The 288,358-nt window shown below is 38.5% G+C and overlaps 6 protein-coding genes and 1 pseudogene across 8 annotated transcripts; 3 read left to right on the forward strand and 4 right to left on the reverse strand.

Moving 5' to 3' along the window:
- Nucleotides 1-1,394: 1,394 nt before the first annotated feature.
- On the reverse strand, nt 1,395-212,389 carry LOC129772862 (protein limb expression 1 homolog). Of its 3 annotated transcripts, none has more exons than XM_055776377.1 (5): nt 211,277-212,389; nt 139,923-140,630; nt 3,401-3,564; nt 3,150-3,340; nt 1,395-3,085 (listed from the first exon to the last, which is right to left on the reverse strand). In XM_055776377.1, exons 2-5 carry the CDS (start codon nt 140,329-140,331, stop codon nt 2,719-2,721), a joined length of 1,131 nt encoding a protein of 376 aa, XP_055632352.1. In that variant the 5' UTR covers nt 140,332-140,630; nt 211,277-212,389; the 3' UTR covers nt 1,395-2,718. The 3 variants fall into 3 exon arrangements, with proteins under 3 accessions (XP_055632352.1, XP_055632355.1, XP_055632354.1); XM_055776380.1 differs by lacking the exons at nt 139,923-140,630; nt 211,277-212,389 and adding exons at nt 17,874-18,852; nt 49,719-49,788; XM_055776379.1 differs by lacking the exons at nt 139,923-140,630; nt 211,277-212,389 and adding exons at nt 17,874-18,852; nt 49,587-49,734.
- Nucleotides 9,295-9,501, reverse strand: LOC129780702 (U4 spliceosomal RNA; annotated as a pseudogene).
- On the forward strand, nt 21,838-24,313 carry LOC129772863 (uncharacterized). Its single transcript, XM_055776381.1, has 2 exons — nt 21,838-23,649; nt 23,705-24,313. The coding sequence occupies exons 1-2, from the start codon at nt 23,323-23,325 to the stop codon at nt 23,795-23,797; spliced, it is 420 nt and encodes a 139-aa protein (XP_055632356.1). The 5' UTR covers nt 21,838-23,322; the 3' UTR covers nt 23,798-24,313.
- LOC129772861 (uncharacterized) lies at nt 56,144-63,143 on the reverse strand. The gene is made up of 2 exons (XM_055776376.1): nt 62,507-63,143; nt 56,144-59,022 (listed from the first exon to the last, which is right to left on the reverse strand). The coding sequence occupies exon 2, from the start codon at nt 57,910-57,912 to the stop codon at nt 56,401-56,403; it is 1,512 nt and encodes a 503-aa protein (XP_055632351.1). The 5' UTR covers nt 57,913-59,022; nt 62,507-63,143; the 3' UTR covers nt 56,144-56,400.
- Nucleotides 212,390-246,952: 34,563 nt separating the features above from the next.
- LOC129773173 (ionotropic receptor 75a) lies at nt 246,953-249,563 on the reverse strand. The gene is made up of 11 exons (XM_055776747.1): nt 249,428-249,563; nt 249,194-249,363; nt 248,817-249,140; nt 248,621-248,754; nt 248,386-248,556; nt 247,880-248,324; nt 247,777-247,818; nt 247,477-247,644; nt 247,332-247,414; nt 247,130-247,269; nt 246,953-247,069 (listed from the first exon to the last, which is right to left on the reverse strand). Exons 1-11 carry the CDS (start codon nt 249,561-249,563, stop codon nt 246,978-246,980), a joined length of 1,905 nt encoding a protein of 634 aa, XP_055632722.1. The 3' UTR covers nt 246,953-246,977.
- Nucleotides 249,564-249,703: 140 nt separating this feature from the next.
- Nucleotides 249,704-265,768, forward strand: LOC129773174 (uncharacterized). The gene is made up of 3 exons (XM_055776748.1): nt 249,704-249,785; nt 263,200-263,283; nt 263,511-265,768. Exons 1-3 carry the CDS (start codon nt 249,704-249,706, stop codon nt 265,766-265,768), a joined length of 2,424 nt encoding a protein of 807 aa, XP_055632723.1.
- Nucleotides 265,769-277,959: 12,191 nt separating this feature from the next.
- LOC129777927 (methionine aminopeptidase 1D, mitochondrial) lies at nt 277,960-279,269 on the forward strand. Its single transcript, XM_055784519.1, has 4 exons — nt 277,960-278,160; nt 278,217-278,436; nt 278,492-278,945; nt 279,003-279,269. The coding sequence occupies exons 1-4, from the start codon at nt 278,078-278,080 to the stop codon at nt 279,200-279,202; spliced, it is 957 nt and encodes a 318-aa protein (XP_055640494.1). The 5' UTR covers nt 277,960-278,077; the 3' UTR covers nt 279,203-279,269.
- The last annotated feature ends 9,089 nt before the right edge of the window (nt 279,270-288,358 follow it).

Consider the following 288,358-nt stretch of genomic DNA (forward strand, 5'->3'; position numbering starts at 1 on the left):
TCACGTATATACTCTGGTTGCTTTTCAAATTAAGCTGCATTGGCATTGGATATTGTTACTACCTCAGATTCTTCGTAAACGTTAGTGATAATCGTTATGTAAAGTTTGCAGATAGAGGGAGCTGAACAATAATAGAAGCGTTAATCAGCGGTTGTACCACAAATCTGTTTAATCTGTTAACATCGAGCTTCAATGATAAGTTTTATTCATTCATGTCGAGGAGTACTCTAGTGGTTTCAAATAATAGTACTAAGCAAAAAATAATGTTATTCTTGTTGTACTGTTGTACTAATCTGTATTACATGTAGGGTAGGGCGGGGCTAGTTGGTCATAGGGGTGAGTTGGTCAGTGACGATATCTTGGAATCAGAGCTTGGAAAAATTAGCGATCTATGGAAGGAAAATAACAATAAAATAAGCAAATTGGAAAACAAATTTATTAAGTAGGTCAAAAAATACGAACATGATGCCGATTTTCTTTAAAAATCATTCACTGTTTGCGCATTTTAAAATTATCGGTTGCACCGACCTTCCGGCCAAGCGCACGCAGCGATGTAGCTACTTTTCCCTCGATCTTCCTCTTCAGCATCCTTTGGAGCTTCTTGTCGCTCAGGTTCGTCGGCCGTCCGGAACCGGACTATCTTTCGATGCTCGGATTGTTGTCCAATAGTGCCAAGATGTTGTAGATGCCGGAGCGAGCGTATCCGGTGTCCACAAAGTGCCGCACGATGTCCGAGGTACCGTTCTTTGAACGCGCACACTTCTGAGCGGAGCAGCTTCACTGTTTTCGCCATTACGGTTAAAGTTCGACTGATAGAGCTGTCAAATTTTTTCTGCTGATTCTTTACCATATGGTTGCTTTCCAAAGTCATGAAAAAATTATAAAAGATGCTGTTCGATTTTTTGAACGCTTGGCATAATATGGTTAATATTCATCAGCCCGATGTTTCTTGTTGCAAGCAGAGCTTGTATGGGATAGAGAGAGAGACCAGGACTCCTCTGATAGTTTTTGCGTCGACGTAGTTATTCTACAACAACACAAAATGATCAATTGTGGGCCCTGAGTTTTGAACTCACGATCGATCGCTTAGTAAGCAAACGCGTAACCAATGTGGCTGCGAAGACCCCCTGAAAAGCTATTTAAGTAGCAACGAAGTTTGTTGATTTTTTAAAGGAAGTTCAGACAATTTCCAAATGTAGTAAAATTATTCATGACTGAATGGTAAACCTGACTGAATACATACTTCTTTAAAGGTCACATTCGCAGAATGCGAGATGGTCGCTATTAGCTCTCAAGTGTCATATGATCCCTAGTTACCAGCATAAAAGTTGGGAAGCATAAAGATAAAGTTGGGAACGTCTTCACCTCGGTCACTATTAAACCCAAACTCGCTGTTTTATTTAAAACGAAACTATTTATTCACGCCTTTTCGCTAAAACTGTATTTTTACATGTTCGTTGGCAGATTCAGGTTATAACACGGGGAATGATGGCGTTGGAAAAAGGGGGGGGGTACAGTTCTGGAAGTTCGTAGACGTAGCTTTCCCTGCTCTGCCAACCAATTTCCATCACGGTAAGGTTGATTTTATTCGCCAATACTTTGCATATAACGGTTAAACACATCGACAGTAGCTTATCCTTATTACAATATTTAAAAATTCGAATAAATCACAATTTCCGTCTAAATTTTTAAAATTAAATTTGGCCGAAATAAGTATTGTTTAGTTGAGTAATTACAATTAAAACATTCTCTAAAATAATATTTTTAGGTGTAAATAAACTGCCTTAAGTTTTCTTCATAAATATAAATTAAAATTTTTGAGTCGACAAAATATTAAATTTTTTCTAGCTAAAATTCATTTCCACTCATATAAATCACATTTTTTGTTTGAATAAATAGACTTTTCGCTAATCAAATATCGTTTTGCTTCCAGTTCGTACGTTTGCTTTTGCTTTGCTCTGTCAGCGCTCAGCTGTGGGATTTGCATCTCACCGCGTTTAGGAGATGTGAATTTGTGGGAGGAGAGTGATAGCTGGATCGATCAATTACGATCAACAACAAAATAGGCAGACGCTTTCATCGCTCGGTGTATGTACATTTGTGTGGGTTGGTTGTATTGCTTTTATCGTGTCTGTATGTGTGTTTTGTGTGCATTACTTTCTATTACTAATCTATTGTTTGCGTTGTCATATAGAATGGGAATATTTAGTAGATTGTGTTTTCTATCATAAATTGTAGTGAAACTATGAGTAATAGTGAAAGCTTTTAGTATTAGAACATAAAAAAGTAGTCAACTTGTAAACGAATAAAAACCACCACCATTTAAAAATGCTGTTCACTGATAACGGCTATGGAATGCTACCTTTAAAATCGTATGATAAGTATGAAATTATAAAAAATCACATTTACTTGAGCTTATGTTCTGGTTGTTCGTTACTGTTTATATGTTACTTGCGAATGCAATCTTGCCGCTTGATTTGTTTGTTTTCTACCAAAGAACTATAAAACAAAAATATCGTAATCACTAATGCATATAAAACAAATCCACTCGATCAATTCAGGAAATGTTATACGTTTGATTCCGAAAGCAAGCACGAGACCAGTGTCAATGTTATGCAAAGAGCACTCACAACAGGAGATGCAATTTCTTTGCATACGAATTTGTCATTATTATCGATTCTACAAAACTAAAATTATCGCAAACGTTCAAATCGATGTTCAACTGTTGATATTGCTGCCACCGTTGAGTTGATTGTGAGCCATCTGTAGGATGTCCTTCTTCTCCTTGGGGAACCGTAGCTCTCGTCCAGCCAGTCGAGCAGTCTCAAGTTCTCTCTCGGCTATAGCCAGCTCTCTACTCAGCAAACCCGGATTCTCGTGCTCCCGTTCGATCCAATCCAGGGCCATCTGCTGGCGCATTTCATCATCCAGAGATCGGTTGGAATAGTGGGCGACCACTTCCTGCCGGGAGCATTGCCGCTCGCGCATCGCCTTGAGCGAACCATTCCAATGGAGCAGCTGGAACACGGTCATCAGCTCCTGGAACTCGAGCATCGTTCGACCTTTGTTGGTTTCCAGCATAAACCTGTGAATGGGGGAAACACAAGCGTTAGTTTGAAATCGATACTATCGACTCATGGGGAATCTACCTGAATGCCCCGATCCCCGTATCTGGCCCGTCATCCTCCGGGTTTTCTCCCTTGAAGGACGCCCGTGCTTCCTGCACTGCCTTCTCGATGAAGTCGTCGCTGATCCGACGGGAGGGATGCTCGTTGAAAACCGAATTCATTAAAGCTATCTTGGCCGAACTCCGGCGGGCTTCCGCCTTGGTTGGACAATTCTAAAAAGACGAAGGAAATAGTTTGTAATTTTCAAGTTCATAGAGGGTATTGTGTTGTACCTGGAAACTTCCGAAGCAGCTTCCGCCGGGCAAGGTTACATAACAGACGTACGGTTGACTCGTAGACGGGATGGATTCGTATATCACCAGTGCGCCATTTTTCAGGTCTGCTCCCCGTGCGGCCTTCATCTGCCAGAACTCCTGCAATGCCTCGACGACGTTTACTGTAAGAGAGGAATAATTAAGAGTATGGTTGTCAGTGATACAAATTTATATTTGAGTGCAATATTTGTTTGACCCATGAATATCAATGAGACAAAATAAATTCAGATATTCATATAAACAGAATCATGATTCAGGTGTTCCGTGTCGAGAATCTTTGATACTTCAGTGATACGAAAAGTATAAAAAATAGTTTTATGATGCGATTATGGAATAATTAATGATACTTCTGATGAAAATCTTCATCTATCATACAAACCATAAATTTTTCATGCAAGCGAGTTCCCTTATATTCGTTAGAGCTCATAATAACAATTATTGTATTATTTTCTTAAGTTTTAATATAGTTCCTCCTTATTCTCTTAAGCGGCCCATACACACCCAATATTATTGCACGTTCGTGCAATAAAATTGATCGTGTATTCCTGATATCGAAAGGTTGTGTGAAAATTTAGATATTCATTGTACAATATCGAGAAATACTCCATTATCTATGGATAATTTGCACAATTATCAATATCATCTTTATACATTCAATTACATTACACAAATGATATGACTGTGGCGCAATAACACTGTACTTGTGTGTTCAGCCTTTAATAATATTGTAACGCTTACATTCAAAAAAGGACAATTTTCGGATGGCGATAAAAAAAACCTATAAAAATAATTTAATGTGTTAAGTTCCCATAAAACATAATTTTATTGACCATGTTACAAAAAATCGACGCTCTATCGGGATTGGACGGAACTTTCACCATTGCTGTCGAAAACATACTTGTTGGCATATTTTTCAGTTCTTTCTCAGCTTTATTTATTAGTTCCTCCTCCGTTTCTGTCACGAAATTGTTAGAGTAGACCCTCTGCTTCAGGTTTCCTCAAAAATTCTCAATAGGAAGCAGGTTCGGAGAGTTGGTGAACTTCAGCCACTTCAGTAAGGATATTATAGATACCGAAACGGGCGTATCCGGCGCATTCAAAGTATTTGACGATGTCGACTTTCTTCGTAACGGGATAGAGCTCCCAGTACGCACAAACCATGGAGCGCAATTGTTCTACTGTTTTCGCCATAATTTATGCAGTTTAAAACTCATGGGTTACTCTGATTTTGCGATGCACAAGTGGTCTCATCACCTGGTGTGAGGGTGAACGCTAAGAAAAATTGGGCAAATTTGTCCATTTTTAGATGCAAGTGTTACATACATTTACACAGTAATATTGAGCGTGTATTTGCCACTTTACTGTGGTTTGAACTGGACGAATTATCTCGTGGTTAATGAACGAAGGAATTCATTTTATGTAAATAAATAAAAATAGTAATCAAGTTGAAACCAAAAAACGAACTAGTTGTATCATTGATATAAACTTCGCATTAAAAGAGCAAGTTATTATCTGGACGTTAAATATTCCATGGTATGTCGAGCGAATTTCCAACCTGGATCTGACCTATTGGAAATTTAACCCAATTCCTAAACTAGCATTAGACATGGACTAAGAAGGATACTCAAAAACGGTCTGCTAGTGCGATTGTTTTCGAACTCAGACAGCTGCAGTAAAATCTCCAATCAGTAAAACTGTGAGTAAAACTGACTCCCTGTGACTTTTCCAGTTAGTTTTTTTTGCATATTCTCCGATGCCCTTTGTACACACCTTTTTTGTGTTTTTACCTTTCGAGTCACCATATAGCTGCTGAAGTCACGTTTCTGTCAAAACAAACAACAAAATCAAACCGAATCAAACTTAAAAAAATTTGCTAGTGAAATTTCAGTGCTTTAGTCGGAAAATTTTGTTAAATTCCATACTTTTTGCGAGCCTAATTCATTTTAGATCATTGATCAGTGTAATCTGTGAGACAGCGGGCGGTTTAAAATTTTCAGTTCACTCGGGGTAAAACCGAAACCCGGGTTGTGTCATACTGATATGAAAAAAAACGCGTCATTTTTTTTGTAAATGCTGGGATCATAATTATTTACTCCGGATCAGGAGCAGAAGCTTGTACGTCACCGAAACGATCTTGTGAACTATGAGATCCTTATTACCGATATCCGTCGTGTGCCCTTGTTGGCTGAGATTTTTTGACCGGAATCCGGGCCATTCGTTTCGCAAACTACATCAGAGGCAAGAGTTATGGGGTTCAATAAGCCAACAGTAAACAACTTTTGTTTGCAAACGGAATACATTAAATTGTTTTTTATTATTATTAAAATTTTTACCAATCCATTTAGGAATCATTTTGGAACTATTCCCCTTCGCCCTTTTAAAGTGTCCATATAGTATATGAATAGACTTTCGGTACAGAATTTGTTGTAAAAAGTTTCTCTCTTGTCGGTTTTACCCCGATAGGGTGATGATCTTTCCCGCACTCCCATTTATTATCACCTAAAAACATCAATTTTTTTTATCGCATTTATTTATTTTAGGCTCATTAGCAGTTTAGCTGTAACAGAGCCGAATTTTAATAGTGTACATGTCACATGGTTATCATATCTATAATTAGCACATTACACAGTTGCCATTTGCCAGTATTCCTTCTATACCATTGCTTATGGTACATTTACACAGTAGCCATTTAGGCGTAAGAGTATTCCTTCTGTTCTTCCATTATCCAGTTAGACCACCGGACAGCGGAGACAGTTGATACGACCATTGTTGAGTTATTAATAGAACAGCAGCCCGATGTGTCTTGGCATAGCAGAGCAGTTGTATGGATGAATCGATCTTATTTCGACCTTGGATCGATCTCCATCGCTGATGATTGTTGCGTGGACGTAGTTATTCTGTAACAACCAGTGTTTGGATTTCGATCAAAATCGAATGATACACAATGTGTCATGCAAGGAATCTCGAATCGAACATATAACCAAATATGAGAGGATCATTCAGATACTTGTATGAATGACAGTAATCACTTGTGTAACATTACATGATTAAACCAAGAGAGGAACGAAGACTGTTGTTTGCATATTCGAGCTGTATCATGCCAATATCATCGCAAACCATTTTCGAAATCTGCATACAAGTTTGAACCGCATATATCGTCCCGCTCTACTATAGCGAAGCCCACTGCACAGACAAGTGCAAAGCAATAAATGATACAAGAAAAACTACGTCATCATTCGGTCACCATTTGCGGAGAGCAACGAATGGGAAAAGAGAGCGGTGTTGCCAGTAAAACTATGCGGTCTATATGAATATACATATTTCAAGGGAAAACGGCGTTAAAAATGGAAAAAATTATCTGTCTACCCTTCCCTTAGCCTCTATCGAGCTAAATAATCATATAGTTTGCACTCTCTGAGACTTAAAAATCAGCATCTGCTACATTAGCTGAATATGAATCATTCGCTTTGCGTAGTCCGTACGATCCTGCTGTTTCATGATGCATGGAGAGGTCGATATACATATGTTGCAAAGAAGAAAATAAACTTTCTGCACCGAAAGCGTGTATGATGGTTCTGCTTGCGTGTCGGTGTATCATGAAGTGCGAACCGATGCAATGTTGTCTCGTTCTCTTTTGTGTCGTGATTTGCAGCACGTAACAACAAGAGGATGCCGCTGAGGGAAATGATTTGTGTATGATCATATTTGAACGAACGAAAGCGATTTTTTCAGTGTATGGATCATTTGGCAAACACTGGTAACAACACCAAGATGGTCATTGAGGGCCCTGAGTTTTGAACTCACGATCGATCGCTTACTAAGCGAACGCGCAACCAATGTGGCTACGGAGACCGCCTAATTAGTGAATTTGTCACCGATCATATAAAATAAAGTTAACGATAATAACTATTTTCACTGTGAACGAATTCCCAGGGTGGGCCATTTAAAGCGGAAGCATCTGGCAACCCCATAACTTTTGACAGAGATGTCAGATTAACAAATGTCATACCGCGTTGGAAGCGTCATTTCAGTACAATTTTAACCATGGAACAATACACACCTAAACAACGCGCTGAAATTGTTCAGCTTTACATTCAAAATAACTTCTCAATTGTGTTAACTAAACGTGCGTGGAAAAATAAAAATAAAGTTAAAACATCGCCTGGAGACAACACTATACGTCGATTATATGCCAAATTTATATCGTCTGGTAGTGTTGGCAATGCCAGTCATCTGTCCAGACAACGACCAAGACGTTTCGACGAGAATATTGATGCCGTTCGAGCCAGTGTTGCAGAGACTCCATCGACATCAGGTCGCCATCGTTCGCAAGAGTTAGGCATCGCTCGAACCACTCTCCGACGCATAATTCGTGTTGATTTGAAAATGTTTCCGTATAAAATTCAAATGGCTCAACAACTTAACCCATCTGACTTACCACGTCGACTTGATTTTGCGAAATGGACCATCGAAATGGCCAAAAATGAACGTGGCAAAAAATCATAATGTCTGATGAGGCGCATTTCAACTTGAATGGAGGAGTGAATAAACAAAATTGTCGGTTTTATGCTACTGAAAACCCTCAATTCATCGAAACGCAACCTCTTTACGACCAAAAAGTTACTGTGTGGTGTGGCATTTATGCCGATAAAGTCATCTGCCCGTACTTCTTTGAAAACGATAATGGAGCAACGGTAACCGTGAATGGGGAGCTTTATCGGACAATGATAACCGATTTTTTATTGCCATTTGTTCGTGAAAATGAATTGGACAATTACTGGTTCCAACAGGACGGCGCTACATGCCATACAGCGGCTGCCACGACCAAATTATTGCGCGAAATGTTCCCCGGAAGATTAATATCGAAAAACGGCGATTATGACTGGCCACCGAGATCACCTGATTTGACGCCTCCTGACTTTTTTTATGGGGATATTTAAAATCCAAGGTATACACTGGTAAACCAAGGACCCTGGCTGCGCTGAAAGACAATATCCGACAATATGCCGAAAAAAGGGCACATTTTGCGGTCAAGGCCGGAGGCGGTCATTTACGACATATCATAATCAAAAAGTAGTTAGAACAAATCTCCTTGGACCAAAATAAATGAATTTCAAAAAAAATAATTTAAAATTCCACTTCTTTACTTTGCTATTGCAAAAACAAATCCTTCCACTTTAAATGGCCCACCCTGTACTTGTTCTGTCGATTTGTGAATCCTTATAACTCGAACATGTCTTAACAGATCGGAAAGAAGTTTGCATCAATTGACAAGGAATATTTCTCCGTGTCTATCATAGTTAATAAAATGCTATTTTGCATGCGATGAACAATTGAATAACTGTAAAATGCCAAGCGTTATCTAAACGCCCTAACTGCCAAGTTTTCATTGGCCCGATTTACGGTTTTCCCAACACAGACTTCAAAATCGATGAGGAATCTGCTTTGTTGAAACATGCAAGTCGGGGGTATTTTTTTCCCACTGAGCTGTGTTTCCCTAACACGGACCTCAAAATGAATGCGTCTGGGGAAATCCGCTTTGCAAATACATGCAAGTGGGGGGTATTTTTTGGTGTTGAGTACTTTTGTACTCGCTTGTCGTTGTGCAGACCGGGATATGTTTCCCTAAAACGTACTTTTAAACTGAGAAGCCTGGGAAAATCGTCATTTCAGATACTAGAGGTGAATGAACTTTGGCAGTTCAAGAACTACGTAAACATGAGATATGCAATAATTTCAGATGAAAATGTAAAATACAATGATCGTTTGACAATTCTTGCGTTCACATATTTTGGTAGTCCTAGGCATCATAGCAAACGTAAAAGGACGTTCATCGAAATAACTTGTAACGAAGAACATAATCTATTACAACAATTTCGATGCATTCTAAAATAGTCTTCGAAGTGGTAAACAAGTAGATTGCATAATACAATTGCGTAGTTCTACGTCGAAAATATGCGGTCGTGTCCTAGATACATGCCTTTACAATTTTTTTCAATTAGCAATAATCGCACCTCGGTATAACCTCATTGGTTACGATATCGCCTATGCGCAAAACTAATTTTGATAATGATTCTAAACGAAAAAATTAATACGGAAATTACGTAAAAATATTTTAGAGAAAAATGTTAATTTTTAATATTCGCGTTGTTGCATACCATGCACATTAGAGTGTCAATGAATGTGTGGGAAAAATGTGACTTTCTAATTTTCGAAAGGGACTATCTATAAAATGTTGAATCCCGCGAAAAAATACTTTATGTAGAATTTCAGCTCAATTGGACTTTATTTACTAGTGTCGCCCAGCCGTCAAAGTTTTAGTTTTTTGAAAACCGTAAAACCACCCAAGGGATATTATCAAAAATGGAATTTCGGGATTTAGATGACAAAAAACATCGAGATGACGGGAGATCTCGACGTTTCATGCAATTTGAAGACATTTGGCATCAACTTTTTTTTTTCAAAGCTCCGAATTCATGCACTTTCCTCTTGGGTGATTTTACGGTTTGAGAATCCAATAAATCAAAGGACTATCCAAGCGGATTCAAAGGTTTACCACTTATTTTGCATTCTTTGCAACAATCTCAACCTCCTACCTAGAGGCGTGCAATCCAGCTCATCATGATGAACAGCTCAGATCAGTTCAGCTCATCTAAAAGAGATGTTCAGCTCAGTTGTCAGTGTCGATGTCTGGTGGCGACTATCAATTTGGGTCCCAAACTCGATAGTGTAATTTTTATCAGATTAGAAGACACGAAGCCAGTTTTAAAATGTTAAAATTTAAATGAATTTTTTCACACCATGTTAATAAATTATCGAAACACATATTCCTGATTCTTATTTAACTATTTATCTATACATTTCCGATATTTTTTTTTTTTTTTTATATCTGTATTATAGTGATTTTCAACTCATTTGGCTGGTTCGTCACTTTTACTTCCATTTTTGGAAGAATGTCGGGAGTGAGAATTGAACTCGTGACCTTCAGCGTGAGAGGCATGGATGTTACCACTACGCCAGATCGCCTCCTCCATTTCCGATATTGTTACTGAGACTTTTCATTATAATAAGTCTTAATTATAAATAAAAGATGTCTTCAAAAACAATTTTCTTATGAGATTTTTTCACTATCTGCAAACAAAGTGTTTTTCATTGAAATAGAATACTAATTTGATACACAGAAATTAATTTTCATTCATAATTTTAATTTCAAAAACGTGTTCATTCTGCCTTCTTTTTATTTTTGGCTCCTCCTAAACTGGTAAACAAAGCCCAATGCCGTTAACGGGAATATAACAGTCGAAAAGACAAGGTACAAATGAAACTGAACAGATGTCATAACACGAAGAGCGAGAGGCGGTCAGTTCGTTTGAATCTTACAGCTCTCACACTCTCTGCAAATCTTCAGCACTTTTCCCTTCTGCATCATTATCAAAGTGAGCTGAAGAGCTGTTTTTTTTGCGAGCTGTTCCGTGTCAACTCACTTCAAAGAGCCGATTCTTAGGAACAGCTCATGAGCGGATGGCACATCTCTACTCCTACCCCAACTTTTCCTTTTCCTTACTACATCCATGATTATTCGAATGATCATAATATATTAGGCTGTCAAAAAAGTCCTGCGGTATTTTTTTTTGAATTTTCATTTGTTCATAAAATTAGTTACAATCATCTGTTTTAAGTCAAATATGCACCGTTTTGTTCGATGACTTGTTCCCAACGAGATGCCAACTTCATAATACCCCTGTTATAGAAGCTCGCTTCCTTATTGGCAAAAAACTCGGATAGCCAATTTTCACAGGCCTCTTTTGTGGCTAACTTCTGACTACCTAGCTCGTTCGCCATGGACAAAAACAGGTGGTAGTCACTTGGTGCAAGGTCCGGACTATACGGCGGATGCAAAAGAACCTCCCATCCGAGCTCCCGGAGCTTCTGGCGCGTCACCAAAGAAGTGTGTGGCCTGGCGTTGTCCTGACAATGCGGCCTCTGTTTATCAAAGATGTCCTCTTCTTCATGAGTGCTACCTTCAAGCGGTCCAGTTGTTGGCATTACAGGTCCGAATTGAGCGTTTGGCCATAGGGAAGCAGCTCATAATAGATTATTCCTTGACAATCCCACCAAACACACAGCAGAACCTTCCTGGCCGTTAATGAGGGCTTGGCCACCGTCTGAGCCGCTTCAGCGGGCTTCGACCACGACCGTTTGCGCTTCACGTTGTCGTAAGTGAGCCACTTTTCATCGCCAGTCACCATCCGCTTAAGAAACGGGTCGATTTTGTTGCGATTCAGCAGCGATTCACATGCGTCGATACGGTCAAAGATGTTTTTTGCGTCAACGTGTGTGGCACCCATACATCGAGCTTCTTTGTGAATCCAAGCTTCTTCAAATGGTTAATAACGGTTTGATGACTTATCCCCAGCTCTTGGCCGATGCTACGGCTGCTACTATGCCGGTCTTTCTAGGCTAATTCAGCGATTTTGTCGCAATTTTCGACGACAGGCCTTCCGGAGCATCTTCGACGACCTCTACACCAGAACGAAAACGTTGAAACCATCGTTGTGCGGTGGAAATGGGAACTGTATCGGGTCCATAAACTGCACAAATTTTATTGGCAGCTTGAGATGCATTTTTGCCTTTGTCATAGTAGTACTGAAAAATATGTCGGATTTTATCTTTATTTTGCTCCACATTTGATACACTATAACTCACGAACGACTTAACCAAACAAAACACTGTCAAGGACTATATTATAGCGTAAAAATACCTTTCCAACAAGCTATAGTATGACTCGATACAATGAATACAACTAGAACTACGCGCTTACAACGACACCTCGCGGAAATACCGCAGGACTTTTTTGACAGCCTAATACATGATACTCTGTGGATAACCGAATTTAAGCATATTAAATGGACTCTGCTCATCTAAGCTACATCCATGTTCCATTAAATTATGATATTAGGTATGTTTAAATATTAAATCAATGTATTCATTTAAATTTGGAATTTTCAACATAAATCCACTGCGGATAATCGAATCTAGTTGTATGGAACAAACCATAGTCCAGCTCGCTCCTCTAAATAGCTACGTTTAATGTTGTTCAAATAAACATATTTATAAAGTATGTTAACAAAATTTCTGTATGTTAAAAAATCAAATCTAAAATACTCCGTATAATCGAGTCTAAAATTCCGGATTCTCGAGTCCGACCTGTATTTTAGAAATACATTTTGTATTATAAGGCTATATTTGCGACAATATTAACCCGTTTCCGTTTTGATTTGAAGAATAGTTGAAAATCCGTTCTCGCTGAGGAAGCAAAAAGAATAAGGACCTTTAGTTTCTGCAACAAGGCTTTAGGGTATGACTTTTACATGACACAACAAAAGTGATGCAAAATCCTCTCCATCGAATAAATCATGAACCGATGCAACATCTTCTTGCTTCATTCTAGGAATATACCACTAAAGTTGATCATCCAGGGAAGCAATAAGAATTTAATTTTAGCTCGTTCCTTGCTTCGTCAATCATATTGCAGAGCTTCTCGAACATTGCAATATTTTTTAAATTGACCCTCCGGTTCCAGTATCTAATATTTGCCACAAAAGACAGTCTTGGAACTACATCACATTTGTTTGCAGGACCTAAAGCTCCAAGTTTAGTGGATTTAGTTGCTCAAAATGATCTGCAAAGCTAAAGAGAGGCACATTCAGCACTAAAATTTGCAAGGAGGTCGCTTAACATTTTCGTCGCCCAAAGCGAATCGGTCGAGTTTCTTGTGGGGCCCAAATTCAACTGTCGGTGCGCTAGAGAAATAAGCGGGCAACGTTTATAATGAATTCGGGTTCGATTTGGGACTACTTTTCTGTTGAATCCGAATGAAATCAACCGACTGCTGATTATAAAAGATATAAAAATAATTCTTCAGCCAATTATACAGTGTTGTCAATGATAGTAAAAAATGAAATTCGACCGAGTACGTTGCTTGCTATTCGATGACGATGAATAACTACTATGCTAGAGGCGAATGAACTGAAAAGTTTAAACCCTATTAAAGCCAAAAAGAAGAAGAAGAAGATGAATAACTACCATTTTATTGAAGAATCTGTTCAATCGATCGAGAATATTCTGTGAATATATCATACCAAAAACATATGTCACTTTTGTGTGAAAATAATCGTCATAAACTATATCACATTTGGCAACTCTTTTCATGTGAATCTTTGGTAGATAAAAGCTAAAAGAAGGGACAAGTTGCATGTTTTTTTTTTCTGAGAATGAGAATAATAATTGCGCAACTCGGATAGTCTTCTGTTTATTCCAATTTTTTTTTTCCGACGCGTGTTTTTTTCTTCCTCAAAATGTTCACCGCGTTATAGTAAATCTGAAAACGAGGGAAGTAGTGACGACGAAATATTGCGAAGCGCTAGTAGAAAAGTTTCGAGTATTATCCCACCGAGTTCCGATTCGGATATTGAGGAACTATACGCAAGTGAAGACCTGGACGATATGAAGATATAAAAGATTTTCATATTAACTTTAATTTTTGAGAAAGATTTTTCAACAGTAAAATTCAAAATGTGGTTTATTGATTTTACAATCATTTTTTTTGTCCCATTTATTTATTTCAGGCTCATTGGCATTTTAACTGTAACAGAGCCGAATTTTAATCGTGTACATGTCACATATTTATCATATCTAGAATTAGCACATTACACAGTTGCCATTTTTCGGCGTTATGGCGGGTTTACATTAGGGAGATCTATAGCTATAGATGGATTTATTCACGTGAAAATAAGTGTATACGGGTGAGAATAAATATGATACACTTATTCGAGGTATATATAACTTGAAAAAATTCAGCATATGTAAACGCTTGTGAATTTCTCACTGGTGAGAAATCATTAAAGTTGGATGCAGTTCTACTTCAGGTGAATAAATTCACCGAAGATATGAATATATTCATTACAGAAGTTCACGCTAGTGTAAACGGTTGATGCGATTTCTATAAATCTCATCATATTTCTTCACATGAATATATCCCTAGTCTAAACCCACCCTTAGAGTATTCCCTTCTATACCATTCCATATGGTACACACATTTACACAGTAGCAGCCATTTAGGAGACAGTTGATTGATCATTGTTGAGTTATTTATAGAACTGCAGCCCGATGTGTCTTGCAGAGCAGAGCAGTTGTATGGATGAATCGATCATATTTCGACCGTGGATCGATCTCCATCGCTGATGATTGTTGCGTGGGCGTAGTTATTCTGTAACAACACAAAGATGGTCAATGAGGGCCCTGAGTTTCGAACTTACGATCGATTGCTTACTAAGCGAACGCGCAACCAATGTGGCTACGGAGGCCCCCTAGACTACAATCATTTTGTCAAACATCATATTTTAATCAGACATCTGGTTTTTGAGTTAAATTTTTTTGAAAGAAAGATCAATCATTTTAATTACGCCCTTTTTTAAAATCAGTCGTAATTTTATTTGGTCATATAATAATGAAAATTATAGTTTTAGGTAGTTTCCATCATTTGTACCAATTTTCGAAAAATTCCGTAGAGGGTCGGTTCGACAGCCGGCTGATTTGGGGTGGAATCGCTCCATACGGGAGTTGTATAAATAAAAGTAATTGGCCATTTTGAACTTGGATTTTTCATGATATAATGTGTGCTACTAGTCAGGCCTTTTCATTTGATATCATTTGATACCCATATTGATGGGGTTTTGAAAAAAAAAACATATCGCCATTTTGGATTTGCATCTTTACAAATAAGTATGTTTTACTAGTCAACCCCTTTTGTTCGATACCCATATTGATGAATTGAAAAAAATGTCGCGATTTTGTGATGGTGGCCATTTTGAACTTGCATTTTCATAAATAACTGTGTTCTACCAGTCAAGTCCTTTCATTAGATACCCATATTGATGGGGTTTTGATAAAATTTGTAGTCCGCCATTTTGTAGCGGCCGTCATCTTGGATTTTCAAGATCATGGAATACGCAGTTTTATAACGACAGCAGAGATAAAGACGTGTTCCAAATTTCAGATCAATCGGTCAACAGGAAGAGGGTTAAATTTCTGTTGATGTGGGACAATTCTACAGATAAACAAACAAACATACGGGACGATCGAAGTGTTAATCTATGAGCTTTCATAGAGCTTTTATAATGGTTGTAGCAAAATTAGGTTGTAGAGAAAGAAGAACCTCGTAGTCTGGATTCATTTCTTTGTGCAGATCTTGCTATAAAAGAGCTCCAAATTTGATGTAGTCTTTGTATCATTGAGTATATTCTTGCACGGTTTAGTTTGACAACGAATTTCACATCCTAATCGCACTCGATGGCCCATGAACTACACTCACCGCTTCAGCATTTAACCCTTTGAATAAGGAGGAGCGCGATAACGCTCCTTTTGTTATATGCCAAAAGTGCGGGAAACGCGATAGCGCTCATCTTGTTTGATGTTAATATTTTTGACTTGGCACCTCTTAACGTAGAATTTTGTCTTTCGGAGACGTTTATTAAAGAGGACTTCACGCGCTTTGTGCAGCAAACGATAATTGCGAATAAAATTGTGTAAATATAATATTCTCATTATTTACAAAATATAATATATATACAAATAAGGAAGTTAACGTTAATAAATTTAATAAAGCCCACTTTTTGTGTGTGTGTTTTTTTCCATTAATACAACTTTTGTGACATAATCAGTTATCTGCGTTCTTTAGTATTTTTTCAAATACAGCGCGGACTCGATTATATACAGTTTTTGATTTCTTTTCACTGTATATAATCGAGTCAATTTTTTTTCTTTATTTGTTTTTTTGCATGTATTTTTAGTTTTTTTGAAAATAAAAGAGGCAGTTCATAGAACTGTACAACGCGCTCGAGAAATACTTCTTGTTTCGACGGCATTTTGAGCAAAACAGAACAAGTATAAACAAAACAATAAATACTAGCAGAGAGAGGATAGAGAGAGAAAGGAGAGAGAGAGAGAGAGAGAGAGAGAGAGAGAGAGAGCGAGAGAGAGAGAGCTAACCCATACACACTCTCTTTTCTCTCTAAGATCTAAGATCGAATTTGATTTTTGATTCATCTCCTTAAAGTCAGAAAACACCTTTCTTACATATAAAAAATAAATTTATCCAGATTCTCTCAGGAGGTGATAAAGGATCATATTTGATGAAAAAAAAATCCTCCTACGCATATGTTCGAATTTCAACAATGACAGAGTTATAGAACTTTTATTTTGTTTCGGACTCTTTTGTCGCAAACTGGCTTTACAATAAAAAGTACTCTACGGAAGACGATTCTGATGCTTTCATTTGAAAGATGAGAAAATTTAGTACAGGATATAGTAGTGGAACAATTAAATTAGTGGATTTCAATAACATTTTGAAAGTGAAACACTTAAAAGTTAATAATTTTTAATGTGTTATTATTAATTCTATCATAAAAATTTGTATTAAACTAGATTGTTTTTATCAAATAAATTGAAATTCTTTAACCGCTCTACAATTTGTTCTTTGACGCACAACTTCTATCTTTCTTAATTTGCTTTCTTGACGCACAACTTCTATTTTAAATTAATTTGCAATATCGATAAAAACAATTCCTGGTGAAAATTCAAGCAAAATCTTCAAAAATCACGATTTTTACCCCACTGTAAATGTAATAGCCACTTAAAAAGTTGAAAGGTTACATTTCTTCATGAAATAAGCCATATTTGAAATTAAAGAAAAATTATTTTTTCCAAACTGTATATAATCGAGTCCAAAATTGTATATAATCGAATCACATATAATCGAGTCCGACTTGTATACCCAAACTCATCCGCATTTTTGGCATATGCTCACAAAATTTGCTCCGCACTCAAATGGTTAAAACTTGATGAGAGGTTTTTTGTTTAGTTATTGTGATGTCTAGCGTTACTTCATATGAGACATGCACTCTTGCGGTATTCTGTTGTGGGACGCTGCCTTTACACTATTATGTGAATATTCCAAAATTTGTCTGTGATATTTGTGATCAATTTCAATTCAGGTTGAGTGGTTAACGAATATTTCAACTGTATCAGAGAATTTGAGCAAATCATCAGAAAGCAGAACAAAATATCTGAAGTCGCTTTACAGGCTCAGCGAGATTTTTATAATGGGAAATGGATTCTAGCACAATACTTCAGTATATTTGAGCATTTAGCAAAGAAATAAAAGCACGATGTTTCGAATTTAGATTCTAAATTTCGACTCATCTTTCGTTCCACATAATTATTAATTGACTTGATTTAATGTGGAATTGAACAAATTCAGATATTATGTTGGACAAACGAAAACTACTAATCTTGTAATCTTGTTCAATGGTTTCACTAGTACAACAGAGCACTGATTATCACTATGAATTAAAAATTTCGAAATTCTTACCACCATAATCTCCGTCGTCGTAAAGTGCTGGGATGTGGGGAATGGTCCAGATGGGTTCCTCAGAGTAGACCATCATTTTGGCACTCGTTGATGGCACTATATCGGGCTTTACGTCAAAAAGGGGAACACTGCTTCTTGTGCACTTATAGAGTTCGTTTCAACCCTAGAAAGCACTACTTTCTGCTTCGCATCGAAAAGTTCGCTCGCGCACGCATACAATCTATGTCGTTCTATGCTTTATGCGCCAAGGTCCGTAGCTAGTTTCTTTGTTTCTCTTCCAATTGCTTGTCGTATTTTTTTTCTTCTTCCTCTACTACTCCAGTTCTCTTTAATTTTTTGTTTTGATTACGCTACCGCTCAGCAGAGGAGCCACAGATGACCGCTGAGATCTCGTTTAAAAACGAGAGCTTGACCCCGACAAAGAGATCACGGAGAGGGTGCCGATGGACGTTCGTTTTTCTCAAAGTTTACCAAAAGTTCGTTCGTTCGTATCTTTGCCGTCACGTTTTTCGTCAATAGCAACGGTAGTGGTTGTAGTGCTGCCGATTGTGGTGTTGGTGTACCCTTTTCCGTCTTCTTCTCTTCTTCTGCGCTTCATTCAATGGTTCATTCAGAAGATTAACGCTTCCCGGATAAATCATCACACGAGATGCGAAACAGCTTCCTCACCTTCCGCTCATCCACCAACTGCGTTTGATACTACGCTCTCTCTCACACACATACACAACACAATTCCCGCTTGTCGCCAGCTGCGATTTGAAGAGGTTCGCCTCTTGGGTCTCAAGTCACAAACAAGTCTCTCTCACTGGCACTACCAATCAATGGTCCCTAACCTAACCCCGCACCGAACACTACTGGAAGCTGATTTCTCCCGGGCTTCCTTTATGGTAATTTTTGTTATCTCCCTTTCTTAGGTTTTTATGTGTGCTTTTGCCTTCCCACATTCGCACGGAGTTACCACGAGAACACAAACGAGAAACTAAATTGAAAAATAAAATAATTGGTTGCATGAGAAGTGTAGTTCTGGTTCTCCTCTCGCGCCGTTTGTGCTGGCGAGAATGGAGAAAAAAGACACCGATTTAGTCTGACTTATATGTATTCTGGCGTTTTTACGGTTTAATTAATCTCCCTCTACCGGTCGTGTCCCATCTCCCCGCGCTGGACGAGCCTCGAGCGGATCGAAGAAGACGAACGATGTGTGTCTGTACGGGCTTTATTTTTCCATAAGGTCTAGCTGGTCTCGAAGGAAGAAGGGATTAAGCCAGTCGCCTAGGGAATGTGTGGTCAACGCTGGTTTGCAGTGGCTCACGACGAGTTCCGTATTGGACTGGAACGCGTCGTCCTACCCTCTCGGTGGGCTACGACCGTGTGTGTATAGTGTTGTAGCACTCTTAGCGCCTTTCGTACTGCCGGAGATCGATAATGGGAGATGGGGCTTTAAAAAGTGATGATTTTATTGCCATGTCCCTTTGGGGCAACACCGCGCGCGGATGGTGCTGCTTAGTTTGCGGAGGAGATTATTTTCTTGGAGCGGAAGTGTGTGATTTAGAATAATATGCATAGAGACTTCTGGTTTTATGTTGTAGAATGTGCAATTCACAGTGGTTCACTTGGCATATTTTCAACTTTAAACGACCAATTGATTCTGAAATCATGACAGAATTACATATTTTCAGCAAAGATACAGAATTTACAGATTTTTTAAAAATTCAATTTTAAATATTAAATTTATTTCAATCAGAAAGTTCTTAGTTTTGCGAATCTTATAATGAGACAAGAATGTGTTGATCATGTTAGGTAACTGGTAATTTTTGGAGAGCAACGATTCGCTAATGCTGTCCTTGATGTGAAAGATTTTGAAGACATTGTGAAGAAGCCTGAGGACGTTGCAGAAAAGGCTGAAAAGGATTGGATGCAGCTAGGAAATTGACCTTCAAATCGATTTGTCGCGACTTCTATATTGATCTCTTGAAACATAACAGCCGCTTTGATCAACCCTCAAAATTTCGTCAAGCCACCAAGCCTTAATGATTTGATGCGCCAATTTTTTCAATTCTTTGAAGCAGTTAATGGACAAGGCCTTGATAACGAATTCAGATTATTCAAGTCGAATCTCATGGGTCAAACATTGAGTGATTCAGATATAACATGGTCCCAGCTGTTGGATGTCAAAAGGCGTGATGGGAAATTTTTGTATCCATTGCTAAGGTCATTTGTAAGACACTATTGATGCCATTCATCAGCGGAGAAGAACTTTTCTATGATTTATTTTGTTGTATCGACACGACTTTAACAACCCATTAATAAGAAAAATAAGTTCAAAGTGAAAATAAACCTCCATTTAATTTTTTTCTCTTAACTTTTCGATACAGATTTTTTTCAGAAAATTTCACAAAATTAAATTTGGCATCCCTGGCTACGATTAAACGAAAGTAAGGAAAAGTTGTTGGCGAGATTCCATTGAAACGATCCAACGAACGATCGAAGCTACACTGAACCAACCTGTTTGTAAGGAAACTGTTCGAAAGATTTTGCAAACCAGCCCCAATATTGTTCGAAATAAAATGCATAAAAAAACTTCAAAACTAACTTTGGAATTTGCCAAGCTTAACATGATACGTCAGTGGAACACGATAAAATCTTTGTCCCTTTTTTTTTTACAAATTATCGCAATTACACTTGATTTGCTTTTGAACATTTTTATGTTTATTTTTCAACAGTACATCATCTTTTGTAAAGAAAAAAGGTTGATTTTGATGGTCCCAATGGATTTACGAAAGAGCCAAATCGCAATTTCCGGGGAGGTTCTTCAATAGTTTGATTTGGGTTTTATGCGATTGTAAAGCTTCTGGGGGACCATTGTGCGAAGGCTTATGTCATCAAGAAGCTATATAACATCATTGATGAGTTGAAGGTGAGAATTTCGGAAGTATGGGGAGGTTTCGACGTGGAAACTCTAAAGAACTATGCCCAAAAGGATTTTCCGATTCATCCCACGTGCTGATCATTGACTGGTTATTAAAATGCCTAAAATATTCAGAAATAACAAAAATAAAAAATAACAAATATGAATTCAAAGCTTCAGATTGCAATAGAAAATAGTCACTGAATTTCATGAAAAGTGCAAATAAATGTTTTATTCAAAATTATGTCATGCATTTCATTGTAAAATACATCTGAAATGTATTGTGCTGCAACAATTTTTATAAGCTTATACCTGCTTACGACTTGAGAAAATAGTAAAAGTGTATAGGGTAACACGGAGTGATTTGGTCATATGGGGTGATTTGGACCACCCCTTTATCTCGAAAATTACGGCTCAACTTGGATTTTCTATAATGTCATTTCCTTCTATTGTTGAACCGTATGTACCTAAAGTAAAAATAAACATTGGTAAAACTTCACAAGTAGAGGGAAACGGTAGCGTAAATACATCAAGTACTTTGATCGTAAAAAAATGTTAGTTTTCCGATCCTGGTTTTAAGGTTTTTCCCGCTGATTAAACAAACTTTCCGTGTATTGTGCAGTAAAATTCCGTTCGCCTACAGAAGAGGAACAATTTGATGAAGCGAAACTGTAAGTTTGATAACAATAAATGAAATTAATTGCTTTTTAATTTTTGCGTGTTGTGTGGGGTGACATGGACACGTTTTTGTGGGGTGAATTGGTCCTACAGGTTTGAGACTTTTCTTTGGTCTGATTGATTCCAGATGCCGCTGAATTACAAGAAGAGGATGGACAGACAACGTTGGAAGAAGGAGGAGCTTGAAAGAGCAGCGCAGGCCATCGAGAACGGATTTTCTTTGACCAAGCATCAAAAGTGTTTGAAGTGTTTCGGCCAACAGTGAAAAGAACCATGCAGAATTCGAGATGGTGTTAATCCAACTTTTCTGGTCTGGAATCTGGCCAAGACACCTGGTATTGATCCCAAAACATTCTTACTGATTGTAACATTATCCCAAAATTTTATTATATCATCATCGTCGTTGATCAGTTCACTATTGTTTCCGCCGAAATTTCGTTCACCAATTACAACTGCTTTTCGGTGTTGTTTATTACCCGACTTGCTCGGACGCTTTAAACTAAGTTAATATTATCACATTTCTGTGCTTTATTATCGTGTCGTTGTATCGTGTATGAGTGTTTTTTATGCTTTGTGTTGTGAATTTTCTAACGTATTGACACCGCCATCGTCTATTTCATACTCGTTTCGGAACCTTTCATTGATTCGAAGTGCCACCAAGTAGCAAATCTTGGAAGCATTGGAAACTCGTCCTTCCATCAGTGGCTGCATACTTGTAGGCGTTTCTGCCAACTGTTGTCACCGTCATATAGCGAGACATTATATCGTGATCTCGTTATCTTCAAACGTGTTCTGCAATATGGATACAGGTCAAGCTTGTTCACGATCCTTGAATTCCGGGAATGTAATCGCGTGCAGTGGTTCGTGCGGTCTTATTTTCCACCACACTTGTGTGGGATTAACCAAGCTTCACTACTCAACATGGTCAGCCAGAGTAGGACTACTCTGGTTTTGTGAGTCATGTCGGTTGAATTTCAACCCTGCTATGTACAACCGCGAGAAAACTATTATAAAAGCACTACGCGAACTGCTGATACGGACGGACTCCATGGATACACGGTTAGGGAACTATGGTGATAATCTTCGCACTATATACAAAACACTCTTTGGATCACAACAGCAACTCAGGTAAACCAGTCAATCGCAAGATAAGTCAATATTTCTTCACAACATCGACCAACTCAATCTAGATGACACAATTGATCCTATTAATCGCTCGAGATCATGTGACGAATCATCTTTCTTTGAAGTCCTGGATGAAGTCAATAGCTCAGTTGCACAGCAACCAGACAAACTAGTAGTGGGAAATCGACGCGTAAAAATCCTATCGAACCAGCAGTCGAGATCCACTACTCAGGCAATTGCATCCACACCCGCAGCATCAATTGGAAAACCGAATGAATTATCCACAAACGAGTCTCTATCCCATGCTCCGAACGAAGGGTCGAACTCAGTTATTTCCGGACATCGAAACTTGCCCAACACCAGTGCCAGTGCCAATGTTGTTCGGCATAGTACTGGAACTTTGAATGTTGCTAAAATTAGACAGCCTCGTGATAATATGGTAGATTTCTACGTGACTCCATTCACCCCAGACCAGAAAGAAGGTGACATAAAACAACATGTTCACGACATCGCGAATGTAGACCCATCGTTGGTCAACGTGGTCAAACTGGTTCCTCGTGGGAAACGTTTCGAGGATCTATCATTTGTCTCTTTTAAAGTGACTGTCCACGTTTTCAACCACGACCAAACAAACGGCCCTATGTCATCTCGTCAGATCTCGTTATAGAATTAGCTAAATCCGATCAATCACCGTCAACATCAATCATCGAGGTCAACCTGGGACGCACACAAATAGGCTCTATGGACAGCCCTTATCCTTTCGGCTCAGTCGAGCCATATCTCATCGGTTCCTGCCACAGTCGTTCCGGCCCTGTGTTCGATAATGGAGATAAGGCTGTCCAGCCTGTTCCGTCAGGCAAGTATCAAAATTTTCCGAACAGATCAACCCCTGATTCGTTGCTCGATTTCAGCAATACACTGCTCAATCGTCAGGCCTCAAGAATTTCTGCGCAATACGCTTCAACTCCGGGACGCAACGAAACTGGCCACATGGAAACCCCTAATTCAGCAGTCGTCCTGGCCCTGTGTGTGAGATCGGAGAAGGGGTCTTCCACCCTGCTATCATTGGTAAGTACGACCATGCATCTAGTAGCTCAGATTCTGACTCATCCACCGGTTCTAGCGTCTCAATCAACTGTCACGACAGAGGGTCCGATTGTCCACGCACCACGCCATCAATCAGCGTCAGAAACGGTGTGGCTCAACCTGTTCATGAAAATTTATCTGTCTACTACCAGAACGTCAGAGGTCTAAGCACTAAAACGACACAACTGAAACTGAAACTGTCGTGCTGTGACTACAATATAATCGTCTTTATCGAAACGTGGCTCAGGTCCGATATCAGCAACACAGAGCTCACATCGGATTACACAGTATTCCGGTGTGATCGCAACGAGTCTACTAGTGACCTTTCGAGGGGTGGTGGCGTCCTTGTCGCTATGAAAAGTAAATTGCACTGCACGACGGTTTCCCTAGTTGAATGCATTCAGTTGAAACAGGTTGTTGTAAAAATAACACTTCCTCATCGTTTGCTGTTCATCTCTGCTATTTACCTTCCTCCGGGCTCCGATGTTGGGCTATATTCGACCCACGCTGTGGCTGCTCAAAACATATCGGATCTGTCATCCCTCAACGACGTTATTCTGCTCATTGGGGATTATAATCTTCCTTCATTTACCCTCTAATGCATCCAATGAGCAAGAGACAAATCTAGTCGATTACATCTCGGCGTGTGGCGTGGTTCAGGTGAATTCACATGTCAACTCTAATAATAGACTTTTGGATTTAGCCTTCACGAGTTCTCTTGCCCGTCGATTCACATCACCCTCCGTTCATTCTGTTGGTGGACATACATAATTTGGTCACTTATCACCAAAATTACACTGTTTCGGATGAATCCGACATAGACTTCCGTCGATGCAATTTCGACTTGCTGAATGCCGCATTTTCGTCCATGGACTGGCAATAATTTCTGAGCAGACAGTCTGTTGATGCAAATGTTCTCCTATTCTACGACAAATTGACCGAAATTATTCGCTCAAATGTTCCGCGCCGTCGTCGTAACTTAGGCAACGTTAGTGAAAAACCTTGGTGGACAGCTGAGCTGCGAAACTTGTGAAATCGACTGAGGAGAGCACGTAAGCGATTCTTTGCTCTTAGATCAGATGTGAATAGAGAGCGGTTGCGTGGCATCGAGACATCGTACAATGAATTACATTCCTCCACCTCTCAACAATACATATCCAGAGTGGAATCAAACTTAAAGCAAAACCCATCGATGTTCTGGAGGTACGTTCAAGGACAAAAAGCTGGCAACCGCGTACCAATTAATGTTACCTATAACGACCATACAGCCAGTACAGCCGACGAAGCTGCCAATTTGTTTTCCAACTTTTTCCAACAACCTGCCATCTCATAATATCCACCTTCCGATCTTCGACTTTTCCAACGATGAAGTACTTGGTGCATTGATCAAATTGGATGTTTCAAAAGGAGCTGGAGTGGATGCTTTGCCGCCTTTATTAGTGAAAAACAGCGCTGCATCTTTGGTGGTTCCCTTGACGATGATATTTAATAGTTCAATAGAACAGAGATGTTTTCCAAGTTTATGGAAAACCGCTTCTATGATTCCTGTCCACAAATCCGGCAGTTTATACAATGTGGTCAACTATAGAGGAATTTCGATTCTCAGTTGTTCGGGAAAGGTTTTGGAATCTCTAACGCACAACGTCATGCTTAATGCTGTAAAGCCTATTATCTCTGACTATCAACACGGATTCTTACCGCATCGCTTTACGGTGACCAACCTAATGTGCTACTCCAGCGTACTGTTCCGTGAGATCGAACGGCGTAATCAAGTAGATTCTGTGTATATCGACTTTTCGAAAGCCTTCGACACTGTACCGCACGCCTTTGCAATTGAAAAAATGAAGCACATAGGCTTCCCGACCTGGATCGCGGAATGGTTAATGTCATACTTAATAGATCGAAAAGCATTCGTACAACTGAATTCGTCGCGATCCAGCACGTTCAACATACCATCTGGTGTACCGCAGGGTAGCGTGCTGGGTCCATTGATTTTTATCCTGTTCATCAACGATTTATGCCTTCGTATATCCTCCGAGAAGCTGCTTTTTGCTGACGACCTTAAAATCTTTCGAGTCATCGCATCTCAAATAGACTGCTTTTTATTGCAAACCGACATCGACGTTGTTCTGAGCTGGTGTAAAGAGAATGGTATGAGTGTGAACATAATCAAGAGCAAAATGATCACCTTTAGCCGCAGTCGATCTTCAGTCTCACACCAATATCTGATCGACAATATTCCATTGGAACGCATACAGTCTATTCGCGACTTGGGAGTTATGATGGATTCTAAACTTCGTTCTCATGAGCACGTTTCCATTAGTATTGCCAAAGCGTATTCCGTACTTGGATTTATTCGTCGCAACGCTGCTCAGCTAATCGACGTGTATGCGTTGAAATCGCTTTTTTGTGCATTAGTTCGTAGCATAATAGAATATGCTGTTCCGGTCTGGGCATCTTACCACACGTACCAGATAATCCGCATCGAACGCATTCAGAAAATGTTTATACGTTTCGCACGTCGTAACCTACCTTGGAACGATCCCCTAAACCTTCCCGACTACCAAGATCGTTGCCGCCTGATTAGTCTTGAACTCCTGTCTGTACGACGACAAAGGCTGCAACAGCTGTTCATATTCGACGTCCTGACGAACAACATTGACTGTCCTGATCTTCTACAAGAAATGTCATTTGCCGTAGCCCCGCGACAGCTGCGACACTCCGCTCTAATCGCCATTCCTAGACACAGGACTGATTATGGATACAACAGTTCCCTATGCTCCTGTCTTAGAGCTTTCAATGTAATTTGTGAAAAATTCGATTTTAATATTACCAGACATTGTTTCATATGTAGAATTAGGAATTTAGTATAGGTTAGGATTAGTCTGTACGGTACCACCGAAGACTGAATACAAAAAAAAACTTTACATAAACATAAGTATGGTTTTTTCGATGAAACACACACTGGACCAAATAACCCCACAGACGGTCCAAATCACCCCGCATCAAATTTTAATATCCAAAAATCATCTCTTCCATTTTATGATATATTTGGTAGATTGAAGCTTTATATAATGATTAAACATTATTTATTGAGAGAAAACAAGTGTAGCTCAGTATACAATGTGACATTTTTTATTTAGACCGTATTGGTTTGGAAATATTAGGCGATTTGCTTAGGTGGTCCAAATTCCCTTTTCCCCTACACACTAGGGCCGACCCTAAAATTTAAAAAAGTTACACGATGCCAAATGCCTTAAAATTGCATGAAACGTCGAGATCTAGTGTCATCTCGAAAAACATTTTTTTGTCTGTTTGTCTCGTCTGACACTCTGGGTTTTTTTTTGCGAGCTACGAGACGAAACATATGGTTTTGGGTACCAATAAAAAAAGTTATCTCAATTTTTTCATTTTAACGTTTGCGACACTAATAAATGAAGTTCGAGTGAGCAATTTTAAGACATTTGGTATCAAACATTTTTTTTTCGAAACCCCCGATTTCCCTTACTCCCCCTTGAGTGATTGTTCGATTTTCAAAAAACTCAAACTTTGACCGCTTTGCGCCACTCTCCCTTAAGTCCGATTGAGCTGACATTTTGCATAAGGTATTTTTCCAAGGCGGTAAACATTTTTTATGGCACCCTACTGTATATCTTTGTAACCAAAAATCGTATCTAGCTTTGGAGTGTTTTATGATTTACAAAGCATTTTGTATAAGTTCATTGAAAAATCCTTGTATATTGTAAATAGTGTTTTTGGTTAAGCAATGTTTCAAGATTTTGTGTAGCCCAACAATCTTAAATCCAAATCAATTAAATTTCCATTTTCTGTTGGGAACTGCTCAGTGTAACATCAAATAGATTTGGCCATATGTTTCAAAATAAAAACAACATTAAAACAATCAGTCACGTCAAAATCGACTGGATTCTCACCACTATGCTAGGCTATCTGAAAATTTCTAATTAACAAACTCAACCAGAAGCACGGTTAGTCTTTACAAAGATGCAATTACACTGGAGGGGCTGCAAACGGGCTGCTTTTTCACATAAAATCTGAGATGAGACCTTTTACGCTAGTTAGCAGTTGAACTCTGTCCTTGACATCAAAAGCTGGCAAACCGTGATGGAAGCGATAAAACCAAAAAACTCGTAAAGAGAAACCAAATACATCGGAACACAGCCTCCCGAATCGATTGGAACGAGTTGAATGTTAATTTGCAATTCCTCCCCTGTGCCTTAAAAAAACCAGCGTAGCAAAATTTGACAAAATCGAGCAGCATCCAGTCGAACAGTAACACAGCAACAACAACCAACACATAGCGTTAGGGATATAAAATGAAAACATTAAACGTAATTATTATTATTTAATCAAAATCAGTTTTAGGACCAGGTACAAGTGTGCTGTTTGCTCTGGGCAGCGGTGCGGTTGTGTGGTTGTGATGCAGCTCGTTGGGAAACGCTATAATTTTTTTTCTCCGGCCCGGTGACGCTCGCTGTTTTTTTTTTTCGGTGGGATACATCAAGGCACCACATCAAAACGGCCAACATTAGGCAAAACATAACATGACATACCACTCCGGGCCGAGGTAAAAACATTAAAATTCAAAAGTGCAGAGAGTGCCCGGGTGTTGGGTGTCCTGTGGAAACGACGATCTTTGCTCGCGCAAAGATCGCAACGATTGATCGGAACAGGTTGCCTGTCGTGCGGTTGTGCGACCAGAAATGTGCGACATCGACCGCGATCAAACTGCTGAAAATTTGGTCAATATAATGAAAGGCTGAATTTATTATCATGCGCTTCGCTTCTTCACATCTCCTGCTTTATGTGCTCTCTTTTTTTTCGCCCGAATATAATTTTCGAAGTCGAAAATGTGATTCTTGCAGTGCAGATGTGGCTTGGAATGCTAATGATGATGATGATGATGGTGATGGTGATGATGGTTCCACCCCATACCCCTACGAAGGTTTGAGCTGGCCGATTTATCTTATAGATAATAATTAATTTCTATACATAAAACCAGCATGCAAAACTAAACTGACAAGTTTTGCTGCAGCCATAAATTGTCTATTAAATGAGTATCAATTGGCGAAAACTGGAAAAAATAACACAAAATTTGTCAAAAGATCTTCAACCCAGAGAATTGTATTGAGAGAAACGTATTGGAATCAGGAATTAAGAATATTAATGAATAATTGAGGAAACCCTCATTCTAGCAGAAACATTACCAACGCGGAAAGATCCCTAAAAACTAATAGTGTTTTGAAAGTTTTGAAGGTGTAGCTTAAATAAATGTAAAAGCTTTTTCATATAACACGTTCAATAATCACCTGAAGGTTCTTTTCGTCAGTGGTTCTCATCGAATCGCTAATTAAATTGCAAAAAAATCCCATCAAGCGACATATCGAACATTCATGGTTTGTCAATACTAGCTCATTGGTGATCATTTCAAGGGTTTTCGACTACATAACCCGGACGGTCTCCGAATGACCTGCAGCTCAAACTAATTGGGTATAATTTAAGCAAACCATTTTTATGAAAATCGCGATCAATTTGCCTCCGGTTTATGCTACTTGTGAATATTTCAACTAAGCTAACGAACACGGGCCAAGTTTTGGAATATTTTTTTTATATTTCTTTGACAGTGTTTCGTTCGACTGGACTGCCACCATTACGGATAGTAGTTCCAAAACTATAATACACTCTGAGTATTACTTTTTCGATACCAAGAACCTCGCAATAACCAAATTGAACCTTGTAATCAAACTATTCCCTTAAAATAAGACAATATTTGAGTTACAAGAATTCTTCAGTACCATTTCGATAAAGCACATTCAATAGTAAAGGGTCGTCATTTATCTAAGGTTCTCTAAATCAGAATCATGCATTTGATGAACTCAATCAGACGTACACCCACCCAAACTAGCGTTGCCAGAAAGCATTTCATTTTCGGCAGAAACCATGCCTTATCGTGTCTTGAAGAGTCAAGTGAGCAAATAAAATCATCTATCCCCCAACGCTTTAAAATGTTGCACGAAAAAAAGTCCAAACGACGTCAACGGGGATCGAACCACGGTCGGTTGGAATGCAAGGCTGTTTTACACGACCACGCTTCCATATAGCCAATAATGCTGTTGCGTAAATGCGTGATAACGTTACACTTCATTACAAAATGAAGTTGGAAAGTGTTTCGTAACAGTAAAAAGGAGATCTATATCCATCGCGGTCTGGGCCGTGTACATATGTGACGAAGTAATGCAAGCGATAAATTGTTTCGCTCGCTCGTATTAATCTTATATTGCTGTACTATATATATTGTACAAATGTTCACCAGTATTTGAGAGTTATGACGTTTTCTGTTATTTTTGACTACCAATTGACAACAATAATAAAAATTACGTTCACATTCATTAGCATTAAAATAAACCTCGTTCCGAACTGATTGCTTTGAAATCCCTAACTCAGAAAGTATCGTTCGAAACACTTTGGAAGGCGTACATGCCGATAGCCAGTTGAATATTTTGCTAGAATGCTTAAATGATTTGTCAAATTCGATAACTGCTTAACATCCTTAGGATTCCTGATGTTTTCTTCGCATGATCATGATCAAGTATTGCGAATTAATTTATTCGCATGATCATGATCAATTTTCGGGTTTTCTGTTATTTGGTCATGGAACCAGGGATGTCGATTTTTTTATGTTTCATTTTCATAAATTTGACTTTGACCTCGTTTCATCTAATTTTAATTTCATTGACGATCGAAAACTTTATTATCATCGCCGAGTGTCTCATGCCGTACGCAAAAAGACGCTCGCAGCTATTCAAATAGAAGATTCACAGAACAAGTACACAGCAAGTTCTGATGCAAAATTCCCTAAAATGCAATAAAAAATATCGTTAACGAACCTACCAGCAAACTATCAGAGGATAGTCGTACCCCCAAAAGTAGGGCAAAGAGTTTGGGAAAGAGACCAGGTATTGGCCTCTTTTAAGCGCTCGTAAGACATCACCTTCCAAGTGATGCATCACCTTTATTATGAGATGGGCAGATGGGTATAGCTTTCCCAAGCATGGAATCCGCCGCAAAGGTAGGGGATCCAAGTGCTGCCTCAAGGTTTGGGCCTAGCTCTATCGTTAGCACAGCTAAGCCCAAGCCCAGCACCGCATATTCGATATTCACGGCTCTGGTTCTGGGGCCTAGTTGATACTTTGGTACTACATCCGATATAGAGATAACCATGCTACATCAATAACCCTTCAGCCCCGATGGATTATCTCCGCTACCTAAAAAACTTAATATACGGAATCTACTCTACGATTACGAACACGTCGATGACCTAAATACCATCGACAAAAATTGCAAAATGTGGGCAATTTACAATTCCTTGTTCGGAGCAGTCTTCCGAAAAACTCTTACACATCTCTATTGTATATTGAGTTCCAATTTAGATTAGTTGAATTTTAGAGTGTATTCGAACACCTATCAAATGAGTATATTGGATAAACAGGATAAACAAGAAACGATCAGCAACCGTTTGGAAGAAGCAGCGGCAGTTTGGTGACCAGTTCTATCCGGGAAAATAAACACGGTAAAAGTTTACAAAGAATAGTGAGCCAAATAAATTTTTGGTAAGGTATTGTGCGACCATGGTGACGAACGCTTTAGTAAACCAATGCGCCATTTGCTTTTAGCGGACGTATTTCTAACAAAGGAATACAATTAACACAACTAAACCTTTTGTTCTTTTAGAAAGTGCTTTTAAAGAAAAAGTTTTTCTTCTGAGTTTGGAAGTGCTCGTGAACCATCGGGAAATTACCCGGCGACAATCATTTTCATCGACTAGAAGTTTGCCATAGAGGAAATTTTGCTGAAAATCGGTTGATGCTCGCTTTTGGCATCGGTTGAGTGTGGCAGTTGGTTTGGTGTGTTATACCGTTTGATTTCTAGACAACCAAGAGAAGTTCAAAACAGACATTCGAGCGTTTTCGAGCAAGCAGCTTATTTTGACTGACTTTTATATTTTGACTTGGAGTGCATGAATTTTTCCTCTACAAATAAGATTAATGTTCCCTGCTTGTTAAATGTATCTATTGAAAATGATCCTGTAAAGATGAAGATTGATAGTGGATCTTTTGTATCATTGGTGAGCAATTAGTTGTATTTACCGGTTCCAGGTGAAATGTTTTTGGGGAAGTTGAAGTTATTGTTGAATGCAAGGTGAAGAAAGTAAAATTGAATCTTTTAGTTCTTGACTGTGATTACCAGTTTATTCCTTTGCTGGGTAGACCATGGTTGGATGATTTTTTTCCCAACTGGAGACATTATTTTGGTCATTTAATACCAATCAATTATATTACAGAAAAACAAAATAGCGCACTTATTGCTGGAATAAAATTAAAGTTTTCTGACGTTTTTGTCAAGGATTTTTCTACTCAAATAAATAATTTTGAAGCCGATTAGGTTATGAAAAGGGACATTATAATTTTTAAGAAGCCAAATGACGTTCCCTATCTTTCAGGCGAGAAGGTTTTAAATTGTTTAGATAAATTAGGGAAAGATAACGTTATAATTCCTATTCTAACTAGTGAGCGGACATACCCTGTGGTTGAAGTTGTCAAGAAAAACAATTCTCAAAAATTAGTAATTGACTACAAAGTTTATATTAACAAGGTAATTATACCGAATGCCTATCCATTGCAATTTGCTCAGGACCTCTTTGCTAGATTAGCTGGAAGTAACGTGTTTTGTGCGTTGGATTTAGAGGGGGGTACCCACACCTACCAATGTCTGAACACTCACGAAAATGTATGGTGTTTAACACAATTAAAGAATATTTTACATATAATAGACTGCTGCAGGGTGCTTCCTCTAGTGTTATCTTCCAGCAAGAAATGGATCAGGTTTTGTATGACATTGAAAATCTTGTTGCTGCTTGTGATGTTTGTGCAAGCATGGTAATTGTTCCAATACGCAAAAAGTTTTTGCTAGGGCCGGGTATGCTGATTTTTAGCTTAGAGGATCAGAGTAATCCTTTTTTAATAATTATAGAAATAATGACATGGTATTAGAGGGTAGTTTCTCTCCTGAAATAATATTTAGATATACACCAAAGATGTTGATCGATTTGAACAACCCAATTTGTTGTAAGGGGGAAGAGCTATGGTATATTGAGTTACAATTTAGATTAGTTGAACTTTAGAGTGTATTCGAACACCTATCAAATGAGTATATTGTTTAGACACTTTAATTTCATCTCTCTCTCTCTCTCTCTCTCTATATATATATATATATATATATATATATATATATGTATATATATATATATATATATATATATATATATATATATATATATATATATATATATATATATATATATATATATATATATATATATATATATATATATATATATGTCGAGACAGACAACGTCGTTCGCTGTTCGATACATTATGAATGCACTTGACAAATTGTACACCTGAGCAGGGTTGCCAACTATAATTTTCAAAAATCAGTAATAATCAAAATAAAAATCGGGAGAAATCAGGATAGTTCAAGTTGTGTTGTCCGGAAAGTTTTGCCGATTTTTGGGAAAACAAAAACGAAAACTGTCCAAGGTATTTTTATGGTGCCCATAGGGTTCGGGATTTCTCTCTTCGAAGAATTTTACAGGGACCTGAACCTGTGATAATCCGAGGGTTCAATATCCGACTAGTTTAGCTGGTGAGATAGACATTCGAGTCACACTCTAAAATAATATGTTGTGTTGTCGAATATATGCTTGGGCAATGCTCTGATGGAACACATATTACATATGCTCATATGGTTTTTGATATTATATACAGCCATTCCATGCCGAACCGATATAGTGGTTCTCTGATTTACGTGAAATTAGTAGATTTGTAGTTTGTAGATTGGCATGGCAGATTATCGCAAACAACTAGATCCGTATTTTTTTATTTTTTTCATTAGGGTGACCATTTCAGTTTTAGGGTGATCCGAAAAATAACTTTTTTTCACTTTTTTCCTTTTTTTGACTTTTTAAAAAAATTCATAACTTTTGAACCACTGAACCGATTTAGATGATCGATATACCAAATTGAAGCCAATAATGATGACTCAAAACCGAAAAAATAGCATCTTTGATATCAAGCTATGTTATTTCAAAAATCTTCAGCTTTTCATGAAAAACATAAAAAAATATCCAAATTGTCCAAAGCCATGAAAAAAATAAAAAAAAACCACTACAATCAATAATTACGGAAATAAAATCAATTTTTGGTGCAAGTTCAATATTTGTTTAATGAAAGACTAGCACATTGACTTCAATTTGATATGTCGATCATCTAAATCGATTCAGTGGTTCAAAAGGTATGAATTTTCGAAAAAAAAATTTTTTAGGAAAAAGTGAAAAAAAAGATTTTTCGGACCATCCTACAATGAAAATGGACACCCCAATGAAAAAATAAAAAATACGGGTCTAATGTTTTGCGATAAAGAACAAAACTACCACTTTTCATGGAAATCTGAGAACCACTCTATCGGTTTGGCGTGGCTGTATTATATATTATATATATAATATATCTTTCTTTCACTCCACTCCTCCTTTCTTTCACATCATACTTTAATACAGGTCGGACTCGATTACATACAGACTCGATTATGTACAATTTTTGACTCGATTATATACAGTTTGTAATTTATATTTTTTTAAAGAAAGAAAAGAAAGAAAAAATATAACATTTCAACGTTTAGGTAAAATTTAAGTGGTAATTACATGTATAGTGGGGTAAAAATAGTTATTTTTGAAGATTTTGCTTGAATTTTCACCAGGAATTGTTTATATCGATATTGCAGCCAAATTAAGATATATAGAAGTTGGGTGTCAGAGAACAAATTGTAGAGTGGTTAGAGAGCTTCAATTTAATTGATAGAAACAATCTAGTTTAATGTACATTTTTTGTGCGGTGTATGAAAAGAAGCATATTTGACGAAGTTATCGTTCATTTAGTTTTTTTCGATGGTTTATATGCATTTCAGTGCGAAAAAGCATATTTGCGTCTGGATTATCCACTTCTGAAATCATTCCCCTCCTCTTATCAAATGCTCTAAGTTTTTCTGAGTTTTTGCATGACATGATTTCTAACAGCAACACGTTTCGACATGTAACTGAAAGCACAAAACAGTCACGCGCAACCGAAAAGGCAAAGTGTTCCATCGCAAAGCAGGGAAAAAAAGGAAATTGAACGGTCAATGGCGTGGATTTGAGTTATTTTCTTGGGGACAACTTTTTTTATGCGGTCCCTATCTATCGCACAAAAAATGTTTTTTTCAAAATGTGTATCGAACACGATTTTTTAAAACTACTGGTGAAGTTTTGCACAAAAAAAGGTTTGCCTGTACTAAATTTTTTCATCTTTCAAATGAAAGCAACAGAATCGTCTTCCGTAGCGTACTTTTTTAATGTAGAGCTAGTTTGAGGCAACAGAGTCCGAAACAAACAAAAAGTTCTATAATTCCGTCATTGTTGAAATTCGAACATATGCGTAGAAAGATTTTTTTCGTCAAATATGATCGTCTATCACCTCCTGAGGGAATCTGGATAAATTTATTTTTTTCATGTGAGAAAGGTGTTTTATAACTTTAAGGGGATGAATCAAAAATCAAATTCTTCTTTTATATTTGTTGAGAATCGAGGAAGTAATCGTGAGCAGGACACTGATTTCTGACAGCTTTATTTTTGATGAGCTTCAAAACTATAATTTAACATTGTATGATACTAATGTTGTTCAAAGTTAAGTACTGCTAATAACTTACAATTCAGTGGATATAGTAGATATGCTCCGAATTACTCCTCTCTTATTAGCATCTATCGAATGCCGGTTATGGTTCTAACAATTAACAAAAGTATTTCGCAAGTCTTTTCTCAGCATACCGTTTGAAAAATTGCTCTCGGAGTTGACGTGCTTTTGCGAAATTTGTGTCGGCCTCCTCTGTTCGAAAAGGATCTTTCGTCAAGGTTTTTTTTTCTCGGCTGCTGTGGCAACAATATTAAAAGAAAAAAAGAAAAAAATACATGCAAAAAAAACGAAAAAAAAAAATTATTACTCGATTATATACAGTGAAAAGAAATCAGAAACTGTAAATAATCGAGTCCGCCCTGTATATGTAGACAATGTTGGGACATCGTGACAAAGTGAATCGCTTCGAAATTCATGGATATAAAACAAAATAAAGTAAAGAGTAAGCATTATATAAGTGCGAATCGGAGAGCATTTTTATGTCGGCAGTTATGACAGTTCTAATTTTCGAAAAACAATGGCAGTATATTTATGACGGACAGTTTTCATTCCGATGAAGTAAAAAGTACAAAATTTGCAAAAATCAGGATAAATCAGGATCACTTCAGTTAAATCAGGAAAAAATTAATGCTTGTCAGGATGTCAGGGAACTTGATGAAAAGTCTGGGAAATATTGAAAAATTAGGAAGGTTGGCATCTCTGCACCTGAGTGTATGCAAGCTGTCAGTTGAATTCAAAGGGGTTGATCACATGTCGCATATTTGAACGGGTCAAAACAGTCATAAATTAAAAATTAATTATATTTTATAAACCATTAATTACAACAAATCGGGAAACTACCCAAAAAATTATACGATGAACTATTTTTGTACAATTAGTACTTCTAATAAAAGTATACGTTGATGGGTTTAAAAAAATATATTTCGTAGGTAGGCATCTGAAAACAATTTTTTTTCCTAGGATACCTGAATCGTCTGCTATATTCTTGGTTACTGATATCGAGAAACAATCTTACTGAACGCCATTGTTTGCAGGTATTTCAAAACCAAAAAATGCAAACGGTCAAAAGACTGGACCAGACGACGAACTCTGCGCTCGAGCACTAGCTGCATGAGGAACAGTAGTGGCGAGCGAGCGGACGTTGTTCCTTGGATTTCTTCTCACTAATTTCCTTTGATTTGATTATGATTCGTTCCACTTGAGCGTTGGTGGTTTTTGTGTCATCTCTGCGAGATGAAGCAATCTACGGCTGCTGCAGCAGCAGCTCTGCGCTAAATATTTTGCATCCACATGATGCAACGCTCGGCACTGAAAGGGACGATGATTAAGACCCGTGATCCCTAACACAATCAAAAATCTACCATCAACATCCATTGTAAGACTTTGTAGAGGTTTCGACAGCAAGTACCTAGCTGTGCAGAGTGCAGTTGGGCTTCCCCAACACTCACATACTGAATTCGCCAGAGCGCTCGTCACCGATGAAAGTCATCCGGATTGAGATTAGATTTCAAGGGAAAAAAGGGCCACAGGTTTCCGAATCGAATCGCGCCGATAGGACAACTGTCTGTCTGTCGTCGAACCGCAGCGCAACCGCACCGCCGCCGCCGCCTCCCCGCCGAAGAGCCGTGAGTGTACCCCACAAGACAAGGGTGGCTGCTGAGTGAGTAGATGAGCGATCGTGTGCGCTGCTCCTCGTATATAATCTCGGTATTTATAGGCAGCATATGTAAGGCTATAAATCTTAAATTTACTGCAGGAAAAGAAACTTTTTTTTCCTTCTGATTGGTTCGAAAATAGACTAGGCTAGATGAGAAATGAGCGATTGTGTGGCGCGTAGGATTTTCATTTCGGGCGGAATGGGTTAAAAGGCGGCATAGCACTTTCTTCCGGGGACCGTTGGCGTGGAGGCACCTTCTTCGGCGCAAAGCGGACTGCTCTCACAGAGCTAATTGAATCATATATATCAGCAGGGTATTTGCATAAATTAAAGAAAGAAGGGAAAAAATGAGAGAAACTGCCCCAACATTGTCGACGAACCGCGGGCGTGTATGTGTCCAAGCGGGTGTTTTTTTCGATACGGACAGACACAGGTTTCGTTTCGGGCTGTTGTTTTATTTTCTGTTTGTTGCTGGGAACAAATTTTCTTCCTCCGCGTAGTGCGTTATGAGCCTTTCGGGAGTATGCTCGAGACATTCTTGACTAATATGTTTGCCTGTAGATATTCAAATGATTTTGAACTCGAAAAATATCACGTTGCTGTCAGGCATTGTGTTAGAAGCCAGCATATTATTAATTCAATGAGCATACGTGTAACATGAATGTTAACCCATTGTCTCTACGACATGTGTTCAGGTAGTCGCCCGAGAACCTAACTCATAAGTCTGTTCTACGGGGAAGAAAACACACTGACAAATTGTCCCCGAAAACGAAAAAGCTTCATTTTTCAAGACCAATATCGCGGACGGCCTCGAATACGCTGAATGTGAGTTGCGCGGACGCGAACAAAAAACAACATTCGCACAGACCAGGCGATATTCTTCTCTCGTCATCATTACCGTCTTGTTTTACTTTTGAAGTAGGATTACGTCTTTCGGGAACATATTGAGGGGGGTAAAAATTGAAAAAAACCATAATCGATTGCATCGTGAAAAATTGAAAAATGTCCAATTTCAAACGCTCATAGCTCAGTCATTCTATGATGGGTTGATGAGATTTTTTGCGTCAATCGATTTCGGCACTTCACAACAATTTATATCCTTGATGAAAACAATATATATCATGTAACTAACTATCGTATAGACAGATTTCATACGATGAATTTTTCCAATTACTGCGTCAGAGTTCCCTCTTCAGTTCGCAAACCGATTGGGACACTGGAAGTCTTGGACGGTGGTTATATTCAATTATTCCGAATGTTTCTTCGAGAGCGTGGTTCAAAGGTTTGGACGTAAGTCGTGACTTCATTTGTGTAATTAGTAGATTTATGTCCAACCACTACTCGCTAGATGTGCATCTCCACAGAATAAATATTGTTCAAAGCAATGTCTGTCGGTGTGGAAACGGTTACGATGACATCGATCACCAGAGAGTACCTTTTGAATGCCCTTGAGGCCCAAGGAAGACAACCCTATGTTCCTGTTAGAGACGTGTTGGGAACTCGCGACATCTGCTATATGCAGTTGATCTATATGTTTGTGAAACTGTCTAGTATGAGACTTCAATGCTTTTGTATTTATTGACGTAGGACTACGTCTTACATTAGGGGTGCCAAATCAGAAAACAGGTCACGTTTTTATGAAATAAAGCTAACGTTAATAACTATTTTTGCTGCGAACGGATTTTAACGATTTGCATACCAATCGAATCGGAAATTTTCTAAGATTTGTTTGATATGCTATATATTACAATCCCATAGTCTGTCTATGGTTCAAATTAATGAAAATTGGATCCATTCCCATTTTCCCATACATTTGTTCTGTCCATTTGTGTGCTTTCCCGAACAGAGCTGTTAATAACGGGCAACTTATGCAGCCGCTAGAATAGAAACAACGAAGGGGGATAGCGAAAAGAGAATATTTGCGAAGTAAACTCCACCCTTGCATAGTAAGTAAACTGTCGTTATGCGCTAGCTATTGCATCTCCTAATCTCATCATATCTCATCTTCGGGAAAATTCTCAGAATCTTTCTGTGCCCGAAACAACAAAGATCGCTCATTCTGCTCGTTTTGTGTTTTATGTTTCCTCTCGAGCTGTGAACGCTAGCGAATATTTCACGTGAAGTCGAGTCGAGAAACGGTTTTTCAAAAACGGTAATTCTCGCTATGTTTCATTTTTATACCTGCAACTGTGTGTTAGACGCGTGTTTGATGCTTGTTGAATGGCAATGCACGGAAGATGTCTCTTGTTAAATACTCAGTGCAATGCGTGCATTGATATAACGAAACAAATTGCGACATATGACCAATTAAGTGTATTGTTCCGCAAGAATCGTTGCTTCTCGAAATGATTCTACAAAGCCCCGCAAGCCATTAAACCATTTCAGGGTCCCGGAACTTTTTACCAAAGTGTTATTTACGAATTTCGACGCATTCACAAATAATATCCGAACTGATAAACCAATAAATTTAAAAAAAAATGCGTAGTCCTATGTCCTAGGCGGTCGTGTCTCGGATACAAACCCTTGTTATTTTTCTTTTTCGTTATTAGTTTGTTTGTCTTGCTATCTTGCTATGAAACTAATTATCAAACAATCGAAAAACCTTCAAACGGAAATTCCGTGTTCTGATTAGTTCATTCGCAAAAGCAATCTATTCTCTCACATCCAGTGCATCTGTACTCTGTAGGAATTAGAATACGGGACTGTATAAAGAAATAAGTTCGATGTTTGTTTTTTTGCTGATGTGTGTCGCATATGTCACATGTTTTTGAAAACTGAGAATTCAGATTCAGTTGTTGTGTTGAATTATAGATTTTAAAACCAGCATAATTTAATGCACCGTCTTTTCTGACAATCCAATCTAGCTGCGGTGACTATTTTGCTCACAATATCACGTCGCATACAGAGGTATAGCTCGGTAGGTATTCACGAAAACAGACCACACAATCGGGCACCGTGACGATACGTTTTAGAAATTGTAGTGGAGAATCGTCGAATTTGAAGTCCTCGTTTATAACCCTTGGTACAGCCAGCCCTCATCATGGCTTCCAGCAACTCAGGTCTGACTGGAAAGCTTCAAGTAGTTATTGTTAGCAAGGCGATTCATTGTTGGTGAACTCGATAATGCAAGAATTAACCGCGATGACAAGAATCGCATACAATATATTCGCTCTATCAGAAGTACAGAACACATTAATCTACTTCTGAATACCAAAACTTTATTAGATAAGACACCCATTGAAATAATCAGTCATCCCATAATGAACGCAAATGTATTTTGTCGAGTAGAGAAGTTTAATTTATGTCAGAAGATGAATAACTTGAAGAATTAGGAGACCAAAAAGTGATTGGCGTGAATTGCATCACTAGGCGAAATTTTCCAAGTCAATTCCCACACCCAAACTAGCGTTGGCAGAAAACATGTCATCTTTGGCAGAAATGATGCCATTTAGTGTGCTGGAGAGTCAACTGCGCAAATAATGAGCTGTTTAAAAAACTTAAAAATGGTTTGTATGTATGCGTGCAGACATCTCTTTCTGTTTTCTTGTCTCATTTCATTTGGGATTGTGCCAAAAAAAATCCATACGACGTCAATGAGGATCGAACCATGGCCGGCTGGAATGCAAAGCTATTTTACACGACCGCGTTATCCACATGGCTAATGAGGCTTCAGCAGTTGTTTAGCAAATACGTGATAATATTACACCTGATTATAAAATGAAGTTGGGAAGTGTTTTCTAAGAAAAAAAATAAAGAAAACATGAAGGAGAACAATATCTATCTAGGTCTGGGCCATGTATGTGGCGAAGTATGCGGAAAGCGTTTTTGTAGTTTGTTTCGCTCGCTCGTACTAATCTTATATTGCTTTACCATGTATATTATACAAATGCTTACCAGTATTTGTGAGTCTTGACATTTTCTATTATGTTAAGTCTCATTTAATGTCATAAATCGGGATGACAAAACATGAGCTAAAAATCAATTTTGGGTGCAGCAACCATAGAATCAACTATAACGGACTCATCGGATACAACTGATTCGAAAAAAGGAGAATCCGATGAATTGATGGATACTTCCGAACAAACAAAGCAGGAAAAGCGGAAAATCGCTAATAACAGTTCCGCCTCGGAAGAACAAAAATCTTCTGAGGACGAAGAACGTCAAACCAAGCAACAGATTGCAAGGAAAAAAACCAAGGAATGACAAACCGACGCCAAACCACAACAAAAGAGGCAGAATAGTCCTACAACCACATCACAGCAACAAGAAACATTACCTTCGATCATTTCGAAACAACCAGGTACATCATCTTCGATCACTTCACCGCAACCTGGAACATCAAAACAAGTCTCCAACAACAAAAAAGAAACGTTTTCAAAAAGGAAATAAATGAAGTTATTCATTTATTCCTAATAATTACAATACTTTAAATCTTCTCAAGATTCATGCTCACTAGGAGCCTAAGCAACAAGCATTTAATACAATAATTCTAGAATATAATTCAACAATTAAAAAAAAAATTCTTCACAAAATTAATCTCTAAATCAAATTCTTGCATTACAATGGAACATTAGAGGTCTCAGACCCAATGTTTCAGAATTAAAACTTTAACTAATAAAAATTAATCCTACAGTTATAGCTTTTCAAGAGACTATGACTCGTAGTAAGTTTCACCAAAATTTTGTTAAAAATTACGTCACGTACTATAAAGAAGGGCCTAACCCCTCGTATAACGGAGTTAAAATCTCGATTAAACTGGGTACCCCCAATAAACTTCTTCCGATTGCCACTACATTATAGGCAATCGCAGTATCAATTCGGTTTCTTATTCCAATTACAGTTGCTAGCATTTATATGTCACCCACTTCCGATCTGGCTCCACTGCTTGGTCAGCTGGATTATCTGTTAAACCAATTTCGTTCCCCAGTTCTTCTCATGGGTGACTTCAATGCCCACTCTCAGACCTGGGGCTGTTCTACCATTAACCAAAGAGCAGTTATAATAGAAGACTTCGTTCTTGATAACTCACTCAACTTTCTAAATAATGGTAAACATACCAGAATCAATCCTGTTTCCGGTAAAAATTCAGCAATTGATCTCACAATTTTATCCAACCAACTTTGTCCAAAATTTTCCTGGAATATCCATGATAATTGCCTCAATAGCGATCATTTCCCAATTTTAATTTCTTTTGGACAAGTTTCAGCTAGACCAAGATGGAAATTTGAATACGCTAACTGGCCCGGCTATCAATTTTATATTGAGAACCGCCTTTCAGCAAAAAAAAAAAAAACAAATTTGGAAGGCCGAGGAACTTTTCAAGCTATCTTTGACGTCGCCTTGTTGTACATTTCTAGAACCAGTGGTAAACATGATAGGAATTGTGTCCCATGGTGGATATCAGAGGTCGAAGCAACCATCAAAGGCCGAAGAAGGTCTTACGGCTTAGAAATAAATGCCGTTAGAAATGCCGAATAAACAGTTCGTTGCCGAAATTCACCCGAATTCGTCGTCAAAGGAATTGTGGAACAAAATTGGTAGTGGCAAAAAACTTAGTAACGAGTTCAATCTCCTTATTAAAGGTCAATATACAAATGACCGCAAAATCATAGCTGTCATAGGCTTTTAGAGAGTTTTTTTGCCTCTGCCTCATCCAATCAAAACTATAATAATAATTTCCAAATCCACAAAGCCGAATGCGAGAGAATCCCCATCAACTTCAGGTCTGATGCGGAATTTGATTTCAATAAAGACATTTCACCTAATAATTACAATACTTTAAATCTTCTCAAGATTCATGCTCACTAGGAGCCTAAGCAACAAGCATTTAATACAATAATTCTAGAATATAATTCAACAATTAAAAAAAAAAATTCTTCACAAAATTAATCTCATGGGTGACTTCACATTTTGAAAGACAAATTGCTTATAATGAATTTTTCCACATTCCTCGTCAGTATATGCTCGTAAGTTGGCAGCGCATGTGGAGTGGAGATGAGTTCGGTCGTTGTTTACACACGATTATCCCTAAGGTCTCGACGAGGGCATGGTTCAAGGGATTGAATATAGGTCGTGATTTCATTCGCGTGATATCTCGGCTTATGTCCAATCACTACAACCTAAACGCGCATCTCTATCGCATTGGGCTCGCAGCAAACAATCTTGTGATTGTGGCGATGGCTACCACGACATCGAGCATGTTGTCTGGTCGTGTATCCGGTTCCATGCTGCTCGCTCTCAGCTCTCTAGAGCACTAACAGCACAAGGCAGACAATCGGATATCCCCGTCCGGGATATGTTAGGTAGCCGTGATCCTGATCTTCTGCTTCATCTATACCTGTTCCTCAGAAACGCCGATGTCAACGTTTAATGATGTTTCCTTCGTTGTGTCCCCGTTTCATATCCCTCCTATCCGATCGATAAACTTTTACTTAGTCGCGGCAATACATACACACACTCACAGACACACGGGCCAAAGGTTGTGCAGTCTACTGATCATTCAACAAGAGCCAAAGGTTGTACCGATCATGACAACTCTACACGAACTGATGATTGCGCCGGCTAGTGACCATCCTATCCTGGATTCCTCGAGTCGAGAAAGACGCACCACGCTAGATATGAGGTACAGACTAGGGGGGCGTTGCTGATTAATGGTCAGCTGCATCCCAATAGGAAGTATCCCGTGTCGGGCACACGTACAGAGCATTGGAGACAGCAACATCCCAATTACGAAAACACTTGTAATACTAACCTCGAGCCAACCGCGAGTAATCGGTTACATATTACTAACATAGATAATAAGAAAAATTGTATTGAATTCCCGGCCCCGTGAGGCTAACTTCATATGAGCCTTTATAAAAATATATATTTTGGAAAAAAAAAGACATTTCACTTAACGAACTCAACTGGGCACTCGATAGAGTAAAACGAGGTTCTAAAGGGCCGGATTATATCAGCTATCCTATGCTGAAAAATCTTCCTCATCTCAAAATAGCCCTACTGAAGTTGTATAACATAGTCTGGACCAGCGGAACTATACACAACTACTGGAAGGAAGGCCTAATTGTATAACTTCCAAAATCCTAACAAAGACAATCACCTCCTTCATTATTTCCGTCCCATCACTCTTCTAAGCTGTGTTGGGAAAATATTGAAAAAAAATTGTAAATCGGTGCCTAATGGCCTTCTTAGAGTCGAACAAGCTGCTTGATCCCAGACAATTTGCTTTTCGCGCAGGTAAATCTACTGAAGATCACCTGGAAGAACTTGAGACGACCCTTGCCGACGCTGTTGAGAAAAATCTTCACGCAGAGATTGTATCGCTAGATCTGAGTAAGGCTTTTGATCGAGCATGAAGGTACCCTGTTTTAAAGTGTCTTTTTGACTGGGGAAACCGTGGTCGCTTAGGGCTTTTCGTTAAAAGTTTTCTCGAAAATAGGACAATCAAGGCAATAATAAACAATCAGAAACCTTCGCTAAAAACCCTAGAAAATGGCATTCTCTAAGGTTCAGTTTTTTGCCTACACCCTTCATTATAATTACGCAATAAATTTTTTACAATAATTCCCGACAGCAACAAAATTCTAGTTTATGCAGATGATATCACTTTTGGATTACAACCGCCAACCTCCTCAACACCAAATGGCTCTTTTCAGGGCTAGAGGCGAATGAACTGCAAACACGGGCGAGTAGCATCATATTAGCAAATCAAAAGTCGCAGTTCGTGGTATGGGTGCGTTCGTTGTTCTTCGATTCGGCATCAGAAACTACGCTTGACTACAGTGTCGACATCTGGTAGCAATGTTCATATAGGCAGAATAATCTCTAACGGCAGGCCCGAAGGCAGTTTTGAATTGTGAAAAGGTGAATTAAAATTTTCACTTTATATTATTTGATTATTTAAAACATCAAGTACTGAAAATAGGGGGTCTCCGTAGCCACATTGGTTGCGCGTTCGCTTAGCAAGCGATCGATCGTGAGTTCAAAACTCAGGGCCCTCATTGACCATCTTTGTGTTGTTACAGAATAACTACGTCCACGCAACAATCATCAGCGATGGAGATCGATCTACGGTCGAAATAAGATCGATTCATCCATACAACTGCTCTGCTCTGCAAGACACATCGGGCTGTGCTGTTCTATAAATAACTCAAAAATGATCAATCAACTGTCTCCGCAGTCCGGTCTAACTAGATAATGGAAGAACAGATAGAAAACTGTTACGCCCCTAAATGGCTATTGTGTAAATGTGTACCATATGCAATGTTATAGAAGGGAATACTCTATCGCCGAAAAATGGCAACTGTGTAATGTGCTAATTATAGATATGATAAACATGTGACATGTACACGATTAAAATTCGGCTCTATTACAGCTAAAATGCTAGTGAGCCTAAAATAAAACAAAAGGGATAAAAAAAAGCACTGAAATTCACTCGACTAATATTGGTCGATCTTGAATCGATATTTAGAAGATCGATCTTTTTTACTCCGATGCCCGATTTTTTGGATCGATTCTTTGTACTCCAAAAAATCGCGAAAATCGAGCGTTCCGATCTTTTTGACCGTAGAAATTTTTTTGTAAATTCATTTTTCAGTGATGATTTTTCAGGCATCATTCTAGTCTATCTGAAAAAAATCAAAAAAATTTTCCTTCATATTTCTGTACTTTAGGCATTCAAGAATATATCCTAGAAAGGACCTATCGAAAATCCCATTGTTTACCGAGTTAGAGGCATTTTAGTGATGCGGTATCTAACCTGATACGGCCATTACATTGGACTTCGAACGCGTTTTTTTCGAAACTAGTTTCTTCAAACTGGCGTACACGATATCTCAAGTTCTACTGAACCGACTCATGTCGAATTTATATAAATACAATCTGTATGCATCTCTCTTTCGCATGAATTTCGAAAAAAATAATATTTTTTAAATTTTACTATTTTAAAAAAATTGAGAAACGAAAAAATAAACGTTTTATACTGCATTTTGTTTATCAAACGGCCGCCATTTTGTCAAAAAAGATGTTTTTGACTTGTCCGAGGTTCATGCGATAGCGGCATCTTTACTGATTTAGAAAATGTTCAATTTTTATGTTTCAGATAACCAGAAGGGCTGGAATCGTGTACGCCATGGTACAACTTTTTTTTTTGAATCCCCCCGCTTTAACAGCCAGTAACTATTCTAGTTATGAATATGTTTTCTCCGTTCAATTTTTGTTTTATTGGTAAAAGATCAATGAACAAATAATGATATAATGGATTGTAAAAATGTTCTTTGTTTTATTTTTACGGAGCTCGATAAAACGTCCAAAATTTGTGTCTCTACACTAGAATACTTCCTTAATCTTAGGTAATATTGGGTTCTTTTCGAGATTGTCAAATTAGTGGACGTGGATTTAGGAGAAGCAGTTTTGGGTATTTTCGTATTAGCGTCACCGGAGCCGAAATACAATAGATAGCAATTTTACTGTACACACTGGCACTCAGATACCGTTCTGAATCATATTTCGGACAACATCATATTTCGGACACTTTGTTCTAATATCTTGAAATGCTTCATGCACTGATGATATAACAATAAATTTAATATCACAATTGCTTCTTTAGAGTGATCCCTTGGTTTCACTATCACTTCATTTGAGAATAACATTTGAATTATCACATAGTAGGAAAAAATTCAACAGCACTCCTCATAATCGTTTGTGTTTGACGTTTGTTTTGCGGGAGCACGTAGAATTTACCCGTTCGTAAATATTTAAATTTCTCCCGTGTTTCATCAGTTCTCATCATCGTTAACAGTTTACTATGATTGCTTGGTAAGTGTTTCGCAGTCAATTATGAAATATAATCAAGTGTAATGTAATTTTCGTCCATAAAATTGCAAAATTAAGTGTCCGAAATTTGAATTTAATCTGTCCGAAATTTGATTTAGTGTCCGAAGTTTGATTTTTATTCGCTTCATTTGAAAAGAAATTTATTCGATGATTTTTTTTATGTTTTCAATCAAATAGGTACCAAAGTAGAAAGCCTAAATGCATATCAAACAATCAACCGCTAATTTGGACTACCACCTGTGCATAAAGTTTAGATCTGTTTTCTGCATCATATGCCTTAAGCGTCCGAAATATGATTCAGAACGGTATATTTACACCATCAACTAGACTGAGAGTGAAAATTGTGACGAAATTGAATGGTGACATCAGATTCAGCTGAAGCTTTCTTTTCCAAGACTGGAACTACTTTCGAGATTTCGACTAAATGTCAGACGTATGGCACGGTTGGATTTTATGGGAGTGGATACAGTGAAGTTCTGGATGAATATTAGTTGTTAAATTTCTAATACAGCGGAATCCATTTGTAATTACATCGAAGGGAATTGACAAACGCGTCATAATAAGTGGATGTCATACGAAGCGTTTTCTGAAAAAAATATCGGTTATAACCGATATTTTTATAACCGACCGGACATAATTTATTGAAAATTGCTCATAATAAGCGACATGCCACTGTAAAGGAAGTCATTATATCCGACTTTTTTTTACAAATAATTTCAAATGAAACCAAACTTCGCTGTGTAATTACGTCATAATGAGCGGTTGGCCAATATCAGCGCAGTCATAATAAACGGATTTTACTGTAATAATTTTCAATTAATTTATTTAATTGAATAATTCCATGACAGTACAAAATGAAAGCCCTGCAAAAAATACAATGCTGAAAATCAAAATAGATTGTTTTTGACGTTCGAATAAAAATGTGAAATGTTTACTTCGTCTTTAAAGAAAAGACAACACTTATATAGAACAAGTGAAAGTAAATATAGAATAATATAGAACAAGAACGATTCTTTGGTACGGATTCGATCGATCTCTTTCTAAAGATGGCCCAATCCTACACTCGACCATTTTTTTATAGAAATTGCCTGATGTTTCCACCAAAACATTTTTCCTTACTTGCGAATATAGCTCTGTAGATATTTTTAAATATATCCAAATAGTGTTTATTTTCAAAGGAAATCACAAATCACCCTTAGTGCTGTGCTGTAGATTTAGGTCTTATGGGGGTACAAATTGATAAACGAAAATCGATCGCATTGTAAAAATTATCTTTTTTAAATGCTCTTTACTCAGATATTTCATGATTGATTTGAGATATTTTCAAACATCCAAAATCAGCATGGAACAGATAACCTCACGTAATCCTACGTCAACTATGCCGTCACGTCTCGGACACAACCCTCCTGTGACTTTTTTTTCTCATTTTTGTTGTGTTGTTACCGATGATGGCGAACGTGTGTGAGTATAATTTTATTTCTCTCCTGCAGATGGTCACTTCATTTTTATTGAGATTTTCCTACTTGCTTTGTTGTGGCTGTGCTTCTCCTCTGTGCTCGCAATGCTGCTGCTGTTTTCATTTTATATTTATTTGCAAGTATCAACTTTTTTGCATAAGTGTGTACATCAAGAAAGTTTTCACTGTATCTCTCTCTTCTCCACCGCTCGCTGTTTCCAGGCGTTTGAAGGTACCTCAAATAGACTTAACAGCAGTCTCAACACGGTACCACCAACAGCAACAGCAACAACAACAACAGCAGCAGACCGAGCGAGATTTACAGCATCCACGGCATAAGTTATGTGCTTTTCACTCTGCATCACACCGTTTGGTGGCTGGTGGCTTTCGATCGGTCGGCGGCTATGGGTATGTCGCTTTTTTATTGTAAGAGTATGGTGGCGAAATTGGTGTGCCTTCTCGTTTTCGCACATTCGTACGACACACAGAGAGAGGACCCACAAAAGACCTGCCGGACTGACGACGAGGAGGGCAGTGGAGCCTTTTTGTGGCGCGCGGTTGTCAACCAGGAAAAACAATACTCCACTGTGGGGCTCTGGTTTTGGTGGGTTCAGTAGGTCCCAAACGAATAGTCAAGCATCGTGTGAGTGAGTATGGGTGCATCATAATTACGGGTCTTTTTTTCTCGCAGCTAGGGAAAGGGTTCCGGTATCCCGTACTCAAATGGAATCTGCCACCCGTTTATCTCGTAGCCATAAATAAAAGAAAGATAAACCAAATCGATTATATGTGTTCCCTGCCACTCGTCAGTAATCAATATCGTTGTTGTTTTTTTACTGTTATTATTTCTATCTTTGTTCCCCGTATGCTGTCCGTCACGTTGGACTACTTTCGATTCTACGAAACTATCGCCTTTGCGAAACCGAAATCGAAAACGATGCAACCAATTATTTTACTTTCTAAGTTTGCGGGTAGCAGCACAAATACAGCAGACAGGAGAACCAGAAATAAGAGATGCAAAAAGAACTTGTTCTCGCCAAGGTAGGAAAGAAAAAAAAGAAAGTCTATCTCGCATTTCTTGCCTTTTTCCGCACTAAAAACTTTCTGTACACCACTCGGGAAACGGTATCAGTTCATACGGAGTATTACAAATAAATCAAACGCCACTAACTCCGGTCACCGAGAATTGCCATTAACAAAAAAAAACACTTTTTCTTATTGTTGAATTACTAATTTCTAGAGCCACACAGAAAAAAAGACACCACAAAAAAGGCGACGCAGAAAAAACACGAAATGGCCTTACACGTCAATACCCCAGCGATACATTTAAAAGACTAAAGAACCCAGGACAGGAGAGACTAAAACAACATGTTCCCTAGGCGCACACACAGAAGAGCCCTGGCAGAGAGTGTGGATGGCTGGACGATGTGGACCATTGGGTTCTGCTGCTGCTGCTGCTGCTGCTTGCGTCCACCAATCCAGCACCGCGGTGCTGTTGTTTTAGGGGGATCGCTTAGAGCTCTCGCTCTCTTTGGCTGGCTGGCCGAAAAACGGGGCACTCACCACCTTCACACAGGTAACATTGACGACAAAGATCGCGCACACCGGATTATGGTATTTGTGCTCTTGCCGGAGCTTCCACACTCGAAAGGGTTCACTGCGGATCCCGGAGGATAGTATCGTAATCGGTGGGTTGCAGATGATTAATCTAATGTGTACAGAGTTTGTTTCGCAGAGGCATCAATATTTTTTGTTAATGAAACTCAGATAAATGTTGAATGCCACGAATTTGAATCCATTTCGAGGATAATTCCTTGCCATTTTTATTTGAAGTTGATTACCGGGATATGTTTTCCTCTGCTGCCTTGGGAGGAGTTAAATTTTCGATCTTTTTTTTTGGAACAATAGTATATTAGTAGTAATGAAGGTTTGAGCTTCAGATGGGTCGATTATCTAATTGATAATTTATTAACACTTTCGTCGCCCAGAGCGAGTTGGTCGAGTTTCTTGTGGGGCCCAAATTCAACTGTCGGTGCGCTAGATAAATAAGAGAGCAACGATAACTTTTCGACAACGAACTACTTTTCTGTTGAATCCGAACGAAATCAACCGACTGCTGATTAGAAAACTAATAAAAATAAATTTTCAGTCAACTATACAGTGTTGCCAATGATAATTAAAAATGAAATTCAACCTCTATATACTATATTCGATGACGATGAATAACTATTTACAATTTTATTGGAGAATATGGAATATTCTGTTCAATCGATTGCGAAGATTCCGTGAATATATCGTACCAAGAACATATGTCACTTTTGTGGGAAATTATCGTCATAAACTATATCACATTTGCCAACTTCGACTTTCCATGTGATTCGATTTCATTGTTCTTTGCGCTTGGTAGATAAAAAGTTAAAAGAAGAGGCAAGTTGCAAGTTTTTTTTTCTGAGAATGAGAATAATAATTGCGCAACTCGGATAGGTCCGGATTTATTCCAATTTTTTTTTTCTTCGACGCCATGTGTTTTTTTTGTCATCCTCAAAATGTTCACCGGACAGCGTAATGGTAAATCTGAAAGCGAGGGAAGTACAGGTAAACTTCGATATAACGTACATTTCACTTTCAAAATTGTACGTTGTATCGATTTGTACGTTATATTGAAGCATAATAAAGTACTCACAAACGTAATCTATATATTTTGTTGTTTTAGTAAAGTTAATGAATAACTTCAATCAGAAGACGAAGCCAGCCTTTCTCATGATGTTTTCTTTCGTACTGTTGATTAAAGCTTGATTTATTTAGAATCCGGAATTACAAAACCAGCTGTATTTCGGGATTGATTGAAGGCACAAAACTTGTTTTAACATCACAATACAGATAATTCATTGTTCTATCAGGAAAAAAATATTGGAATTTTTTTTCCTTTACACTTTGGAAATGTGTACGATATATCGAGGTAAAATGTACGTTATATCGAGTGACGTTATATCGAGGGCACGTTATAACGAGGGTACGTTATATCGAAGTTTCCCTGTAGTGACGACGAAATAGTGAGAAGCGTTAAAATAAATGTTTCGAGTGTTATCTCAACGAGCTCCGATTCGCATTTTGAGGAACTATACGCAAGTGAAGACCTGGACGATATGTTAGAAGAACTTACTATAGACGACATAAAAATATAAAAGTATTTAATATTAAATTAAATTTTTGAGAATGATTTTTAACGGTACATTCAAAATGTGATTTTTCTCAAACCTTTCAAAAAATCAGTCGCAATTTAAATTGTTAATATAATGATGCAAATTGTAATTTTTGGTAGTTTCCATCATTTGAACCAAGTTTCAAAAAAATCGTAGCGGATCGGATTAGCAGCCGACCTATTTGGTGTGGAATCGCTCTATACGGGAGTTGTATAAATGAATGTAATTGGCCATTTTGCGCCAATTACATGATCTAATGACACTAGTCAGGTCTTTTCATTTGATATCCATATTGATGGGGTTTTGAAATAAAAACATATATCGCCATTCTGGGTTTGCATTTTCACAAATAAGTATGTTCTACTAGTCAGACCCTTTTCGTTCGATACCCATATAAATGAATTGAAAAAATTGCGCCATTTTGAACTTGCATTTTCATAAATAACTGTGTTCTACTAGTCAAACCCTTTCACCCATATCAATGGGGTTTTGATAAAACGTGTAGTCCGCCATTTTGTAGCAGTAGCCATCTTGGATTTTCAAGATCATGGAATACACAGTTTTATAACGACAGCAGAGATAAAGAGGTGTTCCAAATTTCAGATCAATCGGTCAACAGGAAGGGGATTAAATTTCTATTGCTGTGAGACAACCCTACAGATAAACATACAAACATAGTTACAACAGGTCATGCTAAATAAAACCGTTTAAAAGTATTGTATGAACATTACACTTTTATGTTTTTGATTTTTTGATTATTATACATATCCCATATTTACATTTAAGTTCCTATTCTATCAAATTCCGTTTGAAAATCCTATTCAAATTCATCGAGGAAAGTGTCACCCAGATTTGGGTGACGGGGCGATCAAGATGTTAATACATAATCAGTTTCACAAAAAAACAACTGATTTAATCTACAGATATGGAATCACCTTTTTGTGATACTGGTGTTTCACTAAGCATCATTAATTAAAACGTTTAATTGGATATGCTTGGAAGAAGTAAACAGTACATCTTCCAATTCAGTCAAATTATAAGAAGAAACACTTGCTGCCTCGTCAAGCGATCCCATGGTATCTTATGAGTTGACTGCCAAATTTGTCAGAAAACCTGTTCTAATCAGCAGATTGATCAAACATTTGAACCGTTGGATGAATTTCAGGTTGTAGCCTATCCGTTCATTCCGATGGTTGTCCGCTTGATCCTTCAGTAAAAATTCGAGGACCTTCTTCACTCGACAACATTCGCTCTCTCGATCTTCAACCAAACCTCAATCATAGCTGTGCTCCTTTTTATCTAGACTTACATACTCAATTTTACAATAAGAACAAACTCTGATATGTTCCAACCGCTAGCACAATTCAGATTTCTCATGGCTGCTTTAACGCGCGTGTGCTCAAACTTATGTAGAATACTTTCTATTTTCTTTTTTGACGTAGGACTACGTCTTTGAGGGATTTCAAATGAATATTACGCAAAATCGTTATTGTTATTTATGTTATACTATATACCATTAGATAGGAAATTTATTCAGCCCATTTTTTGAAAATAACAAATACAGTAAAGATATTAAAATAAGTAAACAATTTAGCGAATAAATTAGGTATGTTTTTTTTTCAAATTTCGCTCGCTGCTTACGCTGGGGGGGAGAGCAACAAACAACATATTTTTATACAATTCGGGCTTAAGCCTCCATGGTAGAGATGGACAAACCGTTTACTAACGGTACGAAAGAATTAGTTCACCAAAAAGATTGAACGAATGGACGTTCTTTTTTAAAAACGGTAATTCGCCATACAAAATGATTCCAAACGAACTGATTGCGAGCTAATTGTTTGAGAACGAATGAAGTGCAGCTGAACTAAATACATGTGGAAAGCAGATTGCGCTGGACAGAACGGAATATAACGAGAACGCTTGGAGAATTTTTAGTTTTGCCCAACGATATTATTATTCACAAGCAAAATGCTTATTTTGCAATTGAATCAGATTTTCGGCAAAGCTGTAAATGTTCAATTCAATGTTTTTTTTCAATTCATTTGTAATACTTCTATCTTTTCTGTTTATCAGAAAGAAACCGGAAGAAGCTGAAACGATTCACTAATTGGGTAAACAAAAAAAACCTAGTGGAGAAGTGAATTGAAAAAATGTTTTCAATTCATTGTTTGGCCCATTGCTTGTATACGTTATTGTGATAACTATTACCGGAATGTTTGAGAAAACTGAAAAATGTCGTCACGGGACAAGCTATTATTAAACATGTTCTTTGAAGGAACCTGGGTTGAGTCCCAACAGAAAATATGGAAAATTTCTCGAATCAAATTATTACATATAGTATTGTCGGGCGAGAAGCATATTTTGACAAACGATTTGCGACTTCAAAAGAAGCACCTATCTTTTTCCAGCCAACATTCATTGTTGTTCTTGATACATGTATTGATATTTTATTTATTTATTTACCATCTTTGATCACAGACCACACAGACTATTTAGACATTCTTAATTCTATCTTTAAAAACTAGTCTACTTATTTTAAAATAAAAAATATCGTGCACATCGTTAAAAAGCCTACAGCATCTATCTAGCGGATTGTTATATCCGTATGTAGTACGGTGTCCTTGAACTCTGAGAAAGGAAGTGCTTCGGAGTTGGCGGTTCGGAACGTGAATATTTATATTTTGCAGTATGCTGCCGCAGTCAATGTTGTTGCTTAGTACGTCGTAGATGAACACTCTTTGCAGAAAGCTACGCCGGCTCGACAGAGTTTGAAGTCCGATGAGCGCGCATCGATGTTCGTAAGGTGGTAGATTGTCGGGATTTGTCCATGGGAGACGCCGTAACGCATTTCTTATGAAACGTTTCTGGATTTTTTCGATACGTGTTACGTGCACACTATGATACGGGGCCCAGATTTGCACTCCATACTCTAGCACGCGAACCAGAGAACAGTGCAGTGACTTCATGGCATGTACGTCGTCAAATTGCACTGTATTACTTCTCAGGAAGCCAAGCATGGAGTTTGCTTTAGTGACTGTCATCGATATGTGCTCGTTGAATCTCAATTTCATGTCTAAAAGTAGCCCAAGATCCTTGATAGAGCCTACTCTCACAAGCGGTGATTCATTCATCGAATATTCAAACGTGACCAGTGTTCGACTTCGGCTGAAGGTGATGATTTTGCATTTGGATGGGTTTGCCAACATTCCGTTCATCTTACACCACGATGACAGGCGTTCAATATCAGCTTGCAGAGCCAGGCAATCAACCGTCGTCTCGATAATGCGGTAGAGTTTTAGGTCATCTGCATACAAGAGCTTACAGCAGCTTAGGTGGTCGCATACATCGTTTTAAAAAGAGTTTAAAGATGAGAGGACCAAGGTGGCTACCCTGAGGAACCCCGGACGGTAGGTGAAACGCATTCGATGTGGCATCGCGAATCTTCACGAAAGCTTTCCTGGACGAAAGGTACGATTCTATCCAGCGAACAATCCACGAAGGAAGACCGAGGCGGCTCAGTTTTATGATAGCTAGACCATGTGGAACTTTGTCGAACGCCTTGGAGAAGTCGATATACACGGCATCAACTTGTCGACGCTCCTCGATGGCATCAACCAGAGTGTTAGTGAAGGTCATCAGATTGGTAATGGTGGAGCGTTTCTTCATAAACCCGTGCTGAAATTCCGAGATTAACGACGGTACTGCTGAACGAAAGATCAGTCCAAAAGAACTGGTTCACATAGGTGACCGGATAGCGACTGAGCCGTTCGTCAAAGTGAAGTCCATTATCCATCTCAACTCCATGGTCTGGTTTGCTTATTCGTTCATACATGTTTTATCGTGACGGACTAGGTGAGTCGATTGTTACGGTTTGAATGAATAAATAAACCGCAAAACCTATTCTCATATCTATTATGTATTTACATTTCACCTTATTCTATTGTTAGTAAGAAGGGATCCGATTTCTCGCGAAGAAAAAGGAAAAGGAGAATATAACGATATAAAGACACACGAAGATCGATAGCTTTAAGGAAAACATATATTAGGGACATGTAATCAAGGTCTAGCCGAGTCAATACATCTCTCACATTGGGATGCCTTTCTCTGGCCCGAAGAGAGTTTTCTAAATCCGATCTGGCAACAACATACCCCTCGCACGACCAAACAACGTGTTCGATGTAGTGGTAACCTTGGCAACAAACACAGATATTGCTGTCTGCAAGATTAATACAAAAGAGTAGCGCATCTAACGAACAGAATCACGGTTATATAGTAAGGAAAACCAGAGAAATACCGAGTTTTTCGTGTTAATGTTGGAATATCTTTTTAAGTTTTCTTCAACAATTTACGATTAAAAATAGAAAGTATTAATAATTAATGGTTCAGGATCCTTTCTATCGCTACAACTCATATAACCCGATTAAAGTTCAGTTCAGTTAAAATGACATACGGCTTTTCTAGGTCCAGAACCCTGTTCGCGAGTTAAGATTTCACGGACGTGATAATCTTTTTAAAAAACGCGACCACACTTGTCGATAGCCTAGCACTAACTAACTTTTATTTGATTATTTAAATTTTTCTACAGTTCATAATGCAAAGTTGCAGTTTCGTGCCTCTGCTTATCCACGCCGAAAACTGCCAAAGTTTATTGATCCAAAGTTGTCGTCAGCATACTTCGATGACCCCGTTCTGCTGGCTCGATTGCCAACGACCGCCAATGTTGTTGTCAGCAAATTGTTGCTGTCGCCGCCCGGGTACCTCCGTTGCTAACTCGTCCCTCCTTTAGAGATGAGGTTCCGTCCGAATCACATCTCTAATCGTCATGGGTCTGAGATTTGGTTGAATGTCCTTCAATGGTTCCTGTGTTGGTGTAGTACTGGGTATTTGTTTTATTTTGACTGTAGCTGATCTGTGGGAAAAGATTTTCAAAAGAATCACGATACCTATTATCATGCAGGGGAATGAAATGATTCCACCCATAATGGACCAAGCTGGCCATTCTATACTTGTGTTGTTCAATCGAATATATTCCATCTCCTTTCTCATCTCCAGGTGTAGGTGGTGTAAATGTTCCAAGCTTAGGTTTGCTATTGTAAGTTGCTTTTGTATTGTAATTCCATCCAATGGTAGTTGGATTGGGCTTCCAACCATGTTCTGTATTTCGTTAGAATAGGATATGTTGTTGATGTTGATTTCGCAATCGTGGAACGTAATTAAAAATGTTCCGGTAAATGTACGATTTTTGAGTCCGCAGGTTGAAGTGAAGGAAATGTTTTTATCCGAGTTTAAGATGATATTTTCGTCATTGATTATGGTGATTTGATCCTCTGGCGGATTCATGGTGTAGTTACAGGTTGCTTGGTTCCCAAAAAGTAGATTTGGTATGCATCTTGAGTTGTCGAATACTACTTCGTAGGTTTTGTATATTGTTGGTTGTAGTGTATTGACCATATAGTTGCCGGTTTCGTGAGTTAAATAATTTCTGTTTGTCAGATGAATTTGCTTGTGATTGTTAGTAACAGGGAAAACATGAATCTTATTGAATATCCTTTTATCTAAGATGGGGGTTTTTATCAGGAGAGTCAATTCCTTGCCGTTCGTTGCGATCGTTGTGTCTGCAAAGTTGAGGGCTTCCACTGCATTATGAACCGTAATATTTTGTTTGAATACATCGTGATATAAAATTTCAATTTCATCTTGACTAAGTATTTTCTCATTAAGGATTCCTGCTTTTGCTAACGATATGCTATCAACTATCTGTTCTAGTTTTTCTGCTAAATATTTCAAATTGAGTAAAATGTTCATTGAATATATTTCTAATGATTTTGAATTCGACAGTTCTATTGCGTCTTTAGTTTTGAATACCAGTTCTTTCAATTGTAAATTAAGTGCTCTATTTATTCTAACTTGTTGATTATTATTGGAGATAAGATCATTAATTGAGGAGTTTAAAATTTTCAAGTCGTTTGCGTCCGGACTTCCGGCTATAAATTTCCAGGCTGTTCCTAGACTATTCCAACGTTTTTGCCGCCGAGAAGGGGCTAGATTTTCTAGAGTTTGATGAATCTGTTCGAATGTTTGTTTTGTAAGGCTTGTAAACTGATTGGGTTTCAATTGCTCGAATTGTATCTTAAGAATTTCTACATGTGTTTTCAGAGAGGTGACATTGAAATGGTGCATATAATAGTGAGATGTTTGTTGAATTCTAGCGGTACCTAAATTGAAAGCAATAATGGGAAGATGGTCTATCCTCTTAACGTCTATCTTTTCAGTTATTACTATTTTTAAGAACATTAGAATTCTGTAACGAGAAAAAATAATAAAACAAGATTATATTTTCCTAATCTTAACATCATCTTTATGTATCCTTCTTCCATCGTCCATAGTTACGGTGCTTTTGTTAACTTGTTTAACTTTATTTTTCTTGTAACGTTTTTTATGTTTCATTCTCTGTCTGGCATTTTCATAGATCTCTTGATTAGGTTCTATCACCACGGCTTTCTTGAACTTATTATGGTATTTTAAATCTTTCTTTTGTTTTTCTGAAATGTTCTTGTAAACTTTTTCTATAATTTCTGGAGTTCTTGAGGAAGGAAGTATAACTTCGTAGGGGGTATGTTCAGTGGAACTATGGATGGTGGAATTGTATTTATTCAGTGATAGGAAAAGTAGGTCAGTAACGGATTTTTCTGGATTCTCGTGCTTGGTTATTCTGTAAATTTCTAAAAGAGTGGAGTGGAAACGTTCGACAATTCCGTTCATTTCGCTCCGTCCTGTAGCTGTGACATACGGTTCGATATGATGGGTATTATAGAAGTTTACCAGATCTCCAGTCATGAAGGATTTTTCACCGTCCATGACTAATATTTCCGGAGGATTGTATTTTAAAAGGATTTCTTTAACTGCAGGAACTATGTCAACTGCGGCTCTTGAATCTATGGGTTTGATTTGGGCGAATTTAGAGAATTTGTCGACATAGGTTAGGAAGTGGCCGTTTTCAAGGAATAGGATATCTATGTGGGCGATTTTAAAAGGAGCATTTGGAATTGGGGTTTCTTGAAGTGGATATTTGATTGGTTTTCGGTCATATTTGTTTTCGTTACAAATCTGACAATTGGTAACAAAATCTTTTAACTTTTGAAAAATTTTTGGAAAATAAAACTTCCTCAAAAGTTGTAACTTATTTTCTTCAGCACCACGATGTGCACGATAATGCTCGCTTCGGATAACGTCCCATTGGTCGTCTTCTTGTTGAACATCTTGAAGTATTTTTTGACAAAAACGAATTTTTAACGATCTCTTATTACCAAAGTGTTTTTTGTAAACTTCCTGTATTTGTCCCATAAAGGGTTCATCGGCTGACAATCCGTTTACTTTGGAGATATTAAAGTGATTTTTGAGTACCTGTAAAATAGAAGCTTCATTAATATTGGATAATGATATATCTACCCTAGTATAGTTTGGAAATGGATGCGTGACAGTTGTTTTATCTGGACCTTTCTTCAGTATTACTTGATGCTTGAAGGAGTTGAGCGGAGCTTCAGTCGAAATAATGTAAAAATCATCGCTATTCTCGGCAGAGTGCTGAGTTCCTGTCATAGAACATACCATTCTGCTTAGAGCATCAGCGACTACGTTTGTTTTTCCCGGTTTATAAATGATTTCGAAGTCGTGCTCTTCTAAATAAGCCTTCCATCTCTTAAGCTTTGCGTTTGTATTTTTAGGCGATAAAGCAAAAGTGAGAGGCTGATGGTCCGTTAGAATCTTGAATTTTGCACCGTAAAGATAGTTTCTAAAAGTTTGAAGTGCCCAGAAAATCGCTAACATTTCTTTTTCTGGAACTGAGCAATTCTCTTCTGTTTTAGATAAGGTCCTGGAAGCAAAATGTATGGGTTTATCCTTTCCCATCTCTCCTTGAGACAAGACTGCGCCGATTGCAAAATCAGAAGCGTCAGTCGTGAGAATGAATGGTTTATTGAAATCCGGGTAAATGAGAATATCAGAAGAGGAAAGTAAGCTTTTCATTTTGTGAAAGCATTGCTTTTCCTTGTCATTCAATGAAATTTTCTTGTTAGATGAGGGTACACTCTCCCCCCTTAGAAGGTTTGTCAAGGGTTTTGCAATTTTTGCAAAATCTTTGACAAATCTACGGTAATAACCCATCATTCCTAAAAATCCACGAAGTTCTTTTAGGTTTTTGGGTTCTGGATAAAGATTGATAGTTTCAATTTTTTTCTGATTCGGCTTAATTCCTTCAGAACTTATTATGTAGCCAAGAAATTCAACCTCTTGATGGAGGAATTCAGATTTATCTAATTGGATTTTAAATCCTGCTTCATTCAGAGTTTTGCAAACAATATCAAGATTTTTAAGATGATCTTCTAAGTCTCTACCGAAAACTATTACATCATCGATGTAGACGTAACATATCTTTCCTATATGTTCTCTTAAAACATCATCGATTGCCCTTTGAAAGGTTGCGGGCGCATTCTTTAAACCAAATGGCATTCTAGTAAATTCATACTTGCCATTATTGATTGAAAATGCCGTTTTTTCAATGTCGGATTCTTTCATTCTTATTTGATGAAAACCCGATGCCAAGTCTAATGTTGAGAAATATTTATGTCCTTTCAATTGGTCAATCACATAACCAATTTCAGGCATTGGATAACGATCGGAAACGGTTTTTTCATTAAGTTTCCGATAGTCAATCACCATTCTAAATTTTTTTTCACCGGAAGCATCTGCCTTTTTCGGCACGATCCATACTGGAGATGTCCAGGCTGACCGGGAGGGTCTAATTATACCGTCAGCTAATAATTTATCCACTTGTTTTTTAACCTCTTCTGCATAGGCTGCAGGATAAGGGTATACCTTCTGATGAACAGGTATGTTATCAGTGGTATTGATCAAACATTCAACGGTTGTTCCACATGTAAGTTTGGAATTTGGTTGATGAAAAACTTCGTTATGTGCATCAAGTACTTTCAGAAGTCTACTGCTTTCATTTGCTGACAAGTGGTCAGTTCTGAATAAATGATTTGATGTTGAATTTATTGAGCTGTACTGCAAAAGTGGGGCTTCCAATGTCTCGTTACCTTTTTTCAAATGTATGACACTATTTCCAAGATCAATTTTTGCATTCAAAGATTTCAAAATACCTGTTCCAATAATACCTTTAAAAAATGGGTGAAATTTATGAAGTAAAAATTGAGCGGAATGGTTTATTTTCGGGTAAAAGAATATTATATCAATTGCGGATGTTGCTCTGAACGTACCATTTGCACTGGAAATGTTATCTGCTTCAAAATTGTATGGCTTAGAAATTTTATACGAATAGGCTAATTTTGGTTCAATTATATTAATGTTCGCTCCAGTATCTATCAAGAATGGGAATTCTCCAATGTTAGTTTTCAAATTAATATACGGAAGAGTTGGCTTTACCAACTCGGCTTCCATTCTAAAAAATTAGTCTGTGATGAAGAGGGTTGAGGTTCACTTTCCTGCTCAGCTGCGGTTTCCTCTGAACTTGGCTCACCAGAACAATGAGCATCAGTTAGAATTTGTTCCTCTTCCATTTTATAATGATTGTAATAATGGTCATATTCAGGTTCATAATCATAATAGTGTTGATCGTCCGTGTATTCAAGCGGATGTGCAACACGCTTGAAATTGTGTATCTGATTTGAATGTGGGTGCGGTCTTTTGTTGTCTATAGGAGGTCTGTTACCGTAGTTTATGTTGCGAGATCGGATGCTGTGATCAACCTCCATTGGTTCGGGTCTAGGTAGTGGTTTTGGAAACCAGGGCCTAGGAGGTGGTTGAAAATTTTGAGGAGAAGTTGGGAATTGAGGTCTAAATCCTTGGAAATTTTGCCTGTCAAATGGGAAGTGTTGGAACGGTTGAAAATTTCTGGGAGTCGGAATTGGAGCAAACTTCCTGAGAGGTGGTCTAGGAGGGATTTTTGAAACATCAAAGTCTCTCGGCTTGGGGATATGTATGGGATGTTCATTGCGAAATGGAGCTGATCGGGAATCCATATTATAATAATCCAAGCAGAATTGATATGCTTGGTTCATGGTTTGTGGATTAAATGTTTTGAGGAGTTGGCACAATGGTTTCTCCAACCCTCTAATAAATGCATCTACAGATTTTTCTCTGAAAAAATCTATATGCGAATCAATGTGTAGAAAATATTTCTCTTCTGTTTGAATTTGAGCTATAATCGAAGATAAGAGTTCATTAACTCTTGAATAATAACTTCCCAAACTTTCATTGCCTGACTTCTTAATGGAGGTCAGTTCGTAATCTAACGTTTTGAGATCACGTTTATCTCTATAATATAGCAGAAGGGTCTTTTTAGTGTCAGCCCAATCGTGTTTAATATTATTTGCGTTTAAAATATCGGCGGCTTCGCCTCTTATTTTTCTACGCACGGAACGTTCAATTAAATTTATTTGGCCTGCGGTTGCCCCGGCGTCTCGGTACATACCAAAAACGCCTTCGACATCCATCAACCAAGCTAAAAGCTCGGTTGCCTTTCCGTCGAATGGTTGCAGATCACGGATAAAATCTGGCAACCTACCTAAATCTATAAACTGTTGCATCGTTAAAGGTGCAGCAGCTGGTGCAGGGATTGGTACACCTCCTGGATTTGACATTATTCTGTCGAAATAAAAATTGAATCTACTCTTTTTTCGACTAATTTTTACAAAACGATTTAATAACTATTTTTTGGAAACGCAATTAGCTTTTTTGTTTTCACTCTTGAAGAACTAAATCACTCTGTTCACTATTTTTGGTTGAGAAATGAATTACAAATTTCACTTTTTCTTGAAAAATCACTACACTTAGGTTTCTAAAAATAGAAAATAGAAGAATAACTTACATAAAGGACCTAGTCCTGGATATGGCCAACATCACACGTTGGACTTTTCGGTGGCTGTCCTCTGTAAACGGGGGATCTACAAGCAGGCACGTTTGGGTATCCGTTTTACTTCCGCTACTCCGGGCCAGCGGTGCCGATCGGGATCAGGTCCTCGGTGTCTTGTAGTTCGCTTTTGCGATGTGTAGTACCTGGCTCTTTGAACCAGTAATATTCGAACACAACCTGGCTCTTTGAACCAATAAAAACACTTTAATCAAGATTTTGGTTGCACTAATTTTTTCTTAAGAGTTTTGCACTACACTAAACACTTTATACAATTCCCGCTTTAGAGGATCTCGCCGGAGCCTCCAGTTAAGATTTCACGGACGTGATAATCTTTTTAAAAAACGCGACCACACTTGTCGATAGCCTAGCACTAACTAACTTTTATTTGATTATTTAAATTTTTCTACAGTTCATAATGCAAAGTTGCAGTTTCGTGCCTCTGCTTATCCACGCCGAAAACTGCCAAAGTTTATTGATCCAAAGTTGTCGTCAGCATACTTCGATGACCCCGTTCTGCTGGCTCGATTGCCAACGACCGCCAATGTTGTTGTCAGCAAATTGTTGCTGTCGCCGCCCGGGTACCTCCGTTGCTAACTCGCGTAAATGTACAGAGTCTTTCAGATTGAATGCTAACGAAAAAAATCGTATAGCTCCTTATAAAAAAATTGTTCGCTCCGTCGATGGTTTTTGGTATCAAGATGTACAATTTACAAAAACGTGTATTTTGAGTGAAATCGTATTACTCGAGCAACCGAAGCCTTAATGAAACTTTGTCCTCTTATGGTAAGAATTTCAACATTTGTCGTCGTCGATTACTTCCTCTGGGGGTACGTGAAGGACCGTTGCTATGTTAATAAGCCACAAAATTTGGAGGAACTTAAATGTTAATAAGCCACAAAATTTGGAGGAACTTAAAGAAGAAAAATGTTAGAGTTGTGCATGAAGAATTTTGTTCACCGTTTGAAACGCGTTATGGAAAAAGGGGGGTCACATCGGAAATGTCCTAAATTAAGCTTTTTCTTCGTTTTCAAAAGTAAAAATCGGTTCACTTTTGAAGAAGTTGTTAAAATTTGTTGCGCGAGCGTTTAATCTGAAAGACCCTGTAGAATGCTGTAATTATAATATTCACTCAGTTAATCTAATTTGTAACACAATTTTTACCAGTAAATTTTATATATTAATGATCAAATAGTAATTCCACGAGATCCAATAAAGCACGCTCTTGAATCCTACGAACCTTCTGAATGCCTTCTGTTGTTCATATGCTTTGACGTTGTCTGTCAAGAAATGTCATTGGATCTCCATAGTCGGATTAGATGATTAGCCTTTAGTTGCAGATAGGGTGGCCAGCGATTGTGCCACGGCAACAACAACCCTTTCTGTTTAGAGTATTGAATAAATTGAATATACGGATTTCTGAATGGCTACAAAACCTCAATTCAAAAACAATTGACCTCAAAGCCCTACGACAACATTCAGTCTGTGTCTCGAGGCGCAGACCCTTCCATTTGCTTTGATATTCTGCTTCGTTGTACATTCTGTCAAATATATACCGGGGATTTGTAGTTTTAAATCTTCCCATTGAAAATTTTTCTTTTGTTATATTAGTTGACAACAGTTGTCAGTGCCCCTTGCTATAAATATTAGAATAAGTTGAAATGTAAATACACTATAGATATACGAATAGATTTAAGAAATGAGTGTTCATCAACATTGTTACAATTTCCTTATATCTCATCCTTCTCCTAAAAATATGTCACCCTCCTAAACTCGAGTACACCGCGAGTAATCGGTTTTCCACCTTACTAACCATAGATGTAAGAAAAATTGTTTATATATATATATAGTTTTAAATTATATTTAAGAATTCGGCTCCTTTAAACATAAGTAACTGAGCCTGTAAAAATAAACGAATTAATAAAAAAAAAAACAGTTGTCAGTGAACTTAGTGTCAATTTTGAGCTCAATCTGTGATTTAGTTTTTTTTACAGTGTCATTAAGAACAAGTTACCTTTTTTTTGCTCGATTATTTTTGATATGGATAATTTTATTGGTCTAAGATATTGTGTAAAATTTAGTGTTTCAAACAACATTTCTTATTCCGAAGCGTTTAAAATGATGCAGAGTTCATTTGATGACCCAGTTGTGTCGAAAGCACGCATTCAAAGAGGATAGAGAAAAGATGATTTTCCACGTCAAGGACGTCCATCTACCTCATCAGTAACATGAACTACAATAAGTTGAGCTACAATATTCTTCGAAGAATGGGAATTTCAGTGGTATGTGGACACTGGAAATGGGCATGTTCCTTAGGGTGACCACATTACCCCCAGTTCCTCTATATTACCTCTACAACGGCAGTCGAACACCTGAACCGCTTAGGAACCAATACGCTCGATAGTTGCAGCGCGATCGTTTTTTTTCCTTCAAAGAGCGTTGCGTGACTTATGCGCCACGCTGTATATTTTGAACAAAATATTCCATCATGAATTTCCAAATATTTCTTGGACGATGTGTGAAATTTTATACGATTATCCTAGAAATAGTGAACATCCTGAGCTAAATAAGCGAATAATGAGGAAGTCACACGCCAGCTAACTGATCCGCTCCTTTTATTAGTTTTTTTTTCATTCAATATTATCGTACACTCATTCAAAAGATCGAGATGGTAGCAACACCGAACAACATCCGCAGCATCTCTCTCCTCTGTCGCTGTGTAAGTTTAGGCTCTTCTCGACGTATGCCACTCGAGTGGTGTGACGAAGAAGAACTCACTCTGGGTGGAACATAGGTAGGTACCATCGTAGCGCTGGTTGATGACTGAAGGTACGATCCCATCTCTCTTTCTCTCGTCGCGATTCTTTTTTTTTTCATTTGTTAGGTTACCCGGTGGTGGCTTTTGCCAGGTTTGTGCACCTCCCGGGACCATAAGATTACAAAATTTGCTCCATGTTCGTAGCCTTTGGCCTACATGGACGGTATTCAAATTATTGGATCATTGCAATATTTAATCGCCGCTGATAAAATCAATTGCCCAGGGAGTGTCATTTTCGGGTCCTTGTACAGGCCCTGGACTGTGGATGTTGTTCAGCTGTGGGGGAAATGTGTGTTCAAGGGGTACTGACACCGATGGGCGCCTATCGCTACCAGTATGGAAATTCGGTTTGCCCGCTTGCCTGCCCAGCCGGGTATGTTCACAATTTTCACGCAGGTCAATGGTCTCCTTTGGCGGTGTCGATATGATGCCCTCCACTCTCTGCCTAAAACAACCGTGTGTGTGGAACAATTAGCTACAACGAGGCAACTGATCGGTCATATCGCGAGCCCGGGTCCGTTCAGTGCATGGGCTACCACCGGTCAACGTATCCAACACTAGTAGTACCGGTTATATTTTTCCACCTGATAATGCTCCGGCGATGTATGCATAAATTGCAGCTGCGAACGGCGACGGTGTGCGGTTTAGAAGATTGTTTGAAAAAAAAAATGATAGAAGGTTGTGTCCAAGACACGACCGCATTGTTGACGTAGAACTACGCTGTAGTTAATTTCAAGTCGCTTGTTTATAACTGCGAATATTATTTTATAATGCTACGAAATTTCAGAAGTAACCATTCTAACAGTTTGGTCGCCCTGTAATATTTTTTCTTGTAGAATCATTTGACGATTATTGTTTGATGATTCTTTTTTTTTTTATCTGTATTATAGTGATTTTCAACTCATTTGGCTGGTTCGTCACTTTTTACTTCCATTTTTGGAAGAATGTCGGGAGTGAGAATTGAACTCGTGACCTTTAGCGTGAGAGGCATGGATGTTACCACTACGCCAGATCGCCTCCCGATGTTTGATGATTCATTCTTGTCCTCGCAGAACAATACATGCTCGAGATAAGCGCAGTTATCATCCTTAGTGGAGAAAGTTTTGCTATTGGCAAGCGAAACCAAATCACATACAAAATTCCAGAACCACATTTACTTTCTTGGTGATTAAATAAACGAAATAATTTTTTTCTGTTAATCTCAACAACCTCGAAAAGAGTAACACTGTTTCATTTTAATCAAGATTAGCGCAAATGCAATCCTAGTTGAAGGGAGTTTTGCAACTGGCACGATAACCCTTATTATAACTTATTATAACTTATTGAATAACTTGGTATTCCCAAATAATGTTTTTGTGCACAACCTTAACACCTGCTTCACCATAGCGTCAGTTCAATGCATTGATGCAATGTCAGAGGCATCAACGAAGCCATTATGATGACGGAAAACACACAATGTAAACTGCTTGGAGAAAGGCTGAATATTTGCCTCAGCAGAGATTCATTACTATTATCCTAGTACAAATATTTCCTCTCGCTATCTCCCCTCCTTGTCACCACGTTCGGATCAACATGTTCACCCGCAGCAGCGCAATACGTACACACACAAATATCTAACATCGATGGCTTGAAGCAATTAAATATGCACACACTTATCGCTCTTCTCAACAGAAGCCCTTTTTGTTAATATTGCCGGTCTAGATCAGCTTAGCTGTCATCCTTTGTGGAGAGAGTTTTGCTACCGTCATGCGAAACCAAATCACAGACAAAATTCCAGAACATTTATTTTCTTGGTGAGCTGACGATAGCCTAGCTTGATGATTCCCAACACAGTTGTGTAGCTCAGAACCTTAATGCAATGGCGTCAGTTTGATGCAATTATTGAAATGCTAGAGACATCAGCGAGTCAGTAATTTGGTCGCGTCCACAGCTCAATCCGGAACTGCGACATGTGAGACTTAAAACTTCTTTAGTTCATTCGTCTCTAACCTTCAAAAAGGCCCTTGGAAAAGTTTACTTTTTCCTCGTATTACTCCTCCACTCCTCACCGTCTAGCTCACCCAGCAATGATGTTGTTCAGTCGGTGTCCTCACGAAGAATGAAAGTTTGCCTCAGCGAGATCCACTGTTTATACTCTGGGCAAATATTCTCCTTCGTTCTTCTTCTTTTCCTTTGTTCACGGAGACTTTAAGTCTTACGATTTCCCCATCGTTGCTCGTCCATAAGATGCTCGTTATTGACAGCTCTGTCCGGGAAATCACACAAATGGACAGAACAAATGTATGGGAAAATGAAAACACTTATAGTTTTCATGAATTTTAACCATTTACGCACCATGGGATTGTAATGTATAGCATATCAAACAAATCTTAGGGAATTTCCGATTCGTTTGGTATGTTTCGCGGCAAAAAATTGTTATTAACGTTAGCTTTATTTCATAAAAACGTGACCTGTTTTCTGATTTGACACCCTTAATTAAAGACGTAGTTCTACGTCAAAAATGTATTAAATTGAAAATTCACGGCTTGGCCCAAAAACTAATTTGGTTCCAATGGTGGAACTAATCCTAAGTTTAAATTCAAAATTGTGCATTCATTTACACGTTGAACTCCGAATTGTTCTATATCATATATCATATATAGTCATATATCGTAAAACATCCGAAAACAAACCATTTTTTTATGTTCGCTTATTTTGTAACCCGTGATAAACGTTTTTCTAGAGAAAAGCTCAACGTCAATCCCGACACGGGGCACAGTATGTCAACAAATCTCAACTAAGTACTATTAAAAATGACGCAAGTAATGCTACGTTGAGACGGCGAAGTTCCTCTATTAAGTTCCTCATTTAAGAAGAAGAAGAAGAATATTTTGAACATAATTATCTCTTTGCCGGTTGAGGGAAGTGGTATGACAAACATGTCATTCGAAAGATGAAAGTTCTACACAAAAAAATCCCTATTTGAAATCAAAGTGTTCCAATATGAAAGGTTTTTTTAAAGATTTCTCGACATTCCAGTCAATGCTACCTAAAAGTAGGTACTTAGTAGACCAAAAAGACCAAAAAAAATTGCTCTTAAATGATTATTTTTAGGGTATGACATAAAAAAACAATCTACTTGCGTAAATTTGTTTACCTTGTTTTATTCATCGGTGCACCCCTCGGTTTTGACGGCTGGTTTTTTATATCTGACACAAGCGTAATTTTCATGCGTAGTGACCGTGACCGATTGCACGGGAAGAGAATCGAAACGTAATAAGACTGATGCAAGAACGGACACGCTAATCATCCGGGAAGTAAAGAAAAACCCACGAACGACTATTCGGGCGATTAAAGAAAGATTGAATCTGGATCATTCCAATTGCACCATTCGACGATGCTGAATGAAACGGAATCTGAAGAGCTACTTCACCAAAAAGCGACCAACCATCAGCAACATCAACAAACAAAAACCACTTCAGTTTGCGGTCAAAAACCCGCTAGAGTTCAGAAAGCGCGTTATTTGGTCAGACGAGTCCAAGTTCGAGCTATTTAACAAGAAAAGACGACTCCGAGTGTGGCGGAAGAACGACGAGAATCTCCAGGAGTTCCAATGGACTATGAAGCACGGTGATGGAAACATCATGGTGTGGGGTTGTTTTCATGGGCTGGGGTGGGAAACTTAGCGCAGGTCAACGGTATTATGGCTGCCGATGGTTACATCGACATTTTATGCGAGATCCTTGATGAATCCCAACAGAAAATGGTGCTACAGCAAGATAAGAACCTGAAGCATACCGCGAAGAAAACAGTAACATTCCTCCGATCGATATTGTTATGTTGTGATGTATGTTGTTATTGTGTTGTGTACTATGTACAAGTTCCATGGACTGAAGTTCCCGCAATTCAAAGAGAAGTAAGATACAGTGAGTGTCATTTCGAAACAGATCAAGAGTTGGGTACAAACTTGGTAACCTATAAATTATTTTGAGACACTTGTTCTGTAATATCTGTATTATTTTAAGTCTGGTATTTCATGACCAATCTTTGTGTGGCAGGAAAGGTGATACTCTTTTCAAGATACCACAAAGGGATGTGAGCTTTTTCTCAACGAAATTGAAATGAAAGCTCTGGGACAGGAGTGACAGTAGATTGGCCTGAAAGCAATTCCCAAGAAGAGCCAAATCATACTCAATATGTGACACTACAATTCCCGAATCTGGGCTCGGGTAAAATAGTGCTGTATCGTCAGAAAACAGTTTTGCAGTCCCTCTTCAAGGTGGATTACCAATATCGTTTACATACAACAATAATAATAGAGATACAATATTGCTGCCTTGAGGTACCTCAATATATATGGAACACAATGTGCTTTTGGCATTATTTACTGCTGCATATTGGTGTCTACCAGCTAAATAACTGCGCACAGTATTATTGGCTACTCCTCGGATTCCGTACGTGTTCATCTTATTCAATAGTATATAATGATCGATAGTGTCAAAGACCTTTTTGATTTCTAGAAAGAGTGCACCAACCATAATTTTTCGATCAATTCCACAAAAAAAATCATCTATGAGCTCAGTAAATGCTGTTGTTGTACTACAGCCTCCCCTGAAATCGTATTGAAACTGGTAGAAAACTTTATTTATATCGAAGAATTCGCACAATCTGTTCACAAGCAAAGCATTCTTTCAAAAATCTGGTTGAATACAGAAAGCGTTGGAATCGGTTGATAATTGGATGCTTCACTTGCCAAATCGATTAACTCCATTTTTTTTAATATTATTAAATTTTGATATCAAAGCACTTGATTAGCCCCTAACTGCAAAATTTCAACAAATTTCTTCAATAATAAGTATTAACACCACTAAATGACAAAATCTTTTTAGCTATTGAATAATAAATAATAATAAACCATATAATATTTCATCACTTTTCTCAACATCTTGTTTTATGGAGTTAATCGATTTAGCAATTGAAGCATCCAATTAGCGCTTTCTATTTAAGCTGCATTGGGGTGACCATGAAAAAACGTTTTTTTTTGCTCTAACTTTTATATTTCAAATTCTACATTAAAATTATCTTCATACGACTTTTAGAGCTCCAACTTTTTCTTTCGATGCAAATATCTTGATCCTCCTCAATCCTGTTTAATCCTACTGATAGTTTTTCACCCAGAAACTCGTGATTTCCATTTTAATTTAGTCAAATTCAGAAAATAACATAGTTTTGAAAATCTTACATTATGTAGAGTGACAAAAGTGATAGAGTGATTCTACATACAAATCCTTTGAAGACAGATTGTATGTAGAATCTTGAATATGAAAGTTAGAGCAAAAACAAAAAAGGTTTTTTTGTGGTGACCCTAACGCAACTTAGAAAAAATGAATTAAAAAACTGTTTAAGTTAAACGGTTTCGTTGTGATTAAACATAATAATGTACTAAAACCTAGAAAATAATTAGGCATGTAGCAGTTAGCAGTTATTACACTTCTTCTTCATTAATCTAGGGCATCGATAGTTTCATAACTGTATCCTGTATAAAATTTTCTTATCTTTCGAATGGAAGCAACACAATTGTCCTATGTAGCCAAATTTTTGAATTAGAGCCAGTTTGAAGCAAACAGGCCTTGAAACAGAGAAAAAGTTCAATAATTTTGTCATTGTTGGAATTCGAACATATGCGTAGAAGGATTTTTATCATCAAATATGATCCTCTATCATCTTTTGAAATAATTTGGATTTTTTATATGAGAAAAGTATTTTATGACTCTGAGGGGATAAATCAAAAGTTAAATTCTTCTTTTATAATCAAAAAACAAAAAAACATGGTTATAAAAATAAATAAAAAAAATATTTTTTTTGACTCGATTATATACAGTGAAAAGAAATCGAGAACTGTATATAATCGAGTCCGCGCTGTACTGTGGTTGCGGCCATCTTAGATTTGGATTTTTCATAATCTACTGTGATCTACTATTTAAGATCTTTCATTTGATACCCATATTAATGGGGTTTTGAGAAAATATGTAGTCCGTATATTGTAGTGGAAGCCATCTTGGATTTGCATCTTTCATAAATAACCGTGTTCTACTAGTCAAGCCCTTTCATTTGATACCCATATTAACGAGGTTTTGAGAAAATATGTATTCCGCCATTTTGTAGTGGAAGCCATCTTAGATTTGAATTATTCATAAATAACCGTGTTCTACTATTCAAGCTCTTTCATTTGATACCCATATTAATGGGGTTTTGAGAAAATATTTAGTCCGCCATTTTCTAGTGGAAACCATCTTGGATTTGCATCTTCCATAAATAACCGTATTCTACTAGTCAAGCCCTTTAATTTGATACCCATAATAATAGGGTTTTGAGAAAATATGTAGTGCGCCATTTTGTAGTAGAAGTCATCTTGGATTTGTATTTTTCATAAATAACCATAAATAGCGGACTACATATTTTCTCAAAACCCCATTAATATGAATATCAAATCAAAGCGCTTGACTAGCAGCAGTCAAGCGCTTTGATTTGATATTCATATTAATGGGGTTTTGAGAAAATATGTAGTCCGCCATCTTGGATTTACATTTTTCATTAAATAACTGTATTCTACTAGTCAAGCCCTTTCATTTGATACCCATATTGATGGGGTTTTGGAAAACCCATATCGATGAGATTTTGAGAAAATATGTGATTCGTCGTTTTGCAGCGGCCACCATCTTGGATTGTCGAGATCATAAAATACGCAGTTTTATAAAGTCTACAGAGATAAAGGTGTGTTCCAAATTTTAGATCAATCGGTCAACAGAAAGGGGGTCAAATTTCTATTAATGTGGGTTAGCGCTACAGACAAACATGTTACAAACAAACAAACATATTACAGGGCAAGCTTAAAAAAACGTTTAAAAAGAGCTATATCGGTTATATCAGGAGACAGAAAAAAACTGATTTCCACTTAAATGCTCCTCCTGGACAATTGTGCAATGTGAGTCAGTGCTATTTCTGATTTCTGTGTAGAATATTCAAAAAAGCAATTAACACGTTGAGTGCCACGGTTTTATAGCAATTCTATTGATATTTTTAAACGTATTAGGGCCATCGTTTCTTATCATAGTAGGCATTTTTGGCATTTTTGTTCGAAAGGTAATGCTTCTAAGCTTATACGCTTATATTAGTTAACTTTATTATCATATGTTATACTGTCAGTCGCCGGTGACTGACGCAGCCTGAGTGAAAACTCGGTGTCAGTCACCGGTGACTGACGTGGCAGTCAACGTGTTAAATGTCTTTCACATTTTGGATTGACTTGAATAGTTCCACACTTGTTGGAAATGTACTCTTTTACATCTCCGCTTTTCAGAGAGAACATTGCTTGTTATGTCTGTTGACATCTCTTTCAAGTGCGAGTCATTTGGTTGAATCTCATCCTTTTTCAAAATTTTACTTTTCATTTTCATCTAATTCCAAAAGTCAAAAGACACCCAAGGACAGTATTTTCCTCTGATTTTGATCTCAACAGAAATTGTTTTAGAACATTGAGATAACATTGAGCTGTACGTTGACGTAATATCAGTCGAACACAACTCGACGCTTCTGTGTGAACAATCAGTTTAGATACAAATCACACTCAAATAGAAAAGCTTTATGGATGAGATTATGGTCAAAATTTCAAACTTTCTACTGTAAACGATTGATGGCATTTGAAAATACCCATCCTTCTTACGGTTCAATGTATGAATAGTGATGTAATTCAGCCTTCGAGGCTATTTTCGTAAGAAAACCACGCAGGAGTGCGCCGAACCTTATGCGAACCAGATCGTCAACTTTTCGTCACTTGAGATCGGGCCGCTGCCGTGGCAAGCTTGCATTTTGTTTCAGGGGTTACCGCGACAGTGTAGGAAGGGAACTCTTAATACGACGTAATTTAACAATATACCTAACCTCGGCCCCCGAAATGCCTTCTGGCCTTTATTCTTCTCGTTGTGCCTTTGTATCGGCGTTAAGTTACAGACCCCTCCTCCCATCACGCTTTCGATTACATATCCACTCATCCATCCTCTCAACTATCCATCCATCCATCCATCGGGCGACCGACGCATTGTCGATCGTTCTGGAAATTGCCCAAAATGAAAAGGAGACAGCGCAATTATTATGATCATTTCAGGTTATTTTTTTTGCCCTCCACTATTTCCCGTACCCCCTCGCGCACCGATTTCGCACTTTCCACGCACTACCTACACGTACGCCATAAAGAAAAAAAACCAGAACCTTATTTTATAAAATTATTACAACAACCAAGACTGCTGGAAAATGTATAAAATCGCATGATACCGATACTCATATATAATAATGATAACATGCATACTTATACGGGAGATAATAAACTGACGCACAGTGTCAGCAAGTGCAAGAAGACCTAAAATTAAGTGCATTCTCCTTTTTCTGCTGGTGCTGATGCTGCTGCTGCTGCTGCTGCTATTGGAATTGGAGTTGCTCTCGCGCGCTTGAATGCTATGCGATGGTCACTTCGCAGCATCCACAGCATCCCGGTTGTGGGGATTGAGCGAGCGCCAGGAGAGTTCACTCAATCGCGCACTCTTTGCCATCGCTTCCTTCTTCTGTGGGATAGCGAACAGCCAGTTTAGTTAGTGTCGGCGGTTTGAAACGGGTTCAAGTTATAGATATGTGCATGGCAACCGTGCACAGGCGGCTACCTAGTCGTGAGAGAGCTGTTTGTATATTCCCCGGCCTCTGGTATTTATCGATTATGTGCTCCCTGCTTAATGGGATGCTGCTGATCCTGGAACTGAACTGGTAAAGTTATGTTCGGATCTACATTGATTTCAACCTACATATTCCACCTAATTTATGTCAATTACAAACAAGAAAAAAAAAACGCTCAACACATCTCGGAAGCGAGGGTCAATAAACGCGATCCACATCCAGTCTGTCTGCGATAATGGGGCGCAGCTTACGTCACAAGGACACTCGCCGCGAGGGCCCGCATTCCGACTGGGGACTTTCTTTTACGACTGCGAGTATGAATAATACGGTGGGTTGTAAAAATTACACACGTCGATCCGGCATTGCAACCGCAATTGCAGTGAATACACATATAAAAAACAGGCCAACCAAAACAAGAAAAAAAAACCAACGGCGAAAATCGCGCAAGCAAACCTTCAAGAATCAGACTTGACCCCGAGGGAAAGATCATTATATAGCATTTCATTGACTGATGATATGCTACTTAAGCATAACAAATGTGGAATACACGGTGCTTCTCGATTTTCTTATTAAGACTGCGCTGACTGCGTGGTCAATCAATAAAATTCATATGATTATCGATATATTGCATTACCCGGGCCGGGTGAGAGCAGGCAGTCTGGATTCCTTGGCGATGCAGTTGTTTGTCTGGATTCGTTCCCGGAATAAGACACCATCCATTGCTCAAGATCTAATTTTTGTTCCCAATTCCGCTGCGTTGTGCAGCGGGAGGTAAAAACTGGCAGTACAATTTTCTCGGAAACAACAATCAACATCTTGGGGGATATAACAAGCGACCCGTGTTTTCTCACCTTCTTCCAATAGGGGTCTGTAAATTGGTTGGCTTTCTGTTTGACTTTTCCTCTGTTTACTCATATGACTTTCAGCTCAGCGCTGTTTGCTTTTGCCATCATCAGCACCATCATCATCAGCAGCATAGTGCTGCCACGCACTTTGTGCCGCTAGAGTGCAACGCAACGGTTTTCCCCCCTAGGGACCTGAACCAATCGTTTCAAATTTGTTCACTGATTACGGACAGTATGTAAATTAGCCGTACGGTTGACTGCTTAGCGGCATACTTTCACGTCGGTGGCCACTTGTTTGCTAATGGGCATGAGAATTCGAGTATACTTTGTTTTCCCGGCGACAACACAGGGCCTGGGTACAAGACGAGGGCAAACAGAACTATGAACAACAACAAAAAAATGAATCGTTGGGAAAAGTATTTCTAATGAAAACATTCGACCCGATTGTTGGCGGGATGATGCCACGGTCTCCATTTGTAGTTTGGTGCAATCGGTCTACGAGTTGTTTACCTTCCGGAAAGGGTTGACCTAATATGTAACGATGCTGGTGTTCTAGTTCACGGAGAGTAATGGTCGATTTAGCTATTTTGCATCATAGCGATTCTAGGATGAGATTTATGACGGAATCAATCTCATCTGTGAACAGGTTTGATCGATTAATGTCTGTAAAAACGATTATTATTATTCGAACGACTAATTACAATCGTAGCAAATAAAAAATTTACTCCGAACAATCTATATGTACAAAATTCAGAGTCAACACCCGTATGTTAACATATTTGAAGGGCTTGAATGAACTCGAGGAACTGACCACCTCTTTTCATCTGAACCGTAAATCAGAGCAAAAGGCACAAAGATTCTTCACATCCCTTATGGAATTACAAACTGACAAATGGAGCTTGTAATTATGGAAATTTGAAACATTTCCATACACTCTGTCCAACTTCTATAAGACCTTGAATATATTTCGTTGTAACAAAAACAGTCAGAAAGAATTTCAACAAATATATTTTCGTAGATTGTTGAATGCTTAGAATAAAGTATATTTAAAACAAATTTCGCTCAAAAGAGGCGTTTGTTTATTTATTGGGCCTAAATGTGATAATTTCAGCTGTCCAGTTCTAATAAGACCAATTCAAAACTCCTAAGTATTATTTACCCTCCTGTACTCGCGTGCAAAATCATAACACGTATACTCGCGCACGGTGTCACAGACCGAAAGTTGAACTTCTCTGTAATACTGCTATTGTATATTTTTTAGGCTTTATTAGTATTTATTTGAAGAAAAGAGTATAATTGAATAAAAAACTCCAGAAAACATGTTTTCTTCATCTTCATTCAGTTTTAATAATCATCTAATTCAGCCTCCTCAAAACAGAATAATTTAGGATAGTCGAACACAAATAACGAAATTCGACTTTTTTCCTGGTATTAATTGAAAGTAAGCAACCGAATATAATTCATGAAAGCATAACAAACTATGAAATAACATAAAAACGTATCTATCGATTTAGATTTCTTTGGTGTAGGAATCAGAACATACCATAACTGCATGCCCGAGACAAACATATTTTTCACATTTCATACAGTTCTAGCGTGTTTTTTTGGTCTTTTTTCGACGAGAAGAATGTATAAATGGCTACTAGATGATAAAGATTCTGGAATTTCAAGTTTTCATATTTCTAATATTCTTTGTTCCTGTGTTCTTGGTTAACAAAAACTTAATGCCTATTTTTTTATGGGGCATAAACAGTTGATATAAACGGATTTCTAGGAACTTCCTGCGATTTGTTTTTTTTGTCGATTTTGTTCAGCTCATATATTATAAAAATAATATCCCCGAGACTGTAACTGTAAAAAATAACCATAAGCCACCGATTAGTTTATAGTTTACAGTTTACAATTCTTGCGCAAGTGCACTTTGTTCACAAGTGTGTATATGTGTGACCATCATTGTATTTAGGAACAACTATATGACAGTCAAACATTTGCATTTTACTTTTGCACTTATGAACCTAACGACGAATAATATGCGGATCCGTTCAATCCGGTCACAAAAAGGACTAAAATCAAATAAGAATAGTCCGGTAATGATATTATGCATTATATTTAAAAAATATTCCACGCCACTGACATTAATTTATACATTTTATTGAACAATATTCTAAAATATGAAAAAAGTCACTTGTCCAAAAATGTTACTCCTATACTCGCGTCGGTGTCTCAGACCGAAAGTGGTTAAAAAGTGATACACGTCCTCTTCGTGCCAACTCATACGATTCGCTAAACGGTGACGAAAAACGAATGACGAAGCTAGAGAGAATCGCAAAGTCGAAGTGTTAATGTTTTCTGAGAAATGGACGAATTATTGATTTGTCGGTCTTTCAGACCTATGCGCGGGTATAGGAGTGTTAATGTAAAATTCAAAACAATTGGTAGATTTACATGTCCATAGTTGGTAACCTTGCCCTTTCGGGTTGTTCGGACTGCAATTGCCGAGGAAAAAAACTTCTTTGTAGCGGATTTTCTCAAATGCGCTCAAAGCTAAAACATATTAATTTTTTTGGTTAATTTTTATAAATTATCAACTAACTTACATTTTGGTTTCATCTCTAAGACCGGCACGGGTTTAAATTATCTTTGGGTCTCTACGCCTATCCCCTTCACTTCAAAAAATCAATGGGAAAGTTCCAGAAGTTCTGGAGCTACGCGTGTTTTCAACAGAACGAAAATCACTTGAATGAACTTACGTTTTTGGTTTCGCCTACCTAGACTGCTAGTTGGTGAGTAAAAGAATGTTATACAGTCCAAGGCGCTTGTATAAATCTATAACAGGTGAAGCAACATCATCACTTCAATAAGAAGGGGATTACGGTTTGTGGAGCGGGGGTTGTTTGTTTTGTTATTGCTAGGATACGCCATTTTTGCATTTTCACATGCGAGAGTAGTCGTTGTACTGGATAAGAATGAAATTCTACAAAATAATCCCTTCTTTTTCACATAAATTCGCGATAGCCGAACATAGTAGGCATCGTTCGAATAAGCGTCGTAGCAGTTTGTAGAGAGCCGCCGGCAGCGTTCTGATGATTTTTCTGTTCTTCCGACCGGGTAGAGATTTTCACCAGAGCTATTTGTAAACAATACCGACAGCAATTCCAATATGGCTGAAAGTGCATTTCATATGATTGTTTCACCTGATATATATAGAGGCGCCTTGATACAGTCTATGGCAACTCGCCAAATGTTGAAAGGTTAAGCTAGGTATGTTCATATATTCTTGATTTCTTCATGATAACACAAGAAATTATTGAAAACTCCCCAGCATCACTTCATAGCAATCATTAAGCGTAATTTCTTGTTATATTTATTATATTAGACCACTTGCATTGTTCAAAAAACATATTTTTTCAATGGTGTTCTGGAACCCACATGTTGAACACATATCCAGCCATTCAACCAAATGTTGAACGATCCTCGCTAGATGTTGAACAGTTAGTTTCTCACCTCAACAACATCCGTTCGTGAGACCAAGGCACAAAGAAATATTTGCTAAAGTGGGCCAATATGTGAAAACCACTCTGTAACTCTTCTGAACGTATACTGTGTTGTGTTTGTAAACAAAACATTATGCACTTTTGTGAAACCTCACTTGTGATCAATCTATCTCTTTCACGCTTCAGGTAAATAATTTTCCTTCTGTTTCCTTCCGTGCTATTTTCATATACCGCCCCCTAAACAACTTAGTGACAAAACGGCCTCACCTAGTATCATTTATCCATCTTGCGTGAGACAAACTGGTAATGAATATAAACCCAATGACGAAAGCAGGAATGCCAGATATGGACAATATCATTTTGTTTTATGATTTTCTTCGAAATTTTTCAATTTGCAAGAATTTCCAAGTAATATGTAAGAATAGAAAAATGAGTATAGTCGTATATCCAAAATAAAAAAGGGTAAAATTGAGCATGGTCACATATATTAAACTGCTTACAAAATTGGACGTTTCAGTTACGTCGGATTGTTGTCTTCGATATTTTTTTTCTTTTGTTGACTTGCACTTGCACTTTTGTTGACTTGCACACAACATAATTGAATTTCGACTGCAATTTTATTTACACTTGTACATTTTTGAACAAAAACGTTATATCATGTTCTTGAAAAAAATCTGGCTCCCCTTCTAATGGAAAAGGCAATTTGAGGTTACGGAGTGTTCGACAAATGGAATATGATATGAAAAATAACACCATCTAAAAATGTATGTTCATTTAATAATGTAGTGAAACAGAACCCCGGATGATTGAAGAACTGTTAAAACATTCAATAAGACGTTGTGAAAAAATAGTGGCAGTGAGAAATTCGCAGCTATATTATAAAGCTTATTTTGAGGATGCACTTTCTTATTTCTATATTTTGGAAATGACAGTGCCAAATGATCATTGATTACACAATGTTTTAATCGCATTTTTCAAAGTAAGGATTATGTAGAATGTTATCAATTGGGCAACATAATATATGTAACTTTCAAACGCAGAATTTTTGAAGATAGAGCATGGCAAACCACAATTGAGTTTGATTTCTAGTTAGAATTCCTCAGTCTGTTCAACATTTGGAAAGTGTTCAACAATTAGCCAGGTACCCTATTAGGATTTGCGCGGTTCAAACACGGTTGATAATTTGGAAAAATCGTTTTGGCATACTATTTATCAAATTCTGCAGAACAGATTTCTCGAACACGAATTTTGATTTTACAGTTGTGTTCATAGTAGTTTTTGCATTTTTTCAACGCCAGGATTTCTTTGTAAAAACAAGTACACCTGTTTTAATTTTTTACTTAAACTCAAACATCATTTATATTGTTTTCATGTATAGGACGTTTGCTGTATACTCTGCTTCGTTTCCTTCAGCTCGAAGATATCGAATGGATATTTTATTGACCAATATTGGAAACCTAGATTTGATTGAATAGGGCCGTCGTATAAGAGATGTTCCAAATTTTCTGTTACTAACATTGTTTATAAAAGTAATTCAGTATTAGTTTTGAAGTTTCCCTTTATCACTCACTAAATCAGTGAGTATTTGTTTTACCATATATTGTCTGTTTCTATCTTAAGATAACATGAAAATTATTACGTTTTTGTGAAGGAAAATTTTCATTTCCGCGTGGCCAGAAGAAGTGTCTTCTAATCTGATAGAGATTACACTAACGAGTTTGGGACCCAAATTATGGCCCCTCATTGGAAGTCGCCACCAGACGTCGACACTGTACATCTGTCATCGAGCCATCTCACGTCATTCGCCGCGCGGAATAAATGGACTTGAAAATTGTTTTTTTTTTTCTTTATTTTTGAGACTTTCAGCCTCCTGGGCTGGTTCGTCTCAGACTTGAAAATTGTGTTTCAGCCGCAAAAAGGAATGAACACTCACGTCTCATGATTTGTTACGACCTTCGAAGTTGATTATCGAGACAATAGTACATCGAACAACTTGCTTCCACATACACTTAATTATATTTTATAATCAACTGCGAAACACTTACCAAGCAATCACAATAACTTGATAACGATTATGAGAACTGATGAAACACGAGAGAAAAAATAAAGGGGTAAATTCAACATGCTCACGCTAAGCAACGTCAAACACAAACGATAATCAGTAGTGCTGTTGGATTTTTTCCTACTATGTATTAATTCAAATGTAATTCTCAAATGAAGTGATAGTGAAACCAAGGGATTACTCTAAAGAAGCAATTGTGATATTAGTTTTATGATTATATCATCAGTGCATTAAGCAGTTTAAGATATTATAACAAAGTATCCGAAATATGATTCAGAACGGTATAAACATTTGGAAAAAAAAGTATTTCAGTACACGTGAGATGTGGGGAAGTAGTCTGATACACTCAAAATGGACACTACATACTAGAACTAATATTCGAAACAATACCATCAAGAATACTATTTTAGACGCTTTTATGTCAGAGTAGAGTAACCCAAAACGACCACCAATGAGGTTTATGGGATCAAATGATATTCAAATATTACATAATGTACTCAGAAAGAGAGGAGAGGATGCTTAGTGGAAATTTGTACAGGAATAAGTCCAACTAAATATTGGGTTGGGGAAAAAGAAATGTCGTATTTCTGATCGAAATTTGACGCTTTATTTAACATACTTAAAATTATCCAATTTAAGCCAAATTTGCGCCGTTTTGTTCGCAAACTTGTTGCCATTTAGAAGGCACCTTCATTATCCCCCCCCCCCCTTTAATAAAACCCCCCCTCCTTATTTGCAAAAAAACTCAGACAGCCAGTTTTCACAAGTCTCTTTTGAGACCAACTTAGTATCACCAAGAGCGTTTTGCATGGACCGGAAGAGATGATAATCACTTGGAGCCAGGTCCGGACTATACGGTTTTATGGTCTATACCCAGTTCCAATCGAGCGAGTGCTCACATGCCGGTCTACTTGGATGATTTCAACGATTTTATCGGTTTCCACGACGATTGGCCTACCAGTACGGGATGTATCATCGACAGCCACTACACCAGAACGAAATCGATCAAACCAACGCTGTGCTGTGCGAATCGTTACAGTATCGGGTCCATAAACTACACGAATTTTTTCGGCCGCCTTCGTTGCAGTTTTACCTCGCAGGTAGTAAAAACGTAAAATATGGCGAATTTCTTGCTTGGTGGACTCCATCTTTGACGCGCTATAACGTAATACTACGTTGAGACGGCGAAGTTCCTCTAGGAACGTTAGTGTCATTGAAGAAGAAGAAGAAGAAGTAGAACATACTGATAAGAAATAAGAAATAAGAAGTAGAACATACTGATAAGAAATATGAATGATTCGTGTATTTTTTTAATTTATCACCATTCATTCATACAGCAATCACTGACGAATAACGTCCTACTGCAGCAATGTTCAAAAAATAGTCGATTTCCACTGGTTTCAACATACCGTTCTGAATCATATTTCGGACACTTTGTTCTAATATCTTGAAATTCTTAATGCACTGACGATATAACTATAAAATTAATATCACAATTGCTTCTTTAGAGTAATCCCTGGGTTTCACTATCATTTCATATGAGAACTACATTTGAATTATAACATAATCGGGAAAAATCTGACAACACTACTCATTATCGTTTGTGTTTGACGTTTGCTTAGCGTGAGCACGTAGAATTTACCCGTGCATCAATATTTAAATTTCACCCGTGTTTCATCAGTTCTCATCATTGTTAACAGTTTACTATGATTGCTTGGTAAGTGTTTCCCAGTTGACTATAAAATATAATCAAGTGTAATGTAATTTTCGTTCAGAAAAGTTGCAAAATAAAGTGTCCGAAATTTGAATTCAACGCGACCGAAAAATTTGAAATTTGAATTTTGATTTTTTTATGTTTCCAATCAAATAGCTACCAAAGCAGAAAGCTTAAGAACATATTGAACTAATTTATTAACAATATAAACCAAATAATGCCTGTGCTCAAAGTTTAGATCAGTTTTCTGCATCATATGCCTTAAGCGTCCGAAATATGATTCAGAACGGCACTCCAGGGTTGAAAAAAACATGGTGTGAATTAAATTCCTCGGAAAACGGAAAAGCATTTTTCAGTTTAGTTTTCAAAACCACTACACATGATTATCGCTATTTGATTACCTGACGTGCAATTCTGGCGATATTTTTGAAAAAATCATTATTTTCGGATCGATTGAGTCAGCGCGCAAAAAATCTTTGTTTTGATTTCACGGAATAAGGAAAAGTAAACAAAGTAAACTTAAGACATTCCAGTTTTCCGGTAATGGCCGTCATAAGGTGGGTTGAATGATAATGTTTACTATATTTTTTTTTTATTTCAATCCACCTTTCCTAGTAAAAGTTATGGTTTCCGTTTTAACTTACCCCGAAAGTTACAGTTTCTTCAACATGGAAAATTGAGTTCATGCCATGTTTTTTTTTTATTTAAAAGATGAAAATACATGCCAGGCGCCTGTAATTGCGAATAGAGTTTATTGTCCTAATAGTACAACAGACAATTATGTGCAATTTTTGTTTTGGGGTTAAGGTTATTAAAGTCTTTTTTTATGATACAACTTGCATAGCCCGTCAGCCCGTCATTGAAAATTTTAGAAATGCAAAACAACTTGGAACGAATTTCCTCCTTGAGCGAATCATTGCATGATCGCGACAGAATCGATCCATTTTTGAAACGAATAGAGACTCGTGAAAAGGTATGGCTCACTGTCGACAACAAAAAGCCAGGAAAGTAGAAACGATTAGAAAACTATTTTAGTTCTTCTAAAGAAAAACTCAGCTACAAGCAATCCCATAATTGCAATTGCATTCGGAAAATTACATTGTTTGGTGCAGTTAATGTGTTGTTTTCCCGTAAAGATGAAGAATGACTCGTTTCTGTTGTTGCAGTTCTAATAAGACAACGCTACTTGCCTCGAAACAATGAGCCAATTGATACGCGATGATAAAAATTTCATACACGTTTTTGTAGTTTTTGTGCGTTTTAATCTGAAGTGCAAATTGAACTTTTGTCAACCATTTAAAGAATCACCTTTAAAATAAAAGCCCCACAAAATGATTTTCCGTTCAAGATTTCCCATCTTCTGTAATTATTTTATACGAAAAACATTTTTTTTCTCATCGTTGAAACTGAATCTCAGAAAACGTTCTTCGACATTTGATTTTTTTGGTTTTTTATTCAGTTGAAATACAGATTTTAGCCTCATGAACCATTCTAAATTCTTCTGTCATATATTTTTTGTGATTTCAGTGTTATTTTATCTGTATAGTGATATTGAAAAAAAATCGTAGTTTCAAATTGTTACGATAATTCTTTGCAAGTTGTATTTGATGAAATATGCTCACCGAAAATATCTATAGTTAAACGGTAAGTTCTCGCTACATTTTTTTAGCAATCAAACTGGAGAATAAAAGTTCGCGTAAATATTTTTTACTGGAATACACTTTGGAATTTTCAGAGCAGTGAAAATATTCCTTGTGTAAGCTTCAACTATATGTTATACCCTGTGTTTGACAGTCAAACATTGACACAGCGTACTATCGAATTATATTTACAAGCCCAATAGTAAATTATTAAATGACAAATACCTTTCGGTCATATTTCATTCACTGAAACTGGGACACGCCGAGGTATCCCAATCGCGAGTATATCTGACCGGCTCAGACTCGCGGGCGGAGGACAATCGTTTCTAGAGCACGACAAAGTAAAAGAGCAGAACAGGAACAGTAGATCAAACACAACAAGTTGTCTGTCTGTCTGTTCGCTGTGACGACGTCATTGCGGAGAAATCTAGTTTCTTCCCACAACAATGAGATCACCTTCGAGGTAAGGTCCGTTGTCTGACGTGCTCCCGCATCATAGGTGTGATATGATCGGGAACATGATTATTAGAATGTGTCTTATTAGGAGTTATCATGTAAACTAATTGTAACCCAGCAATGACACGAATAGAATGTTCACTACGACTTCCTCGTATATAAACAAAAAAATAAACGAAACAAATATGTTACTTCTCGGAGGCGAAAAAACTGTTCCTGCTAAATTTGGCTACGCATTTGCTTTTTTCCATCTTCCATCGAACCTCGCGATGTCTACTTCCATCGTGGGATACACAGGGGCTGAACATAATTTATTGACGAAAAATGCATATTATAGGTGATCAATAATTTGAGGAAAAAAATTGCTGCGATCTTGCCGTGTTGGCTATTAGCATTGCAAATCTGTCTATTAATTATAGATACCCTACTGGGGGGTGGGAGGGAAGAACAAGACAAAATGCCGTTAGATATACATACGCAGCATCTTTGCTGTACCGAAAGTATTGAGGGAAGCCGTGTGTCGTAACCGTGAAAAAGTTTACTCCGTGTGGTGATCGAGAAGATCTCTTGGACAAAGAAAATCACTGTTTTTGTTCCTCCTGGTGATGCATCGTACGATTATGAAGAGGAATTTCCTTGCCGGATAGGGACAAAAACCCGGCTGCCCACGGAGTCTCCCCGAGGTGTGTGCTGCTGGAGGTGTCCATAAAGCTTTCAGAAACGTTTACTTCTACTCTCATTTAATACCCGTTCATCTCGTTAAACGACAAATCAGCGTATATATTGTAACCTTTTAGCGAACGCAGCTTGTATATTATGTGGATATATCTTTACGTTTGGAAAGCAAAGAACCGGACCACGGCTGCGGATAAATAAGAGAGAAAGAAATTGTGGGTGTAATATGAATAACGATTCATTTGCATTGCGGTCAGCACACCGCGAGGGTCGCCAGAGGTATCTCCGTGACAGCGGATTCCGGGAGAGACCGGATAGGATGCTGCCAGAAGTGTAGAAGTGTAAGAATTAAAGCTGCTTATGGTTTGCACACGCAGAGGGAGCTAACCATGCGCACACGAGGGATGAAGAGATTACTGGGGAAACAGATCGCTCGGAGTGGTCAATCGTCCTAGAAGTGTGGATAGACGCATGAAATGATTCCTATAATGGATCCCACAAATTACTCAACAAAGTAACGTTAATTCCGTTGATACCCACGAAGTTTTTATCTCAACATTGAACCTAACAAATCACACCACGGATCGCATCAAACGGTAACTGATGGCGGAGAGTAATAAAATAATTTCTCTCACACATTTAGCGGATTAGCGAAGCGAAAGAGAATGCAGGCTGCTGCGAAGAAATGGTTTTTTTTTGCCGCAGACCGGCTGGAACACTCAACATGGTGTTGTGTGCTCACTGCTAAAACAAAACACCCGTCTCTCGTGAACTCAGAGCATTATCCAGGCCCATCATCCGCATCTACCACTACCAATAGAACTGTCCAAAGGGGGGCAGGCAGCAAAACGCCCGGAATTAATTCGCAACAACAACAACAAAAGTCTTGGATATATTAGTCATATGTATCCTAGCGGGTTTCAATACAGTCGCATGCACACATAATCCACAGCAGCCGTAATGGTCCAATGATGGTGTGTGGCTATGTGTGTCCACAATAAAGGAAATTCCTTCAGCGCAAAATTTCTGAATCATCAACTGGCTGCGGTTTGCATTTCCAAGTTGCGGACCACTCTGACGATCTCTTACGTCAGGAGCAAACCTTGGGTATCGCGGAGAAATTGCTGGACGAACAAAGAGAAGCCTAGAATGACGACATAACGATTGGTCAATAGAAAGAACGCATCATAATGTTCGACCAATATAATGGGTCGCGCGTTGCATTGCGTTTAGAGCCGATGATGGGCTTGAATGAAACAGTCCGACCCGTGTCGTGATAAGTCCCAACACGAAACGGTGGGCAGAGAGACAGCAATAATATCTTCATATCGAGTTTATTAATGAAAAGATACAATCCATCGTAAAATATTAATTTTATAGTATTAGCATATTTTTGAAATGTGAAATTATAAAAATAATTAAGTTAAACATTTTATTCACGTACTACGGAGCCGATGGGAACATACGGGGAGCAATATGGAAGCAGCCCTGTGAGAGTTCGTGCACGGAAAATATAAATGCCTATAAATGCCCTGACTTCATAGCTTCATAGTTTGAGCCTGAGTTTGGGTAAACTGTACACTTCGATATTTGCTATCCGTGATTGACCGAAACCTGGAAAATTACTTGGAGATCACACAGGATAGCATGAGTTTAGCACTCTATTCCCAATGTGCAATTTTTGGTGATTAAACCCATCTACACTCGCGCGTGGGTATCACGGACCGATAATCAATAGTTTTATTTTGAGGAGACTGAATTAAATTACTGAAAGAAGATGAAGAAAAAATATTTTCTGTAGTTTTTATTTCGTTCAATTACATCTATTTCTAAAAATAAATACCAATAACGTTTAAAAATACACACTAACAATATTACAGATGCACACACAGTCTGTGACACAGTGCACGAGTATACGAAATATAATTTTGCGCGCGAGTACAGGAGGGTTACATTTGAAGCTGAAGCAAAGGAATATTTGTATGGTATTCGCGTTCATAAGGGTCGCCCTTACAGCCTGGACCTCCTACTATTATCTCTGGAGTGATAACAAAGGGCAATAATTAGTATTCATTGCGGCAAGCGATGTGATTAAGGACCGTATCGTTATTTATGGGTACGCCTTAGAGTCTCCGTCTGAAAAAGACTATAGCTTGTTTTGACAGCTGTTTATTTTTCTCCTGTTGTTGACACAGTTAGCGTTCAGTTAGCATTGTTAAAAGATCGTTTTTTCCTAAAAGTGCAATCATGAGAGGGCTAACAGAAGAAAAACGAAAATCCATTGTGACCAGATACTGCTCCGAAACAGGAATATCAATGAGAAAATTGGCGAAGGCGGAAGGAGTAAGCGTCCATGCGGTCCAAAACGCTATCAAGCGATTTGGTATGTATAATACATTGAAGGATCTACCCGGTCGCGGCAGAAAACCTGGGCCATCCAAGCCAAACTTGGATAAAAAGATTTGCAGGCAATTTGAAAGAAAAAAGGAATTATCGATACGGGATTGCGCAAAAAAGTGTGGAACATCAATCGGTATGGTTCAACGTGCCAAAGAACGTAACTCACTGAAGGCATATAGAAAGCAAAAATGTCCCAAACGCAGCCAAATTCAGGCAAGTTCCGTGAAAACCCGTGCCCGTAAGCTTTACGATGGGATTTTAAGCAAACGCGAACTGTGCATCGTCATGGATGATGAAACCTACGTCAAACTGGACTACAAAACTCTTCCTGGGGCACAGTTTTACACTGTAAAGCAAGGAACAGATGTCCCGAACGCGGAGAAGTCAATTTTTTGCGAAAAATTCGGTAAGAAAGTGCTGGTTTGGCAAGCTGTTTGTCAATGTGGCATGAAATCATCTCCTTTCTTCACTCTCGGGAATATGAATGGTGAAATTTACCGGAAAGAATGTCTCCAAAAGCGTGTGTTACCGCTCATCCGAAAGCACACTGGTCCGACACTATTTTGGCCTGATTTGGCATCATGCCACTATGCACGTTTGACCTTGGATTGGTATCGCGAGAATAATGTCGATTTTGTGGAAAAGGAGATGAATCCTCCAAATTGTCCGCAAATAAGACCTATTGAAAAATTTTGGGCTTTGATGAAGGGACGACTGCGGAAGAAGGACAAGGCAGCCGATGACCTTGAGCAGTTCAAAAAGGATTGGATAAATGTGAGCAAACAAGTCGATGAGACGGTTGTCCAGAACCTAATGAGGGACATCAAGAAGCAGGTGCGATCATTGGCGCGAAAATCAGAATCTTGATTATTTTTTACTGTTACTCCTTTCTTTCATTCATAAGATACAATATTTTGATATCAGAACTGAAAAATAAATGCAATATTTGAAATAAAGCTGTGTTTTGAGCGTACCCATAATTAACAATACGGTCCTTATGTAAGGCAAGCGATGTGATTATGTAAGCTCCCAAACTCCAAGATAAGAAATGTATAAGGAGCACAACCCGGCCTCATCTCAAAACAAAATTCCTTGGAAATCAGCGAGACTGTAAAAGCAAAACCTGTGTGCAATCAGGATAATAAATAAGTGCATCCTACTAAAGTTTAGACCAATCAGAAATGGAACAGATTGAAATTTGTCTATTTTGATCACGATTTAATGAGCCGGAAAACTTTTAATGATTTAAAAAAAGATGATGACATGTATTGTCAGGAAAAAAATTGGAACAATTAATTGATTGTAATTTCAAAGAGATTGCTTTATTTTTCCGTTAATGTGGTTCATGACACCACGGTTTTCGCTATCCCGTTCGATAAAATTTTCGTCTGTCTGATGTTTTCGTTTACGTTTCCCTGCATAAAGGGTGTTGTTGGCGACCATAACCGCGAAGATGGCATCACGGCCATAGAATCGCCACCGGGGCAAGATTCGCCTACCGGGTACATAATAGGCGGCGATGACATGGCAGAAAGAGTGCGTGAAGCTAATTACAAAATATAAATTAAATTGAATTGTTGAATTATAGAACGTGTTAAAATTAAGTCAGACAGAACAATGTAAGTTGAATTTATACCATTCGGAACTAAAATTCTGATTATTATTAAATTACAGCTTAAAGCATAAACTTACAAAAACTATGTTTGCCTTTGGGATCGTCCGGATTTATTTTTTGATTTCGCGCGTCAACAGGTGTCCCACATTAAATTGCATTACCAATTGAGTATTTTTTCTTGAAAATTTGGGTAAAGGTAGTTTATAGTATTTTGTTTACACTCTATTTTTTATCGCTGTCAGGGAAAAATGGCGTGACCCGGAAAGCAATGCCATGAATTGATTTTGCGCAAGTGAATCTATCCAAGTCTTTCTTTCAGAGGGTCAAGGTTGCAATGTTGTTGGTTGAAATATGCGTAATATTTTTATGGGACCCCCTCTCCATTCCAGAGGAGGGAGGGTTGTCATTCCATCATAGAAACATTTCTCATACCCTAAAACCCTCACATCCCAAATTGTGCTTGATTAGTTCTCGAGTTATGCAGAAGTTTGTGTTTCGTTTGAATGGCAGTTGAATGGGGAGGTGTGTATTCACCATAGAAACGTTTCGTGCCCCGTAAAACCTTCACATGCCAAATGTAATTCCATTTGCTTGATTAGTTTTCGAGTTATGCAGAAATTTGTGTTTCAATTATATGACAGCCCACCCTTAGAGAGCGGGAGGAGTGTCTAACTACCATAGAAACATTTATTGCATCCTAAAACCTCCACATACCAAATTTGGTTTTATTTGTTGATCAATTCTCGAGTAATTCAGAAATTTGTGTTATGGCATTTTTATGGCAGCTCCCCTTTAGAGAGGGGCGTGGAGAGTCTAACCATCATAGAGACATTTATTGCACCCTAAAATCTCAATATGCCCAATTTGGTTTCATTTGCTTGATTAATTCTCGAGTAATGCAGAAATTTGTGTTTTATTTGTATGGCAGCCCCCCCCCCTCTAAGAGAGATACTTCTCCCCTTAGAGAAGAGGGAGGAGTATCTACCACCGTAAAAACATTTATTGCACCCTAAAACCTCCACATGCCAAATTTGGTTTCATTTGCTTGATTGATTCTCGAGTAATGCAGAAGTTTGGACCGGGAAGGACTGCATACGTACAAAGTGCAGAAAGCTCCAAATTGTGACGAACGGCAAAATACGGTGGGAAAGTCACGAGCCCGGAAACTGTACACCCAGATGCTGACGAAGCCTCATTGTCTCATCATGCATGATAACGCTTACGTCGAGGTGGGTTTCTGGCAGCTTCCGGGGCTACTGTTCTTCACCGTCCAACACAAGATTGATGTTTCGGAGGAAGTAAGGAAGCAGAAACTTTCAAAGTTTGCCAAAAAATACATGATTTGGCAATCGATCTACTCATGTGGCAAATGGAGGGCACCGTTCTAGACTACCGGGATTGTAAACGGGCAGATCTACCTCAAGGAGTGTCCACAGAAGCGTCTGCTTACTCAGTTGAAGCAACACGAGGGCCCTACGATCTTCTGGTCGAATCTAGTTTCGTGCCACTATTCAACGAATGTCCTGGAGTGGCCAACGGGGTCACATTCGTACTCAAGGGCATGATACAAAGCTTACTAATGTGTTATATTTTATTGTCTGAAAGTTTGAAAAGGTTCGGTCAACTAGGAAATTTTCTACGGTGTTTTTCCGTGATGCAATTTGATGTGGGTCATGCTTTATTCCACTCTCGCTTCACTATTGCCGAAAACTTCTCTATTGGGCGGAGCTATTGAAATTACATTAAACAAAAAAAATGTAGTTTTTATTAAAGGGTGTGTCACATCAAATTGCATCACGGAAAAAACACTGTAGAAATTTAATTTTTAGGAATTATATCTTCAGCTTTCGCTTATAATCAGATAAGAGTGTATAGATCACGTTGGCCATGCTTCACTGTCAATTTTTCGTAAATTTGGAAAAATATCGTCGAACGAAAAAGAGCGTCGTGAATTAATCCTGCGCACTCATTTCGAGAATCCGCAGTTGTCACATCGGGACATCGGTAAGATGCTGGGAATCGTCCAATCCACGGTCAGCAGAGTACTAAAACGATACTTCGAGAACCTAACCATCGACCGGAAGGTGAAGATCGGCAAAAATGGATGCTCCGTCAGTGAAAAAGATCACAAGCGCGTAGTTAAGCAGTTTAGACGTGATCCGAGAAGTTCGGTCCGGGATGTCGCCAATAAGCTGAATTTGTCAAGTTCATTCGTCCAGCGGACCAAGCAGCGGAAGGGCCTGCGTACATACAAGGTTCAGAAGGCTCCTAACCGTGACGAAAGGCAAAACATGGTGGGGAAGACGTGAGCCCGGAAGCTGTACACCGAAATGCTGACGAAGCCGCATTGCCTGGTAATGGACGACGAAACCAACGTCAAAGCGGACTTTCGTCAGCTGCCGGGCCTGTTGTTCTTCTCCGCAGAGGACAAATTCAGCGTTCCGGAGGAGATTCGCAAGCAGAAACTATCCAAGTTTGCCAAAAAGTACATGGTGTGGCAAGCGATCTGCTCTTGCGGAATGCGGAGCGCCCCCTTCGTGATGACCGGCACGGTAAACGGGCAGGTTTACCTTAAGGAGTGCCTACAGTAGCGCTTACTACCACTATTGAAGCAGCACGAGGGCCCTTCCATCTTCTGGCCGGATCTCGCTTCGTGCCACTATTCAAAGGACGTGTTGGTGTGGTACGAAGTCAACGGGGTCACCTTTGTGCCAAAGGAAATGAACCCGCCCAACGCGCCGGAGCTTCGCCCAATAGAGAAATATTGGGCGATTATGAAGCAGGCCCTCCGGAAGAACCCAAAAGTTGTCAAATCGGAGGCGGACTTCAAGAGAAAATGAATTTCTGTTCAAAAAATACTACAACCTGACGTTGTACAGTACCTTATGGACGGGGTAAAGAGGAAGCTGCGAGCATATGGCCTTGGGCTCGAAGTATGAATACAAAGAAAATGCCAAAAGTTGTTTAATAGTTTTTATTTTACTGTCTAAAATTTTCAAAAGGATCGGTCTTCTGGGCGAATTTCTACAGCGTTTTTTCCGTGATGCAATTTGATATGACACACCCCTTATTATTATTAGCAGAGAATCTTCTTTACTTACTAGAAAGTTTTCAGTCAGAAATCTTCACTAAATTACTTATTTTAAACGTGGTGTATTTCGCGCAACAAAAAGGCAACCCTTCCAACATTGAATTGTTTGTTGTTTTGACAACTAGTCAAGAATTATTTCCATTGAGGACGTATGTTGTGTAAAAGCTAAAAACATGATCGTTCATTTAGTAAATTAAAGTTAAAATTAAAGTAAAATTAAAGTAGAAAAATTCATTGAAGTTTAGTCCGTGTTGGACTAGTAGTGATGGACGTAAAAAACCCATTCTTTTCAATAGAAAACGACTTAGAAGTAGCCACAAATTATACGTAGAACACCGTTTCTATTTTTTCAGTGGTACTTCGGAAAAACTTCGGATTCAACTCCTCATATGGCGAGATTTTTTCATCGAAGAAATTTTTTCCGACCTGTACTAGTACATGCATTTCTTAAAACCTAATACAAAATCCAGAGGTACGAGGGTCACTATTTATATTTCGGGAATAGGAACAAAAACAAATAGTTAAGATGCGAATATATTTTTATTGTTTTTCAAAGTACTCGCCACGATGATCGATACACTTTGCGCGATACGCATGCGCTTAAACCAATTTTCAAAGCATTTATTCCAATCGACACGAGCCTTTTTTTTTGAGCGATTGTCAAATTATGTGGGATCCAACGTGAACATAATTTTCGCACAACTAAGTGTTCATGTAAAATCGCATATATGCTGGTGGAACTAATGCTTAGGGATGCCTCAATCTCACAATAGGTTACATGACGATCTTGCTTAATCATTTCGTGCACAGCGTCGATTTTGGACGACCTTCACGAAACTCGTCGGACAGCGAACTACGACCACGATTGAATTCACTATACCAGCGATACACAGTGGTTTTTGATGGAGCTTCATCGCCAAAAGTCAAATTAAGTTGATTGACGCACTCTTGTTGTGATAATCCACGTCGAAAGTCGTAAAAAATCATCGCACGAAAATGTTCAAGATTCAGTTCCATTTTTTTGCCGAGACTAAACTTTCAACTAAATATAAAATAAACAAATAGCGTTCGTAAGACAAAATGTTCTGAGTACGTATATCGTCAAAAATGTCAAACTTTACGATGGAACCGTCAGATGGACTCACATGACATCAGTGTTGCCAATTCCCGAAATATAAATAGTGACCCTCGTATTATTCCACATCTGAACACCTTTTTTTCAGTGTGAACAAATGATATGGTAAGGAATGTGCTTGTTTTTCATATTTCCAACCATGATTCTCACGAGGAAAAAAACAAAAAATAATTCACACATAAGGGGCTGTCCACATACCACGTGGACAACTTTAGGGGGGGTAGGGGCTATGAAAATGTCCACGCTTGTCCACGGCGAGGGGGGAGAGGGTATAGAATGCGTCCACGTGGACACGAAGAATTTTTTTTTTTTCAAGTATGATCACCGATACATTCTAAATTAAATAAAAGCTATTTCGTATTCAAGAATTTTAAAACTACGCTCAACCTGAGTATTCCGTATTTATCATTAAACGGATATTTTTACTAAATCATTGAACTGAGCGATTTCCTATGATCCTATGACTTTTATAGTTACGGGCAATGCATAGACGTTCATAGCCAAAAACTATAAAAACTCAACGATTCGGTTGAGTGGGAAAAACTATAATGGTTGCGTTTTCATGATATTACGCATATGGTTCTTTCATCAAATATAATTTTCTATACATTTTGTTCTGTCTCGAGAACAGTTAGTGTTAGGATGAAAATGTATATAATTTATCATTTATCATTACGTGTAAAATCAATATTGTGTATTACTTTACTCTCTGTATTACATATTGTATTCAAAGTATTGGAATTCCGTCAATTCCTATGAATTAATATTAACAATTGCGTGAGATGATCCATACAATACCAGTCGTCAAACTTTAATCAATTGACCCAGTATTCTAATATTTTTTATGAAAACTTCGCCTAGAGTGCAGTTGTTAAAAATTTAAATTGATGAATTGAAAGACCTTCTAGAAGCGGAAAAAAACTTATTTTTTCTTGTTTTTAAGGGTTTTATTATTTTTCTCCCTGAAATACATTATAAACTTGATTGTTTCTATCAACAAAATTGAAGCGCTTCAACCATTCTACAATTCCTTCCTTTAAAACCCCAATGTTATTCCTATTGATATCTTCCACTATTTAAAATGTTTCACAACAGAATGTTATGCTAAATTTTCTAATTTTTCAAATGAATGCAATTGAATCATACTGAGTAGCGTACTTTTGAATTGGGGTCAACTTAAGGCGAAAAATAGGTCTCAAGAAATGTTCATTAATTCTTTCATAGATGAGATTTGAGCTTGATTTCATAGTTAGAAATCAATGAATCGTGAGTTTTCTGATGTCATTTTTCTCCGTTAGCTCTTTGAACGTCATCTAGACACTCAATGCAGAATAATTGATGAGGATTTGAAAAAAAATATTTTAATACCTTTTGAAAATTCTCTTTTCTATGGCGGAAAAGGTTTCGTATTGCGCTACCGACGAAAGGTGAATCGAAAATCCAGAGTTGAAATGAATCCGCATTTGCTATGATCGATCATACTCCGGAGTGGGCAGAACTGCACTCAACAGAAAAAATAATAAAGGACCAGAATACGACATCGAAAAAATTGAATGGTTTTGGGAATGCTGTAACTCTGTCATAAAACAATGTATTTGTCAAAGTAATAAATAGGTCTTGTATAGAACATTTTAAAGTTTTCACAACTTGCTGTGTGATCGTTATGTCATGAAATCATAATCATAATCCAAAATGAAAGGATAATTTTTCATTCGATCGAGAATATCTTTGTAAAACAGAACCTACTCGAATTTCATATAAATCAAATGGAAACGAATTAATCAGGTTGATTGGATTTTCAGATGGAATAAGTACACTTTCGAAACAAAGCTGTGAACCTAAATTAACATTATCGTATCAAATATGTATTTTATGTGATATCAGCCCTTTTTTTGCAACTGTTTAAAAAAATGTGAATTAAAATTGTATTTGAAAATAATTTTAAATTCATTTATTTTTATGCGATTGGCGTTTGCAATCACAATTAGTAAAGCTCGAGATCAATCTTCGAAGTTGTGCGTGTTTATATTCAGATGCGGCTTGTTTCTCAACTGGTCAACTGTACTTTACTTGTTTTCAAACTAGATAACCTTTGTAATTTCGCTGATTATGGGAACACAAAAAAAATATATGCGCACAAATATTTCAAGGGGGTCTCCGTAGCCACATTGGTTGCGCGTTCGCTTAGTAAGCGATCGATCGTGAGTTCAAAACTCAGGACCCTCATTGACCATCTTTGTGTTGTTACAGAATAGCTACGTCCACGCAACAATCATCAGCGATGGAGATCGATCCACGGTCGAAATTAGATCGATTCATCCATACAACTGCTCTGCTCTGCAAGACACATCGGGCTGCTGTTCTATAAATAGCTCAACAATGATCAATCAACTTTCTCCGCTGTCCGGTGGTCTAACTGGATAATGGAAGAAAAATACAATACAGAATACTCTTACGCCTAAATGGCTACTGTGTAAATGTACCATATGCAATGGTATAGAAGGAATACTGGCGAATGGCAACTGTGTAATGTAATGTGCTATAATTATAGATATGATAACCATGTGACATGTACACGATTAAAATTCGGCTCTGTTACAGCTGAAATGCTAATGAGCCTGAAATAAATAAATGGGATAAAAAAAAAAATATTTCAAAATGAAACGAAACATGTGCTTTGTTATGCTACTCATTTCTCTACCGTACAACAACAATGGGCCACAGTATAGCTGATACAGCAGGGTACAGCAAGTAAAATTTAAAATAAAATAAACTTAAATGGAATTTAGGCGCAATTCACTCAATTATTTTAATAAAAAAAGCAAAAATGTCCACGTGGACAAAGGGGGGTAGGAGTATGAAAATGTCCACGCTTGTCCACGGAGGTGGAGGGGGGAGTCTAAAATCGTGCTTTTTCTGTCCATGTGGCATGTGGATAGCCCCTAACTTCAAACTGAATTACCCATTCCAAAGAACAGATTAGCACATTCAAACGTTATTCCGATCTCTGAGTTCTTAGCATGGTTGTAGGATGGATATTGCTTATCGAGTTGTTGTTGATGACTTTTCTAATATAAGCTTAACCAAAAAAACAGTTTATTGATTTAGCAGTCTTATGTTTGGCGATAATCTAGAACCAAATGCCAATACGATACCTTTTTGAGCAATTCGGAATTACTTAGATCATTCTCTGGACCCATGAAACTTTTGTAATTTTAACAGACAACTTTTTCTATTGCGTGAAACTGGAAAAAGCCCATTCTCACTATTAAAACAAGAAGCTATTACTCCATAAACTCGTTACGTGACCCGAATGCTTCGATAAGATCGTGAGATGTTGTCCAACAAATGTTGAATATTTGCCCACTGGTGTAATGTACTTTCGAGCTGCATCGTGTGACCTGACGAGTTTGACAAGTCACGCTATCGTCGTCGGATGTGTAGTAAAATAGTCGATAATTATTGGCAACCACTTTCGGACCGGTAGGACTCAATAGCTATCATTTAATTATCGCGCAGAGTAACATGCGCGCGGACAGGCGAAACGACAGATTTATAGACGCTCTTGGACGTCGTTTTATGTGGATTTGGGTTGGTGCAAATTTCAACTATATTATTCCATGATCACTCACTATTCCGAGTGGATTGGTTAACTAGAAACTTGTTAGGTGTCACCGTGTCACAATCGTGTATTCGCAAAAAAACTAATTCTAAACTGAACGAAAATTGGAGGAAAGGAATGCAAACGCGATATTATCAAGCTCTCGCCAGAATTAGATATGCATGGAAATACCGAACCGGTTGACTTTCAAACCAAGTATCATCATTATACAGAGGAAATCATTGATTTCATAGCAAGAAAAAAGTGAAGCATGTTTTATTGGACCGGGTTCGATGAGCGCGAACAGTTCAATCAGTGAAACTGCTAATATTTCCAAATAATCTTCTATGACATATGTCATTGCTTATGGTGTCGATCAAAAACTACATTTTGAGATTTCCAGAAAAATTCTTTAATCGGTTAGAGGTGTTCAACCTATATGTGCTACTTGTGCCATTCTTAGTTGACCTATTATAAACCAGCTCAATTCCACGATAAACACACCAAATGGCACACGCAAGTAGCAATCAAGAAAATCGACCATATGTTAAACCGATACAGTCTCTGGCTCATCGATGAGCACTCGGTAAACATTGCATGAATGATTAAAAAAACCAAAACGGCGGCGACGTAATTGCTATCATAAAATATTGCGTGTCGTTCAAAAATTCAATAATTATTAGTTATATGAAACCAGCCGATCTCACTAAATCGATCCCTGAAAATGATGAACGTTTCTCCAAAACCAGGCTAATAGCCATGCAAAGGTTGCGGTCCCATAATCATCCGTGTCGTTCGTACCGACGTTGATGACAGTATGGACGCTTCTACTCGTAAATTCTGTGTGATATTGTCATCCCGATAATTGTGATATGAACGTTCATAACTGACATTAGACAGCACTAAAAAATCACTGTCAAAACCTGTTCCCATCAGTACAAAATCTTAGTGAAGGTTCGATCTTCAATCCACAATCCTTAAGATTCTTGTATTTCTGAAATTAGGAGTCATCTATTGACTAACCTCAGACCGTTCACACGAACCAACATTTCAAATTCAAATTGACGTGATGGAATTGATCTTCTCCGAGTGATGATATGTTACATATGTTCACATTGTACATTGCAGATCTTCCCATAACCCTTGGGTACCGCTTCATAACACTTTGAGAAGGAAACTGAGAAACTGTGTCAAACCTTCAACCACAAATCAAGTCCGCATATGCATTGTTTAAAGTGATATCAAACACACACACGGTTTCCCTTTCTCTACCGTCACGTACCGCACACAAAAATTCGTATTCCCAAATCACTGGCGAAACTCATTGCCCTGCCAGCTGCTGCAGAACGTCCCGCGGTCGGTCACTGCATTTCCATAATCTTGATTGGGATGAATAACGGTACCCCCAAAGATAACTCACCATTTTTGTTCCCCTCCGCGCGCGCGGTCGCGGAAATTATCTTCAATTCACGAACGGCTCAAGGTTTATCAGGACAGCCGCAATAATATGCTTTATTTTCGTTACCCGCACTCACGGTGATTACCGGGGATCGGCCGGTCATTCGGCCGAGAGAGGACACTTCTTGGCAGACCACCGCAACTCAACTCTGCGGCCGATTGGGTCAACCGTTGTCGCCGCGGACACGAGTAGGAAAAGTGTAATAATTTCGTCGTACATAATATAAACATGTGGAGAAATATTATTTATTGCAGACTCTTTTGAACTTATGAATATGCGAAAGTCAAGTCCCGAACAGGAAATTCACGCGTTCCATCTTCAGGGATACGAAGAGGCAACGTTGTTGTCAACGAAATAGCAAGGAGTGGACGGAGCGGCGGCAGCAATAATAAGAAAACGATTGAGCAAGAAAGTAACGCATCTGCATAATAAGAATAAATGAATATGATTACGTAAAGTATTCCGGTATGTAGCGAATAAAATCACTTCTTTCATGAGTCGCTTTATGGCCGGGAAGAACGAGGGGTGAAAAGTACCACCCGAAAAGGCAATCGAACCAGGAAAGTGAAAATTGTTTATGTTGCTGTAAGCTGGAGAAATTATTGGTCGGGTCATTGTGTCATTGGTTTGTACCACCGGGGATGATATTTGGATGCTTCTCTGTTTTGTCTTTCAGTTTAACTATTAATAAAGCTGTCCAACAATAGTTAATAGCACATTCAAATGGGTCACCCGGAACACCTAGTTAACACCACTTTTTCAAATTTAGAACCTCATCTTTTGGAAAAAAAGCATAGGATTTTTATTAAAAGAGGGCGTGAACTGATTTGAATGTTGTCAGTCACCTAACCCAGTTCAATAAAATATGATTCACTTTTTGCTCTGAAATTAACGATTCATGCGCTCTCGTTTCTCTCACCGAAGGATATTATCAGTTCAACCGGTTCGGTATTTTTATGCATCTCCAATTCGGAAGAGTGCTTGATAATATCGGGTTTGCATTCCATCATTTGACACTAGTTTTTTTTTTGTCAGCTAAGAATTTTTGCGAATACATGCTACCAACAGCGAACGATTGTGGTCCGATAGCCTAACGAGTTCACATTTTGAGCTATCCACTCGAAATAATGAGTGATCGTAAAAAAATTGTTCGCATTTTGCACTAGCCCCAAAAAGTCATAAAAATGACCAGATGACCCATAAATCTGTCACTTCACCCGCCCGTACCCATGTTACTCTGCATGATAATTGCATCAGGGCTATTTAGTCGTACCGATCCAAAAGTGATCGCCAATAATTATTGACTATTTTACTACTACCGGCGAGCATATGACTTGCCAAACTTGTCAGATCATACGATGAATGAAATTATACAAGTGGGCGAATATTTAATATTTATCCTTGTTTTTTACTGAACCACTCGTGGTCAGATAAAACTATGAGTTGATGTGGTAATTAGTTAAAAAAAAAACTATGTTTCGTAAGTAGGTGGCTTTAAATCGACTGGTTTACCAAAAGTATCCGTAGATTTGTTTCTACTTAAGGTAGTAGATTTAAATGTAATTACGAGTGTTTTTGCCATGGGTTTCCATTTTTTTCTTTTGGGCATTTACATCGGCGTTGAAATTCGAAATATAAGGTGTACAAAATATTTTTACCGAATTGAAAAAAAGTATTTATCGCATTAAAAATGTCGAATGCCATTTGTGAGAAGTTTTAATACATTTATTTTGTACAAAGAAAAATGCAGTTTATAACCATGGTAATTAAAAAATAACTATTATGTTCAAATAGCTGCAATAGCAATAGCAAACCAATTGGATTTTAATAATCGGAAATCATTTGAAGATCTAACGATACAAGTAAGATACTAGTAAATGAATGGTTCGATGTCAAATTTAATGAGTAAAGCTTGAAGCAGATTTACACCGTCTATGATGAGATTTTTTCTTATTTCTATTTAATTTTCAATATAATTATTTTTACTTACACCTCGAAGGTTCAGATGCACAAATGTTTCAAGATAAAGAACAATGCCTCTCTGCGTTTGCAGCGGTGCAATAAACAAAGAGCGAGCAACATGGCAACATGGCAACAACATGGCAAGAGCGAGCAACATGGCCTATATTCATGCATTAGTTTGGGGGAAATGAATTCTATTATTTTCCCGGGAGAAAGCTGTAGTGATAAATATAGGGGTAGTGGGGACAAAGTGGTCACGTGGGGTAAAGTGGTCACCTGTTTGTTTGATAGTATAACAATTGACTTTTAACACCGTATTGATAGTCACTATATGTTTGAAGAGATTCAACACTTTTGAGTCACCCTGTGCTTCCAAGGAGCTGTCACATTTCAATATATAAATAAAAACAAAAATCGTTCTCTCGGTAGCCATTCGGCCGTAGTTTTGTGCGTTTCGAATTTAAGGAATTTCTAGTGAAAATGTATTTTCGACAAATCAACAGTTTGGACGACTGTATTCTAGGAGAGGTGAACAGATATTTTGTTCAATTTCAGCTTATTCCGCATAGAAATTACTTTGTTGTTTGGTGGCAAAGAGGTTAGTGGAGGATTACTACTGACAATGTTCTGTTTTCAAAAGCTGATATACCTTATAATCTTCTGCCAGTTTTGACCCAGAAAAAATATGCCACCCCAAACAAAACCAAGCCTCATCATGAAAAACGTTGTGTGTTTCCTACTGCGTTTAGTGCGTATGAGAAAATTTCTATTACGACTTTAGGTGAATAGGCCTAGCTTATTTCATACATGTACCTACTATTTCAAAAATGTTTTCAACAAATTTGGACAAGAAGACACGCATAAATCTATTCCTTCTATCATGATATGTGCGAGTGATCACTTTGCCCCCCACAGGTGACCACTTTACCTTTACCTAGAAAAAATGTTCGATTTTTCCGATTTTTCCGATTTTTTTTTAATATTGAAAAATGTACTATATTCAATTTTCATAATAAAAATCGCTTGCTATCTTGAACATCAATAATTTGAGTTACAATATTGTTCGTAAAACGGAAATTGTAGTGGTATGTGGTAACAGTAAATGGGCATGTTTCTTAGGGTGATCACTTTCTCCCCATTTCCTCTACCATATAGCACTAAAAATACTATTTGTTTGTTTGTTTAGTCCATTCACTCAAGAGTCAGTCGGGTGGTTAGTCGCTATCTCCCTCTACGACTCGACTATTTAATTTCGATCTGCCCCGTCAAATGGACCTCATTGAATTTTGAACTGACTCCACTCAAAATGAGTTCGTTTCTCTCTCTCATGTATCACGTATGCATGTATCGATATTTGAGTTCAACGTGGTTTGACATACACTCGTCAATCCATTTCTAGTCAATCCAATGCATGTTGACGGCGAATGCCGAAGTAGTGCTAGTCGAAGCGAAGCAACTGAGGTGAGAGTCGATATTCATTTTTCATCTTCGAAGATACTGTACCATAAAAGGTTTGTTCAGATCGTTTCTGTTATTGATATGAAGAGTTATAGATGGACAGAATTTATTGTCAGTTCATTGGGTTTTATTGGATTACAGAGCAAATAAGTTGGACAGTGGAGCATACTACAAGAGCGGCAGATGTACAGGCAGCGACGTAGTGTGCGGGTGGCAAACCCGACATTTGCCAGGGGCGCTGACCCTTTGGGGAGTCAAAATTCAAGAATTATCAAAAGCAATTTTTTTCTCGAATTATAGATCATCTTTCAATTGAGTAATAAGTCATCCTTTATGAGTAGTTGCTTCTTTCCGTACATGAAACCAATAACCTCTACTTGATTTTCAAAAACTTGAAACACTCAACATCATATTACACCAATACCGTTTTGATTTTTTCGCTGCCATACAAAAAAAAAAAACACAAATTTCTGAAACCAAATTTGGCATGTGAAGGTTTTTGGATGCAATAAATGTTTCTATGGTGGTTAGACACTCATCCCGCTCTCTAAGGGTGGACTGTCATACAAATGAAACATAAATTTCTGCATAACTCGAAAACTAATCAAGCAAATGGAGCCATATTTGGCATGTGTAGGTTTTACGGGCACGAAACGTTTCTATGATGAATACACTCCTCTCCCCTCTCTAAGGGGGAATGCCATACAAACGAAACACAAACTTCTGCATAACTCGAGAACTAATCAAGCACAATTTGGGATGTGAGGGTTTTAGGGTATGAGAAATGTTTCTATGATGGTATGACATCCCTCCCTCCTCTGGAATGTAGAGGGGATCCCACAACAATATTACACATATTTCAACCAATAATATTCCAACCAAACATGACAATTGAAAATTTTCGGAAAACTCTGAAGGAAAAAGGGATAATTCGGAAAATTAAATTCCATATGTTCTACAATTACACAGAGAAAAGTGCTGTTAGTTCATTTGATGTTTGCGCTAGCGAAATTGATCTTTGTTCGAAACTGGAAATGGATTTTAATGTGATGAAACGCACTCCTATATCATCTTCTATCTATACCAACAAAAGGAACGCCGGATATGTTGATAAGAGCAGACTTCGAGGAAGGAATTGTCCGATTTAGGGCTATCTTCATTCTATCATATTTTCTGTATGAAACATTTGTTCCATGTAACGGAGAAACATGTTATTTGCCAGTGGTTGAAAAATCTTGAACGAGAATAGTTTCTGAAAATAATTTGATATTATAATGATGAGTTTTGTTAGAAATACTAGGAAGTCCTATGTCAAAACATCTGTACCTACTTTACGACAAAAAAAACTGTAATCTGTACCGTACAGAATCTGTTCCGGAAAGACCAAAAACCTCAGTACCTTTTCAGATAAATCTGTATGATTTTTCGAACCATCGGTTAACTTTGAAAAAGCATAACTTAAAAACGAAAAAAACGTCTCTCTGGTTTCGACATATATTATGTGAAAAATCCTCAGCTTTTCAGAAAAAATATAAAAAAATATAACGCCCTTGGATCTGAGACTATGGGAACAATTAAAAACCAATACAATCAATAATAACGAGCACAGAACTCGCATTTTCTGCAGCTGTAGTATTGACCAGTTGGTTGGCTTCAATTTGATATGTCGATCATCTGAATCGGTTTAGTAGGAAAAATTTATGAATTTTTGAAAAAAAGTCATTTTTGGAAAAAGAGGAACAAGTTGATTTTTCGGACAACCCTAAAATGGAAATGGTCGTCCTACTGGAAAAAATAAAAAAACGGGTCTATTGTATCGAATTGTACGTTATATCGAAGCATAACAAAGAACTAAGAAATATAGTTTATATTACTTTTTTGTGTTGCTGTATTGTTAAGATGAATAAATAATGATGGAAAAGTTCAACTAGAAGATGAAGTTAATCATTCTCATGATTGTACTGTTGATTAAAGCTTGATCCAATTCAAATTTATTTAAAAAATTATTCCTTTACAGTGTTGATGAATTTTCATACTTTTCTTCGGGTACGCTTCATCAATGTTTGGACTCTCTGATGGTCAACCTCAGCAGCCATTTTATGCCACGATCTCTTCATGTCTGCTGCATCCCGAGTCACTTTGGCACACGTTCCGCAATTACCCTTCATAATCGCCCAATATTTTTCGATTGTGCGGAACTGGCGGCAATTGGGAGGATTGGGGCCTTTTCAGTGTAACCGATTCCATTGTCACGGGGACCACTGAAGCACCCTTGGACTATAGTAGCACCTTACCAAATCTGGCCAAAACTTCACTGGACGTTTCTGCAGGCACTCTTCCCTATACATTCTCGAGTCCAGTGAAGTTTGTGATGAAATCCTTGGTTTTCTATCCACAACTACGAATCCCTTGCAAAATCATGCACTTCCTGGCATATTTATCAGCGAAAACGAACTTAAGTTTGCTTGGAATGTCTCGTCTAGCAGTGCCCTTCTAGAATATCAGGCCTGGCAGCTGTCCAAAATTCATCTTTACGTATATTTCGTCATCCATCAGCAAGCATCCTTCTTACTTCGCCAAAACCTTGCTGTAAAACTTTCAAGGCACAAGTGGTCTTTTGGCTTCCAAATTTTGCTTCAGGGTCCTGTTTGTTTGCTTGCACAGAAATTTCGATAACCTTTTCGCATATGGATTCCCCGGATATAGACTTTGGATAAAGTTGTGTTTGTGGCGATGTCGTAGTCCGACAGTTTGCGTTAATTATCTCATTACTTTAAACCTCAGCTTCCGGTCGTATGTTTCACTAAGATCCGTCCACTGATCCATCAGATGTGCGTTCACGAAAATGTTTCAGTTCATCATTTACTGCCGATTTAGCCACCTTCAGCGCTTTCACCGTCGAAAGTTACTGGGTTTACAAACAATTTGCTGTCAAAATTTTTGAGATACGACTACTACGACCGCTGGTATAAAATGATCTGGGATTCCGGAACCTAACAAAAATCAACCTTAAGGGTAAATAGATAAAATGACCACATGCACCTTTATTCTTCAGCACAAGTGTTCGATATTGCAGAGCATGTAATGCCAGAATCCAAATATGGAAGTCCTGATTATGGTCTATAGTTTCAGACATGTGACTATAATCAGCTTATTCAGAATGCACAATACACAGAAAGGTTTCCAAAGCTCTAATTAAAATTCAGGAACCTATACCCGGACCATCAAGTGGCCTTTGTTGATACTGTGAGATCAATAAAAAAATCCTGTGAGATTGACATGAAACTCTCAGTACGTATTCCGAAAATATTTTTTACACATTGAAAATGTGTACATTATATCGAGTGACGTTATATCGAGGATACGTTATATCGAAGTTCCCCTGTATCGGCTTGACATGGAATGGTTGTTTTACGAAAACATAATAAATTTCTTTTTATTTCTATTTATTCTACAAAAATATAAGTAGACCAAAATATTAACTTTGGGCACCCAAAAATGCCACCGTTTGAGCCAGTCCCGATTCCAACATAATATTTCACTCCCACAATCATTCATCATCATGCGCTGTGCGTTCGCTGGGGCGCTTGGTAAGTGGGCAAAAGTGGATAAGAATCGCTGCAAGGTCAAAGTCGTTTGCGCGTTATTATCTCGTTCCCGAAACGAGCCCAACCATCGCCGTGGAGGCCGCGGCGTCTAAATTGACTGTAAATTGCCTAATTTGACCACCTAAACGGCCAATAAACGCAAACATCTCCCGCGCCTCTTGGCCATCGGCCAAGTTGCACAAAAGCTTGAACCCAAGAGGAAGCTGTTTGTGTGGAGTTATCCCGCGAGCGTAGTTTTGCGCGTGTATAAGCTCACGTTCGTGCAGTCCAATTACGCCGCCTTCTGCCCACTGCCGTATGGGTGGATGATCCCGGTTTAAGTTTCGTCTCCCCCCCCTCCCCTCCTCCCGACCGCACCCCCGCTCTACTCCTGGATCATTTTCCAATAAGTCCGACAGTTTACAGCTGAAATCACGTTTGCCTCGCAGTGCGGCCGCAACGCAACGCAAGGAGAAATTTTGTTTTGTTTCGTTTACCAGTTGTTGTTGTTGTTGTTTGCCAAGAATCCTTCGTACGGCCGTAAAGCCAAGGCTGCTGCAGAGGAAGCCAAACGATCGGACCATGAAAGCCGTTGGACAGAACGTTGCCACTGCGCCAAACAGCACGTGCGCGGGAGTTAATAGCAGACGCCCCCCAGAACTGGGGAGAGCAAAAAGTAAACCACCACCTCCGCCGCCATCATTGCCGTAAAGCGACCGTAAAAACGCACCGATGAGATGTGCAGTCAGTGTTGCTCGGAGGCATCCTTCGTTTCGTGCTTGGCCAACAATCCGGAACGGAGGAATTATTTCTTCAAAGTGCCGTCTGTTTGTTTCTCCGCCCGGTCCAGCTGGGCGAGATAAATGTTTTAATATCTGGACGATTGGTAAATGAAGATGTAATTAAGGGGCATTCTCCTGTCGCTAGGACAGGAGAGGTGTGGAGGTTGGAAAAGTATTATTCAATTAAAACTTTTTCTGTGGTCATATGTTGGCGGTAAAATATCGGCGAGTGCAGGGCGCATTGCGCGGGTGGAATGGTCGGTTGGAGAAAAAAAGGTCATAAAAATATATATAGAAACAGGAAATATTACCTTTGCCAAGTCCAATCGCAGTTCCAACTATTCGACAATTTCATCTCAGCAATCAATATCACATCCAGCCAAGGCTGGCCCGAACGATGCTGGTCGCAACTGAACTCTCCGCCGTGGATCGCTCCCACATAAACCCAACGGATGCAAGCGAATTAAGGAGAACCACTTCATGATTGAGTTTCGATACAGCCCATATGGCCATCATGCATGCAATTGGAACATTTACCTACATTGTATGTTTCGTTTTCATCGCAATTTATATACACTACCGCAAGACACATGTATGCATTTTCAATTACTATATGTAACATAAGGACGTTTCCACAGGTATGTTTATGGATGTTTATCGACCATCTTGCATCCACTCCGCTCGCCAGGAATACTCCACCACGAGATGATGGTCTGCCTGCAGCTTGCTTGAAGAACCTCTACGGCCATGGTATTGTGCTTGCGCGATGTAGAGATGTAATAAAAATTTGTAGTGACATAAAAGATTATCGAAGGTAGGAAACTGATAATTCTTCTGGCGCAGTAGTTCGTACCGTATTACATGCAACCACCGAGAGAAGCAAGAATAAAACTTCCGATCGGATAAGTCACATGGCGAATGGACCATAAACATTTCGCTATCACCGATCGGTTTGTACCTGGGGGGCACTATCGCATAAAAATGCGACCTGCTCTCCCATTCTCTCACCGTTAATCACGGTAACGACACCGTGGGATCATACCACCGGGGATAGCCACCGCAGTTCACCGAGTTGCATGTCAAAATGACATACCGATAGGAATCGACGTTACCTCTGATGATTGCACATGTCTGTCAGCAAGTTCTTCCCTTCGCTGCTGGTCCGCTGGCTGCGCATCAAAATGGGCAAACAATCCTGCCCCGGCGCGGCCTGGCCTGGCCCGGCCAGAGAGGTCCATTATCGTAGTGCGATGTATTAATGGCATCAATAATAATTAAATCTGCAAGTGCCCTTGCACTTTGTGGAAATTACCCTCGGGCACGCAACCGGAACCGGTCAGGTTTCAAATGTATGATGAGGTGATGGAGGTGTGTTTGAAATCGGGAGAGGTTACGTAGGGGGTAATGAAATGTGAAATACCTTGAGCGTGTGTCCTTAAACACACAGATAAAATCGAGGCTCGGTTCGAGTTCTCGGTATCGGGGAACTTTTCTGAGCCATGTTCTTGCGTACCAGTAAAGTTTCTGCTAGACAATATTAGTTGGTAATAGTATGTTGAAATCGTACTTTGAAAATTAGGATCAAATATAACGAAATATAATTCTTAATGATGCTTATCCAGTGCACATGATTATAAATTGATTATCAGAACACGAACGCAATTTTAAGATCGAAAGATTTGATTGAATATCGTGAAGGCTGATAGAAAATTTCAATGAATGATAGCAATGAGGTACATATAGAGGTGGAGCAGTAGGTGAAGTGTATCTGTATTGGCAAGCAAAATATCGTGTCGTAATGATTTGCATTCAATATGGAATGTGTATGGAAGAAACAAAGCAATGTTGAAAGTACTCACGGTTGCATGATAATTTGAGCCAAAATTTGCATGAAATCATTCATCTGTTTGTTTTTGAACAGATGACAATTGTATCGTGGCTTACTTCGATGATTTATGTGGTAAAAAGGTCCAGAGAACAGTCGTATGCTTAGTTCTCGAAAGCAGTAACATTTTCGGTGAAATTTTGATTATTGGCGATTATTCTCTCACATCACATACACCGACACTGAGAACCTTCGAAACATCAACTTCATAATGTTAAAATAATGAAACTTCGTTTGTTTCTATGAACGTGGGGAGTGAAAATGGCACATGGAAATATCACTTTTATCCGTCTTTTGACGTAGAACTACGTCTTTCATTAAAAGTGCCAAATCAGAAAACAGGTCACGTTTTTATGAAATAAAGTTAACATTAATAACTATTTTTGCCGCGAACAGATTTTGGCGATTTACATACTAATCGAATCGGAAATTCCGTAAGATTTGTTTAATATGCTATACATATTAAACAAATTTCATGAAAACTTTAAGCGTTTCCATTTTCCCATACGTTTGTGCTGTCCATTTGTGTGCTTTCCCGAACAGAGCTGTCAATAACGAGCAACTTATCGACGACCAACGGAGGGGAAATCGTAGGATTGAAAGTCTCCGTGAACAAAGGAAAAGTAGAAGAATGAAGGGGAATACTTGCCTAGAGTATAAACAGTGGATCTTGCTGAGGGAAACTTTCACTCATTCTCTGCTAGCGTGTTGAGCAGTACAGTTCGTGAAAAAGTGAAAGTAAAGATAAAGTTGAATTTTAGTCCGTGCTGGAAGTTGACGTATCTATTAACCCTACTATGGGTAAATCGCGCTCTGATTCGAGCGCCAGTTCATCCGGGAAGCGATCCCGATCGATCAACGATGTCGATTTGGTAAACCCTCCCGCCGACCCGTCAGCAAAAAGGGTGCTGGCCAACAATCGTTTTGCCGTTTTGGACAAAGGTGCTGACCCGAATAAACTAGAAAAAAAGGAGAAACTCCCGCCGTTTTTCGTGAATGGGTTCCCTGATGGACTTCGGGAAAAAATCATATTCTTCATAGCGAAAGGCTTGAAGTGTATCATCCGCTACTGCTCTGAGGGGTACAAGTTTATGGTTCCTTCTAGGAACCATTACAACGCCGTCAAAGAAATCCTAAAACAACAGGGCTGTGAATATTACAGCCACGACATCGAAGCTGACAAACCTTTCAAGGTAGTGCTGCGTGGACTCCCTGACATGGATGTGGAAATTCTGTTGGAGGAGCTTAAGCAAAATGGTCTCAAGCCGGTCCAGATATATAAAATGAAGCGACATGACACATCCCGTACATATAGAGATCAACTATATTCGGTCCATCTAGAAAAATATTCAACATCACTGAAGGATCTGCAGACCATTCGGGTGCTCTCGCACACTTCGATTCAGTGGGACCGCTACAAGCCGGTTCACCGGGAGGTTACACAGTGTATGAAATGCTACAAATTCGGGCATGGAGCAAAAAACTGCCATATGGCTGAGCGCTGTATCCAGTGTGGCAAAACCCATGAGAAAAATGCATGTGATCTAATCGAAACCGCTGATCCCGTCTGCGTAAACTGTGGGGCCGCACACAAATCTACCAGCAAAGCATGTCCAAAACGTGCCGAATACGCCGAGATCCGGAAAAGAGCAGCTGTTAGTCATCAACGTGGTCGAAATCGCACCATGCGTCCACCAGACTTTTCGGAATTCAACTTCCCATCGCTCCCTTCACGGCCAGTGGTCCCTAACCTGGCTCCTCTTCCTCTGAATCATCGAGTCGGATCGAATCGAATTTCGGAAATTCCGTAAGATTTGTTTAATATGCTATACATATTAAACAAATTTCATGAAAACTTTAAGCGTTTCCATTTTCCCATACGTTTGTGCTGTCCATTTGTGTGCTTTCCCGAACAGAGCTGTCAATAACGAGCAACTTATCGACGACCAACGGAGGGGAAATCGTAGGATTGAAAGTCTCCGTGAACAAAGGAAAAGTAGAAGAATGAAGGGGAATACTTGCCTAGAGTATAAACAGTGGATCTTGCTGAGGGAAACTTTCACTCATTCTCTGCTAGCGTGTTGAGCAGTACAGTTCGTGAAAAAGTGAAAGTAAAGATAAAGTTGAATTTTAGTCCGTGCTGGAAGTTGACGTATCTATTAACCCTACTATGGGTAAATCGCGCTCTGATTCGAGCGCCAGTTCATCCGGGAAGCGATCCCGATCGATCAACGATGTCGATTTGGTAAACCCTCCCGCCGACCCGTCAGCAAAAAGGGTGCTGGCCAACAATCGTTTTGCCGTTTTGGACAAAGGTGCTGACCCGAATAAACTAGAAAAAAAGGAGAAACTCCCGCCGTTTTTCGTGAATGGGTTCCCTGATGGACTTCGGGAAAAAATCATATTCTTCATAGCGAAAGGCTTGAAGTGTATCATCCGTTACTGCTCTGAGGGGTACAAGTTTATGGTTCCTTCTAGGAACCATTACAACGCCGTCAAAGAAATCCTAAAACAACAGGGCTGTGAATATTACAGCCACGACATCGAAGCTGACAAACCTTTCAAGGTAGTGCTGCGTGGACTCCCTGACATGGATGTGGAAATTCTGTTGGAGGAGCTTAAGCAAAATGGTCTCAAGCCGGTCCAGATATATAAAATGAAGCGACATGACACATCCCGTACATATAGAGATCAACTATATTCGGTCCATCTAGAAAAATATTCAACATCACTGAAGGATCTGCAGACCATTCGGGTGCTCTCGCACACTTCGATTCAGTGGGACCGCTACAAGCCGGTTCACCGGGAGGTTACACAGTGTATGAAATGCTACAAATTCGGGCATGGAGCAAAAAACTGCCATATGGCTGAGCGCTGTATCCAGTGTGGCAAAACCCATGAGAAAAATGCATGTGATCTAATCGAAACCGCTGATCCCGTCTGCGTAAACTGTGGAGCCGCACACAAATCTACCAGCAAAGCATGTCCAAAACGTGCCGAATACGCCGAGATCCGGAAAAGAGCAGCTGTTAGTCATCAACGTGGTCGAAATCGCACCATGCGTCCACCAGACTTTTCGGAATTCAACTTCCCATCGCTCCCTTCACGGCCAGTGGTCCCTAACCTGGCTCCTCTTCCTCTGAATCATCGAGTCCGTAGCAATGGTGCTGCATCTTTGGCAACCAATCAAGCTAGCTCCAGCAGTACTGCACCTCAGCAGCAGGACTCCTCTCCTCCTCCGGGCTTCTGGGGAAACCAGCACGGTCCCATCCCGCCTAACCAGTCAACGGAAGGTATGTCGCAGATCATCGTCCATCTAACAACGCTTGTTACCGACATGCAAAAAATGATGGTGCAAATGATGCACTTCATGACAAACTCCCGCGTTCATCACCAACGTTCTTAACTGGAATGCCCACTCTGTGGGTAAAAAACAGCTTGAAGTCATCGATTTCCTGCGACACCATGATATTCACATTGCGTTTTTGACTGAGACACACCTCAAGCCGGAGAAATCCTTTAGCCTGCCCGATCACACATTCATTAGACTCGACCGAGTGCAACAAGGTGGTGGCGTTGCCATTGCTGTCAAGCGAGGTCTGGTGTATAGGATGCTGCCTGACTTCCGCCTAACACTTGTGGAAGCCGTCGGAGTGGAACTGGAGTCATCCAATGGTCCCATCACTTTGATCGCCATCTACTGTCCAGTGCAGTGTAAACAGACGAACGGTACAGCTGCGCTTCTTAAACGAGACATACAGAAACTCACTCGTCGGGAGGGAAAGTTCATTCTTGCCGGTGATCTCAACGCACGCAACTCTCTTTGGGGTAACCCAAGGAGAAACGTGAATGGAGCGGTGCTGGCCGAGGACCTCCAGGCTGGCCACTACGTGATCCTCAATCCAGAATCGCCTACATTCTACTCACCCGTTGGAGCTGGATCTATTCTTGACATTGTACTCACTAACATGGCGGATGTTTGCTCTGCACTACGTGTTATCACCGACATGTCCTCTGACCATATACCAGTAGTGTTCTCACTGGATGATGCAATCGATCAGGGCCACTTGTATCGACGACGAAACTATCACCGTGCGAACTGGCCCCAACTTCAGCGGTTTGTAGAGGACCGTATAAGCGAAAATCCTGTGCTGATAACTACAGATGACATTGATGTTGTGCTGCAAGCCCTCTGCGATGACATCGGCGAAGCTGAACAGCGGTTCATTCCGGCGACTCCGATATTACGTAAGTTTTCCAATCTTGACGACGAAACCAAACAAATGATTTCCCTCAGGAATTGCATTAGACGACAGTTTCAAAGAACCCAGAACATAGGAAGGAAGATTCTTTATAAACAATTGAATAAAATTATTGCCGCCAGGGTGGAAAATTTAAAAAATATTCAGTTTTCGAGAGATATTGGAAAGCTACCAAATTATTCCAGGCCCTTCTGGCGACTATCAAAAGTGCTCAAAAATAAACCTAAGCCCATCCCTCCTCTTCGGGTAATGAACGAGATTCATATCACACCTGTTGAGAAGGCGAATTGCATATCACACCATTTTATGGCTTCGCACAATTTGGGTGGGGATATTATCAGTCCGTTGGAGGACGAAGTTTTTGAGAGCATCATTCAGCTTGCTGCAGAACCTATCGAGTTACAAAATAGCTGCAAAATAACAGTGGATGAGCTGGTAAACGCCATCAAATCAACTAGCAACATGAAGGCACCAGGCTTCGACGGTCTATTCAACATCGTCCTTAAAAACTTGTGGCCGAAATCGTACACCTTCTTGGCGAGCACCTTCAAACGTTGCCTAGAGCTCGGTTACTTCCCCACCGCTTGGAAACGATCCAAGGTAGTACCGATACTGAAGCCGGGTAAGGATCCCACCAACCCGTCAAGCTATCGTCCGATTAGCTTGCTCTCGTCGCTCAGCAAGCTATTTGAGAAACTGATATACACTAGACTCCTAGAACACACCGTATCGAACAACATCATCCTTGAGGTACAATTTGGCTTCCGCCGAGGTCACTCCACGGTGGATCAGCTCAAACGGATCACGAACTTAATTAAACGGGCCAAATCAACCTCGAAGACAACGGCTATGGTATTTTTAGACATAGAGAAGGCGTTCGATAACGTTTGGCATGACGGGTTGGTGCACAAACTTCGCAGATTCCACTTTCCTACCTACCTGGTGAAAATAATCTCGGATTATCTGGACGTGAGGTCGTCCCAAGTGTGTATAGGCAGTGCGCTCTCCGAGTCGTTTGCAGTTCCTGCTGGAGTTCCCCAAGGTAGCATCCTGGGCCCGTTACTCTATAATTTATACACATCAGACATCCCGCCTCTGCCGCACGGTGGAACACTCTCGCTGTTTGCTGATGACTCAGCAATCAGTTATCAAGGACGAGTCATGCGGCCGCTTGTGTCAAAACTTCAGATCGGTCTGGACGCCTACATCGATTATCTCACCGATTGGAAAATTTGCGTGAACGCGGGCAAAACCCAAACTATCATATTCCCACACCGCAACACATTCCGGCTCAGACCCACATCAAACATCACGGTTTCGAATACACAAATCGAGTGGTCTAGCGAAGTTCGCTATCTGGGTCTGGTCCTAGACAACAAACTCCTTTTTCGTTCTCATATAGAAGACCGCATAAATAAAGGCATCGTAATGCTGAAGCGTCTATACCCGATTATTAATCGCAGATCGAAAGCGTCCACTGTCAACAAACTGGCTGTTTACAGACAGGTTGTTGCGCCTATGCTGGAGTATGGGTCCCCGGTATGGCACGAATGCGCTCGAACACATCGTAGGAAGCTACAAGTTCTACAGAATAAATACTTAAAGATGATTTTCAACCTACCAACACGCACCTCGACAGCTCAAGTTCATCGGCTGGCAAATCTTGACCTGATCGATACCAGACTGCTTTCGCTCGCTAATCGGCATGAAACTAGGGCTCAAATTTCAGAGCACGAACATATTAGAAACCTTTACCCATAATTTTTGTATTTAGTAGGTTTAGATAGTTTGTAGGTAGTTAGGTAGTTAACGAATTTTTAATTGAAAAAAAACAGTGCAAAATGCTCAGAATGTATATATGGAAAAGCAAACAAAAAAGAAAAGAAAAAATCAGTTCTTGACTCTGTTAAATGATAAAATGAAGACTGAAAAACAATATGTTGATCACTTATTTTGTAAAAAAAAAAAATTATATTTTATAACAAATAATAGAAATAAATTGATTGTACGGAAGGCAAAAAAAAGGGAAACTTTCATTCGGCATCGGACTGTTGAGCATTCCAGTTCACTTTGCTTTCGCTGCGCTTCGATCGAAGATTGGACCCCACCAGTGGTAATCCAACTTGGATATCGTCGTTTGGTTTTTCTGTTCTTTTTTCGCGTTATTCGTATTGTGTGTTTTTCTTTCCGCGTCATAAATTGGACGCTTCGCGTAGTGTATGATGAGCAAGAAGAAGGGAAGGCAGGCTCGAGCCCTGCAAAAAACGAACGCATTGCCAAGAGTAATAAAATTCCGAGGCAAGCGTCATCTAATGATGCACGCGATGTTGCTGCTGTGAAAAGCGCTCGCACTGAACCGAGCCTTCGCGAGTGTGACACCGCATCAAACAACAGCGAAGTAGGCGTTTTCGGCGCGTCGGTCGAAAATGTAAACGCCGTTACCCAGGCAGCAACCAAAATCAAGCTCCCCCCGCTGGTGGTGAAGGCGGTCGCTCTTGACAAACTCATCAGCAAATTCGCATCAATGGGTGTTACAGCAGAGTACAAGCTGTGTGGCACAATTCAGTCTTTTCCAAGCAGTTAACATTGTTTGTTTTCCGTCATCATAAGGGCTTCGTTGGTGCCATTGAGAATGCATCATTGCACGGTGCCATTGAGGTGCGCCAAAGCATTATAGAATAATATCCGAAGGTATAAACAAGCGACTTATATAAAATAACAGCGTAGTGCTACGTCAACAATGCGGTCGTATCTTGGACACAACCTCCTATAATTTTTTCGACGTGATTTCACAAATATTCACTCCACGCTATCACATTAGCCTCATATTCAGCGGAAGCTCTACAAAAATGTACGTTTTTCATTGATAAATTACTTCCTGAAAATAGCATTTTCACATGGATGCGGTGGGCAATCAAAGATAAACACAACGACAGACGTCACTATTTGCGAAATAGTTATGGCAGCGCATGCAATGTCGCTCGAAATTCAACCATCTTCATTACCTTTTTTCCAGGACATTGTAATGAAAGTATGCAATCTAAATTGTATCGATTATGTTCATACAGTCATTTCATGCCATATAGCAGCAAGCCTTGGGAAAAAGGTGACGTGTATTTCAAATAATCACGAATAAATACGTATTTTCCGTTCCTTTTTTCTCTGTGTTTTTCAGCAATATTCAAGACGATTTGTGACGGAATTTCGAAAGAAGCAGATTCGATATACTGAAAGGAAGGTTTTTTTTCTTGAAGTCGGAATTATTTTTCAAGTGTTTTTGGAGTGTGAAGTTACCATTGGTCCCGCTTCAAGCATTTTAGAAGTTCTCTAACATACATCTAGATACATTTAAGATAAGTTTTCGTTTTATCTTTCTTTCACGCATACGTATACATATACACAACTATTTTTATTGTTTTTTTTTTAATTTTATCATTTAATATTTGCGTGTTCTAAAGAGTCTTCTCTCTCAATTTTGTGACTTTTTTTTAAGTGGAGGGTAATGAATCCTCCGATGCTGAAATGAGGGTCTTAGACCCTCCTCCAGATGGTTTTACGGTTTCTCCAGGAAAAAAGTAAAAACAATCGCAGTCAAACTCTTCGTCTGTACTAAATCGTGACTCTGTTGTAATTCTGCTCAACTTTCACGTATTAGACAATACCAGAACGCTCCGCAATCATCGAAAAACCGTTGGGTGGTATTCTTCCGTCCCAAAGGAAAATCTCTAAGAGTATCTCAAATTTGCAAAAACCTGTTGTCTAGGTACTCAGGTGTCTTAGAAATGACGAAAGTCAATAGAGATAAACTTCGCGTTGTGCTCTCGAATTACAAAGATGCTAAAGCGATAGTGAAAAACTCTTTTTTCACTAACGAATATAGAGTTTATATACCGGCTCACATTGTTGAAATCGATAGTATAGTTACCGAAAAATCTCTTCAACTAGAAGATTTTGTAAATGCTAAGGGTATCTTCCACAATGCAAATATTCCACATATGAAAGTTTTGGAGGTGAGATCTCTGAATTTTCCGAAAACTGAGGGTACAGAAAAAAAGTATTATCCATCTGGCTTTTTTAGAATATCCTTCGAAGGCACAACACTTCCGAATTATGTGCTTATTATTGTTATTCCAGTTCGGTTCTATACCCCTAAAATAATGACTTGCTTTAATTGCAATCAGTCAAATTATGATCTTATTATTAGATCTTCAAATTATGACGTTCATTTCCCTGAATTGTCAAGCCATTCTCTGGCCCCTCCTCTCGTTCATTAATTTCGATGCCTAATTTATTGGATGAGTCAGGGAAATCCACTATTTTGCAGTGGAATTGTAGGGGTATTCTATCTAAACTTGATTCTTTCAAGCAAATGCTCCATTTTTTTAATTGTGATGCGTTTGTTCTATCTGAAACATGGCTTCATTCGGACAATGTGTTAAACATCCATGATTTCAATATCACGACCGTTCAGATCGTGACGATCCCTATGGAGGAGTTCTCATAGGTATTAGAAAATGCTACCCATTTTACAGGATTCCCCTGCCTTTAGTCACAGGAATTGAAATTCTTGCGTGTCAGGCACGTATCAAGGGTAAAGATTTGTGCATAGCTTCTATTTACATATATTCCTCCAAGAACTATGCTTAATTATAGAAATATTGTGAATATAGTTAAACTTTTACCGCAACCTAATCTTATTTTGGGAGATTTCAACTCTCATGGAATTGGATGTGGTGAGCCTTTTGATGATCGAAGGGCCAATTTGATTTATGGCGCGGCGCTAGTTGCTCAGATTTGTCCCTATGTTCTTCCTCTTTTTCTTTAGATTGTAATTGGAAAGTCATCCAAGATCCTCATGGAAGTGATCATTTGCCAATCACTATTTCCATTTCAAATAATTCAAAATCAGCTGAAACAACAAATATTCAGCATGATTTATCTATAAACATTAATTGGAAGAGATTTTCTTCAATTATTTCAGAATCGGTGGCATTAGTTCATGAGTTACCTCCGCTGGAAGAATATAATTTTCTAACTGGTTTAATTCTTGACAGTGCTATTGATGCTCAGACGAAGCGTGTTCCTGGTAATTCGTTTCGTAGACGTCCTCCTAATCTGTGGTGGGAATGTACAAATCTCTATAAAGATAAATCGAATGCGTTCAAGGATTGGCGAAAATTGGGTACCCGTGAACGTTATGATAACTACATTTATTTGGAGCGTAAATTCAAAAGCCTCATTAAAGCTAAAAAGAGAGGCTATTGGCGTCATATTGTGAATGGGCTTTCACGAGAGACTTCCTTGAGCACTCTTTTGAGAGTTGCCAGACAATTGAGAAATTCATCTCATTCAAATGAAGATGTTGAATATTCAGAAAAGTGGATTTTTGATTTTGCCAAGAAGATATGTCCAGACTCAGCCCCGCACCTTCTCCCTTCTTAGAGACATCTGATGATGTTGAGCCTCCGTTCAGTATGACTGAATTTTCCCTTGCCCTTCTTTCTTGCAACAACACGGCTCCAGGGTCAGATAGGATCAAATTTAATTTGTTGAAAAATCTACCTGATAATGCGAAGAAACGTTTGTTGAAACTGTTCAATGCTTTCCTTGGGGCAGAATATTATTCCGCATGAGTGGCGACAAATTAAAGTTATAGCTATTCTGAAACCTGCGTCTGATTATAATTCTTATAGACCAATCTTGCATTCGCAAATTACTAGAAAAAATGATTCTCCATCATTTAGACAGATGGGTTGAATCTAATAATCTTCTCTCGCCTTCCCAGTTCGGGTTTCGTAGAAGCAAAGGAACCAATGATTGTCTTGCGCTTCTTTCATCAGAGGTTGACTTTGCCTTGTGTAGTAAGTAACAAATGACATCAGTGTTCCTAGATATCAAAGGTGCGTTCGACTCTGTTTCCATTGAAGTTCTTTTTCAAAAACTTCGCCTAAATGGATTTCCCCAGAAATTTCTTATGGTTCTTCATCAGTTTTGCGCATGAGCTACATGGGTCTTCCTCAAGGCTCATGTCTTAGTCCAAATCTTTACAACTTCTATGTAAATGATATTGATATTTGTTTATCGGGAAATTTTACTTTGAGACAGTTTGCAGATGACTGTGTAGTATCGATAATGGGCAAAGACAGCACCGAACTTCATAATCCTTTGCAAGATTCTCTTGACAATTTGGTTGATTGGGCCTGTAGATTGGGTATTGAATTTTCTACTGAGAAGACAGAGATGGTTGTATTTTCAAGAAAACATCATCCTGCACAAATACATCTGGAACTTTTGGATAGAACTATTCGTCACTCGATGTCATTTAAGTATTTAGGTGTTGTGTTTGACTCCAAAGGAACATGGGGCAAACACATAGGTTCAAGTAGCCAGAAAAGAATAAATTTTCTTCGATCCATAACAGGAACTTGGTGGGGGGCTCACCCTGAGGATTTGATTAGGTTGTATAAAACAACCATTTTATCTGTTATGAAGTATGGTAGTTTTTGCTTCAGGTCCACTGCCTGTACCCATATTTTGCATCTGGAAAGGATTCAATATCGCTGTTTGGGTATTGATCTAGGATATAAAGGGCGTGTCACATCAAATTGCATCACGGAAAAAACGCTGTAGAAATTCGCCCAGTAGACCGATCCTTTTGAAAATTTTAGACAGTAAAATGAAAACTATTAAACAACTTTTGGCATTTTCTTTTTATTCATACTTCGGGCCCAAACCCGTATGCTCGCAGCTTCCTCTTTACCCCGTCCATAAGGTTCTGTACAACGTCAGGTTGTAGTTTTTTTTGAACAGAAATCCATTTTCTCTTGAAGTCCGCCTCCGATTTGACAACTTGTGGGTTCTTTCGGAGGGCCTGCTTCATAATCGCCCAATATTTCTCTATTGGGCGAAGCTCCGGCACGTTGGGCGGGTTCATTTCCTTTGGCACGAAGGTGACCCCGTTGGCTTCGTACCACTCCAACACGTCCTTTGAATAGTGGCACGAAGCGAGATCCGGCCAGAATGGTCGTGCTTCTTCAATAGTGGTAGTAAGCGCTTCTGTAGGCACTCCTTAAGGTAAACCTGTCCGTTTACCGTGCCGGTCATCACGAAGGGGGCGCTCCGCTTTCCGCAAGAGCAGATCGCTTGCCACACCATGTACTTTTTGGCAAACTTGGATAGTTTCTGTATGCGAATCTCCTCCGGAACGCTGAATTTGTCCTCTACGGAGAAGAACAACAGGCCCGGCAGCTGACGAAAGTCCGCTTTGACGTAGGTTTCGTCGTCCATTACCAGGCAATGCGGCTTCGTCAGCATTTCGGTGTACAGCTTCCGGGCTCGCGTCTTCCCCACCGTGTTTTGCCTTTCGTCGCGGTTAGGAGCCTTCTGAACCTTGTATGTACGCAGGCCCTCCCGCTGCTTGGTCCGCTGGACGAATGAACTTGACAAATTCAGCTTATTGGCGACATCCCGGACCAAACTTCTCGGATCACGTCTAAACTGCTTAACTAGGCGCTTGTAATCTTTTTCACTGACGGAGCATCCATTTTTTCCGTTCTTCACCTTCCGGTCGATGGTTAGGTTCTCGAAGTATCGTTTTAGTACTCTGCTGACCGTGGATTGGACGATTCCCAGCATCTTACCGATGTCCCGATGTGACAACTCCGGATTCTCGAAATGAGTGCACAGGATTAATTCACGACGCTCTTTTTCGTTCGACGACATTTTTCCAAATTTACGAAAAATTGACAGTGAAGCATGGCCAACGTGATCTATACACTCTTATCTGATTATAAGCGAAAGCTGAAGATATAATTCCTAAAAATTAAATTTCTACAGCGTTTTTTCCGTGATGCAATTTGATGTGACACACCCTTTATGCAGTCAATTCATACTATGAGCCTAGAAATTCTAGCTGGCATACTTCCTCTTTCCGTTTTTTCGAGTTATCATTCCGTTTTTTAATACGCTGTGGAACACTTAATCCGAAAGTGATAGTAAACTTTGAAAAAATGTTGAACTCAGGCGTTCGATCTCGGCGAATGTCTCTATATCATGAATTTATGACTTTGGAAAGTCCATCTGCTTTATCTGGTTCCCAGATCATTCCTTCGTTTTTGTTCAATTCCTCTATTACTATTGACCTGTCAATGAAGGATTATGTGCATAATATTTCAGATGGTCTCCGTCATTTAGTTATACCTGCGATATTCCTGTCAAGGTACAAACATATTGACCTAACCAAAACTTTTTTTACTGATGGATCTAGTCTTGATGGATCCACAGGCTTTGGTATATTCAATATCAACTTCTTCACTTTCCGTAGGCTTAGTTTACCCTGTTCGGTGTTTGTTGCAGAATTGCAATATACATGACCTTACATCATATTCAGACCTTGGCACTTCACTTTTTCATTTTTTCAGATAGTCTCAGCTCTTTAGAGGTACTCCGTTCAGTGAGGACTAGATATACGTCGTATTTCTTATCTGAAATCCATCAGCTTTCAAGTGCTCTGATAACTGGCTCATTTAATATCACTTTTGTATGGATTCCGTCTCATTTTTTGATACCAGGAAATGAGAAAGCTGACTTTCTTGCCAAGAAGGGCGCTATGGAAGGAGACTTATTCTATAGGCCAATTACTTTCGATGAATATCTTCATTTTCTTCGTGAACGGGCACTTGTATTTTGGCAGTCAAGTTGAAATAGTCTATCATTCCTAGGGTTTCTCTGAAACCATGGTTTAAAGGATATAATTTTTCTCGTGATTTTATACGGGTAGTGTGCAGACTCATGTCTAACCATTATTCTTCGAATGCACATCTTTTTCGAATTAACATCAGTGATAGTAACCTATGTGTGTGTGGTATACGGTATCACGATATTGATCATATTATGTGGTTTTATTCTGAGTTTACAAATGACAGGTTATCTTTAATAGAAATTTTTCGCAATAAGGGAATGCCACCTAATTTTCCGATTCGCGACGTTCTGGCTACTCGTAATATCGATGCTATTTCTTTAATTTATGATTTTCTCAAATCCATACACTTTCAAATATGAATATATATGTTTATTTTTCCTTTATTGTTTTTATTTTTATTATTAACGTTTCCATTTCTCTATTTCAACTTTTTTCCTCAAAATTCGAAAAGTAAGTAGATTTTCATTCCTTCCCTAGTCCTAAGGAGATAGCTAGTTCCAAGGAGTTGGTCATCTCTGCAACTATAATATTATCTTATTGTGAATTTTGTCATTATCTATATTGTATCTATATTGTAAGATAATAGGGTTTTTATGCCTTTTTGAGAAAGAACATTGGCATTGTTCTACTCACAGAGGCTTTTCCCTATTCATAAACACGGCTCATTGATTACTTAATGATGCTAAGCCATTTGAAAATAAAATAAAAAATTTCGGTAATTTTTTTGATTTCTACACCATAGATAATATTCGCCTTTATGCCGCTTTGAAATATTACTCTAGAATCTAAATAAGAACAAAAAATCCAACTGGCAGTGTTGCGCCGATTCTACGACCTCCGACCTCCGACCTTCTGTTCAAAAAAAACTACTCGATCTCGATACTCGATGCCCTTGATTTGACGATTATGGTATTGGTTCAGTAGTTGGATTACAGGAGAAAAAAAAACCCACTGGAAGATGCAGAATCTGTTGAGCATCAAGGAAAAACTTGACGATTGCAGCAATCAAAGGTATCAACGTCCAGCCCAAGCTCAACGTCTATAAACGGGTTGATGAAAATCCTCAGACATGTTTCCGTACAGAGGCAAATACATGGCAATGGTATTCGATGCTCTTCCAACTGTATGCACAACATCATTGGACTCTGAACGTCCGTTTTCCTCTTCTGGAAATTTCGGTAGAGGGAAATCAGGGCAAACCCGACACCTCTTGATTTTTCCAATTAGAAGACATTTTTTGCAATTTTTTCGATGCCCCCTATACACAATTGTCATTTTTTACTTTCCGATTCACCCTACCGCTGCGGAAGTCGCTTTACTGTCAAAACAAACCATACAACAGGACCGGTCTGCAAGAGTTAGTTCGTGTAAAATTTCATTAGTGGAATTTAAGTGTTTTTGTCGGAAAATTTTGGAAAATTCAATACTTCTGTGAGCCTAATTCATCTTAGATCATTGTTCAGTGTATTTTGTGAGACGGTAGGTGGTTTTGTTGATTATCGATTATGGAAAACGTTGTTTTTAAGTTTCGAGCCCAATCGGTTTAACACCGACACCTTCAGTCAGGGTAAAGCCGACACCTGGTTTGTGTTCCCCTGACAGGAAAAATGCGTCCTTGCCTTTTGTAGATGTATTGTGTTTATATTTGGAAGACAAAACGACAGAACTGGATTGATAAAACAACCAAAACCAACGTTGAACAAGGCTTGTCAACAGAAAAGCCTGGAAGAGCTTCATCGCTTATCGGCACGAGTCCCGTGGTTGTCATCCAAGCTGGAATCAAAACTCTCGTGAGTAGGAATTTGTCCATCACCTGCTTATTGTAACAAGTTTACATTCGCTCTCTAAAGGTTTTAACCCGACAAGGTGTCGATTTCGCCCGCACTCTCATTTATTTCACATAAAAACATCAGTTTTTATATTCTATCAAAATTCGAGTTCTACTCAAAAAATAATCAACAGATACTATGGAATAGTTCATGAATAGTTGAAGAGAGGTTCTATAACGATATGAAGTCGGAGGAACATGGGAAGTCTTCGAAATATGTGGAAATCCTTAGGGTGCCGGTTTTACCCTGATTTCCCCTAATGCGATCCGATTTCGATTAGAAGATGACAAAACTAACATTATTTGTGTCTCTTAGTATTAATTTAAACAACAAACTAAGTTGCAAAATCCTGCAAAATGTTTTTTTGTAAACTAATCATTATCAATAAAAGCCGTTAAAGTTTGTGCTAGTTTATGCTAGAACAGTACCGAAGGGAAGGAAAAACACTTAATGGATCTGCTGAATTTCATTTCGTCTGTTTACCAAAATTACTCTGAAATCTTTAATAATGCTCTTGAGAAGAACTTTTAGACATTTATTCCTTATTAATTTTCTTCTTTCTTATCTTTATAAATTCTAGAATTTATATTATAAGGAGAATTAATAAACAATTCTCGATTAGTGTAATGAAAAGCTCAATCAAGCAGTTCTGGTGAGAGAACAATTATTAACAATTATTAAAAGAAATAATTAATAAAAGGACGCAAGACACACCATAACGAGGGTTACTCAAAGAAACATAATACCGTTAGGAAAAAAAAAGAAAACTCTTCTCAACAGCATTTTTTTGAATTCCACTTAAATTATGCATTGAAAACGGACCATCTTGCGTTCGTGCTCGAGCACGAACAATTCGGTTTGTTCAATATTTTCCCGTTACGAATAGCATCCTGAGCGGCGGGATGCACACCCGAATTCCTTCGATTCACCTTTCGATAATCACGTCACCGTATTGTGTGAAAGTGCCAAAATTCGACCAGTCATTATTTTCGAAAGCTTAGTAATCAATCATTATGCATTTCCGGACGTTCGCGAGTGGCGGCCGCCGAACTCGATTGGGCTCTCCTCCTTCGAACCGCCGCGCCCCCATTTTAATTTCGCTCCACCGTTGACGGATCCCGTCCTCTCCCACCTCTAGCATGCACGGGAGAACAGTTGTCCCAAAGTGCACTGATACGTTATATCTTCGTGGTTCCCCCAACTTAGGGGCCTGGTAGTGCGGTGCGGCTCATCATCCCATCGCGATGTGCACCTTGCAGCATCCGCAGCTACTTTCTATGTTTGGTATTAAAAAGTGTACTTAAGGAATGACGAAATACATTAGGGAGTGGTTCAATGTTTGCACGGCCAACTTTTCTTAATTAATTTAGATTGGTTTTCGGCCGGTATGTACGGAGCAAGCCACAATTTTGGCTGGCTGCTGCAAAGTGCTTCTTCTACCTGATGAAATTGCATTTTTAGCCTCACAGGAAATTATTCTCTCTCACTCGCGCCACATACAAACACACAAACACTCACACCCAAGGGGAGGTAGCGTGAACGAATTCCGCGCACAGTTTTGTAATGTTAGTCCGGGAACATTTTCGGTCGGCCGAGCTAGAGAGCGGGAAAAAATCTGGATAATTCGGGGCATCATTTTCACCGGCAATTCGTCATGTGAGACACGCAATCAAAACGAGGCCTCGTTTATCTTTGCCACCCATGTGCCGAAAAAACGATAAAATAACAAGCAGCTTTGTGACAGGAGGCACATCATTCAAAGAACAAGTGCATTATTCAGCTTGTGGACAAGTGCGCTGGTTTAATTAGTAGTTATTGTTGTTGCATATTTCTCTGCTGTTTTTTTTTATTTATTTTTTGTTGCTTCTGGAGTGTAATACCAGTGGCGTCCACCTCTCCAGGGAAAGAATTCACACGGTGAAGCCAATCAAAGGGTAGCAGTTTTGACAGTAATGTGATATGGCATGCATGTTAATGGTTAAATAATGAATATAATGATGAACGTAATTAACTCTATAATATTCTACAAGGGGAGGAACGCGAACGCGAACAATGATAACTCGACACTGTGGGCTGTCACCACGAAATAAAAAATGAATATAGGTCGGAGTGCGATGCAGACATAATGTATATCCTGTAATGCAGATGGTTCGGTTGAAGGTTTATGTGCGATGAATATTATTTCTGCATATTTTGTCACGTCACATTCCAAATTCATCAGAGTGACGAGGGGTAAGACAAGCAGGTTAAGAAGAACTTCGACTATATAATTAGAAATTTATGTTTTCAAAACTTAAAAGCAGTTTGTTGCAGTTAAAGCTATTGTGCTTTAAACTGATTGATGAAATATTCCACAAAATCATTTCCCAATAGCTTTAATGGAACAAGGAATGAAATAAACATTATTTGTAGAGTGTGGAACAGTTGGTGGGGGTAATACGGACATGTAAAGCAAAGCGCGTATAAGTTTTTTATTTTATTCTTTCTCTATCAATAAGAAAGATGAATAGAGCATAAGTTTAATGCTCTTTCTCACTAAACTTTCGCTGTCCGTCTTTCCCACATTTATTCACTCATTCACAATATTTACTCCATCCATTTATTCATGGTTTTAAAGAAGTTCCGTCTCTACTCAAACTCAATACTGTTGAGTCGAGTATTGTTCTACATATAATTCGGTTTGTTTCGGGGAGAAGCTTTCATGAACGGGAGATGAGACAGGGACAGAGTGTGGCAAAAAAGCAATCATAGCACGAACCTTAAAATATTGCTTTCTACAAACCAGATTTTTTGTATGAAACAATATCTCTCCAAATCAACCAAAAACCGAAAACCCACCCTATTTACCCATAACAGGGTCGATGAAATCGTTAACTAGATATTAATTTAAACTTTTCACCACTTGCAACAAGCGATTACAATCTGAACCCTTCAACACGCTAGCAAAGAAATGTTGAATGCTGGTCACAGGAAAAGAAATAGGGTAAATGATCTTGGTTTGTCCAATTTGGGGTGTTTTTACGCAACTAGTAAATGCAAATCGATGATTCTTCATGAAAATCACACATAATCGATACGAGTTTGGGTTTGTTTAGAAGCCCCAAGTCTCTAGTTGCTAATACTACCATAAGGTGTTGAAATTATTCAAATTTTTATGTTTTTTAACGATTTTCCTTAAAGAAGAATTATGATCATGGTTTGACCACCTCTGATCATGGTTTGCCCAAAAAAATTATCATGGTTTGTCCGGTTTTAGAAATCTCCATTTTTGAATGAAAACATTCGAATTCACAATTAGATGTTGCATTTATCATTGCTTGAGTTTACTGTCATCATATTGATTCATTCATAATTTAGGCTTTCTTCAGAATATTGCCTTTTCTTGGGCATTTTAGAAGTGTTCACCTCAACACAATCAACACAGAAAAACCATATTTCTGCTATGCGCGAAGCACACCATAATCAAACTGCAGCGCGCCAAGCGGTTGCCATAGAAATGATGTGGACAAAACAACATTATTGAATTGGACAACTCATGATCAGAATTGAGTTCATCAAAATGCGTTAATTTAATGGTTTAGCTATGTAAATTCGATACAAATAGTGAGCAAGCATGATGTTAACAATATAGTGTTGTAATCCAGAAAAGGTCTGAATACGTGCCAAATAATCTTCTGGTGATCGATTAAAAGTTAGCTCGAATGAGGGGCGCATTGACACAAATACACACACAAAGGTGTATTTTATAATCCTTTAAAACATGTGATTTCGTAAAAATATAATATCAAACTACTATAAATCATGTAAAAGGCAATTTCATTTATATGTTTTGAAACATTCGAAGGCCTTATTTGAAACAGGAGCGCTGAATTAGAGCATTCAAAAAAGTGGGCAAACCATGATCATATTTTCGACTGGACAAACCAAGATTATTTACCCTACCAAAACAACTTTATACCTTTCGTCCGATTAATTGTATCTCGCCGATACATTCATTGCTCGTTTTTGATGAAACAGCTGGGGAAGTACAGATTTCTTGTGCCAATGGTTCATCCAGAACGTGGGATTTTCGAAAGTTCCATTAGGAAGCAATCTCAGTCAAACTTCCATTGTTGTTCCGGTGAATACTCTTCCCAATCTTTCGGAAAAAAAGTCTGCTGACCAACAATCACTACGTCGTCCTACGCAAGAGTAGAAAAACTATGGAGAAACTTCCGCCCTTCTTCGTTAGAGGCTGCGGCTGCAAAGGCTCCAGGGCTGCGAATATTACAGCCACGACATCGAAGCCTATAAACCACTCAAAGTGGTACTGCGTAGCTTCCATCAAATGGATGTTGAAGTTTTCTAAGAGGAACTTGTATGTATGGGAGCAGATATCTCTTTCTTTTTTCTATGTTTCGTTTCATTTGGGATTGTACCAAAAAAAGTCCATAACGGGTATCGAACAAGGCTATTTCACACGAAAACGCTGTCCATATAGCTACAAGCGCTGTTGTAGAAAGGCTGATAATGTTACACCTCATTAGAAAATGGAAAGTGTTTTATAAGAGTAAAAAGAAAATCATAAACGAGAATATATATAATTCTCCGTCTGGGCCGTGTATGTGGCAAACTATACGAAAAGCTTTCATATACTTTCATTTCAATGTGTCTCCTGTTTCGCTCGCTCATATTTGCTCATATCGGCTCTAGCATATATATTAGGTTGGGGATAAAGTAATCCAAATGAAATTCAAAATATTTTTAATATGCTTCGGATTGTCCGATTCGAGTCAAATATGCACCGTTTCGTTGGAAAATTTGTCTAAAGGTAGCTTCATAGTGGGCCTGATTCTCGAATACACTTCACGGTGGAAGCGAAATAAACGGCACGCCATTGAACTACGTTTTACGAGTTAGTGAAGTGTCGAGAATAATAATGAGTTTTCATGCAGAATGAGTACTTTTCAAATAATAATGAAAATTAACTTCTTCGTATCAAACTGGTATTCAATGTGAGTGGACAACTTTGTTTTCTTCATGTGATATAATAATCTCATATAAAAATTTCATCTGAAGATAATTTGATATTATAATGATAAGTTTAGTGGGAAACTAATCTCGTATTCAGATGTCGACACCGCACCGTTGTTATCGCGGATACGTTTCATTCCGTTTCCACCGTGAAGTGTATTTGAAGTGTATTCGAGAATCAGGCCCAATGCTTCTCTTATAGAAGTCTTGGTCGTTATTGGAGAAAAACTCTAGCAAAAGATTCTAACAATCTTCTCTTGATCCCAATTTAGTATCACTCAAGAAGTTTTACAGAAGGTGATAATTGCTTGTTTCCAGGTCCGGACTATATGGTGGATGTATTAAAACATCCCAATCAAGTTCCGGGAGTTGTGTGGCCTTGCGTTGACTTGATGAAACACAGCACCTCCTCTGTTGGTCGATTCTGGACGTTTCTGGTAAATCGCTAGCTTCAAACTGTCCATTTTTTGCTGTAGATCTGAATTTAGTGTATTGCACTAAACAAAAAATTAATAAAAATAAAAAAAAATTACACGTATTTTTCTGTTACGCTATCGGCATCATTAACACCATTTACAATTCAGACGCCTCACTTGTATTTTCGCCTTTATAAAAGAAAAAGTGTAAAATGTACCGAATTCTCTCTGTTGACCTCCATTGTTAACACCCTGTAACTCACAACTGAATGGACCAAACAAAAACAGCAAAAGATTTTTTTGACATAGGACTATGTCTTTAATTTTTATATAGGGGGGTCATTCTACGAAATATGTAACGATTTATTGAGAGTTTTCAAACGCATACTACTCAAAATGGTTATTGCGACATATGTTGTGTTATATATCATTAGCCAGGAAATTTATCCAGAATTTGTTTTGCTTGAAACATGAACAGTGAATATAGTAAAAAAAGTTAACAATTTGACGATTTAATTGGGTATGTTTTCTTTCGATTGCACTATCCACTCGCTTCCACTCCGACGCAACGAGCATTCTTTTTGCCTAAATTCGGGCGTTAGCTCATAATGTGAGTTGATGCGTATAATGAATTCTCGCGTAACTTTTGAAAAGGTCCTATGTAACAAATGTAAACAAATCGAGTTAATGGATGCACGCTATTAGTTTTCAATCATTGAATGTATTACAAAAACAATCGTTCACGTATCTATCTTCTTCATCTTTTTATCGTCGATACAAAAAATATCCAATGTACAGATTCGGATTTTATGCGCCCGGCTGTTACTTCGGACGCCTCTTTTCTCCGACGCCCGAAACGTCCGAAGTAACAAAGCAGTCAAAACAATACGAAGTCGTACTTCGGTCGTTTTGAATTTTTGTTTCTTACAGGTGTTGTTACCGATTTTAGTGCAATTCGACGAGTGATAACAAGAATAATCTGCCTTTAGAATGAAATGCTGTTGTTTGGATTGTTGTTTAGTAATTAGTTTCAAATTCTTATCGTGCAACGTAATATGTCCAATGTGCAAATGCGGGCAGTCAAAAGGTCCAATGTAACATTTTTCGCTCCTAGTCTTCAACTTTAATCTCAAATCACGGAACAACAGTTACGATTAGTTTTACATAGTTTTTCTTGACTGCTAGTGGTGAAAGTAGCGATAAAGATCGAGAGCTTTTAAGACAATTCTCGCGTAACTTTTGAAAAGGTCCTATGTAACAAATGTAAACAAATCGAGTTAATGGATGCACGCTATTAGTTTTCAATCATTGAATGTAAAGGGTGTGTCACATCAAATTGCATCACGGAAAAAACGCTGTAGAAATTCGCCCAGTAGACCGATCCTTTTGAAAATTTTAGACAGTAAAATAAAAACTATTAAACAACTTTTGGCATTTTCTTTTTAATCATACTTCGAGCCCAAGCCCGTATGCTCGCACCTTCCTCTTTACCCCGTCCATAAGGTTCTGTACAAGGTCAGGTTGTAGTTTTTTTTGAACAGAAATCCATTTTCTCTTGAAGTCCGCCTCCGATTTGACAACTTTTGGGTTCTTCCGGAGGGCCTGCTTCATAATCGCCCAATATTTCTCTATTGGGCGAAGCTCCGGCGCGTTGGGCGGGTTCATTTCCTTTGGCACGAAGGTGACCCCGTTGGCTTCGTACCACTCCAACACGTCCTTTGAATAGTGGCACGAAGCGAGATCCGGCCAGAAGATGGTCGGGCCCTCGTGCTGCTTCAATAGTGGTAGTAAGCGCTTCTGTAGGCACTCCTTAAGGTAAACCTGCCCGTTTACCGTGCCGGTCATCACGAAGGGGGCGCTCCGCTTTCCGCAAGAGTAGATCGCTTGCCACACCATGTACTTTTTGGCAAACTTGGATAGTTTCTGCTTGCGAATCTCCTCCGGAACGCTGAATTTGTCCTCTGCGGAGAAGAACAACAGGCCCGGCAGCTGACGAAAGTCCACTTTGACGTAGGTTTCGTCGTCTATTACCAGGCAATGCGGCTTCGTCAGCATTTCGGTGTACAGCTTCCGGGCTCGCGTCTTCCCCACCATGTTTTGCCTTTCGTCGCGGTTAAGAGCCTTCTGAACCTTGTATGTACGCAGGCTGCTTGGTCCGCTGGACGAATGAACTTGACAAATTAGCGACATCCCGGACCGAACTTTTCGGATCACGTCTAAACTGCTTAACTACGCGCTTGTGATCTTTTTCACTGACGGAGCATCCATTTTTGCCGTTCTTCACCTTCCGGTCGATGGTTAGGTTCCCGAAGTATCGTTTTAGTACTCTGCTGACCGTGGATTGGACGATTCCCAGCATCTTACCGATGTCCCGATGTGACAACTCCGGATTCTCGAAATGAGTGTACAAGATTAATTCACGACGCTCTTTTTCGTTCGACGACATTTTTCCAAATTTACGAAAAATTGACAGTGAAGCATGGCCAACGTGATCTATACACTCTTATCTGATTATAAAACCAAAGCTGAAGATATAATTCCTAAAAATTAAATTTCTACAGCGTTTTTTCCGTGATGCAATTTGATGTGACACACCCTTTATTACAAAAACAATCGTTCACGTATCTATCTTCTTCATCTTTTTGTCGCCGATACAAAAAATATCCAATGTACAGATTCGAATTTTAAGCACCCGGCTGTTACTTCGGACGCCACTTCCCTCCGACGGCCGAAACGTCCGAAGTAATAAAGCAGTCAAAACAACTCGCAGTCGTACTTCGGTCGTTTTGGAATTTGTTTCTTACAGGTGTTGTTATCGATTTCAGTGCAATTCAACGAGTGGTAACAATTATAATCAGTCTTTAGAACGAAATGCTGATATTTGGATTATGTAATATGTCCAATGTGCAAACGCGGGCAGTCAAAACGTTCAATGTAACATTTTTCGCTCCGAGGCTTCAACCTCATTCTCAAATCACGGAACAATAGTTACGATTGGTTTTACGGAGTTATTCTTGACAGCTAGTGGTGAAAACAGTGATAAAGATTAATAGCTTTTAAGACAATTCGCGAAATAATGTTCGGGTCTTCAACTACGTTTTTCTCGAGTTGACGAAAATGGTACATTGGACCTTTTCAAAAGTTAGGCGAGAATTATTCTCCATTTACCGATAATAGGCATTAATTTTGTATTATATTGTATGTTGTTCAATCAATTTGTGCTCAATTCATGTTTTTATCGTGTAGGTCTCACTACTAACGAATTGTGTAATTGTTATCCAGGATGTCATAATATCGAGTATGTTGTTTGGTTATGTGAAAATGCAATAAATGAATTTAAATGGCTGCTGATTTAGAACATCGAAAGGGTATACCCACGTAAATCAGATTATGATAGCTTGAGTAGTCACGATCTTACAGGGCTATAAAGTTATTACAAACAATGTTCCGGACAACGTGGTAACGAAGGAGATAATTCTTTTTTCATCTATAATATATTTTTGTAGTCATAGATTGATTTGACTCAGGCTTATATTTATGTAGGTCTTAACTATTTAGACTTGTGTTTAAAAATGATACATGATGACTCTTTGTCTTCTTCTGCATGATTGAATAAACAGATGAAAAGGGTAGTAATGGCTTTAATGGTATTTTTGTGTACATTTTTGAACAGTATGTGGTACCGAATTCTACCACGTTGTCATCTAACCCGTTTAAAGGATACAAGTGCATACAGGATACGGGTTTTCCAGGGATGAATCAAAAGAAAAAAAATACAGATTTTGAACAATGAAAAACTCAATTTAAATGCAAATACTACACACAACCACAGTCCTATGTCAAGATCCCATCCGTGCCCCTAGGCTCAGACCCATCAACTTTTTTTAAGTGTGAAATGTCACCTTTACAACGAACCTAAACATGGAATTATGTGATTGATTTTACGCGAAATATTGATCACTATAGCCAGCAACCGAGAAAATAATGGATTACTTTTTCTCCAAGCTAATATAGGGTTGGGGAATAAGAAATGTCATATTTCTGATCGAAATTTGACGCTTTATTTAACATACTTAAAATTATCCAATTTAAGTCAAATATGCGCAGTTTTGTTCGCAAACTTGTTGGCATTTAGAAGGCAACTTCATTATCCCCCCTTATAAAAGCCCCCCTCCTTATTTGCAAAAAACTCAGACAGCCAGTTTTCGCAAGCCTCTTTTGAGACCAACTTAGTATCACCAAGAGCGTTTTGCATGGACCGGAAGAGATGATAATCACTTGGAGCCATGTGCGGACTATACGGTGGGTGCAATAGGACATCCTATCCGAGCTCCCGTAGCTTCTGGCGGGTCATCAAAGATGTGTGAGGCCGAGCGTTGTCCTGGTGGAAAACAACACCATTCCTATTGATCATTTCTGGTCGCTTCTGGTCAATCGCCTGCTTCAAACGGTCAAGCTGCTCACTGTAGAGAACCGAGTTGAGGGTCTGGCCATAGTTGAGCAGCTCATAGTGGATAATTCCCTTTCAATCCCACCAAACACACAATTTTTTTGGAATCCAACCTTCCGCAAATGGTTCCAAACGGTTTTATGGTCTATAGTCAGTTCCTGGACAATCGAGCGAGTGCTCACATGCCGGTCTACTTGGATGATTTCAACGATTTTATCGGTTTCCACGACGATTGGCCTACCAGTACGGGGTGTATCTTCGACAGCCACTACACCAGAACGAAATCGATCAAACCAACGCTGTGCTGTGCGAATCGTTACAGTATCGGGTCCATAAACTACACGAATTTTTTCGGCCGCCTTCGTTGCAGTTTTACCTCGCAGGTAGTAAAAACGTAAAATATGGCGAATTTCTTGCTTGTTGGACTCCATCTTTGACGCGCTATAACTTGAGACTGAAAAAAACAATTACAACACTATCAAAACGACACTTGTAGCACAGATTGTCGTCTTTAAATAGCCGTATAGTATGACCCGATGCAATAAGTACAAGATATGTTTAGGTGTTGCCATATATTGACAATATACGACATTTCTTTTTCCCCAACCCAATATTATACAAATGATATAGACGTATTTGGGAGTAGAGAATTTTCTGTTATTTTTAGGCTCGTTTAATGTAACAAATCGGGAGGCCATAACATGAGCTAAAAATTAACTTTGGGTGTAGACCAGGGGTTCCTATCCTCACTCTTCTTCTACCGAACTACCGAGCTCGAAGCAATAATCCATCAAGCTGGTACCAACCAACCCTACTCAAACCGATATGTCGAAGATGATGGTGCAAGTTACAACTACAACTACAATATTCACTATCATCTGGAATGCTCACTCTGTGGGTAGAAAACAGCTGGAACTCAATGATTTCTTGCGACACCACGATATTGATGTTGCGTTTTCGACTGAGACGTACCTCAAGTTGGAGAAAACCATTAGCCTGTCCAGCCACACAATCACTAGACTCAATTTCCATCACTGTTAAGAGAGATCTGGTGTTTAGAATTTCCTGAGTTATTGTTGTCTGAGTTCCTAACATTCGTGGAGGCCGTCGGGGTCGATTTGGAGTCTTTCAATGGCCTCATCACAATCATTGCCACCTTCTCCTTAGTACAATGAGACAGACGGTACATTCGCGTTTCCCAAACCAGACTTCCAGAAGCTCACTGTGCGAAGGAAGGACTGTACTAGATCCGAACGGCGGCGTTCGGCGAGGACGCCAGCAGCCATCATGGTTGTGAGGGAGCGGGTTCGTCGTAAAATGAACCGCTCTATCCGGAAGACCGCATCTGACCGGGATGTGTCAATCGGGACTGTCCACACCATCATGACGAAGGACCTGAGATACAAGTCGTACATGAAATGCAAAGTTCACGAGGTAACGAGGCTACAACGAGTGTGTACCTCGTTCCAAGCCTCGGCTACCCGAAACATAGCATCCCTAATGTCTATTGGCTTAACAATGTCATCGAAGTTTCCTTGGAAGTCTCCATAAGCTTTTGCTTGTAGTTGGACCGTTCGAGTAATACCGTTTTGCTTAATATTCCGAACATTAATTTTTAAATGCCAATTTACTACACTTTAATGTTAGAAATAATAGAATAATGAAAGCCCTGACATTCTTTGAGGTATATGCAATATTTTAACATCATTTAAAGGCATTGATATAGCCTATAATTTAAAATATTAAACATTTCTCAAAAAGTGACAGTCAAAACCAAAGATAAAATGCTAGCGTTAGCAAATTGCGTAAAAAACAAGCATCGTTATTTTTTCAGTTTTTGTAAATGTTTCAATTTTTTTGTTTGCTTTTTTCATGTTAAGTGCTAGAAAAGATTAGAATCTACAATAAATGGATGAAAAAAATTATATTTAATGCAGAAATATTCATTAAAATTAGTATTGAAGTAGTGTTTGAATCAAGTTTCTTTGCATGATTCAAATTTCGAACACTTCATTTTAAATGTAAATTTATTGAGCTTTATTGTCATAAATAGTTGAATAATGAGAGCCTTGACATTCTTTGGGTTATAGGTTACATTTTCACATCATTTACAGGTATCGATACAGCCTATAATTTATAATATTAAGCATTTGCAAAAAGGTGACAGCCAAAACCAATGATAATATGTTTGCGTTAGCAAATTGCGTAAAAACAAGCATCGTTATTTTTTTTCAGTTTATGTAGTTTTTTCAACTATTTTGTTTGCTGTTTTCATATTAAGTGCTAGAAAAGGTAAGGGACTATAATAAAAAGATGAAAACGTACATTTCATCTTTGGCAGAAAAGATGCCATTTACTGTGCATGAGAGTCAAATGCGCAAATAATGAGCTATTTTGAAAGCTTAAAAATGGTTTGTATGTATGCGTGCAGACATCTCTTTCTGTTTTCTTTTCTCATTTCATTTGGGATTGTGCCAAAAAAAAGCCCATACGACGTCAATGGGGATCGAACCTAGGCCGGCTGGAATGCAAAGCTAATTTACACGACCACGCTATCCACATGGCCAATGGTGCTTAAGTAGTTGTTCAGCAAATACGTGATAATGTTGCACCTGATTATAAAATGAAGTTGGGAGGTGTTTTCTAAGAGTAAAAAAGGAGCGCATGAAGGAGAACAATATCTATCTCGGTCTGGGCCGTGTATGTGGCAAAGCATGCGGAAAGCTTATTTGTCTTTTGTTTCGCTCGCTCGTACTAATCTTACATTGTTGTACCATGTATATTATAAAAATGCTTACCAGGATTTGTGAGACATGACATTTTCTGTTATGTTATGTCTCATTTAATGTCATAAATTGGGATGACAAAACATGAGCTAAAAATCAATTTTGGGTGTATGTGTGTGTGTGTGTGTATAGAATGAGACAAGCATCACACAAGTGAGAAGAAATGTTTAGTATCTGAGTTCTGCGCCGGGTACATTTTGCGCTGTCGTGCTTATGAATTTTGTGATCTTCGCACCAAGATAGAATAAAAGATTTCTTTGTGCGCGCGCTGATGAAAATTAAACTCAAGCGTAGCGCTAAGTTTGTTTTCTGAAGACTGCAAATTTGATAAATTTGAATTTTATTTTCATATTTTTTTTATATAGTTTTCATGGTCTCGGGACCAAGGACGCTTTTTTCTATATGTTTTTCTCGAAAGCTGAGGTTTTTTACATAATATATCCAAAAATCAGAAATGTGTTTATTTTTGTTTTTGAAATAAAATTTTTCAAAGTTAATCTATGGTCTAAAAATCATGTTCCAAAAATGACGTTTTTCGAAAATTCATAACTTTTCAACTACCTAACAGATTTGGATAATCGATATATTAAATTGAAGTCAATGAGCTAGTCTTCTTTGAAAAAATATTGAATTTGCTGAAAAAATGGAATCCTATTCGCATAGATCTCGTCTAGTTGCATAGGAATATCGAACGAAGACTAAATCATGTTAATTCCGAAAAATAATAATTCAAAAACGATAAAAACAAACACATCTCTGATTTTTGGATATGTCATGTAAAAAATACTCAGCTTTCAAGAAAAAATATAAAAATATATAGCGCCCTTGGTCCCGAAACCATGTAAACTAGAAAAAACGAACACAATCGATAATTACGAAAACAAAATCAAATTTTCTAGCGAGTAAAATATTTTTCCACAAAAGAATAGCTTATTCACTTCAATTTGATATATCGATCAAACTGAATCGGTCCAGCAGTTCAAAAGTTGTGAATTTTTTAAAACAAATGCTTTTTGACTGTTCAGAATTTGCGACAAAAGTGTTCGGAATATGAATCAATGACATAAATGTTGTTCGGAATTCCAGACAAATGTGATTAATGCAATTATTTTTTTTTTAAGTCAAATGAAAAAGAAGGCTCTATTGTGTCCTAAAATCAAATTAATTTCGCGAAAAAGTATCATTTTGAGTAATGAGACACTGTTTAATGGCCAACAAAGCTTTAGAGTTTGGAATTCGAGACAAAACGGTATTTCGGTCCATGAGCTGTAACAATGCAAAGCATTTTTTTCGAATTTCAAAACATTACCTCTCCCCTAAGAAGGCCCCAGACAATTCCTGGCTACGACAGATAAAGAATTTTTGAAATTTCATTTTAAGAGTTTGTGGAGCCGCAGTAGGGATTTGTTGTCAACATAAGTTTATCTATTTACATCATAGCGTCACCGTCACAAGCGGCTCGCGAATCAATCCGGAACGCTCGCAATGGAAACCTCAGACTATTCGGTCGTAATTATGGAGGAGCTTTTGAATCATCCCGAATCCACGGCGTGTGATGATGTCATGGAGTGATTGCAGTACGTCATTGTATATCGTCGATAGGAAACTCGAAAGTGGCGGAATAGCAAAGGCAACTAATCCTTAAATTTATTCGAAAAAAGTGGCTATTTCCAAATGGAGTACGAAGTTGTCATCGACAGACGCGACAAAAATGGCAACAGTGTCGCAATTTCATGTTCAGAAAGCAAAGAAAAGGGCTGATTAGTGAAGTTTCTAGGCATAAGTTATACAGAATCCCAACACGAATCAAATTCTAGCGGCAAAAAAAACGTTTAAAGTAGCTCTACGAGAGTTTGTTGATGGTGTTATAAACGCACCTACAGTCAAAGTCATTGCAATTGCATGTTTGGTTTGACGTTAGTTTAGAAATTTTTGGATACCTAACTTAAAGTTATCAAATTTATCATGAAGATATGCTTTCAGAAGAATTTCTTGTCTTTTGTTTTCGGAATACATGTAGTTGATCACCATTTCATAATTTATTAATTTTTTGATTTTGATTGCTCAAAAAACATACAAAACAATGCGCGCAGAACGGACTCCTGCAACTACCTAACACAAATATAAAGTTACATTGATTCAGTTCACTATGGCAATATTGGGGATATGTTTTAACAAGTTGAGCTCAGTGTCGGTCCCTAGGGGCCGACGTTGAGCTTTTTGGTAGGAAAGTGCTGACTGACTGGGACTGACAGTTATAAAATAATAAAATAAAAATATATACGGTTTGTTTTCAAATGTTTTACAAAATGTAACTACTTTCTAGTCGAATTGCTAACTATTTTCTATTCATAGAAAAATTATTTTTGGAAACTGGGACCGACACTGATATTGTGCAAATACTCTTGATGCGCGCTGAATGGGAAGCGCAGCAGGACAAAATCGGGGCTTAACGTGTTAAAGATAACAATATCTAGATCACATTCATAAGCGCTAAAAACGAATTTTTAAGAAAAAAAAATTATAAAACGTAAAGTGTTGGAAAAATGTATGCAATTACCCAGATCAACACTGGGATGTAACTTTGACATTTGGATGTAAATTACTTCAGTCATTTCGTGTGTTACAATACGGTTGGTAAATCAGACAATTTTCTGTTATCAATCATAGCTTGTTGATTAAAACTCATTATTTGGCCGAGATAATAAAACGAACCAAATAGATGATCAGGGGGGTCTCCGTAGCCACATTGGTTGCGCGTTCGCTTAGTAAGCGATCGATCGTGAGTTCAAAACTCAGGACCCTCATTGACCATCTTTGTGTTGTTACAGAATAGCTACGTCCACGCAACAATCATCAGCGATGGAGATCGATCCACGGTCGAAATAAGATCGGTTCATCCATACCACTGCTCTGCTCTGCAAGACACATCGGGCTGCTGTTCTATAAATAACTCAACAATGATCAATCAACTGTCTCCGCTGTCCGGTAGTCCAACTTGGATAATGGAAGAACAGAAAGAATACTCTTACGCCTAAATGGCTACTGTGTGAATGTACCATATGTAATGGTATAGAAGGAATACTGGCGAACGGCAACTGACAACTGATATGATAACCATGTGACATGTACACGATTAAAATTCGGCTCTGTTACAGCTAAAATGCTAATGAGCCTTAAGTAAATAAATGGGATAAAAAAAAGATGATCACAAAACTAGAATTATTTGAAAGAAAAATTCACACTTATTTTAAACCATTACAATGCTGGACTAGTGATAAGCTTTCTTATATAAAAAAATCTATTTTATTGATTTTTTAAAAATTATGAATACATTGAATGCGAAGGTTTAGCTATCAATTTATTCAAAACAACTCCGAGGTTACGTTACGTAGCAAAAACAACCGCTTCCGATCACAAAACCAGACATGATCACCTCAAATCATTCATTTCATATGATTGAAACATTAAGGCCTCTAAAATATCACGATTTGTGAGATTAAGGTACCGGTTCAATTCTCTTGGATGCGAATTAATTGTCTCATCTTTTATTGTTCAGAATATGTCAACATTCCAGCAACAGCAGCAGCAGCAGCAGCATACACAAAAACTGCCGTATTGTTGTTTGGTTTGGTTTCGTGCTGCACATGTTTCGTGGAATTCAATACTCGCTCGGTCGCTCCGTCAGCACAGCCCTGCGCGAGATGCACTGCGAGCTGAACCGAGCGCGCATGACACCACCCCTCACGCCTCAACGCGTCGTCTCATTAGCTGCCTTGCACAGATCACTTTCGCAGCATCTCGCCGTGCACTGACTGACTGTCTTGCACTTTGCACATTTTGTCTTCGTTCGGCGGTTAATGAACGGCGGTCATGTAAGATGATTCAGCTACAATCATTTTTTAGGTTTTTTAGGCAGAAAATGATGTATTGTGTGATTTGAAAAGATTTATTTTCAATGTAATTTCCTCTTCCCCTCTCGGACCACGGTCTGGTGGCAGGATGCCGGCCGGGCTCGGTTAGAGACACCGGGGAGGGACCTCGAACGAGTGTCTTGTGTGTGTGTGTGTGTGTGTGTGTGTGTGTGTGTGTGTGTACACAATTGGCCCCAGAAAAATGCGCATATCTCTCCCGGGCTGTTGTCGATGCTTCTGCTTGATGTTGCAGCACACAAGATGAAAGCAGGTGAAGTGTTCATTTGTAGCGAGATAATGGATTTCGGAGAAAATTAAAAAGAATTGAATCCCGAAATGCACTGCCCCAAATTTCCACGTCAAAATGAGTGATGATCGACAGAAATGATTCGCCTTTTTCAGAAGAGAGGGCCAGGCCCATTGAAAGGCGACGACCGAAACACCACGGACTCGAACGGTCCAGGTTCTTTATCCTTTTGCCCGTGTTTGAAAGTTTGTCCGGTCGATGACCGTAATTAACCCAAAAATCAAGATGATTGAGCGAAACGTCAACGGTGCTAATGAGTTACGCGAGAGATACTATTCTTTGAAGCGAATGGAAATGAAATTGAACTCACTTACCTCTACCATATCCTTGGGTGTGTTTGGCGAAGCTATTTACAACGGCATCGACTGCCTCCTTTAGGACCTGCTTTGCCCGTGCATCCGGTGCAGAGGGCGCTGCTGGGGCCTGCGATTTCCCATTCGGGACCAGAAGTTTCTGTGGTACACTGACGTTTGTCATATGAATAACACTGCCCGCGCCGTTCACCTGACTCGAATTGTTCTGATTTTTGTTCTTGCTGTTGAGGTTATTGTTGTTGATCGTGGTGTTCGCTGAAGTATTGCTAGTATTGTTATTATTATTGTTGTTAACGTTAACAGCTGCGGCTTTGCCGTGAGTGCCGTTGATGTTACCCGATTGTTTGACTGCGGTTGCTGTTTTTGCGGTTACTGCGGACGTTACTAGATCACTCTGAACCTGGTTCATTCTTGTTGCGGTGGCCCGTCGAGGTGACTCGTATGCTGCATAACACGATGCACACTGTCTCTGGCAAGGGGACCAACTGGTGCGTTTTATTATGCATGAGATCCTTGCCTGTCCACCATACGCAGTCCATTCTCATTCGGATATTTGGCGATGCTGAAAAAGTAACACTAACTAATCCATTCTGCTGCTACCACTACTCTTCAGGTACTCCTAAACGCTAACGTAAATGGTAATGGGCGGGACATCATTGTTATCACAGCCAATCATCCTTCGCCGGTGCCAGAGTCGGTTCATCCATTCTGAAACGGAATGAAAAAGTTTTTGTTTTCAATATTTTTATATGTGGTCAATGGTTTATTAGTTCAGACGCAAAACATTTGAAAAACAAAAACACCAGTATTTCATTATTATAAAACCAGATGGGAAATTATCACTTCTTTACAAAATTCACAAAAATTAAAATCAGTTCTTAATTCGTAGTTCATCTTTAGTTCTCAATTAGTTAAAGAAACCTATTTGGCGTGTGTTTAAGCTCTTAAAAATTCTTATCCTGCTTGTTAGCTGCATCTTCTTTTCTTGAGATCTCGCCCCATAAGTTTTAGAGTGGGTTTTAATCTGGTAAACAAGCTGGCCAGTCCTGAATCTGAAGCCTTTACTCATTAAACCATGCCATGCCATGGTCATCCAATTTTTATGAACTGATGCAAAAACCGCCCATAAATGATTCTGAAGTACTTCGTTGTGCTTCTGGTTCATTCGTGTAGATGAAAAACTAACTAAACCATGTCTCTTTGGGATATTTTTTCCCTAAACCATCAAAATCCTCCAAAGTTGCGGGTCGAAACACTAATGTGGCAGCTAATTCCAACGGACTTCGTTTATACATTTCAAATTATCATCTCTGATGAAAAGAGATTTGATCTGGATCGGATTGCTTCGTACTGGAAGGACTTTCGAAACTAGTCACGTAATTTTTCAATTTGTTTCTTCCGCGTGGAACGAAGATTATCGCTCGCAAAAGGATGTTTTAGTTTGAAAATGAAATGACAATCAACAGTTAACTATTCAAATTAATCGCATGTCTGTCTTATCCACATTCCCGCTACATACGTCCTGCCAGATATATACCGGGAATTTGTGTTTTAAAACGTGCTTTATGCTTCATTGCTTTATTTAACATCGAAATTTACATTTTTTCATCAAATATGATATACCTCCTGAAAGATTCCGTATATATGTATTTTTTATGCGAAAAAAGTTTTTTCATTCTTTTTTCCCCATGCTTTTAACTGTTTCTCATATAAAAGGAGCAAATATTTTCGTGACTCGAGTTTTGTTCATTTACCTTTATTGTCTAAACCAGAATTTCACTCAAGGAAGATTATCTTTCTGCAGAAACCTTCGTATCATTAGATTCCTACTGCACGCAAATTCAGGAAACGTTTGTTCGAAATGCTCGCATTCTTTGCCGGTTTCAATAGTTATAGCTAACTGCCATGATTTGAAGCGTTTTTAATCGTTTTTTCACAGATTGAAAACGGAAAAACATTAAAAAGTAAGAGAAACAAAGCACGGCACCCGAAATATGTTCATTCAAGAATATGCATTGATCCACAAACATGAATGAAATAAATGTTGCAATTTGTGTAATTTATATTTTTAGCTGTTAAAAGAAAAAAAGAATAAAGAAAATAAAATAAAAAAATTAAACATTTGACGAGAAGTAAAATTGAATAACAACTAAGTTTAGAAGTCAATAATACTAAAATTTTAGTATCTGCCAAAATGTCAGGTGGTCCCTTATAGTTTTAAACGCTTGCATTAATCGATTGTTCGTTCGTCAATTTTCAATTGATTCCATTATTTTTGCCTGAGCTGGGAGAATGATATGACATACCATAATTACTCATATCCATGCCATGTTCAACTGTAATGCCTGAGAACCAGCTTTCATCAGTAGCTTGGTTGAGGCGAAGGTTGAATTCCGTTGGTTGGGTCTCCGTAGCCTCATTGGTTGCGCGTTCGCTTAGTAAGCTTAGTAAGCGATCGATCGTGAGTTCAAAACTCAGGGCCCTCATTGACCATCTTTGTGTTGTTACAGAATAGCTATGTCCACGCAACAATCATCAGCGATGGAGATCGATCCACGGTCGAAACAAGATAGATTCATCCATACAACTGCTCTGCTCTGCAAGATACATCGGGCTGCTGTTCTATAAATAACTCAACAATGATCATATCAACTGTCTCCGCTGTCCGGTGGTCTAACTGGATAATGGAAGAACAGAAAGAATACTCTTACGCCTAAATGGCTACTGTGTAAATGTACCATATGCAATGGTATAGAAGGAATACTGGCGAATGGCAACTGTGTAAGGTGCTATAAATATAGATATGATAACAATGTGACATGTACACGATTAAAATTCGGCTCTGTTACAACTAAAATACTAATGAGCCTAAAATAAATAAATGGACATCATGACTAAGGTTCCGATATCGTATAGAAATTTCACTATCATTATTTTCATTATATGAAATTAGACGAATTCCATGCCAACTCGACTGGCCGTTGGCAGCACCATCTTAGATAGCAGTGAAGTGTTGTGGGTGTAAAGACATGGGTCATTTAAGCAACTTTGCATACTTGAAATATTCGAAAAAGGATCAGACTACTTTTTGGAAAAAGCCAAAAATTTTTTCTTCATTTTTTACAAAAAATTATAACCTAAAAACTATGATACCTAGAAAATTCTTGCTAAGGGGGTATTCTAGTGTAGAGGCACGCATTTCGAACGTTTTTTAGAGCTCCGTGAAAATAAAACAAAGAATATTCCTACTATCCATTATATCATTATTTGTTCATCTATCTTTTAACAATAAAACAAAACTTCGACGAAGAAAAAATATTCATAACTAGAATGGTTAAGACCTGATGAAGTGAGAGGGTTAAAAAAAAAGTTGTGCCATGGCGTACACGATTCCAGCCCCTCTGGTTATCTAAAACGAAAAAATCGTACAGATTCTGAATCAGTAAAGATGTCGCTATCGCATGAACCTCGAACAAAACATCGTTTTTGACAAAATGGTGGCCGTTTGAAAAACAAAATGCGGTTTAAACCGTTTTTTCTTACGTTCCCCGATTTTTTAAAAATAGTATAATTTAAAAAATACTATTGTTTTAGAGGTTCATGTGATAGAGAGCTGCCTGCAGATTGTATTCATATAAATTCGACATGAATCGGTTCAGCAGAACTTGAGATAACGTGTACGTTAGTTTGAAAAAGAAATGGTTTCAAGGAAAACACGTTCGAAGTTCATTGTTCTGGCCGTACCAGGGTAGAAATCGCTTCACTAAAATGGCTCGAACTCGCTAAATAACACGAATTTCGATAAGTTCTTTCTAGAATATATTGTTGAAGGCCTAAACTACAGAAAAATGAAGGAAAAAATTTGATTTTCCTAAAATTTCTAGACTAGAATACTCCTTTGAAGGATGAAATGTAGGAAATTGTTAAAAATTAAAATTCACTTTTCTCGAAAAACGCAGTTTTTTTAATTCCCAAATATATATATATGAATAGCCCTTACAATTCCCAACAAATCGTCCATATATCGGAAGACGGATACCTTTACAGGGAAAAAGTTTTTTTAACAACAACTTTTTCATGTTTTCATTGTAAAAATACAACTAATCCTAATCCTTGTTTAAAGTCAAGATAGCGATATAGTGTATTCGACAATGTTTTATATCTTACTAGCTGACCCGGCAAACTTCGTCTCACCCAAAATTTGTTTTTCGTTATCAATACCTTCAAACATTCACGTTTTCTTACTAAGCGCTAGTTCATGAGTCCAATCGCAGAACTGTTCATTGATTGATCTTCTAATCGACCCCGTTGAATTTACCTTTCACTAAAAGAATCCTAGTACTTCTTTTTTTTTTGTCTGTATTATAGTGATTTTCAACACTTTTGGCTGGTTCGTCACCTTCACCTTCCATTTCGGAAGAATGTCGGGAGTGAGAATTGAACTCGTGACCTTCAGCGTGAGAGGTATGGATGTTAGCACTACGCCAGATCGCCTCCACCTAGTACCAAAACTCATCATTATAATATCAGATTATTTTCAGACACAATTCTCATTCAAGATTTTTCAACTACTCGCAAATAACATGTTTCTCCGTTACGTGGAATAAATGTTTGATACAGAAAATATGTTTTCTTAATTGGTTCTTGAATTATGGAGGAATGTATGCTTCATTAGTATGGCAGTTCCTTTCAAAAAGACGGGAGGAGTGTCTATTCATCATAGAAACGTTTCGTGTCCCCTAAAACCTTCGCATGCCAAATTTCACTCCATTTGCTTGATTAGTTTTCGAGTTATGCAGAAATTTGTCTTTCATTTGTACCCCTTAGAGAGGGGGGAGGGGTCTCAAACTATCACGAAAACCTTCCTCGGCCCCAAAAACGCCTACGTACCACTTCTCATGTTGATCGGTTCAGTAGTTTCCGAGTCCAGCAGAATCAGACAGACAGACAGACAGAAATCCATTTTCATATATATATATATATAGATTATCGCATTTTACATGCTCTGCCAACTTTTCTCTATTTAGAAACATGTTAAGAACATGTCAAACGCGAGAATTTACACACAAAAATATTACGAGCAAAACATTGTTATTTTCAGGAGTCTTCATACAAAAATTACTAATATTCCAAAAACTATAAAAGATAGAAAGACAAAAGTTTATATTTTAATAAGATCTAAAACTTTGTCGAATACACTATATCGCTATCTTGACTTTAAACAAAATTAGAATTAGTTGTATTCATTTCAAAGAAAACATGAAAAAGTTGTTGTTAGAAAAACTTTTTCCCTGTAAAAGTGCCCATCTTCCGATGTATGGACGACTTGTTGGAAATTTTAAGGGCTATTCATATATATATATATATATATATATATATATATATATATATATATATATATATATTTTTTTTTTTTTTGGGATTTAAAAAAAATACGTTTTTGAGAAAAATTAATTTTTAAAATAACTTTTTTTTCAGCGAAATTTTTTTTCCGAAAAATGTTTTGGTATTTTTTTTATGAAAATTTAAACAATTTCCTACATTTCATCCTTTGGCAAGAATTTTGTAGGTATCATAGGTTTTAAGTTATTATTTTTTGTAGAATATTATAAAAAATTTTTTGGCTTTTTCCAAAAAGTAGTCTAATTCTTTTTCGAATATTTCAAGTTTGCAAAGTTGCTTAAATGATCCATGTCTTTACACCCACCACGCTTCACTACTATCTGAGATGGTGTTGCCAATTCCTAAGACGAGTTGGCATGAAATTCGTCGTTAATGAAAACTAACATTATAGTTTTTCATGTAAAATCGCATACAGAATTTCGATTTTATTTTTCTTAAATAGTTATGATTTTGCAATGTAGCGAAATTTCTCAAATTTTCAAAAAAATCATATCTTCATTTTTGTCAGTCCGAAATGTATAGTGTTTTCTTTGTTGGGTTGGTTTTGAAAGGGTTGAAGGGTTGAAAGTTTTGGAAATGTTTTTTCAAGTATCGATGTTTTGGGTTTTTAACACTAAATTCCATTTTTGAAACAGATGTTTTAACGGTGTATTGAAAATGATATTTTTCCTAAATGGACAATTGATTTTCCACCAACTTTGCTGTACATCTTATTTTCATCAGACATCTAACTTCCAAGTTATGATTTTGTTGCAAAAAAAAGGTCAAAGATTCTGGATATGTCTTTATCGGAAAACAGTCGTAATTGAACTTGATCATCTGATAATTAAGATAAATGATTTAAGAGAGCTGCCTCCATGTGTACAATGTTTAAAAAAAATCAGAGAGGGTCGGGATAGCGGTCGGTTGATTTGGCGTGGAAGTGAAAATCTGCTCCATAGTGAAAATACGATGTTAATTCCCTTTGATTGAAAAAACACCAACCTTAATTCAAACTCGAAATTCCATCCATGATGGTACGAGGGTCACTATTTATATTTCGGGAATAGGAACAAAAACAAATAGTTAAGCTGCGAATATATTTTTATTGTTTTTCAAAGTACTCGCCACGATGATCGATACATTTTTGCATGCGCTTAAACCAATTTTCAAAGCATTTATTCCAATCGACACGAGCCTTTTTTGAGCGATTGTCAAATTATGTGGGATCCAACGTGAACATAATTTTCGCACAACTAAGTGTTCATGTAAAATCGCATATATGCTGGTGGAACTAATGCTTAGGGATGCCTCAATCTCACAATAGGTTACATGACGATCTTGCTTAATCATTTCGTGCACAGCATCGATGTTTTCTGGCACTACAGTCGATTTCGGACGACCTTCACGAAACTCGTCGGACAGCGAACTACGACCACGATTGAATTCACTATACCAGCGATACACAGTGGTTTTTGATGGAGCTTCATCGCCAAAAGTCAAATTAAGTTGATTGACGCACTTTTGTTGTGATAATCCACGTCGAAAGTCGTAAGAAATCATCGCACGAAAATGTTCACGATTCAGTTCCATTTTTTTGCCGAGACCAAACTTTCAACTAAATATAAAATAAACAAATAGCGTCCGTATGACAAAATGTTCTGAGTACGTATATCGTCAAAAATGTCAAACTTTACGATGGAACCGTAAGATGGACTCACATGACATCAGTGTTGCCAATTCCCGAAATATAAATAGTGACCCTCGTATGTTGAACACCAAAGTAAGTGATGCTCTAACAAATAGTTCGATGAAATTATAGAAAAATACTCGCCTCGGTTAAAACACAGTCAATTAAAAAACAATCGAGTACGGCAAAACGACAGCAAGAGTGAGTTATCGAACCCACCACCGGCGCGAGTCCCATTCTTCGAATCGCTCATTCCTGGGAAGGCTATAAGCGGCGATAAATAACATCTGACGTTAGTGAGGCGAGTGCCGCGCGAAATCAGTTACAAATGATGTGATCACTGCTCATTCAAGTTTTTCATAAAGCAAACCTGACAGCTGAATGTTGCCGTTGTCATTCCTAGAGACGAGTAGAAACATGATAAATGTGATTTTAAATGGAAAATTACAGCGCGCTGCGTAAGTGTCAGCAACAAACAACTGTCCGGGTGGCTGGGAGGTGTGTGGATGCACTTGAATAGACCACGACCATCTCGCCATTGCATTAGTCAGAACGGGTTAATGTTTCCGTCCGGGAATTATCACCTTCACATGAATGCAGCAGCCTCACTAGGGAGGGGCTCCGATTGCGGTTAAAAGATTCCGTTCGACTGAAAGGTTTCCACGGACTAATGTTTCGCAAAGAGGAATAATCAATCAACTGCCAGTGTAGGAAAATTTGCGTGTGATATCTGCAAAGTTTTATGCTTAATGGTTAAATATGGAAAATTGGAGCTCCAGAAAAAAAACAAAACTCAACGGTTTTGCTTCCTTCCCTTTTTTGTTTCTCATACAACAGAAAATTTATACGACAAAACACAAAAGTAAACCTCTCTTAGCAACAACGGAGCAACGCACGTATAAAAATATATAATATCAATTTTGAAATACTTTTACCCTACTCTTTCCGTCCTTTTGTTTCCAATACTTCGCAAATTGGGGCCTCCCTCTCGGGAGCCATCCAGTTGTCCGATCCTACGAACTCGACAACCAGCACACAGAGTGGACAACGTCCAGCCTCCCCCAACCCGCCACGAGCCCCAACGATGAAGAAGCATGCACAGGTTCAAGAACCTCCGAAACGAAAATTTTTGATTTGCGACAAAGTACGCTGTTAAGCAGTGCATATTTTTCATCATTCCGTTTTTAGTCACCGTACTTCTCGAGAGAGAGATTGTTTATTCTGCGTAGCTTCCTCACGTCGTCCGCGCGAGGGTTGATGCTGGACCGCGAAGTTGATGCGCGAACGATGGCTGGCTACCACGGTGACAATAGGGTCATCTACTCTCGGTTCAGGTAACCTTCTGCCCACTTTCGGGTATCAGCGTGACCCTATACCGTGTCGCAGAATCCGCCGCTATCATTCGCGCGGCAGTCCAACCTAAACTGGGGCTTTGTGTTTTTTTAGAAGGGTTTTCCACACTTCCTTCGCGAAGTCGCAGCTCATCTCTTGCCGTCGTGCGCCGAGATTCGCAAATGTTCACCGGTTTGCTTCTGGTCGAGGCCACGGTTCGCCGCTTGTTTTATAGCGTGCTGTTGATGTTAAATCAAAAATTGGCGACACTCTAATCGTTGTATGAAAAATGTGACAACGGGTAACAGAAAAGCAATCAAATAAATTCTCTCATCCCGCGTGCTCGATACACTTTGCCCAGATCAGAGGGCCATTTATATAAATTCGTGGATCGATTTTTTTTTGCTTCTGCTGCTGCTTCATCCACCCGGAATCCCGGCTTACTGTAGCCTCGTACGCATATGTACATACACGCGCAGCCGGGTACACATATTTATGGATATCGGACGCGTTTTCGTTCGCTTTCCAGCATTTGGGCTTTTTCGGACTATCTTTTATGAGGCTTTATATGGATTTGTACCCGGTATAATTTGTGTATTGTTTTGTGAACACGAGACGGCATGAATTTTCATTAGCGCACTACAACAACGCCGATAAGCTGTGTGGGAACCATCCTGCATACTTCACAATCATAATCTGGAGTAATTTACTGCTGTTTGCGGGACTGGAATGGTCGTTTATGATAATATTGATAAGATATTATGTGGTGTGATAAATTTTGCAAAGTTATACGCATATGAATGTAGAAATAAAGGTATAAGTAGGAACTGTAGGAACTGTGGGAACTTAAAGTCTTTGTAGCCTTGAAATAAAAATAATTATAGAATTGAGCACTATTTCCTTGAACGGAGGTAATCTTGTCCGATAACATTTACATTGCACTTATGATGCAGATGTAATTATTTCAAATTTTCTGTTATCTTGACCTAAGACAAGACGTGACAACTGGCTTCTTACTCTTCATCCCAGTGCGAGCAACAGGGATGCTCAACCACTCGAGATGTTAAGTTTCCAAATGAGATAAAGTTTCTGAAGATTTTTTTTTTCACGTTCCTAACCTATGATTTCGTATCATATATTCTATGAATTGGATACATTCGGATTATGTACAGCAAATATGTTGCGTATTTTACAATAAATTGTATTTTTCTGTTATGCTTTATCATGAAAACTAGTGTGAGAGTACATGCCATGAGTACATTTTGTCGAAGTGTATTCGCAAATATTATTGGCAACCCTTTAAAATTGACCAATCAGCAGCTGCCCCCAAAACTGGCCCGAAATCGACCCCATATTGTCTGATCTTGTCTTAGATCTTGACCACAGGTTGGTTTGCAATTTGAATTGTTTGATTGATTTGACATATAAGTAATTTTATTCATTTGACATTTAACTTCTAGGATATTTTAGTGTCATTCCGCAAAAACAAAGTAGGATGGTTGTTCTATAAGGTCGTGGCAACTATATTGTCATCCACAAAAAAAATATTTTTTCGCTGCGCTTGAAATATTATTTCAATTTCTTACTTAACCAAAAACTTCTAAAGGTGTACGACAATACTTCAATACGATACAATACGACAATACTTTTTTTGGGCTGCTAAAATTGTGCGATATTAATTTGGGAGTGAATTTTTAGGTTAAAAATTAGGGATTAGTTAGGGATTTTTAACCGGTTTTACCGGTAATACCGGTAACTTCCTAACTACCTAAGAACTTCAGTTCAAAAAATCGCTGCTAGATCTGAAAACGAAACACAAGATTCAGCTTCAGCGATGAAGAACTGACAGCGATAAAGAAATTGGCTGATGTCCTCGAAGCAGTTCTGAATATTTTTTTTAAATTTTTTAAATTTTTTTAAATATTTTTTTCTCAGATTGCTAGTTATTTAGGTATATCATTTGTTAAATGACCAATTGAAAATTCTGGAAACATCCGGCATAAGGTCTCGAAAATCAAACTGAATTTTTGGAGAAAATTCGATTTTGAAGACTGCGAATGCGAGCTCTAATGAAGTATTGTTATTTTTCTTTTAAATCTATGTGAATGTGATTTAATTATGCAGATTTCTTTCATGAAATATAATCAAGAATAGAACAGCATTGATGAACGAGAAATAAGAAACTTCTAAAATTAAATATTGAATTATGAATAATAGAATTATGCTCTATTTTGCAATCGGGTGGAAGCTGTCGGTACAATTCATCGAGCTATTTGATTTGCTTGTTGCATTTCTGATATTTTGCTTTGGGAGAAAAATCCCAAGTTTCGTTTCAAAATATGCAATTGACCGTTCGATTTAATTTACATGATAGTGGTCAATATTTCAGACAGATAGTTCTTATACCTCTCGGTAATTGAGAAATATAATAATCATGTTGGATGTATTTTTATGGAAAACAATTTTTTTGAATCTTCCGAGGGGCAATTTTCTTAAAAAAAATCAACGATATCGATTGATGAGATTTTACACAAAATAAAGTATTATTTACCAATGATTTAGTAACCGATAATTATTTTTATTTTATAGAATAATTTATTATTGAGTTGTTATTAGTATGACCTATTTTTTCCTTTAATTAACCATCCTGTACTCGAGCATGCGATCTCACAGACCGGGAATCAATAATTCTGTTCTAGAAAGGCTGAATTAAATGACTATTGAAACTGAATGAAATTGAAGAAAAAACATTTTCTGGAATTTGAAGATTCAATTATATATATATTTTTTACTTTAATTAAATACCATCACGCCAAGAAAAACACAATAGCAAAATTACAGTCTGTGACACCGTGCGCGAATATACGAGTTATGATTTTGCGCGCAAGTACAGGAGAGTTAACATTAGAGAAGAAAAGGACATCCGGTAGCTATCCGGTCAATATTTGCTACCCGGCCGGGTACCAGATAGTGACCGGATACTACAAAAAACAAATTCTTATTAACTTAAGATAAATCATAAGACAATGAACAAAACAAATCTTTCACAAGCAAATAAGGAGTGATTACTGACATGTCAGAAATGTTATTATGTTATTAATGTGTTATAATTTTATTATATATTAAATATTAATTATTATAAACTCATAACAGTATTAACTTTATAACAGTACCCAAAATTACCCCGTGGTAAATTATGATGAATAATGATGATGATGAAATAATGAATTTCCAGCAGGCGTTCTCTTCTCTGTCCAGATACTTTTTTGATGCAACAACATGCAAAATTATCTCGAATATATAAAAGCTATTATAAAAATATAAAAGCTATAATAAAATATATATAAGCGAACTACTTCAACCGCCGGTCATAATAACTTAGATTTGATTTATAGTGAAGTAAGTGTACCCCCTCTCAGATTACCATTTCTGGAGAGAACTCTAAGTACAACTTACAAAAATCTCAATATTATGATATAAAATCATTATCAGGAAAAAAAAACTGCTCCAGATTCCTTGTAGAAAACCTTATACACTATTAAATAGGATATTTATTCTGAACGAAAAATTTAATATTCGCTTATAATTATTATTTAAAAATGTGTTTATTTATTTCTAAAATTTAACGCTTCATTTGTCTCATGTTCGCCTGTCATTTCTCTTAGTCATGTATAAGCTTATAAAGGGCTGAGGCTCGAGGCTGGCCGGATATCTTTTATCCGGCCAAACTACTATCCATTCCATCACTAGTTAAAACTTTGTTTTATAGTCTTGTACTACATTCAGTTTCTAATGACTTTTTGATATAGTCACCATTGGTAGACGGCAGCCTAACATTTGAACATTTAGTCGTCCGTAATGCCCAAAAGTTTGGCCACCTCTGTCGCATATGAATAATTATTCTGCTCGTGATCGTGACACAATTAATTATGACTTTGGCGTCTTCTTTCAAACGTCACGAACTGCATTGATCAAGCAGGCATTTTCAATTGTTCCTGACTTGATCAAATTTGACGATGATATTGATATTGATTCAGTAGCTGGACAACAGGAGGAAAAAAATCCACTGGACGATGCGAAACCTGCAGTTGAGCATCAAGGAAAAACTTGAACGACGATTGCAATAGTCAAAGGTATAAACGTCCAGCCCAAGCTTAATATCTATAAACGGATTGATGAAAACCCTCGGACAAGAGTTTTCGTACAGAGGGCATGAAAGGCAAATACATGACAATGGTATTCGGTACTCTTCTTACTGTACGCATAATGAGATCCGATCAAGATTAGAAGACGACAGAATTAACATTCTCTGTGTCTATAAGTATTACTTTAATCAACAAAAACTTGCAATATGTTTTTTTTTGTAAACTTATAATTCTAAATAAAAGACGTTTCTTCGAGAAAATTGGGTATTTTAAAGTATTTTTTTTATCGGTGATTTACCGGTTTTACCGGAATAACCGGTTATTGAAATTTTGGCACGATAATGCAATCCCTATTAAGAACCGCGATTTAAGGCGCCGGCAAAAAATACTATTTAATTCGTTGAAAATGCAACAAGATTATACTGTTTTCACTGTAAGCGTTCTATTTAGGATCTACTGTGAGGGATCATGCAGTTTTTTTCAATCAAATAAATGGTGTACTTGATGATAAATTCAGATTTTCATTTTTTTCTTTGTAAGTCTACATAAAAAAACAATTTTTTTCAGGCTGCACTACAAATATTGTTTTGGTTTTTGCATAACCAATGACGCAACAAAGTAAGTTTACAAGGCAGCACAGTGTTTTTTGAATTCACGGGCAGTGGCAATTATATTGCCACCAATTGTTTCAACTGTTTCAATAGTTTATTTTTCATCAAAGGTAAATATGTGTTCTTCCTTATGTAAGGATTATGTTCTCTGATGTTTAAGTCGATAGCTTGCCTAGTTTCCACGGCCTTATAATGGATTAAAACTATCGAATTTCGTTCCAAATAAAAAATATTTGAGCATTCGATACTTTTGTTTCGACGTAGGATTACGTCTTTCATTTCTGGAGTGTAAGTTCAAAGTTTCGAAAACGAGAGCGTGGTACTGAATTGCAAGGTTTTGAACGTTAATAAACCAGGCTATCGAAATCACACAAATCTGTAAATAAGTTGACACCCGCTAGGAAATCCATTTAGTTTTTTTTATCCCAACAGTTTATTTTATTAGGCTCATTTAGCAATTTAGCTGTAACAGAGCCGAATTCATTCGTGTACATTTTTTATCTTAAGATAACTTTTGTTGTATATTACACTGTTACCATTTTGAGGCGTAAGAGTATCGCTGTCTATCGTTAAACATTTGTTTTTCATCTATAACACAGTAGCCGTTTAGGCGCAAGAGAATTCCTATTCTATCGATGCACAACACATGTCGCCTTTTTTTTAGCGTAAGAATATTGCTATTGTTCGAATGTTCACAGTTGGGCTGTTCACAGCGGGACTGTTGATATGAGGCTTCCTTTGTTGCGTTAATAATAGTGCCAATTACCGATGCAGCAGACCGAAAATGTGAGACGTAAGGGGCTGGGATTACCGACACATGATGATTGTTGCGTGGACATAGTAGCTAGACACACTAAGCTGGTTAGTTGAGGGGCCCTGAGTTATGAGCTCATGATCGTACGCTTAGTAGCGGACACGCAATCAACTAGGCTACGAAGACCCCCGAAGACCCCATAAATCCATTAAGTTGTTACTGCGATGTAAGATAAGCATGGTCACGCTCACACGCCTATGTATTGTGTTCTTCTCTCCCAATTCCATTTCTTTTCTGTAGCCGAACTGAACGGAGCATTTAGCGAAAATCGAAGTATCGATGATATTTCGATACAGATGGGTGCCATTGACTATGGATTTGATGGCGAAGAAAATGAAATGTTTGATATGGTGTAGTGGATATTACACCATATCAAAGAAATCACATTGATGAAGGCAGCAATTATAAAATCAATTGTTAACGAATGACTCAATCAATCGTCGTTTCTAATTGTGTATTATTTGTGCTGAGTAATTCCGAGGAGGAATCCATTCCTTTTCATAGTATTAAGTATTCTGCTCCGGATAAACGAAATGATATGATTTACAAAGTGTAAAATGTCCAAGAGTTATATTCTTGCTACTTATTGGCTCGAAAAATTGTTTCACCAGCTTTAAAATTGCCGGAAACGGAAACGGAAACAAATGCAACGTTCAACGCTCAACGCTCAATGTTATCGAACACTTCGAGTAGATTCGTCCGGAAGCTTCTATTGATTCTGGAATTTTAGAAACATTGACATTATGGCTTGCCCTTTACTATCAGCCAATTAGTAATATTTGTGAAACCGAAACAGTGCGGTGATATTTTATCAATAGACTATTATGAACGTGAATATCTCTTTGCAGGTTGAGAGAAGGGGTATGACAAACATTTCATTCGAAAGATGAAAGCTCTATGAGTGATGTTTGTTACATACGTAACCAATAAGTTGTTTCAACAGCTTAAAAATTGCTTGATGAGAAACTCTTGAAATCAAAAAATTAACATCTATCATGATTGTTCGATGGACTAGTCCCGTTTCTATTTTGCTACCGAGTTGAACGGACGTGCAAAATTTTTCACCATTTTTCAATGCATCCGCAGAATATGCATAAAATAAGCTCTATATGGTTGCACTTGCTTCGACCTTTCAAAGTTTTTTCAAAATATTCATTCATTGAGAATTGATTCAGATGCAATTTCAAACAATTGATTATTGAGTCAACGGAAGTCCTACGTCAAACTTGCGGTTGTATCACAAATATAACCTAATCCTAGTTTTTTCATTAGAGTGCAAAAAAGTGAAAAATATTTTTTTTACATTTCATACATATCCAAAAATCAGAAAGTATTTTTTTTCTTTTTTGAGTTATGGTTTTTCAAAATTAACATGGCGCATGGAGGCGCATGTAGTTTAATGGGGAAAAATAGGAATAGGTATAATAACCAGTACAAAATAAAGACAGAAATAACAATGAATAACATGTATCTTATCTCAGGTAAAGGCATGAAATTGAGAGACTAGCAGGTAGGAATAAAAATTGTATAAAAGTAAAAAACACTTGGAATTTCGACCACTGGAAAAACAAGTTATTTGCCTCGAACTGAAACGCGCAGTTGATGCCAGGAGCCTTTAAACTCTTGACGTAGGATTCGATTTCTATATGAGGGTGTCACACTACGAAAAATAAAACAAAAATTAAGGGATTTCAAATGCATATCATGCTAAATCGGCCATGTTAATGTCGTTATATGTTATACTTATTTTGGAAAAAAAATTGCTAGTAAATTAACCCTTGATGGAATAATTCTGTTGACTTGAACTGCCTCTGCTTCAAAAAGTGCATTACGTGGGAGGATTCTGTTGCTTCCAATTGAAAGATGAGAAAATTTATTAAAGGATATAGTAGTCAAACATTTAAATTAGTGGATTTAAAAAATATTTTGGAAGCGAAAAACTAAGAAGTTAGTGGTTTTTAAAGTTTTATTACTAATTTCATGAACCGAATTAAAGCTCTTCAACTGCTCTGCAATTTGTTCTATGACACCCAAGTTCAGCAATCTATATATATATATATATATATATATATATATATATATATAAATGGATTTCTGTCTGTCTGATTCTTATGGACTCGCAAACCACTGAACCGATCAACACGAAAATTGGTATGTAGGGGTTTTTGGGGCCGGGGAAGGTTTTCGTGATAGTTTGAGACCCCTGCCCCCTCTCTAAGGGGGGCTGTCATACAAATTAAACACAAATTTCTACATTACTCGGGAATTAATCGAGCAAATGAAATGAAATTTGGCATATGGAGGTTTTAGGGTGCAATAAATGTTTCTATGGTGGTTAGACTCTCCACCCCCCTCTCTAAAAGGGGGCTGCCATACAAATGAAACACAAATTTCTGCATTACTCGAGAATTAATCAAGCAAATGAAACCAAATTAGGCATATTGAGGTTTTAGGGTGCAATAAATGTTTCTATGGTGGTTAGACTCTCCACCACCCTCTCTAAGGGGGGGCTGGCATACAAATGAAACACAAATTTCTGCATTACTCGAGAATTAATCAAGCAAATGAAACCAAATTTTGCATGTAAAGGTTTTAGGGTGCGATCAATGTTTCTATGGTAGCTAGACTACCCTCCCCCCTCTGTAAGGGGGGGCTGCCATAATAATGAAAGATACATTTCTGCATAATTCAAGAACTAATCAAGCAAACTGAACCAAATTTGGCATGTGGAGGTTTAAGGGGGCAAGAAACATTTCTAAAGCGATTCAACACCCCTCCCACCTTTCTGTCATAGAAATGAAACACAAATTTGTGCATAACTCTAGAACTAATCAAGCACAATTTGGAATGTGAGGGTTTTTGGGTATGAGAAATGTTTCTATGATGGTATGACACCCCTCCCTCCTGAGGAATGGAGAGGGGGTCCCATAAAAATATTACACAATTATAAATTTTCGGAAAACTCTGAAGGAAAAAGGGAAAATCCGAAAAATTAAATTCCCATATGTTCTACGCACGATGAAACGCATTCCTATATCTTCTTCTATCTATACCAATAAAAAAGTATCACCGAATTTGTTGATAAGAGCAGAACTCGAGGAAGGAATTGTCCGGTTTAGGGCTGTCTTTATTCTATCATATTCTCTGTATATGTTCCATGTAACGGAGAAACATGTCATTTGCAAGTGGTTGAAAAATCTTGAACGAGAATTGTGGCTGAAAATAATCTGATATCATTAAAGATGAGTTTTGTTAGAAATACTAGAAATTTTATAGCAAAAGGTAAAAAAATGGCGTCGATTTGAAGAGCAATCAATGAAAAGTTCTGCGATTAGACCCATGAACTTGCTCATAGTAAGAAAACGTGAATGTTTGAAGGTATTGATACCAAAAAACAAATTTTGGGCGGGACGAAGTTTGTCGGGTCAGCTAGTTCTTTATATAAATATGCTTAGATATCACGTGTTAGGAATGTCTGTATTCGAATTCAACTATACTGGAACTACACCCAAACTAGCGTTGACTGAAAACATTTCATCTTTGGTAGAAATGATGCCATTCCGTGTGCTGGAGAGTCAAATGCGCAAATAATGAGCTGTTTGAAAAGCTTAAAAATGGTTTGAATGTATGCGAGCAGACATCTCTTTCTGTTTTCTTTTTTCATTTCATTTGGGATTGTGCAAAAAAAAGTCCATACGACGTCAATGGGGATCGAACCAAGGCCGGGTGTAATGCAAAGCTATTTCACACGACCACGCTATCCATATAGCTACCAGCGATGTTATATAGAAGCGTGATAATATTACACCTCATCATAAAATTAAGTTGGAAAGTGTTTTCTAAGAGGATAAAGAAAACATGAGCGAGACTATATCTTTCTCTGTCTGAGTAGTGTATTTGGCAAACTATACGAAAAGTTTTTATATGATTTCATTTAAATGTGTCTCCTGTTTCGCTCTCTCATATTGGCTATTATATATATTATACAAATGATATACATGTATTGGGAAGTAGAACATTTCCTGTTATTTTTCAGCTTATTTAATGTAATAAATCGGGATGACATAACATGTGCTAAAAATTAACTTTGGGTGTAGTAGATACAATGTGTATGGATTGCTAATCCCGAAAGTAATAATCTGACATGAACGTTCCTGACGTGACTGTACGTATTTAAACAGAACAATACCGGAAATCATGATTGTGTCATCACATCGAAATTGGAGACATCACCTCATCCGGTAGGGCGCTCGACTGCGCTGGTTGGTGTAGGGGAGCCGCGGGTAAGACCGACAGTGAGGGTTTAATGGACAGGTACAGTTGGATTATGAATTTCAAATTTCTGTTGATGGGAAACCGATCTGAATGCTTTTCTAGAATATTCAAACCATCGCAAAACAATGAATACTGATCAAAAGTGAAATAGGGAAACAAAAACCGAAAATCAAACATGAGACCTCGTGTGGATGTAACTTTTGTGGCTTCGATATTAAGCATTTTGAATGGCTTGATTGCAAAGTTGAATTCGCTGATGGTTATATTTCGGTTTGTGAGTTGACAGAGAAGCGATATTAGGTATGTACGGAAAAGTAAATTCTTTCGTATGTGGTAAATTTAAATTATCGAAATAATTGGACTGGGTGTGAAATGGACAGTCACATAATCACATCCAATGCATGATGGAAAAAGAAGAGAAGCACATTGAACTCTTTTTTATATTGCTTTCTCTTTTTGTTCTATTTCAGTTACTGGACGCACAAACACTGAGCGAGAGTAGAATTATTCCTCTCGCGAGCGATAAACCTCTACGCTTCGTAACCCCACTACATGTCCATTATACCCGCACCGCTAAAAATGTTCTACTTTTCGGCTTGTTTTAATTTCAGTAAAAAACATGGAAAACACAGTTTTATAAAACATTTGGCCAGTTATTTCGAAAACCAGTATATTGAACTGTAAGTAACTGCTTTTAAATTTTTCAAAACATGAGTTTCCAAAGATACAATTGAAGTTTTCCTTGACATGTCCGTCTTACCCCCAACTCCCCTATTGCGGTATTCGGAGGCTCCAAATTTATTTCTCAGGGGATTAAGCAAACTCAAAAAGCACTTTTTTGGCACACATTTTTTTGCAAACACTTAAAAAAGATGATGATGTTACAATTATTTCAATTAGGACCATTTTCGCAACGAGGAAGCGAAAGTGCAGAAGGCCACTGAAACGGTGCTGCTCCAACGGAATCATAATAATTCCGAACCGGGGTGTGATGGCTTAGGCGTAAGACCTCCGATCGTGACTTTCATCTCACGTTGGCTTAGCCGATTCGCCGGTAATCTAGATTTATTCCCCCGTCAGCGCTCGGGTGCTGCTAAAGTCTTGTAACACGTACCGCATACAGCTGTTGTTCTCGCCATGTGCACCAGAGCGCCGGTTGATAGTGTTGAGATCTGATCCCATGGACTGTGTGTTGCGGCCCCAAAAATGGAACAAGTGGTGGCGTAGCGTGAGTACATATTGTGCACGCCGACTTTTTTTTCGAGAAAACTATATAACAGCTTTCGTTTACCGGCTCTTTTTGCTCATTAAAAATATGATCGAGATTGTCTCATTAATACTTCATTAGGTTGATGGGAAGTCGATTTCTGAACAGACGATGTTGGACAAGGCCACAGAGGAAGCCTCTGAGGGTACCGTTGGCATATGATAGACAGTGTGAACAGGCCAGATTGTGGGATTATGTGATGAGTTGCTGTGGCTGAGCCATGACATGGGACCCGTACCCTACTGGGGGGAGGAAACTCGGGGTTCTGAATGTTCCGTCCGGAGGTTTCTGAGCGATCGGATATTGCGAGTGAAATGTGTTTGTGTGCGGTGAACGGAACACAAGACAGTAAAATTACCCGCAGACACTTTTTCACACCGAGAACATTGAACTGTAAATATTTTCATGACTCGGAGCTAAATACCACTTGACGCCTGAGCGCTATCTGTTATGGTTCAGTGCGTCTACCGGCTCTCTGTGGTTTGTCGCTGTTATTAGTGCGTCTGCTGTCCGGCTTATAAGTAGTCTCTCGTTTTTAGCCTGGCCATCTCCTGACCACGACACCCAGGGAATCAGGAATGGCACAAAGCGGCGAAACCAGTAGGCGAATTAAAATGAAATCAATCTCTAGCCCCGTAGACTTAGTCCATCAATTATTGTGACAAAGCTCTGTGCGGTTGGTATGCAAATACAACATTCGTCAGGCGCTTTGCCGATCCCAGTCGTGAGAGCTGTCTTCATTCCGCTAATATCATAGACGAGGGACTTGAAAACAACAATTAATTTCATCACCGTAACAACATAGCGTTTATCCGCGCGCAAAAGTGTCATCCGATAGATATTTGCCCTCAGTTGATGGGTTTTTAATTGAGAAGTATAAAATAGTTACAGATGCTCCCGGCGTGCTAATGCACTTTTCATCATTAGTGTTCCGACATAATTCCTCCGCAGATCATAAATTATTGGACTGCGAAAATCATTATTCATTTAGTGTTAAAACACGAAGATCATATTTTAACTTCTGATGTAATCATTGTGCCAACGAGAAAACAAACAGCAACGACATGTTTTATTGAATTTCTCAAAACGATCAGGAGAAAAAAAACCGACATACGTCCAAACATTTCAACGCTTTCTACTTTGATATCCGGCTGGCAGAGAGTGCCTTACATGTGTACCGTCCGTTGGTCCGGCTTCGGTTCGGGTGATTGTGGTGTGTTGGCCGAAAACTCGACAAGATTCCATCGGTTGTCCATCGATCGAATGGGATGCTGATGTCAGAATGGCGGGACCGGTGAGTGCCCGGATCGCCAAATTCGGCAGCGAACAACAGAGCGTAGTTCGCGTCGATAATCGCGCGTCCGGCCCACGGAAAAGTCCCCATTCGGCTCCGGCGAGCGGCTTCATCAAAATTCTTACGCGTTTTCAGATGCTTTCTGCGTGGTATCGAACAAGTGTCCCTGCCCGTCGGAATCGGATCACAATCGATGTGGTTCGCGGTTGGCACGGAGTTGGCGGCGGAGCGTGTGATTATTCTTTTTTTCGGTGCTCCTCTGTTCTCACTTGCTACCATGAAAGTTAGCTGCGAACACGTTTTCGAGGAGGACATTTATTAACAAGTATTTAATCATACGAGATAAAAGGCTTAGAGTGGCGTGTATTGGTGAATAACCGAGGGTGGTGCGTCAGCCAGTCGCTTTTGGTAGTACACAATTTTGGTGAAAAATGTGTGGGATTTCTCTATACTTTCGTATTGAGCTCACTTGTTTTGTCACAGATTTTCGAAGTTCGAAAAATTTGATTAAGTACTTCCATGTTTATGCTTCAGAATCATACAAAGGGTGTGTCACATCAATTTGCATCACGGAAAAAACGCTGTAGAAATTTAATTTTTAGGAATTATATCTTCAGCTTTCGCTTATAATCAGATAAGAGTGTATAGATCACGTTGGCCATGCTTCACTGTCAATTTTTCGTAAATTTGGAAAAATGTCGTCGAACGAAAAAGAGCGTCGTGAATTAATCCTGTGCACTCATTTCGAGAACCCGGAGTTGTCACATCGGGACATCGGTAAGATGCTGGGAATCGTCCAATCCACGGTCAGCAGAGTACTAAAACGATTCTTCGAGAACCTAACCATCGACCGGAAGGTGAAGAACGGCAAAAATGGATGCTCCGTCAGTGAAAAAGATCACAAGCGCGTAGTTAAGCAGTTTAGACGTGATCCGAGAAGTTCGGTCCGGGATGTCGCCAATAAGCTGAATTTGTCAAGTTCATTCGTCCAGCGGACCAAGCAGCGGGAGGGCCTGCGTATATACAAGGTTCAGAAGGCTCCTAACCGCGACGAAAGGCAAAACATGGTGGGGAAGACGCGAGCCCGGAAGCTGTACACCGAAATGCTGACGAAGCCGCATTGCCTGGTAATGGACGACGAAACCAACGTCAAAGCGGACTTTCGTCAGCTGCCGGGCCTGTTGTTCTTCTCCGCAGAGGACAAATTCAGCGTTCCGGAGGAGATTCGCAAGCAGAAACTATCCAAGTTTGCCAAAAAGTACATGGTGTGGCAAGCGATCTGCTCTTGCGGAAAGCGGAGCGCCCCCTTCGTGATGACCGGTACGGTAAACGGGCAGGTTTACCTTAAGGAGTGCCTACAGAAGCGCTTACTACCACTATTGAAGCAGCACGAGGGCCCGACCATCTTCTGGCCGGATCTCGCTTCGTGCCACTATTCAAAGGACGTGTTGGAGTGGTACGAAGCCAACGGGGTCACCTTCGTGCCAAAGGAAATGAACCCGCCCAACGCGCCGGAGCTTCGCCCAATAGAGAAATATTGGGCGATTATGAAGCAGACCCTCCGGAAAAACCCAAAAGTTGTCAAATCGGAGGCGGACTTCAAGAGAAAATGGATTTCTGTTCAAAAAAAAAACTAAAACCTGACGTTGTACAGAACCTTATGGACGGGGTAAAGAGGAAGGTGCGAGCATACGGGCTTGGGCTCGAAGTATGAATAAAAAGAAAATGCCAAAAGTTGTTTAATAGTTTTTATTTTACTGTCTAAAATTTTCAAAAGGATCGGTCTACTGGGCGAATTTCTACAGCATTTTTTCCGTGATGCAATTTGATGTGACACACCCTTTACTAAATCGATGCTTCGTGCATTTTATATATAGTCAAGCCCAATTTTTTATTTTATTCTTTTTTTTTTGTTATCAATACCTTAAAACATTCACATTTTCTTGCTAAACTCAACGAAGCATTAATTGCGTCTTTTTTATTAGTACTTAGTTGAAATTTCTATGCCAAATAACACGCCTTGAATGCGTTCTGAGTGGCAAGCTCTAGAATACGCATGATCACAGTGCAAGTCGGCGGAAATCTCTTGACGAAAAATTTTCCCGACCAGAACGGGAATCGAACCCGAACCCCGGGCATGTTAGGATCTTCTAATCGACCGTTTAAAATGACCTCTTACTACAATGCGTTTCACAACTATAGTACCACTCATTTTTTGTGAGCTTCCAGAGATATGTAAGAAGTCAGTTGAATTGAAGTATATAGTGTAGGATATACTTATTTATTTATTTATATAACAACCGTCTTCATTTTAAGAGACAGTCAGAAGTTCAACGTAGTACTTCAGGATCATTTACTGCTATTTTTATATCAAAAACCAATTTGATAATTAGGTAAGTTGGCATCAATTCATAAAATCCGGAAAGTCATGACATGGTTTGATGAATAGAAGCTTCAGATTATGGGCTGGTCAGCTCGTTCACCAGGTCAAAACCCTATCAATAACTTATGAGGAGTGATCGTACGAATATTAGAAGCAGCTTACAAACAATACAAGTGATTTGAAGAGCTCAAACGAGCAGTACCCTCTGTGTAGAACGAGATACGCACTACAACATGGCACAACTTGGTCAAAACCACCCCGAATGGGTTATTTGAACTGATTGAGAACTAAAGATGACCTACGAATTAGAAACTTATTTTAATTCTTGTGAAATTGACGTTAATTTTGTAAAGGAGTGAGAGTTTTTCCATCTGGTTCTATAGTTATGAAACATTTTTCGTTTGTTCCATTCAGTTATGAGGTACAGGGTGTTAATAATGAAAATCAACAAAGAGAAAATTCGGTACATTTTCAATTTTTCTTTTATAATGGCGAAAATTGAAGCCAGGCCACAGAAATTGTGAGTGATGTTTATGATGCCGATATTATAACAGTGAAATACGTGTAATTTAATTTTTTAATTTTAAATTCAAAAAACAATTCATTTCTTTTTTTTCAGTACACTAAATTTAGATTTCTACTGTCAATAAAGGGACCGTTCGATTGAATAGAAACGTCCAGAATTGGTCAAATGAAGAGGTGTTGTGTTCCATCAGGACAACGCAAGGGCACACAACTACGGGAGTTTGATTGGGATATTTCAATGTATCCACCATATAGTCCGGACTTCCTGAGTTCGGACTTCCTGAGTGATCATAAATTTGGATCAAGAGGAGATTGTAAAAATCTATTGCTAGAGTTTTTCGTCAAGTGAACCAGTGATGGTAAAAAATCATATTCAACGATCAATGAATAAGTATATCCCTCTAGTCGGATGTTTTTAAATTGTGACCGGAAAAAATCGCCAAGTGAAAGAAAAAAGCAGAAACAACCGCAGAGAAAAAAGCTTTATATCATGCAAGCCTACTAGAAATAGACTGATGTGAAAAATCGTGGTCACCGATTGAAGCACACGCTGAAAAAACATTATGGGTATAATTTCTGCACGGCAGAAAGCGCAATTTTTATTATTAATTTATTTCAAACGAAAAAAAAATACAATGTTGGTTTGTTCATGTAGCAGATTTTCGTCGGAAGCGGCGGTGTCTCGCACGCAAACCTGTGTTCCACTGATTGCCCGGTTAGTTTGAAACATAGGATACGATCCTTTAGCAATGTCCGACCGAGCTTTAGCGAGCGTCGGACGCCATACGTTCACCTAGTGCATGACGTTTGCCCGGTATATTTTTTCTTTGAAATATTCATTGCAGGTCAAAAGACGGAACAAAACAGGATAACAGGGAAGTACTAAATGAGAACATGATCTTATGTCGGTTTTAGTTTGGGTTAAGATTATGGTTTCGGTACATTACATTGTTCATTTTAGTACATTGGCTAATCGATCATGAGTTATGAGTTATTAAAGGAATATGAAGTGTCACTTAAAATAAAATTATAGATATCATTCATATGCATTTATTTTTTCGAAGAACAATGTAATATTTCCTCATATCGAAAATTCATTTAAAGTCCATTGTAATAGTTGATAAAGAGGAATGTTAATTATTGTGTATTAGCTATTGTCCTTAAATAAGATAACTTGTCCTTTGTTCCATGATAAGTTTCCTGTATTTCCTTTTAGTAGGCTCCAGTTGGTTAGTTTCAGAGTTCACTAATGTAAGCTTGTGATAGGCTAAATCTCGTCTCAATCCATCGAAAAGAGTCCACACACTTGGGTGACCGCAATGAAATATAGAATTGAGTGCATTGTGAAATCCTTCGCAACAATTAGTAGTCCTTGGTGATTGTTCGAGAGCTGCATCGTAGTGGTTCCATGTTCGAGGATGAAATTGTGGACTTCTTCCGGCGGCACCTTGTATATAAGTTGAAAGAAAAATAGGACAGAACTTCGTTAAATCTGTCTTCATCAGGTAAAGTACTAGCAAGGCTATTGAAAATATCTTGTACGTCTTCTTTTGGAACGAACGGCAATGCTGCCAATGACTTCAACTTCAATCTTGTATCAATATTTGATTCAAATTCCGTTTTTAGGCCAACTGCATTCATTTTTCTTATAATGCTCTGGCACAAATGAAAATAACAACCTTTAATTGCGGTTTCCGGGAAAACAATTCTCGCAGCATTCATACAAGCCTTTTCGAAATCCAGAAGTATCCTTTCAGGAGCCATATCCGGAACTAACCTTTTTAAAATATTAAACATCTCCAAGTACGTTTGTTCATTTTTCTTCGTCAGCAGTATATACACGCATGGTACACACAGCACTGCCGTAATTTCGCAAAGTGACGCAAGCGCCAAACGGAAGCATTTTCAGTACGAGACTTTTTGTAAAATTGCATGTATAATCAGCATACGCTTACAATACGAAAATCTGATCTGTACAAAATGTGTACTGTTGATGGAAAAACATTACCATCGGCTTAATTTTTGAAAAAATGCAGTTTTATTTAAGCTATGCCACCAACGCCAGTTTGTTGTGGAAACAGCAAATTTAAATCGCTGTTTCCACAACCGATTGGCGTTCATCCATCAAAGTATGAGAGAATCTGTTTCCAATTATTTTCTCCAACATGCCGCCGTTGAGCGAAGCATGAGGAAGCATCAGGAAGAAGAATCCACATACTTTTCCGACTTTGTAGCATGCGTCGAGCAGGTTAACATAGTTGAGAACCCGATTGTAATAATTTTGGACAGCACCGACTTTTTCGAATTCAAAATGCAATTGAAACCATCCGTGTTAAATAAGATAATGCCGTCCAAAGTTATCCGATGTAAAACAGATACAGTTTACGCGAGGTTATTTTGAGTTTTGTTACAAGATGCGTTCCGATGGAGCATTTAGAAGAGTGCAGCTGTTTACCAAATCCGACATTTACAGGCGAGAAAAGTAAACATCATCAAGAAGCTTTGTCACTTGATGCCTGAAGAAAAAAGACACTACATATTAGGGAATCCTTCTAATCAACAATTAAATTGTTGAGTTTGAACTAATCTTTATGTGCGTATATGTGAGAACAGCAATAGACTTCAATCTATGATAAATTTTTCGGTTTTATGAATTTAAAGTACATGATTTGTAGTTCTAAAACGAAATTGCTATTATAAAAGCAACATTGCATGGGGATGGACTGTTTTTGATTAAAATATTTAGCATGACGAGCTTTTCGGAAAGTGTTTTTTACAAGAAAGAAGGCATGTGACTTTTATTATGAGAAACGTTTATTACGGAAGATGTTGTTATGTGAAATTTGCTGTCTCTGCTCGTTCATCCTACGCTATCAGAACAAAAAAATCACATCGCATCACAATCAAATTACGTCACATCATAGGGGAAATGGCGCTTGCGCCACATCACAGTGGAAATGGCGCTTGCGCCAAACCATTTTCAAACTTTTACGGGGTAATTTTTTCACATTTCTGTAAAAATTCACAGTTGCTTGAAAGGATTTGGTATTCTTTATCGATCTATAACAAAAAACGTACAATGTCAGTTTTGGCGCTTGCGTCACTTTGCGAGATTACGGCAGTGCAGCAGTATATACACACATGGTGGAATTTCCTACTTTGGAATGGACTGTATAGAGTTGGTAAAACATATTTGGTGCTTTGTCAAATGTTCCGTCGCCGAATAGTGTGTCTTGACTTAATTTGCCCATTAAATCTCGATCTCCTAATATAAGCAATTAGATCCGTGCTTAGTTTTGACAATGTCTCTCCAATAACATTGCGGGCGGTGGCATTTTTTTCAGCCATGGCTTCTACCGTTCGTCTTTTAGCGATGTTTGCTTCAGCTTTTTGAGGACAGGCATCATGACGTTGTTTCTTGTCTTCATACGGGAATGACACTTCGATTGTCGATTTTCACGGCACTTCCATGTATCTATTCCATTTAATGTTTTAGCATACAGATATTCAAAACCGCTATAGATGAGAACTCGGTTGTCTTTCTGACTAGTCGAAAGCTCCATTGCGTATAAATAAAAAAAAATAAAAGTTAGATTCTTCGAACTTCTGATTATAAACAAAACCGTGACCGAAAGAACAAAACGTGTTTAACAATTTTCGATTCCTACTTGAGTATTGCTGCGAATGTGAGGGTAATTAAAAACATAATCTTTTTTGCAGCAGTAATACCCGTGCTGTTTTTTGAACGTGTGCTTTATTCGATGACTACGATTTTTAACGTCAGTCTATTTCTAGTAGGCTTGTGTGACATAATGTTTTTTTCTCTACGGTTATTACTGTTGCTTTCATTTACTTACCGATTTATTCCGGGAACCGCTTTGTGAGGATCACACAATTATTATCAGAGCGGATAAACGTCCGACTGAAAGTCATGAACATCAGTTTAATGTTCCCAAGATTAATTTATCCTTTGAAGGTCGTTAACCTTCCTAAAGATGAATATATTCCAATGTCGTCTGGAATAACCGAACCAACACCTTATGATCGTGATGTTGTTTTTGCTATTGTTCTGATGTTTCATAACACGGCATTCGCCGAAAATGAATAAAAAATATCCTTCAGGTTAGCCTACGGTTTTAGTAGCAGTGCAATATGGTGAGCCAGTCTCAGGATAAGAAAACATTTTAAAATAAAGTTTTTTTTTTTAATGAATTAGTAGTAAAACAAAACGTCAAAAAATTTCTCAGCTTTTTTGTTCAGCAGATAATCATTACCCATTTGAGTTGTATGAGTATTCCCCCCACAAACTGTGGATAGTCAATCTTCATACAAATTATGTAGAGCTCCACAATCCTTAAATTTTATGAGTAAATATTTCCGTGCTTACACAAAAAAACACATGTTGACATATTTGCGCTAATTTATGTTTTTGATTAATTCAAGGTTATTAAAGTCTTTTCTAGCCACAAGTTTACTCGGGCCCGAAAGGAGTGTTCTGTATTTGGGATGGCGGAAAAATATATCTCGCAAGACCACGTGTTCGATATCGTAATAGCCTTGGCCAGTAGTGCATTTACATTAACTCATAAAATTAGTGATTTGAGGGGGATTATTGTTTGTAGTCTCTTGTAGATGAATTTAAACACCATCTCAGAAATCCTCTGTGGAACATTAAACATTAATGTCGTCCTATCTGCTGTAGCGCATTTTTCCTCACACGGTTTCTTCGAAGTAAAAGCGCTCTTAGAGGAAAATTGAACGCCCGGACGAAAGAGCGAGAATCGTAAAGCGTACGTCATAGAGATACTTATTCCCATGGAGCAAATTCTTGTTAGGAGTTGTAAACAAAACGAGGAAGGAGAGTAACTCAATTATTCGAACTAGTTTCAGTCTAGCAATGCTTTGGTCAACTCAGAGTTACCAAGAGAAAATCATGTGGTTATGATGGGAGAGGATTGATAGTTAGTCGCAGTTTGCACAGATTGCGATCTGTGCAGTTTGCGATTAATCGTAAATCGCATTATGCTCCCTTGTTTTCCATCCTTGATAAGAACCAAGGCTTCTATGAGAGACGCATTATGAAGCTACCCTTAGAATGACAACAAATTTTACAACCAAACTGTACGTATTTGACCTAAATCGGACAATCCGAAGTATATTAATATAAATTATAGAGTAGGTAATTTGATCATCCCTACATAATCTAGTCAAGATAACTTGATGCAACAAATACAAATACACTGCTTATTCACGCATATTCACGCGAAAGCAAATTTCTTCTGAAGCTCTTTCGATTTGCTGTCGGAAAATGAAAAGTAAACAAGGCTGGTTCATTCGACCTCGTCGAAATATTTGCCAAAACATTGTGTTGTTTGATTGTCAAGTTTTGTTTCGGTATCGTGAGAAAGGTAGAAACGTAAGATATTTCCGAACTAAGTAAGTTTAAGATTATATTAAGCATATTTATTTGATACTTGAGCGTTGGTCCAAAAGTCGGTGGAAATTCAGAAACTGATCGTTTCCGAAGTGAAAGCTGATGTGAGCTACCGTGAAATCGCAGAAAAATATGATCCTTCGATCGGAGCGATTCCGAGAATCATGAAAAAGCATAATACGCTGGGCACAGTAGAGCGGAAATCAGGAGATGGAAGGCCTCGTAAAACCTCAGTTCACACAGAACGCCTTATTCGCTTCGTATAGGGTCTCAACTTTACTAGTCGAACTACGTGCAAAGAAATATGCTTGTCGCTCTTCTGACTTTTGGAAGAAGATTGTTTGGACCGATGAGAAGAAGTTTGAGCTAAAAAAATATAGGCGGTTGTATCCAAGACACGACGGCATTGTTGACGTAGAACTTCGCTGTTATTTTGTTCAAGTCGCCTTTAATAACTTCGGATATTATTTTACACACCCACACACACACACTTACCTCCGCTTTGCGCTCTTCTCAACAACTTCCCTTCCTATTAATATTTCCGGTCTTGTAGTTTAGCTGTCATCCTTGGTAGAGATAGTTTTGCTACTGTCATGCGAAACCAAATCACCCACAAAATTTCTGAACAATTATTTTCTTGGTGAGCCGATGATAGCCTAGTTTGATGATTCCCCACACAATTGTGTAGTTCAGAATCTTAATGAAATGGCGCCAGTTTGATGTGATGATTGCAATGCCAATGACATCAGTGAGTAAGTAATTTGGTCGCGTCCACAGCTCAATCCGAAACGAAGACATGTGATGACGCATAACAAAAAAGAACAAGCGATGTTCATTGCTCCGTGTCTAATTCGTTTGGTATATAAATCGTCTAAATCCGCTCACGTCAAAAATAATTATTAACGTTAACTTTATTTGATAAAAATGTGATCTGTTTTCTAATTTGGCACCCTTAATAAAATACATAGTCCTACGTCAAAACAAGAACAAACGTCAAAGAACTCGTTGCCTGAAGTCTGAGCAGCTGCTATCCACATTAGCAACAGTTAAACACGGAGGAGGATTACTGCTTATGTGCGGATGTTTTTGCTGGAATGGGGTGGGCAATCTTGTCAAGATCGACGGAAAAATGATTGGTGAATCCTACGTCAAAGTCTTGGAGCAGAATTTAAAGCCGTCACTCAGGTGAATGAATATCGAATGCTATATGTTCCAGCAAGACAATGACCCTAAGCACACCGCGAAGGTTGCAGAGTGCTGTTTCTAGTCCAAAAACATTAATTGCTTGAGTGGCCACCCAAGTCTCCAAACCACAACCCCACTGAGCATCTGTGGACAATACTGGATAAAAAATTGCATTGGATTCGCGGAGAAATCTCAACGTTTTTTGGACGGGTATGCAAACAGCATGGAATACGATTCCTCCACAAATGTTGCATAATTTTGTCGAAAGTATGCCCAAACAACTCATGGCAGTAATGTGAGATCATGGAGAACATACTAAATATTGAAATATATTATCCACGAGCATCGCTTCATTTACAAAGCTTTGTTTTGATACTGTTTACTTTTTTATTTCCTCAGCATAATCACTGATAATTGAAACAAAAATGAATTGGAGTAATATAAAGTTGAAAATTAATACAAATAATGTTTTTTTTATATCCTTTCCATTGTAAGAAATACGTTCACTGCAATTTGTATTTTCCAAAAAACAAGAAAAAGTATTTAACCGGTAAGGCATAGTAAACACTCAATGAGAAACTGTGGAAGTGCACAGAGAACACTTAGCTGGCAGGCAAAGCATTGTTATACTATGTACTTTACATATATTACATAATACAAAAAGTATTATTAAATATCATCTTTCAACCTCCAAAACGTATTTTTGTATTCATAATGCATTAAGAGTAAAATAAATAATACTTATACAAACGTCGCCCCACTCCTCTCAATGCAGAGCATAACTCATGTACAACCCCATTCTTATTTGATATGAACATTATGAATATTAAAAGTACATAACAATGAATTGAACCACTTCCAACCAGTAAACACACAGCTGATTTCTCGTTTGTTTGAGAATACTCCTAAGTCCATCAACTTTAAAGCGTTATATTTTGAGCTAAACTGAAAAATTTCCTAATTGATGAAAAAGTGGTTTCAGATAATATGTTTTGGGTGTAATAACCGAACCTGATAGCAACAAGGAAGGAAGACCAGGTCAATATTTTGGGAAAAATAGTTTTTAATCGTTCTCTCACAAAGCGCGTCAAATGAACAAATGGATTAACGATTCAATTGTGATCTGTTGCAGTAGGTTCAATAGATCAGGGGTTTTCAGATTTTTTTTATGACAGAGCACTTTTTATAGCAAAATTATTTGATGGAGCACCTGCAATTTTTAATCAATAAAACAAATCGTGTTTACATTGACCCAACCCAACTGGAACAACCCTATTTCGGTTGCATGTCGCAGTTACACGACATTTGACCCGGAGTAAACAAGATAAATCACCATGCCTGGTGAAATTAGATTAAAGAATGTTTTTTTTTCAAGGTGGGTTTTCAAGCGGGAACATTTGCTATAACTTCGCGGAGCACAAATATCCCGCGGAGCACCATTTGAAAACCCCTGCAATAGATGAATAAATGTCATCCCTTTCTTCATCATCGTCTCCGTTTCCATCATGATCGTCATTGTTATCTATTTCATTCACCAACTCCATCCTGATAACTTCTTGATCAGATAATCATTTGCTGCAGATCTTTCATTCTCCAGTGAGATATGAGAATCACTATTTGGCAGTCCGACAGTGGTACTTCATTATCGTTCACGAATCACGCGACTTTTCAGGATCGCTTTATACAATTTTAACCCACTGTCGGCCAGGATTCATACGACACCTAGCGAAATTCGAGTTTCAGTCTGTATTAAAGTTATATATTCAGTATTATGCCTTGATCCATGGGTTGTGCGTGGATGTCACATTTGGAGAAAGAGAAACAGCCTCAATCAATCCATAATCTGGAACCAGTTTATCTCGGCAATGATGGGTACTGCAGTTTCCAAGCCAGCCACGTCGATGCTACAATGATCGCATCTTTTCGGTTTATTTTCAGCCGTTCTATGAATATTAAAATTGAGAGCAATTTGAACTTTCAGGAAATCAAAAAACTCAACGTGGCAGTCAACGTGTTAACAGAGTTATGGGTCGAAAACAGCACTGCACTCCTGCAGAAAAGACCAGAATTCAAGTTTTGAAAAAGGATGGCAAGTCTTATCGGCAGATAGTGAATAAGCTAGGGCGGTCAGTGGGCATGATACAGAATGCCTTAAAATTATCACCTTGGCCGGAAACCAGAGGAAGGAAGCGAACGACAACTGTACAAGAGGATAAGTTAATTATTCGAGAAATGAAATGGGAACCGTTTATGAGCATTTCGTCTATAAAAGCCTCTTATTCTAAAACGACACGTTTTGAATTTGTTTGATCTAGATGGCCAGAAGCTAGCGAGAAGCCCCGTAAATACTGCCCACAACTCATGATTCATCAAGAAAACAGTGAAATATGGAGGTGTGCACATAATGGTGTGGGGCTGTTTTTCTGATGCTGGTGTAGGACCAATTCATTTCATAACAGGGACGATGAATGCTAACTACTATGTGAATATTCCATGTAACGTGATGCTTCCGTACGGCGAAGAGAAGATGCCACTTCGTTGAATCTTTTTGCAGGATAACGTTCCCAAACACACAGTATTGAAATCTTGGTTTTCAAAAAAAACAGTACAGTACTGTGTCCAGATTTAAACCCTATAGAAAATTGATGGAAGATTGTGAACATGGAGGTGGCAAAATATCATCTGAAGAATAAAATAGACTTATGGTACGTCGTACAGGCAGCATGGTATGCTATTATGCTATTCCAAGTTCTACTTGCAAAAAACTGGCGTTCCGCGAAGATTGAATATGAATCTACGAAAAAAGAACATGTCACGAAGTATTGAAAGTGAGTTTTGTAATGTAGAAGCTATCCTTCATATTGATATGTACAGAAATAAAGTTTTGTTGTTTTTTTTTATAATTTTTAGTAGTGTATTTATTTTTTCCGCCACTTGAAAAACACTAGTTCCCGCAAAAAAAAACTTTCGGAATCACTAACACAGATAAATGTTTAATATGTCTCCGTTCCCCTATTGAATAGAGTTCCCGCAGTTCGTTATTACGTTATATCCGGCAAAGCAGCTGTCAAAAATTAACTGAACATTCTGAATTGCTGAACTTGTCAGCATAAGTGAGAAACATGAGTACTAACATGACGCCACAAAAAACCCAAAAATCGAATATACGTTACCCGCGGAAATTCAAAAGTCGCGAAACTTTTTGAACAGACCTCGTATATAATATGCTGAAATAACTGAATAACGAAACCCCTACAGCGAAATTGAATCCTATGGAACATTATTCCATTTCATTATTACATTTTGCCTCATCATACCATTTGATAAATTAAGATGATTATTGTATTAAATTTCGCCAAAAACAAAACACAAAAAACTTTCCTAAAGTTCGCAAAACAGCGCCGACCAGCCTCATAGCCTTTATATGCCTTCGTTCCATCGCCGATAAATAAATCTTCTCTGAACCATATGCCCTCTCTAATGAACCCGTAAGCGGATAATAACAGCCAAAACCCGCAGGTTTCGAAACCACCGATACTTCCTCCGACCATGAGAAACAAGGGAGCCCCAATCAATGAACGGAAAACCTTCGTACGGCTGGTACGCACCCGAGAGTCGATGTGCTGAAATCACTTTCAACTGTTGATTTTCATGATGATGGCCATAAAAATCTCCACACCTGCGAATCCTCTCCGTCAATTGATCAATCAATTGCTGCCACCGACAGATTTTCCCACTGCGTGAAGTGGGAAGCTTTCGAGGTTCGATTCGAGCAGGGCTAGACGCGCGCAGCTAAACGCGCTACACTCAGTTAGTGTGTTCATCAAAGTTCAAACTAATTAAGCGAGCGCTACCTCAACATACGGCATCGGCAACCGCAGCAACAAAACAAGGCAAGGTGCACATCGTGTACCCAATGGGTATGGTAACCTGTAAAGAACTAAGCCATGCAGAGGAAGAAGCGAAAAAATATTTAATTCTATCTTTTTATTTAATCTTAATTAGTCGTAAAAGTCATGAGAGACAAATGTTGCATAATTATTTCGTTTTTTTTCTCTCTCATCTCATCTCCCACTTACACGTCAATGCATAGTCACGTACGATGGTGTACCATAGTTCACAGCTGTTGGTGGAATCAGAAGTTTCTACCAGTCATCATCATGGCAGCGAACTTTCAAAGAACAGTTGTTCTATTGGTATGTTTTCTTGTATGTGCCCGCACGGGTCACCCTTTTTTCAATGGTGTATTAGCAAGCGCCTTCCATCTCTATCTCTCCCTCTCGGGGGGATACATAGCCGTGATGATCTATTGCAGCGATATTTTCTGTTTAGCCGCTGCGGTCATCGGATGCGCCCCGCCCTACTATGTTCGCTTGATTGAAAGATTACCAAAAATAGCCCTGGAAAATGAGTCACGGAGCGTCGCGGAGATGCGCCCCGAGATGATATGGCGACTAATGGGCGGTTTTGCCTCCCATTTTACCTTTGCTTGGGAAGAATGGTTGGAGAAGCGCAGGAAGCGAACGTATGAATGGGCCAATGAAGAAGTAGTGAACACACAAAAAAAATCAATATCGGAGGATGTATTGGTATAATCGATCGGATTGAAGAAGTGAAGGTCGATTTATCCGGTTAACAGGTGGTTGGCTAGTCTCACAATGTGAATATAGTCGCGTTAATACATGATAATCATTCTCGCTTGTTTGTTGATAAAGTTCTGATTTATAGGTCTAATAATGACAATGACGACACAGGCTTCATCTCCTTCTCCTTCTCCTTCTCCTTCTCCTTCTCCTTCTCCTTCTCCTTCTCCTTCTCCTTCTCCTTCTCCTTCTCCTTCTCCTTCTCCTTCTCCTTCTCCTTCTCCTTCTCCTTCTCCTTCTCCTTCTCCTTCTCCTTCTCCTTCTCCTTCTCCTTCTCCTTCTCCTTCTCCTTCTCCTTCTCCTTCTCCTTCTCCTTCTCCTTCTCCTTCTCCTTCTCCTTCTCCTTCTCCTTCTCCTTCTCCTTCTCCTTCGTGAGCGAGAGCACGTAGAATTTGCCCGTTCATAAATATTTAAATTTCTCCCGTGTTTCATCAGTTCTCATCATTGTTAACAGTTTACTGTGATTGCTTGGTAAATGTTTCCCAGTTGACTATAAAATATAATATAATCAAGTGTAATGTAATTTTCGTTCAAAAAATTACAAAATAAAGTGTCCGAAATTTGAATTCAATCTGTCCGAAATTTGATTTAGTGTCCGGGGTTTGATTTTTATTCGCTTCATCTGAAAAGCATTTATTCGATGGTTTTTTTTTATGTTTTCAATCAAATAGGTGCCAAAGTAGAAAGCTTAGAAACATATTGCACTAATTTATTAAGTGCTCCCGTGGCCGAGTGGTTAGCGTCCCACACTATCATGCCGGGGGTTCGGGTTCGATTCTCGTTCTGGCCGGGGGATTTTTCGTCAAAGAAAATTCTTCCGTCTTGCACTGTAGTCACGCGTATTCTAGAGCTTGCCACTCCAGAGTACATCAAGGCGTGTTATTCGGCATAGAAATCTCAACCAAGTACTACTAATGAAAATGGCGCAAGTAATGCTACGTTGAGAAGGTAAAAGTTCCACTGGAACGTTAGTGCCATCCAAGAAGAAGACTAATTTATTAAAAATATCAACCAAATAATACCTGTGCATAAAGATTAGACCTGTTTTCTGCATCATATGTCTTAAGCGTCCGAAATATGATTCAGAACGGTAGATAGTTATCTGATCGAATATTTGGTTCAATGGTATTGAACTGAATAGACCCGTTCCATGAGGTTATGCTGAACCAATTTTCAAATTTAGTTTTAGAAAAAAATATAAAACGTGATTAAAAATCAAATTCGTTTCGAGGAATTTATGATATAACTAGTGCTCATTCACACTAGTTATATCATAAATTCCTCGAAACGAATTTGATTTTTATGCACCAACCTTTCAGAGAGGCGAGTTTCAAAAACTACATAATTCTACGTAAAATATTTTAGCTTTTCAGTATGTTTATGTTTCTTGAGATATTTCTGCACTTGCTTCACCAAAATTCAATGTCTATACAGGTCGGACTCGCTTATATACAGACTCGATTATATGTGATTCGATTATATACAATTTTGGACTCGATTATATACAGTTTGAAAAAAAATATTTTTTTTATGTTTCAAATATGACTTATTTCAAGAAGAAATGTAACCTTTCACCGTTAAGGTGTAATTTAAGTGACTAATTCATATACAGTGGAGTAAAAATAGTGATTTTTAAAGATTTTGCTTGAATTTTCACCAAGAATTAATTATATCGATATTGCAGCCAAATTAAGATAGAAAGAAGTTGGGTGTCAAAGAACAAATTGTAGAGCGGTTAGAGAGCTTCAATTTGATTGATGGAAACAATCCAGTTTAATAAAAAAATTATTATTAACAATTACTAACTATTAAGTTTTTCACTTCCAAAATGTTATTAAAATCCATTAATTTAGATGTTCCACTACTATATCCTGTATCAAATTTTCTCATCTTTCAAATGAAAGCAACAGAATCGTCTTCCGTAGCGTACTTTGTAATGTAGAGCCAGTTCGAGGCAACAGAGTCCGAAACAAAATAAAAGTTCTACAACTCTGTCATTGTTGAAATTCGAACATATGCGTAGAAGGATTTTTTCCATCAAATATGATGGTCTATCACCCTCTGAGAGAATCTGGATAATTTTTTTTTCATGTGAGAAAGGTATTTTCTGACTTTAAGGGGATGAATCAAAAATCAAATTCCTCTTTTATATTCAAAAAAAAAAAAAAGAAAAATACATGCAAAAAAAAACAATAAAAAAATATTTTTTTGGTTCGATTATATACAGGATTCGATAATATATAGTGAAAAGAAATCAGAAACTGTATATAATCGAGTCCGCGCTGTATACCATTGAATGGATAATTAAATACTTGTTTGAAGAGCCGTCGGTAGATCTAGGTTTCATTTTGTAATTTATGAGAAACAAGCATTTGAAAAACAAGTATTTTGAAACGTTGTCACGGCACAAAAATAGAGCATTTTTAAAATTTATCAGCTGAACTTAAGTTCAAACCTTTTTATACTTGAGTTTCTCTGAGCAAACAATGAGAGTCAACAACCCATAATATTTGGTTAAGATCGGTCCACAAATAGAGGAGTATCAACTGTCTCAAGAAGTCGTTGTCACGTCACGCAAAGTTTATGATCCATTCCAGCGTGAGGTGGTAATATTTTGATTTCATACAAAAACTTTTTTGGCGAAATTGAGAAAATTTATTACAAGAATCATCAGTTGGAGAATATTTTATAGATAGATTGGCTTGTTGTCTGTCAAATACTTTTGTGACGAAACAACGCCTGACTTTGTTTCGGACTGTTGAACATTTATGTTTGAAACGGAACTGAAGCCGTTTCAAAACATACAAATGAACTTTCTTCTATGTTTTGTCAACAATAGATGGACGTAGATTCCACAATATAGAATTGATTCTTGTTTCGACTTCCGGTTTGCTGGTAATAGTATTGAATGACAAAAACTATGAAACCCCATACGATTTACTATTTGTAACTAATTTTACTATAATATACTAATTTCAAAAAGTTGCCCCATAAAAAATGTTCACCACCTCGAAAAAACACCCTATGCCAAATATCAGCTCAATCGGACTTAAGGGAGAGTGGCGCAAAGCGGTCAAAGTTTGAGTAAAATCGGGGTTTTCGAAAAAAAAATTTATGCTAAATGTCTCAAAATTGCATGAAACGTCGAGATCTAGTGTCATCTCGAATTTTTTTTTTATCAAAAATCGATACTCTGGGACGAAACATATGGTTGTAAATGCCAATAAAAATAGCTATCTCGATTTTTCATTCGGAAATTGTTGTGAAATGTTGATTTGCACGATAATATACGCTATGCAAAATATTGACTCATTCGAACTTCATTTATTAGTGTTGCAGACGTTAAAAGTTTCTTGAAACCCGAAAAATCACCGGAAATTGGGGTTTCAAAAAAATTATGCTAAATGTCTTAAAATTTCATGACACGTCGGAATTTACAGTATTCCGAAAAAACTAAGTCCCAGAGTGTCGATTTTTGACAAAAAAAAATTCTTTCGAGATGACACTAGATTCCGACGTTTCATGCAATTTTGAGACATTTTTTTTGGAAACCCTGATTTCCTTCACTCCCCCCTTGGGTGATTTTTCGATTTTCAAAAAACTCAAACATTGACCGCTTTGCGCCACTCTCCCTTAAGTCCGATTGAGCTGATATTTGGCATAGGGTGTTTTTTTTCGAGGTGGTGAACATTTTGTATAGGGTAATTTTTTGAAATTTTAGGGTGATTTTTTCCCATACATTCATTGGCACCCTAATAAACACCCTTGCACTGGTACGCGCACATGCACACAGATGCATACAAAGAGTATATCAAAAATTTCTGATAGAAAAATCAAATGCGTTCCCCCTGTAGTAAGCGCCACTCGATGAACCAGGATTTTGCTAGCCATTGATAACAAGCATCAGAGTGAACGTGTTAAACAATCACGAAGTAAAAATTGGGTATTTTCCCAAACAACGGCATACCGTGTATCGTAGGTAACAGGTAGATTCAATTTATATAGTTTATTTTGATGAACATACCATAAGCAATTACAATTGCCTTGTTTCGCAATGTTTCACAATCTAAAAGAACATTGAACTCATTTTGCATACAGGTCAAAAATATTTCTTCTCTGTTTTTGAAGCAATGAAAATGCTAAATGACGCTAAAACGGTTGAATGAAGAGAGTCAGAAAAAATCACCATGTCAAATTGTCAGCGTTATGACACCTTTCATTTAACCCTACTGAAAATTCGGTAAGAAGTACCGTTCCTGAGATACCAAGAGGGGTATGTTAAGGATCACCGGTCGCGTTAGGACCACATTCTCCTATAGGATGGACCTTTGGAAGGGGAAGGGGAGATCTCAGAGAAAAATGAGAAGTATTCAGAGTAATAAAAATTTTAAAAAATAATATATAGCTTGCTACAATACGGTGAAATTCTTACTTAATACAACTTATTGATTGTGTGACGTGACAATGCTTCGTGGAGCCTGTTTTTTTCGCACAGAGCGTTCTTGCGAGTTTTTTGAAAAACTGAATATACAGTATCACCGTTTATCTTTTGTTCACAAACCATAGAACAAAGTTTATTTGTATATTTTGAAACGGAACTGAAAGTAGAACATTAATGTTCAAAAGTCGGAAGCCGCAAAAAGACAGGTGTTGTCACGTCACAAAAGTATTGGGCTGCCAACAAGCGAATTGAACTGAAAAATATTCTCCAACTGAAGATTCTTGTAGGAAATTTCCTCTACTTTACTTTAATATCATTTACTATATGGAAATCGTGTGATTTATACATGAAACGAGAAAAAAAATCTGTTTTTAGTGAGTCAGAACGTTGTTACGTCACGCTGAAATGGGTCAATAAGATCAGAATGTTTCAAAACAAACTAAATGTCGTAATGATGTAAAAATCTAACCCTTTAACGAATTCAATACCACGATATTAATTCAATCTAGATTCAATCATCCAATTATGACTTTGTTGCGTGTTCAACGTCTCACCTCTGATTTAAACTCCTGATCGCGGCATTCATAACTCTATATACGATTCGCCATTAAGCGCCTCACTCATCTAGTATAAATCAATACTTTAGATCCTGCATTCAGTAATTCCCAGTTGGGAGCCAACCAAGAGCAATGCAGATTAGTGTTTTCTTAAGGTGATGGGAGAGGAAATAAAGATCAACCGGAGAAGTACTGCAATCCATGCCAGGTACACTTTGATTGCACAACATTGTTGCATCGTGACGATACAATCCTACTGCATCATCTCCGGTAATATCTGTCTGTCTGTACGTTTTTGCATGGTGAGCCTATTGGACGTCTATAAATAAATCAACGAACCATCGGGGATGGAATTAAATGCATTGAACGGTCATATTTACGACTCGGGCTCTCAAGAGAGGAACATCGAAAACATAAAAAAATGGCGAGTCGGGTGTGATGAATCTTTGTTAGCTCACAGCAGAAAAAAATGTTGCTGCGGAGCTCATAGAAGTGCAATGAGTATTGGTAATTACGTCTCGAAGATTATCCTTACGGTAAATGTCAGAGTTTGAAACCCTTTTTATGTTCGAAGTCAAACCAACAACACACAGACACAAAACAATAGAATATTCTCCACAAGTGCCCCTGTGACTGTAATCAAGATTTATAACCAGATACTGACGAACAGAGCATGGTTCCACGAAAAAAAAACTGACCTATTTAAACTGATTTCGTTTTCACCCATGGCGCAAGCCAGAGAAAGGAAGAGGGAGATTTGACTGGTTGTGAAATAAGAAAAACGAAAAACTTAATACAGATGAAGCGTGGAGCTCTGGATGTGGAGATACCGCAAAGCCCCGTCTAGCGGAACCGAAGTCGCTCTCGCGCATAAATATGAACCCAGTCCTACCCACAACACTTTTCATTGATGAACAATGTTGAATGACAACATTTCGTCCAAATATTGAGGTTGAAACTTCAAGATTAGCCTTTTTGTGTCCGCGGCAATTGGGTGCCGAACACTGTCAGTGGACGAAGTTTTTTGTGGAGGAAAATTCGGTTCAAATTCGAAAAGAAAGGGAAAAAACCTACACACGATGGTTTCAACCATGTGTCCAACATGAGGCTAGAGAAAAGGGTAACATATAGTTTAACTGTTTCGTTTCGGTATTTACGACGCTTGGATGCTATGGATGCCCGATGCTACCTTTTGGGCTGTGAGAACATTTCGGAGTTTCAGTGGTTTGATGTGTTCGGCCTCGATCAGCTGCCAGTTGAGTCACGCAGCCGGCCGATACAACAATAACGCAGCATTAGCAGGTTGTTGGACACTTCTTTCGGCTCTTTGAATTTTCCATTGGATAGAAGAAGGCATAAGGGAGAAAAAAAATAAATAAAAAAAAGTATAATGTATAAGGTACTAACTAACCCGGCAAACTTCGTCCCGCCCATTTACTTGATTAATTCTCGAGTAATGCAGAAATTTGTGTTTTATTTGTATGGCAGCCACCCCTAAGAGAGGGGGGAGGGGTATCTAACCACCATAGAAACATTCATTGCACCCTAAAGTTTCCATATGCCTAATTTGGTTTAATTTGCTTGATTAATTCTCGGGTAATGCAAAAATTTGTGTTTCATTTGTACGGCAGCCCCCTTTAAGAGAGGGGGAAGGAGTATCTTAACACCATAGAAACATTTATTGCATCCTAAAACCTCCACATGCCAAATTTGGTTTCATTTGCTTAATTAATTCTCGAGTAATGCAGAAATTTGTGTTTCATTTGTATGGCAGCCCCCCCTTTGAGTGGGGGAAGGACTGTCTAACCATCATAGAAACATTTATTGCACCCTAAAACTTTCACATGCCAACTTTGGTTTCGTTTGAATGATTAATTTCCGAGTAATGCAAAAAATTGTGTTTCATTTGTATGGCAGCCCCCCCCCCCCTTAGAGAGGGGGGAGGGGTCTCAAAATATCACGAAAACCTTCCCCGGCCCCAAAAACCCCTACATACCAATTTTCATGTCGATCGGTTCAGTAGTTTCCGAGTCTATAAGAATCAGACAGACAGACAGACATCACTCCATTTTTATATATATAGATACTCCAAACCAAACAACGCTTATTAGAACTTTTTTTTTTGAGTGACAACACCCATTTATTGTCGCCTATACTTTACAAAATCACACTTTTAATCGCTATTCGTAGCTGTTCTTGTGATTGTCATTGTTTTATTTCACACCGATAGTAAGTTCATCTCATCTCAAAGACAATTTTTGTATCGTTAAAATGGCTTGTCCTCGAATGGTATGGAAACTTTTTAGACGTCTAACCTCCCTGAAATCGCCAACATCAGCTGTCACTATAAACCATTCAAAAACGTCGGAGCTACTCGCGAAATGAACACGATTGTTATCCCAATTAAATTTTACGTACCATAATTTGAACCTTTTGTGGTTGATAGATGTTGCTCTTGATAGAGCCAGCAAATCGGAGAAAGTCTGGCGTTCCGCAATTACAATATTATTTTTTCCAATTTCTACGATGATTTGAAAACTTCCCCACCTTCGGAAATCAAACCATAAATGGCTAATCTTCACCTTTCTGTACCGGAAACAATCAAGTTACTGAGGTTTTTGAGGCTGGATTCGATAGAGAATTGTGACTCAATAGTGAAATATCGTTTTGAGAAAGTTGTAAAGTTCAAAGTTCATGATCCAAACCGAAAACAAACGGAATAATAACAAATGATTCAAATATTTTGAAGTTCATTTCCAACCCAGTTCATATTAATCATTGAACACGTACAAATTTAATTTCCTTTGACGAAATGCATATCAGCAGTTACTCGCTTGGATCGACTATGCTCGAGATTTTGACGGTCTGAGTGAGTCACACGCGTTATACTGTATAGATGTGCGGAAGAACTGATGCTGATACTGATGCTGCTGCTCGGATCCAGAAGTCCAACGACCTAGTTCTCACTGGAGTACCGTTCTGCGCCAATGAGAACACTGATGCTATCCTGCAAAAAGTAGCTGCAGCTCTAAACTATGGAGACTCCGAGGAGCCTCCCGTGTTTACCAAACGTCTCGCTCGGATTCCCATTGCCACGGGTGCAACCCCGCCGATCTTGTTCCAGTTTGCGTTCCGAGCGTCCAAGGATGAATTTTTCCAGCGCTACTTCTCGGCGAAGAAATTAAGCTTACTGTATCTCTGTTTCGACGTCGATCGGCGTATCTACCTAAACGAAAACCTCACGGACATCAAGGGGTCAGCATTGAAATTGAAACGGAGTGGGATCGTTCGGAACGTGTATTCTAAGGACGGAATTATTTTACGTGAAGTCACTTGAAGATGTTCCGGCTTAGCCGATCTATGATGTTGTCCAACTATCAGATTTTTGGACATCGAAAATAACCCTATATTTTTATTCCTTCAAGCAACATTCCCATGATTCCTTTCCTGCTACTATCCATTTTTTGTTCCTTCCTAAAAGTCTCAACTGTACGTCACGTTCAATGAATTCATCGCCCGGGCGGATTGTCATCGGAAAAATATTGGTAGGGGAAAAAGGGGGAATTTGGACCACCTAAGCAAATCGCCTAATTTTTTCAAACCAATACGGTCTAAATAAAAAATGTCACATTGAACACTGAGCGACAAATGTTTTCTCTCAATCAATAATTTTTAATCATTATGAAAAACTTCAAACTACCAAATATATCATAAAATAAAAGAGATGGTTTTTGGACATTAAATCATGATGCGGGGTGATTTGGACCGTCTGTGGGATGATTTGGTCCAGTGTGTGTTTCATCGAAAAAAACATACTTATGTTCATCTCAAGTATTTTGAGATAATGTTACAATCAGTAACAGTGTTCTTGGATCGATACCCGCTAAAATTGCAGACCAGAAAAATTGGATTGAGACCATCTCGAATTCTGTATGGATCTTTTCACTGTTGTTCGAGCATTATTAAACCCTTCCGATGCTTGGTCAAAGAAAATCGCTCTTGATGGCCTGCGTTGCTCTTTCAAGTTCCTCCTTCTTCCATCGGTGTCTGCCCATCCTCTTTTTGTAATTCAGCGGCTTTTGGAATCAATTAGACCAAAGAAAAGCCTCAAACCTGTAGGACCAATTCACCCCACAGAAAGGTGTCTATGTCACCCCACACAACATGCAAACAATTAAAATAATTGCATTTTAATTGTTATCATTTATTGTTATCAAACTTTCAGTTTCGATAACAAGTTTCGTAGGTAAACAGAACTTTACTGCACAATGCACGAAAAGTTTGTTTAATCAGCCGGAAAAACCTTAAAACCACGATAGGAAAACTCACATTTTTTGGCAATTTCATGTGCTTGCTGTGTTCATGCTACCGTTTCCTTCCACCTGTCGAATTTTACCAAAGTTTTTTTTACGTTAGGTACATACGGTTCAACAATGAAAGATGATGACATTATAAAATTCCAAGTTGAGTCGTACTTTTTTGAATAAAGGGGTGGTCCAAATTACCCCGTATGTCCGACTCACCCCGTGTTACCCTACTGCTGTTGTTGCTGTTGATGCTGTTGTTGTGGTCGACCTTCCTGTACCCCGCCGCTTGGGTTGCAGCTATCGTAGTATTCCAAAATTTTCAATTGAATTTGCAATCAAAAACCACATTCACTACAGTTTAAATTAGAGTAAATAGTCATGGATACAAATGAATTGAAAATGCATGCTGCTCTGTCCTTGTGTTTGTCGCTCCCCTCATTCTTTTATCCTCTCAGACCTGATCAATTTGTACATATGGATTGTTCTTGTTTTTGCCTTATGATGATGCCGGTTAGCCAAAATGATGGAAATACACACTCGCAAAGAAGTATTGCCGATATTCCACGAGTTATTATGAATGTAGCTCTATGTGAAGATTGCATAAATATATGTCATATGAACGCTCAAAGTCTGTGTGCTCGTCAACTAAGTAAATTTGATGAATTTGAAAATTGCTTTTTAAATAGTAAAGTGGACATAGTATGTGTTACAGAAACATGGCTCAATGAAAACATCAGTGATATAACGGTCGCTGTCGATCGTTTCTGTATTCTGAGAAATGATCGCAAGGTCGGTCGAGGTGGTGGAATCTGTAACTATTATAAATAGAATATTGATTGCAAAATTGTAAATGCTTCTGATGTCTCACTTGAACAAGTAGATTTTGACCGAACCGAATAAGTATTTGTTGAAGGTAAGGTGAATAACGAAACATTTTTGCTTGGCGTCTTCTACTAGCCCCCGGAAGGTGATTGCTCCAATATTTTCGATCTAAAGCTTGCTTAGCTGTCTCTTGATTATAATAAAATAGTTGAAATTTGTGGAAGCTTTGTACCACTGCGGAACTGACACAACTAGTCAATAAAGCGGAGTCTAACTATATGCCATCAAAGGGCCTGGCCGGGTAAGGGAGTAAAAAGTCAAAAAAAAATTCATCAAAAATTTAAGTACCAAAAAAAATTGAAATTTTGATTTTTTTTGTGGTTTAGAGATTCAGTACTACTCTAATTCATATTTTATTCATAAAACACAAAACATATTTTTTTTTATATTTCCAATAAAATATTGTATAGTAATAAATATTTTGGCAATAGTACCATATATTTGAGTCCTTATATGGTACACCATAGAATCTATGGTGAAAAATGCACCTTTTCGTTTTTTCACGCTCAATAGCTTTGAGACAAAACTATAAAAAAAAAACTGAAAGTAAATCCTAAAAAAGTGTTTCGATCAATATTTTAAAACAATTTTTTCATCAAAAAATCAAATACAGGTTTGACTCGATTATCCTGGATTCGATTACCCGGAATTTTAGACTCGATTATCCGGAGTATTTTATTTTTGATTTTCGAAAATTTTGAATAATTTGTATAATAATTCCATATTGAAGGACTTAACTAGTAGAATGCAGTTAATTATGAAAAATGCAAATCCAAAATGGCGGATTTCATATTTTCTCAGAACCCCATCAATACGGATATAAAATGAATGGGCATAACTAGTAGAATAAAGTAAAACCTGTTTTTGTGCGTTTTTTTTTTCGTGCAAATTTTTTTTGTGCGATTTTTGAATTTTGAATTTATGTTGTTTATTATGTTTTGTGTTCTCCAAGTCAAGTCATTCAGCCATTTTTAGCGACGGCCAAATTGAATTTTTCAATATCATGGAATACGTAGTTTTATAATGACAGTAGAATTAAAGGTGTCTTCCAAATTTCAGATCAATCAGTCAACAGGAACGGGTTCAATTTTCTATTAAGGTGGGACAACCCTACAAACATTCAAACATACATACAAACAGTTCAAACTGACTGAACACATTTGAAAAGTAATTAGTTGTTTGGGGACTGCGGTCATCTTGGAGTTGGATTTTTCATAATCTGCTATATTCTACTAGTCGAGAACATTCTACTGATACCCATATTGATGAGGTTTTAAGAAAAAAATATATATGGCGCCATTTTGGATTTTTATTTTTCATAAATCAATGTATTCTACTAGTCAATCTCTTTCATTTGATATACATATTGATGGGGTTCTGAGAAAATATGTAATCCGCCATTTTGTAGCGGTAGCCATCTTTGATTTACATTTTCCATAAATAATTGTGTTCTACTGGTCAAGCCCTTTCATTCGATACCCATATTGATGGGATTTTGAGAAAATATATACATAATCCGCCATCTTGGATTTTCAAGATCATGGAATACGCAGTTTTATAATGAAACCAGAGATAAAGATGTGTTCCAAATTTCTGATCAATTGGTCAACAGGGAGGGGGTTAAATTTCTATTTATGTGTTACAGCGCTAAATAAAAAGTTACGAAGTCACAAACATACAAACGGGTCAACTTAGATAAAACCGTTTAATAAATAAGTGCAAATCATAGTTATATTACGTTTACCAAGAGAAAAAATTCGTTTTTTATGACTCGATTATCCGGAGTGAAAAAAAAATCAATACTCCGGATAATCGAGTCCGACCCGCACTAAAAAAAAATTAAATGATTTTTATTCTAATTATAAATTATAAATTTTAATTTTTTTTTTAGATTTTGAGATTGATTACTACTCTAGTTTGTATTCGAATTTCTTCCTACGTCTATTTTAGGTATATGTGATTTTTTTTTCAGAGTGTTTTTCGCGGTACACAAAAAACTATACATATTTTTAGGCATTTCGAAATTTTGAAAAAAAAATTACTTTGAGACCCACTTTTGCTCTAATTTTTATTTAAATGCATTCGTATGTTTTGGTTTTTTTCACTTGTAGTGTAATTTTTGTTTTTTTGAGGTTTCAAGAGGATTGCGCGAAAAAAAAAATTTTTTTAGCCTTAGGGCAATTTTTATTTATTTTGAATTTAGAGACCCAGTACTGCTCTGATATTCATTTAAACTTTGTTTTTTTATATGTCTAAATTTTGTCGGTATATTTAGAGCATTGCGCTGTACAAAGATTTTTTTCTCGAATGTTAAAATATATGAGATAATATTTACATTGGATTTAGATAGTTTACCAAATTCATAGGAGTCAGCAGTACGATAGGGCTCTGTGAGAAAAAATAAAGTCCTTGTGGAAAGATCATTCGGATTAATGAGAAGAACACTTTAAAAAATCCAAATTATTATTATTTTTTATTTTAATCTTACAATTGAAAACCACGAATACAATAAAATAATCGATTTCAAGAAAATAACAATAACAATGCAGACGAGCAAGAAAATTATTTTTGTGTCTCACAATGCTCTTAAAAATTCAGGAAAAAAAATTATAGGAGATTGTGCCCAAGATACGACCGCATTTTTGACGTAGAACTACGCTGTTATTTTATATAAGTCGCTTGTTTATACCTTCGGATACTATTCTATAATGCTGTGAATTTTAAAAACAACTGCTTGGTAGAATAATTTCTGAAATGGTTTTTTCATTGTAGAATCATTTGAGGATAATTGATTGATGATTCATTCTTGCTCTCGCCAAACAATACACTAGGTGATCGTATGTCGCAATTTATTTCATGTCAAAGCATTGAAAATTTACCTCGAACGCTATTCCGGTGGCCTTTTTCGCAATTGACATAGACTCGGCTATGCAGTCGATTATATACATGTTGCACCAGCACCATTATTCCACATCTCATAACTACATCAATATATCTTTAGCACTGCATGGAAACAACAACAATGACAAAACTTGCAAGTATCAAATATCATGCTCATCACACACTACGCGAAGCGTCCAATTTATGATGCGGAAAGAAAAACATACGATACGAATAACGCGAAAAACGAACAGAAAAACCAAACGAGGATATCCAAGTTAGATTACCACTGGTGGGGTCCAATCGAAGCGCAGCCAAAACAAAGTGAACTGGTATGCTCAACAGTCCGATGCCGAATGAAAGTTTGCCTCAGCAAGATCCACTGTTTATACTCTAGGCAAGTATTCCCCTTCATTCTTCTACTTTTCCTTTGTTCACGGAGACTTTCAATCCTACTATTTCCCCCCCCCCCTTGGTCATCGATAAGTTGCTCGTTATTGACAGCTCTGTTCGGGGAAGCACACAAATGGACAGAACAAATGTATCGCCAAAATCCGTTCGCTGCAAAAATAGTAATTAACGTTAACTTTATTTCATAAAAACGTGACCTGTTTTCTGGTTTGGCACCCTTAATGAAAGACGTAGTTCTACGTCAAAATACGCCAGATGTAAAAAAAGACACATACGAACACATTTAAATAAAAATTAGAACAGAAGTGGGTCTCAAAGTAATATTTTTTTTTCAAAATTTCGAAATGCCAAAAATATATTTATTTTTGTACCGCGTATTCAATTTTTTTATTATTTTATTTTTTGATGAAAAAATTATTTGAAGGTATTTATCGATACACCTTAGTAAGATGTACTTTCAGTATTTTTTTTCAAATTTTTATCTCGAAGCTTTCGGGGATAGCGTAAAATAAACGAAAAAGTACGTTTTTTACTGTAGATCCTATGTTAAACCACATAGGGGTTCAATTAAACCGCCAATATTTCTTATTCAATATCCTATACAATGTTTGCCATACAGCTGGTGATTTAGTTTGGGGGCTCTTTTTACTCCCTCACCCGGCCAGGCCCTTTGTTCCTTTTTTTTTTTTATTTTTTTTATCCCTTTTGTTTATTTTAGGCTCATTAGCATTTTAGCTGTAACAGAGCCGAATTTTAATCGTGTACATGTCACATATTTATCATATCTATAATTAGCAAATTACACAGTTGCCATTTTTCGGCGTTAGAGTATTCCCTGCTATACCATTGCAAATGGTACATATTTACACAGTAGCCATTTAGGCGTAAGAGATTTCCTTCTGTTCTTCCCATTATCCAGTAAGACGGGACAGCGAAGACAGTTGATTGATCATTGTTGAGTTATTTATAGAACAGCAGCCCGATGTGTCTTGCAGAGCAGAGCAGTTGTATGGATGAATCGATCTTATTTCGACCGTGGATCGATCTCCATCGCTGATGATTGTTGCGTGGACGTAGTTATTCTATAACAACACAAAGATGGTCAATTGAGGGCCCTGAGTTTTGAACTCACGATCGATCACTTACTAAGCGAACGCGCAACCAATGTGGCTACGGAGACCCCCCCTTTTTTTTAAAAAAATGCTCTGAAATATTCATGTTATTAATCGTGAGCTTCACTCAAGGGGAAAGGTGTAAGAGAAATTCCAAAAGCATGATTTGAATTTATAATGTGCTATAAAATTATATACATGGGGTAACCCATTTGCGATCAAATTGATCATCGTCAAGTGAAAGATGCGATGTTTGAGTGATTTATAGTGAGTTGAACAGGTTTCGTGTAAACGCAGTAAATGAACATAGTCCTCTTCAGTTTCGGACGTTCAAATGAACTAGACGTGTTTTTTACTAAGTAAAGATAAAACTTTAAACAGTACTTATCCGAATGGCCCTCTGTAAGCAACTTTTAATTTGCAATTGGTGTGGGAATAACACTGTTTTGAGTCTACTCTTAATTGTTAGAATCGAGTGTACAGAAAAAACGAAAAATTCATCGAAATTTTTTCAGAAATAAAGCGAAGATTCGAGGATTTTTTTCCTATTCTAATTTGTCAGATTAAAATAATTGAAATTTATTTCTGAACTACATAAACATTTTAATTAATTGAGCATAAATCTAGTAATGATTACCACCCCCCAGAATGACACTAAATCAAATAAACCCAACACCTTATAGAACAATCACAACAGCTGCTCCCATTCGATGCGGCGTGCCATCGGTTATTTCCCGTAGCTTGCCCTATACTCACCGAACCCCACCATGCAAACGAGGAAAACCACAACTAATTGAATATCTATTGAGCAATCACCTGTACAAAGGCACAGGTATGCTATGCATTTTATCCTTATTCCGCCACGAGTCATCAAAGCGATTTTCTACACCGCGCCATTGTGGAGCTGCTCTGTGTAGTGTGGTGGTGGATGAATTTAATAGAGTGGAGGTAAATAAAAAAATAATGCCAAGTTAATTTTTTTTTTCTCGTTCAAACTGCACAATTTACCGTCAAACAGATTGCACACAAAACGTGATACTTTACTAGTGCTCAGTGTGAGAACGGTTCCTTCGAACCAGCCACGGACGATGACTAATCGGTATACAGGCGGTTGTGGAAAGTTCGCGCTATTTGACTGTTTGTGCTCGCGCAAAAGGGCACTGTAATCAATTAGGTAAATATGATGGTTTGGTGGGGTTATTAGCGAACAAAAATCCATCCTGGATGCAATTCGACAAAGAGACAGAATAAAGGCAAATTATCAATTGAGTGCACCGTATCATCAAACAATAATTCGAATTTTTTTTATACTGTGTATATATTCCATATCGGAACTTGTACAACCGTACGTAATTGCTCTTTCTTTGTAAATGACAGCATCGAAGTGTCAATAAAGAAATAGATGTGGTTAATGCAAACCATTCCACACCGATTTCCTCCACTTCATACATAAATATCAAATTTTCCGCTGGTCGAACCGTCCCCATGGGTCATTAACCGAACATAACGGACGTGACTGTTGAATTCCAGGTCTTGTCATCTAGAGAAATCGTCTGTGAGAGAGTTATTGTGAAAAAATACTTCACCGAGTCCCAAAATTCTTGCGCCATTCTAGAGACCGAAAAATATCAGCTGCATCTGTCCAGCAGTCCGTCCGTCAATCATGAAACGTAATGACAGGAAGAGGCATCCATAAATCACGACCGCTAAGTATATTTATTATTCAATTTACAAACGTTGGGCGTCACGGAGAATTTGTTTCCCATCAGCTGAGGTGCAGCGAGTGAATAAATTATCATCAATTTCCAGAACCCAATACCCACATAGTATAGACAAGCTCCGTTTAATCCACTGCTCTGTACCGTTCGCTTATCCATTTCAATCGTCAAATAACATATTCATACGGTGGAGTTGTCCTCACAGGCAATAATCTATCAATCAAACCCGGGCCCGGTTGCTCCCCTCCAACCGGCGCCGTTGCTCCCAGGGGCTATCACTGCTTTCCAATCAATGACTGTAAAAAATTACACACTTGTACGCTGCACACTTCACATGACCACGGTCCATTTACGGAGTGGTGGTGTCCCTTGTGACCGCCCGACTGGCCAGATCCAATACGCTGGCCTCTGTATAAGGTAAATTTAGCATTATGCGCACTCGCAGAGATGAAGACACACATCTCGAACTCTACGTCAGATCACAGCGATTAGCGATGGGTTGGATAGATGATGATCAGCTGGGTTCGGATTCATCTTTTCAGCCCCGGAACGATTCGGTCGATAAACAAATTGTTGTTCGTTCAAAATAGAAATTAAAACGCTATGCTGTACACTGAATATTTCAATTAGATTTATTATATACCAACGTAACATTCTCTCCCTTCGATTGACTGACGAAGAAAGCCTAACACCGAGGGGAACTGGAGTCTCGGACGGATCCAGGCGCCTTCAGCCTAGCCGTTCTGCGTGCCGCAGTAGTCACAGCACGTAGGTCGGCGGGTATTGCTCAAACATCAGACCGTGTCTATTTTTACCCCACACCCTTTTTTCTCCCGTCCCTCCACCGACTCAGTCATAGTCGTTGCAGTGACTGAATAAATATCGATCTATTGCATCAAGCTCTTGAGCGATTCTCCCGGTTGAGTACTTCCATCTCTTCTGTATTTATTATTACACAATTTGCTAGAATGGCAATCAGTCCCCGGACTGACTGGCAGACGTGAGCAAGAAGCAAATCTACTCTCCCCCTTATCGGAAGGGGGACAGGAAGAAAAAAATAAGCGGATCTATCATCGGCCAGATAGTTACGGAAACAGACAACATAATATTTCAAAATGCTGCCGCTTTTGAACAGAAGGGAGCGGGCCAGGAGCAGCCGTATCGTGGCGCTGACAAGCAAAGATAAATGGTTAAAAATGATAGAAATTTAATAGATTTGAGTCTAAGTTGGTACTTATAAATACAATGAAGGAGTGGATATTTATTTCGGCAGAATATATTTCGCATATCAACGGTCTCAAGATTATAGAATAACAATGAGAATTTGTTCAACACGTTGAGTGCCACGGTTTTATAGCGATTTGATGGATTTTCTTAAACGTATTAAGACCACCGTTTCTTATCGTAGTGGAAGGTATTTCTGTTAGAAAGGGAATGCTTATGAGCTTATATGCTTATATTATTTACCTTTCTTGTCTTATGTTAACTCGGTGTCAGTCACCGGTGACTTACGTGGCTGTCAACGTGTTAATCAATTTCAGTGTAAATTGTCATGTGTAATTCATCATAGATCACAAATCCCATCATTACTCTGAATATGAGTATTATTAACACTTTGTCGTCCGTCGACACCACAGTGGTTACGTACGCATAGAATCGCATAGTGGCTCAGAACTTTAATATCGCTTTTCATTCTGTTGATGTTTAGTTTAGTAGCTCAAAAGTAGCTCAAAAGTTATGATTTAAAAAAATGCATTTCGGGTATTCGGAATGAAAGAAAATGCTCTATTGTATCCAAAACCACATTAATTTCGCGAAAAAGTACAATTTTTAATAATGCGACACTGTTTAACCCTCTACCGCCCAAGTTTTTTATTTATCTAAAAAAAACCTACTCCACTTTCATCTCGAATTTCCGATTTTCAACATGAAATACTCCTAGCAGAAAGCTGCCAGCATAAAAACAATGTGTATGTGTGATAAATAAAAATATTCTAAAGACGTTCTAGTGAGGGTGAACATTAAAAATAATGTCTGAATAATTTGAAAACAGAATCCGCGAAGCCCGTCTAAAGGCGGCCTGGGCTGTAGAGGGTTAATGGCCAACAAACCTTAAGTGTTCGCAATTTGAGACAAAACGGTATAGTGGGGAGAATATGGACAGGCTTGTAATATTTACGTATGTGTATCTCCAAAATTTCATGAAAGTACGGGAACAAGGTAGAGAACTTTTGAGGACTAACGGTAAGATTAGTAATATTTAACAATTTATAATTTCCCGATAATGTCAAGAACGGACAACGATAAGCCAAGTAATATGATTTAGAGCTGCTGGCGTCAAGCGATTATTTATTTACGAAACTTGCGGACGGCAGAGTGTTAAATTTGAAATTGTTAGATGCACAGTTAAGTTCTTGCTGTATTTTTTTTTTGCAAAAATTTAACTTTATTATGATAAAATGGTTACAAATAAAACATACGAAATATTACCATCGCTAGGTACAGCTTTTTACATCTTTCTGACAAATATCATTGCGATTCAAGTCTTCGTCTTTTGTGGCTATCCATGATTGAAGTCATTTGTTAATATCTTCAACTGGCCCGATCTACATGGTCTTGTACCGTCATACGAAACAAGTAATAATCAGACGGTGCAATATCTGAAGAGTATGACACATGGACAAGACATCTCATTTGAGTATTTAGTTATTACAAAAATGGTTATATTTTCATTTAATTCATAAAATTGGTGATAAATCGGAAATTGGTCTTGCGATTCAAAAGTAATGGATTATCGAAAAAGGGCTATATTCGGAAAAATCAACAAAAAAATGAATTGCTTGACCACCTTTGTTCACCTAAAGACTAAAAAAGAGCGTTACCAAAAAAAAAATCTGAGAGGAATAAATATAAGAGGATTGAGAAAAATAAGATTTTTCATGAAATTGCTGTTTTTATAATAGAAGCTATCAAAATTATTAATTTTAGAAGATTGGCAATGGAGGATACTGTGATTAAACCCACAATCGTTCACTTTGTAAGTGGATACGCAACACAAAACCCCAAAATTGATGTTTAACAGAATTGTTAAAAAAATGTTTATTGTTTTGCGACAATCAATGCATTCTTTGTTTCCTTTTAATTTTGTCCCCCAATACCTCAGGAGCAACACCTGCTATAGGCTAGAATTTTTTGTTTTTTTTTTTGTTATACACTTATACACATTTTTAGTAGAAATTGCTGAAAGCAGAAAGAAGAAAAATTGTTGAAAGTCATTTCTACAAGTTCTGTTTTTTTGCCCGTCTGATATCTCGCAGTCGGTCGGGCTTTTTGGTAGGAAAGCGCTGATTGACTGAGATTGACAGCTGCAAAATATGAAAATAAAAATACATATGGTTTGTCTTCGGATGTATTACAAAATGTGACTACTTTCTTGTCGAATATCTGACTATTTTCTATTCATACAATAGTATCTTTTGCACCTGGGACCGCCACATATATTGTGCAAATGGACTTAATGCGGGCTGAATAGAAAACGCAGCAAGAAAAACTCGAGGATCAACGTGTTAAGAAAGCACGAAACAGCGTAAAGTTTATACTAACACAAAGATATTAGCAAAATAATCATGGAAAAATGAAGGGAAAAAAATAATCAGAGACACAAACTGTCAACAGGTTTCTGCTGGTGAAATCACTCATCCTTTTTGCAGGAGTTTTACTGATAATAGCTATATAATCCATAATTCCAACCAAACATCTCATGTTGACTGGGAACATTTAAGTAAGTATTTTGTATTAATTGGTCATGGGGAGCAAAGCGGTCACCTGCTTGTTTGGTAGTATAACTATTGACTATCGACACCATATTGATAGTCACCTTATGTTTGTAGAATTTAATGACTTTCGAGTCACCCTGTACTTCAGTAAACCTATCGCATGTCAAAATATGAATAAAAACAGAAATTGCTCTCTCGATATCAATTCAGCCGTAGTTCTGTGCGAATGTTATCTAAGGAATTTCTCGTGAAATTTAGTATATTCAATCTGATCTTTGTTCGAAAGGGGAAATAGATTTTAATGTGATAAAACTCACTCCTACAGCTTCTTCTATCTATAAAAATGAAAAAATCTACGGCTTATATAAAAATGGATCGCCGAATGTGTTGATAAGAGCAAAACTCAAGAAAAGAATTGTCCGATTTAGGGCTGTCTTTATTCTATCATATGCTCTGTATCAACCATTTATTCCATGTAACGGAGAAATATGTTATTTGCAAGTGGTTGAAAAATCTTGAACGAGAATTGTGTCTGAAAATAATCTGATATTAAATGACAAGTTTTGGTAGAAGTACTAGGAATGTTATAGTAAAAGGTAATTTTAGAGGGTAGATTAGAAGATGAATCAATGAACAGTTCTGCGATTAGACCCATGAACGTGTGCTTAGTAAGAAAACGTGAATGTGATAACGAAAAATAAATTTTGTGCTGGACGAAATTTGCCGGGTCAGCTAGTCTAACATAAAATGAAATGTAAAAAAATCGATCTCACCGAACATCAAAATAAACTCGTTGAGAGATCTTCTAAATGATGGATTTCACGAAAACTGTTTCCGTTGAACAATTTCACTCCAAATCAACAGAAAAACAGCAAATTTTGACGCGACCATCCCCGATTTCATTGAAACTTGGTGCCGTAAACTGGGGGCAAATGATCACGATTTTCAAAGAAATGTAAATATTTCCGAATTTTTTAGTTTATTTATATTTAAAACCAGTACTGGTGCTAAGGTCTCAAAACGTTATGACAATTTTTGTTGAAAAAATCTTTAAGCGTTAGTTTGGAAAATTTTTAGAGGAGAATTTTAAAACATAGCTTTGGGTGAAATTGATAAATAATCTTTTTTTTCATTATTTTCTAACGCAATATGCATAAAAAATGTTTAAAAATTCACAGATTTTATTGCCTACAGTCATTCATTTTTTTTGAAAATACATATTCTATCCACCTAAAGGTGTATTCTTGTCTTTCTCATATCTCAATCTAAAGTTTAAGTTGCAAATCATCCTGAGACCATCCAGGTTAATGTAACCAAAACCCTTTTTGAAAAAGTTACCAATGTGCTAGTTTTGACAAATCATGAAGTTTGATTTGGTTCTGGTCATAAAGAGGCCACTTCCCTCGAAAACCTGATCCGGAACGAATCCAGGTTATGTCAACGAGCTCATGTAGGCTTGAATTGGCCTGCTGACACTGCGCTTCCAACTGTTTCGGATGAATATTTGAGATCAGTTCTTGCACCCAACCGCTTCTTAAAAGTTCGAGTCATTTTCCACGAAGATAAAACTTTTTATATTGGTTGAAACAACACACAAAGACGTTCGAATGAAGAATGAAAAAATAAACAAATAGTATGGTTACTTCTAAAGTTGATTGATGTAATGGTAATATTAGGGTAGTTGGTTTTTAGATGCTGAATTGCCTCGAGTGGAATTTAGGTTGTCTGGTTATGAAATAAAGTTGTCCTTCGTGTTTTTTGTGAAATAGATTTTTCTTACTTGTTTCAGTGTAATTGCTACTGTTTGACCATGGTTCCAATTTGTGAAGTACCAGCTGGGTGTGAATAAATATGTTTTACGCCTATCAATAACGTTTTGATATGTTGAAAATATGTTTCTTTACCATGCTTAGGAATGTGAACGAAAAACGAAAAATATGTTTTTTTACGGAATTTTATTAGCGATTCGTTGGGAACCATTGACGAAAAGAACCTTCAGATGGTAATTGAACATGTCACATAAAAAAGTTTTAAATTTAATTACACAATCCCTCATAAAAATTAATGTTTCATATCAGTAGTACGCTTGATCAATTTCCCCCTGGATGACGGTACTTCTTATATAAGCTATCCAAAATCACAATTTTCATTGTCATACGACCAATTTAAATTACGACTGATTCTTCAAAAGGGTATATTGAAAATCATTGATGTTTTTTTAAAATAAAACCGTCTGAAAAAGATGTCTGACTAAAATATGGTCGGTGTTAAGTCAGAGGGGACCAAGTCGCAAAATTAAAAATTTCGAGTTATTGATTACATTTGGTTAAGCATTATGTAAGCTACATACTAAATATATCAGATTTGGAAAATCACGCACACAGCAGGAATAATGAATCGAAATTGTTATGATTGATCAACGAAAATCCCTCATAGTATGCAGTCAGAGCGGACCATGTACTATTTACAATGGCGAAATGGCTCTATATCATGAGCAGACAGAGTGGACCATGTGACATTCATTAGAAAAATATATTAAATCAATTTCCAATCGCCGAATTCAAACCAACAAAACTTTTTATTGAAGCTAATAGGCACCTTGTCGAAATGTGCTTGAACCCGTTAGTGTAAGATGTGCACATTCTGGGTATATTAGAAAATAAACTTGGCTGATCGGATCAGTCAAAAATGCTGACCTTCAGTGTGAATGATCGCAAAATGTACTATTTCAGAGTGCGATTTAGGCTGAAGCAAGGACAATGAATTCAAATTTGACGATTCTATTGACGAATACTGTCTAAGATGATTGAAAATGGGATGTTTATGTTTAACATAATTGCCGTGCAATCATATTCTTGCCAGCAGTAGATGGCAGAGACTATTATGCTGAACGCAAACAAATGTGTATGCAGTTCTAAACTCAGAATCCTTTTCGCTCTAATTTTCATAGCAGAATGGCACACTATGACTCACAAATGTTAATTGAGGGGCTTAGAATGAAAGGGGTGTAAGTGATTTAATCGATTTCTCTACATCGACTCTCTCTTTTGGTCATAACTTACACAATACATTCCCAGCTGTATTTGACAATATGGAAGACAGGTTAGAGCCTCATCTATCGGATTCTATAGCAAACTCAAATTGGAAAGTTTGTGCAGTTGAGTTATCAACTGAAGAAAAAGTTGATGAAGAGAAATCGATCAAGTCACTTACACCCCTTGCATTCTAAGCCCCTCAATTGATTGAGAAATATTTTGAAATTGTTCAGTCATAGTGAACCAACTCTTAAAAATGCTTCATTTGGTTCAGTCAGAGTGGACTATGTACGTATAGGCAACCAAGTAACTGCCTTTTTCGGCATGATACTTGATGTTTTTTACAACTATCATACGTCAAAGTATTGCCAGAGAGTAGCTAACATTTTTGAGAACAATATTGAACGAAAAAAATAAAAGCTTTCAAAGTTGCAGAGCATTAAACTTTATGTTCGTTTTTCTCGGAATCATAAAAATGTCACATGGTCCGGTCTGACTTAACACCGACCATTTGACGAAAATAAAAATTATAGAAATGATGAAAAATATAAAAAATATATGTTTTTTCGCTGCACGAGAAATGTTGTTTCAATTTTGGCATAACCCAAGGCGCCATAAAATAAGCTGTGAGCACCGATAAACGTTTTGGGGTTAACGGGCAGTAGCAAGTATAGTTCCAACATTTTTTTTTTTTTACAGTGTCAATATTTTTTTTTATCAAAGGTTCTCTGAAGTTTGAGTCGATTCCTTGCCTAGTATCCACGGCCTTCTAAAGGGTTAATCAACAGCAAAGTTTTCCAATTGTTATGTATTCCGTATGATTAAAGAAGTGTGGTTATAGGGGTCTGATGTATCACTTCATTCTAGAAAAGGGGTCTTTTGCATAAAATAGTTTGAGAATCCCTTTACTACACGATATGTAATCTCTCTTGCGATACTGACACCATCGGGTGATGAGGCTAAGTACTCATCGGACCGCCCTCGTATTTAACCCGAATCAGACAATTCTAATGTTTTGAATTTCACCCAAAAATAATGGATTGATTTTTCCCTAACCAAATATATAAGAACTCAAAAACCAACCACTATTGGTAATTCTAATGTATTGAGTTAGTCGGCACGCATCACTAGCTACGGCTATTTCGATTCATAATACATACGCTCCAACATAATGTATATTTTTATCTTCGACACGACCAGGGACACCAGTCTGCCTTGGCGCTATCAGAGCTCCGATCTCCAGCATCGCACCTATCATCGATATCGGATATGGCCCCCCTCGGGAGGCATATCATAACTCATCGGCTTCCTAGCACCGACTGCCGACGCTTTTCCGGACAACTAGGGCAACGTGTTCCGATAATTGAATTTCAAGTGCTGTTATGTACGCGGCCAAGTTCACCGGCATGATCTCATAATAAAGGTGTAGCGCAGAGCAAACAAAAAGTGAGGCATAGCAATACACAAAACGGCAAAGAGAGAAAAAAATAACAATAAAGAAAATAATATATCTGCATCAACGGCAGCAGCAGCCGTTGTACAGTTCCGCCAGAGGGCAGTCATCCAGTCCGAGCGACTGTAAAGTATAAAAATGAACATTGCAATGGCTTTTTCTTCTGTTTCTCCGTTCCCAGCCACTGCTAGACGAAAAGTCGGATGAAGGGATTAGTGGTCAACGACGACGACGAAGACGACGGTGGCGGCGGTGTGCGCCTATAAACCTTATAGCGGATTTCCCCCTGGATTAATTAGGGGAGACTGTGGTGTGGTTTCGTTTATTAAATATTATGACATATTGTGTACTACAGGAAGTTGGCTAAACACACGGCAGGCAGTTTTTAGCGTGCGAACCGAGCAATTATATTTTCTGATGATTTCAGAGCAAATGTTCACTTTTACGACTTGAACGCCAACACATTATTCCCTCTAGCTCTCCCCTAGGTCCCGCGAACGGTGTAACACAAGGAACGATATCTAAGCCCGTCCGAAGGCAGTGGAGTTTTCTCAGACGACCCCCTCTGTTCATGCTAGGCTTCTAGTTTTCCTTCTCTGTCCCACCACAAACCTCAAGCCCAAATAGGATAGCGGAGAACAAATCAACGATAAATCGTTGCTAAAAGTGGGAAAAGTGACTTCATCAGCAGCGTGGCGATTGCTTTCTTTCGCGAAGCGAATATCAACGCGACTGACGCTGAAGTGTTTAGACTGTCGCCGAGAACACATCCGCACTCGCGGACATTCCTGCGCGGATGATTCAACTGGGACGGGAATAGTTTATAGATCTTCTTGGTGCTTTCCTCCTCGCGCACAATTTGCCTTTTCGTAATCCGCGACGGCTACACACCAGACCGACCACCGGCTCGGGTTCCGATGAGTCAGAGTCAGAGTCAGCGGTTGATCAGCTGGTTTCGTGAATTGCACACTCCGAAGGTAGGTGAGGTGAGCACAGATAAATGTCGTTGCTGTTTTTGGACCCCGAAAGAGTCTCGTTTCATGTATTTATCCGTGAAGCGAGTGCAGCATCCAGTTGGGGGCGAGGCTTATTTTAGTGTAATGAATAAAATTGTCTGCTCCTGGCATACCTGGTCGGAGGCGGCAGGTCATGACTTATGTGTTGCACAAACAGGAGGGCTAGAAATGTTTCCTAACACGATTGGCGTTTTCGTTCGGTTTTATTGCAGGAAGCAAGTTCCATCAATGCACAATGGTCCAGGAGATGTATTCAAGTGGAAATTAGCATCTAGAGCTCGACAGTTATTCTCTAGACAAAAACTGCCTTCGACAAAGTTGTTACATATAACAAAGCGCTTATTTTGATGTTGTCAAAAACATGGGTAACCAAAATTTTCGATGAAATAAAAAATCTAACTTTCTTATCTTCATAGATAGACGTAAATATGGTTCGTCAATGTTTTAGCCCCAGTTAATTTAAGCAAATTTGTTGAACGAAGTTTTTAACTATCTCTTGAAAATGTTTCTAAGTTCCGTTAGGTTCACCATGAAAAAAACGGTTTTTGTGCTCTAACTTTTATATTTAAAATTTTAAATCCAAACTGTCTTCAGAACACTTTTAGAGCTTACTAAGACAAATATTTTGCGATACAGAACTTGTCAATATCTCAATTCTATTCTAAGTTATTGATATTTCTTTCCAAAAAATACGCTCTCTTCATTTGCTTGTCACTCTTTCTGGGGCAAACATAACAAAAGTTTGTTGACGGCATTTGAAAGAACATACTTCACTCTACATAATATGGGATCTCCAAAACTATATTATTTTTGGTATTTGAGTAAATTAAAATTGAAATCATGAGTTTTAGGTGGAAAAGCATCAATAACTTTAAGTAGGATCAATATATTGGCAAGTTCTGCATCGCAAAATTTTTGTCTTGATAAGCACTAAAAGTCGTTCAAAGATAATTTTGATGTGGGATTTTAATTATAAAAGTTAGAGAAAAAAAAACCATTCTTTCAAGGTCACCATAATGAGACTTAGAATAATAAGCGCTATATCGCATATTTCAAGAGATAGAATAAAACTTTTTTGCCTGAAATAACTGAGGCTACAACATTGTCAAACTTCATTTATCTCTACCTATAAAGATAAGAAAGTTAGATTTTTTATTTCATTGAAAATTTCGGTCACCCTATTTTTGACGACATGAAAATAAGCATCCTATCACATGTAATAACTTTGTCGAAAACAGTTTTTGTCTAAAGAATGAAGATCTTCCAGAAAGTTGATTTTAGCACTTTCTATCTAAGTTGCGTTAGGGGTCACCATGAAAAAGCGGGTTTTTTGCTCTAACTTTTATTTTTCAAACATCTACATAAAAATTGTCTTGGGGCAACTTTTATAGCTTATCATGACCAACATTTTGCGATGCAGAACTTGTCAATATCATAATCCTACTCAAAGTTATTGATAGGTTTTCACTCAAAAACTCGTGATTTCAATTTTAGTTTACTCAAATACAAAAAATAACACAGTTTTGCAAATCCCACATTATGTAGAGTGAAGTATGTTCTTTCAAATGCCGTGAACAAATATTTTTTTATGTTTGCCCAAAAAAGAATGACAAGCAAATGAAGAGAGCGTATTTTTTGAGATATTGACAAATTCTGCATCGCAAAATGTTTGTCTTAGTAAGCTCTAAAAGTGTTCTGAAGACGGTTTGCATTTAAAATTTTAAATATAAAAGTTAGAGCACAAAAACCATTTACTTCATGGTGACTAAAGTAAGGTAAACTGAGTAGTAACTAAGTAGTCATGAACGGCGCGCTCCGTTTGCCACAAGAGTAGATCGCTTTCCAAATCATGTATTTCTTGGCAAACTTTTAGAATTTCTGCTTCCTTACATCCTCCGGAACATCAAACTTGTGCTGGACAGTGAAGAACAATAGCCCCAAAAGTCCGTCTTGACTCCATGTCTCATCATCCACAATCATCTGGGTGCACAGTTTTCGGGCCCGTGACTTTTCCACCGTATTTTGCCTTTCGTCACGATTTGGAGCCTTCTGCACTTTGTAACTGCACGATTCAGAGTTGTTTCCCGATGTCCCGATGAGAGAGTTGAGGATTTTCCAGGAGCTTGCGTAACACGCTATTTTCTACAATTTTCGAAAACTGACAGCGATAAAAATACGGTATAAACAATACACTCTAAACTACTTCTACTTAAATTTTCATGGGAAAATGCCTTATGAGTAACAATGTTTTTTTCCGTGATGCAACTTGATGTGAGACACCCTATAATCAGATGCTTTGTTACATTATACAAGTGCATTGCTTTTACGTCGAATTCACTGTTAAAAATAAGTTCTCGCGTAACTTTTGAAAATGTCCTAAGTAACAAATGTAAACAAATTGAGTTAATGGATGCACACTAGGGTGCCAATTAATGTATGGGAAAAAAACGATCCTAAAATTTCAAAAAGTCACCCTATACAAAATGTTCACCACTTCGAAAAAAACACCCTATGCCAAGTTTCAGCTCAATCGGACTTAAGCGAAAGTGGCGCGAAGCGTTCAAAGTTTGAGTTTTTTGAAAATCGAAAAATCACCCGAGATCACGCAAGAAAAAAATTAACGTTAAAATAGAGGTTTTAAAAAAAAATTTGATGCCAAATGTCTTAAAATGGCATGAAACTTCGAGATCTAGTGTCATCTCGATATTTTTTTTGTCAAAAATCGGGACTTCGTTTTCTTCGGAATACGAAACGAAAAGTATGGATTTGGGTGCCAATAAAAAATTGAACGTTTGTGACACCAGTAAATGAAGTCCGAATGAGCTAATATTTTGCATATGGTATATTATCGTGCAAATCAACATTTCGTAGCAAGTTCCGAATGAAAAATCGAGATAACTATTTTTATTGGCACTCAAAACCATACTTTTCATTTTGTATTCCGAAAAGTCCCAGAATGCCGATTTTTGACAATAAAAAAATTCGAGATGGCACTAGATCTCCACGTTTCATGCAATTTTAAGACATTTGGCATCAAAAAAATCGAAAACCTCGATTCCTCGATTTACTTTCCTTACTTTACTTGGGTGATCTTTCGATTTTCAAAAAAACTCAAAGTTTGACCGCTTTGCGCCACTCTCCCTTAAGTCCGATTGAGCTGAAATTTGGCATAGGGTGTTTATTCGAGGTGGTGAACATTTTTTATGGGATAACTTTTTAAAATTCGAAATGACCATTTTCATTGGCACTCTAATGAACACTATTAGTTCTCAATTATTGAATGCATTGAGAAAACAATCGTTCAAGTATCTATCTTTTTCACCTTTTAATCGCCGATACAAAAAATGTCCAATGTACAGATTCGAATTTTAAGCACTCGACTGTTACTTTGGACAGCACTTTCCTCTGACGCTCGATACGTCCGAAGTAATAAAGCAATCAAAAGAACACGAAGCCGCACTTCGGTCATTTTGAGTTTTTTGTTATTTTCGGGTGTTGATATCGTTTTTAGTTCAATTCAACGAGTTATAACAATAATGATCTGCTTTTAGCACGAAGTGCAAGTATTTGGATCAGTGTTCAGCAGTTATTTTCAAATTCTCATCGTGCAACGTTATTTGTCCAATGTACAAAGCGGTCAGTCAAAACGTCCAATGTAGCTTTTTTCACTCGGAGGCTTCAATTCCAAATTAAATTCACACCCAACAAGGGAAAAAAATCACATGACAATAGTTACGATTGATTTTCCAGAGTTACTATTGACTGCTAGTGGTAAAAGTAGTGATACAGATCGATTCCTTTTGAGACAATTCGCGGAACAATATTCCGATCTTCAACTTCGTTTTTCTCGAGTTGATGTGGATGTTACATAGAACCTTTTCAAAAGTTACGCTAGATTTCATTCTTCCTCGTCAAATGGACTTCATTGCGTATTGAAATGACTCCCAAAATGAAAGTGTTTCTCTCTCATGTATCACGTATGCAGGTATCGATGTTTGAGTTCAAAGTGGTTCGGCATATACTAAAGGTGAGCTAGATTTTTTTTGTATCGTACCCAATCATTACTCTCACATATAAAATAGCGTGCAGTGTTGTGTTCAGAAACACTAACAAATGTGAATTTTGTTGATATAAACCCGTTTTTCTGTATGTTTTTTTCATAAAATTGAACTCGGAAACAAAGTGAACTAAAATTTTGTTTAGAATTTCTCCCAAACTACACGTCATTTTTCACGCTATTATATTAACGCGAGGACCTTATAGCATACCTTATAACGCAACGCGGGTGAAGAGATTCGTGTCAGAGGGAGTAGAAGTGTGAATTGAAGTCAGGTTGAATGAAGAGGCAGATTTGTATTCATTAGTTACGTCAATTAGAATAACCAATTGCTAGAATGTTCATCAGTCATCCTCGCTCTTAACGCTCGTCAATTCATTTTCTTGTCAATTCAAATCATGTCGACGGAGAATGACGAAGTAGTCCTAATCGAAGCGAAGCTACTGAGAGGAGAGTCGATTTTCATGTTTCATCTTCGAAGATTTCGGGCCCTGATTGGATGTCTAAAATATTTTTTTCGGTTTGTTAGTCAAACCTGTGGGTACATGGTTATGTTACCTTGAATATATTAGTCGATTTTTTCCCAAGTTCGATGTTTGACATTGTTTGCCACTGTTGACAATTAAAAAGTGACAAACAAAATAGTATTTGTACCAAATTCAAGCTAAACTTTATCTCTCTCTCGCTCTTTCTCACAAAGTAACACTTAAGCATTGTTTACCAACGACAGTGACGCCGGAATATTTTGGCAAGGGTAGTCTTATCCGCATGGAATCAAAGTAGAACTTTTATTCTGCAGCTCACTTCGGGAACTAAAATTGGGTCTGGAAAAGATTTATGATCAATAGATTCCATGGTTGCAGGCCGCACCTTTCAAATTTATATTTTGCAATGACTCTAACGCTTTGTTTAGCAGTGAAACGAAATCCCGTTCTGAATCTTTGCACCTCCATTTTCAAAATACCACATAACGAATGTGGTATCGTAGGTAGCTTTCATTGGTATAGAAAATTAAACGTCGGGGGTGATCACGAACAAACGGTGAAAACTGAATTATTTGCATGCAAGGTTATATGCACTTCATTTCATTTTCACCGTGAAGTGACGTTAGTGATCAGGCACGTCTGGTGAATCTAGTCTGAATTGAGTAAGTGAGTTTGGAAGCAGACATACAAAGTTAATACCACGATCTTTACAGAATTGAACCGTCCCACAGGCAGAGATGCCAAATGGAATTTCCAAATGGCTGGAAAAATTCTGGATTTTCTTTTTTCCAGTTTTTCTTTTTTGTCAATTTTGTTTATACTAGCAATGCAAAATTACGATATACAGTAGTAGTGTCAGTAAGTATCATTTTAATTTTTCTTATAATTATTCTTTATGTTTGTGACCATACATTTTAACATTATACTTTTGTTTTACAGTTTGCGTCATTCTAGCTAACCCTGATTTTTCATTTTGCAATTTTTTGAAGTTAGAATTATGGCAATTCTACTTTTTTATTTTGTTTTGTTTAAATTTTATTCTGAAAACAATCGTTCAACGGTTGCTGAGGAATAGTTTTTCTCAATTTAAGAAAAGGAACATCATTCTCATGCGCTGAAATTTTTAAAATTTAAAATTTTACCTCCAAAAAAGAGAATAAAAGAAAATTTTACCACCAAAAAAGAATGTTACCTCCAAAAGATCCTTGCATTCTGAAATTCATTATCGATATCCTGAATATCATTTCATTCGCAAATATTGGGAAGACTTTGTAGAAGGACGAAATGCTCCATTTAAACGAACGAATGTCAATAAAAGGGAGGCAAATTAATAGGGAAAATTATTGGGAATGCAAATTAGTACTTCTGTGTGCTTACCCATAGTAAAAGATTATTTTTCATGAATTTCGCAAAAAACATATAGCTGTCTCTCCACAAATTGATAGTCTAGGTTTCTTTTTATAATAAAATTTGTCTTTAAGGCAGAAATTCTAAAAAATGAATGTGTCCAACATCCTTGAAAAAATAAGATTGAGTAGGGGAAGACGGACACTTGGCGGGAAAGATGGACACTAACTGAAAAATTCAAGTTCATGTACTCGATAAGATTTGAAGTCCTCAAACCTTAAAAATTATCTAACAAAAAGGCTTGATTAAATCACCTAAAAGGGCTTGTAATTTTTCTCATTTTTTCATGTCTAAAATAGCTTCCGGCATTCGGAATGACAAATTCAGATTACGTTTGAAAACCCGCTGTGCTGATTCGTCCATGATATGTGGTTGCCCTTGCAAATGTAGTTAGTGGGCATCTGTTAACAAAAGAAGGAGGAGATCATCAAATTGTTTTAAAAACAAAATGTTCGTCTTTTATCGGTGGAGTGTCCGTCTTACCCGAATGCCATACAAATGAAACACAAATTTCTACATTGCTCGAGAATTAATCAAGCAACCGAAACGAAATTTGGCATGTAGAGGTTTTAGGATGCAATAAATGATTCTATGGTGGTTAGATATTTCTCTCCCCCTCTCTTAGGGGGGGGGGGCTGCCATACAAATGAAAAACAAATTTCTGCATAACTCGTAAACTAATCAAGCAAATGGAGCCAAATTTGGCATGTGAAGGCTTTAGGGGATATGAAACGTTTCTATGGTGAATAGACACTCCTCTCCTCTCTCTGAGGTGGGGTTGCCATACAAATGAAGCACACATTTCTTCATAACTCAAAAACTAATCAAGCAAATGGAACCAAATTTAGCATATGGAGGCGATTTCCAAATGTGAAAAATATGTTTTAATCCGCAAAATCACCTAGGCTTTCTTTTTGCCGTTAATATCCTTCAACTGGACAGATCACTTCATTGGAAATTTGCATGGTTATGCTTGTAGGCCAAAAAACAACAAAAATGCTTTTTTCTCAACACTAATGGTGTTAGTGATTACGTCTCCTATGCAAACATGGGCAGTAGAAACAAGGTTCAAAGGAATTGAAAGACAGATACATAGCACATCAGAAAATCGTGAGCCAAAAACCAAAATAAACAAATAAAGGTTATTATATGTACTGTTTTTGAACTCAGAAAACAGCCCAACCGTGTCACGATGTTCGTGGTCGAACTGCTCCGAAACGGCTCGAACGATTTTCATGAAATTCAACACAAACTTGGTAGGCATGAGAATAGGACGTAAACTATATGAGGGGCTTAGAATGCAAGGGGTGTAAGTGACTTGATCGATTTCTCATCATCAATTTTTTCTTTAGTCAATAACTCAATTGCAAAAACTTTCCAATTTAAGTTTGCTATAGAATCTGATAGGTGAGGTTCTGACCTATCTTCCACATTGTCAAATACAGCTGGGAATATATTTGAGGCTAAGCTATGACCAAAAGAGAGAGTCGATGTAGAGAAATCGATCAAATCACTTACACCCCCTTCTTTCTAAGCCCCTCATATATGATACCGCTAGGGTACCGATTACCATGAGTGTAATATCGATTAGGATGGTCCTATGCAGAAAAAAATCTGAATAATTTTAATTTCTATTTTTTCTTAAATTTGGCATAAAAGTACATATAATCTCGAAGTTTACACTCATCTCCTATTTTTCATCGCGATTTTAGTATTTTGGTATAATATCCAAATAATTAACCCGTAGTTTGTTTTTCCAACAGAGCGAATTTATTTACGTTGTTAAATGGCTAAGTTCACTTCATCGAACTTTCATCCTCACATGCGCCAATAACCTCAATTCGGCTAAAACCATGCGTATTGCCAGCGAGCTGGAAGGCTTCTTGAATAAACGTAATGAATTATTGAAATTCTTCATATCATACATGCTCGGTTTGACAATTACGTTATTTGCATCAATTCTAATAAAACACCGATTGAAGAACACGTGTATACATTCAATGCGTATGTTGTCGAATACATTTCTGGAGTCATGGTAGGAGACTACACAGCAACGCAAGAAATTGTGATTCGAAGAAGAACCAATAATCTGGAGTTTATCGTTGACACCCACCGTTCAAACGACGCTCTCCATCTTCTTCTTCGATGGTACTAATGTTCCTAACGTTCACCATCTCAACTTAGAATGACTTGCAAACGATATAGAGGAAGAGAGCGAACGACTGCGATTCTAGATAATCAGAAGTGGTGTGAGGAAAAATACACTCACTTGCGAGACGCTATCATGAGTAACGCCGTCGTTGCCATAAAATAATGAAATGTAGAATGAGCTTCATTACAACGTTACATGTATTAAGTTCGACGACTTGCTGATTCGGCTGGATGGCAAAAGCACATTCATATACACAACTATTCACCCGTACTCTGAAATCCAATCGAGTCAACATTACCGAAATAGATTGAAATATCGCATTCTGTCATCCGTTCAGACGTCATTGAGCTTCGTGTTCCATTTCTGTGAAGCGTAAATTGTTATGAATTTTCGAGTGAAATAAACATGCTTTATAAACAAAAATTGTAAATGCCCCCTTGCATAACAGATGGAAAATCTACAATGCATTTTCTTAGAGATTTCACCAACGACACGACCGCAAGCCTAGTTGGATGTCCAATATATCAACGAAGATAAACTGATAATGACGGACAATCATTCATAAAAATTAACAAACGCAAACAGTAACATCGAAAACCATTCGGCAGTGTCAAATTCGCCTCAGCTGAGCAAAACATTCAATGCTCATATATATTCAATGCTCATGGTTCGATGAAGAGCAACAAATACATTTGCATCAACGAAATTTTCATTTTTTTATTCGTCTACTTTACGACAATACTTTACGATATACTTTACTTTTTCAGTTTACATTCATCGTTCATGAGAACAAACATGTCAGATTCGCATACTTCGGGAATGGAATACAAGAAATGGTTTGTTTTTTTTTTTAATTTTTGTCGGTAGTCATCGACATAGCGCTCTATTCCTCGGTATATCAAACACAAGTATGAACACAAGAGTAACGAACGTTTAACGTTTGTGTAGATGGTTAAAACATTTAAACACACTTACAATACATTAGTTATTTTTTACTTAACAACCAACACATTCACTAGAAAAAATGTTAATGGCAGAACAAGGTTTGCCGGGTCAGTTAGTAAAAATATAAAAATGATATGCTCTATATTGCTCTGTATTGGAGTATTGCAGTTTTTACACACTATCCTCAAAGGTCCACAAAATTCTCGTAAGGGGCAGTGTTTCATAGATACACTATGTCGGTAAGAAAAGTAAACTGATCTACACAAACTCCCAATAAATCATAAAACTTTTTTATTTATTTATTTTTTGTTTGTTATGATAAACTGTATAGCAACCTTTACCTTCGTGTAATAGTCCGCAAAAACGCCCTAGGTTTTCCTAATAGCCACAAATAATAAAAGTTGAATGGGAAGTTAACTCGTGACTTGTTAACACTATGTTAAAAGGTCAACTTTTTTTAGACTTGCATATACGACGTAGACGAAGATAGACAGCAGATAGATGGAGCATACTCTGAATAAATTATCGTTTCCAAAATACACAAATGTGGTTTATTCTTACAACAAAACGAAGTCATATTCGCACATCCAAACGTTTTACTGAACACGTTTTTGAGCACTCAATAAAACTAAAAAAGCGAATAAAAGTTGTTTTATGTATCTAGTTTTAACACAGATATACTGAATACATATTGCAGTATCAATCAGGCATGGTTCAATTGTGATGAATTGTATATGTCATCAGATATATTTACAAATATTTTCACATCCAATCTTAAGATTTACAAATCCAGCCACAATATGTATTTCTGTTTCACACCTTATGTTTCCTTCGTCTCTCTCGGTTCATATTCGCGTAAAAACCACCGATTACAATCTATCCAAAAGAGCACTTTTTTGCTTCAAATTTGTTTATCAAAATTAGAAATCTCACACATCCAGCTCCAAACACAGCAGCATATGTTATCCGTAGAATGAATGCAATCAATTCATCCGGCTCTCCCTTAATCTGTTCATTTCATCATTCGTCTCCTGTCATATATCTGTTTCCATGTTTGGAATAACTGCCAATTTCCTATGCGAAATTAATAGCCAAAACTACTGTGCAACTGTGCAAATTTCCGCTGCAAAGACTAGCTGTCGTTGCCGGAATAGTCATTGTTATATCCCGCTGTCGATTGCGGTATATTCAGCACACCGTTCCGGTGAAAAATAGCCTCAATGAACGAAACAAAAATAATGGAAGGAAAAATCATTTGTTCATGTTGGATGGAATCATTATATTGTGTTAGATATAAATTGAGGAACATAACAGCTGAAATGCAGAATAAACTATAATGTGACAACCTGTTGCTCTCGCTCGGTATAAAAGACAGTTCAAGATTTCTGCCAGCTGGTCGAACTTGTATACCTGACCGTTCAGTAGGCCAAACAAATAAACCGATAAAACGCATCTGTCCACAGGCAGTGGCGGCCCACACGCACCCTCATTTTCAGTGCGACTCCGACAGCAAAGTACTGCACCAATGTAAACACAATCCCCAAATCGGGGAGGCAGAGATAAGTGCAGTCTTACTCCAGTCGCCTCCAGGGCACACACAAACCCGGAGACTGTGAAAAACCGCGCACCGCCTCACAGAGCACAAGATAAAAAAAAATCATTTTTAATAATGCAAACTGTAACAGTAAATTTTGAAATCACATTTGTCACTCGCTCAGGTCAGTTATGTGGTTGGCTTACTATCTTTCCACTGCGTGCGTTGATTCCTTGGGGGCCAAATCCGCGTAGCTTCCTTTCGCTGACACCGACACCGGGCACTCTGCTGAGTTATGATCCTTGCGCGCACTGGGGTGAAATTTGGAGAAAAATGTTGCCCCACTGATTGGATGCAAATTGTTGCTTTGCACACACTGGCACTTTAATATCTTAACGTTTATTTTTGTGAAAATTTTAACCTGTGGTTCGTGGTACTTTCTTTCACACTGCGAAACTGATTACACTTTCACTCGACGAAATGCGTGAAACATATCACCATCACTTAAATCAAACACACACGAAAAAATACAATCACAGTAAATCCTTGTGAGCTTGCCCACGAATCGAAACAGCAAGGACTTTTTCCCTACCGAAATGAAAAAAAAACTATTCTTCATTCACCAACGTCGTCACATTGCAGCACAGCACCAGATTGTGGCTGCAGGAGAGTATCGTTCACCGTCACCGCGGATCGTGCAAGACAAACGAGCAGAAACTATCTTCTTTATTCTGCTATTCATATAAATCTACATTTCCGGCAGTATCAATTTCTCACGTTCGCGCAAACGAAATAAAACGAGAGCAGTTTGAAGTTTGGGTGTGGAGCAGAGTGGAGTAAACTGGAGTTTGTTTTTTTTTTGCTTTCTTCCTTTCTTTATGTGGGAGAAAAGACTTATCGCTAGGAGGAGGCTAAGGCCAGAAGTAGCACCAGCAGCAGCAGACGCTCCCACCACCAGACTGCTACGACTCCGGGACCTCAAGATGACAAACGGTTTAAAGACAATCTCGGACCTCGCATTCGGTATCTTTGCAGCACCAGCAACAGAGCGCGCGCGCAATCGCAATCGACGACCCCCCGAAGAAATTGTTCACTTCTTCAAAGGTCTCTTCAAAACGGCGATCCCATCCACGTAACGTAACAGTTCGGCAGAAGTGTCCCACAAAAGCACCACGAAACTCCTAATATTGCCAATATGCAACAGAGCATCTGCTGTTTGGCGAAAACAGACCCCGAACGTCTCGTAATGCTAATTTATATTTTGTTTTCATTAAAACCGACCGTATCTGTTCGAATATTAAGTACGACTGACTTAAGTAGTTGATTTAAACTTAAGTTACCGGAGCAATTTTATATACAAATATCTTTGAAGCGAAGGAAGGAGGAAGAGAAGGCAAAAAAAGCTGAATTATACTTTATACTTCTCCCAGCCAAAGCCCGCTGGTTCGGGGTCTTGGGCTCTCATCGGTATCCGCTAGGTTCGTGGGGAGAGAGTGAGCGAACCGAGAAAGATCGACCGTCGACAATCATCGCTTACCTACACACCATGGAGCATTGGGACTCGTTGAAGCCTTCCGGACTGGGCAATGCGCACAGCGAGCTTTCGATGTGGACGTTTCTGAGAAGCTGTGTGGTGTGGTTGCTCCCTCTCTTTGTATGGCTTTGCTCTCACGGGCTTATGCTCTGTTGGGGCATGTTTTGACATGAAACACGCATTTGGGGGTGGTATGCATTGCATTCGTTATCTACGATCCTTCTGACAACGTATAGATTCGCCGCTTCAAAAAGCTTTATTGGCCAAATATGGACACTCTTATCTTCGAGAAGTCGCGAGATGACACTTTGTTGACCGGAAATTTTACACATAAATTATGCCATACAACTGGCTACAATTCTATAATTTGAAACTTAAATGAAACATTCTGAATGAACTGCAATGAATGTTATGCATGATTGTGAAATCATCTTCGAATAAAGTGACCAGACGCATCCCGCATTTCAACAAAATGTCCCGCGTAAGATTACGTCCCGCCAAACGTCCCGCATTTGGCAAAAGGAACGAAAATGTCCCGCGATATCAATATATTTCAGTATTACAATTTGATCATGTTGATTTTCTTAAATGGATGAACCTCAAAATAAAACTTTTATTTGTCAGACTGTTCAAGAGCGCTTCCAATGCATTCAACGATTAATACGTTGAGCTGGTTTCATCGCACCGACAGTGGACTTTTTGTTTAGAGAGTGTCAACAGGAAACGACAGCAACAAAATCGGAAAATAGATTTTTATAAAGATTTATTTTTAAGATTTTTATAAAGATTTATAATGATTTTTATAAAAGTCCCCTATTGATCCGCAGGAACCAACGTGAGTCAAACGAAAAGTTCATCTTTGGTCCTCTAGCTCGGTCAGGGCTTAACGTGTTAAATAAGCCGGAAGAACTAGTGTATGCTGGACAGGAAGAGGCAGGGTTGTTTGATGAAGTATCGCAAGTATCGCTTCCATTATGAGCACGAAAAGAAGTTTTTCAATTCTTCCGCCGGAAAGAAGTTTTTCACCAACACCTGAAGCTACTCCTTCTGGGTTGTTGCCTGCTGCTCAGATACTGCCGGTCTCGTCTGACACTTCCGCATTAAAATGTCCATTTTGGCCAGGTTCTCCTTCACCGTTTGGCCTGTTGTTTCGATTTCCCGGCTCAAGGAGCGACAGGGAGAGGATGTTGTAAATACCAGATCAGCTATGTCTGGTGGACACAAAGTGTCTCAGGATGTCCAACTCCTTTGCTGTGGGGTGGAGCTGATAGTATGAAAAAATCATGAAGTTGCTTGACAGTGCTGCTGCTGCTTATCGACAGCCTTGAATATTTTTTGTTGTAGGCTTAATAAAAATGGTGAAAAGGACAGATACTGGTGAAAAGGACAGATACTTGAACGATTGGTTTTCTCAATGCATTCAATGATTGAGAACTAATAGTGTGCATCCATTAACTCGATTTGTTTACATTTGTTACTTAGGAACTTTTCAAAATTTACGCGAGATATCTCGTTTTGTTGCGCTTATTAAGACCATACTTTACGCCTTCTATGGAGTAAATACAAATCAACTCATAAAATCAATTGCTATTGAAAATTCTAATTAAGAAAAAGCTCGGCATTGTTTTAAAAGCCTTCTTCTTACGGCATTTTTAAATAAAAATCACAGTTGACGTAGGATTCCGTTAGGTTATCTGTTGATTTTGAATATGTTTGAAGAATTACATCGGTAAACTCTTGGATAATGATTCGGTGGCCCTGAAAAGGACTGCTTTATTTGGTTGTTGAGTATTTGGTGTTTGTTCACTCCAACAGTGTTTACCGAGTAATGGTGACAGAAGGATGGTAAACAGTCGTTGGATGGTGCGTATCAGATAGAAGATGTCGAAGTAGAATGATATATGATGAAACCCACACTCTGTGACCCTAGACGAAATGCCTCCTGTGTTATGTAAAAAAAACTTACCAATTTTTTTTTTTCCAAAATATATATTTTTATCAAGGCTCATATGGCGTTAGCCTGACGGGGCCGGAGTTCAATATTTTGACAGTTAAAAACTTACCAATGTAATATAAGATAACTACATTGGTAAGTTTTTAACTGTCAAAATATTGAACTCCGGCCCCGTCACTTACTTACCAATCATTATTAATAATTATTAATTAATTAATTAATAATTACGTCAAAAACTTACCAATGTAATATAAGATAACTATCAATACCGAACACAATTATCAATTTTTTTCATCAGTAAAACATGTTACTTCAATATAAAAAAAAACATATTTGAAATAGAAAAGGTAAATTTCTTAAATAAATTTTACTTTCTGAGTGTTTATTGAACCCAATGCAAATATTAATTAGACTAACAATATCTAATACTATATGTAGGGCCTATGGGAAATCACTTTTTCGAATATTTCTTCACTTTTCCAATTTTCCTCGCCGTATGAATTTTCCTTGTGTGAAAATGAACATAACAAAACAGACAGCTTGAACCGAACGACCCGTTCTCGAGCGGGAACACACCTTGGTTTTTATTTATGAAAATTGAAATAAATCGTTTCATAATCATTTTTAACACAACTGCTACCATATACAATTTTACACTTACAATTGTGTCGCCTAGGTGCAAAACCGGGCAACTCCAAAAAGAAAAATTTTACAGGAAAGACGATTTTCTGTTGCATCATGCCACCTCTTTTGCAGCACATCATGATTTTCAAACGCATGTTTTATAGGGAATTGATCGATATTGGTGCTGTTTCTCACTACCAATAAGTGGAAAAATGTATCTAAGGTCTAAAAAACCGGCCGGTTTTGCAACTGGCGACACAATTGTGCTAATTTTTTCACAATACACGTTCGGTCATTGATATGAAATTTCACGAAGCAACCAACATTAAAGTTCTAAATTTAAATTTTATTTGCTAGAATTAATCGTATCACTCACCTTACTTGCAATATAAAAATGCCCCCGACTTGCATATATTTGCAATGTTGATTTCCCCCGGGCACCTTGGTTTTGATGTCTCTGTTAGGGAACCGCCGCATGTGTCGTCAATTTTGACCAACCAGAAGTGGGTATTCCCGTTAGGATAGGGGTTAACAATTTTAAATTGATCGATAGTTAGTTTCATGACATATATAATTTTATTCAATATAAAATATTGTTATAGGGTGCCGAAATCGTTTGACGCAAAAATTTCATCAATCCATCATGAAATGAGTGAGCAATAAGCGTTTGAAATTGGACAATTTTCACGATGTACTCGATTATCGATTTTTAATTTGTACCCCAATATGTTACCGAAAGACGTAATCCTACGTCAAAACAAAGAAAAAAATAATTATTGAAATACGTTCTGTTTTTTATTTGATACCTTCCATCACGTTCTGTACAGTAGTTTGATCGTATTTCTTGGGCGCAGCATTCTGGCTCAATTCAGATATCAAGAGTAGACTGCCAATTTTTTAGCGATTTCGTTCATCCATATACAAAATCCTGGGTTGTCGCAACGCGCTTCGAGAAAACAGATGAATATACATCATTTGACGGTTTTTACCCTTTCGCTATAAGCGTCGTCTATGGACGACATCCGCGCGACGACCTGTGTGTACGGATTGTGCCACATTTACCCGAAACCCACTCATCCGAAAGACAGTTACCCGAAAGACATTCACCCGAATTCCGCTCACCCGAATGTAACAAATACCCGAACGCGACAGCTACCCAAATGTAACATCTCCTCGAATTGACACTTACCCGAATGCGACATTTACCCGAATGCAACAATTACCCGAATGTAACAGTTACTCGAATGTAAAATTTACCTTTCAAAATAATAAAACGTGAGAGAATGCAGTTTTTATAACATATTATGAAATTTATCTATTCATATGGCTGACGCAGCCCGTTCACTTAAAAGAAAACTGACAATGTTGGTACATACGTATTACGGCACTGAAGTGCAATTTTTAATGTGAATTTATTTTTCCGCAATAAAATTAATTCTGAGATCACTGTAATGGGTCGAAGTACCCATCTAACGAGGATGAGGAACCAAGGCGGCCTCAAGCCGACAAGGTGAGGCAATCTGAGTTGGCCACCGATCGCAATGCCCCAGGTAAACGTATGCCGTCCGATGCTCGCTAACGCCCGGTCGGACCTAACTGAAGGGTCTTCTCCTATGTTTCAAATAAACCGGGCAATCGGTTGAACACAGGTTTGCTTGCGAGAGGCGCCCCCTTTCGACGGTGGGTCGGCATAGCATTGAACTCAACTTAGGGATTTTGTCAATTATATCAACCAAAAAACAATTTAATAATTACTTTCTGTATGATATATCCTAAAACAAACAACACTTTGGTGTGATGAAAAAGATTGTTCATAAGTACCAGAACTACTGTTTGCATAAATGTCTCATGTTTTTTGAATAATCGCATAAGTGTCTTATGTCATCTGAATAATCTCATGTAAATAAATCTTCACATTCACAACATCACATTAAATCACATCGTTAAGTTAATACATATATGTTAGGGTGGTAATGGATGTATGGAAAAAAAATTCATCATCGAATTTCAGAAACCGTTGTTTATTGGTCGAAAAAAATGATCTGTGCAAAGTTTAAGCTCAATCGGACATGATTTAGGGGTGCCTCAAAGTGCTCAAAGTTTTGATTTTTTTATCCTCGAAAATCTTCCAAGGGGGAAGGAAATTTGGAAAATCGAACTTTTATTTTCGATGCCGAATGACTTAAAAATGTATGAAATTTTGACCGAAAATCGACCTTTTGAGAATTAGCCTGAGAGGCAATGAAGGTATGGAAAAAACAAAATTATCGAATTTAAAGAACCGACCATGTACATTTTTTGATTGGCCCAAAAAATCACCTGTACAAAATTTCAGCTCAATCGGATATGATTTAGGGGTGCCTCAAAGCACTCAAAGTTTTGATTTTGGAAGATTTTCATGGATCAAAAAATCAAAACTTTGAGTGGTTTGAGGCACCCCGAAATCATATCCGATTGAGCTGAAATTTTGTACAGGTGATTTTTTTGGGTCAATGAACAAAATGTACATGGTCGGTTTTTGAAATTTGACATGACCATTTTCGCTGCCACCCTTATATATATAGTTCACAAAAAAAAAAGAGAAAATATTTATTTTACATTATCTTGCAGGTATTACTGCTTTTTCACCGAAAAATAAATCCGACCAGTACGACACCCATACCCAAATTTAATACGATCGCAAAGAGTTAATATATCTGGTTCCTTTTCCGGAAGACGATGCATTCGAAAACGAAGAACCGAAGAATCGCATAGCTGCATATCACCCTTTAAGCGCTCGATCCACGAGACTTCGTTGCTGCGCCGCGGTACGAAACCTTGTTTTATTGTGAAATTTACTTCCCGTCCCCGAGCTCCATCTGTGCCGATGGGTTCGGATGCTGCTGCTGCTGCTGCTGCCATCGACCGCTATAAATACAGAAATAACGGAGAGCGAGAGGCACACAACATCGCCAAGCCAGAAAGGGGTTGTAAGATGAGGCGAGTATAAGCCAGGAAAAAAATCCCACGAGTGTAGAGTACCGGGGAGAAATCGGCGATGATAATGACGGCTGCAGAGGGCGATGACGGTTGCGGATGATGTCGAGAGATGAGTGATCGACGCAGAGACAACTTGAAGCGCGCTGAAATCCAGAAACACAAAAAGATGCATGGCTCCACACCGTTCGCCCCACACGATCGACAGATGTTGGTATGGCCGCGGTTGAGAGGATTGCAGGCTAGTATTGGGTGGAACTCGGTACTCTGCTCGAAGAGAGCCGGAGAGTGAGAGATTGCGAAAGACATGTGAAGCTCGAGTTCGATGGTTGAACTACGGTTGAAATAATCTCTGCTTCCTCTGTCTACTATTCAGTAGAGAAGCTCGATCTCTCTGGCTGCTGCCGATGCTGATGCTGACACTGTTCACCGGCTCGGTGGTGGGAAAGCGGGGTGGGTAATTAATTGGGTCAAATTCATCCATGCTGATTTATTCGAAAGAGCCGCGGAGCCAATGGAATATCACCTCTGCTCCATTGTCTGTCAGCACACGAGCGGCTAGAAACCAGTAACGTAAACGTCTTTGGCCCTGGCCCCGGTGGGACATCTTGGAATGGTGTGTTTAGATGCTGCTGGACACAATCCCGTCGACGGTTCCATTAACGCTTGCCTAATTCATTTTTTTTTTTTTTATCTTCGCTTGTTTTACATCGGCATATTTCCGCCACTTTAGGGCCAATCACCGACATCAGGGAGGCGACTCCACCTGTTCTTACCTATCAGACTCAACAACTCATGAGCCGGGCCAACTTATTTTACTTCCCTTCCGAAGGAAGACGTAACCAGAGATTTTTCGCCTCAGAAAATCCCAACGACGCCAGCTGGGATTGAACCCAGGCCGATCGGATTGTGAGACTGTTACGCTAACCACACAACCACTGGCGCCATCAAAACGTCTTAATTCATTATGGCCGAACTGTTGTTTTCCGGTAGGGTGTTGGAACTGAGAGCGGCAAGGCGAACTCATGAACGCCATTGGCGCCTATAATAAACTGTGGCGTACTCGGAGTTAAATACAATTGTTGTTGAAGTTTTGCATGCCATAATTTTTATGCGATTTAGCTATCTCAAAAACTATTGAATTTTTGTAGGGCTTCACAAATGCCCTTAAAGTTTTTCATGTATTTGCATTGACATTTCAATTTTGTTGTAACGTAATGTTATATTTCTACCAACTATTCATTTTGCCTACCACCTTTTCGCTTCGCTTTTTGCTGGAATGTAATTTCAAAACCTTGAAAGTCCGGAAATGTAAGAGACATCCCAGCTTTTTGGCTGTCAACAATTCCTTTGTAAACAATCCGTTGAGTCCGTCACATGAATGAACAGTGCTATGGAACTTTATAATTTATGGTGTCACAAAATGTGAAAACCAATTCGATTCGTTGCAGATGTCACAATTTGAGGCATAATTAAATCGCCCGATCTTTGATGCTTCCTCTCCGCTATATTTTAATTATCAATCCAATCCACACAACCCCTACTGCAATACGAAACACCACGCAAGAAGCGTTAGGACGATTTATATCAATTTATATTCAAATCAAGCAAAACAGTGGCCACCGATTTCGACCATCCCCGAGCGATCCTCGGAAGCCTTCCTCAACCGATTCCGCCCGCTTTCGCCCGGGAACTTTTATACAAAGTACACCCGAGAAGAAGGTCCGCTAGGAGTGTGCGATGGTTGGCAGGAAGGCAGAGCGCACAGAGGTTTATCACTCTCCATCAGGGCCACATAATGATAGCATATTTGAATAAATTAAAATTCGAGATAATTGACCATATCAGTACCACGGGTTGGGACAGCTGTTGATGGTTCGTTCGATGCTACTGTCGAGTGCGGTTACCGGTGCATTTCTTTCTCGAGGGACGCGAGGTTCTGCAATGAAAAAATATAAAGAAACAGCAGCTCCCGCTGCAAGATGTCCGAGTGGAACCGTGTAAAAGGCCAACAGACGGCGATCATTGATTGCAATGTATAAATTTTATCGAAGATGTCTCTCACTTGCTGTCACCGGAACTGAGCAAGTTATAGCATATAGGTATAGGTAGTGGTCGTGGTATCTGCCGGGGCGCACTTTGCCCGTATTTCTCAACGTATGAGATAGCCGGTTGATGTATGTGTCTCCAGATATGATAGGCTGTATCGCGAAGCGAAAGCAAACTGCAATTAGACGTTTATTTGTGTTTACTTTTACTTCTCTCGAGCTTGTCACATTCATGTATTTTGGTCATAATTAAAAACTTATGTGCTACGACGGAAACCCCGAGCAACCTTTTTTTCGTCTGCATAACCTCCGCAGATTTGTTTCTTTCTATCTATTGCAGAGGAGATGCTCTGTTTGGAACACGAAAATGGTTGATGTTTATGATTCCCCATCCCCTTCCTTCGTAGCACACAAAGCGCCTCCGAATATCATCGATCAGTTATTTGCTTACTCAAGTACCCGAGCGTACCCATTAAAAGTATAGTAATAACAACACGATTTCGGATGTCCGGAGGCCACCACCATGCGTTAGCCTCGTTCGTCAGTAAACCAAACAAGTCCACACGTAATCGTTGTGGACAGCAATTACTCCCCAGCGCACTTGTCACGCTGTGGGTACAATGTACCTTCCGTACACGGCCCGCCACAGCCTTGACAACTTTTACCGTCCTTAGCAGGTTGGCGGCAGGGCTCACGGGTTTGAAAAACTCCGACGAAAAATAAGCATAAGTTGAAATGTTTCGCTTCTCGAGCAGTGATCAACTCTCATGTCAGCTGCGGTCAAAACAATAAAATTATAATGTTTATTACGCGTCCTTTGTTTCCCCGTCGGAGTTTTCTTTTTTTTTTTGTTGAGCCTTCGCAACCTGCTGCTTTTGTTTGGCTCAGACAGATGTCTAGCGGAGAGCACCTCGTTTGGTGCGTAGTAATCGCACAGGAGAATAGTTCCGCTTGACGCATACAGGCGGAAGAGTTGCTGGTAAATAAATGGTTTTCCAATCGTACTAGAAAAAATATGTTTACCTGAAATCCTGAGCTTTTCATAGCCAGGTATAATTTTTAATGCTACTCAAGAACTATATGAAAACAAATATTCACATACCACAAGCATTCACGTTACGTTCACTTTACGATCATTTGTTTTCAGCAAAGATCCGAATAATTATATCAAAACACGTAAAGTATTTGTGTGTATCCACTGTTTGGTCTTGCAAAACCAGTATTCATAGTGTTCACAAGTATTGTGTATGTAAAACTTATTGCAATGAGTTGTAAATAAAGCCAATCTGTGGTCCGCATTGCAGATTTGAACTCACATTTCATTGGTAACATTGAGGATTAAAGCCACTTTTGGTGTTTTATTTCAAGAATGTCAGTTCTTTTTTCTTCTTTTTCTTCCCCTCCTACTCATTCTTCTTCTTCTTCTTCTTCTTCTTCTTCTTCTTCTTCTTCTTCTTCTTCTTCTTCTTCTTCTTCTTCTTCTATCCCACTAATGTTCCTGAAAGAACCGTCTCAACATAGTATTGATTGCGTCATTTCAGTACTAATAATTTTATTGTTTATTCTTCATTAATGTTTCAACATTTCATCATTTGATCCCCATAAGGTGGAAGATTCGGTGGGTCACGCCGACGCAGATTATTCAGCGCCCGCCTCACAAACCTCTCTTGCAAGGACTCAATTTTCGTTATCCACACTGCTTTAAATGGGCACCAAACGACAGATTCTGTTGGCCTGACTAGCGAACAGAAAAATGCAAAATTGCACCTTTGGTGATTTTTAGGACAGACCCTAATTGACGGTTGTTCTTATCAATTATAACCGAGTGGAACACTTTCAACCAACGTATCTCCAAGACGGTGGTCCCGTGGCCGAATGGTTAGCGTCACATCTAACATGCCGGGAGTTCGGGTTCGATTCCCGTCCTGGTCGGGGGAATTTTTCGTCAAAGAAATTTCCTCCGACTTGCACTGTGGTCACGCGTGTTCTAAAGCTTTCCACTCAGAATGCATTGAAGGCGTGTTATTTGGAAATCTCAACTAAGTACTAATAAAAAAAGACGCAAGTAATATTATTACGTTGAGCCGGCGAAGTTCCTCTAGGAACGTTAGTGCCATTTAAGAAGAAGATATCCAAGATGTATAGAAGTTGACAGCCCGAATTCTTTGCGTTTAGAATTCACTAAATTCCAGAACCGTTTGTGATCCCTTCGAAAATCTTGTCTTCTCTTAACGTAAAGTTTGGGAAAAAAGCGATGGTATCCACGATATATTCCTCGATTCCTCGTCGAATTGACGTTTGACAAAGGGGCATCTCTGGCGGCAGTCGCAAAATATGATATGATATATTGTCGACATCATATATTCTTGTGGGGATCTCCGTAGCCACATTGGCTGCGCGTTCACTTAGTAAGCGATCGACCGTGAGTTCAAAACAATCTTCGTGTTGTTACAGAATAACTACGTCCGCGCAACAATCATCCGCAATGGAGATAGATTAAAAGGGAGAAATAAGATCGATTTATCCATACAACTGCTCTGCTCTGCAAGACTCATCGGGCTGCTGTTCTATTAATAACTCAACAATGATCATATCAACTGTATCCGCTTGCCCGGTGTTTTAACTGGAAAATGGAAGAACAGAAAGAATACTCTTACGCCTAAATGGCTACTGTGTAAATGTACCATTTGCAATGGTATAGAAGGAAACTCCTACGCCGAAAAATGGCAACTGTGTAATGTGCTAATTATAGATATGATAACCATGTGACATGTACACGATTAAAATTCGGCTCTGTTACAACTAAAATGCTAATGAGCCTGAAATAAACAAATGGGATACAAAAATATACTCTTAAATGTCTGAGCTTCAGAAATAAGAAGAATTTTGTTTTCTAGACAAGAATACAATAAAAACCAAATCCACCCACCACCCAACCCACCACAGTAGATCCCCAATAGAACGTTTCCAGTGAAAAACTTATCATCTTGTAGCATTTTCAACGAATTTAAACAGAATTTTCTGTCGGCGCTCTAAATTCGCGGTTTTTCTACATATAAATGACTCTTAAATTAATATCGTGCATTTTTAGCAATCCTGGAAAATTCGGCGTATACCCAGATACCTTTAGAAATCTTTGGTTAAGCAAAATAATAACATAATATTCCAAGTGCAGCGTGGGTAGCAATATAGCTGCCACGGCATTATGTATAAAGGGTTAAAGAATCGCTGATCGGTTGATCGGCTAGCTGACAACATGTATATTTTCGGTTTCCTTGAATATAACGCTTATATAACACATTAGGTTAATTGCCGTTGATGCATTGCTGCATGTATCCATGTTGGTGCTTAGATGCCAGGGTGTGTTCAATTATGTATATTACTGATTGAACCATTGTTTCAGAAACGTTATTTTGTGCATCAGAACATTTTGAGAACATCAAAAACCTCCAGAAACGCCTTCTCAAGTCTGATTGGAAAGACGAGCCACAAGAAAAGCCAATATTGAAGCAAAATGCTTGAGGAACAGTGGTGGTCCAGTGGCATTCGACACATCAACATCTTCGAGCCATTTTCAAACTTCTTTAGGTGAGAACGTTATTTCAGGAAGAACAATTTAATAGTTGGTTTGGGTACATTTAAGGGGGTATTCTTGTGTAGAGAAACGAATTTCGGAGTTTTTTCGAGTTCCGTTAAAATAAAACAAAAAATATTCCTACTATCCATTATATGATCATTTGTTCATCTATATTTTAACAATAAAACAAAAATTGAACGGAGAAAAAATATTCATAACTAGAATAGTCAAGAGTTGATGAAGTGAGAGGGTTAAAAAAAAGATGTGCCATGGCGTACATGGTTCCGGCCCTTCTGGTTATCTGAAACAAAAAAAAAATCAAACAGATTCTGAATCCGTAAAGATGCCGCTATCGCATGAACCTCGGACAAGTAAAAAACATTTTTCAGGCAAAATGCCGGCCATTTTGAAAACCAAAAAGGTTTTTTCTTACGTTTCCGATTTTTTTAAAATAGTGACATTTAAAAAATATTCTTTTTAGAGGAGATTCATGCGATAGACAAATGTCTGCAGGATTGTATCCATATAAAATTGACATGAATCGGTTCAGTAGAACTTGAGATATCGTGTACGCCGGTTTGAAAAAACTAGTTTCGAAAAAAACGCGTTTGAAGAAAGACATTAAACATATTGTAATAGTGATTTATAGTAACTGCACTTCGAACCCGTGTTTGTAAAAGAAATTCCCAATAAATAATGGATCTATAAAGCCTGTCCACGTTAAATTTCGGACACCAAGATGATGCCAGTAAAACAAAAATTCACGTAATACAACAAAATCGATTCCACCTGGTGGGGAGCCCATCCAGAAGATCTTATAATGTTGTATCGAGCAACTATTCTCTCAGTGATGGAGTATGGCAGTTTCTGTTTTCAATCAGCTGCCAAAACACATCTCATTAAACTCGAGCAAATTCAGTATCTTTGTCTCCGTATTGCGTTGGGATGTATGCCCTCAACGCATACCATGAGTCTCGAGGTTTTGGCAGGCGTACTCCCACTAAAAGATCGCTTCAATTTATTATCTCTTCGGTTCTTCATCCGGTGTAAGGTTATGAACCCATTGGTGATCGGAAATTTTGAGCAGCTGATCGGGCTAAATTTTCATTCTGGATTCATGACTTCATATCATGAATTCATCTCCATGCAGGTTGATCCTTCTTCGTATATTCCCAACCGTGTTTGTTTTCCTGACTACATCAATTCCTCTGTACATTTTGATCTGTTCATGAAGGAGAAAATCCATGGAATTCCAGATTATCATCGATCGGGGATCGTTCCTACGATCTTCAATGCAAAGTATGGGCGTATCAATTGTGATAATATGAACTTTACTGATGGGTCCTCTATGAATGAGTCCACAGGATTTGGAGTGTTCAACGAATTTTTTAGCACCTCCCACAGTCTTCAGAATCCTTGCTCAGTGTATATTGCTGAATTGGCAGCAATACACTGGGCGCTGGACAGCGTCGCCTCACGACCTGTTGAACACTATTACATTGTAACGGATAGTCTTAGCTCTGTCGAAGCTATCCGTTCAGTGAGGCCGGAAAAGCACTCGCCGTACTTCCTTGAGAGAATACGAGAAATTTTGAGTGCTTTATCCAGACGCTGTTATGTCATAACCTTTGTCTGGGTCCCTTCACATTGTTCGATTCCGGGTAATGAGAGGGCTGGCTCGTTAGCAAAGGTGGGTGCGATTGAAGGCGACATTTATCAGCGTCAAATCGCCTTCAATGAATTTTATTCTTTAGTTCGTAAAATACCATCGTTAACTGGCAACGCAAATGGAACGAAGATGAATTGGGCCGGTGGCTCCACTCAATTATCCCTAAGGTTAGCCTCAAACCATGGTTCAAAAGTCTGGACTTGAGTCGGGACTTTATTCGCACCTTCTCCCGACTCATGTCCAATCACTGTTCGTTAAACGCGCTACTCTTTCGTTTTGATCTTGCCGACAGCAATATATGTGCCTGTGGCCAAGGTTACCACGACATCGAACACGTTGTTTGGTCGTGCGAGGAGTATCTTGTTGCCAGATCGAATTTAGAAAACTCTCTTCGGGCTAGAGGAAGGCAGCCCAATGTGCCGGTGAGAGATGTGTTGACTGGTTTATACCTTGATTACATGTCCCAAATATATGTCTTCCTAAAAGTTATCGATCTTCGTGTCTGATTGTCCTTATATCCTTATATTCTCCTTTTCCTTTTCCTTCGCGAGAAATCAAATCCCTTCTTATTAATAATAGAATAAGGTGAAATGTAAATACATATTAGATATAAGATAGGCTCAAGAATTGAGTGTAATGAATGTGAGTGTGAATGTGAGAGAGAACATTGTCAACATATCCTTTTATCCCTTCCTTTTCCTGAAGAAAATATGTCACCCTTCTAAACTAGAGTAGACCGCGAGTAATCGGTTTTCTACACCATTAACATTAGAATTAAGGAAAAATGTTTATATATACTTGTAACAATACAGTCCGGAGTTTGGCTCCTTTAAACTTATGTAACTGAGCCTGTAGAAATAAACGATTTAATAAAAAAAAAAACCGATTGTTTATTTCAGTAAAATAGACTTATATCTAAAACAAGGAAAGCTTACTTCGATGTTAACTACGTTGTCTGTAAAATTCACGAACTTTCTTGGGAACATCTGCCATTAGGTTCCGTACAGTATCCTCAGACATGCGGCGGCGCTTTTCCATCTTCTCTTGAAATCATCAATGCCATTCGCTTTCTTCTTAGTTTCGAATAGTTTTCGCTTAAACAGAGCCCAGTACTTTTCCACTGGGCGAAGTTCTGGACAGTTCGGTGGATTTGCTGTTTTTGGCACATATTTGCCCTCATGTACATTATTCCATTCCAGGATAGATTTTGCATAGTGACAAGAGGCCAAATCTGGCCAAAAAAACGCTGGAGAGTCGTGGCTTCTTATGAATGGTAGCAACCGCTTCTGGAGACATTCCTTCTCGTAGACATCTTTGTTGATAGTGCCGGTAGAGACGAAAGATTTCGATTTTCGACCACAACTGCATATGGCCTGCCAAACCAAGTACTTTTTGAGACTGCTTCTTGGTCCGGAAACACTCGGCTACGGCATTCCTTCGCATTGCAGTATAAAAAGCAAGACCCGGAAGCTGTTTGAAGTCTTCGAGAACATAAGTTTCATCGTCCATTATGGTGCAGTGAAATTTGGCTTATCATCACGATTGGGCACCTTTTTCACTTTGTACGCCTTCAGTCCATGCCTCTGCTTCACTTTTTGTACATATGATTTTGATTTTCCAACCTTTCGAGCCACATTTATAACTGAAAGTTTGGGATGTTTCTCAATAATGGCAATCACCTTTCGGTCCATCTGTCGGGAGCATACTTTTCGATTTGTTCCGCTTCCAACCTTCCGATCCACAGTTAAGCGCTGGTCAAACGATTTGCACACACTAAACACGGTAGTCTTCGGCAGTTTTCGCTTTTTGGCGAGATCGCGTACCGACAGTGTTGGATTTGCTGCCGTTCGCGCAAAATGTGTTTGTGTAGAAGAATGAAGAAGAATGTAAACATGTTGGGCATCGAAATAAAGAGGACGGTTTCAGCTGTCATGTAAGTGAAATATTTCATAAACTACACTGATAGAAAAGTGTCCGAAATTTAACGTGGACAGGCTTTATCATCATACGCAACAAACAGTGAGATGTAAAAAAAAAATTCTAAAACCAATGACTTGCAGTACTTTCTCGGATGTTTGTCTAGCCAAGTCTAAAACTTAATGATATTATTTGAAGTTACAACAAAAAATCCGAAAATTTACGGATTTTTTAGTAAATAATAATTTTGAAAAACAGATTCTACTATGAAAACCATCTTGTAGAGCAGAAATCTTTCGGACTATGCCAAGAACTTATTTATGAAAATTTCAATCAGTAAGTAAGAATTACATAGAATTTTTGCTCAAACCTAATAGGTTTAATGGCCTCAACCCTACAAAATATAGTTTGTCATGCGCTTTGAAATCGCGCTGACAACACTTGAAAAACGATCAGTCGAACCCGCGCTGGTGTGACCAGCGAGGCGATAAAATCATGGTGTAAACGAGACCTAAACGCATTTTAATACGGTTATGGGAGAGTGGTTCCAGTCTCAACCCGGAGTTAGCATTCTTGTCGAACGTAATAACCACCCAGAGGGGGCTTGCTAATGTTGGTAGCATAACGCTATTGTTTCCCGTATCCCGTTTCGGAGCCGGTTGATAGGTGCTATTTGTAATCCGTTTCCCACGGATCTCGTGGCAGCGGCATTCCTGCTCTGATAGGTTATGTATTTACAGCGTTTTAAAATATCATCAGCTTTGTCAATTTTGATTGTCCGAGTGAAAACTACTTGTTGGAATAACACCTGTACTGGGAACATCAAAAATTTCATCAAAACCATCACCGCAAACTTCATTGAACTTCAATGCAATGCCTAGTAGTGACTAAACTGGATATGCAAATCCACGTCTAATTACACCTCACTTCCGCACATCCATTTCATGGGAACATCACGAGAGAAAACGGTGCCTAAGTAGCAGTACCGCGGATTTGATGATATCGACATGGAAACTGCTTTTAGCTTGGAACACATTAACATAAAAAAAAATTATGGCGCGTACATTGCATAAATTATCCTTCATTTTCCTCCTACTTGTATTGGGTATAGAAAAAAAGGCTTCCTCCAATTGACGATGTGCCTGATATGGTCATGTAAAATTGTTGTTTTAATTTTTTTTTCTTCAATTATCATCGCCCTCCGGAATGATGTTAAAATTGTCCCGAAATCGATGTGTTTTCCATGTACCTCCGCAATTATTCACTTCCGATACTCGAGCCTGCCCACATGGAAGGGGCATCGAGACAAGCCAATTTTTCCATCACTCATGCACACCGCAGCTAGTCAAATCACGGCAAATTTATAGATCATGGCCTCATAAATAATGCAAATTTATCGGCTAGATATGAAGACACCTTTCCAGACCGGATAATCAATGCGACTGCATCGATAAGCAAATCACGAGAAGTGCAAGAAAGAAGACAGATTACGCGTATGCTCATGAACGCAGGTTGAGAAAAAAAATACATACATACCGCATTTCCATTACCAGAGTGATTATACTATTAAATATGGGAACGAAATGGGGCTACTTGGTCCTCGCCGCATTCATAAAATCATCCAGCATCCGTCTCGGGGGGAGCAATGGCATAGCTGGGAGTAATTTGCCTACCCCGGGGAAACCCCTCTTCTCCTATCAATCTCTCTAAGCTCTTAACGATGAATGTTCAATTTATCATTGTAATCAATCATTTTATGAAACCTTAAACGTTATCATTGTACATTGAAGCAAATGATAAAAGCAGAATATGGCAAGAAGAGGGCCAGGAATAGATCCATAGATGCAGCCTGACAGCAAGATTTCCAGTATCAGGCAGTAGCTTAGGTTCAGCATAACTATTAGCTGCAGCACATACAAGCGCCTCTCCGTCGGATGCTATGATATTAAATGCTGCAACTTATTTTTTATCATAAATTATAATTGTGACAATAAATGAAGAATTACTTCGTATTCTTCTAGCGGTGCAACGGAGCGGCGGGTTAAGGTGCCGGCAGCGGTGCGATGATGTACGTACTGTGCCTCGGTTGGAACCGGCCAGGACGCGTATGTCAGAAAAACATCATTTGGTTTGATGGGGCTGGTGGTGGTCTGTCAAGCTTCAAGGGTTCACTTTGATCGTTACGATGATGGGCAGACTGGATTCTGGCGCAGGGGAACATAAGACCAGTGATATCGATAAATTTCAGACCATACTGTGGACGGATTGGACGAGTTGCGAGTCTAGCGATTATTTTGTTCAATGTACCATAGTATTCACATCTTGTGAAGTATTCGATACAGCAGATTTACAAATTAGTGACATGCACAACGTTTCGGTAATCAACACCCCTTTTACAGTGTGTGACACTCATGTTCAGGATCATATATAAAATATTCCATTCGTCACATTCGAAAACGAAGTATTTATACTGAACAGCTGTCGGAAGCTGGCACCCGATGCATACGAGCTTCTGTAGCAGCGTCAGTCGCGATGTTTCCCAGCCTAACCTAATACCTATGTGAATGACTTAAAGTTTGAACGCACGTGTCTATAACCCTCATTCCGGTATACATATAATTGTCAAATTAAACACTTGCTTCCGTAAGAGTCAAATTGTGAAAATAAATGAAATAAATTGCAAATACTGCCTAATGTCTGGACAAACAAACTGAACCGCAAAGTGCTGGAATTGGCACTTTAGTCAGGTACAGTTTCATTTCGCTGAACCACTCAAGTGCTCGATGGGTGTTGATAAGGCAGACTACGAAAGCAACTGTTGAGCGGCGCAGCAATAAAGTCTTGCAGATTAGTATAAAGTGTCCGATAATGACAGTCTCTGTGCCCAAGTTGATTGGTATACTTCCGCCTATGATGCGGAATGGGAAAACGGTGCAATACGAGTTAGTTGGCGCTGCAAGAGCAACCCGATGACCGGTAGCCGATGTCTTAATCGGTGCATTACCCGATTATGGTATGTGAGCGCAGGTGTGCATTAGGGGCGGTTTGTGCATAGCACTAAGACAGTGATTAACTCGAGATAATCTGGGAGTCAGAATGAAAGATAATAATGTTTATACAATACTAGCTAACCCGGCAAGCGTTGTTCTGCCATTTAAATTATTTCTAGAGAAGATTTTGGGTGTTTAAAAATATAACTAATGTTTTTTAAGCGTGTTTAATGTTTTAACGATCTACAAAATTATTCGAATGTGATCGATAAAAAAAACGAATGAAACGATTTCAACGGAAGTTGGTATGATGTTTCATGATGCAATGTACTTCATTAAGGGGGCATTCTAGTGTAGAGACACGAATTTCGCACTTTTTTCGAGCTCCGTAAAAATAAAACAAAGAATATTTTTACTTTCATTATATCATTATTTGTTCATCCATCTTTTAACAATAAAACAAAAATGGAACGGAGAAAAAATATTCATAAATAGATTAGTTACAAGCTGATGAAGTGAGGGAGCTCAAAAAAAAAGTTGTGCCATGGCGTACACGATTCCATTCCCTTTTGGTTATCTGAAACAAAAAAATCGAACAGGTTCTGAATCAGTAAAAATGCCGTTATCGCATGATCTTTTTTGACAAAATGGCAGCCGTTTGAAAAACAAAATGCGGTTCAAAACGATTTTTCTTACGTTTCCCGATTTTTTAAAAATAGTAAAATTAAAAAAGTATCATTTTTTAGAGGTTCATGCGATAGAGAGAAGCATGCGGATTGTATTCATATAAATTTGACATGAATCGTTTCAGAAGAACTTGAGATATCGTGTACGCCAGTTTGGAAAAACTAGTTTCGAGAAAAAGGCGTTTGAAGTTCATTGTTATGGCCGTATCAGGTTAGATACCGCTTCACTAAAATGGCTCTAACTCGGTAAATAATAGAATTTTCTATAAGTCCTTTCTAGGGTATATTCTTGAATGCCTAAACTACAGAAATATAAAGGAAACAAATTTTGATTTTTTTTTCAAATTTCTAGACTGAAATATTGCCTTAATGGAAGTGATATGTTTGATCTCTCAAAAGTTAAATGTAGAGAGGAAAAAAGTAATAGATTTTTGTTGTAAAACTGAAAAATGAAATAAGAAAAATCAATATTCATATCGTTCAAATGCTGTCTCATTGAAGGTAAATACGCGCTTCTCTTCTTCAATATGCACGGCTAAATTGCTGGGTCTCGTTCATGAATTGGGAAACCAACGATACGCCAGATAACAATTTAGCTGATGTATCGTTGTTGTCATTCAATCGAGGAGTATTCACAGTGGTATTCTAATTTAGAATCACAGCCATATTACCACTTCTTTTATCCATGGAGTTGCAAATGATCCATTCCATGAGGTTATGCACCAGAGAACCAAATTTCAAATCTAATTTTAGGAGAAAATTGAAAACGTTATTTGAATAAGCACTAGTTATATCATAATTTTTTTGTAACAAATTTATTTTTTATACACCAACCTTTGAGAGAGGCGAGTTTCAAAAACTACATAATTATATTTAAAATATTGTAGGTTTTAACTATTCTTATGTTTCTTAAGATATCTCTGCACATGCTTAACCAAACTTCAATGTCTATAAACCATTGAATGGGTGATTAAATGCTTGTTTGAAAAGCCGTGGGTCCTATGGACCTATGTTTAATTTTGTAATTTGTAAGAAACAATCATTTAAAAAACAGGTATTTTGAAGCGTTGTCACGTCAAAAAATAGAGCATTTTTTTACTTTATCACATGAACATAGGTTCAAACATTTTTATACTTGGGTTTCTCTGAGCAAACAATGAAGGTCAACAACCTACAAAATTTGGTTGAGATCGGTTCACAAATAGAGGAGTATCAACTGTCTCCAGAAGTTGTTGTCACGCCACGAAAAGTATACGATCCACTACTTTTCGTGACGTGACAACATTTTGACTCACTACAAACACTTTTTTTTTTGCGTTTTCATGAATAAAGCATACAAAATTAAACGATGTTATAGTAAAATTAAGAAAATTTCCAACAAAAATCATCAGTTGGAGAATATTTTATAGTTAGATTGGCTTGTTTTCAGTCAAATATTTTTGTGACGTGGCAACACCTGCCTTTTTGCTGACTGTTGAACATTAATGATTAATTTAATTAATTACAGTTCCGTTTCAAAACATACAAATGATCATTCTCCTATGTTTTATCCTATGTTATCAAAATAAAATACGTTCCCCCTACAGTGAGCGCCACTCGATGAACCAGGATTGTGCTGCCCATTGATGGCAAGCGCCAGAGTGAACGCGTTAAACAATCACGATATAAAAACTGGAGGTCGGTTTAGGACCACCCCGACTTTTTCCAAATAAAGACAAGTGTAATGTGTATTACAGGTAACAGATAAAGGGTGTGTCACATCAAATTGCATCACGGAAAAAACGCTGTAGAAATTCGCCCAGTAGACCGATCCTTTTGAAAATTTTAGACAGTAAAATAAAAACTATTAAACAACTTTTGGCATTTTCTTTTTATTCATACTTCGAGCCCAAGCCCGTATGCTCGTACCTTCCTCTTTACCCCGTCCATAAGGTTCTGTACAACGTCAGGTTGTAGTTTTTTTTGTACAGAAATCCATTTTCTCTTGAAGTCCGCCTCCGATTTGACAATTTTTGGGTTCTTCCGGAGGGCCTGCTTCATAATCGCCCAATATTTCTCTATTGGGCGTAGCTCCGGCGCGTTGGGCGGGTTCATTTCCTCTGGCACGAAGGTGACCCCGTTGGCTTCGTACCACTCCAACATGCCTTTGAATAGTGGCACGAAGCGAGATCCGGCCAGAAGATGGTCGGGCCCTCGTGCTGCTTCAATAGTGGTAGTAAGCGCTTCTGTAGGCACTCCTTAAGGTAAACCTGCCCGTTTACCGTGCCGGTCATCACGAAGGGGGCGCTCCGCTTTCCGCAAGAGCAGATCGCTTGCCACACCATGTACTTTTTGGCAAACTTGGATAGTTTCTGCTTGCGAATCTCCTCCGGAACGCTGAATTTGTCCTCTGCGGAGAAGAACAACAGGCCCGATAGCTGACGAAAGTCCGCTTTGACGTAGGTTTCGTCGTCCATTACCAGGCAATGCGGCTTCGTCAGCATTTCGGTGTACAACTTCCGGGCTCGCGTCTTCCTCACCATGTTTTGCCTTTCGTCGCGGTTAGGAGCCTTCTGAACCTTGTATGAACGAAGGCCCTCCCGCTGCTTGGTCCGCTGGACGAATGAACTTGAGAAATTCAGCTTATTGACGACATCCCGGACCGAACTTCTCGGATCACGTCTAAACTGCTTAACTACGCGCTTGTGATCTTTTTCACTGACGGAGCATCCATTTTTGCCGTTCTTCACCTTCCGGTCGATGGTTAGGTTCTCGAAGTATCGTTTTAGTACTCTGCTGACCGTGGATTGGACGATTGCCAGCATCTTACCGATGTCCCGATGTGACAACTCCGGATTCTCGAAATGAATGCGCAGGATTAATTCACGACGCTCTTTTTCGTTCGACGACATTTTTTCAAATTTACGAAAAATTGACAGTGAAGCATGGCCAACGTGATCTATACACTCTTATCTGATTATAAGCGAAAGCTGAAGATATAATTCCTAAAAATTAAATTTCTACAGCGATTTTTCCGTGATGCAATTTGATGTGACACAACCTTTAGATTCAATTTATATAGCTTATTTTGATGAACACACCATAAACAATTAAAATTGCTTTGTTTCGCAATGTTTCACAATCTTAAAGAGCATAGAACTCATTTTGCACACAGGTCGAATATATTTCTTCTCTGTTTTTGAAGGAATGAAAACGTCAGTGGCGCTGAAACGCTAGAATGAAGAGAACCAGAAAAAAGTCACCATATTATCAAATTGTCAGCGTTATGACACCTTTCATTTATTATTATATTAATCCGTTTATTTTTACAGGCTCAGTTACATAAGTTTAAAGGAGCCATACTCCTGACTATATTTCTACTAGCATATATTAACATGTTTCCCTAATTCTATGGTTAATAAAATAGGAAACCGATTACTCGCGGTCGACTCGAGTTTAGAAGGGTGACACATTTCCATTAGGAAAAGGATGGGATGCAAGGAGATGTGTTAACACTCACACTCACATTCACATTCACATGCTCATTTACACTGACACTTCACACTCAATTCTTAGAACTATCCTTACATCTAATATGTATTCACAATTTAACTTATTCTAATGTTAGTAGGATGGGAGCCGATAGCTCGTGAAGGACAAAAAGGAGGAGAAAAGGATGTATGAACACTCACACTCAAAGATCGATAGCTTTAAGGAAAACATATATTTGGGACATGTAATCAAGGTCTAACCGAGCCAACACATCTCTCACCGGCACATTGAGCTGCTCTCCTCGAGCCCGAAGGGAGTTTCCTAAATTCGATCTGGCGACAAGATATAACTCGCACGACCAAACAACGTGTTCGATGTCGTGGTAACCGTGGCCACAAACGCGGAGATTGCTGTTGGCAAGATTAAAATGAAAAAGTAGCGCGTCTAACGAACAGTGATTAGACATGAGTCGGGAGAAGGTGCGAATAAAGTCCCGACTCAAGTCCAGACTTTTGAACCACGGTTTGAGGCTAACCTTAGGGATAATTGAGTGAAACCACAGGCCCAATTCATCTTCGTTCCATCTGCGTTGCCAGTTAGCGATGGTATTTTTACGGACTAAAGAATAAAATTCATTGAAGGCGATTTGACGCTGATAAATGTCGCCTTCAATCGCACCCACCTTTGCTAATGAGCCAGCCCTCTCATTACCCGGAATCGAACAATGTGAAGGGACCCAGACAAAGGTGATGACATAACAGCGTCTGGATAAAGCACTCAAAATTTCTCGTATTCTCTCAAGGAAGTACGGCGAGTGCTTTTCCGGCCTCACTGAACGGATAGCTTCGACAGAGCTAAGACTATCCGTTACAATGTAATAGTGTTCAACAGGTCGTGAGGCGACGCTGTCCAGCGCCCAGTGTATTGCTGCCAATTCAGCAATATACACTGAGCAAGGATTCTGAAGACTGTGGGAGGTGCTAAAAAATTCGTTGAACACTCCAAATCCTGTGGACTCATTCATAGAGGACCCATCAGTAAAGTACATATTATCACAATTGATACGCCCATACTTTGCATTGAAGATCGTAGGAACGATCCCCGATTGATAATAATCTGTAATTCCATGGATTTTTTCCTTCATGAACAGTTTAAAATGTACAGAGGAATTGATGTAGTCAGGAAAACAAACACGGTTGGGAGTATACGAAGAAGGATCAACCTGCATGGAGACGAATTCATGATATGAGCTCATGAATCCAGAATAAAAATTTAGCTCGATCAGCTGCTCAAAATTTCCGATCACCAATGGGTTCATAACCTTACACCGGATGAGGAACCGAAGAGATAATAAACTGAAGCGATCTTTTAGTGGGAGTACGCCTGCCAAAACCTCGAGGCTCATGGTATGCGTTGAGGGCATACATCCCAACGCAATACGGAGACAAAGATACAGAATTCGCTCGAGTTTAATGAGGTGTGTTTTGGCAGCTGATTGAAAACAGAAACTGCCATACTCCATCATTGAGAGAATAGTTGTTCGATACAACATTATATGATCTTCGGGATGGGCTCCCCACCAGGTGCCGGTAATTGTACGGAGAAAGTTTATTCTTTGTTGACTTTTTTTACTCAGATACCTAATATGGGCCCCCCAAGTACATTTGGAGTCGAACAAGATACTTAAATGACATAGCATGAGTGATCGGTTTACCCAAAAGTTGAAGCTTTGGTTTTGCTCGTCTATGCTTCCTAGAAAAAACACCATCTCTGTTTTCTCCGTGGAAAATTCGATCCCTAGCCCAATGGCACAGGTTGAAAAATTGTTCAAAGTATCTTGTAAGGGTCCTTGAAGGTCGGATTCGTTTGATCCTACGACTGATACCACTCCATCATCAGCAAGTTGTCTTAGGCTGCAATTTTGTGTAAGGCAATTGTCGATGTCGCTTACATAGAAGTTGTACAAAAGGGAGCTTAAACATGAGCCCTGGGGGAGTCCCATGTAAGAGACCCGACTTACTGCCGAATCTCCGTGAGAAAAGTTCAAATGTTTCTCACAAAGCAAGTTATATAACATATTATTCAATAGAGGCGGCAGACCCCGAGAATGTAATTTGTCTGACAAAACCTCTATTGAAACAGAATAAAAGTCCCCTTTATGTCCAAGAATACTGAAACCATTTGTTTTTTTTCGGCGTAAGCCATTTGAATTTCTGAAGAAAGCAACGCAAGACAATCATTCGTCCCCTTGCCCCTACGGAACCCATATTGTGTATCTGAGAGTAGGCCATTCGTTTCAACCCATCGATCAAGGCGAAACAAGATCATTTTCTCCAACAATTCCCGTATACAAGACAGCATTGCTATTGGGCGGTACGAATTGAAGTCGGACACAGGTTTTCCGGGTTTTTGAATAGCTATAACTCGTACTTGTCTCCAATCATCTGGAACAATGTTATGCTCCAGAAACCGATTGAATAAATTCAACAAGCGATGTTTCGCAACATCAGGGAGGTTTTTCAGCAAGTTGAACTTAATTCGATCCGATCCTGGGGCAGAATTGTTACATGAAAGGAGAGCAAGAGAGAATTCTACCATCGAAAATCGGAATCAAGATCGCACCTAACCTTTCATTTGACACTATTGAAAATTCAGTAGGAAGCACCGTTCCTGAGGTACAAAGGAGGGTAGGTTCAGGACCACCGGTTGCGTTAGGACCACTTCCTCTATAGGATAAATTTTTGGAAGAGGAAGGGGAGATCTCAGAGGAAGGGAAGAAGTATTCAGAGTAATAAAAAAACATAAAAAATAGTATATTGCTTGCTACAATACGGTGAAATTCTTATTTGATACAACTTATTTATTGTGTGACTTGACAACGCTTCGTGGAGACTGTTTATTCGCACAGAGCGCGTTGTCACGTCACAAAATGAATGCCGATTTTTTCAATGTTCTTCTGAGTTTTATGAAAAACTGAATATACAGGAATCACCGTTCATCTTTTGTTGACAAATCATAGAACAAAGTTTATTTGTATGTTTTGAAACGGAACTGAAAATACAACATTAATGTTCAAAAGTAGGAACCCGCAAAAAAACAGGTGTTGTCACGTCACAAAAGTGTTGGGCTGAAAACAAGCGAATTCAACTGCAAAATATTCTTCAATTGAAGATTCTTGTAGGAAATTTTCTCAATTTCACTTCAAAATCGTTTACCATTTGGAAATCGTGTGATTTATACATGAAAACGAGAAAAAAAACTATTTTAAGTGAGTCAAACTGTTGTCACGTCACGCTGGAATGAGTCTAATGTTTTAATTGCTCTTTTCTCAGCTGAGGCGAAAATGGTACTACTCAACGGATTTCAATTTCCATGTCTGCATTGTTGATATTTGTGAATGACATTATCAGTATTTATTCGTTGATATATTAGATATCCACCCACGTTTGCGATCGTGTCGTTGGTGAAATCTCTAGAAAATGTTTTGTACATATTCCATTTATCATGCAATGAGGAGGCGATCTGGCGTAGTGGTAACATCCATACCTCTCACGCTAAGGGTCATGAGTTCAATTCTCACTCCCGACATTCTTCCAAAAAATGGAAGTTACAGTGACGAACCAGCCAAAAAGTGTTGAAAGTCACTATAATACAGAAAAAAAATCATACAAGGCAATAAAGGATTTATTCTACAGATTTCTCATCCGTTGCAAGATCATGAATCCATTGGTGATTGATAATTTCGAAAATCTACTACAACTCAGTCAAGTTTTATGTCTTTATACCATGAGTACCTTACCCACGACGTGCACAAGGCATCTCCAACCAAGTTTGCTTCCCATACTTTTGCAATTCCTCTGTCATTTTTTATCTGTCCATGCAACAAAAAATCCATGGAATACCAGATCACCTACGCTCCAATGTTATTCCGTCGATATTTTCGGAAAAATATGGGAAAGTTGGATCTGATAAAATGTTCTTTACTGACGGTTCATACATAAACGGGTCCACTGGCTTCGGCATCTTCAGAAAATTCCAGTGCCTCTTTCAAAGTCAAAGATCCTTGTTCCGTGTATGTCGCAGAAATGGGTGCGATATACTATGCTCTAGGGATCATTGAAACACTGCCCATCGACCATTATTTTATTTTTTCAGACAGTCTCAGCTCAATAGAGGCAATCCGCTCAATGAAAGTTGATAAACGCTCATCTTATTTCCTAACAAGAATAAGACATCTATTGAGTATTTCGGTCGAAGATTATTCAAGATTACCTTAGCATGGGTTCTCTCTCACTGCTCGTTTCTGAGGAGTGAGAAAGCGGACTCGCTAGCTAAGGTGGGCGCTTCAGAAGGCACACTTTTTGAAAGGCAAATTGCCTATAATGAATTTTTTCACATTCCTCGTCAGGACACACAAAGTTAGTTGGCAGCGCATGTAGAGTGAAGATGAGTTCGGTCGTTGGTTACACACGATTATCCCTAAGGTTTCGACGAGTGCTTGGTTTAAGGGATTGAATGTAGGTCGTGATTTCATTCGCGTGATATCTCGGCTTATGTCCAATCACTACAACCTAAACACGCATCTCTATCGCATTGGGCTCGCAAAAAACAATCTTTGTGATTGTGGCGATGGCTACCACGACATCGAGCATGTTGTCTGGTCGTGTATCCGGTTCCATGCTGCTCGCTCTCAGCTCTCTAGAGCACTGAGAGCACAAGGCAGACAATCGGATATCCCCGTCCGGGATATCTTAGGTAGCCGTGATCCTGATCTTCTGCTTCATCTATACCTGTTCCTCATAAACGCCGATGTCAACGTTTAATGATGTTTCCTTCGTTGTGTCGCTGTTTCATATCCCTCCTATCCGATCTATAAACTTTTACTTAGTCGCGGCAATACATACACACACTCTTTACAGATACACGGGCCAAAGGTTGTGCAGTCCACTGATGATTCAACAAGAGCCAAAGGTTGTACCGCTCATGACAACTCTACACGAGCTGATGATTGCGCCGGCTAGTGACCATTCTATCCTGGATTCCTCGAGTCGAGAAGACGCAACACGCTAGATATGGGGTACATACTAGGGGGGCGTTGCTGATTAATGGTCAGCTGCATCCCAATAGGAAGTATCCCGTGTCGGGCACACGTACAGAGCATTGGAGACAGCAACATCCCAATTACGAGAACACTTGTAATACTAACCTCGAGCCGACCGCGAGTAATCGGTTACATATTACTAACATAGATAATAAGAAAAACTGTCAAAATATTGAACTCCGGCCCCGTCAGGCTAACGCCATATGAGCCTTGATAAAAATATATATTTTGGAAAAAAAAGGCAATAAAGGTTTCGAATCACCGCACCATGTTTGTGGTAACAGTATCGAACAGTTCTATCGAATTTCATGAACACTCGATGTCGTTTAAGTACATAGAAGACGTAGTTCTGACCCTAACTTATTATTTTTGTCTATAAATTTCCTTGCATTTCCATCAAAACTTTATCCACAACATAAAATCATCGTCAGACACCAATTTCGTTCAAGATTGTTCCCCCTATTGCAGAGAATGTGTTGCCTTTTTTACATCGAACACATTTTTGATATGTAGAATTAATTTTCATTGAAAAATTTTGGTTTAAAAGTGTGTTTATTCCTCCCGAATATCCATTTTGTATTTCGTGCTTCACAGAAATGGATCACGGAACTCAATGTTGTCTATGTCGAATTGCGTCGCAAGGTTGACACATTTGCACAACTCGATTGGACTTGAGTCGAACGGATTTCAGAATGCAAAATTGCAATCCGTTCGGATAATTTTGACTCTGACACTGTGTCGGCGTTGCTCATGATACTTTTCCCAAGTGAATGTATTCTTCCTCACGCCACATGTTCAGTAGGTCGAAGAAATCGCAGTCGTTTGGTCTCTACCTTCGCGTACATGTCGACCATAAAGTATTCGCACAGCCCACGACATCATATGATGACATCACACGATTCACATGAAATCCATCAATCGCACTTCTTTGTTTTATTCGTCTGATATAGCCATTCATAAATATTATCTCAAAACGAGTAATGATGTTCATAATGAATGGAGTACATGTGGCAGGATTACATTGTCAAATGTTTGTGTAATATTCATGTTATTCTTTCAGAACGGTCGGGCATTTTTCGTCAAAGATATTTCTTCTGACTTGCATTGTGGTCACACACATTGTAGAGCTTGCCTCTCAGAATACATTCGAGGCGTGTTGTTTGGTGTAGAAATCTCAACTAAGCTCTCCAGCAGATATTTTTTGTAAACCGAGCAAATGTTATTTGAAGTATTTCAATAATTCGTTGTGCTCATTCAAAAATACTTCCTGCTCGCCAGCAATACGCCTGGCTTTAGACAAAGTGAGGTTACTTGCGAATGTGTGGATGAAAGTTCGATCTAGCACCATCTGTCATTTATCAACATAAATAAATTCGTTCCGTGTGAAAAACGAACGACGGTTAAATTATTTGAATATTGTTTGTACAAAACAACTAAAATCGTGATTAAAACCAGGGTATTGGGGTTTTAATTTGTGGTTATATGGATTGTTTGAAGCAAAATTTAATCGGTATTGAATATTTTGTAATCGGTATCCTAGCGGTATCGTATATAGTTTACAACGTATTCTCATGCTTACCAAGTTTTTTGTGTATAATTACATCAAAATCGGTCGCGCCGTTTCGATTCCGTGACACGAGATTTTTATATGTGAGGGGCTTAGAATGAAAGGGGTGTAAGTGATTTGATCGATTTCTCTACATCGACTTAGCTGCAAATCCATTCCCAGCTGTATTTGACAATGTGGAAGATAGATCAGAACCTCAACCATCGGATTACATAGCAAACTGAAATTTGAATGTTTTTGCAGTTGACTTTTTAACTGAAGAAAAAGTTGATGAAGAAAAATCGATCAAGTCATTTACACCCCTTGCATTCTAAGCCTCATATATAGATTGACGCATGTGTGGTCAGTTGGTCAATTTGTTTTATTTGTACTTAAAACCAGTTGTGATGAAGAGGATTTATCGAAAGCTGCTGTGACTTATAATGAATTATACTATTTTACATTTCTGTCTCTGAAAAGAACATACATGCGAACCAGTTTTTATACGATATATCAAAAGAGATATTTGAGGAAGGTTTTGGGCTATTGTCTTCAATCTTTGATATGTATTTCATCGAACTACATAAGTATTGTTTCAGCCAATTACCAGTCTCATATTAGGCTGTCAAAAAAGTCCTGCGGTATTTCCGCGAGGTGTCGTTGTAAGCGCGTAGTTCTATTTGTACTCATTGTATCGAGTCATACTATAGCTTGTTGGAAAGGTATTTTTCGCGCTATAATATAGTCCTTGACAGTGTTTTGTTTGGTTAAGTCGTTCGTGAGTTATAGTGTCGCAAATATGGAGCAAAATAAAGAGAAAATCCGACATATTTTACAGTACTACTATGACAAAGGCAAAAATGCATCTGAAGCTGCCAATAAAATTTGTGCAGTTTATGGACCCGATACAGTTTCCATTTCCACCGCACAACGATGGTTTCAACGTTTTCGTTTTGGTGTAGAGGTCGTCGAAGATGCGCCACGCTCCGGAAGGCCTGTCGTCGAAAATTGCGACAAAATCGCTGAATTAGCCGAGAAAGACAGGCATAGTAGCAGCCGTAGCATCGGCCAAGAGCTGGGGATAAGTCATCAAACCGTTATTAACCATTTGAAGAAGCTTGGATTCACAAAGAGGCTCGATGTATGGGTGCCACACACGTTGACGCAAAAAAACATCTTTGACCGTATCGACGCATGTGAATCGCTGCTGAATCGCAACAAAATCGACCCGTTTCTGAAGCGGATGGTGACTGGCGATGAAAAGTGGGTCACTTACGACAACGTGAAGCGCAAACGGTCGTGGTCGAAGCCCGCTGAAGCGGCTCAGACGGTGGCCAAGCCCTCATTAACGGCCAGGAAGGTTCTGCTGTGTGTTTGGTGGGATTGTCAAGGAATAATCTATTATGAGCTGCTTCCCTATGGCCAAACGCTCAATTCGGACCTGTAATGCCAACAACTGGACCGCTTGAAGGTAGCACTCATGAAGAAGAGGCCATCTTTGATAAACAGAGGCCGCATTGTCTTCCATCAGGACAACGCCAGGCCACACACTTTGGTGACGCGCCAGAAGCTCCGGGAGCTCGGATGGGAGGTTCTTTTGCATCCGCCGTATAGTCCGGACCTTGCACCAAGTGACTACCACCTGTTTTTGTCCATGGCGAACGAGCTAGGTAGTCAGAAGTTAGCCACAAAAGAGGCCTGTGAAAATTGGCTATCCGAGTTTTTTGCCAATAAGGAAGCGAGCTTCTATAACAGGGGTATTATGAAGTTGGCATCTCGTTGGGAACAAGTCATCGAACAAAACGGCGCATATTTGACTTAAAACAGATGATTGTAACTAATTTTATGAAACTTATTAAAGGGAACGAGAAGTGTAGCGTAGCGAAAACAATTTTTGAAGCTACTCGTGATGTTTTGTACGATTTTTTGCGCCCCCTATCCCTCACACAAAAATAGGTTCAGTGCTTCAATAAGACAGGATACGGCAAAGATTGAGAGAGAAGACTAGCTGTGGCGTACACAAAATGGGCGCTGACGAGAAAAGAAGAAAAAACTAGAGAATCGATCCGCCATCTAATGGGGCCTTTGAATCACGTCTGATTGTGTGACGAACGTCGACGAGCTTTCGTTTTCGGTTCTTTTAATCATACATTCAAAAAGCTCAACACCCCTTTTGTGTAAGTTCCAAATGATGCCTTTATTTTGATTTTATTATCAAAATATGTTATGTTATGTTGAAGTTATCAAAATTGCGTACAAGCAAAAAGTGCAACGCGAAAATCCAAGCTACATGCACTTTAAGTTAGTGTGCATCGTTAAAGTGGCCAAATCAACTGTCACATATGCAATGAAAGTGTGCAATTGAATTGAAATTCCTTGGGTTTAATGCGGGTCGATCGAAACAATGTTTATTCCACCATGATGTTTCATGGTTGAATGTTAGAGTGCCAATGGATGTATGGATAACAGTAACCTTCGAACTTTCGAACGAGATTTCCTGCAAAATGTTGATTCCCACGAAAAAAAGTTTGAGTTTTTTGAAAATCAAAAAATCACCCAAAAACGGAAATTGAATCGAAGTTTTCTAGGAGCTAGGACCGAGATTGCGCAAGCGCTTTTGTTGCGGACAAGTTGTATAGCGCAGCAATAATAGTGCGGGGATCAATGTCGTGTGCTCAATTACTTAAATCTTCCAGAAAACGCTCAACAACAGAACTATGTCCAGAATCCGAATGTATGACAATATCTTTTTTTTACTTGTCTGAAGTTCACACCATAGTGGCATCGTTACTGATTCAGAATATGTTCGACTTTTTTGTTTCAGATAACCACAAGGGCTGAAATCGTATACGCCATAGCACTTTTTTATCTCCCTTACTCCCTTAAATCACCATCTTGCAACTGTTATAATTTTGAATTATTTTCTTTTTTAGTTCTTGTTGTATTGTTAAAAAAAAATATAGAAATAAATAATGAAATGATGGATACAAAATATTTTCTTTGTTAAATTTGTTCAGAGTTCGAAATACTTCCAAATTCGTGCTTCTGGTGCCTGGTATACCTCCTTAAAAGTAGATATTTGGACGCAGTTTTTTACAAATAGTGGGTAGCCCTAATAAGGGTCGATGACAATCAAATTTCCAGATTAACTCTTTAGTATAAATATTTAGAGGCTCTCAAAAGAACCAAACGTTTGGCGTGGATTTATGAAAGCAGCTGAAGATGTTCGATTCATGATTAATTCTTATTCTCGCGAGAACGTGAAATTAAATCATACCAAAACACTCTCCATCAGTGTTGCGCATTTCCATCTGTACCGGAAGGGTAAATCTTTTTCATCTGTACTTTTTCTTCCATCGAAAATAGTCGTTAAAGAAAAAAAACTGTTTGCTCATTAGCATAAAAAATACTCATTTTTTTAAATAACAAATTTATTCACTAACTTCGTATTATGTTTTCTTACTACAACTACAAACACCACAATTGTTGCAAATGTACGTAAACATTTGCAAGACTCAAATCACTCCTCCGTTTGATGATGTTCATACATACAACCAAAATTGATTTTTAGCTCATGTTTTGTCATCCCGATTTATGGCATTAAATGAGACATAACATAACAGAAAATGTCATGACTCACAAATACTGGTAAGCATTTGTATAATATACATGGTACAGCAATATAAGATTAATACGAGCGAGTGAAACAAAAGACAAATAAGCTTTCCGCATACTTTGCCACATACACGGCCCAGACCGAGACAGATATTGTTCTCCTTCATGCGCTCCTTTTTTACTCTTAGAAAACACTTCCCAACTTCATTTTATAATAAGGTGCAATATTATCACGTTTTTGCTGAACAACTGCTATAGCATCATTAGCCATGAGGATAGCATGGTCGTGTAAATAAGCTTTGCAATCCAGCCGGCCTGGGTTCGATCCCCATTGACGTCGTTATGGACTTGAAAATACTTAATAGCCATATACAGAGGCACGCACAGTCTGTGACACCGTGCACGAGCATACGAGTTATGAGTTTGCGCACGAGCACAAGAGGGCTAAATTGGAAAATTTTCTGGGAGTTAATATTGCAGTACCTTGAGCGTCGGATCATCGATCCTCATTGGCTTGATTAGCTCCACGAAAACAACTGATACAAATACCATTAAAAATTATCTGCCTTCGGCAACCCATTGATCTGATAGCTTCTTTTGCTGCGATTTCAACATAAATATTCTTGCCGCTTTACAAATGATCTTCAATTTTAGTAGCATTGTCGGTGAGAATGGTTAGATAGTAAAATTAGTAAAAAAAAATATTGTAAGTTAAACGGTTTAATTGTAATTAAACCTAATAAAAATAATGATAATGGTCTAAAAGCTTCAAAATAATTAGGCATGTAGCAGTTAGCAGTCATCACACTCCTTATATCATTAATCTAAGATGTTGATGAGACTGAAATAAAATCGTGGGGCTTGTGATGAAACCACTAACTGTGAATAATAGAATCATGAAAACCTGAAAACAGCTTCAATACTTCTTTGATGCTTGTTAGATGGGGAATGTTTTTGGGATTGAAAACATTGCAGCAACCTTGAGGGTCGGAATCAAATCTCTGCCTCATCTGTTTTCCCAACTCCACACGTTCTTCATTTATCACTCAAGGAAATCTGTACCTTTCTGTACTTTTGTAAAAAAAATGCAATTTTAACCGTACAGAATCTATACCAAAAAAACTCGAAAAAATCTGCACCTGTTCAGACAAATCTGTGCGTGTGGCAACGCTGCTCTTCACCTAACGGTATGGAAAACGACGTAAGTTATCTTTTTATCGAATACCAACCCTGGAATTTGAACAAAAAACTAAAAAAGATATTGTTTCACATTTTCCATTCTCAACTCTCCCTCCGAAGCGATTTTGCGTCGAGAGAAACTTGTGCTCGCTAGCTGAAGAATGAATGTTTCTGGAAAATGCAATCAATAATAATTCTGTTCTGATTCACTTTTGCGCATCAGTGCAAGCTTTGCACTATTCTTGTTTGGTGCATATTCTGAGCTCGTATTCTGACAAAAAAAAATCAACTACGTTCAACACGGTTGCAGAATAGGTACTGTAGTTGACTTTTCATTCTTTGTATTATAGCGGCGGATCGCATCGTTGACTTTTTTTATTTTTCAGTTCTCGTAACAAAATAACTTTTCTTAGGAATACAAGAAACAAGTAACATTAAAAACTATTTAGGTTTCCTTAGGTTTAGCCAATGATCGTACCTACTCACCGATGTTCACTGATGTTCACATTTACTCACATTTATCCAGTCTTTTTGAACTGTTCAAAAGCCCAAACATTTTCAATGAGCCTTATTTGCGGTCAATTCGGAGGATTCATCTAGTCGTAGTCGTAGTGAGTGAGTAGTCGTAGTAGCAGACTTGCTTAATAAATATTGTTGTATCGTGTTTCATGTTGAATTTATTCTGTTGGATAATCAGTAAAATGGAACTAATCTATTTCTCACTAATTTATTTTTCAATTTCACAAAGTTTGATATAATAAACTTAAATAATGTTTGATAAATAGATTGAACAGGATAAATATCTATCAGTTGGTGTTCAACTTATATTTGAAAGTGTGATCTTTTTTATGCCGATCACTGTAAGATATGAATCATACCCCAATGTAAGCCATCCATTCTGTAACTAAAAATAACAAAATAGATATATGCGTTATCTTACTCTAATAAGTTTGAAAGATATGTGTATAGCAAGACTAGCGAACTTTCGCAATTCTCCCAGGTTTAATAATGAACTATTAATCAATGTAAAAAGGTTCGTTTTTCTCTGCTCATTGTTGCTGCAGATATCATCAACTCCATGGCTGCTATAATAAGGGCCATAACCATACCAGCTACAAATATGAAACATGACATTAAAAAAATAGGAATGAACCATCCAAAACCAACAATACCTGCCAATACAAAGAAAGCCATTGTGACGCCAGTCAACTCTACCGGAAGTACTCGACCGCTGGATTGGCAAATCGGTTTTTCTACGCGATGTTTTCTAAGATTACGTTTGACTAGTCCGATTTCGCGCGCTCGCATCAACCTGTAAAAACAAATTCCGAAGTTGATAGAAGTATTAATTCCATATTACATACTCAAGCGCACGTGGTTTTAAACATCTCCGTGTACATACTTCTTTTGGGCAGTATGAAATTCAGCAATTTGATGTCGTGAAACAATCCTTCCGCCTGGGACAATAAAACAAAAAGTTAGGCCCTTCACAAACAAAACCGTAATCGTTCCATCAAACCATGCGCAACTCGCATATCTCGTTGGCATCAAACTGATTTGCAATATCCTGGAATGCCTCGGCTAGTTCGCAGTGAAACGCATAGCCACCCTTCTTCAGATACGGAACAGCCGTCACGATGTCCGTGTAGACAGGTATGGTGTGTTTCCCCTCACGTGACGGTTGCACCTGCGTCGCGTATATATATTTTCGTCGTTTCACACATTGACGGTGGCATCCGGGGGTAATGTAAAACAAAATTAAACGACGAGTCAACACGAGACAACACGATAACTCCACAGATTGAAGTGAAAGTCTTACCTTCTTCTGGTACAGCTCGCGGATTATTGGCTCTTTAGCTTCCTGTGAAAAAAAGTAATTCAGATGAACGGTCTTGATTTACGACGGCATGAAGTGGACTCACGCGAAACAAGACTTTGTGGTACGGAACATCGAGGAACGATAGTGTTAATGGACTCTCTATGATTTCCTCGACCGTCTCCGGGCCCTTACCCGGAGAGCTAAGCAATCCGCCCACCACCGAAGACGTGTAATAATTATACAATACCAGATTCAACAATAGCAGCGAAAGAAGCGCAATTCTTATCGGAATCTTCGGTGGCACTTGGCCAGGAACTCCTTGCTGGGCGATTGTTCCGACAACGTCCACGAGATAGGCTGCAAGCGGGGTGTTTGTCTCATTTTTCAGTGTTCTAGACCGAATCAGGGTAACTAGTTTCAAAACCACCAAAACGATCACCATAATGATAGACGATGCGATCCAAACGTTACGATCGAAAGGGGTGAAAAAATTCCCACCGCCGGAAGCATCGCTCAACTGGGGTGTAATTCGATATATAAACCGAGCTCTGAAATTGTACTTATAGCAGATTGGATTGTTTGGGAAAGTCGCTTGAAACAAAAACGTACTCAAACTCCCAGCTCAGGTGAATTGAGTCGAATTCGGCGTGTCTGTTGACTCGCTGAAAAATTCCAGTAGTAGCTACGTCAGCCTCATTGCGTGAAAGGATGCCCAGTAAACCTAAACGGTAGCCGGATTTAAGTCGACCGGACCAGCTTCTTGATAAGCGATATTTTACACTGGATAGTTGTAGGTATTTTATGGATTTCTAGTTTGAGAGCAGGCCTACAAAAAAATACTCACGTGAAGTTATGATATTGACGTAAAATACCCAACAGTGCATAATGGTATTTCACGAAAGCCACGCTTCCTTGTCCTTTCCTGGGTTCTGATAGGATCCTATCGACGTCATCCGAGGTAACATTATCGCGATCAATCTGTAATTGAATAATGACTATGCTCACACAACTCTTCCGTCAATTCGTTGTTTCAAATCTACCACTGTTACTCCTCTTAGCTGGAGACCTTCGAAGTTTCCGCGTAGATAATAGCGACCAGAACCAGAGACTAGCTGCATACCCTTTTTCTCCTGCCACTCTCCGTATTTCGCTTGCAATATATCCTTGCACAGGTGTCTTCCTCTTGTATAAACATCTATCAAATCGAATTTAGTTCCGTTGTTTTCTTTCTGCACCGTAATTAGGTCGGAATTCATTTGAATAAACTTCAATTGCCATAGTATATCATTGACATCCACCGTAGAATCATTATCTGCTACGAATAGCCAACTATAGGTAGTGTTGAAATATTTTAGATCTGAAAACTTTAGTGAACAAATCAAGTTATTTTGAAATAACTCGCAATCATTTCGTGAACCTTTTGCAATATTTGCAAAGATTTTGCACAGCTATAATCGTAAACACAAACTGTTCGAGCGTAATTCGTTCGGGGCAAGATAGCTGATGGAATTACTTCGCGGGATCCATCGATATTCACAAACTGAACAGCGATGTTTCGCTCGTTCACCGCAGTGAATGTTTTGTGAACTAAAAAATGGAAAAACATGATTTACTACAAATAGCTCTGAAAAGTTTTAACCCATAGACAAACTTTCGTCGAAATCACACAAAAAAAACACAACACTTTTGGAGTGTCTCGCTGCTAGAAAGTCAAGCAAAAAGTCAGTTCTAATGGCGCTTGAATAGCGCAACGAAAAAACGATTTGAAGCCAGAAAATGAGCAACATTTCGAACGATACTTAGTTTGAATTTGCGACATTAGTATTTATAGCATATTTGACTATAAATCGAAACTACTTGATTGGTGTGCCTAGAGAATAATTGATAAACCTAATTTTCGTTTCAAGAATCATCATTTTCTAACAAAATGTCAACGTCAACGTCAGCGGCACCCATGAAAGACATTGAGGCAGCGAACGGTCTACTCACTCTACACGAGCCGAGGTGCGGTGACTCAAAAATGATATCTTGTCACAGCAATCACTCATCATCGAGTCCAGCCGGTTGTTGATTTATCTGAATCGCCACATCTGGATCGGAAAGTCACCCTGAAACAGATCGACTCGAGCTGGAGCTTTTTAATAGCAAAATGGAATTTTAATTTTATGCGTTCACTTCGTTTGTTCCAGTATACCACAAAAAAGGGGAATGAAAAAGAAGTTGTTTCTTTATTTCAGAAATTATACAAAATTGAATATTATACCGAATAGTAGGGGAGGGTGATCCTGACATGACACCCTAAATTGCAACGGCCATTCGTGACATAAAATTCTAATTTTTTGGCAACTTCGGCATTGAAATGCATAGTATAACTCTTTTACTGGTCGACGGGACTCATGAGTGTTAAGAAAAGACAAAAAAGAGGCCAAATCGGAACTCCCTTTTTTCGACACCTTCAAAAATGGTGGCCTGAATCGGCTCTCTATATTTTGCAGCAAATCTACCCCCGATTGGCCGAAAATGACATACACCCCAAATTATATGGATGATAGGTGAAAATAACTGACGAGCGGAAAACGAATATAATCTTGTTTTGACTTCCGGGTTTTTAAGCATTGAGAACACATTGAAAACGGCGCCAATACGCTAGAATGGAGGGAGCAGGAAAAATGGTAACCTTTACCATAACCAAATTATGAACATTGTGACACCTTTCATTCGACAGTATCAAAAATTCGGTAGATGGTGGCATCCCCGAGATCCAAAAAGGGTCGGTTCAAGACGACCTGTTGGATTAGGACTACCCTCCCCTACTGCTCGCCCACTAGTAGCGAGAAATAGTTTTACGAACGACCACTCGCTTTATCGTTCTTATCGATTGATTTGTTCAGAGTATTGACAATGGCACTGATGCCCACAAGTGAACTAAATTATTATATCACGAAAAACTTTTTTTTTTGAAAATAAATGCAAACAATAACATAATTAATTCATCATAGGCGATTTTCTTAACCAAACACCAATTATTTATCTCTTCAACCCCTTAGCTTATTATTTAATACGTCACACATCATGTGATTTCACTACTCTGCTGAGCGTTCTAGTGCCCTATGTTATGCAAGTATACCACGAGGGAGACTCGATGTTGTACGCGAAGGAGTTAAAAGGGCATGTTGGCATAAAAAATATTACATAAGATGACAATAGGGCCTAATTACAAGAAAAACGCTTCGGCCATACAAATGAAACACAATTTGTTTGCAGAACTAGAGAACTAATCAATAAAACGGAACCAGATTTGGCATGTGAAGGAGGACACTCCACTAAAGGGGGGCTGCCATACGAATGAAACGCAAATTTATGCATACCTCGAGAACTTATCAAACAAATAGAACCAAAATTCGTATGTGAGGATTTTACAGTACACCCAAGTTTTTACGCGGTTTTTCTGCGCGGTTTTTTTACGAGGTTTTTTTACGCGGATTTTTCAATTAACGCGATTTTTTTACGCGGATTTTCCAATTAACGTAAAAAAAGACCAGTGCAATATCACATCTCCCCCTCGGCTCCCATATTTTTCTCATGTTCCCTCAGAACATATTACGGTGCTTGTAACGGAGCCTTATCACGATTCTTACGTGGATTTTGGGTGTTGGGTACCGGGGAGCTCGCCGGGCGGTACAACGGGACGGAGTTTTTTACGGACAGCGATTCGTGAATGTCTTTCCCTGTCTACTTAGCTCTGGACGGTCCAACAGTGGTACTGCACGTGCATCGGTAGAAGAGTGTACAAATTACTAGGGAATCTTCTAGCAACAGCAGATGACCTCATTCGTGAGGAAAACCTAACCACCAGTACCCAACGGAATTGCAGGAAAAAACTACGGGTTTTCGGAAGCGAGCAACACTTAACTTTTTACTTCCGTTATACATAAGGATAGTCCCATTTGATATCTATCATTAGGTGACATGGTTTTTTTACGCAGATTTTCCAATTAACGCGGTTTTTTAACGCGATTTTTTACGAGGTACGTATCCCCCGCGTAAAAAAATCCTGGGTGTACAATAAATATTTGGTCCGCGGTTTTTTCTACGAGGTACGTATCCCCCACGTAAGAAAAACCTGGCTGTACAAACATGTATTCCATGAAATGGAGAAACATGTTATTTGTGATTGAAGTGATTGAAGAATCTTGAACGATAATTGTGAATATTATACGAAAATATTATAATGATGAGTTTTGGTAGAAGTACTAGAAAACTTATAGTAAAAAAATTGTAAAGGGCCAATTAGAACGTTGAACGTTCGTTTATAAAGAAAACATGAATGTTTGGAAGTATGCATAACAAAAAATCCATTCTGGGCGGGACGAAGTTTACCGGGTCAGCTAGTATTTCATAAATCAACACAACAATTACTACTCCCCCTCCTTCCGCCGTGGATAAGCGAGTACATTGACTATACCCCTCCCTTTGCTGTCCCCGTGGACTTTGTTCTTGTTACGTCGTTGGTTGTTACGTTAAATTTTCAGTTTTTTCATTAGTAAAAGCGAAAAACAAAAAATTAAATATTTGCGAGTAATTGGTCTTATTGCTATAAACAGTAGATTAAGTTAACATGCAAATATCGTAACCTCGATTATACGCGAGCGGATGGTCCGCGGTGCAGAACGAAAAAAAGCATCTCTGATATTGTTCGCGACCGACAGCGCGAATGTGGAGCAAGTGTCCCATGAAATAGATTGTAATGTCCATCCCTATCATTATTCCTATCCAATCTATCCACCCATCATGAATGCAATGTGCAGTGCCCGACACAACTACAAACAGACGCAAAACCCCGAAGTACATATAGAACGCATACGAACAAATAGATCCCTACCAATGCCATATTTATCATTCCAAATCCAACCTTTAACCGAGCAATACCGCGAATAAATTCCAGAGTGGTTTTAGAAGTACCAAGTGTTTTCAATTTCAAAGTGTTTTCCATTCTCCAAACAAGCCTCAATCCAAATCCTGAGCTATCATCAACCAGGCCTCCTTCAGCCGAAGGATCCGCCACATCCTCAATGGTGTGATCCACCAGATATCGAGATATGTTATGTAGAAAATCCTCAGCTTTCAAGAAAAAATATGCACTCTAGCCCAAAACCATAAAAAAACGACCACAATCAATAATTACGGAAATAAAATCCATTATATTTGTAGGCTCGATATTTTCTAATGAAAGACTAGCTCATTGGCTTCAATTGTATATGTTGATCATCTAAATCGATTCAGTGGTTCAAAAGAACCACATGAATTTTTTGAAAAAGTTATTTATGGGAAAAAGTGAAAAAATTTGATTTTTCGGACCACCCTAAAATGGAAATGGGCACCCTAATAAAAAAAAATAAAAACCTACGGATCTAATATTTTGCGATAAAGAACAATTTTTTTTTATCTGTATTATAGTGACTTTCAACTCATTTGGCTGGTTCGTCACATTTACCTCCATTTTAGGAAGAATGTCGGGAGTGAGAATTGAACTCGTGACTTTCAGCTTGAGAGGGATGGATGTTACCACTACGCCAGATCGCCTCCACAAGAGGAACAAAATTACTACAATTGACGAAAATCTGAAAACAACTATGTTGGTTTCACATGGAATGGCTGTATTAGGTTGGGGAAAAAAACCATTATTTTTTGGTGGAATTCAAAACTAGTTTTAATATGCTTCGGATTGTCCGATTAGGATCAAATATACACCGTTTTATTGTAAAATTTGTTACTATTCCAAAGATAGCTTCATAATGTCTCTATCATAGAAGTCTGGGTCCTTATTGACAAAAAATTCAATAGCAATAGATTTTCACAATCTTCTTTTGATCCTAATTTCTGGTAATCGCTTGGTGCCAGGTCCGGACTATATGGTGGATGCATTAAAACATCCGAATCAATCTCTCGGAATTGTGTGGCCTTGCGTTGTCCTGATGGAACACAACGCCTCTTCTGTTGGCCAATTCTAGACGTATCGCTTGCTTCAAACGTATTTTTTGACGTGGGACTACGTCTAACCGGAGTATATGGGGGGTAAAATGAAAACCTAAACACAGAACATGCAGGAAAAAAGGAAAGATTCCAAATGCTTATAACTCGAAGATTTCTTACTGGATCGGAAAGATGTTTGCATCAATTGATACGGAATATTTCCACGCTTCTATCGCAATTAATAAAATGTTATTATCATTAGATAAATAATTGAATAACTGTGAAATGTCAAGCGTTATCTTAACGCTCTAACTGCCTAGTTTTGATTGGCCCGATTTACGGTTTCCCGAACACAGACTTCAAAATCAATGTACCTGTGGGAATCCGCTTAGCATATACATGCAAGTAGGGGGTATTTTTGTTCCACCCGAGCTGTGTTTCCTTAACACGGACTTTGAAATCAATGTGCCTGGTGGAATCCGCTTTGCAAATACATGAAAGTCGGGGGTATTTTTGTTCCGACTTGATGTGTTTGTCTAAGAGAGCTCTAATCAATTTTTATTTTGCATGCATTCACTCTCAACTGCAGTATGGTATAATAGTGTGGGGTCATGCATGCAAAACAAGACTTAAGAAGCTTCAATCATTGCAGAATAGATGCTTGAAAATAATATATAGGCTACCGACTCTACATCCAACTTTGGAATTATACTCTGACAACCCTAATTGTATACTGCCTCTTATCGGACTACGAGAACTTCAGACTTGTAAACTTGTACATAGTGTTATTAATGACAATAAATCCCACCACAACCTAGAAATCCCTACAGCAAACCACCGACACAGCACACGACAAGCCCAGAATTTAGTACGAAGTCGAGCAACGACTAGTATAGGCCAGCATCGCATTCTATTCTATGGACCGTCTCGTTTCAATGTATTACCGTCTGAAGTCCGACTTATCACACGCTCTGACCTCTTCAAAAAGAAATTAAAGGAACATCTAAAATCGACAATAAACGCTTTCATAATTTGAACAACGAACAAGCATAACAATTCCTGTAATAACTCTCCATGTTCACAAATTCTTTCTCTAAGTACGAGTGCCAGTTCTATTCATTGTTAATGTTTTCCTAATTATTGATATTATGTTGTGTTGTAATTATACTTGGATCCCTTAAAAGAAATTTATTTTTCACTGGGATCCAAACATCGTCCCTTTTATGTCTTCCCGTTCACCCTTTGGCGTCCCTTTCTTTGTGTGTTTTGTCTTTTCTTTCAATTTAATAAATGGTGCCCAACTCCAGGAAGCTCATAACAGAGTTTCTTCGAGATGGGGGTGAGCGGAGGGGAAAAAAAAAAAAATAAAAAAAAAAATAAAAAAATAACACAGACTTCAAAACCAAGATGTCATCATACCAAACGTAAAAGGACTGTCATGAATTGACCTCACATGGCATTATATAATCTTTTTACTCACAAAGCAAATATATTGAATTCAATTGAATTCGGAAATTGTTTCATTAAATCAGAAATTAAATCAATACAAACAAATAATTGCTAAGCTAAGGTAGTCCCACGTCTACCTTGTGGTTATGTCATAGATATAACCCACCCATTTTTGAATTTTCATTTGTTCATAAAATTAGTTACAATCATCTGTTTTAAGTCAAATATGCGCCGTTTTGTTCGATGACTTGTTCCCAACGAGATGCCAACTTCATAATACCCCTGTTATAGAAGCTCGCTTCCTTATTGGCAAAAAACTCGGATAGCCAATTTTCACAGGCCTCTTTTGTGGCTAACTTCTGACTACCTAGCTCGTTCGCCATGGACAAAAACAGGTGGTAGTCACTTGGTGCAAGGTCCGGACTATACGGCGGATGCAAAAGAACCTCCCATCCGAGCTCCCGGAGCTTCTGGCGCGTCACCAAAGAAGTGTGTGGCCTGGCGTTGTCCTGATGGAAGACAATGCGGCCTCTGTTTATCAAAGATGGCCTCTTCTTCATGAGTGCTACCTTCAAGCGGTCCAGTTGTTGGCAGTACAGGTCCGAATTGAGCGTTTGGCCATAGGGAAGCAGCTCATAATAGATTATTCCTTGACAATCCCACCAAACACACAGCAGAACCTTCCTGGCCGTTAATGAGGGCTTGGCCACCGTCTGAGCCGCTTCAGCGGGCTTCGACCACGACCGTTTGCGCTTCACGTTGTCGTGCAAAAAACCATTTTACTCGCATTTGCATGTCGCAAACAAACTACTTTCGTTTGTCAAGCAGAAGAATCACCGACAACAGTTTCCCACTTGTGACACAATTTGCACTCATGTAGACTGCAAAGTGTAACTAGCAACACCGATCCAGTGAGAACAAAACCTTCCTTATTTTAGTTCTTCTCCCATTCGTCACTCGCCGCTACACTTAGAAAAACCCTCGATAGAAAACTACCAAATAACTTTGGTAATGCAAATATTAGTAGAATGTAAAAGTTACGAACCAGCCGAAATGTGTTGAAAGTCACTATAATAGAGAAAAAAATTTAAAAAAAATGTAGCCGATATTGAACTTACAAACCATGATTCAGCTTGACATATGAGGACTCCAAATGAAAGGGGTGTAAGTGACATCATCGATATCTCCACATCGACTCTCTCTTTTGGTAGCATTTACCAAAAAAAAATCGATATATTTACTAATTATTTGTGGTTTTTGTGGCTAATCAAAACAGATAGGATGGCGCAAATTGGCCAGATGACGCGAGATGGTGGAGCGCTCGTGAGACACTACTCGCGTGAAGCTGTGGCTGAACCACAGTTTCTCGTGCTGGTCGTGCCGGTTGTAGTGGTTGTGTTGGTGTGGTCATATAGCGCCGTGAGTTTTGCACTGTATGGTTGTACCGGTAAGGTTATTGTGTTAGTAAATGAATATATCGCGCAACTCTGTGTGAATCAGACATTGTATGCGAGTGGCACGTTATGGCACCAAACTGCGACTCAATATGCGCTCCATCACGCGCAAAAACAGATTTTACTGTACTTAATAGAGATTTCTATGCCAAAAACACGCCTTGCATGCTTTCTGAGCGACAATCTCTAGAATACGCGTGACCACAGTGCAAGTCGGAGGAAATTTCTTTGACGAAAAATTCCCCCGACCAGAACGGGAAACGAACCCGAACCCCCGGCATGTTAGGTGTGACGTCTAGCCACTCGGCCACGGGAGCACTCAGCTCCGATATGCAATCAACAGTTTTCGTTCCTCGCTTCGTTTATTCACTTGGTGTAACAAAAGGAAAAGTTTTCCGCTAATAAACCACAGAAGTTCTACACGAATGGAGTTATGCAATGATCCGAAAAATTACGAGGTTATAGGTGATAATGACAAAGATTTACTTGATTAAAATTGATTTCTAATAATGGAAAAATCATTCAAAATTTGAATAAAAATAGGCGAGTACTTTTTAAGTGACCCAATATATGTTTCGTAATAAAATATGTGAAAGTATCAGTCTCGTTTTCTAGTAGCCACACGCTGTAAAAGAAATAATAAGAACAATATGATTAATTTGATGGAAACTTTTTGCCATTTGTGAATTGATCAAAATATAATTCAAACAGCCACCGAGATTTTTTTACATCGTTGTATAACACGTACTCCAAGTGTTGATGACTTGGTCCATTATTTTCGCTGGAATGGCATGAAGTTTATCTAAAGTTACTGATTTGCTAGTTCAGTTGTAAAGTTGTAAAGGAAATAATCCAGTTGTGTTAAGTCATATGATCTCGGTGGCCATTAGAGAATCCACGATTTAATCGAAACACTGAATTGTCCTTGTAATAAATCCATTGTAACAGTGGCTATCTGGCATGTTGCATTATATTGTGAAAAATATCATCACCATCGATCTCATCAATTTTCGGAATGGAAAATTCAGTCAACATTCCACGATAACGCTCGCTCTCTACAGTAGCCGTGTGACCCTGGACATGCTTGAAAAAGTACTACTCAATGATGCCACCATATCAGGATGTACACCAAACCATGAGTTTCCTTGAATCTCTTTTGAAATTGACTACATAACCTGCTGTAAAAAAAACAGAATGATTAACCGCTTTAAAAGTAGCTACAAAGCTGCTTAGTTTTCAGCAAAATTTTTAGACAATTTCAAACATTGCGAAAGGGTAAAATTATTATAATTAAATGATAACCTCTCCTGAAGACAAATGATTGCCAATATAGGAGCTGGAAAGAAAGGTGGCTTCCAAAATAGAGGGAGCTACCTCCTAGCACCAAAAATACGTATAATTACGAATGAAACTTATAATTTATAAACATAAAATAACATAAAATTTCTGTTGCACAAACACCTCAAGGCGTTTTCGATACCTTCAATATCCCGCTGTCGACGGAACATAATCATTTGGATTCCGCCGCGACAAGCGTGGGACAGTTGTCATCAGCATAAACCCGAACCCATCGCCACCACATGCGCTTGTAAACTGTAAACTGTAAGATGAGCCGTTGCTCCCGGGACCGTGTCCGAACGTGTTCCCGTAAGCTCCGTATGAACCAAGGCCAGTCGATACTCAATTCCACGCTTTATGGTTATGTTTTACTTATACTTCAGTAACTTTATTGCGTATTATTATTACTATTACACGACTGCGCTTAGAGGTCCCCGCGATCGCAGCCGGTTCGTCTATTATCTGCACCTGATCGACACATTAGATACAGATGTCGCCATATGATCCGGACGGTTGGTCACAACTACACATTCGGGGTGAGCGCAGCTGTCCTGGTACCTGACGAGAGAGAATGTTTTGTGTATGCACACGTAAAAATAAGATCAAGCTGCTGCTCATGCGCAGAAGCCTGGCATCAAGGGTGGATCACTCGCGCACTAATTATTGGTTTTAGAGACCAGGGCTCGGGAGCTTTCTAGCTGTTTTGCTCATCACCGGGTTATTGCATGTTTAATGAGGAAGCAAAGACTTCACCATCTAATGGAGACTGGCCTGCCTAAGTACGATCCGTATTTTACTCCGCTAGGACCCATGGACCTTACGCATGGGTCGTGCGTACTGCGCCTTTCAGGGCCGGCCGGTTCCGTTGGGAATAATTTTACGGCCAACCGGCCAGCAGCACGCCACAAGAAGGAAAACCGTTACCTTCCTACAGTTTTATTGATTTTTAATTATCACAGCCTACATTCTCTCAGAGCGGTGGAGAGCAGAGGATGTGCTGGACTGATGGAGGCGGCATTATTTTATCGTGCAAAATATTATAAGTTAGCTCGATAAAGATAACTATTTTATGAAGGGGTGCGAGATGTGGAGCAAACAACTTCCAATCCGCCTCAAATCGGGGCAACTTTTGTTTTCAATGTAAATGTTTTGATGCAGCGATGCTTTCGAGCGTACTCGGGTTGAGTTTCATAATTAGTTTGAAGTATTTGTGAATCTTTTCAATGAATTATGCTAGCGTGAATCATATTTTTACCACTATAAAACATTTGTGGCTCCCGTGATCGAGTGTTCAGGGTCGTAGATACCAAGATGGAAACTACGTTCTGGATTACTGGTCAGGTCCGATGATTTTTTCGTTAAATGAATTCTTTGTCTTTGATTGATTAAATTAAGTGATTAAAGTGATAAAGTGATTAAAAATACAATTTATTTCTGTCATCTAGCATAGGTTTGTAATACGAGGGTCGCTCAAAAAATAAGTTTCAGTGCCTCAGAAATAGCGGAAAAATAAAGTTAGGACAAAAAACGGCGATTATGTAGAAAAATAGAAAATAAAACGTAGATTACGAAAATCACCTTATTTTTTGTCCTAACTTTATTTTTCCGCGATTTCTGAGGCACTCAAACTTATTTTTGAACGACCCTCGTACTAACGAATCGATACATCATTCAACCTCAACAATCTCAAAGAAGTTCTAGATAGCGATCTAAAATGAACTCAGTACTGTTTTTTTAATTCCCAAAAGTTCGTCAGATACCTCCAATAATCAATTGTACGACATTACCAGCTAACTTCTTACACCAGAGAATTGCTCTTTTTCTAGTGGAAAAGGTCGAATTGCAGATAATACTATCTTCCAAAGATACTTTATTCTTCTATTATTTCTACACTTCTTCCAACACTGCTTTAATTTGTTGATCCCTTCCGAATAATAGGATTTGTCAAAGTCATCAAAATGAGCCTTTCGTTTCTGCAACCACCTCCTAGTAGAAACAAAACGTAGTTCGAGGGAACCTGTGGAGTCTGGAGAGTTAAGGGGATGTGAAACGAGTTGGAACCCTATTTCATTAGTTTTGCGACCACAACTGCTTAGGTGTGTGCTGGTGCGTTATCGTGATGAAAAAGAAAATCGCTCAACTTTCTTGATTTAAACAACTGCCAAACACAAAGAAACAGATAGATCTGGTTGAAACTTGGTGTGTGTGTTCTTCCAAGAGGTGCTGTTTATTAAATATAACCTCGATACGCGCCAGTATCTATATGACTTTGCAGGGACTTTTTAAACAACCCTCGTATTTTGACATTTGTTTTGCGTCAAGGCAAGGATGTCACATGTACACTGTTTTAGTCAAACAGATTGCAAAACATAAAATTCGAGAACGATCGGATTCTAGAGTAAAGGTTACATTTTTATTTGCGTGTAAGCTGTTTACTTTCATGTGACCATTCATTTTTCTTTCTAAACTGCAAATCCTAGCCAAATTAATGGTTTTTACCACATGCCATCAAATTGCGAAACGTTTGAATGATAGGGGGCTCCTAACTAACTAACTACATAACTACGTAACTAACTAACTATGTTATACTTCTGCTGGGCCATTTAACACCGTATATTTGGAAATTTAGATTTTGGGGACCTTACAAATGTTGTTCAGTATCTAAAATACAGAACGATTACAGATGACTGAGGGTTAACTAATCTACGTACTGACGTAGTTGTTATCTTAAATTTTAAGAGCACGGTCAAGATAAATCCATTCTCGCTTAGGGGGTGCGTATTACACACTTCTCCTATATAAACAAAAGTTGTCATCCGTGCTTGAGGAAAGCAATAATGGAAAACTCCATGTATTGCGGCACTGTGTAAATGCAGAGAGTATTGTTTTAGATGTTCAAACGGAAAGATAAAAGGCGAAAGAAAGCAAATTGATTTTTTTTTGTGATACGTGTGATATCTCACGAAGAAGATTTATTGCAAATATTTTTAAACAGAAACATATAAACATTGTTTAGTTAATACTTTTCAGAAGTTGACAAAAAATAAAGGAATCTTGTTCATCTTTCAGGATCTCACAAAGTTATACATCACTGCTTATTTTATGATTAGGCATCGAGAGCAATTAGCTTTTTCGGTAAAATAATGTTCGTTTGCAGACTATCACAATCAAGTCGTATTGGTTCTACTGCTCAATCTATCATAGAAGGAATTGAGTCATTGAGAATTATGAATATGAGTCATGAAGATTATTAATATTTCATTTCGTTTCATTTTTGTGAAGCGATGTAATGCCGATCTCAATAAGTCCTCGCATGATAATCGCTGCCTCCTCCTAATTATTGAACGATCACTGTATGGGTGACATTTTTCTCGTTGCTTTGATGAAATCTTGCTTGATGTTTGAATGATGCATAAAATCTTGCATCTGATTACTTTAACATCTTGCTGATTTGTTAGATAGAACGAATTATTGCACTCAATTTTGTGTTACATACAACTTTCATGGGAACGAAGTTGGAAGAAAGAAAGCGTAATACATGATTTACCTTCGCATCCGCTCGCAAAACATACCTCTTTTATTTGTTAAATTGCTCGCTTGTTTTATTATTTCCACTATTGATGTCTCAGGCGAAAAAAATTCTGGATAAAATTTCCGTCTAATGGCATATAATATATTATCGTAAGAACGATTCTGCGTAATATGCATTTGAAAACTCTTAATAAACGTTACATTTTTCGTAGAGTGACCCCACTATATAGAAATCAAAGACGTGGTCCCACGTCGAAAAGATAAACAGTGTTATTAATTTATTGTAAAGTGACCCGATGACGCAGGCTTTTGCATCTTTTCTCCTTGGATTGAATATGAGAAAGCAGTATTACACGCTACATATAGGGTAGATAGGGGCCCCTAAGAACGAAACGTCCTAAATTATGTAGGAACATTTATAAATTATGTTACATGTTAAAACCTCACGATTTGAAACCTCATTGATCGATGTACATTATATAAATAAGCTTTAAAAAAGATTTGTGTTGAAAAATTACACTTTTAAAAATGTGTTCCATTTCCGTCGATCGAAAGCACTCCAATCCCCTACACACATCTTTTTCGGGACAAAAAGTGCCGCCTGGAAGAGAAAGAGTGTGAAGAGATGGATCTGCCTTATCGTTCTCAAGAATCGCGGAAGTTCTTCAAGAAAACAAACGCCTCGCACAAAGACTTTGTACCGCGGGCCAAAATGTGCAGGAACTATGCAGGAGGCATCTTAACGAACGCACGCGAGGTGATCGAAAGGTGGAGGCAGCACTACGATGTATACCTGAACAGCGCGCAGACAGGAGACCAAGACGGCGTTGAGGAGAGCTTCACCGGTTCAGTGAACAACGACTACGTGCCACTCCCGACGATGGATTAAGGTCAGGAGGCCATTCATCAGCTAAAGAATCACAAACACTTGTAAGGATAGCCTCGTAGTGGAGCTCTTCAAGGGAGGTCCGGGAAAACTTGTAGAGTGTATGCGCCGGTTGATAGTCAGGATCAGGAACACAGAACAGCTACCGGAGCAGTGAAAGGACAGGATAATCTGCCCCATCTATAAAAAAGATGACAAGCTGACTTGTGGGAACTATCGTGCCATCACAATCCTGAATGGTGCCTACAAAATTTTGTCTCAGATCCTCTTTCGCCGTCTACCGCCAATAGTAAGTAGATTTGTGGGAAGTTATCAGGCCAGATTCATGCCCGGTTGCTCGACGACGGACCAGGTTTGACACTGCGGCAACTTCTCCGAAAGTGCCGCGAGTATCAGGTCCCTGCGCACTACATCTTCGTTGACTTCAAGGCCACTGTTTAAGCGAGAACCAAATAATCGCAAACAGCATCACCACGTTGTGGATCACGTGTATAGAAAAGTGCTATCTCTTCCAGATGCACAGTGTTCTACAGTCCATTTCACAAGCACGTATTCAGTACGGACAGGTGCTAACATTTGTTTACCGGTCAGCTGTGTTCTTTTAATGTATGGTCAGTCGGAATAAAAAAAATTGGACAATAGTGTAAACGCTGTAATGGTGGACAATAATATATATTGAATCAGCTGGATATTCAAAAACGTCATTGTGTACAGTGAAAGGAGGAAATAAATTACGGAAAGCGGAATAAGGTTGCAGATTTACATCGTAGCGGTCTCGAGGTTCCATTGCAGTCCAGGGTTACATCATCGCAGCGGGTTCACGGATCCGTCGATACAGAAAGGATGCTGATACAAAAACGGAACTAGAAAAGGCAGGTAAGTAGCAAACCCGGTGGTTTATTGCATGTGGCTAAAACCAAAATAAAAACAGAAATAAAAAAAAACATATTGCATGCGAGTTTGTTTTATTTTGCATGAGTGGTGTCCCTGTTTGGCCGTTGGTTTGGTGAGTTGCGAGCATTGGTTGGCTACTTTTCTTATCCACCTCCCCATTGACGAGTGACTGCAACGAAGTAATCTTTCATTGATCGCACGTTTTGTAGACGGATATTTGGATACAGGAGATGAAGCGCAGATCAGTGTCCGCCTGCCAAATCTTGAGGAGGTGAAAAAGGAATTCTACGAAATCCGTGAAAAAATCTATCTTCTGTTAGAGGATCAGTTTGCGGGTGAAGATGTCGACTCTAAGGAGGAATTCATGCAACAACAGGAGATGTCTAATTTCCAGGTATTGCAGGACTTCGATGACAGATATTGCGAGCTGAAATCGAAGCTATTGGTGTTCCAGCGTAGTACTACTCCGAATCTGACCAGTTATCGCGAAAGTTCATCAGCAAATTTCACAACGTATTCGAAAGTCAAACTTCCCGAGATCCGGCTACCCTCCTTCAGCGGCATAATCAGCGACTGGATTACCTTCCGAGACACTTTCCGAAGCCTGATTCATCAGAACAGTCAACTCACCGAGGTGGATAAGTTCACCTACTTGGAATCGTCGTTGGTGGGAGACGCGTTGCAGGAGGTTCATGCTATTGAACTGTCGACTGCAAACTACGAGGTGGCTTGGAGTGCGCTACAAAATCGGTACGAAAATAAAAAGTTGATAGTTAAAAACTATCTGGATGCACTCTTTGCCGTCGAACCGCTGAAAAAAGAGAACTTCGAATGCCTCAGTCGTCTGATCGGTGATTTTGAGAAAACCCTGCAAATGCTAGATAAAGTCGGCGAGAGCACCGCTGGTTGGAGCACCATTCTTGCGCACATGGTGTGCGCGAGAATAGATGCTGCTAAGCTCCGTTGTTGGGAAACGCACCATAGTTCCAAAGACGTCCCAAAATACGAAAATATACTGTCTTTCCTTCGAAATCACTGCTCGGTGCTCCAATCTGTGATGACAACCAAGAGTACTGTTTCCGACCAACGATCGATGAAGCCATCCACCTGCTATACCCTAGTGAATACGGGGAAATGTCATTTCTGCAAAGGTCCCTTTCATTCTGCGTTCTTGTGTGCGAAGTTTCAAGGTATGAACATCACGGAACGCAACGAAGCTGTTAAGAAGAATCAACTCTGTCGCAACTGTCTTCGTACTGGTCAACAAGCTTGGATGTGCGAAAGAGGTGTCTGTCATCACTGTTCGCAGAAGCATCACTCTATGCTATGCCCTACATCACCGTTGGGTAGATCCTCCGTTCCACTGCCGCCGTCCGGACCTTCAACAGTACACCCACAACCGCAACTGCCACCATCTCAGCTACACAACCCGAACCAACAAACACACACTAACACTAGACATGCACTCACCGCTACAGACTCGCATAGCTTACAATCGCCGTCCACATCATACAATGCCACCTCTAGCAACACCTTCATAGCACAACAGGTAGTTCCAACCCACAATGTCATACTGTCCACCGCTCTTGTTACCGTGAGAGACCATGTGGGGAACACCATGTTAGCCCAAGCTCTACTTGATTCTTGCTCCCAGCACTGTTTGATGACAAAAAGTTTTGCAAACAAGCTGCAGTTCCGAAAATTTCCAGCATATTTGTCCGTGCACGGTATCGGTTCAGGATGCGCTGTTTCTACGATGATGGTGAGCGCCAAAGTGGGTGCGAGATCGAGAAGCTTTCCAACATTTTCCGAAGAAATGCAGTTTTACGTGCTGCCAAAGCTGACGGCTGAGCTACCAACTGCAAGTTTCGATCCAACAGAGTGGAACATACCGGATGCTTCTCTTCTCACCGATCCGTGGTTCAACAGACCTGCAACTATTGACTTAATCATCGGAGCGGAGTATTACTTTGACTTATTGACAGAAGGGCAATCCCAGGCAACGTGTAAGGGTCCTACACTTCAGAATACAGTGCTGGGATGGATCGTTTCCGGTCGAGTTCCCAACAATCCTGTTGATAATCCTACTATGAATCTTTGCGTAACTACAACTATCCAGGATCAGTTGACCAAGTTCTGGGAACTCGAGACCTGTAGAACGAACACTACTAACTCCATAGAAGAATCAGCGTGCGAGATGATTTATGAACAGACAACTACCAGAGATTACACGGAGAGAATTGTTGTAACCCTACCGAAGAAACAATTTATCATCGAACGACTTGGCGAGTCGAGGACCGCTGCGATGAAGAGATTCATCAGGCTGGAGCGACGATTCACTGCGAAACCTGAGTTGCGGGAGGCCTACACCGACTTCATCCACGAATACCAGCTACTTGAACACATGAACGAGGTTTTTGAACAGTCCGCTACATTGTCTACTACCTACCACATCACGCTATATTGACACCGGAGAGTACAACTACAAAATTGCGTGTTGTTGTCGACGCGTCTTGCCCTACGGACACGGGAGTTTCTTTGAACGATGCCTTGATGATTGGCCCTGTAATTCAAGACGATTTAGTCAATATCACCATACGATTCCGGCTACATCGGTATGCAGTAGTAGCAGACATTGCTAAGATGTATCGTATGATAAGAGTCCATCCTGCTGACTGTGTACTACAACGGATACTATGGAGAGATTCTCCAACCGACGATATTCGAACGTATGATCTGACCACCGTAACGTACGGTACCGCATGTGCATCATACTTGGCAACGAAATGCCTACAGAAGTTGGCCGATATCAGCGAAGAAACCCATCCGACGGCGGCAAAAATTCTCAGAAGGGACTTCTATATGAATGATCTTTTGTCAGGCGTAGAGCAGATTCCAGAAGGCAAGCTGTTTGTGAGTGAATTGATCAGTCTGCTAGAATCCGCTGGATTCTCCCTCAGAAAATGGAGTTCAAACTGTGGTGAACTACTATCAGACATTCCTGAGCATTTGCGTGATGATCGCTCCCACCTTCCACTGGATTCATCCAATTCTGTCGTCAAAACTCTTGGTCTTGTATGGGAATTGTCAACAGATTCCTTCCAGTACAGTACTGTCAGATGTGTCTAGACTGTTCGACCCATTAGGACTGGTTGGTCCAGTTATAGTACAGGCCAAGATATTCATCCAAGAGTTGTGGAAGCAGCAGTGTGGGTGGTATGAATCTCTTCCGAAAGAAATGCAGGATCAATGGCACGAGTACCGGAGAAATTTGAAGGGCCTTGAAGGGCTGACAGTTCCTCGTTGGGTTGGTTTTAGTAAGACACGAAAGATTGAGTTCCATGGATTTTGTGATGCTTCTGAAAAGGCTTATGGGGCCTGCATAATCGTCCGCTCAATTTCCAGTTGTGGATCGGTGTCAGTGCACCTATTTATTTCTAAGTCGAGAGTAGCTCCTTTGGACAACCTGAAACGAAAAACCAAAAGGCAGTCCATCCCCAGGTTAGAGTTGTCCGCCGCATTGTTGTTAGCACACTTGTACGAGAAGGTAGAGTCCAGCACAAACCTCAAAGCAAAAGCCTTTTTTTGGACAGATTCCATGATCGTGAAGTGCTGGTTATCGTCCACACCTTCTCGGTGGAAGGAGTTCGTCGCCAACCGAGTTTCAGAGATTCAGCACATCACGAAGAATGGAGTATGGAAACATGTTCCTGGGCTGGTTAACCCTGCAGATATCATCTCCCGTGGCATGACTCCTGTACAGTTGCACCATCATTCACTATGGTTTAAGGGACCACCATGGCTGATTTTCGAAGAGAATTATTGGTCACAAACACAGACTGTTGCTGAAGAAGACATACCCCGATCAAATTTAGAAGAAAAAAGTGTAGCTGTGGTTCTTCAAACCAGCCGTTCCAGCGAATTATTCAGTTTGCGATCATCCCTCACTGAATTGGTACGGCTGACCGCAATGATTTACCGATTCCGATTCAACGCTCAAGCGTCCAATCGAACATGCTGTAGGCTTGATATTCTTCAGGTCGATGAACTTGGTTACTGGTGAGGATTGCTCAGAAATAAAGTTTCCCTCAAGAAATTGCAGACCTATCCCAACATGATCAAGTCAGAGCGTCGTCTAGAATATTAACGTTAAATCCACGATTGATAGACGGAATACTCTGTGTTGGCGGCCGGTTAGAAAATGCAGCTGTGTCTACAATTCGAAAACACCCGTATATTCTGGATCACCATCATCCCCTAGCGCAGTTGATCATGGTACACTACCATCGGAAATTATTTCATGCTGGACAACAACTGTTAGTCTCTGCCGTGAGAGAGAGGTTTTGGGTGATGAATGCCCGGAACTTAGTCAGAAAAACAATTCACGAATGTGTCCCGTGCTTTCGAGTCAAACCCAGAGTCCAAGAGCAATTGATGGAGGATCTTCCCTCAGAAAGTGTTACTCCGTGTGCTTCGTTTCAAAAGGTAGGAGTCGATTACTGTGGACCATTCCAAATTGCGTACAAGCAAAGCCGCAGCCGTCCTGTTAAATGTTTTGTGGCTATCTACGTCTGCCTAGTAACAAATGCAATACATATGGAACTGGTAGCTGATTTGACGACTCAAGCCTTTCTTGTGTCCTTAAAACGATTCAGTTCACGCCGTGGGAAACCATCACTCATAATGTGCGATAACGCAAGAAATTTCGTCGGTGCTAGAAAGAGAGCTTCATGATCTTCACCGCCTTTTTAACAGCCAGCAGTTTCAAGAAGCCGTGATTCATGGAGCGGCGGATGATAATATTGAGTTTCGGTTTATTCCTGCCCGTTCACCCAATTTCGGAGGCCTGTGAGAATCAGCAGTAAAGTCCTTCAAGATTGTTACGGACAGCTGAGGCTTATCGCGAATCGAGTTAGAGATCCATAAGATAAGCACTATTTGAGATTATATTTAGAAAAGACCTCCAAGCGAGGTATAGAAACGTTTAGAAAGGACCAATGTAAGGCAATTAAAAGATGTAAGAGCTCAAGTGTTTTGTTAGGCTAGAAAACGCTTGTAGTTCGAAATTATTGCCGGTCATAAATTCAGAATGGACGAATATTTAAATAGCGTCCGGTAAACAATTTAATGCATGCATCATTTAGGATGCATTTTTATTACCCTTTTCCATCCCTAGCTGCGCTCAGCCAGATACACCAGCAGGGTGTAATAAAATAAAAGGATGTTATTTAGAGCGAAGGATGGAAAGGGGAAATCCAAGAATAAGATAGGCGCACCGACGAGGTGCTATAAACTTAAGGTATTTTCTTAGGGTAGTGCAGCCGTCTCAGACTGCACGTTACCATACGCTAGAAGAAGGGACAAGGAAGGTAGATGATCTAAACGAAACCGATATGTTATCGGTTTTCAAGAGAGAGAGAGGAGATGTTCCTCGTCAATCTTAGTTTAAGGAACCATGTATATATTGTGAAACTTTTGAATAAATTTTTTAGTATTGTAACAGAACTCACGCGAAAGCGTTAAAATTTTTCTTTCAATAGAGAAATTTTTCATGGTGGCTCCAGAGAGGAGCAAGTTTTTCCTTTTATTTAAGTACAAAATGTGTTAATTTGCGAACTCTTCTCGGCAGTGGATGCCAGAGGTGATGTTCGTGAAATCTTCTCAGCAGTGAATGCGAGAAGTGTGAATTTGTGAATTCTCAAAGGCAGTGGATGCCTAAAAAGTGCATTTCTTTCGTGAATTTTATCAAAAGGCAGTGGATGCCTAAAAAGTGTATTCGTTTCGCGAATTTTCCTAAGGCAGTGGATGCCTAAAGAGTTTATTATTTTCGCGAATTTTCCTAAGGCAGTGGATGCCTAAAGAGTGTATTATTTTCGCGAATTTTCCTAAGGCAGTGGATGCCTAAAGAGTGTATTATTTTCGCGAACTTTCCTAAGGCAGTGGATGCCTAAAGAGTGTATTATTTTCGCGAACTTTCCTAAGGCAGTGGATGCCTAAAGAGTGTATTATTTTCGCGAACTTTCCTAAGGCAGTGGATGCCTAAAGAGTGTATTATTTTCGCGAACTTTCCTAAGGCAGTGGATGCCTAAAGAGTGTATTATTTTCGCGAACTTTCCTAAGGCAGTGGATGCCTAAAGAGTGTATTCTTTTCGCGAACTTTCCTAAGGCAGTGGATGCCTAAAGAGTGTATTCGTTTCGCGAACTTTACTAAAGCAGTGGATGCTATATACACACATAAATATATGTTAATTCAAGTACCAGAAGGCAGTTATTATAAATATGACCAACTGCCGCAGCAGCACGTGGTCGTGGAGTTAGAAGCAAGAGGTAGCAGCAGTATCCTCGGCACAATCGGAGAGACCATCGCTAGAGATACCAGGAACTGTCAACCAGCGGAACCAGAAGCAAGCGGTGGCATTAGATGCAGCAGCACCAGCATTGGCACTATCAGAAGTGACAAGAACAATCCGAGCCAGAAGGTTTGGACCACTCAAGAACCAGTCGGCACCAGCAGCAGCAGTAGTATCCCAGCACCAGATGAGTTAATCGAAAAACAGGTATAGAATTAATCTATATTAAGAATTATAGGGGTTGCGATAGCAACCATGGGAGTTTTTAAAATAGGGGCCAAGAGAGCAAAGAAATGATAAAGGAATAAATTCGTACGGTCAAGTGAGCCAACATTAAAATATAAACAATAAAATTAGTAGGAATATGGAAAACACATACAAGATGATTACCACTAAATACTTCACACGTAATGTGAAGGGTCACTGTCACCTATGTCACGAGTCTGATGAGGAACAGATGATTTATTGTTGCGAGTGTGAGCGATGGTTCCACTTGAGTTGCACTAATCTAAAGCAAGCCCCTCTAACGGGTGATCGGTGGATCTGTGTCAAATGCACAGATCTAGAATATAATTATTCGAAGAAAGTGCGAATAAGTGACTTAATAGGAATACTCGCTACTAGCATATATCCTAGTGGGTGGGGAAATTATTATAAGGAGGATATGCCAACCAAGCCGCCTCCATTTAGGGTAATTAGTGAATTGCATAGGCGAGTAAATGGCAATTCTGAATCTGAGTTTAGAAACTCAGAGGAATGCCATCAATTAAAAATGCCTCCTCCTTGGAATCCTGATCTAGTTGATTGCAGGAGGAAAGGTAATGATTCAGATGACAAAGTATTTGAATCATCTAAAGTAACCAGATTAATTGCACCTCCTCCGTGGAACCCTAAGTTGGCTAGGTATATGAGGAGGAAAAATGACAATTCATCTGAGTCAGAAGATTCAGATGATGAAGACAAACTTGAAGTGATACAAGTTGAAATGAATGAAAAACTAGGAGATGTTAGTCCTCAGAGCGGTGAAAATGGCTGCTCATTCCCAGTGAGGAAAGAGCCATTTAAAACCATATCAGTCGCAAAACGCGAATCTGATTATGAGAATAGTTTGCCCGCAATAGGCAAAACGGGTATCATCACAGATGTATGGGCTGTGATAGAAGAAAATACGAAAACCTCCACAGAAAGAGGAATTATGGCGGAAAAGAAAAAACCATGCGTGATGCATGAAGTCAGGGCGGATGAGATATCTGCAAATAAAGAAATAGCGGATTCCAATAATGGAAACGCTAAAAATTTTAAGATAGAAAAACTATCTATCAACCTTCAAGATCCAGAATGGGAAAGGCCAGCTACTGGATTAATTAAGAATTCTGTTGCAACACTGATTGTTGAACAGAAAATAAAATACCCAACTGAAAAACGGTTTGAAGAAATAGAACCACCTGTAGCAGTAGAGGAAGTAGTCCTCAGAAATAGAACAAAAATATTAGCAAAATTTTATTTGAAGACGAAAGCCTGGCGTGAAGGTTTTAAAAAATTCCTTAGAAGTGCAAAGTTCATCCCAAAAATTGGGAGCCAATGTAAAACCAAAAGTGTTATCATCAAGATGGATGATTCATCACAAGATGCTAACATACAATTTGAAAACTCAACAAATATAGAGATTTGTGTTATTGAGCCTCCGAGGAAGGTAGCGCCAGAAATAACACCAAAGGAATTGTTTATAAATGAATCTTCATTTCTTCCAAGGAGAAATAATTCCCACAATAGAAAATCATATTCAGTCGATAATTATAGTATTGGAAATCTCGATAAATACTGTACCCCAGATTACCAGTATCCTCGACGTCGTATCAAAAACGACTTCCACTCTGTAACCGCGAGTTACACTATTGTACCATCATTAACGAAATATGATGAATATTCTATTTTGCAAAATTTGTGACATGTTGACAATATTTAGTCATAGGGCAACACATATAAAATAATGCGATCGTTATAGTTAAAAGCCATAGATTCGTATAAAATAGGACTACTTATAACCAAAAAAATTATGGCTCTGAATAACTTTCAAATCTTTAGAAGACTGTTTCCTAAGTATTAGGGGCGTCTATTTACCTGTATGACAACGAGAGCAATACATCTTGAGTTAGCGCAAGATATGAGTTCGGATTCTTTCATTATATGTTTCCGCAATTTGCAAAATTATGGCCCAGATAGGGAAATTATTACCGTAGATCAAAACTATAAACTCTCTAATATAGAGGTTGGAAAGTTTGTTTTTCAACGTTTGTAATATGTTGATATTCTTTATATCTATATAAAGTATAGAAAATCTTAAGCTTGATAAAATATAAAGACGAAAATCTTAAAATGGAAATTTAACAAAACTGTTAACTGAATTAATTAGAAAATATTTTTAGGCAAATGATTTGCTTGAAGTTCAGCAAGTGAGCTGCTGAAAGACTTTAATACAATTTAAGATACAATTGTTTCGTTATAAAATGGACCCAATAAAATGATAACTTGTAAGGTCCAAAATATCAATTAGAGCAAAAAAGAAGAGACTGTCTGGTCAAGCGTCAAGCATTTGGAATGCTCAAAACATTACTCTGATGGGTTAAAAGTATAGCAAGTATTCTGCTGAAAAATATACATTGACCACTAAAGAAAAAATTATGGCGCAGCAAGTGATATGCTGAAGCCAGTTTCTATACGAATGATTGGCTCAAAGCTCAGTAAGTGAATTGCTGAAAGGAGCGATATCAACTGTAAATTAGTTGATGGTAGAAAAAATTAAAAATACAGCTATGAAGAATTTGGAAGACTGATTTGTTAGCAAGTGGATTGCTTAACCTTCAGCAAGTGATTTGCTGAAGGGGTCAAAACCAAAAGTTTCTTTTTTAAGCAAGTGAATTGCTTAAAACTCAGCAAGTGGATTGCTGAGAGTAACAACATCACCAGTAAGTCGGTTGATGAAATACAGCATGTGAGATGCTGAAGAAAGATTTTTTAAACAAGTGGTTTGCGAAGCTCAGCATGTGAGTTGCTGAGAATATGATCAATGCATTATTCAAATGAATATTAAAAGCATAGCTTCCAGTCTTAACTGAGGGAAAGATTGGAGATGGTTAACTATACAATGTAGATGACATTATGAGTTATTTGAATACAAGTAACAGGAAAAAAAATTGAATGAAATTTTTAAATGTATTTCAAAGTATATCACACTATGAGAGCATGAGTTGCATGCATAAAGAAAACGACTTGAAAAAGTTTATGTGAGCTACGATCAGTCGTATTATATGATTAGTCGGAACAGTTACATGAGAACTGAGGCTTTAAAATTGGATTTAGTATTCAGAGACAAACTTTAATGTTAATACTTGCTGAAGGAACGGTAATTGTACTACCAAAAGATTAGCACATTGACTAATTATTTCAAAAGGATGTTTTGAGAAAAACAATATCAGCAATGTAACAAGACAACTAGCAAAGGGATGTTGGATTCAAGATTCCTTTCTTGGCAACGAGATAACTTAGCATTAAAATAGAACGTTGTGTTTGATGAAAGAAAATCTTATAAGAGAAAAGAAAATGTAATTTGCATTTCCTTTAATGGAAAATATTATATAACACTGAACCTCAATGAATAATTTTCCAAAAAGAAACTTGAAGTTAGTTTATATAATTAACGGTTATATCAATTACTAGTGAGAGCAATTATTCGAAATTTACGAATGTTTACGATTAGTTTGCATAACTGTATGCAGAATAAAAATGAAACAAAAAATACTATTATTAATAAAACAAATAATAAGTTATGTTTTCTAGTATAAACTTGTAAGTGTAAGTGTAAGGAAAAGATAATAATGTGAGTGAAATCAAATCACACAATAAAACACAGAATAAAGCGATACAGCTACAGATGGAAATATGTTCAAGCAAATGTATATGATTTAGAACATGTAGAACGACTATCAAAAATTTAAATTAAAATGTAGAAAAGAATGATAATACTGAAGAATTTGGTAAATCTATGTAGTAGATTTACGGAGTCCGGAATGTTACGGACAGCTGAGGCTTATCGCGAATCGAGTTAGAGATCCATAAGATAAGCACTATTTGAGATTATATTTAGAAAAGACCTCCAAGCGAGGTATAGAAACGTTTAGAAAGGACCAATGTAAGGCAATTAAAAGATGTAAGAGCTCAAGTGTTTTGTTAGGCTAGAAAACGCTTGTAGTTCGAAATTATTGCCGGTCATAAATTCAGAATGGACGAATATTTAAATAGCGTCCGGTAAACAATTTAATGCATGCATCATTTAGGATGCATTTTTATTACCCTTTTCCATCCCTAGCTGCGCTCAGCCAGATACACCAGCAGGGTGTAATAAAATAAAAGGATGTTATTTAGAGCGAAGGATGGAAAGGGGAAATCCAAGAATAAGATAGGCGCACCGACGAGGTGCTATAAACTTAAGGTATTTTCTTAGGGTAGTGCAGCCGTCTCAGACTGCACGTTACCATACGCTAGAAGAAGGGACAAGGAAGGTAGATGATCTAAACGAAACCGATATGTTATCGGTTTTCAAGAGAGAGAGAGGAGATGTTCCTCGTCAATCTTAGTTTAAGGAACCATGTATATATTGTGAAACTTTTGAATAAATTTTTTAGTATTGTAACAGAACTCACGCGAAAGCGTTAAAATTTTTCTTTCAATAGAGAAATTTTTCAAAGATGCTGTTGAGGAGAACTATTGGAACGCGCACACTTCTCTACGACGAGATGCAGACGGTGACGGTGACGGTCTGAACTCCCGACCTCTAACGCCGATAAGCAATGATCCAGCAGATTACGAAGCCCTTACTCCGGATCATTCCTTGATTCAACGTCCGCTTACAGCTATCCCACAGCCGAATTTGGAACATCTTTCAGAAAATCGCCTGTCGGCCTGGCAGAGAATCCAGCACTATACACAGCAGCTTTGGAAAAAGTGGTCCTGCTTGTACTTGTCCAATTTGCAAAACCGCACACGATGGACCCGGCAACGAGACAACATATCTGTCGGGACCATGGTCGTTTTAAAAGAGGATAATCTACCCCCCTTAAGATGGCAATTAGGACGGATAATTGAAACTCATCCAGGGTCGGACGGCCACACCCGAGTAGTAACGGTGCGCACTCCAGATGGTAGTTACAAGAGAGCAATATCAAAGGTTTTCGTGTTACCAATCCGTGATAACAACATGTTTTTGTTAGAGGAGAACTAGGACTCCTCCACCGGCGGAGGTCGAAAGACCTCCGCAAACCAGTTAAGTAATGTTTTATTTCGAAATTCAAAAAGCTAATGGTGTATTTTTGCCAGCAACCGATCAGAGCTTATCAATTTGCTGTGTCTCTAAACATTCGAGGTAACCAGTTTCGTTTTGGTGATGGGTCGTGATGTTGTGCATGCAGTTATTTGAAGAGTGGGTGTATCACCCTGTTTCCAATAAGACTTATCAGAAGAGAAAAAAATGCTCATACAGCTCCAACCTTTGAATTTGTTTGAGGTGCAATTCAGCGAATCTTGCCATGAAGGTTGAAGTGGGAACTCAACATTTCGATGTTGCTAACGTGGCCTGGACCGCCTATTCCAACTGGTACCAAACACGAGCATTGCAGTTCAATCAGATGAGTCTTATCCTTGAACAACGTGGAACGGAATGGAGTCAGCGTCGCCAACCGGCGATGGCGGAGGCCCCACAGGGCCTCCGTTTCAGACAGGTCATTTTATTGTACTTATTTACTGATGTAAAAGCACCCTCTCATCTTATTCAAAGCGACCATAACATAAACGGAGATAGTTGTAGCAGAGACCGGCTCAACACAGATTCAGCGAATACACCATTGACTATCAATTCGACCAGCGGTTTGATTATCCCCGAATATCCATACAACACAAAACGTCCCGGATATGATTGACCGTCACCAGAAAAATCAGCAGCAACACAGTCATCCAACAGCGGATCAACGAAACGCAATAAATGCAGCACCGATAGTCGGCAGCCCAATCAGATACAACAGCATAAGCTGAAATGGAAACAACAATAACAGTCAACAGTGTATCACATTCAACCGTCAGTACAAAAAATCCAGCGCCAAGAAGGTCAACAACGAAACCGACAGCCACATAGTAAACAACACCAATATACAGCAGCGACAATCAACAGCATATGTGGAGGAATTACAGTCATCATGCGAACACATTAGAACAACACGACACTCAATACAATGTTCCAACCAGCCGTAAACAAACTCTACTTGTACACGAGATCGTTTCCGATCAGCTGATTCCATAGCGGTAATATAACGGCGAATATCCAAATCAAAACAATCATGCAGTTCGATCAGCTGTTTCTGCAACAGTAGTAATACCACACGAACCGCCAAGGTTATCGACCCCAACTGATTAGCAAGAATAGGTTTAACAGTTAGGATGCGAAATGGGAGCAAAACAAAATCCAGGATAACAGATAAAACAACCGCTAGTTATTAGAGCATGAGAACACGTTTTTGAACGTGTTCTCCTGCTCTAATAACTAGCGGTTGGCGTATGTTTAAGCGAGAACCAAAAAATCGCAAACAGCATCACCACGTTGTGGATCGCGTGTATAGAATAGTGCTATCTCTTTCAGATGCACAGTGTTCTACAGTCCATTTCACAAGCACGTATTCAGTACTGACGGGTGCTAACATTTGTTTACCGGTCAGCTGTGTTCTTTTAATGTATGGTCAGTCGGAATAAAACCTCAGAGAGCATGGATCGACTTAATCAATCACTGTGTTAAATGTTGAATGTTAAATGGTCAATGTTAATAAAATTGTAAAGTTGGTTGAACAGAACTTCTCCGGTTATTAACGCGCAAACAGCCACATTTGATACAATTGACCGACGACAGCTATGGAGGATCATGGACGAACATGGCATTGTTGTTGTCAGTTGTTATCAACGAGCTAAGAAAGACATATAATTCATATACCCACCACGAGCTCGTCGCCGTCGATCACAACACTACTACTATCAAGAAAAATTCTGTTGCAGTCAGTCCCTCCTGTTAGTACGTATTTAGTCTTAGACGCATTGATCCCAACCCCAATCAGGCCTGCTTTGTGTTTCAGTCAGGTATATAAGTCGGCTTCCGTCGCACGTCTTCTTCCGATTATGTCCACGTCGTCGGTGAAGCAAATAAACTGACTAGATTTGCTGAAAATCGTCCCCGCACGTTGAAGCCCGCGTTGAAGAGCAGACAGGAAAGTCCATTGCCTTGTCGAAGTCCCCTGTGCGTCTCTTCCGACAGATCTTCTGAGGTCCGCATACCACACCGCACACCGTTCATCGTTGCCCGAATCAGTTTTGTCAGCTTTCGGGGAATGCCATGTTCGTCCATGATCCTCCATAGCTGTCGTCGGTCAATTGTATCAAATGTGGCTGTTTGCGCGTTAATAACCGGAAAAGTTCTGTTCAACCAACTTCACAATTTTATTAACATTGACCATTCAACATGCAACATTTAACTCAGTGATTGATCAAGTCGATCCGAGCTCTCTGAGGTTTTATTCCGACTGACCATACATTAAAAGAACACAGCTGACCGGTAAACAAATGTTAGCACCCGTCCGTACTGAATACGTGCTTGTGAAATGGACTGTAGAACACTGTGCATCTGAAAGAGATAGCACTATTCTATACACGCGATCCACAATGTGGTGATGCTGTTTGCGATTGTTTGGTTTGGTTTGGACTATGAAAACAATAAAAAACAAATACAATCAATGATAACGACTGCAGAATCCGATTTTTCCACATGGCATTTTTTTCAAAAAATACCAGGTGATTGACTTTAGTTTGATATGACGATCATCTGAATCGGTTTAGTAGTTCAAAAGTGATGAATTTTTGAAAAAAGTGATTTTTGGAAAAAAGTGGGAAAAGTTGATTTTTCGTACAACCCTAAAATGGAAATGGTCACCCTAATGAAAAAATTAAAAAATACGGATCTAATTATTTGCGATAAAGAACAAAAGTACCACTTTTCACGAGAATCTGAGAACCACTATATCGGTTTGGCATGGAATGGCTGTATGTAGGGTTCAGAATTGCTTCGTTGCTGCATGCTATTTCGAGGAATGGTTGCTTTTGAGTGTACTGTTTTGCTGGTTGTCTACCCAACTGGCGTTTATTTCGAGCAGATTCGAGAAGCATAACAAAATGCTCGAAAAAATGACAATCACCGGCCGGTGTTTATTTTTTATTTCCATTCATATAAACACAATCAGCTGTTCTTATTTTGTAATATCAATCTGAGAATGCGGTTATCTATCGTCCTGAGATAAATAGGCGTTTTCCAGATCTGCATTGAATGCTGGCATCATAAAATGAAAATAGCGAGAGCTTGCCACGACGCGTGGCGATTAAGTGGGCGTCGAAGCTTTTTCAGTAGATTTTTCGGTCCGAAAACGTAAGTATTTTTTACAAGTCACACAAGAGGGCAACTTTTCGCTCACCTCAAATCAGATATGACTTAGGAACTTGCAACCTCGTCGAACCGGGAACAGTATCGCCGGAGCGGTCAGTTCCTGGACATATTACCAAACCGGATTACTATTTCGTACGGAATTCACCCAGCTCTGGCGAGGGTAGCCCGGAAATCAAAACTGATGTGCAAATTTTGGGAATGCGTGAAAGCTGCCGATTGGCAGCGAATATCCTGAAGAAAGCCTGTGCTTTTACAAAAGTAAATTTAATATTGATAAATTGCTCTAAAAAAAACAAATTATGTTAAACCATAGGTAGGAGTCTCAACAGACGAAATAGATGCGTTCGTTCACAATGAAGTGATTGAGGCAAACGCTTATCCTTCTCCGCTGCGTTATCTGGGGTTCCCAAAATCGATATGCACTTCGGTTAATAATGTCGCCTGCCATGGCATCCCGGATGATCGCCAACTAATGGATGGGGATATCATCAACATAGATATAACAGTGTTCTACAATGGATATCACGGCGATTGCTCGAGAACGGTACTTGTTGGGAACGTCGATGATAGGGGACGATATCTGGTCAAATCCACTGAGGAGACACTGAACGAATCAATTTTATGCTGCGGGCCTGGTCAACCTTTTTGTTTTATCGGGAAGTCAATCGCGAAGTTTACTAGGAAGAAAAAATTGAACGTGATGCCCGGATTTTTGGGACACGGAATTGGTAGCTATTTTCATGGTCCGCCCGATGTATATCATTTCGGTAAGTTATTGATGTTTTTTTTGCGACAACTAAATATTGATGAAATACTTGTTTTAGATAACGATTTTCCTGGAGTGATGCGGCCAGGGATGACGTTCACAATAGAGCCAATTCTTACGTTGGGTGATGTAGAAGCTGTACTTCTGGAAGATGATTGGACGGCTGTGTCGGTGGACAATGCCCGAAGTGCCCAATTCGAGCATACGATACTCATAACAGATGATGGTTGTGATGTGCTTACAATACCCGATCCCTAAACCTTGGATGGACAAATGTCGAAAGAAGAAACGTAGAAATATATAAAGTTGATTCGGTAATAAAATATTCTTATTTGTTATTATTTGAAATGCATTTTCTCTGCACCAAATCAATGAATGAGACAATAAAGCTGAGAATTATTGCTGTAGATAACAGGAAGTGGGTTATATCTGTGGTATAACTGCAGGGTTGACGTAGGACTATCGTTGATTTAGTGATCCTTTATTTGAAGTTGAATCTGAATCCATTCCGAATGAATAAATAAATATTTTTTTTTTTTTTTTCCAATTCGTTTATTTGTAAGGCTCAATCGCATAAGCTTTGCGGAGCCGCTAACTCAAGTTTTGTTTATACAAAAATTTCATCTTAAATATATGTTTAGTAGGTTTCGACCGATTACTCGCGGTTTACTCGAGGTTAGAGGGGCAACAATTTTTGTGGGACGGGTCAGGTTAGGGATATGGATATGAGGTATCATTGTCTCAACCGAGGGTTGCCGCACGCACTGTAGCATTGTGCATAATGACCAGGGATAGCATCTGGTGTTCGACTAGCTGTCGAGGGTGGGCGACGGTGAGATGAGGGGACAATACAAACAAACTAATAATGAAAAAGAAAAAAAACACAAAAGCATTAAATTCTTATACTAGACCGTTTCACAAACATATAGATCAACTGCATATAGCAGATGTCGCGAGTTCCCAACACGTCTCTAACAGGAACATAGGGTTGTCTTCCTTGGACCTCAAGGGCATTCAAAAGGTACTCTCTGGCTGCGTAATTATCCGTACATTGCCAAACTGCGTGATCGATGTCATCGTAACCGTTTCCACACCGACAGACATTGTTTTGAACAAGATTTATTCTGTGGAGGTGCACATCTAGCGAGTAGTGGTTGGACATAAGTCTACTCATTACACGAATGAAGTCACGACTTACGTCCAAGCCTTTGAACCACGCTCTCGAAGAAACCTTTGGAATAATTGAATATAACCACCGCCCAAGACTTCCAGTGTCCCAATCGGTTTGCCAACTCAAGAGGGAACTCTGACGCAGTAATTGGAAAAATTCATCGTATGAAATCTGTCTATCAAACAATTCGCCTTCCTGGGCACCCACCTTTGCTAGAGTGTCCGCCTTCTCATTGCCAGGAATTGAGCAATGAGAGGGGACCCATACAAAGGTTATCTTATAAGATCTTTCGATCAGTGCACTCATCTGCAGCCTCACTTTTGTGAGGAAATAAGATGGGTGCCTACTAGTTCTCATCGACTGGAGAGCCTCAAGCGAACTGAGACTATCCGAGAAAATGAAGTAATGGTCTGCAGGCTTGTTGGAGATCATCCCCAATGCGAAGTCGATTGCTGCCAGCTCAGCAACATAAACGGAACAAGGTTCCTGCAGTTTACGGAAGGCGCTCGAATTTTCATTGAAAACACCGAAGCCAGTGGATCCATTGAGGCGAGACCCATCAGTGAAGTATCTTTTCATGCAATTGACTTTTGAATACTTTCGGTTAAAAATACGGGGAATGTAAGTTGATCGAAGCTGATCTGAGATTCCAAGTATTGCTTGTTTCATCGACAGATCGTATTCAATTGGGGAACTGCTGATGGTGAAGTGAGCACGGTCTGGAGTAAACGATGGAAGACAAATATCTGACGAAATATAGTGGTGGTAAATTCTCATAAACCGAGATTGTATATTAAGATGAAGAATTTTTTCAAAGTTTTCAATCAAAAGTGTGTTCGTGACTCCGCATTTCACCAGTATTCTGAGAGAGAGTTCCCAGAATCGGTTCTGTAGAGGAGTTACTCCTGCCAGAACCTCGAGACTCATGTTATGCGTTGAGTGCATACAGCCAAGAGCTATACGCAGACAATGATATTGAATTCGTTCCAGTTTTAGAAGGTGACTTTTAGCTGCTGAGAGAAAGCAAAAAGAGCCATACTCCAGAATGGATAGAATAGTTGTTTTATAAAGTGTTATGAGATCTCCCGGATTAGCTCCCCACCACGTGCCGCAAATCGAGCGGAGGAAGTTGACCCTCTTTTGACATTTTTGCTTCAAATACGTAATGTGGGTATTCCAAGTGCATTTTGAATCAAACCAGACACCAAGGTACTTGAAAGTCAATGATTGGGTAATGCTTCTGCCCAAAAGCTTAAGTTGCAATTGGGCTGGGAACCGCTTTCGAGTAAACACTACCAGTTCGGTTTTCTGCGGCGAGAATTCGATCCCTAAGTTCCTTGCCCAAGAAGACAAGTTATCTAAGGAATTTTGCAATGGTCTTTGCAAATTTTCGGCATGGAGACCTCTGACGGAAACCACACCATCATCTGCAAGCTGTCTAAGCGTGCATTGTTCTGCCAAACAACTGTCAATATCTTTCACATAAAAATTATAAAGAAGGGGGCTCAGACATGAGCCTTGGGGTAGACCCATATAACTATTTCTGGAAGTTGTCAGTTGTCCAAGGGTGAAGTTCATTCGCTTTTCTGACAACAAATTGTACAAAAAGTTATTCAAAATTCCAGGAAGTCCACATCTGTCCAGATTGTCTGACAGAATTTCTATGGTAACCGAATCAAAAGCTCCCTTAATATCCAAGAATACTGAAGCCAATTGCTCCTTGTGCGCAAAGGCCAGTTGAATATCTGTAGAAAGCAACGCTAGACAATCGTTTGTTCCTTTGCTCTTGCGAAACCCAAATTGTGTACTTGATAGCAAATTATTTGTCTCGATCCATTGATCGAGTCTTCGAAGGATCATTTTCTCCAACAATTTTCTAATGCACGAGAGCATAGCAATCGGACGGTATGAGTTATGGTCAGACGCTGGTTTGCCAGGCTTTTGAATTGCTATTACTTTGACCTGTCTCCATTCGGGTGGCACAATATTGTTTTCTAGTAGGGTATTGAATAAGTCTAGCAAGCGTCTTTTCGCGATATCGGGAAGATTTTTTAGAAGCACGAATTTAATCATATCGCTTCCGGGTGAAGAGTTGTTCGATGAAAGAAGAGCCATAGAAAATTCCAGCATTGAGAATGGTCCGTCCAGAGGTCCACTGCTCGGAGACGTTTCTCGAAGAGTATGTTGGGCTGGAACTGAGTCTGGACAGACCTTTTTCGCGAAATCGAATATCCATCGGTTGGAGTATTCTTCACTCTCGTTGGTAGATGAGCGGTTACGCATGTTGCGAGCTACCCTCCACAAGGTACGTATTGAGGTTTCACGAGAAAGACCTTCAATGAAATTGCGCCAGTAACCGCGTTTTTTTGCTTTAATTAATTGTTTCAGCTGTATTTCAAGCTTTGAATATTCCTCGAAGTGTGTGGATGTTCCATGTCTACGAAAAGCTTTGAAAGCATCAGATTTTTTCAAATACAGTTTTGTGCATTCATCGTCCCAGCCAGGAGTGGCTGGTTTTCTTTTAAACGGAGCACTTGGAACTTTTCTTTTTTGTGCTTCCAGTGAGCTTTTATACATCAAATCGACAAAGAATCGATATTCTTCCAATGGTGGAAGTATATCTATTGATTCGACACCGATTGTTACCGCCGTTGCAAATTTTTGCCAGTCGATGTTCCTTGTTAGATCAAATGGAACTCGAGATGGTTCAGTGGATTGCGGGCTACACTTGATTGATATACTGATTGGCAAGTGATCGCTACCATGGGGATCATTGATGACCTTCCACTGGCAATCCAATGATAACGAGCTTGAGCAAAAAGAAAGGTCGAGACGACTTTCTCGAGCCGGAGGTTTTGGAATTCGTGTCGCTTCACCAGTGTTCAAGATAGTCAAGTTGAAATCGTCACATAAATCGTAAAAAATAGCCGCTCTGGCGTCATCATAAGGATCACCCCACCCAGTACCATGAGAGTTCATATCACCCAGAATTAGAACTGGGGATGAGAGAATCGAGACTAGATTCCAAAGATGACTACGGCTAATGTTAGTATTTGGAGGAACGTATACTGAAGCTATGCAAAGTTCTTTACTCTTTGCAGTTATTTGACACGCGACAATTTCGACGTCTGATAGAGCTGGGAGAGGAATTTTATAGAAAGAGTAGCACTTTTTGATCCCCAAAAGTACTCCTCCATAAGAATCATTTCTATCCAGGCGAATAATGTTAAAATCGTGGAAGTTGAGTTCAGTGTCAGAAGAAAGCCATGTTTCAGAGAGGGCAAATATATCACAATCATAATTTTGAAGTAAAAATTTGAACGAATCTAGTTTTGGCACTAGACTACGGCAGTTCCATTGTAGCACATTGATCATATCTTCTACTACGCTAGGGGAATTATCCATCGAATGATATGATTGATGCAAGGAGGGGCCATGAAGCAGTCAATTGCTTAAGATAAGACTTTAAAGATGGAAGCAAGGCAGAAATAAAGCTTCTGAGGGGGTCTTGAATTTTTAACGTGTTTAGTATGAAGTCCACAATGTCCGAAAAACCTATCAATCCTCGATTAGACGCGAATTTTCCACGAGAAGTTCGAGGAGCAGCGTTTCTATTTCTCTCTTCTCTGGGTAATGACGTAAAATCCTTGCTGCAACCAGGAACTGGCTGAGAAGGAGCCTTCGGATTCGTTTTTTTATTACTATTACCCTTGGAATTAGACAATCTTCCGAGGGTCACTTTAGGTTTCTTACGGTGCACCGTTGGTGAAGAGAGCTTTCTTTTTGATGATTCATCCTTTATTGAAGATTCTGGTGCAGCCGTAATATGACACTCATCAGAATCAGAGTCCGATTCTTGAGATGACAAAACCGAAAATTGGTTTTCATCTTGAGCGGCTGATGCGGTCTTTAGCATTTCAGCATAAGTCCGCTTGGAGCGTCCAGCGATAGAACGCTTCACTTTATCGGAGTGCTGTTTGTACCTCGGGCACTCCTGTAGAGGGTGAGGATTCTCGCCACAGTGGATACATTTTTCCACTGTTTGTGTGCAAGAATCCTCACTATGTTTCTCGCCACATTTACCGCAACGAAATTTGTTGCCGCAGTGGCTAAACGAGTGTCCCAACTTTTTACAGTTGGTACAATTATAAACCCGTGGTACAAACAGGCGCACTGGGAAAAAAATATTTTCTACTTTCACATAGTTTGGGAGAACAGAACCTGCGAAAGTAATCCGAAAAGAGTGCGAGGGCTTATAAACTTTTTTGTTTTCTTCCAAAGATGCTGAATGCAGGTTTCTAACATCCAGGATCTTTACAAGATCACCTATCATCGAGTTTTTGAAAGAACCCGTAGCTTTTTTCAATTCATCGACACTCAGACTCGCGTCGGTTACTACGCCTTCTATCTCCACCTCTCGAGAAGGGATGTAGATGTGATATTCCCTGTTAAAAGCTTCGTGGTCAACAATCTTGTTGGCCACATCAAAAGTCAGTGCTTTTACACGCAGTTTATCCGGTCTCTCTTTATGTATCGAGACGCCCGAAAATTGACGCAGCAAATCTCTTGAAATATCAAGAGTTCTCAACGATTTTCCCTTGGGCCGAAAGAAAACAACCCATGGTCCCTTTGAGGTCGATTGATAATAGCGCGTCCGCGCAACAATGGCATCGGTAGATGTCATAACGGTTGCGCAAACGGTGCGCAACCGTCTATGAAAAAAAAAACACACACACACACACACGCACGCGCGCTCAAAAACTCAACTTAAAACTAACTTAGACTAATAATTAACTTAAATTTAAGAAAAATATATAAATATATATATATCTCAAAAAAAAAAAAATTCTTCCAAAAAAAAAACAAAATACTAATTTGCGGTGTCCGAACAACCTTGAACACCCCTATTCGAAGCTATACAACACCGCACGCTACGAGGTAAACACAATAGCGTGACGACAAAAGTTGTTGTTGATTATACTTCTCTATGATGAAATCGATGCCGCTGGAACCAATTCACAGATCGCCGGTCCGGCGTTGCCGGAGAGGTGCTGCTTCCTCGCTGTTCCGGGTATTAACGGCACTTATCTTGCCACGAACGGTCAAAGAAAAAAAAAACCAAAGGCACTTTGGCGGAGGAAAAAAAAACTTCACCAGCTTCGATTTGTAGCAGAGACGCGAACAATAAGCGTCCGGCTCTTTCAACTATCGATTGAGGAATGAAAATAAATATTTGGGGGACTTCGAAAATGAGAGCGTTATTTTGGAGGCACAAGGTTTTATGTATCCAATATTGGATACGAAATATTCCACTGATGGGGAAGAATAATCTTCAGAAGCTTTCCTGCTAATTCTGGCGTAACTTTTGAAAAGGTCCAATGTAACATTTTCGTTAACTCGGAAAAAACGAAGTTGAAAACCCGAACATTATTCCGCGAATTGTCTTAAAAGGTATCGATCTTTATCACTACTTTCACCACTAGCAGTCAATAATAACTTTGAAAAACTAATCCTAACTGTTGTTCCGTGATTTGAGCTTAAAGTTGAAGCCTCGGAGTGAAAAATGTTACATTAGACGTTTTGACTGTCCGTGTTTCCACATTGGACATATTACGTTGCACGATAAGAATTTGAAACTAACTACTAAACAACAATCCAAATATCAGCATTTCGTTTTAAAGACAGATTATTATTGTTATCACTCGTTGAATTTCCCTGAAATCGATAACAATACCTGAAAGAAACAAAAACTCAAAACGACCGAAGTACGACTTCATGTTGTATTGACTGCTTTGTTACTTCGGACTGAATATAATTCATGAAAGTATAAAGAGCTAGAAAATAACATGAAAACGTATTCATCGATTGTAGTTTCAATGGTGTGAGAATCAGAACAAGTTGTTTACTCATGCAAGCCGGGAGTACTTCTGTACCCACATTAAGCTTACATGAGGGGGCCAAATCAGAAAACAGGTCACGTTTTTGTGAAATAAAGTTAACGTTAATAACTATTTTTGGTGCGAACAGGTTTTAACGATTTGCATACCAATCGAATCGGAAATTTTCTAAGATTTGTTTGATATGCTATACAATATAATCCCATAGTCTGTATAGGGTTAAAATTGGTGAAAACTGGAAGCACTCCCATTTCCCCATACATTTGTTCTGTCCATTTATGTGCTTTCCCGAACAGAGCTGTCAATAACGAGCAACTTATGCAGCCGCTAGAATAGAAGCAACGAAGGGGATAGAGAAAAGAGAATATTTGCAAAGTAAACTCCACCCTTGCTGGTGAGTAAGCTGTCGCTAGCGTATAAAGCCGGGTTCAGACGGTGCGAGTAAGCATACGAGTCGGACTAGCCAGTTACTGTAGTGCAGCTACTCACACCGTGTGAACACATCATGCCAGTTAGTGTCATGCGAGATACGGAGTGCGAGCTACTTCAACGTTTTTTGATTTGCATTCGCGTCAAACGTCAAAAACAGAATTTAGCGTTCGAATCAGGGATGCCAAATGTAAAGAAATGTCTCTATTTCTAAGATATTTGAAAATATGTGAAGATATTTATAGACTTGAAAATTAATGGAAAAACAAATAAAAACCTCTAAACGAAACGTTTCTAAACGAATTCGTTGTTATTTTGTTTTGCACGCTGGCGGGGCACGCTTTCTTTTTGAGATAGTTTTCTTGAGAATCTCTAATATAGAATCATTATCAGGCACAATTTTCATTCAAAATTCACTCACAACTTGCAAAACAAAGTATTTTTCTAAGGGTGGGTTTAGACAGGTTTAGACTAGTGATATATTAGTGTGAAGAAATATGATGAGATTAATAGAAATCGCATAAACCGTTTACACTAGCGTGAACTTATATAATGAATATATTCATATTTTCGGTGAATTTGTTCACCTGAAGTAGAACTGCATCCAACTTTAATGATTTCTCACTAGCGTTTACATATGCCTGAATTTATTCTATATATTCTATACATTAATACCTCGAATTTTTAATTTCACTCTTGCAGGTATGGCATCCCTCATGAGTATATCTTGGCGTTGAATTTTTGGATCAATGAAATCTGACAGTGTTTCCACTTATTCAGGTGTTTTTCTCAACACTGCTATGTACTCTAGAGGATCATCGTCGAAGAGTTTCTTCAGTATTGTTTTTGTTGCTCCTCTTCCATGCATCCAATTACTGGCCCAAATCCTTTTGCCTTTCTGCTTTTTCGGATAGTACCTTCAGTTCGAAGAAATTTAGCACAAAGTATTTTTATATTTTTATACAAGTATTTTTATATTATTTTTCAGCGTGTATTTCGCGATAAAATTGTGTGATTATAAATGCAACTGAAAACCTGAGACGAAAACTGCCAATAGAGAAGTCGATTTCGGATCAATCATCTGTCAAATTCGGACCTGATTGCTGTTTCTGACTATTTGAAGGGCATTTGAAAAATCATCTGGCATCCCTGGTAAGCCAATTATGTAGTACCTTAAGCCGGGTTCAGACGGTGCGAGTAAGCATACGAGTCGGTCTAGTCAGTTACTGCAGTGCAGCTACTCACACCGTGTGAACACATCATGCCAGTTATTGTCATGTGTGATCCGGCGTGCGAGCTACTTCAAAGTTTTTTGAATTTACTCGCACTTGCATGCTTCACAACGTCAAAAACAGAATTTAGCGTTCGAATCAGTGATGCCAAATGTAATGAAATGTCTCTATTTTTAAGATATTTGAAAATATGTGAAGATATTTATAGACTTGAAAATTATTGGAAAAACAAATAAAACCCTCATAGTTTCTAAACGAAATAATTGTTATTTCGTTTTGCACGCTGGCGGGGCACGCTTTCTTTTTGAGATAGTTTTCTTGAGAATCTCTAATATAGAATCATTATCAGATCACAACTTACAAAAAAAAGTATTGTTCTAAGAAACAGAATACATATTCGATTTAAAAAAGTACATTTTCATTCATTATTAAAATTTTTGAAGCGTATTTATTGCACCTGCAAATCGACTATCATTTTCATTTCACAAAATAAATAAAATTAAAAAAAAAAATCTTTTAGACTACCATTTATAACATCACATCCTTTCGGAATTATCTGAGCTATGGATGTTTTCGAGATTCTAAAAAATATCGACAACAATCCCAACGATATTCCAAAACAAAGGCACATCAATGTCATTTCTAATTTAACTCTTGCAGGTACAGCATCCCTCATGACTGTATC

This window comes from Toxorhynchites rutilus, chromosome 3, assembly GCF_029784135.1.
Source record: "Toxorhynchites rutilus septentrionalis strain SRP chromosome 3, ASM2978413v1, whole genome shotgun sequence".
NCBI lineage: Eukaryota > Metazoa > Arthropoda > Insecta > Diptera > Culicidae > Toxorhynchites > Toxorhynchites rutilus.

Excerpts from the sequence above, each read along its gene's own strand:
- LOC129777927 (XM_055784519.1), top strand. The coding sequence starts at position 278,078 with ATGAAAATAGCGAGAGCTTGCCACGACGCGTGGCGATTAAGTGGGCGT. Across the intron at positions 278,161-278,216 it reads AGATTTTTCGGTCCGAAAAC|ATATGACTTAGGAACTTGCA; the intron begins GTAAGTATTTTT and ends ACCTCAAATCAG. Across the intron at positions 278,946-279,002 it reads GCCCGATGTATATCATTTCG|ATAACGATTTTCCTGGAGTG; the intron begins GTAAGTTATTGA and ends TACTTGTTTTAG.
- LOC129773174 (XM_055776748.1), top strand. The coding sequence starts at position 249,704 with ATGTCAACGTCAACGTCAGCGGCACCCATGAAAGACATTGAGGCAGCG. Across the intron at positions 249,786-263,199 it reads TCTACACGAGCCGAGGTGCG|TCCAGGGTTACATCATCGCA; the intron begins GTGACTCAAAAA and ends GTTCCATTGCAG. Across the intron at positions 263,284-263,510 it reads AACGGAACTAGAAAAGGCAG|ACGGATATTTGGATACAGGA; the intron begins GTAAGTAGCAAA and ends CACGTTTTGTAG.
- LOC129772862 (XM_055776377.1), bottom strand. The coding sequence starts at position 140,331 with ATGAACCAGGTTCAGAGTGATCTAGTAACGTCCGCAGTAACCGCAAAA. Across the intron at positions 3,565-139,922 it reads CACCCAAGGATATGGTAGAG|TAAACGTCGTCGAGGCATTG; the intron begins GTAAGTGAGTTC and ends CCTCTCTTACAG. Across the intron at positions 3,341-3,400 it reads GCTGCTTCGGAAGTTTCCAG|AATTGTCCAACCAAGGCGGA; the intron begins GTACAACACAAT and ends TCGTCTTTTTAG.
- LOC129773173 (XM_055776747.1), bottom strand. The coding sequence starts at position 249,563 with ATGTTGCTCATTTTCTGGCTTCAAATCGTTTTTTCGTTGCGCTATTCA. Across the intron at positions 248,325-248,385 it reads CACCTGAGCTGGGAGTTTGA|AGCTCGGTTTATATATCGAA; the intron begins GTACGTTTTTGT and ends GTACAATTTCAG. Across the intron at positions 247,070-247,129 it reads GGCTTTCTTTGTATTGGCAG|CTGGTATGGTTATGGCCCTT; the intron begins GTATTGTTGGTT and ends TCATATTTGTAG.
- LOC129772863 (XM_055776381.1), top strand. The coding sequence starts at position 23,323 with ATGGACAGCCCTTATCCTTTCGGCTCAGTCGAGCCATATCTCATCGGT. Across the intron at positions 23,650-23,704 it reads CTTCCACCCTGCTATCATTG|CGTCTCAATCAACTGTCACG; the intron begins GTAAGTACGACC and ends CACCGGTTCTAG.
- LOC129772861 (XM_055776376.1), bottom strand. The coding sequence starts at position 57,912 with ATGTTCTTAAAAATAGTAATAACTGAAAAGATAGACGTTAAGAGGATA.